Genomic DNA, 270,380 nt, shown 5'->3' on the forward strand with positions numbered 1-270,380 from the left:
AGTATCGATGCTATTGGGCTAGTATCGATCCAATATCGATACCAGTGTTGGTATCGATATTTGTAAATACAACTATGATTTTTTGTTGTTGTTGTTTTTATGTCAAAAAGGCATAACGCATTAGTAAATCTGGGCCTTAATGTCTGAGGCAGCTGCATTTTGCACCTTTTGCTGTTTCTGGCAGTTAATCGGGTAATCGTGTCTTTAAAAGTTTCAGGCTCTGCTGCACATGTGAAAGTGGCTTCAGTTGATGGCCTGCAGGCTGCTGGTGCTGGATCATAGGTCATGCTGTGACATAGCAAATATGTCAGGCTGCACAGAGGATAAATACAACAGAATACAAGTCAGTGCAATGTTCATCAGAAATGTTGAGGCTCAGTGTTACGTGAAGTGGAGAAAGCTACGTTTCACTTTTTTTTGTTTGTTTGTCTTTAAACATATTGTCCATAAGCCATTTCTTTCATAGGTAATTATTCCTTCTCTTTCTTCTCATGTTTGCTGTTTGCTTCAAATGGTCGACCTACCAAATAGAGACAAAATGCAGGATTACATGTACTTAAGTTGTGTTTTCCACATTATTTGTAATAGCTTCAATATTCTGGGTCTCCATTAAAAGGCTAACATTAGCCAGCTGCAATTTCTGCTGCTGGGAGTTTCAGGTTCAATCATTTTAAAAATATAGGGCCAGTTACGCACTTACAGTTTAGTCACTCTGAGACCATGTGTCTCTAAAATCTTCTATTTACTCTTGAATATGCAGAGAATCAAACAGGAGTTACCCCCACCACATCTGACTGCTGGATTCAAATCACATCAATTAGAAATTGTGTGTGTGTGTTAAAGCTGCATGAGCGAATGTGAGCAAGACACGGAAAATGGGTGTTAATGTCAGCAGAGAAAGAAAAAAGCGGCGCAGCACCCCTGAGATGAGGGAGGTGGGGGCGTGTGCAGACTTCTCAGCCCCCTGTTCTCGTTAATCTGACGGGGAGAACAATCCACGAGTGAGCGTCAGCAGGCAGCCTGCAGACAGTGGGTGAGCTTTTTCTATCTCCCTCTTGTTTGGCTCCCCTATCTCTTTCCCTCCCCTCCCTCCCCTCTCCACTTATGCCCCTTCTGCCTCTATCTCTTTCTTTAGCCTTGCCTCTCGTCTCTTTCCATCTCCTCTCCCCCTCTTGCCGTCTCCTCTGATAAATCTCCCCCCCCTGCTGCTTTTCTCCTCCTCTGTCTCTCCCCATCTCTCTTCTTCCCTCTGTTGGCCGCTCCCATCTCGCCTGTATCTATTGCTTTATCTCCTCCCTTCCCTCCCTAAGCCTCTCCTTTTGTTTCATCCCCCCCACCCCGCACATCTCTCCCATCCCTTCGCCCGCTCAACGTCTCTTCCCATTTTGCGTCCTCTCTCCTTCGCTCATTTCCTCTTTTCCTCTCTTTCTCACTCGGTCTCCGCCTGCAGGACTATTCAGTAGATTAAGTTCAGCGGTGGCGGCAGTGTTGCTGATTCAGCCATATTCTTTCAAATGACCTAAATCCTCAGTCTGGAGAAACCTCACACTGATTGCATTCTTCTCCTTCTGTCTGTCTCGCCTTCTTTTCATGCATGCAGTCACACACAAATACACACCTCTTATTGATCTCAGAGAGTTGGCCTCTTCCTTTTCCTTTTTTACATTTTTTGGCCAAATCCTCGCTCTGTTTCTAAGCAGTGTGCGTGTGTCTGCGTGTTTGCTCTCTCTACAGTTGCTATATCAATATCAGTAGCAAACCTGGAGGCTTATTTCAAGACTATTTTTCTTCACCGTCTCCAATCTTCTTTGTTTCTCCTGATCACAGTCGAGCTGCGTTGGCATGTTCATGAAGATAAGGCCATATTTTTCCCCCCTCTTCAGCCGCAACGTCAAAGCTGCTTGATAGAGAATGTCTTCACAGCCGTGTCTACAAATGAGTTTTGAATACCGCACATTGAATGTCACTTGCAAATTGACGCCCCGACTACATACATTTTTGCTTTCTTTGATACACCCCATATTTTGCTTTTGTTCTGTCAGGAACATGGCACTTTTATTGGCACGACTTGAAAGGAAACAAGAAACCAAATCAAAATTTGCATATGTTATTCCCATGACATTAGACAGCCCCGCGTCGAACGCAAGAGAAACAAGAGCAAGAAAGTTTTACAGAAAGTTGCTAAACTAAAGAAACAAGTTGTCACCACCAAACTGCAACTCTGCTCCGGTAATAAGGTGCCTTGGTCAAGCGCAGACTCATCGCGGAGTGTCGAACAGGTGACAGCAGCAGCTCTGTCAGGCTGTGTTTAGGCCTGCGCTAACATGACCTTTCACTGAACCCAAAATTATTTCAAGCACATTTCTAATATGTGGTTGTGGGAACACTGCAAATGTTCAGTCTGTAGCTGCATTAATAGAAGTGTGCTATAAATGGACTACATTCATCTACGCATAGATGGAAGTATAAAACGTACCACAGCAGGTGGGGCTTGGAGGACCAGAGTATAATTAGTTATGGAGTGAGACTAATATAATGCACAGAGTTATATAGAAGCAAAACTTTGCTCATACTACAATGCTCTTAGTTCACTAATGCTAAAGTCATACTGGTGACAACAGATGTGTCTGTGAAAGTTCTCAGTCATCCAGGTCATCATAGTCTAAGGAGCTTGCAAAGAAAAGCGTCTGGACTTCTTTAAGTTGCTTGAAGACGTTTCACCTCTCATCCGAGAAGCTTCTTCAGTTCTAAGGTCAAATGGTGGAGAGTCCTCCACATGAGCCAAGGTGTGAAAACGGGTGTAGGTCACAATCAGGCAAGGTTTCGAGTGAACCCATTGTGAAACCTAGCCCCACCCTATCATGCGATTTCCTGATGTCAAATGACCTGGGATGTGAGTGGGCGTTAAGGCGTCTGGGAAGGGATCTCAAAACTGGATTATAGATGGCAGACAGTTAGTGTTGTAAACCACCACCTCTGTTCAAAGATGGTCGCTCACAGTGGACATAGATGGCTTCTTACACTCCTCTTTCAAGTGTCTTCAGACCTCGAAGACAAAATTATAGTGTGCAATTAACAATCTCAATACTCTTAAAATGATTGCCTCATAGATTTGGAAATTATGCCACAAATAGTGATGCATTCAGCAACCTTGCTATTATATAGGAATATAACCAGAAAACCACCAGTTGAGTCCCTTACTGTAAAGAGGGGAGCACAGTTGTGCACATCGTGGAGGCTGGCATGTAGGCAGTCTGTTTGCATTTATAAATCTGACGGCAGTTGCTTGGAGACCTTTGCTAATCTATCTGAGAGTGATCGCAGTCAGTCCAAGCTGGAGCACAACTGTTTGGAGACAGGTTCCCTTCCACCCGGCGACCTGTGCAATGGCTCTGCAATCAAAGCGGTCATTCATAGAGGTTGCGGGTACTGTGCGCTGAAGGTCTTGGTAACCAGATGCATTCAAAGCAATCACCAGGTAACCACTAATTTTCCATAGCTGATCTGTGTGTAGTTGTCCTATTTTTACTTTGCAATCGGTAACTGAATGCAAAAAATTCAGTACAGATGAGAAAAATATAGTTTTATTATCCTGTATATATCAGTGCAGTTATGTTCTCAGACAGCTGCATATGTTCACTGATTTACTCCAAAGACAGGTGCCAGTGGAAAAGCAGTAGTGTAACCAAAGTGGTTAAGGTGCATTGCTGAAATGCTTTAAACGTCCAAATCCATTTTTGGAGCTGTCTAAATAATTGGGTGTGATCTTTGACCTGCTAATAGCACTAACTTAAGTTTCATGGGATCAAGAGTTTATTCAGTTTTCTGAGCATCGATTTTCTTAATGTCATTTTTGGCATTCAGTACAATCAGTCAAGCATTTTACTTAGAAACCAAAAAGTCGCCTTGTTGATGATGTTAGAGAATAACTAATTATCAGAGGCTTCAGGGTTCCTTCTCTAAGGAAAATAAATGCTTGCAGTTAAATGTTATGGTAAGTCGTGTAGCTGACATGTTACAATGTGGGCCAGGCTGGTAGAGTCTGACATTTCCATCCCTGGAGCTACACTAACAAAATACTTGAGTTTTCTAATGTTGCCTATTTATTGTTAAAACAGCCTGAAAAGCACTTTTCTCATCCAACACCAATTATTGTCAAGTTGTGAAAGCACTTAAGCCACAGTTGCTAAAGTGCTTTCCAACTGTGACCAACCAATATCTCTGATTAGTAGCACTTAAGGGTGTTTTCACACTTTGGCTAATTACATGAGTCTGAACTGAAGTCAATATCTGTGATAATACAAATATCATTTGTTTGAGTCTTTCGGACTTATTCACTCATGCTAACTAGGCACTGAAATTGAATATTTGAAACAATCAGGTCGGCTATGTTCGTCTAACAAAACCGTTTAGACATTAACCGTAGCGTCTGAATGTGGAAACATTGTTCAAATTCCTTAATTTGATCTTTACAGAAGAAACGTCATCACTTCTAACACATCTAACCCTTTTGTCCTCTATTAGTATGACTTTTTCAAGCTATCCTCTGATGAAAGGAGACACTTGTTGGTTCTGTTTCCATGTTGGGCAACAGTTCTTCCCACCCCGCCCTCCAATTCACTCCTCACACTCTCATTAACATAAGCGGTCATGGATACATACACACACATCCCCCCCCCCCCCCACACACACACACACACACACACTTGAAAAGTAAAATTGGGCAAAATTGGGCTTGGCATACATGAGCCAGGTGAGGAAACACTATCACACGGAGCCGTCTGCACCGGGAGTTGGTCACAGATCGCAGTCTCCAGGCCGGGCACACAGCTGGAGGGAGGCAAAGAAGCCCCCCAGCTAGGCCTTTGGTTATACTGGTAGACGTGCCACCAATGAGGAGTTGCTAATATAATATAGGTATAAAAGACAGTGAGGGCAATGCAGAAGTGCTTTAAACCTGCATAATTGCTATTGGACAACAGAAGACAGCTCCCGTGGATATAAAATTAAGTCTGATTGTACACAAGTCTTTGATTAAGTGTTCCTACTTTGATTTATGACCGCAGTAAATACTTTCATGATCAGTTTTTGATGTTGCTAGTGTCAATGATTATTTTTTTGTCAACCCAGCACTGCATTCATTTTCTAAACCAGGGGTTTACAGCTGTCTAAAAACTAATTTCTAAGTCAAATTAGAGAAAAAACAGGACAACCTAACTAAGATCAGCGGTTGCCCAGTGCATTGAACGTTTGTTCCTTTTGGCAACTGACTGCAAGTAGCTGCAGCGACCACTTTCCATCACAAGGTGATTGGACAGCTCGGCTGGTGGGAAGCAACTTGTTTCAACTGAAGTCTATCTCAGACTGTCTGGTCTGCAAATGATCACTGTCTAATTTATAAACACAAAGTTAGTTTGATTCAATTCAATTTTCAATTCAATTTTATTTATATAGCGCCAAATCACAACAAAAGTCGCCTCAAGGCGCTTCATAGATACAGAGAAAAACCCAACAATCATATGACCCCCTATGAGCAAGCACTTTGGCGACAGTGGGAAGGAAAAACTCCCTTTTACCAGGAAGAAACCTCCGGCAGAACCAGGCTCAGGGAGGGGCGGCCATCTGCTGCGACCGGTTGGGGTGAGAGAAGGAAGACAGGATAAAGACATGCTGTGGAAGAGAGACAGAGGTTAATAACAGATATGATTCAATGCAGAGAGGTCTGTTAATACATAGTGAGTGAGAAAGGTGACTGGAAAGGCAAAACTCAATGCATCATGGGAATCCCCCGGCAGCCTACATCTATTGCAGCATAACAAAGGGAGGATTCAGGGTCACCTGGTCCAGCCCTAACTATATGCTTTAGAAAAAAGGAAAGTTTTAAGCCTAATCTTAAAAGTAGAGATAGTGTCTGTCTCCCGAATCCAAACTGGAAGCTGGTTCCACAGAAGAGGGGCCTGAAAACTGAAGGCTCTCCCTCCCATTCTACTTTTAAATACTCTAGGAACAACAAGTAGGCCTGCAGAGCGAGAGCGGAGCGCTCTAATAGGGTGATATGGTACTACAAGGTCATTAAGATAAGATGGGGCCTGATTATTTAAGACCTTGTATGTGAGGAGCAGGATTTTGAATTCAATTCTGGATTTAACAGGAAGCCAATGAAGGGAAGCCAAAACAGGAGAAATATGCTCTCTCTTTCTAGTCCCTGTCAGGACTCTTGCTGCAGCATTTTGGATTAGCTGAAGGCTTTTCAGTGAGTTTTTTGGACATCCTGATAATAATGAATTACAGTAGTCCAGCCTGGAAGTAATAAATGCATGAACTAGTTTTTCAGCGTCACTCTGAGACAGGATATTTCTAATTTTAGAGATGTTGCGCAAATGGAAGAAAGCAGTCTTACATATTTGTTTAATATGTGCGTTGAAGGACATGTCCTGGTCAAAAATGACTCCAAGGTTCCTCACAGCGTTACTGGAGGCCAAGGTAATGCCATCCAGAGTAAGAATCTGATTAGATACCATATTTCTAAGATTTTCAGGGCCGAGTACAATAACCTCAGTTTTATCTGAATTAAGAAGCAGAAAGTTAGCGGCCATCCAGGTCTTTATGTCTTTAAGACATTCCTGCAGTTTAACTAATTGGTGTGTGTTATCTGGCTTCATGGACAGATAGAGCTGGGTGTCATCTGCATAGCAGTGAAAATGTATGCTATGTCTTCTAATGATACTGCCTAAGGGAAGCATGTATAATGTAAACAGAATTGGTCCTAGCACTGAACCCTGTGGAACTCCATAATTAACCTCAGTGTGTGAAGAGGACTCTCCATTTACATGCACGAATTGGAGTCTATTAGATAGATATGATACAAACCACTGCAGCGCAGTACTTGTAATACCTACAGCATGTTCTAATCGCTCTAATAGGATATTATGATCAACAGTATCGAACGCTGCACTGAGGTCTAGCAGGACAAGCACAGAGATGAGTCCACTGTCAGAGGCCATAAGAAGATCATTTGTAACCTTCACTAAAGCTGTTTCTGTGCTGTGCTGAGCTCTGAAACCTGACTGAAACTCTTCAAATAAACCATTCCTCTGCAGATGATCTGTTAGCTGTTTGACAACTACTCTTTCAAGGATTTTTGATATGAAAGGAAGGTTGGAGATTGGCCTATAATTAGCTAAGACTGCTGGGTCTAGAGATGGCTTTTTGAGTAAAGGTTTAACTACAGCCAGCTTGAAGGCCTGTGGTACATAGCCGATTATTAGAGATAGGTTGATCATATTTAAGATCGAAGAATTAATTAATGGCAGGACTTCTTTGAGCAGTTTTGTAGGAATGGGGTCTAAAAGACACGTTGATGGTTTGGAGGAAGTAATTATTGAAGTTAACTCAGAAAGATCAATTGGAGAAAAAGAGTCTAACTTAATATCAATGGTACTAAGAGTAGCTGTAGATAATATTACATCTGTGGGATGATTATTGGTAATTTTTTCTCTAATGATAAAAATTTTATTTGTGAAGAAGTTCATGAAGTCATTACTAGTTAACGTTAAAGGGATGGTTGGCTCAAAAGAGCTCTGACTTTTTGTCAGCCTGGCTACAGTGCTGAAGAGAAACCTAGGGTTGTTCTTATTTTCTTCAATCAGTGATGAATAGTAAGATGTTCTGGCTTTGCGGAGGGCTTTCTTATAAAGCAGCAAACTATTTCTCCAGGCTAAATGATGATCCTCTAGATTTGTGACACGCCATTTCCTCTCCAGCTTACGAGTCATCTGCTTTAGGCTACGTGTTTCAGAATTATACCACGGAGTCAGGTACTTCTGATTTGAGGCCTTAGTTTTCACAGGAGCTACAGTATCCAGAGTCGTACGTAGTGAGGAGGTGAAATTATTAACAAGATAATCGACCTCTGTTGGGGTAGCGTTCAGATAGCTGCTTTGCTCTGTGTTGGTACAGGGCATTGGAGATGATAACAGTGGGTGGATTATATTCTTAAACTTAGTTACAGTGCTTTCAGAAAGACATCTACTTTGATAAAGTCTACTCTTCACCGCTGTGTAATCAATTATTGTAAAAGTAAATGTTATCAGGAAATGATCAGACAGGAGAGGGTTTTCAGGAAACACTGTTAAATGTTCAGGTTCGATGCCATATGTTAAAACAAGATCTAGAGTGTGATTAAAGTGGTGGGTGGGTTCTTTTACATTTTGAGAGAAACCAATTGAGTCTAATAACAGATTAAATGCCAAGTTGAGGCTGTCATTTTTAGCATCTACATGGATGTTAAAATCACCCACAATAATTATTTTATCTGAGCTCAGAACTAAATTAGATATAAAGTCTGAGAAATCAGACAGAAACTCTGTGTAAGGCCCAGGTGGACGATAGATGATAACAAGTAAGACTGGTTTCTGAGTTTCACAGCTGGGGTGGACAATGTTAAGCATCAGGCTTGATACGGGATATGTCCCTTTTTAATAGGGGACTCAAGTAAACTGGTGTCCAACTGGTTGGACTGTGGTTACATTCCTATATAAAAGTAAGGTTGCTGAGCCCTGTGTCATTTTGCAGTTTATTTGGCATCTAGCAGCAACTATTTCACTATCTGTGGAGGAATTTCTGTTTCAAATCTCTCTGTTGACTGTTCAGTCTCTTTACACATTATTAAATATGTGTTAAATGATTGCTAATGCACCTTGTGAAACCTTCAGCTGCTGATTAAAAGCGATTACCTGCTAAAACACAAGCTGGCTTTTATTGAGAAGCAAGTCTGTTTGGCTGTAAGCAGACACGCTAGTTTGCTCTTGTGTTGAGTTTCTCACCACTCAAGTTTTTGATTGGGAGTAAACAGCTAATGTTATTGTGGTAACCACAGGTTTCACGAGTGGCGGGCTGCTTGTCAGGTGTGCCGAGACATTTCCGAGTGACTTAAGGGCTGTTTTAGCTTGAATCATCAATTTGATGTTATAGCAAAAAGGAGCAAGTTAACAGAGCTCCTAGAATCCATGCATAAGATGTCATCTCGACCGTACACTGCTCACGCTCTCACTACAGCCTAAAAACACACATAGCCTGACGATGGAAGAGACATGGAGAGTATCAAGATGCAGACCGAGATGTAGCTAAATACTGAAAAATAAATGCGAGTTATGGACCTGGCCAGGCAAAAACAAACAAAAAACAAGCTAAAACTAAAGCTATTTATATTCAGTCATCAAGCAAAAATATCAATTTGAACATCTGACATACAAAACAAACAGCCTATACCTTTTAAACAGATAATAAGATACAGAGTGAGAACAGTGTCTGCATGTGTGCATTCATATGTGCTTTGACTGGTGAGTTTTTGGGTGCACCCATATCCTTTGAACACTTTCAAAACCCAGTGTTCATCTTTAAGAGAGTTAGTATATAACTATACTAGTACGGATGATAGACGTGTTATTAAAAAAAAACTACATTCAAAAATATAAATTACAAATTGTTCTTTTTGTATGCTTTTGGAGAGTTATTGGTACCGACTCTCTCTCAAGTTCCTGTCACTCATACTTTGAGTGCAATTTAAATGAAATGGGCTAAATTAAAGGTGAATTTTACTATTACTGCTTTTGTTCTTTTTTCCATATTTTCTGTAGAAGGTATCTAATATCATTACGGTGAATTAATTTAAATGGTCATGTAGAGAAACTCGGAGACGGCCTTAAATTGCACGCCTACATAGTTGATTTGCATTAAGAGATTTGGCTCGAGTGGAGTTGAATTTCCAGCCTGAACTACTGGGTGTCACCAAATTAACAGTGACTTTTAAGGACTAAAGTTTTAAAAGGAGAATGTGTGTAAAATCTCACCACTAGATGTCAGTAGATTACAGTCACTTGACTTCTGTTTTCTTACTGCTAGCAATTTAACTGCTAGCTATCGATTCAAATTCAAATTCAAATTTTATTTGTCACGTACACAGTCATACACAGTACGATATGTAGTGAAATGCTTGGACAACTGCTCGTGACCTAAAGAGAACAAAAAAGGAAAAGGCTATGAATAAGATAGGAAATAAATATGAAAAATTAAAAAGGGTAAATTTAACTAGGAAGGAATAAAATATAAATTAAGGTTAAAAATGAAATAACTGTACAACACAAATTAGAATGAAAGGTAAATTTAACTGGGAAGGAATAAGATAAATATATAAATTAAAGTTGAAAATAAAATAACTGTACAACAAAATACACAATACACAATATAGAACTATATAAGAATGTATGAAGAAATCTAAATATAAATAAATATATACACAATAACAGCAGCTGTACAAGTATTAACCGGAAATGAAGAATATAGTGACCAGTGTTGTGCAAAACCAAAGTCCAGAAAGTCCAGTGTGTGTAAGAACCATATGTGTGGGTCAGTACTGTGTGGTGGTGTGATTGAGAGACCGTATCGCCTGCGGGAAGAAGCTCCTCCTCAGTCTCTCTGTGTTGGTCTTCAGGGAGCGGAATCACTTTCCTGACCTCAACAGAGAGAACAGTCTGTTGTTGGGATGGCTGAGGTCCTTCACGATCTTCCTGGCCTTGGTCCAGCACCGCCTGCTGTAGATTGAGTGCAGGTCAGGGAGCTCGGAGCGGATGGTGCGCTCAGCTGACCGCACAACCCTCTGTAGAGCTCGTCTGTCCTGCATGGTGCTGTTCCCGAACCAGGTTAAGATGTTTCCCGTCAGGATGCTCTCTATGGTGCACGAGTAAAAGTTCCTGAGCACCTTGGAGGGCAGTTGGAAGTCTCTCAAGCGTCTGAGGTGGTAGAGACGCTGTCGGGCCTTTTTCACCACGGTGTTGATGTGACAGGACCATGACAGGTCCTGCGTGATGTGAACTCCGAGGTATTTGAAGCTGTCCACTCTCTCCACTGGGCACTCGTTGATGACGGGGGTCTGGTAGTTCCTCTCCTGCTTAGTGCTGAAGTCCACTATCAGCTCCTTTGTCTTACTGACGTTTAGAAGGAGGTTGTTCCTCTGGCACCAGTTCTCCAGATTCCTAATCTCCTTCAGGTAGGCCGTCTCGTTGTTATCAGAGATCAGGCCCACCACGACGGTGTCGTCAGCAAACTTGATGATGGTGGTGGAGCTGGTAGTGGCCACACAGTCATATGTGTACAAAGAGTACAGCAGGGGGCTCAGAACACACCCCTGGGGGGCTCCAGTGCTGAGAGTGGTGGAGGCTGAGACATGTCCGCCCATCCTTACTGCCTGTGGTCTGCCAGTTAGGAAGTTGGAGATCCACTGACACATAGATGAGCTGAGTCCCAGATGCTCCAGCTTGGTGGTGAGTGTGGAGGGAATTATGGTGTTAAATGCAGAGCTGTAGTCTATGAAGAGCATTTTAACATAATTCCCCCTTCTAATGTCCAAGTGAGTGAGTGATGTGTGGAGGAGATGAGAGATGGCATCGTCTGTGGAACGATTTGGACGGTAAGCGAACTGTAGTGGGTCCAGTGTGTCTGGTAGTGAAGAAATGATGAAGTCTCTGACCAGGCGTTCAAAGCACTTCATCACTACTGAGGTGAGGGCTACAGGGCGATAGTCATTGAGAGAAGCAGGGTGGGGTTTCTTCGGGACAGGAACAATGATGGACTCTTTGAAGCATGTGGGGATCACCGACTGAGATAAAGAGATGTTGAATATCTCAGTGAACACAGGAGCTAGCTGGTATGCGCAGTCTCTTAGGATACGACCTGGGATGCCGTCTGGTCCTGCTGCTTTCCTGGTGTTCACTCTCTTGAAGGCTCTCCTTACTTCATGCTCGGAGATGACGAGCACGTTTCCGGTGCTGGCAGTATCTTCCTGTCTGCAGCCGTTAGCGCCGCTAACACTAGCATTGTTGGAGACCTTAGCTGCAGCCTCGAAGCGAGCATAGAAAGTGTTCAGCTCGTCTGCCAGAGTCACGGCCGCGTTCGTCATACCGGTTGTTGGTGCTTTATAGTCCGTTATTGTCCTTAGTCCCCGCCACAGGCTCCTAGAGTCACTCTGTTGGAGTTGTGACTCTAGTTTCCTCCCGTAGCGCTGCTTCGCCTCTTTCACCGCCCTCCGCACGTTATATGACGCGGCTTTGTACGGGTCCATGTCCCCCGTAATGAGTCCCGTGTTGTAGGCAGCGGTGCGGGATCTCAGAGCGTCGCGGATGGTTTTATCCACCCACGGCTTCTGGTTGGGAAACGTTGTGATAGTCTTTGTCTCCACGGTATCATCCGCTAGTTTCCCGATGAATCCCACAACCGCTTCCGTAAACACGTTGACGTCATCGTCGGAGCTGTTTCTGAACATGCCCCAGTCTGCGTCATCGAGTGCGTCCTGTAACGCGGCCACCGATTGATCCGTCCAGCGCGCGACCTTCCTCTGAACCGGAACTTCCTGTTTCAGCCTTTGTTTGTATTTTGGCATGAGGAAGATGGCGGCGTGATCAGATTTGCCAAACGGGGGGCGGGATTGTGCCTTGTAGCCGTCCTTGACCGTAGTGTAGCAGTGGTCCAGTGTCCTTTCACCCCTGGTGGGGCAGGTGATGTGTTGATAAAAGTTCGGCGCTGCGCGTTTGAGGTTGGCGCTATTAAAGTCCCCCGTCACAATAAGCGCAGCGTCCCGGTGTTGTGTCTGGTGCTGTGTGAGTGCCTCATGCAGCTCGCATAAGGCGGTGACCGTGTCCGCTTGTGGTGGAATATAAACGGCACTTACAATGACCGATGTAAATTCCCGAGGTAGATAAAAAGGACGACACATGATGGACAGTAGTTCCAGATTTGGTGTGCAGGAGCGTGTGAGAGGAACAACGTTCGCACTGTTGCACCAGTTGTTGTTCACCATTAAACACACGCCGCCTCCCCTTGACTTCCCCGAGTCCCGTGTCCTGTCCATGCGGTGAACCGAGAAGAACTCGGCCGGCTGGATGGCGTGGTCCGGCACCGCTGGGTTCAGCCATGTCTCGGTGAAGCAGAGGAGATTGCAGTCCCGAATGTCTCTCTGGAACTTTATCCTGGCCCTGAGGTCGTCAAGCTTGTTCTCCAGTGACTGGACGTTGGCGAGCAGGATGCTAGGCAGAGGTGTGCGGTGTGCACGAGCTCTCAGCCTGTTCCTGACGCCGGCTCGCTTCCCTCTAGGCCGCCGCCGCTTCCCTTTGTTCTCCCTCGAGATCTCACTCGGCCAGCTCGGATCCGGAGTTAAAAACTTCGAATTGTGAGTACATTGTATACCAATAGAAACAAGAGTGTCACTGTCATACCTAATGTACCCAATGGTGATGATTTTGCCGATTTAGAAACGCTGAAAACTAACTTAAAAAACAAAGACAAAGAAAAAGTGGTCGGAGCAGTCGTGACGGCAGCCGACCTCACCGGCGCCATCTTTTATGTTCACGTCTATTTACTCTAGAGGAGGCTGTAAAATTTGGTGAAATGACTCTGATACAAGTTGATGAGTCAGTAAAACTTACTTCTGTCTGATGAGAGTGATATTGAGGTGAGTTGCTGAGCATATACGTACTTTTTCTGTCCATAAGCGCTGCTGTTTTTCTTCTGTTACCCTGCTAGCTGTTGCTAGCCGGTTTTAGCTGACGCAAATGAAACTTTCTTTGAAGTGGCTCTAACACTGTAGTCTGACTCGGACACTTGGTGAATAAAATTTCATATGATGCGAGAATGTAATAAAACTAGGGATGTGTGAATTTAGCAATTAAAGTTAGCTTAGCATATAACCAGCTATTGATGCTATTTAGCCGACTCCTTGTCAGCGATCTGGAGACAGGAGAGTCACTCGCCTAATCTGCTGACAATAAGTAGTTTTGACAATATCGGGAATAAATAAGCATTTTATACAAGTTTTTGTGTATTAGAACTTTGACTTAAATTCAAAGCAATGAGGCATGAGGTGAGGAGGAAGAACCTGAGGTGGAAACGAGAGAAGAGCAAGAGCAGGGCTGGAGGAAGAGAAGGAGATAATATACCTGTTCAAATGTTAAATGGTCATATATTGTTTTAAAAAGAGCTATTTGTGATCTTTAAATTAAAAGTAACTAATAAGGTATGCTACATATGTATGTGGCCGGTCTCAAACAACACAAACAATTCGCCGCTCCAATGTATTTTTAATAAATTAATCCAAAGTTAATGAGAATGCGTCAGTTTGTTGGAAGATGTTAATTAGCCATCAATCAATGGATATTTATCAGTACAACGCTCTGTTTTTTCTATTAAACAACTTCAAATTGTGCAGATTGTAGCTTTAAGAACTTGTCTACACATTTAGAGAAGTAGAAAGCATTGTGAAAGAATGTGTTTCCAGGCTGCATGCAATTTCAGAAATTCAAGCTCAATTTAAACTCTTCGGGGGGGGGACTAAAAAAAAAAAATCTCATAGTGCTGCTAAAAGAATGATCTAATGCTATGCATGGCAGTGGTGGGAAAAGAGAGCAAGCCATTGCTATATATTCACTGGATTTGATATGTGGAATGTGTAAGTTCACTCTCGCTTTCAAAGGAAACCTTAGTACAGCAGTCCGCCACATACTTGAGACCTAATGCAATTCAATTCCCAGGAGAGCCTGGACAAGGTTAGACATTAAGAGAAAACAGCAGGAGCTCGGGCTGGTGTCGTACCCAGAAGTGCTGTAACGTGTTCATAAGGACAACCACTCAGCGTTGCTTTGAACACCTCTCCGGATCACCACCTGCTCAGTCCTCTCCAGCTTCTGAATGATGATTAGCTAAAATTCTAAGATTTAATGTAAATTGTCAATGAATACTTGACTGTGTGTGTCGGGCTCGCCCTGCCGCTCAGCCCAGCATGGTACTCGCGCTATGATCCGCTTGATGCAAGACTTGCCGTTTGAAAGCAGAGCCCTGTGCCACATGGATGCTCGCAGCAGGGTTATCTAGCTGGAAAACAATAGCTGAACAGTTGACCCTTGCATACATGTAGACATGCTGCAAAAAGAAGGAAAGAAAGCAGCGTACGCTCAAATGCACATGCCAATACACAAACACATGGGCGTCCCAGCTCTTGCTTGATTTGGGGCCCTCTGTTGGCGTTTTGATTGACCAGAAGGGCTCCCTGTGTCTTCACCATGCTCCACTGGAAGGAACGAGGGGCCTCTAAATGTGGCAGAGCACTTTAGACACTTCGTTTAATAGGAAAACAAAAAATGTTTGATGTCAGAAAACTCAAGCTAAAAATCTTCAGCCTTTTCTAGAGTTCACTAAACTCTTTTTTTTTCTTCTTTGTTTGGCCAGGCAGCTTTCCCCCCTCCCTCTGCACATAAATGTCGTTTTTCCTCCTGTGTGATATACTATCTGGGTTATTACCAAGCGTGTAGGTGTTAAAATGGAGAGGAATATAACAGAGAGGAGCGACTATGAAAAAGGCAGAACGAGAGTGAAGAAGAGACAGACGAGGAGTGTGTGAAAAAGTGTCAGAGGGGCGCGGGAAGCCGGGGTGGAAAAAAAAATACGAAGGCTCTGGCTGTCCCAAATTCAATCAAACATCGAGGAACATTCGGAGGCTTTTTGATCAATTAATCTAGCAGATGGCACGAGTGCAGTCAAGAGATAATGCTGAATGAGTGAGCAGGAGAGAGGGAAAGAAGCAGGTGGAAGGTGTGAAAGTTCCTCCTTTCATGTGAAAGCAAAGCTTCTCTGCTTTGAGACGCGGCAACTGATAAGACAGAAAGAGAAGTGTCATGTGACAGACAGTTAAGAGCAGCTCGTGTTGTCGTGCGTGCATATTCTTGTACGCTTCTTATGGTACATTTGTACTCGCCTCCTATGTCTGTTTGTGTGTCTGTCAGGAAGGGGCGCAGCAGATTGCTAATATAGCGGGCGGCCACAGAAAGAGCGCAAACATCCAGCGATAATCAAAGGAAGACGAGGCTGAATTAGTTCTCTCCCGCAGAAGCTACCTGCTGGGCAGAGCCTGCCCTCCGCTAACCCCCTCCCCGTCACTACACAGAGTTTAGCTGTGGAAGTGGTTCGAATATAGCCGCTTTATATTATCATTTGAGTGGGCTAAAGAGCCACTTATGATACAGTCAATGGCAGCGAGGGAGCGGCGCGAGCAAACCCGAGAGGCACACCTGAGATGCAGCTCCACGTTCACCTGCGAGTGTGAAGGGGACGCTGCTGAAAAGACGGGAAGCAGCTCGAACACCCACCTCTCGTTTTGTCTTTCAACGCTTCGCTTTTTCACCAGACAACTCGGCTCAAGAGCGGAACCAATCAGGGTCAGGCTGACTGCATGTTGACCGCTATCTTAATTTAAACCCCGCGCATAAGTAAAGACAAAATCAAAACAAAAACAAAAGCGAAAGGCTCTGCCGGGTTCTGGATTAACCACAGGCTGTTTTATCTGCGAAATAAATTGCCTTGTAGACAAAAGAACTAATTCACAGGGTTAGAAAAACAAGAGGAACTCAATGAGGAGCATTCTCCCTGCACATCAGCTCTCTCCCACCGACGCAGCGTCTCTAATCGATGAATATTGAGTGGCTCCCGCCATCAGCATTTTAAGGGGGGGGGGAAGCACCCACCTTAGTTCATATCTCATATTGATATTTTCTTGTCCTATTTTTTCTCTCTCTCTCTCCTCTTCCTTCCTTCATGCTCCTGAAACCTCAGTCAGCGGCGTTAAAAGTTTCTCCGCTCTAATAACTGTTCTAACTTCCCAGCTGTAATGACTGTAGGTGTTTTGCTCAGTTGAATTTTTCTTCTCTTTTTTCTTCCCTCTCGCCGTTTTTCCTAATGAAAAGGTTGCAGAGGACCATGTTCCTCGCTGTTATTTACTTCGCCTGCATTTCTTTTTCCTCGTGTTTGACATTCACAGCTCAGTGGTGCAGCAAGCCTGAAGCACGACGGCGTAGGCTAGAGCTGCTCCTCCGGGGGGGGGGGGGGGTGCAAGAAAAAATATATTAAGGAGTACTCGTTTGCAATTACATGAAACACACGGGTGTGTGTTGAACACACGTGTATTCGGCGCACACAAGCCGGCGCCACTGAGCTGAACCAGATAGAGCATGTACCGCTGGTTAATAGCCCAATTTATTCAGAGAATATTACTTATTAATTTGCATAATGATTCCGATGATTCAGACATTTGTTAGAGGCGGAGTACTGTGATTGATGGAAATTTAATTATGACACCTCTTAGTTATTAAACGGTAATCACGCTAAGCCACTTATCTTTAATACTTACCTTTAGCACACGAGGGCTGGAAGAAATTAATGGCAGGCAGTCACAGGTCTTAAACTCATAATTTCTTTCTTATATGTTATCATGCTTTCGACAGTACGCTGGTTTCAAATTTAACTACGGCACAAGGAATCCCGCTAATTAAAGACAGGCCACATTGTGATTTTTTTCTCTCTTTTTTTGGGCCTTTGTCTGTTATTGTTGTGCTTTTTGCTTTCACATTTCCCCATGCAGGAGAAGAAGTGTTAGGAAAAAGCCTAATGGAGAGGTTCAACCTGTTGTACCACGTTCTTGACTGAACCTCTTTAAAACGGAGACTCGCTCTTGTGCGTTTTAGCTCGCTTAAGAGGAAGACGAGGCTCCCGCCGAAAACACAAATTGCTTCGACAAATCACCGTTGAGCTGGGGAGGCATTTATCTGCCCGCGTGCAGCTAAACATGCAGGTTGCGATATGGATACCGCATCAGGACTTCAAAATGTAAGCAAGCACAGATAAAATGGCAGCGGCTCAAAGATGCAGCGGCGGCTTTGCGCGCCGAACTGAAAGTAATTATGCAGTAATACCGTTGAAAATGTCACATATCTCCCTGTTTACATTCTCCCAAGGAGCCGTTGTGAGAGAGCTACTGTTGGCGAGGAGTGAAAACGCAGCAGTCCTGAAGCACAATAGGAAGAAGCAGACCTTTATGCGGAGGAATAAGTCGTGCTGGGAGAGCTTTGTGTTCCCGTGACAAGGAGGTCTTATGCTGAGCATTTACTCTGCTCAACCCAGTTTTTCCCCATTTGCCTCCTAATTCTCTCTTTTACCATCTTTGCTACTATTTCTCAGGATGTCTGTGGCAGCCACTGAGGTGGGTTTTTCCCACTCGGAAACACTGCACATCCTGAACTGGTCCATTTCACTGATTACTCATCGTGTCTGCAGATGTCTGTGTGAACTTGCTCCACCTGCAGATGCTGTGATACCGCAGCATTTCTACGGATTTGCTTATGATTGAGCTTGTATAATGAAAGCCCCAATACTCACTTTTATATACTCTTCTAACTCGGCGTGCAAGGTGTGTGAAACTGCAGGTAACCATAGCAACAATACTTCTTCATGATGTGTTACCAGTTAACTGTCACTGGATCAAACTAACAGCTTTACTCCTTCATTTGCTGATGCTGGTAAGCAAGGGTTTTAAACCCTCATGCTGTATGGTGTAATTCAGTTCAGTTTTATTTATATAGCACCAAATTACAACAATACTCATCGTAAGGTGCTTTATACTGTAAGGTAAAGACACGATGATAGAGAAAAAACAGCAATCAGATGACCTCCTGTGAGAAAGCACTTAGCGTCAGTGGGAAGGAAAAACTCCCTTTTAACCAGAAGAACCAGCTCGGACTGAACCCCCCGGCTGCCCCCTGGCCGGACAATAGACACACTGAAAGAGAGTGTATATATATATACACAAAGAGCTATATTTTCTATGTTTTAAAAGATGATCCTACTGAGGTGCACATTTCTTTGAATTTGAATATGCCATTTTTATAACTATACAATATTTGTTTCCTTATGTTGTAAATGTCCCTGTGCAGTCTCTTATTTTTCGTTTTTTTATTTTATATTCTTTACTTTAGTGTGAATCTGCATGCTCCATCGGCCTGTCACTTTGCTGCAGGAACACCTGAATATCCCTAATGAGGGACAATAAAGGACATTTCTGTTCTTCTTTCTTCTTCTTTGATGCATAGAGAGTGAAGAAGAAGCACTCAATGCATCATGGGAAGCCACCTGCAACCTAGACCTATTACAGCAAAACTAAGGGAGGATTCGCGGCCACTTGATCCGGCCCCACCTGTATGCTTTACCAAAACAAGTTTTAGGGCTGATCATAAAAGTAGAGAGGGTGTCTGCCTCCAATCCAAACTGGGATCTGGTTCCACAAAAGAGGGGCCTGAAAGCTGAAGGAACCACAAGTAAGCCTGCAGAGTGAAGAGATCTAATGCAGTGATACGGTCCTATAAGATCGTTATGATGAGATGGATCCAGGTAATTCAAGACTAACTTAGCTGACTGACAGTCATCTATAAGTGATGTTATTACTGGTTCTACTCTACCTGGGAACTTTACACAGCTTGCCACATTCACCCATTCATACAAGCTTCTGTTCTTCTTAATCTAACATTCACACCGATGGAAGCATCAGAGAGCAACCTGGGGTTAGTATCTTGCCCAAGAACATTTGGCATGCAGACTGGAGCAGCCAGGGATTGTACCACCATCTTTCTGATTATTAGATGATCTGCTCTGAATCTCGAGCTATGCAAAAGATCCCCAGTTCAGTTCTGGGAGACACAAAACCCTTTAGGATTGTGTCATGAACAGCTACTCATTGTAGCAGCTTGTTGAAAATAAGGGAGCAGTTGAAACAAGTTTTCCTAATTGCTTTTTAAAAGCAATATAACAGTAGATTAGCCAGTTATTAGAAATTGTCATTTTTTCGACTGATCGCCTATGACCAGTGATCTGGAAGACTTTGCAGCGATGCACCTACATGAACACACATCACAGCGTTTATAGTCTAAATTGCTGTGCCTGTCCTTAGTCGAGCTTTTAAAACAATGAGAAGAATCTGTGCAATAAACTATACAATACAATAAATTAAGAAATGATTGTGGATGCTCGGGGGATCATAAAGTAAGGCCGAGATATTCTACCTCCGTTCTAATATTCACCCATTAATCTTTAAATTGAAATTTCACCACATGTTTTTTATCATACTGTTTGTTTACTTCCACACCGTTGCAGAATTTCGTCTGGCCTTTGTGATTAATTAAATAAAATAATGAGCTTTCGAGTTCCTCAGTTCTTTAAAAACATGCTTTCACAAACCTTTATAGAGCCACTCATACGTTTTTGAACCGACTGATTTACCCAAAGGTGGCAACGACTTTTTATTTAAGTGTTTGTGCTCTGTCAGAAACTTGCCAGCAATACCCATAACTATATTCATTAGTTCCTCATGACTATTTTTCATAACATTTCCTACTGCACTGCACTTTGTTTAGTTCATTGAGATTATTAGTAGAATAGCTTCCACACAGGTTTTAGAGTGGCTTTTTTCCTCGGCGTTGTTGACAATAAAACCATGTTGTGATCAGACAAGTCAACTAAGAAATTGTATGATTTAATAATTGGTACTTCTCAGTTTGAAGAAATTAAATCTATTTGTCACCTGGAAGCTTTTGTGATTTGTGTAGAAAATACTATACTCTTGTTTTTATCAATGTTAAACTTCAGATTCATGGGAAATAGATTTTAGTCATTTCTCAAAATTATCATAAAATGTACTGTCACACAGAGGAGGTACAGCCGCACACCAACTGGGAGATGAGATGGCTCAGTCACACTACAGCAAAAATAGGAGAGCAACCTCCTTGTGACTAGGAAAAAAATCAATGGTTACCTGGTGATTAGATTGAATATTTTCCCATTTGGCGATCGATTCCAAGTAGTTCAGGAGAATTAGAGGTTGAGCGTGCAACACTCTTGACCACTGTGTGACCACTTTAGATCACAAGGTGATTGCACAGGTGCAGCTAACTTTCAAAGAATTGCCGTCTAAGTCAGACTGACTGCAATCACTCAGACAGATTGGCGAAGGCTTGCAAATAATCGGTGTCTAATTATATTAGATTCAAGCATTCTGATTAAGTTTGTTAGCATGATATCGATAACATGCACAAAAAGTTAGAACGCACAATTTTCGAACTTTCACACTCAACCTGCAAAACAGCATTTTTCATTAGTTTTCCCGACAACCTCTCCTGGCAACAAGTGCATGTTTATGAGTGGGCAACTTACATTTTGCACTTCATTTAATCTTTCCACTAACCTTTCTACACCCACCGTGATCCCTGGCCTCCTCACTTCAGCTGTCATACAGTACACAGAAAAAAGTTGAAGAACCTAAAGCTAATTTCTTTTCCTCTCAAACGTGTTTTGCAAACATGCAGTATTTGGGAGAAGAGATCAGGGGAGATCCGAGATTTCCAAAACAGAAAAATCCGACAATACTCTCCACGCTGAATACCTTATTTTCTACACCTTGCCTTTTTTATATTTCAAGGCTACTTCAAAGTTATGCAGACTATCTGCGATGTGCTTTCCATAGAAATCATGTAGAAGGAGGAGAGGTGCTTTGCAAGTTGTTAAAAAAAAAAAAAAAGACAGAGCCAGCCTACATAATATCAAACCAGTTATTCATGAATGACATGAAATTATGCACTGGCTTATGCAACAAGAACATTAAGCACTCGAGAAAGAAAAAGTAGAAAAGGGATGTCAAAACAAACCTCTGTTCCTTGATTAAAGGGTAAAAATCTTATTAGGACAGACAAAAGAAGGCGAGCTAATTCAAATTAGGATCACAAGGACACCAGCGTGTATTAGAAGAACTATTAAAGCCCTAAAAAGAGCAATAACCTGGATTTTCTTGCACAAAATAGAAAAAAGATTGGGTAGAGAGGGCCTTTGGATACAGCTGTGGATACGGTAGCAGGAGCATCTATATCCACTGTCAGTACAATTATGTGAGGCCGACAAAAGATAAGCAAGCCAACTTGCACGCACGAAACCTCACTCTGAACAAACACATTCAGCTACAAACTGCAGAAGACTGAGAGCGTGGGGACGTAGTATCCAAAAGGCAGCCCTTACCGGGCTCACAACAGCAGGTTCAGGCATTAAATGCTGTCTGAGCTGAGGTAAGAGAAGAAACTGTAAAACTGGCCCCTGCCAGGAAGTGAAATCAGATAAATTGTGAGTTTGGATTTTAAGGCTTCCACAGAATTTGCTTCCCTAATCACACGAGGGAGTCGATTCCAGAGATGGAGAGCTTGGCTGGGAAACACTCTGCTGCCTGCTGATTTCTTTTTGCCTTGAGTGAGGCGGGTAACCGACAGACTCGATCTGCACGAGGATACAAAAGAAACACTGAGGTCAGATAATGCGAAGCGATGGTGTAAGGCCACGTAGTGACCGCTGCGTTAATAATGCTGAAGTCACAACAACTGGGCGCCGAGACTCTGTGTAAAAAAAAAAGAGCTTGAATATTTTGCCAGTAAATTATTCATGTGAAATGAGAACATGAGGTGGAGTTAAGTGTACTGTAAGAGTTTTAGCGCTAGAGCGTATTTAAATCGCTTTGACACAAACTAACTTTGTACTTTTCTCCTCCGTGTGAAAGAGACTCACGACAAACTAAAACCTCCATTATGCAGACATTTGCACCACATGGACCGAGTCCAAGTGAAGGTAAAAGGCAATTAGGCAGACAAAACAACCTTTCATTTAAGTTTTAGTAGAGTTAAGACGCTAATTTGCAACAGGTTAGATTGCAAAGGTGCTCCAAGAATGTCTAACTGTGCTGCTGAATCCAGAACATTAAAGGATGTTTGAAGGGGGCTTGCATTTACCTTCACAGGGGGTCTTACATGCTTTTGTTACATCTAGACTGGACTAATATAATGCACTGTATACTGGATTAGTCTGTAATGTTGCAGACAGATTACTGGGACTGCGTTACAGAATCCAGTATGCTGTTTGTGTTTAAAGCATAGATGTTAAAGTAATTTTACACTGTGAGGCCACACACAGCCAAGTTTGATCTTAAGTGGGCCCGACCGGCAAAACTACATGACAAATGTGTAAAATTACAGAAAAGTTCTGCTGACTTGTTATTATAAAAAGTATAAAAGTATAGTTGCTGTTAATTCACAGAAAATGTCCTATTTTTATTTGTTTTATTACTGCAGAATCACTGTAATAGTGAAGAAATTTCTCTCATTTAGTTGTTTATCTGTTCATTGCTGTGGTGTACAGTACTATGAATGTCAATTGGGAGGCTTTATCAATAGTAAAAAATAAATACAAATAAATCTATGCAATCCTTTATATTGTCTAAAGCTGTCCAGCAGTCCAGATTGGAGTCGTTGCCTGGCCTATTTTAGCCCCTGGGCCTTATGTTTGACACCCCTAGTTTAAAGCCTTAAATGGTGTTATATTGTGGGACACATAGAGCCACTGTCCATCAGTGTAAAGACATTAAACTGCACACTTAATCCCAGATATCTTAATGAAAAAGGTGTCATTTCAACAGTATGTCTCAGTTTTTCTACATGAGGAAATGTTTCTGTAGTTAATGCAAATTAAACCTAATAAAAAAGAGTTTTACTTCACAGAAAATGCACTATTGAATTATTTTATTTACTTTGCTGTACTCTACTTTTCTTTCATTTATTAGTTTATCTATTGCTTTGGGAGCTCTTTATCAGGAGGATAACCTGTAAAATGTATGAAAATACAGTAAAAGGAGGATTAGTTGTTGTATTTTTTATCATGAAGCACTTTGGTTTTAAATTTACTATATAAATAAAAGTACTTGCTCCTCCCTTTTAAATTGTGAGCTCCATTAAAACTGTTGGGACTTTTTTTTAATTTAAAAATATATTTTTTTGCAGGTCATTTTCCTCTTTGGCCAAAACAATTTTCTACTGCCTGCTTTTTTCTGGAGTCAGAATCTCTACTGAGGTGGCAAGTGCAAAGTTGGCAACAGACCGGCATCAATTATGAGAATAAGACACGGCTTGGAAAAAAAAAAAGAAAACAACTCTTCAAATATGTAAAATGTATTTTTGTCGATCGAAACTCTCTGGCTGTTTTTGGCTGGATTTTTTTTTTGACATCTAATCATCCCTAGACTCGGGGAACATTGTTTTGTTGCCAGGTCTTTCTACCGTCTCTGTCAACTATTGAATAAATTAATATTCTTAAAGCAAAAAAAAGAAGTATTTCTGGATCCATCTTTCTCCTGCTTTTATTACATTTCCCCAATGCTTGTTTTTGTCTCTTCTTTTGTGAGATTCTGTTTTCTGTCCCCAGACACCCAAAAAGTGCATTCCAGCGACTAATTTCCACTGTGCTTATTTACACCACGCCTTGTTTCCCTGCTCTCTGACAGCAGCTGTTCAGAGTAAACATCAGCATGTCAGCTACCCCACTATTTCACCCTGCGTTTCTCTGCTGTAATTATATGTATCAGTTTCTGGGCAGAGAAATAACTACACAGCACTCCCCGCTTCTCAGAAAAATTGTGACAGGGCTCCCTCCTTCCTGGAGAGGAGAATCTACTGAGTTTGTGGAAGTTAACGTACAGCATATCGCTGATTTAGGTGCGGAGAGGAGATCTGCCACGGAAAGGACAAACCTCAGATGGGATGCCAGTTGTAATGCGTTTTGCCAGCGTTTGCTTTCTTTCTCTTTTTGCATTTCTTAGTTATGTCTCAACACTCTTACATCAACTTGCTAGTTGTTCCCTTGCAATCTGCACCCTTCAGAAGCCAACAATCGGAAAAACCATAAACTCCAGTTGAGATACTAACTGGGAACCAATTCAGTGAGGAAAAAAAAAGCAAGACAAAGTGTCGCTTTGGCGAAAGACTCATGTTTGTACGAGTTTGTAGAACTTTTTATTCGGTTGCTAGTTGGTGCATTTTAATAAAAGCGTGCTCCAGATCTGTCCATGAAAACAATTAATTTGGCGACGATGACTTAAGTTTGCTTTTGTTCACGCTTTCCTTTCATTTTTATCACGATTGTGCAGCTCAGGAAATGTGAGAGCTGTGGTTGTATCAGCATGAAATAGCATCAAGCAGTTTCTGCTGAAGGGAAGAAAATAAACTCTGATTTCTCCAGCTATGCCGACTGCTTGAAGGAAAACTGGAAAGCACAACAACGTGCAAAAGCATTAATATTATCCTTGTTATCCTTTAATGTCAGCGTGAGTGACTGACACATCCGGAAAAAAAAACAGAGGGACCTTCAGTTTGATGGAGCGGGATAGAAAACCGCAATACTTTGTCTTATGGTGACTCTCATTTGTAGCCCACAAGAATATATCACACATTTTTATCACTGTCACCTGCCACTGTTGTGCGTCTCACACACACACACACAGACCAGTACACGGCATGTAAGAGCACACGCGCAAAGCTTATTTCATGGCAGAGCAGAGGCCCATCTGTGTGGTGCAGACGGACGCTGCTGCTGCAGTGAGCAGCGGCAGGATGGATGGCAGGGCGAGGGGCTTTAACGGCCGCATTGTGCTCCATTGAAGGAGGAATTGATTAGGTTCACTTGGATGGCTCCGTGGCTTCTCGCTGGAGCGGTGGTAGACGTCTGATGGAGCGGTGATAGGGATGAGCTGGCACTGAAGAGGTTTGTAAAAGGAGGGTGCCAGGGCTGCCGAATGGACAGATGGGTGCTGATTGACAGAAAGATATGGCAGTAAAAGTATGTACTTTTGGGTGTTGCCTCGTAATTAACAATTCTCACTGGCAAAAAAATAACCTTTCTTCAACATTAGGACCTTTAAACTATTGGCCAAAAGCAAGTCATCTCATTAGCAGTGACCCGCAGACGTATGGAAAGCCTTTGAGGGCAAAATAAAGAAATCAGTCATTTGTAATTCGTTATTGGTTGTGCTATAACATCTGTCGGATCGTATACTACTGTCCAAGAAGAGGACTGCTTGCAGATATGAGATATACCACAAGATATCAAGTAGCATAAACAGTTTCGTTATTGACAAGCACAGTTTTCGTCCTCTGGACAAGCTCTACTAGTCTCCACTGGAAGAAATTCTACCTCATTTAGTCCTTCACTGCTGGATGAATCTGATGTGTAGCAGGTGTTTAGTTTCGTTGGTCACAGCAAATGATTTGCATCTTTTCATAGCAATCAGTGACCCTTTTTGGTCTCCATAGAAGCATCTGGATTTGTTGTGATTCCATTTTTGTTTTTGAAGATTCATACAGTATTTTGTCACCTGTCTATAAAAAAAAATCCTGACTCTCTAGAAGATTGCTTAACAACTGTAAAAACAGTCAGCTTTTTAAAAATAAAACTATTGTCTTGTTATAAAACTACATTTTTAATTACTTCAAACCACTGAAATTTTCCAGTTGACTAGTTGCGTATGGCATGTTTGTTTCTGTAATGTCACATTTCAACTAGTGTTGTCAGCGTTGATCTCGTTAAAATGACGTTAACGCCATAACTGCTGTGCTAACGCGTTAACGAGCTAACCACGCTAACGCGTTGACGCCATGCAGCCCCACGTCATTTTAACAAGATTAACGCTGACTAATTTCAACACTATATCTTTCATTGTTAGTTGCTAAGTCTGATTCTAAGTACTATTATTTCTGTAATCACCTCAAATTTCTCTGTAATGTGATGTGATGTAAGGCGTTATCTAAAATTAAGTTTAGGAATTTTGTGATTGCTTTGTTTGAATTAATTTAATCAAACAATCATGGGATGACTTGTGTTGCAAGCGTTCCACACCAGGTTATGCTCAGGACTAGATTTTGTTTTAGCCAGTGTGGTAATTATGGGTTATTCTAAGAAAAACACTGTGCTAGGAAGTTTAGTATAGGCTAGTTTAGTGTAGGCTAATCTGGTTAGCAGCATTGTGGTCAGGTTTACAGAGTGCTGCATTTGTGCAGAGCGGCTGCAGTCTTTGTGGTCAGTCTGAAATGACATCAGGCTAAATCACCAAAGATAATACTGATTAGATTCAGTAAACTTAGTAACTTTTATGGGTTGGAAATCTGCTATGCTAGCTCAGCTAACTTAAGCTAAATCCATGGAGAGGAGCAGCAAAGGCCAGCAAATCATAGCTACCAGAGCACACACAGCAAATTATGTGACTTATTTCTAAGTGATTATTTTCCCAACATTGCAGCCCTACTTCCCAAATCCCTTTAGCCCCTGCTGATGATCGCTGTTTTTGGAGTAAGAACACCAAAACTGGATGCAGCACGTTAAAAGTAGTCAGTACTTAATAGTTTATGCTCTCTTTCTTTTCTTTTTTCATTTTAAAGGTTGCAGTTACAATAAACTGAAATATAAACTGCACAGAAATTGTCATCACTGATGAAAACGACATACTATCAAGAATAATGCTAAAACCCACTGCATGGAATCTGAGTTCAGCTTCAGCCTATACACGGCAATCAACCATTCATTGTTTCCAGTATTTAATAATATTCAGTGGGTTCTCTTGTCACACTATTTTTTGCTAGTGCAATGACCCATTTTCCCGACAGGGATCATTAAAGTTACATCTAATCTTAATAAATTGTTCGACTCCTAATAGAAAGATGAGAATTATGGATGGAAAAATAGAGCAACTACTCACAAGCTGTCTGCAGAGAATCCTTGAACTGAAGTCAAGCACCTCCCCTGTCTACAGGCTGTGCATAGTGAATGGAGAATGGATTTCCATCTCTGACTTTATCCTTTTTACTGTCTGCTTTTATGCTGTTTGATTGAAGGCAGCATAGTTTCGGGAGCTGAAAGAAAGCGACAGCTGCAGCTGTGTCGCGCAGACTTCTCTACTCCCAGTGCGTTCACAGAGTGAAAGAAAAGTTTTAATAAACATACTGGAAGCAATGAAGATAGCGTAGCTCTTATTTTTCTCCCTTTTCCATTAGGACTTTTATCCATTTGTCAGCACTTCCCCAACTTCAGCATGGATAAGTGTTTCTTCTAGTGTTAAACATACTTGAAGAGTGAAAAAAAACATCGCAGTGATGTTAAACATGCTCCGAAAGCTCCAAAAATAGTTTTTGCAACATAGATTGAGTTTGCACGTGAAAGTTTACCTGTTGATCAGGCCTCGTGTCTTTTTGTCTTGCTGCACACAGTGCTCTCAGGTCATTGCAGAGTTCCCTCCCTGTTGTCCTGCAAAAGCTAGAAGTGCTCATAAAATGGAAAAACGGTTTTAAAGTTGTGCATTAAAACAGCAGTAGGTAGAAATCTAGTGAAGATTAAGAGTTCCAAAATTTGGAAATACACGGCTTTTCTCCTGCAGCTCTCCCCTCCCAATCCTAACTTTCTGCCACTGGAAGAGTGTGGGTATGTGCATGTACTTCGTAGAAAATAAGTCGGTGCTTTATTTGGACTTCACGTGGGACTCAAGCCACATTCTGCCAAGCGAGTGCCCCGTGCTTAACCAGTATCAACCTTTTTGGACTTTTTATACCACTCACCTGATATATGGTCTGGAAAAAAAACTTAAGATAGGCCTACATCTCCTGTCGAGGGTTATATTTTTTAAAGTCTGAAAACACTTCCCACGAGAGGTGCAGGAGTCTAGTTTTCTCTCAGGAGTACTAGACTATTCTAGACTATTCCAGCTTATCCAGATAGCCTTTAGTAGTTGCTGTCACTGGTATTCAGGCGTATATGTATGTCTTTTTTTTTTTAACTTTTCTTTTATTGAGCATCAACAATATAGTACAAAGACATAGATATAGAAAGGCCACAATGCTCCTTTTTATATATTTACCCCACCCCAAGAACATATTGGACACCGATCCAGAAGGGGAAAGAAATTCAAATAAATAAATGAATAAAGTGAATTTAAATGAGGTACCAGGAAGTTCACCATATTTGAAGATGTGCACTTAAAGGGGAATAGTTTACACAAAATTAATCCCAATCACACAGAAAAAAAAAAGGATTTACAGCAGCTGTCGAGCATCTTTCAGGTGGGTATGGTTTTAATTTTCTCTAAATGTTTTAGCAATGTATCCCAAACAGCAAAGAACCTCTCCTTCGACCCCTTGAGAGCGTACTTTATCTTTTCCAACTGTATAAATTGTGTCAGGTCACTAAACCACAAAGGCATATGTATGTCTGGCGGTATGTCTCACGTTAATTTAAGCCTCAAAAAGTGTGATGTACACAATAAGACAATGCTCCAGATAGAAATAAACTCAGCCAATTAAAAGTGCTGTTCCTTCAAAGTGTTGTGATTTTTGCACTCTAGCACTTCCACAGCTCTGAATTGCTGTTAAGAAAACCAATGAATTGCACTCACAAGTATGTCATGGACCCAGAGTTTTGAGTTTCTGTGAACGGTTTAGGGTTCTGTTTTGGTTTGTATTGTTTATCACTTTCCTTCATCTCCCTGTGGTCTCTGTGTTATGGTTAAGCAGTATTTAGCTTGTTCGCTTTTGTGTTCCCTTCTGTTCTAGTGTCGTCGCTGGATTTCTGTCTTTCAACATCTCCTGTAAGAAGCTAATCTTGGCTCCACATTCATGGCTCCTTATGCACCCTTGTTCAGATTATTCCTCGAAAATAGAAATAGAATAGATAAGAGAATCGATAAGGAATTGAATTGATAATGGAATCGGAATTGCTAAATTCATATTAATTCCAATCCCTAACAGCAACTCTCCCATCATCTTGGTGAAAAATTAATGCAGCTTTGGATGGGAAAAATTAACATGTGAGCCATCTTTACCGTTAAAGGCCGTCCAACAAAATATTAGAGTGTGTGACTTTTCAACAAAAAGATTTTTGTCTGATTCAATGTTTGAGCTCGATGGTTTCCACACAGCCAAAGTGAATAGTCTGTGTCAGTCTGTGGGGGTGTCTTAAATAAAGTTCCACCTAAAGCAGTGAGGGGTGTCCATAGCAACAAAGCCCAGCAAAACACAATGGGATCCAGACACGGTGCTAAACTACATGGAGTGGATAAAGTTTCGAGAGGCACGTCTTTATGACATGTCAACCCACCATGTTTATTTTTTGTCGTCTCCACCTCCGTTCTTTGGTTGGCATTTTGAACAATGAGCTCAATATAGGCAGAAGGTGGAATACAAGAAGACCACAAGTACAGCGTGCAAATAGAAAGAATATGATTGGCTATACAGAAGGCGTAGAAGATTATGTAAAAACATCCACGTGTCTATTTGGCCAACACAAATAGCTGCACTTGAATTTGAAGGCCAGCAGTTTCCGTTGACAACTTTTGCATGCTCTTCTTATATTTCTACTGCATTTCTCTCACCTTCTCAAAACAAACGCTTACTTGAAAACTCAGCCAAAGAGAGAAACTGAGCCCTCCTAAGTAAATCCTTAGCGTTGGGTGCTGGCTGGGTGCAATAAATCCAGCCAGGCCGGCATGGGTGGGAGGAGAGGAGAGCCAGGAGGTAATTTATGGACAAAAAAATGGAGCATTTTTCCTAGCTGCTCATAAACTAAAACACCCAGCCTGGCACACTAATCCACGGACCACCAAACTCTCCCCTCACCAGCAGACAGGTTGACATCACCTTCGATCATGGCTAAGCTATTGCGAAGGGAAAGGCCGTCATTTATTTCCCATGATCCCGTGGGAGGCTGGAAGAAGGCAGGGCAAAGATGTGAAGGCAGGATCACACAGAATATTATGACCTCCTTCTCTCACCTCTCCCGCGCTCGTCTTTCTTCTGCTTTTGAAAGGTGGACGGGAGCAAACATTGGTGTGTTTGTGGATGTGTGTGTGTTTGTGGGTGTGTGCACATATAAGAGAGACAGAGAGAGAGAAGAAAAGCTTTGATTATGGGGAGTGTGTGTGAGATAGTAGCAAAGAGGGAGATTGTGTGGGAGGGATGTGAGTTGCAACCAGCAGAGAAAGCAGCGCAGGGCCGTTTTTTCCTGTTGAATCTTTAACACACACACACACAGGCAGCAACACACACAGACACACAAAAGAAAACATTTAATTTTTCCAGCAGCACAAATAAGACCGCTCCACCATGAAAGCAACAGACACCTTTATCCTTTTGGCTCTTCTGTGTGCACTGGTGTGTCCGGCGAGGATCGCATGGAGCGGTGCATGTTTATGCATGACGGTTGCACTTTTTTGCCCCTGCATTTAAGGTTAAGAACACACATCCTCTGCTGCTCAGGTTCTTTTGTATGGAGACATATGCATCTCTTCGGTCAGTGTTATTACCACCTAAAAGCTTGCTGGCTGTGGATTTATACTCGTGTGCGACTCTGCCTGTGTAGCCCGTCCCTTCACGGATCAATGCATTAAAGCCCGCTGCTTTGAATACCAAACAAGGCTTTGGCTTGCACCTCCAGCGCCGCTGTGCTGAACAGATTGCATGTGGTCACTCTCCTCGCTGCACACCAATTGCCTCCCACAGAAATGCCTTCTTCTCCCCGAGCAGCCTGAGAACCACTGTGTGCTATTTAATAGCAGCCCCAGCCACCCTCTCTTGGCGCGGCACGCAGCCTGCCGAGGCTCGCTCGGTAAGCAGCGCTCCCCGTGCTCCTACATGCAAAATTTATGACTGCAGCAAAACACAAAAGAAGAGCGGGATCCAGTTCTGTCTCGTGGAGCAGATATAGGTTTTCAAATCCCAGACTCCTATATCCCAAGACATTGTTCAGCTGTGTGTCAGTGGCAGAAGGAGTAAGGAAAGAGGGAAAGATTAAAGTGTTCCTGTCTAACACGTGTCTATTTTCATCCTACTCTACAGAGTATAAAAGCTTCTGTCTTACAGTTAGAAGAGGGAGCAGACTCCCGAGCACAACTGGGCTGCCTCTCGTACCTGCACTGGGTACAGCTGGAAGATTGGCCCATTTTTCTGGTGCTATAAAGGCAGCACCCGCCTCTAGAGCTGACTCTCTGAGCAAACAGTGATTCAAGTTTGGAGAAGAACGTTAAAGTTTGAATATTAATGTCTGACTTAACTGTGCAGCTGCACAGATAATCACAAAACACAAGAAGACTCATTTCAAAGTAAGACGGCTGATGTCCAAACAAGCTTGGAAGGAATAACAACGGTATTGCCTATCAGAATTTAAAGATGTGCACATGTCATTTTCAGTTAAACTAGTGAGCAGATGGAGACTCTGTCGCTTATCCGTCTTCCACCCCTTTCACATAGGCCCAGATGCTGGTTGGCGACAACCACGTGTAGGGAAACATTTATATTCCGCAAGTGGTTATGAGTGGTTGCTGGAGATTGCTAGTAGTTGCTTGGTGAAAAGAGTTGCAAGGAGACTGGTGCTCCAGAAACCTTGTGATTGCTTTGGTTGCTAGCAGATTGTTGTGGACACCAGGAGTCGTCTCAATGAGAGACGTAAACTGAAACCACAAAGTTCAACCTTCAAAGTAAACCTTGTAGCTTCAATATATGTTGCTATCGCTCCAATCGTTAAGCCAGTGTCTTTAATGCAAACTACTGGTGACTGTGGTTATCTACTAGTGAACAAGGAAATCACAAGGAGATTTTTAAAAGCAACAACTTCTTTACAACGGATTTTACCTAGCAACCTCCAGCAGCCACTCATTAGACCAGGGGTGGGCAACTCCAGGCCTTGAGGGCCAGTGTCCTGTAGGCTTTAGAAATCACCCTGGGTCAACACACCTGAACCAAATGATTAGTTCATTACCAGGCCTCTGGAGAACTTCAAGACATGTTGTGGAGGTAATTTAGCCATTTGAATCGCCTTTGTTGGATCAAGGACACGTCTAAAACCTGCAGGACACCAACCCCCGAGGCCTGGAGTTGCCCACCCCTGCATTAGACCATTAGTTACTATGGGGTCACTAGAACAGGGGCATAATGTTGTCAGCACCATGCAAAAAAGAAGGGTTTACCACTACTACTAGCACACTGGCCCACTCAATTAGCTCTTGACTACATTTGTATGAAAAATCCCACATACATTATCTTCTGTTTCAACAAAAATTGCACGTTAGCAAATGTGACTTTGTTTAATATTTGTCGTGTTTGGCATGGTAAAATACTGACTCAGACATTTATACATGACATTAAGGCACAAGCCACTATCAAGTTTAAAAAAAATGGCAGGTGCTGAATAAACTTGGAAAGCTTTTTAAAGTAAGAGTCAACCAAGCGCTCAAACACACACGAGGTTTTGCCTGCTGGGTACCGCTGAATTTAAAGTCAGTCATTACATGCTTGACCCCCATGTCATCGTCACTCCTTTCGAAACTCCTGTGCTCATTAATCCATATTCTAAAATGTCATTTGGTCATCCCTTTTTATTGCCGCTCAGAGTAGGAAGAAGTGATAAAAGATACAACATGGGTGGATGCGCGGGTAATAGCTTGCCCGAGTTTGTGTTGTCCTACGTTTTCCAACCAGCTGCACAATTGATTGGCCTTAATGATATTTTCAAGGGCAAGAAGCTGAAGAAACAAAGCTGTCCAAAGTCCTGATAGAACTCTGTCCATAAAGTGCCTGTCAGTAATTCCAAGGTAGGTCTTTTTCCCCCTCCTTTCATCACCTCTGAAACAGAAAATAAATGCCCTACCCACATTGATTTAAGCTTTAATAACTGAACTGCTCAGGCACTACATAGAAAGTGAAAAAAAATTGCCAAAGTGGTCACTGCTTTTTGTCACCTACCATTTGGACACTGTCCCTGCACAGAAAATGACTGCATGGGCTGTTTGTACAGGCTGTTATTATGACCCACAGCTGTGTTTTAAAGTTGTGGGACTCCAGAGGTTTTATAAATGAGTGTATGTAAAATGTGAGCTGCTGTAGCCGTCTTCAAATGCAACTACATTCCTTGTGGCCAGAAAATTGGACTTTTTAACATGTGATTAATGTCGCAGACTTGTTCTTTCCTAAACTAGAGGATTTTGGGGTCAAAACCTGTCCACATAGTGTTTTGAAGTAAAGCAAAAAAAAAAGGCAAAACAATATCTTTGACTTGTGCTCCTCCTACCACAGTTTTACTGACGTTTTTTGTTCTTTATAAGTGGAATCGCCCCAAACGCTTAGATGGATTGCTTTAGAAACTCTTCATCTAACATGCTGATTAGGATTTTTTTTAAACTAGCTTTGCATTGTCCAAATCTGATATATTGATATTCAAGTTTTGCTTTCTCTGATGTGTATGGATGGTACTGTCTCTTCTGTCAGCCTTTTTTTTATTTCAATTTATAGCATCAACCACAAAACAAGACAGCCATCCATTTTTCTAACCATTTATCCAATTCAGGGTGGCAGGGGGGACAGAGCCGAGGCAAACCCCAAACAGGTCACCAATCCATCACAGTTGAAAATATCAACTGTTTGCACTAATCGTACGATGTTAGCATTTAACTTTTGCTTGTTAGCTGGTGAAATTTAACTCGTATTGTGCCGTTTCTATGCAGCAAATGGCTTTTTTCTGTTACTGTGGTTATAAGGCAAAAAATTAAATCAATCAATCATCAAACCAATAAAGCAATCAGCAGTCCATCATTATTTAAAGACTTATGGGTCAGTCAGTTCGTAAACTAAATCTAACATGGTGATGTAATTGCCTCTCATGGAGACCATCAAAGGAAAAGGAAGACCAAAAGTTCTCTCTTCTGCAGAGGATGAGTTTGTTACAGTTAACCATCCTCAGCAATTGCCAATTAATGTCACCTCCGGGTTAGGGCTATCTGACCAAAAAAGGGGAGTGATTGAGTGCTGCATCAGACAGCCTGGCCCCCGCAATCACTCAACCTAAACCCACTTGAAATGGTTTGGGATGCGGTAAAAGAAAAGCATCCTTGTGCACATATGAGGAAACTCCTTCAACACTGTTGGAAAAGCATTCCAGGTGACTACTTTATGAAGCTTGTTGAGAGTAAGTGAGAGTGGGCTGTTATCACAGCAAAAGGTTACTTTGAAGCATCTAGTGGACAGTTCCCAACTATTACTCAGTGCATTAGAACAAAAACATCATCGGCGTGTCAGACCTCACTTTGGCTCTCTCCGTTTCCATGCTCACAAAGTAGAGATCGATCGGACACAAAATGGGTATTTACAGTAAACCCTAATTTGTCCTTTGTACAGTTTTGTACAGAGATGTTGACTGCACAGTCAACATGGTTACAAAAAGTATTATTGGTCAGTTCAGCTGGTAACAAGGAAGGGGTTAGGACCAGCATATTTTGTTGGTGCATTCAATTTTGAGTGAAGTTCCACTTTGCCCAAAAACGTCAGAGTCAAGCCGACTGACGTCATAAATAATCCGATATTGTCAAGAGAAGTTTGGTACGAGAACAAAATAACAGTTTGCTTGAACAGGTATACATAGGTCAGACCATTAATTGGGTGTTGTGACGCCACTCAAACCGAACGTGTTTGCAGTTAAAAATAGGCTTTATCCATACAGTGTCTGCTCAGGAATAATTGTTTAGCATTGAGTGGTAAATAACAAGTTAGGCTTGTCTCCCATTGTGATGTCAGTGCTGCTGACTTCGCCGACCGATCTATTGTAACACCGTACTGTGCATTGTTCACTAAACGATGACTAATAAATGCTGTTAGACTTTAAAGAGGATCACATAAACACTGTGCACTCATGTTCAGTATTTGAAAAGTAGACTGTTGAAATGTATCATAATAAAAATCATCTGATCCTTAGCAGGTCTAAAAATTAGATAAATATACCTTCATGTTAACTAAAGCACATTATGTTGATTGACTCCTTTTACAGAAATATAATTTTTATTCGTTTGGTGATATTGTTGTGTGTTAACAATGCCAAGGAGGAAAAACACCAGCAAAGACGATGTAACTACAGCCCAGCCCATGCAGCAGTATATTAATAACTAACCTCGTATTGTGGATGGATTATCTCAATTGTTCTCCTGACTGAAGCTTGGTCCTTTTACAGCATCCTGCCATGCAACTGCATTTGTCCCTAACTTTCGGGAACCCTCGCATTAACTTTTATCGAGTGGAAAAAAGTTAGCATTCATCCTCCAGTTTCACTGTGTTTATGTTATGCTAACATAGCTGTGTAGCTAGCAATCAGGTAGCACATCATTATATACCAGCTAGCCCAACTTCAGTAACCCTACAAACATCAACTACTGTTTACTTTCCTGTCTTCGTTTATGTTGGAAGTGATAGCAGAGCTATTGATTTTTTTCAGAAATCTCTCAGTCAGAACATGGTATATTATATTTACACGGAAACTAGCGAGCTAACTTCCTACAAACGTCTAACTCCGTTAAATTTCATAAATTCGGTTTTCATGGATGCCTGGATGTTAAACTTAGTTGTTACACCTGGTAGAGCAGAACACTGATCATTTTATTAAAGATGAAAGAATTTAGACAGTTTTAACTCAGTGATGCCACAATGTTCGTTTGACTTTGGGACCTGCAGCGGAGTTTGGGCCCAAACACGGCTAATAACGTCAAACTTAAAGACCGGATTGTTGTTGCCCATCAATCTGGAAGGGTTATTAGGGCACAATTTGAAGTCCAACATTCAGTAAAGTGTGAAAGATTATTGACTGTAATGAAGACAGCTGCCATTCGTCCCAAGAGTGTACATCCCAGGAAAATTCACCCCAAGATTGTGCAATGCTCAGAGAAACTGCAAAAAAGCCTCTGAGCTACAGTTGAGTTAAGCATGCTAAATATTAAAGAACAGTTTTTATCATGACTCTGTGTTGTACATGTAACATCGATTTTTAATTTATTTTTTTTTCCTACAGATTGTTTCAACTTATTTATTTGGGTCTTTCCACTTACATGTGTTTTTACTTTACTTCTATTCAAATGTTAATTAAAGAAAGTTAAGAAAATCAGGAGAAGTCTGGATACTAATCCACAGGGCTATTATTTTATGTGCTGTTAACTCCAGCTTTCTGTTATTACATGCTTGAACACACAGCTTTGCTAATACAAAGGCCTTGCCCTTTCTCTAAAGTTTTACCCAAAATCTATTAATTATTGCCGTCTGTGACATTCTCTTTTCTATTTTAAATGTATCCAAGAAATATCTTCATAGTTTCTGGCAGGCTTCCTAAAATGCCCATTAATCTTAATTTTGGACTTATCCGAGTCTCGCTTTCCTCTCAGAGTGATAGTTAGTATTTCCACTGGCGGAGAAAATAGCTTTTTAAGATTGCCATGATGTGGCAACAAATCACATTCTGACATCACTGAAAAGGGGTCAGAATCAATCAGCTGCCCAGTGGCCTTTGACATTCAATAAACGTCAGCGGGTATTTATATGCGTTCTAACAGCTGGCTAAAATAACAGGCCGCAGATGACAAAATATGATAACAATTAGACAGGCCGAAGCGTGTGGGCCCCTCACATCTGCATGGATCACCGGCTGAATCACAGCCTTGGTGGGAAATAGAAGGAGACAGACTGTAGGGAGGGGAAGATATGAGGAAGATGGAAGGTGGAGGATGAGGATGAGGGGGCTGGGGTAAGACAGAGTGAGGAATCATCACGCTGATGTGGTCATTTACCAGAAAGCATCGCTCAGCCCACACAAACCCAAATGCCACCATCTAAATCCAGCCTTAATTAGGCCCACGCTGAATGAAGAGGACAGGAGGCTGAGGGGACTAACAATATCAGTTGTTTACAATAAAATCAACCACCTTGTTATGGCGAATGTGTGACAAGGTGATAAGGTCACACATGGGACTCCATTATAGCAAAGTAGATGCAGCTTTATCTGCTGAAATTGATCCCAGCACCCTTTGCTTGTTCTGGATTACACATTCCTCACAGAGGGAAACACAAAAGCATCCCAGAAAACCTCATTCAAAATCCAGAACTCATTCTAGTATCCGTGTTGTGCCGCTCATTGGAAAATTCTGACGTATACGTTAATAAATATGACCGGGAAACTTAAGTTCAGCTGGCTGAAGGATAGAGACGAAGCATCCTGCCCTGTGCATAATTCATGATGTATATCATCAGCGTAACGTGTTACAGCGAGAGCAGACAGTCGCAGGATTGAGATTAAAACACTCCCGATGGCTTACACCCTGCATATGTGTCGGCTGCAGATAATGGCCAGCGTCCAGCGTGCCTGGCTTTATTCATATTCAGCTTTGCTCACACGCCTGAGTTATGTCCTTCCACAGGTGCGGAAATAACAACCCCACTGCTGCCTTAATGGGCAGTCTCAGCACACTCTGCCTTCCTCTTCTCTTTTTTTCCTCACCCTCTCTTTGATTGATTGTTTTAATTTAAAAATAACCCAAGTTATCTATTTATTTTTGGTTTATTTATTTCACTGAAAGAGCTCCTATCGGTCACTGGCAGGTCGCACAATTCCAATTTCCAGAGACGTTCCCCACCAAAAATGCAGAATGAGTCTAATAATGGCCTTTCGCTCTATCAGCCTCCCTCTCCCTCTCCCACCCCTCGCCCCTGACACCTTTTGGCTCATGTTGTCAGTCAGTCATTGTGTTCTTCAGAGCGGGGAGATAGGTCAAAAAGACAGACATTTGGCATTTCATGTGAGGAAATGTGGTGGAGTAAGTTAGCCATTAAACTGTCTACAGTAGTGGAAAAACTTATTCAGCCTTAAAAATGCAGGGTATCAGGTCAGTGCTTCTTATAATTCTAGTTTTTGTAAATGGTTATGTATACATCCCACATTAAAGCTCACATGAGAGTTTCTTTCACAGTATGTGACACTATGTGACTACTTGTAGTCACAATGAGTCTCGTTGTTGTCAGAGTTCAGGGGACAATCACTACAGTGCTTCGTGCTGATAGGAAGGCAACAGTAGCTCAAATAACCACTTGTTACAATCAAAGTATGCAGAACAGCACCTCTGAATGTGCAGCATGTCAGACCTCGAAGCAGATGAGCTACAGTTCATTTCAGTTTCATTTATATAGAGCCAAATCACAACAGTTGCCCCAAGGCGCTATATACTATAAGGTAACCAGGTCTTATGACTCCCTTTGAACAAGCACTTTGGCGACAGTGGGAAGGAAAAACTCTCTTTTTACCAGGAAGTACCCATACGGAAAAGAAATAGTAAAAACTTATATGTGATTACTCATGAAAGTGGCCACTTTCGCATTACTTTCATACATTGTTTTAGTAAGAATCCAAAACATACAAGTTTCATTATATAATTTTTCAAGGGATCTTATATCTGTTTTCACACTTATATGCTTTTCATACAAGTTTCACACAAGACAGATACAAACTTTATAAGATTTATATATATCTTTTCCATATGGGTAACCTCCAGCAGAACCAGAACCCTCAGGGAGGAGCGGCCATCTGCCACGACCGGTTGAGGACTAAGACGCGCTGTAGAAGAGAGCCAGAGATTAATAATAAGTAAAAATGAAATGCAGAGATATAGTGAGTAAAAAAGTAACACTCGGTGAATCATGGGGTTATTGCAAGGCTTATTGCAGCATAACAAATGGAAGATCCAGCTCTAACTATATGCTTTATCAAAAAGGAAAGTTTTAAGCCTAATCCTAAAGGTACAGTGGGCGTCTCTCTCCCAAATCCAAACTGGGAGCTGGTTCCACAGAAAAGGGGCCTGAAACCTGAAGGTTCTGTCTCCCATTCTACTTTTAAATACTCAAGACCTGGTGCGTCAGCTAAGATCAGAAAACTGAGGCTACAATTTACATGGACTCACTAAGAAAAAAACTGGGGAAAAAAACCTCCACATGAAACCATGAATCAATCCTGCTTTGTAGCCAAGATTCATGCTGTTGGTGATAGTGAAGCCAACTTTTGATGGCTGTTTTTTTTGTGCCATGACACAAGGTCAAATAAGCTCAAATTCGATTCTCGAACATGACATAAAGTTCATTGTATTCAAATGGCCTTCAAATTCACCTGATTTCAATCCAATGGAGCACCTTGGGAAGAAGAGATTGACATCATGGAATTGTAGCCAAAGAAATTTGCAGTAACTATGTAGATGCCATAGGTAGAAGGGTACTAATGAAAGTTTTCAAACTGAGATATAGTGATATTGTGAAGGTAAAGAGTCAGACATTTCCATCAAAACCTTGTAGTCACCAAAATAGAGCACAGCACAGCTCATAATAGTTATTCTCTGCCTGGGGAAACAAGGAGTTACTCATGTTTATAGTCAGTTGGCAGGGTAAGCTAAAATGAAAGTGAATATTGGACTAGAATAGCTACGGGGGTCATAAACACAACTCTTCCATCCATCCATTTTTGTCCTTTTCAGGATCACTGGGGGACAGGAGCTCATCCCAGCTGTCAAAAGGCAAACCGTGAGATAAATTCTAGACAGCTCGCCAGTCTGTCACAGGGCTAAACATTTGTATCAAATGTTAATAGCTCTTTATGCTATCCATCTATCTATAGCCAAATTCATCTAGTACAGCTACATGATGCATCTGGCAGACATGCAGATCACTGCTGTATTGCAGGGGAATAGGACCACTGCAAATCCACTTCCTTAGACAGACATGTGATTATATGAGATTTGTGTGGCTAAGAGTACAGAGCACTCAATGTGCATGTGCAAAGCAGGTGCAAGAATTCAACCCGTGATTAATAACTGCATCATTTCAGTTTAAAAGTTGTTGTCAGCTGAGCTGCGTGCTTGCCAATCCTAAAGCTTCTTGCTGTGGATATCAACACTGGATATTCAGAAGACGTTATGAAGAAATATCATACAACTTTGATGTCAGCTCCATAGGGACACCTTTTCCTTGTTTGAAAAAAACCTTTTAGATGTGTTTAATTAGCTTGATCTTGATGAACTTGTGAATGTGAAATGAGCTTTGTTTGTTCTGTCTTCATTTAAATTAACCGTGAAAGGGGGTTACATGTTTCCAAAAATCAGACGCACATTTAAAACACTGCTTCAGTGCAATGTTCTCTTTGTGAGCCACAGAATAACACAACATCCTGTCCAGCTGAAGTTAAAACCAGTATATATCACATATATCTACCCACTAGCATTTCATTTAGTGTGTGTGTATGTGTGTGAAGTTGCACTTCAGGATTTTTCCTGCCTTGCAATTATTACCACCCAGCCAAATAGTCTCGGGGACCTTATGGAATGTAATTTCCAAGAGGCGCCCCAAGAGTCCTGGCTAGGTTGTGGGAATTGGTAAACACAGAGAACGAGCTGAGTCCCTGAGGTCCTGTAGTGCCTAAGAGAAAGGGTAAGTGAGTGTGGATAACACTGCTATCAAACAATGAGACAGCACAGTTGGCCAGAAAGGGACTTAAACTCATTACAGCTCAGGAAGGCTGGGCTCAGAGTTGTCTAGTTATCGGTGTGAAAATTAAGGCTCTATAAAGGAGATTTTGGAAATGTCACTCGGCGAAATGAACTCACTTTCAGTGCTTACAGTGTTAACTGCTATCCTGTAGTATATTAGGGCCATTGTGTTGAACTTGCGATGTTGTGTAGAGCAGCTGGAGAGTAAAACGAAAAAACAAGAGTTGGAATTCGTTTCAAAATCCACCAAACGCATTTCCAAGCGAGGCATCCAAGTGTCTTTATTTATCTACCAAATCCAGGAATCTCTTTAATCACAGATGCAGATGAAGGGAAGAAGATTGAAGAGCATTTGAGAGATAAATGTGAAAAGGAGTGGGATGTTTAGGCCTTGAACTAACTGTGCGATCAAAAAGCGTCTGGCAAGGTGATATTGTTGTATATACTGTACTGCGTGTTTCTACCTGGCAAATGATTTTCAATTTCCTCAGGTTCAAAGATCACCAAGTAAGATTTTAAACCAATTTAGCAGTTTCCACCTGTTCTTTAAAAAAGAAATAGGTCAGAAGCTCTGCACAAGCCAAATGAAAGTAATCTGAAATGCTTTATCGAAGCAGAACTACACGGGCTAATTGGCAACTTTCTAAAGACTCGGAAAGGCTGCATTTTAATGAACACAGGAAAAACTAATTTGATGTTAATAAGTGATGAGGAAACTGAAATCATGCCAAAATTAGTAAAATTATTTGTAGCCTACACACCACAGTTGAAAACTTAAGCATTGCAAGGTTGACTGCAATTAGATTTATGACATTGTTAGAATAGAAGTTGAATCCAGCACTTTTTTTTAAACTACTGGCAGCATAATTTGCAAGGATATAATCAAAGCTTCAATGGAAGAGTCAGTCGGAGTTGTACTTTTGTTACGAGAAAGTGGGCTAATGAATAGAAATTCTTAGCGGAGTCAGCTACAAGTAAAATGTTGTCAGAGATAATCAAAATATGTCTCAGAGGTTTCCCTGAGAAGAAGAGGGCTAAAACGTCTTCAGAACGTCAAGAAGACTTCAAAGAAAAGGGAAGCTCCTCGTGTATGTCAGTCACTATCAAACGAGCTCTGATTCATTATTATGCCAGGACGTAGCTTACCGGGTCTGATGAAGACCAGCGAGAGACAAAAAGGAGGAAGATCCACCAACAAAGGTCACTGAAAGGCTTTTGTTCTGGAAGTATGTAAAATGCGCATTAGCCTTTAATAGTATATTTGAAATGTCAGTAAGATACAGCCTTCAATGACATTTACCATGATTATGTGTATCTCCAAAAGTTGATTCTGTTAATCTAGACGTAGCGTTTTCTGGGAGAAACGTTTCGTCGCTCATCCAAGTGACTTCTTCAGAGACTGAAGAATTCAATTCCTGGATGATTGAGAATGCATCAAGACGATTATCTGTATATTTAGTGACATATAACATTCAGGAATTATTGCCATGGACGTGTGCATTTTAAGGCTTTATAGAACAATAAATAGAAAGCGATTGTCTGTGAAATTACTAGATTTTAGCCAGCTGCAGGAGAAAAGCTACTTTAGTTCTTTGTAAAACATTTTCAAAGGTTTTAACACTGATTTGTAATTTTAATGCGTTAAAGGCTAAATTATACTCTGTTATGGACACAGACAGCTGTAAACCTGAAGGTCGAGGAGTCCTTCCTGTTAAAATATTTTGACGTATGCTTAAAGACCACCGCCTGGGTAGCAAGTGTAGGTGGTGCATTTTAATGTAAATTCTCTATGGGCGAATCACAAAAACCAAGTAGGTCCGAAGACGTCCACACGGACTGATGACAAAGACTGATGACGTATTGGGAACTTGGTGCAGCGATCCCCAACCCCTGGGCCATGGACCCGTACTGGTCCGTGAGTTGTTTGGTACCGGGCTGCAAGAGTTGAGGCTCGGGTGTAAAATTTATGGTTTTCAGGGTTTTTATCATTTACTCGGTTTTCCTGGGTCTTTTCCTGCATTGTACTTGTGTGTCTTATTTTGAAAGAAACATTTACAGGTTACCAAAGCAACCAGAGAGCATCAAGGGGCAGAGAGGCGGATGTTGCTCTCAATGTTGTTGGCGCGTTTCAGGAGGACGCTGCTAATAAAGTTACACAATTACACAGTGAATTCGCGTTTATTATTATATTTACAAAATACTACAGTTTTTGTCTTGGTTGTATCATTTTATTTTGTTGTATTTATCCGTGACACTTTAAAGGCCGGTCGGTGAAATTATTGTCTGACATTAAACTGGTCCTTGGAACAAAAAAGGTTGGGGACCGCTGCCCTAGTGGACTCACGAACATGGAAAGTATTTTCTATGTTTAAGATGTAAAAATTCTGCATATTAATAGTAATATTAGTACATAATTGTTTTGTACAACTGTACTATTGTCAAAGAAATATTTATTCCCAAAATGTTAACATTAAATCATTAAAATTCAAAAAAATTTAATTTTCCATTTGACTTGTTACATAACTTCATAAGAAACTGGTCAAATAAAATTTACTTGATTGGCATACAATCAGTTTAATAAATAAACCAGATTTATTTTATGTATTTCAGTTGCATTTTACTCAAAATGATTACTTTGTGTTTATGAGGGCAATTTTGTGTATTTTTTAGTGTATGCCTGCAGCAACTGAAGGCAACTTATACTTGCAGAGAAAACTCGAAGTGAAAGCACAAACATGAGGGGAGCAGACCACCCCAGTTCCCAGTAGAGGTAACACCCAAGTGTAGACATGTACCTCACTGTACACAGATAATGAGGAAAATGTATTTGGGAGTCAAGGCTGTTCAGCTAAAGCCAGCGCATTTGATTGCATCTGTGACGATTACCTTAAAGTTACAGATTTAACTCGGAGGAAACACTGGGGCTGCCTTAATTAGATCCCTGCGGCCATATGTTTGAAGTGAGAGAGACAATGAAAACAACAAGCGCAAAGAAAAACAGAACTCAGCATTTCCCACTCACATTTTGTCTCGGCATTTAATAAGAGTCCCGCCTGACCATCGGAGGCCGTCCCACAACAGAAAGGTCATGCGTTGACCCATTCCATCTCCCCAGAAAGTACTGATTACACTGTGTAGAAACTGCTGATTGAATTGTTCTGTGTGGGGAAAGGAAGATAAAGATTCACAGAATCCAGCTTTCCAAACTGTGTGGTATGAATACATTTCAAAATAGGTCACTTGAGTGTAGTTTTACCCTTCTTGATGCTCTCATCATTATTCTTTGACTTAAACAAGACCTGTTTGGGCCAAATACGACAACAGCTGACATTCATACTGTTTGTTTCTCTTTGGCTTTCTTTCCACATTTTCAACCTCAAGCATTTTCCACAGATTAAACTGGAACTCGCGTTAACAATCTAAAAATTTCTAACCCTGTGAGAGTGAAATGAAATGTTGGACACTTACTTGGAGTGGAAATCCAAGGGCAGCTTCATTGATTTCCATCACACTTTTATCATTAAAAAAAGTGTATTTACAGCTGTTTTTCCTGTGCATTCAAATTAGGAATTTTAAAGAATTTTAAAGTCTGGTTTCTATTTTAAATAAGCACCTGTGCTTTCATGTTTTTAATCAGTCAACCTCAACACACGCAGAAGTTAAGGTCTAGAGCAGCGGTCAGTGTTGCCAACTCCTCAGTAAGGAAAATCGCTATTGGCTGTCCTAAAAGTCGCTAAATGACGTCATTGCCTAATTTGCATAATTGGTCAAGCTAATATAATTGTAACCTACGTTGTTGGAGAGAGAAATAACATCATGGAAGAGACATAAAGTGAGTAAAGAACGTCCTAAATGCATTTAGAATTTATTTATAACTACAAATTAAATTTATTTTAGCAATTATTGTTTTTTTTTAATGTCACAATTCCAACCCTACTCCTTTATCCGGGCTTGGACCGGAAAAAGTGACCCGAAATAGGCACTCTGGTGGAGTTACTGTGTGTGTGTGTGTGTGTGTATAAGTAGTTTTAAACCTCGTGATCCACAAAACAGCATAACAGTAAAAGAAGAACTGACTGCGTTAGAGTCAGTGCGGGAGCAGCGGCTTCGCTCATGCGCGATTCATTTGCAGTTCGGACGCATAGGTGTGAACATCTTCTTCCCTGATAGCAGCTGGGGGAGGACTATTCTCCGCCCGTGAGCTCTTTGGAACGGGCGAGGTACCCACGGCAGCACCCGCTACTTGTTGAGAGTAAAAGCGATACCCGCTTTCACGTCAAAAAGTCGTCATAAATAAGTCTCCAATAACACCAGAAAAAGTCGCCAGATTTGTCGCTAGTCGCTTTTTAGAAAAAAAGTCGCTAAGGGGGTCTGAAAACTCGCTAAATATAGCGACAAAGTCGCTAAGTTGGCAACACTGGCAGCGGGCCCCAAACTTTTTTGTTCCACGGACCGGTTTAATGTCAGACAATAATTTCACGGACCGGCCTTTAAGGTGTCGCGGTTAAATACAACAAAATAAAATTGCACAACAAAGACAAAAACTGTGCTATTTTCTAAATATAATAATAAACACGAATTCACTGTGTAATTGTATCCGGTCGTTAAGTCTGACGTCACTAGCCGTGTCTGGGTCTAAACTCCGCTGCAGGTCCATATATCAAACGATCACTATGGCATTACTGAGAGTTGAAAAACTGTCTAAAGTCTTTCATCTTTAATAAAATGATCAGTGTTCTGCTCTACCAGGTGTAACAATTGAGTTTAACATCCAGGCATCCATGAATACGGAATTTATGACATTTAACGGAGTTAGAAGTTAGCAGGAAGTTAGCTCGCTAGCTTCTATCTAAATACAATATAGCATGTCCTGACTGCGGGGTTTTGGGAACAAATTAAAACGTACAGCTCTGTTATCACTTCCAGCATAAATGAAGACAGAAAACTAAACAGCAGTGACGTTTGTAGGGTTAGTGAAGTTTGGCTTGCTGGTATATAATGATGTGCTACGTGACCACTAGCGACACAGCTATGTTAGCATAATATAAACAAGCTAACTTTTTTCCACTCGATAAAAGTTAACGTGAGTGTTCTCGGTGGTCAGGAACAAATGTAATCGCATGGCAGGATGCTGTAAAAGAACCAAACTTCAGCCAGGAGAACAACTGAGATAATCCATCCACAATACGAGGTTAGTCATTCATATACTGCTGCATGGGCTGGGCTGCAGTTACATTCTAAGGTTTTAAAAACTGAGCTTAAATAAATGATTAGCGGTAATAAAAGCCGAGGGAGGTCAACAGTGATCACTGACTGTTTTAGGAGCTTTTTGAGATCAAATAGAAGAAAATACAAAGCATTAAACATGTTAACAACACAAAAGCCATATTAAACGCAGACTACTTTAGGCCCGGAAGTAGGATTCGTCACGTCATCACTTAACGACCGGATATCTTTATTAGCAGCGTCCTCCTGAAATGCGGCAACAACATTGAGAGTAACATCCTCCTCTCTGCCCCTTAATGCTCTCTGGTCGCTATGGTAATGAGTAGAGTTGGATGTCTCGAGACCGGTCTTGGTCTCGAGACCACTTTTACGTGGTCTTGGTCTTGTCTTGGTCTCGACGGACTTTGGTCTCGGTCTTGTCTTGGTCTCGCTGTCTCGGTCTTGCTGTCTCAGATCAACATAGTGGTCGGGAGATTTGGAGTCAACAGTATCCATGACACACAGCGTAACGTTCGATAATGTATCGTGCGCAAAAGCTTTAGCTCTAAGAGCCATGCTTAGAGAGTGCTTTGTAGTGAATCAGAATAGTCGACTCCCATTGAGCGAGAGCCGGCTCCTCAATTAATTTCCTTTCGCTGCTCAGCTGTCACACAGCGACACACAGTGGCTCAGCCATGCTCAAATCCCTCCACATTGTGGATTATAATCTTCAGCTTGATGTTACAATTTTATCTATATATAAAGTATAACTGAAACCAGTTACATATTTCCCATTCTTTAGACAGTTGTTGGAGGTGATCGCTGTTTTGTCAGATGACTTTGGGGCCAGTCAGTACCATCATGTCAGCCCTCAAAAGCACACAAAAGTTAGTCTTTTTTGTCCCGGTCTTGGTCTCGGTCTTGGTCTCGCCTCAACTTGGTCTCGGTCTTGGTCTCGTCTCGACTTGGTCTTGGTCTTGTCTTGGTCTCGATACCCTCTGGTCTTGGTCTCGATACCCTCTGGTCTTGGTCTTGTCTTGGTCTCGGATTAGGCGGTCTTGACTACAAGTCTAGTAATGAGTAAATATTTCTTTCAAAATAAGACAAAATTACAACAGGGGAAAAGACACAGGGAAACAGAGTCAATGATAAAAACCCTGAAAACCATAAATTTTACACCCGAGCCTCAACTCTCGCGGCCTGGTACCGGTCAGGGGGTTGGGGGCCGCTGGTCTAGAAGCTGCTTCGAAAACAACAGATTGCAAAGCATTTTAGTTGACTTTCCCCTTTTAAGTGATAGCAATTCTTTTCCTCTGCTTTCTCTGGTCATATGCTACACTTTTAAAAACTAATATTTTAAATTATTATTAAAAATCGTTCCACTTCATAGTTTTATGACATGACCGTGTTTCCAGGGGGTGAAGTGCCTCATTGAGGCCCGAAAAGCACAAACAACCGGGTGATTTCGGCTAAATCTGGCTGCAAGTGCTACAGTCTGCTGTCCTTGTGCTTGTAAGAATGGCACAACCTTTCTATTATCACACCTGGCAGCGCGGCGAACAAATGCCAACAGGATTTTTCCAAGCTAAAAAGACTGACGAGACAATGTCCTAAATGTCCTTAAAAGGATCTCGTTCGGTGAAATACACGGTATTATCAGTCACTAATGTCCTCAGGTCTTTCAGTATTGTGCTTGATAAATGTCAACCCCTCTTGAGTGGAAAGCATCATTGTGCTGGGTTAAACAGTTCCCTATCTGTGTCTCTCTCTTCTATCAGGATGATGTATGTATTCTTGCATGAGCACAGTTGCTTCTTGATTGTCACATCCTCCTTTCTTCTCTCTCTATCTCGTGCACAAACTTTGTTCTTCCACTGCTGCCGCCATCCCTCTCTGTCACCAGACTGCCCCCTTCACGCTCCCTTTATATATGTTTTGTCTCGCGGTTCTTTGTCTTTTCACTGCTCTCCATCCACCAGAGAGTCTATCTTTTTGTCATGCTTCTTGGTCCCTCCACTTCAATTTTTTACCAATTTATTTTTTCTCATCTGTGTTTTCATCTAGTTCCCCTACTTATTAATGTCCTCTCTGACAACGGCAGCATTTAGAGCTATTAGATATTAGCTCGGTCGGCTCACTCATAAAGTAGCTCGTTTCTAAGTCAGTTCACAAAACAAGCTTGCGGCAAAGGCATTTTGCTGTTCTGCTGGATTTTCTGCATAAGATAATTCCTTATCACGAACACATTTCGGCGTTGCAGACTGAAACAAAAGTGTTATCTATTTTTAAAGTTGCTAGAGGAATGAATTCAGAGTGAATGCTTTTTTTTCTTTTTTATACCCGACAGGACGCTATCCACCAGCACAGAAAGCACCTGTTTCCAGGTGGCCCAGTTTACCCTCCATCATCAGTCTTTGCCATCGGTCACCATGAAAATTAATGACGCTGATGAGCCGCGATCTATAAGAGAAAGCCCTTTTTGTACACATCTCAGTAACTAATCTCGGTGTTGTAGTGTAGATGAGAGAAGTTTCTCAAGGCCATACCTCTTGAAAGGCACTTTTCAAAAAAAAGTAGCAGAGTGCAATAGATCATCTCGTGTCATGTTCTGTGTAATCTGTCTTGACCTGTCTTGTACCATTAGATGGCTACTGTACCCTGCTGCTGCGACCTGCGTTTTGTCATTTTCTCCGCCTTGTCTTCTTGAAAGTGTTCTTGTACAATGATTTTCTTATTACCAGTGTAACATGATAAATATATTCAGTTATAATGTATAAAAAATAAAACTTGGAGGGATTTCTAATCACACGTTTTGGAGACACATTCACTGCTTTGTTTTTTTATAATTAGATGTGTAAAATAGTGAGGTGTCATTACATTAACCATACATATTTATTTAATTATTCCTCAGGTAACAGTCAAGCTGAGGCCAAGTTAGTGTGTCTGCCGTCCTGTTTAATTAGAGATTTTGACAGTACAGCAGAGAAAAGGGCAGGTGAGACAAGGCCGGGACATGTTCCTTCAATTCTGTCATGTCAGAATCACAGTATTTTTCATTTAATCGTGCCTAATATACATCACACTGGTACGGATGTTAACACCATCCTAAGGTCAAAGGAACCCCCAATGAATATATAAAAGATGTTAAACTGCGATTAAAAAGTGATTTCATGTTCTGTAGGTTAGAGTGACCACATGCATTCATTTTTAGCTTGATATTCATTATGGCATATCAGAGCAGGGAACTAAAAGCAGACAAGCTCAGGTGAATAGCAACAAATGGAAAACTTTAATTCAAGCTTTAATATTAAAGCTGGACAGAGCCACTGGTTTTAGATACTGCATTTTGAAGCCTTAGCATTAGCAATTTTCCTGCTGCCGTGTTCACTTTCTGAAGCCGAACATAACCACATTTTGACAACTTTTTAGCTAGCACTATCACGCTAGGTTAGGAGGCTACATCCATAAACTGGAGAGGTGCACCACACCAACGCTTTGTCCCTGCTAATTAGTGCTAATTGCCGATAGCTGAGTCTCCGAACTCTGCTAACTGGAGTAGCCATGATCTCTAACTGTCATGGTTCGTTGTGTGGCAGGCAGGAGAAGGACCCAAGATGCAGACTCACAGACACGGGGATAAACTTAAAGAACACAGCTTTAATGCTGGCACGGTAGAATACAGGACATACAGAACTAACTGGGAGAAGTAAACTAACACTCGCGGGAAGACACAGGAAGATCCACACAACATGAGGGAGAACGCGACGCCGAACAGAGGAAGACGCAGACAGAAATACACAGAGGGTTAACGAGGAAAGTGGGAACACACGGGGAACACAGGTGACACAAATAACCATAACGAGACAGGGCGGGGTGAACATAACGCTGACGGGTACAGGCACAGAGGTTCAGACAGGAGGAGAGAGAGCACGGGAAGAACGCAGACATAACGGGCTGGGGAAAACATAGAATAAGGCACGAAGAGAGACGAGGGCTCATAAATACACAGAGGGGCACACAGGGGGTAAGAGTCACGAAGGGAAAACACATAAGGAACAACGTAACAGATCAACCCAGGAAGCATGGCCTAAATAAAGAACAAAATACGAAAATACATGAAAACTAAGAATACTGGGCCCACATGGCCCAGGACCATGACACCACCCCCCCCCAAAGGGCTGGCTCCCGACAGCCCAAACCCGAGAAACAAAAACAGAAAACAACCCACCCAGGGCGGGAGGCGGGGGACCAGGACGGAGGGACCAGAACGGGAAACAAAACAAACAACAGAAAACACAGGAGCACATGACCGTAGTCAAAATAAAGTTCAGGGGGCCGACCCAGAGCCCACAGGCACAAGAGTTCATGGGTCACACGGTCGGGAGGCCGACCAGGCGGGTGGCACGGGTGGCAGAGCTGGTCCGGAGGCCGGCCGCGCGGAAGGCAGCGGCGGCGGCGAAGGAGACGGAGCAGTTCAGGAGGCCGGCCGCGCGGAAGGCAGCGGCGGCGGCGAAGGAGACGACGGAGCAGTTCCGGGGGCCGGCCGCGCGGAAGGCAGCGGCGGCGGCGAAGGAGACGACGGAGCAGTTCAGGGGGCCGGCCGCGCGGAAGGCAGCGGCGGCGGCGAAGGAGACGACGGAGCAGTTCCGGAGGCCGGCCGCGCGGAAGGCAGCGGCGGCTCTCCAGTGTCAGGCGGGCTGGCCATGGCCCGGTGGGCACAGGACCAGACGAAGCACAGGCCGAAGCCGCGACAGACGAGGCTGAAGGCTCGGAGGCTGCTGCAGCTGACGAAGGCTCGGAGGCTGCTGCAGCTGACGAAGGCTCGGAGGCTGCTGCAGCTGACTAAGGCTCGGAGGCTGCTGCAGCTGACGAAGGCTCGGAGGCTGCTGCAGCTGACGAAGGCTCGGAGGCTGCTGCAGCTGACGAAGGCTCGGAGGCTGCTGCAGCTGACGAAGGCTCGGAGGCTGCTGCAGCTGACGAAGGCTCGGAGGCTGCTGCAGCTGACGAAGGCTCGGAGGCTGCTGCAGCTGACGAAGGCTCGGAGGCTGCTGCAGCTGGCGAAGGCTCGGAGGCTGCTGCAGCTGGCGAAGGCTCGGAGGCTGCTGCAGCTGGCGAAGGCTCGGAGGCTGCTGCAGCGGGCGAAGGCTCGGAGGCTGCTGCAGCGGGCGAAGGCTCGGAGGCTGCTGCAGCGGGCGAAGGCTCGGAGGCTGCTGCAGCGGGCGAAGGCTCGGAGGCTGCTGCAGCGGGCGAAGGCTCTGAGGCTGCTGCAGCGGGCGAAGGCTCTGAGGCTGCTGCAGCGGGCGAAGGCTCTGAGGCTGCTGCAGCGGGCGAAGGCTCTGAGGCTGCTGCAGCGGGCGAAGGCTCTGAGGCTGCTGCAGCGGGCGAAGGCTCTGAGGCTGCTGCAGCGGGCGAAGGCTCTGAGGCTGCTGGACCAGGCGAAGGCTCTGAGGCTGGACCAGGCGAAGGCTCTGAGGCTGGACCAGGCGAAGGCTCTGAGGCTGCAGCTGACGAAGGCTCTGAGGCTGCAGCTGACGAAGGCTCTGAGGCTGCAGCTGACGAAGGCTCTGAGGCTGCAGCTGACGAAGGCTCTGAGGCTGCAGCTGACGAAGGCTCTGAGGCTGCAGCTGACGAAGGCTCTGAGGCTGCAGCTGACGAAGCACAGGCTGGACCAGGCGTAGCAGAAGGTGGCTGGATGGGCTCCTCGGGCCCTCCAGCTGACGTGGCATGAGGCTGGTGCGGTTCTCCCGAACCCCCAGCTGGCGAGGAAGGTTGCTGAACGGGCCCCTCGGACCCTCCAGCGGAGACAGGAGGCTGAACGGGCCCCTCGGACCCTCCAGCGGAGACAGGAGGCTGAACGGGCCCCTCGGACCCTCCAGCGGAGACAGGAGGCTGAACGGGCCCCCCGGACCCTCCAGCGGAGACAGGAGGCTGAACGGGCCCCTCGGGCCCTCCAGCTGGAAGAGACGGCTGAAGCAGAAGGCAGTCTGAGGCGGAGAGAAAGCTCACGCCATTCCTAGAAGGCTGAGAAGCAGCCTGTACAGCTGACGTGGAAGGAAGCTGAACGGGCTCCTCGGGCTCTCCAGCTGGAAGAGATGGCTGAAGCAGAAGGCAGTCTGAGGCGGAGAGAAAGCTCACGCCATTCCTAGAAGACTGAGGAGCAGCCAGTACAGCCGACGTGGAAGGGAGCTGAACGGGCCCCTCGGGCTCTCCAGCTGGAAGAGACGGCTGAAGCAGAAGGCAGTCCGAGGCGGAGAGAAAGCTCACGCCATTCCTAGAAGACTGAGGAGCAGCCTGTACAGCCGACGTGGAAGGGAGCTGAACGGGCCCCTCGGACCCTCCAGCGGAGACAGAAGGCTGAACGGGCCCCTCGGACCCTCCAGCGGAGACAGGAGGCTGAACGGGCCCCTCGGACCCTCCAGCGGAGACAGGAGGCTGAACGGGCCCCTCGGACCCTCCAGCGGAGACAGGAGGCTGAACGGGCCCCTCGGACCCTCCAACTGACGAGGTAGAAGGCGGCGTGGGAGCCGCGGAGTCTTGGACGAGCTCATCCGAGCTCCCAGCAGGAGCTGATGCAGAGCCAGAGAGATTAGAGACCCCTGGCTGAATGTTAGGCTGACCAGCGGACCGTACTGCTATCGGGGCCTGCGCTACAGGCGGCACTGGAGCTACTGGGGCCTGAACTGAAGCAGGTGGCTCTGGAAACTGAGCTAAAAGTGGCTGTGGGGTAGGTGACACTGGGAGCTGAGCTACTGGAGACCGAACTGGGGGTGACACTGGGGCTACTGGAGACTGAACTGGGGGTGACACCGGAGACCCTGGTGACACTGGTGTACTGGGGTGAAGGCAGCGAGGATGCAGTCTCTCTCTTAAGGGAGGATCGAATGATTTAGCGATAAATCTTGACGGGAAAAGATGCCGATGCTGAGAATACCAGGCAGCGGGGGCTTCCAGGAGGGTAGCTGACTGAACTGAGGGTGGCTGCGAGGGAGCTGACTGAACTGAGGGTGGCTGCGAGGGAGCTGACTGAACTGAGGGTGGCTGCGAGGGAGCTGACTGAACTGAGGGTGGCTGCGAGGGAGCTGACAGAACTGAGGGTGGCTGCGAGGGAGCTGACAGAACTGAGGGTGGCTGCGAGGGAGCTAACAGAACTGAGGGTGGCTGCGAGGGAGCTAACTGAACTGACCTGGGAGGAGAAACAGCAGGAAAAGGAGCAGGCTCAGAAAAAACTGTCCGAGAAATGGCAGGCTCAGGGTCGACAAAAACAGCTCTATCAAAGATGAACCCGCCGTCCACTTCATGTTTTGTAGTCTTAGCATTGTCCGGTTTATGGCGGCGGGCGCGCCGCCTCCTTCGAGCAGAGGAAGCTGGCGCGATGGGCGCTGATGGCGCCAACACAGAGGGTGACGTAGTGGTGAGTTCCCCGTCGTCCGCCCCCATCCTTGCCAGAAATGAGGCAGGCGAAAAATAGCCTAAGCGGATCGGAGACGGCGAGCGGCTGGTAGGCTGTGCAGCAGGTGAGAGGTCCTCCTCCGGGATGAGCCAGGGTTTCCGCCGGAGCTCGTCCTCCCGATAAGCCCGTAACACCTGCTGCCGCTCTTCCTCGCCAAAGTCTATGGCTTCCGTTGTCTCCGTGCGGCCAGACCGTGGTGAAGACGCGGAAGCCGGCGGGGTGCGGGCGGAAGGTGTGTCTGTGGCGAGCCTCACCGTTCCAACTCTGACCGCTACTGGCTCATGAGACAGCGGGGAAACGGCGCAACGGCACGGCTCTGGTGAAGGTGCACGCCCACCGGGCCGCTGCTCCTGCGGACGGAGTTGGAGGGCGGAGACGAGAAAGTCGCTGACGAGGGGGTGCAGCGTCTCCCATAACCAGGGGAACACAGATACGCACACCCCTACTTGGCGGGCGAACTCCTCTCGTTCCTCCTCACTGGAACAGTGCAGCCACTTGTCGCAGAGAGATTCCACTGTCCGGACGATCCCCCTCCTCTGTGTCGCTGGGTCCGACATGTTCGCGTCGTCCTGCAGGTCCGCGGAGGGGTTGTGAACTGCTGGGTCCATGTTGTGGTCGCGTTCTTCTGTCATGGTTCGTTGTGTGGCAGGCAGGAGAAGGACCCAAGATGCAGACTCACAGACACGGGGATAAACTTAAAGAACACAGCTTTAATGCTGGCACGGTAGAATACAGGACATACAGAACTAACTGGGAGAAGTAAACTAACACTCGCGGGAAGACACAGGAAGATCCACACAACATGAGGGAGAACGCGACGCCGAACAGAGGAAGACGCAGACAGAAATACACAGAGGGTTAACGAGGAAAGTGGGAACACACGGGGAACACAGGTGACACAAATAACCATAACGAGACAGGGCGGGGTGAACATAACGCTGACGGGTACAGGCACAGAGGTTCAGACAGGAGGAGAGAGAGCACGGGAAGAACGCAGACATAACGGGCTGGGGAAAACATAGAATAAGGCACGAAGAGAGACGAGGGCTCATAAATACACAGAGGGGCACACAGGGGGTAAGAGTCACGAAGGGAAAACACATAAGGAACAACGTAACAGATCAACCCAGGAAGCATGGCCTAAATAAAGAACAAAATACGAAAATACATGAAAACTAAGAATACTGGGCCCACATGGCCCAGGACCATGACACCAACTACATTATCACAACACGTTCTCACTCACAAAGTGTAATATTTTACGCTAGGTGACAAATCGTCAACATATTACGCTTCCGGGCACCCAACACATCCCTAAATGACGAGATCGGAAAAACGAGGAAACATGAGAACCGTTTGGAATCAATCTACATGTGTTCGATCATTTTACTTAAATCGCTTTGGAAAACTAGGTAATGTCATTAAAGTACTGGTTAAAGTTAGGGATATGGTTAGGGCTGGAATACATGGCTGGAACGTGTATTACCGCGGGACCGTCATTCTACTGGATTTCACCCATAACCCGGCGCGTAGCATAAGAACCTCAGGAATGCAGCAGGATGTGACAAATCGTTGGGATGTTACAGCTGATTATCAAGGTGGATGAGTTCAAAAACAAAGAATCACCTCTCTGGACACACCTATGAATCAATGTGGCCACACCCACAACTCAACTACGCACAAGGATGAGTTATAAATAAAAAAAATTACCGCAGAGTTGTTATGAGGGGAAAACTAGTTTTTTGTAGCATTTAAGTGAAAAAATGGATGCAAAGAAACTACATAAAAAACACGGGAACACAGGTGAAAAACAGATGTAGCATAGACAACAATGATAATAGAAGTATTTTGTATTATTCTGCACCAACTATGAGACCATTTTAATTTATTTTCATCGAAATGCATAAGTCAAGGAGCACAGCAAGTATGACAGCACAAGGTACAGACTGGTTCTAGCATTTTAGTAAATCCACCTTATATAGATCATCTTTTATAACCTGGCATTTTTATATACTGTAGAGCTGTTTATGTGGCATTTTTAGAAGAATTCCAGTTGAAACACACTCAATAGAAGTGCTTAATTAGAGCAAATTCAACAAGTTTCGAAGGGTAACGTGTTTTCTAGTGGAAGAGTGAATAATAATTGTTCATTGTTTTAAGATCATGTAATAAAAAGTACTAAAATTAGACGATTGGCATATATTCATGAGCATATAAACATGTGGTGGGGTGTTTTTGTGTTACTTTATCTGTGATTGTTAGTTGGTCGTGAATGCGGATTTCCTTTTAGCCAGAGCTAACAGCCTTAGAAAAGGATTGTGTGTAGGCCAAAAACTCATTTCACCCATGTTATTTCCAAAAAATGTTGCCAAACTGGGTGAAGAGTTGAATGCCAGTGTTGAATATTTCGTGGACAACAACGTTTTATCACAGTCCACAGTTCAGCCATTATTGTATAAAGTGCAATATGCTGCTGAAAAGAGTTGCAAAGATGATGAGAACTGAGAGTCAAGCAGATGCCACCAGAGAGGGGGGAGTTGTGATGAACAGAACAGCAGCAAATGCCCAGAGTAATACTAAATGCTGGTTACTGCAAATCAATATCCACAAAGGACTGAAGGACTCGAAACTCTGGAGCACAAACAGGTTCAAATTCACAGTTGACATTACTGATCATCAGAGTTCAGGGTACAAATCAGGAAGGAACATTTCAGGACAAAATGTCTGCTGGGTAGAAAATTCAAAGCCGTGACATCCTAAAAGTTCTCAGACTTCAAATGCTCTTTGACAATTGCAGCAGCTCAACTTATGAAGATGTCATCCTTCTCGAGGAGAGGCATTATATTACTTGTCTTTCATCAAACCAGTGGGATACATATATACTCAGGAACTCAGATGTCAGTAATGACAATTCGCTGCGCAGACAGAGGTGGAACAGTACATCTGTTTTCATCCTCCACCTTTGGAGACCGTGATCTCAGGTAGTTATGAAACTATCTGCTTGACTGTGGATTTAAAGAGCCTTTCCACTTCAGTGGTGTTTGTGATTTATTCTTAGCAAATAGATATAAAAGTGGGAAAAGTTTGTGTGCAGAAGTGCCTCAAACTTGCCTTAAAGAGGTTTCTCGCAGGGTTATCGTTCACAAACTGGTCAAGAGTTGTCTCTGACTGTTGGGCAAGTGGTTTCCGGAGGTTGATTATCTTTGCTTGGTGAAATTGACCACGAAGATATTGCTGCACTAAAAACCTCCTGCAGCACATTTTCACGATTACCTGTAGTTTGCGTGGAAGATGCTAACTTGTCTGCGAACTCTAAAAACTAGCCAAGTTTTACTACTGCTGAGTCACTACTTTCACTTTGAAGGCAAAAATTCCCTGTTTCCTTTGTGTTGCAGTTGTTACAGTTTCAGTTTGTAGAGTAGTATTTGCATATGAGTTGGTGTTAACCTGCTTGCAACAAAAGCAATTGCAAGGACGTTTTCAACCAGTGTTTAGCGGGGGGGTCACTGACCAGTTACTTGGTCTACATGAATGGTACTTTAGCAATCGATTGCACAGCAACTACCGGCAACCTCCAGCAACCACTAGCACCAGAAAACTGTTGGGAATGCTTCTTTTTTCTCTGTGACCAGTGGTTGCGGATCAGTGTGAGCAATACCTTTTTCATTTAACCTTATATTGTCCCACATCTTAAATAGTGGATGAGATAATGTCAGGTGGTTAGCTGTCACATGACTTAAGACCTCTATTAAAAACTGACCAGACGGGTTTGTTGGTCTCAGTCGCTAGTTTTAAGTGTTCATTACAGCGTTCATTTGGTTATTTAGAGTAGAACCAATGATAAAGCAGGGCTAACCTGTGGTTATCAAATATCAGCCATTCAGCGCTGGGTCTCTCAGTCAGGGTTGCTCAGCATTCTGTGGTACTCAGAGGCGGACTGAAAGAGTTCATTATCGACTCATTCTTTCATGTCAGTCTCCAACTTCCAAATAAAAACACAATAAATAACTGGATGACCTTGCTAACCAGGCAAGCTAGCACTACCTTATCTGCATTTAACTATAAAAAAAACCGAAAAATAAATGGCGTTAACCAAAACATTCAATTTAAGGATTTAAATCGGTATTCTCTAACAGCATATACAGTATGTGACATCATCTTAATATGCTTTGCTAAAAATAAAGAAAATCCAACTCATTAGACAGATAATCTGGTTTTAATAGATCTGATTACACAGATGATGATAGATCTTTTTTTATATTTTAAGTCTTGAGCTGAGTGTCTTCTGCTGATCAGATCCGAGACGTGAATCACAGGAAGAGGCAGAATGTAGAAATCCTCAGTCGGTCAATACACGAGGCCCTAAATTACCTCAGCGGTACTCACTTTTGAAATTGAATAGGCTTCCTGAATGATTTAAGGGCCGGCTTTATGGGAATAATGGAGAGCAAGTACGGTAACACAGTGCACACACGGTAACAAGCTCCAGACAATAAACAGAGACACAGAAAAATGTAATAGCATAACTTCTAAATGACTACAACACAAAAGCTATTTGAATACACACAGTGCTCACTGCATTTTTTTTTATATGTGTGGAGTAATTACACATATGTTACTTGGTTAGGATTAGAGATGAAAAACTACTCAGCTTCAGAAAAAATATTAGGGCTCGGGTTAAAACGCAATAGTAGCCATGTCTTTGTAACTCTGGTTGCCATGATGACAGCTCTCTGCTTTTTCAACAAAGAAACAGACGCTTCTTACACAATGTATGACTCTTGTTGAAACACATTACTTACAAATTCTTGTTCAGTGATGCAAGAAACTTTCATTTTTCACAACTATTTCACGAACTGCTCTGAGCACAACTTTTACCTTCAAGCTAAATGTTCCCTGTTTCCAGTTTGCATGGCATTTTTTTCAAGTTTCATTAGATCCCGGAGAGAAAATGGCGAGATTTTGCAGACAGGTTGGCGTCTTCTGTTTATTATGAGCAACCGTGTGAACCGTGTGAATCTGTGAAAAATTCTGGTGTAGCACTATCTTGTCACTGCACTGCACATCAACTGCAGCTACAGGGAGAAGACTTGGTGGAAACCAACCGCTTCGTCTACCTAGGAAGCATAGTCAACAGCGACGGCGGTGCAGATGAAGACGTTAGGAGCCGGATCAACAAAGCAAGGCTTGCATTCAACACCCTGCAACCCATCTGGAACTCCAAAGCCTTATCTCAGCACAGCAAGATCTGCATCTTCAACAGCAATGTGAAAGCAGTCCTTCTGTATGGGTCCGAAACGTGGCGGGTGACCAAGACCACTACCAGCAAGATACAGATTTTCATCAACAAGTGCTTGCGACACATCCTCAACATCAGATGGCCTGAGAAGATCTCAAACACAGACCTGTGGAAGAGAACCAGCCAGAACCCGGTCGGTCAAGACATCAAGAAGAGAAAATGGGGCTGGATAGGCCACACACTTCGAAAACCACTCAACAACGTCGCAAGGCAAGCACTGGACTGGAACCCACAAGGGAAAAGGAAAGTGGGGAGACCCAAACAGATGTGGAGAAGATCTGTCGAGAGCGAAGTGAAGGCCGTCGGAATGACGTGGACCCAGCTAAAGAGAGCAGCCCAGAACAGAGTCCGTTGGTGTGGTGTTGTTGCGGACCTATGCTCCCCCAGGAGTCAACAGGAAAATTGATTGATTGACTATCTTGTCTACTAATTGTACCTGACAGCCAGCAACCATTAACCAACTGGTCCAGTCTACATTTTATCCCTAGCGACCAACAGTTGCCAGAGGGATGCTGGCCAGTTTCTAGGCCTATGTAGCCTATGAGGCCGCTCCTGTTAGAAAGGGCATGGTACAAACATGACTGCTCACACAGAGGGTTGCTAAATATAAGTATGCTGGACTCTTTGGAGATACTTGAGGCAATATAAGGCAGCGCTGCCTCTCGACCTCTTTGTTCCTGTTACGATTTCCTGTCATTAACTCGCAGTCAGTCTGATCTTAGGCCTATTCTTCCTCGCTATTCACCTTTTACACTTCATACTCTTTCAGCTTAAATTTTTTGAAATAGGCTCTTAACTCCAGAAAGGCAATTTGACATTTACAATGGTTTTCATTAATGTCTTACTTTTTCAAAGGACCATTGTTCATCTTGTTTCTCATCATTCATTCACACCTTCTTTCCGTCTTCTCTCCTATACCACAAAACTCAGACTTTTTTCTTTTCTTCTTTAACACGTCACTTTTCTGAAACACAGCCGCTCAAGCTCATCGGCACTTTAAATTTTCTCCTCTTGCACTTTTCCTTTTTGTCTTTTAAACCACTCTTCTCCTCTTTTGTCCTCCTCTCATTCTCTGTCGTCACCAAAGGGTACACGAATGGACCATGTAGCAGCTGTATTTTTGACAGGGCTAATCAGGCTGTTATTTTACCTTGAACAAGGGCCAGGGCTGTATTATAACTACACTGATCTACAGTTGCTGTGCAAGTCAAGAGACATTGATGCCAAACTGCAGAACCCTTAGATGTATTGCTGCTGTTTGGTGATGATTAGCATTCACTTCACATATCATTTGGTAGCTGCTTTTATCACGTCTTGCTGCCATGCATACACATGTAGTTTTATCACGCCCGACCACAAGGGGAATCAAACCACTACCCCAACTAGTCTTACTGTCACGCTTTACCAGTTAAGCTATACAGAAAGCTTTCTACTTCCATTGGATTATTCAAAAATATTCAGCAGCATAGGACCCAATGTTAACATGAATTCCTTGACTGCCTTACTAGTTCATGAGTTCATGAAAAGCAGAACACTTTCCCCATTTTCCACACAGGCTTCAAGTGTGGTGCAGTCTTTTGGTGCAACCAACATCCAATCCCAGCTCAGTCAAAGGAAATTCTAAACACAACGACTGGTCAGGAGTGGCACATTTTCAGCAGAACATTTTTCACTTCATACACTACAGTAAGAAGTCCTGACTTGTGTGAGCAGTGATAATTTTCAGGTGTTGCACCATGAAAAATACAGTGTGTACTACACACACGCACATGCAAAAACACATACACATGAAAAAATGTAAGGTCAAAACATAGTTTTGAATACTAAACACTTGAAAGCTAAAGGAAAGCACTTCTGTTAGTAGAAGTAGAATTACAGTTGTTATTCAAGCAGTATTTTTCAAGGTGAATTTCCAGTGTATGATTTGTATCATATTTAGTTTAGTTGTCTGTAAGAGTACGTCAGCCTATACAAACTTTATAATGTGCTCTTTCCAAAGCTTGTGTCAACACTGAACATTGGTATTATATATGTAGACACTGAGCTGTCGCCTATTCGTGATTTAAAACCAGCACTGTAAGAGCCGATGACCCCTTTTGTGATCGGGGGCGTCTTTGTGAAGGGTTTCATTGGAAATGTGCTAAAAGGAGTTATTAAAAGTTTCTTCATAATGCCTTATAACTTCTCTACTTGACACGTTTTGGCCAAAGTATGAGAAAACTCTGTTGAATCTGTTGATAAATCACAATCTAATTTTCTTGTTTACTTACCAAAGCTGTCGCTGTTTTCACACATGTCTGCCCATATGTATGATGCACGCAGATTGTAACTTATCTCTGAGCAGTGAAAGCCGGGGTCAGTTGTTCTCCCACACAGTGGTTCTCCCACACGGGAAACTGCCATCAATTTCCCATTAAAGAAAAAAGGTTTATCTATAATGCACGAGCAAACTACCTGTTAACAGGACACTGACCAATGCAAATTATAGAAACTATAGATTCTGGTGACTTGTACTAAAGTTAGCTTCTGGAGACAAAAGTCAACTGTGGCCACAAGATGATCGAATGTTTGATGCGTAACATTCACTTTGCTATGCTTGAATCGACGTCTAGTTTTAGATTTCAAGCAGTGCTTAGCTTACCTTGCTTGCCCTGAGAGAATGCCACTGCATTATAGTCAGTGTTGGGCAAGTTACTTTGAAAAGGTGATTAATTACAGTTACTAGTTACTTCTTCAAAAAAGTAACTGAGTTAGTAACTGAGTTACAATATTTTAAAAGTAATTAATTACTTGAAAAGTAACTATTGCATTACTTAAAAAAAACGTTTAACCCTCTGGGGTCCAGAGTATAATTGGCCATTTTTAACTACTTTTGATTTTCCCTCCACATTTTACCTTTAAAAACTATTTACTTTGCCTTGTTTGGTATCATTCTTTTCAGCACAACCTCACGTGTGAGAATTTACAGTTATGTTTTCATTTTGACATACTGTATTAACACAATTGATCTAACATCAGACAAAAACCATGAAATCAGAGTAGAAAAAGTGATATTTTTTAACTGTAACAACCACAAACATGTTTATTGAATCATATTTCATAACTTTAAATGCAAATAAGTTTTGCAAACAACAAAGTTATTTACATCCATTTACCTTTTACCCTTTTTTTTAATAACCATTTCAAACTATTTACAGAATAATCAGCTGTTCTTTATTCAATAAGATGCCACACAAATTATTTGTGCCACTCCAAAAACATAATTTCTGTCCACTATAAAGGAGAACATCACAGCCTGATACCTGCAGGTCTGACAGCAGCAGGTGTATCACTCCTGTTTCTACCTGGAGACAGCAGTCGCCTCATTGTTCTGACACACAACACAAAACTAACCACAACACTACACACTAACTACACAAGACAACACATTAACTACACAATCCAAACACGCTAAACGTCACAAATCTCTCACATGTCAAAACTCGCTCTCTCTTTTTTTCTGCTCCGTCACTCCTAAAACTTCCCCTGTTTTGTTTTGTTTTTTTTGCTCATAAGCAGAGTGCTTTGACCTTAGAACTGAAGAAGCTTCTCGGATGAGAGGTGAAACGTCTTCAAGCAACTTAAAGAAGTCCAGACGCTTTTCTTTGCAAGCTCCTTTGACAAGCAGAGTGCTTGCTAGCGCTGTCCTTAGACAGTAAACATGAGGAAACTATTGAGGAAAAAACGCCGTGTATATATTGTTTATCATGACTTAAAAACTGCTATATATCACCTTGTTGCTTTGTCTTTAAGTGGTCATGTGATTGGCGTACCACGACTACTTTATTCTTCCTCAGTCAAACAGCAGCACTCATGCGATTATTTTGCCCCCTTAGCTCCAGGTGTTGTGCTAGAAAGTGATCGTGATTACCGTCCGCGGGAGCACGCGCAGCTGCTTAAAGCTGTAGCGTCCAGATTACTTACAGCTACTACAGTGCAAATGATATAAGATGCGGTAAGCTGAACACAGCTTTAACCTTCTGTTTGTTGAAAAATAGTAACAGACCGCATTTTCTTGTGAGTAACTGTAACGGCGTTGTAACGATAGGAATATAGTAATTAGTTAGATTACTCATTACTTGTAACGCCGTTATTCCCATCACTGATTATAGTATAGTATTTTGAGCTATGCAAATAAGTAACTGACAAAAGATGAGCTTTGTAGAAACAAGGGTGAAATATTTATCAATATTCAAACATTAAGCTGAACAAAAATCTTAGGATAGCTACATTGTCACCCCATGCTTCTATATTTTTTTAGTTGTTTTTTTTTTTTTATCTGTAATTGTTAATGTGATACTATACCATCTTCTATTTAGCTGGGTCAGCTTAACACAGAGAAGCACAGAGTCTTAAAAAAATTCCATCAGATTGCTTGCTTGAAGCTGTTTTAGTTGCCTGCATTTACTGTGAGGCTGCAGGCTGCTTTGCAACCCGCTTCCACCCTGGTTCTTTTATATTTATGACTTAGATGGAACTCAGTGTTGCATCTTTTGCCATTGAGCTATGCTGGTGGTCTTCAGCTTCCCATCTATCCATATAAAGGAGCAGGGAGGTATGAGTCATGCTGCCAAAAATAAAATACCACTAATGAAAATATAAAACTTTTGACTAAACTAAATGCAGGTTTTGTTGTGCAGTTGCAAGTATTGAAATCCCTACAGGAGCCACCACTTAACACTGTATCCTGCATGGTCTATGCTACTGAGATTTATCCATCCCTTTTACCTTTGGGGCACTGTTTAAATTAAAATGTGTCTCACAGAATCAGTCGAAGCTTCTTTGTTTGCTCCCCATTGCACCTCTGGCACTTAGTTCGGTCAACTAATCACCGGGATGATTTGATTTGTGCCAAGCGCCTATCCTGACTTGATTTGATGATGTTGTCTTAATCAGTAAGACTGAGCAGCAAAGTCAATCTGATGTCTGTGTTTCTCCTTATCTAGACAACCTAGCTATGGTGTGTAGATACTCCTTTGTCTAAACCAGAAAGATGATTCACAAATGCAGGAAAACCCTTTTAAAAAGGTGAACAAATATTCACGTTTTGACACTTTGACACTTTTTAGACTTGAGCTGTTGTGAGATAATATGGATAAATGAAGTTTTAATGATCTCCCGAGGCAGAAATTTGAGACAAGGACAATTTAAAAGCTGCAATGATTTATGAACCTTGCAGTGTTTACTGGTGTGTCTGACCAGGCAAAATAAAAAAATAAATGCAATGTGTGAGGAAAACATGTTGAACTCTTTCTCTATGTTCTCTCTCTTACACACACATGGTGTTGGTGGGGATATGGGAGCTGTTAATAATTTCAGGGTAGAGCTGGTTTAGTGCAAGTCTGGAAACCTGCACAGGGCAAGTCTGCCATCTACTGAAAGTAAGAGTGGAGGTATTTTATACCTCAGCCTGTGCATATTGGTATTGTATTTTGATGCATCTTTGTCCAATCTCAAATCATTTTCACTGTGTCAGAAATATTTAAACTTCTGTGGAGTAAAATGAAATACTTTAGTAGTTTAATGGTAAACATTTTAAAAATGTTGAATCTGTAGGCATGAAAAACCTTCACTAACAACTCTTTCTTGCTATAAAGGATCATACAATATATTATAAGTTACAAGTTATAAGTTTTGCTAGCCCAAGTCAACCTTTCACAAATCGGTCTGACATTTCAGCAGCTGTACAATCATTTTTCAGATAGTTTATCTAAACCCAACACGTTCCTTCCTACTAGGCAGCCGAAGCATGTCATGAGAAATTATCAGAAAAATTTGTCATAAATATAGGATACCTTCATAAATGTGGACAGCATGATTACAGGAACTAGTTCATTATTTAAATTTAAAAAAAAAAAAAGATTATAAAAAAAAGTGTCATAGCAAAACTCTAGCTTTGCTCTCAGGTGCCTGTGCTCATATGGATCCTTCTGCTGTAGGCTATGAAAGATGTTGATATGTAATAAAGTCAGAAGAAAGACTCCTTCAAACAGCTGTAAGCAACAACCCAGATTATTTATTAATAAGTCTCATTAATCTAGCCCGTAACAAACTCAGTTTTCATTGTGATCATATTATAAAACTGTAACTTGGAGCAAAACTCAACATACATGAAAGGAGCTTTGTTTGTAGACTGTGTGCCAGAAACAGCCTGCGTAACCTTTATATTTTTTCATGAAAGAAGGGCCTTGAGGCTTCACTTTTATTAGGCGTCAGATTTATTTGTGCAGCATGATACGGAGCCTGAAAGTGGGTGTCTGGTGCCAAAAATTGCAAGAGCTGAAAACCACGCAATCACAAACATTATGATTGTAGAGGAAAAGGTAAGGATGGTACAAACCAGTAGCGTTAATCCTCTGGGGAACACAAGACTTTATGAAAATGCATGAAGTGGGAGACTGACCAGCTGGCAGACAAATAAAGGTGGCAGTGACTGAACTCTGAGTGGCTCTGCTGAAAATAAAAACACAAAGAGACAGTAATTACTACTAAAATATTGAACACATTAAAACACTCCAAACACTGATCCTTAACACTTTGCGAGTGGAAGTGTTAATGAGTGTTTATACTTGTTGCATCGCATCTAGCTTAAAAATAAAAGCAGCTTCCTTTCAGTTTTCAAGACTTTTGGAAGGATTGGTGTGAAATGGGTGAGAACCAGTGAGAATATTATTTCTCTGCAGTTTCCATCAGTTGTTAAACGACTTAGCAGCAATTTGACCACCTACAGTACTGCATCGCTGACAAATGTGCTACAGTGAGGATAAAAAAAAATAAAAATCAGTTTGAATAATCTCGTGTGGGCGTACTTTGAATTCCTGCATCCAAAGCTGTTAACTACATTTCTGATTGATTACTTTAAAAAGTAAATCTCATTTCGGTTACTAATACGTCTCCAAAGCAGCCTCCAGCAAACTTAAATATGAATGTCACGCATACGGTCACTAATCACAAAGCTTGTGGAACTGTGGCTATAAGGGGAGAAAAACTCCCACACAGTCACCTCAATCTACACACATCCAATTTTTGCACAATTGAAAGTTGTACATGGCAGATGAAACCTAAGATTGGCTTTCTTTCTCTTTCTTTCTTTCTGTTTTTCTTTTTCCGTGCAATGCATCATTCATCAAAAAAAACTGATCTAAAGGCACCCTCCTGCATGCGTTGCCCCTACCTGCATATCTTCACATTGTGCGGTTATCTCTCCTCGTACCCAGAGCTGAAGATATACAGTAAGAAACTTCATCTTTTCTGTTTCATCCTGCACAGGGGTTCCTATACTGTGTCACCGCAGAGCTCAAAGGGGGAATCTGTGACTTGATAAGTCCGGGTAACATCAAGGAGAAGAAATGTTTTATTCATCGGCACAAAGCTCCTGAATTCACTCAAATCAAATTCGCCCGCCTTTGTTTGAGAGATCAAGCTTGGGGTTTGACACTCATAGAAATGATTGGATTTCTTAGAGTTATAAAAATAAAATTAAATGAAATAAAGAAAAAATAAAGGAGGGGGAAAGTTATAAAGAGGGGAGAAAAGGAGGGGGAGGGTGGTTGATGAAAATAGCTACGTTTTAAATAATGTAAGAATTTTGACTTAAAAGCGGCGCACGTTTTCACAAATGTATGATTTCTTTTGAAAACACTTACTAGCCATAAAAACAATACAAATCGTGTATGTGTGTTTTGTCTTCTGCTTCAGTCCTGCACACGAGCCACTCCAGTGCTGTCTCCAAAAAAAAAGAAAAAAAATCAGCCACTCAAATTCAGGTGACCTTGGCACCCCGCTGGTTCTCTTGTTTTGTTGCGATTCTTTCATCCCGTGTGTTTCTCTCTCATGGCGCTCTCCTTTTCACATTTCATTTTTCTATCCTTCCTCTCACCCGCTCAGATCTCCTGCTGTCAAAGAAATTCTAATACTTTTTGTTGAGTTGCGAACACAGAGGTCAGATGAGATTTGCAAAAAAAAAAAAAAGTTGAATTTGTTTTAGTTTCAGGTTGGGGGCAGCGCTGTAACCGAGTGCGCCGATGAACCCGAGCCGAGGCTCCCGCAGGAATGTAAAAAATCAGGAGTGAATTTTTATTAAGCACGTTTTAGGTCTAAATCTCATCTGCTCATATTTTCTCTTCCTTTTTTAAAATTTATTTATTAATTTTTTTAGTTCCCTTTTTTATTCTCGTTTTATCTTTTGACTCGTTTCAGTGTGTTTCATCAACTTAAGTAAATTAAAGTAAAACCCCACAGATTCCCTCCACGTATCAGGAGGGACTCATAATGGGATCCAGGTCACTGTAGCAATGTCACACAGTTAAAGTGCCACTGAGTTCTCCAGCTCACTCCTACGCGAGGGTTAAGCCACACAACTCCAGCTCAGGAGTTACTGTAACAACATGTATGATACTTCAACTTACAGACAGTGTAGTAGTATTAACAAGGAATCCTTATTTCTCAGCGAGAGCTGGCAAAGCACGGCACATTTTCACAGCATGCTCGTTTGAACATTTTATTTATAGCTTCTCAGTCATAACACAAAGCAAGAAAAACATAAAACACATAAGTTATAATTCTGACACCCACACCCACACACAGCACGCTAAAAGAAAAAGTCTTCTTGTTTCGTTTCACACAGCGAAGCATTCTCGCAGTGTAAACAGAGAAAAAAATGGAATTTGTTATTCACAGTGAAGGAGCATGGAAATGTTTGAAAAGAGCGGTCAGGCTCAAAATTATGTCTTGTTAATTTCTTTTCCTCTGCCTACCAAACCGCTGTGGGACAAATGCATTTTTTTTAATGGTCACTCACTCTTATCATTTGTTTATGCAGCATGACAGCAATTTAGACTCATCAGGACTCACACGTAATAGTTTTTTTTTTTATGCGACTCTCAGTTGATTAAAACTTGAATAGCTGCTAAAGTCGTTCTTTTATAATTACTGATAAAAGGTCAGAAGATGATTACAATTCAGTGTGTTGTTAAAATGTGACAGTGCAGGTGTACAAACAGTGGATGTTACCTGATGTAAATCCATTTCTATGAGTTATGATTACTCTGTTTCTGCCCTAAGGGCAGCCTCCGGTGCTTCACAAAGGAGTCAATCCCCATGCTTGGTTAAGATGTCCAACTTTACAGCATCAAAAAGCGTGTTTAGAACCATTACCTCTGTGCATAATTTAAGTAATATGAATAGTATTGATACCAACAATGGTACTGGTATCAGATCGATACTTGCGATATTGGTATTGGATGATACCATAAGTTGCAGTATCACAGAGCACTAGCAGAGACTGTTTTATAACTCATCATCCTGGATCATTAAGTTAGGGGTGTGGCCACAGCGATCTACAGTTGTGCCCAAATGTGCTGCTTGCTACCAGGCAATGCAGGCGACTGCTCTGGGCCTGTGAGGGTTGACAGACTTTCAAATACAGTGGTGGCAGTAACGTGTGTTGTGTTTGCAGTAGCAGTAGGAGAGGCCTGACCTCCCTAAGGGGAGCCCACCTGTTGCAAGCTGTACGCATAATTCTTGTGATGGCGGTGAATGGAGCACAAAATAAGAAAAATAATGCAAAATTACCAAATTCGACTATTCCTACATAAATGTCGGGGGCGAGTCCCTTGAATAATGTAACTTCAATAGCATCACATAATTTTCTGGGTTTTGCTAGCAGAGCAGGGTGTGGTGTACAGCTCTACTGGTTTTGATGGGGCCAAATCCCAGAGTGTGAACACAATTTTAATATTGGTGTTTGAATATTTTATAACATAATGGTGATGGATGCTAATTGGAGGCACTCCCTGTGAATTTTTAGCCTATGGACCAAGCAGAGCCATCGGTGTTTATTTGGCCTCATCCAGTACTTAGACTCATTAAACTGGACTTACAGTATTGAATATGTGTTGAGTATATGCCACTGGTGCTTTCAGGATTATTTGTAGTGGATTATTGACTAATATTATGTCATTTTGTGTGGCACATACTATCCTAGTTGTCTGTGCATCAGTTGCGGTGAGTGAAATTCTACCATTAAGGCATTAATTAACCAATATTTGTATCCCTGCATTGCACCCATATAGTTAATGTAAGCAGGTTGCTTACCAAGCCAGAGATAGTATAGGATATGGAAGTAGCCAGAAAAAAACGCCAAATATGGAAGTACCTTAAACCTGCATTCTATCTAAAGACCACTAGGTGGCGATCCTATAGAGGTCTAAACCCATAAAATCATTTCAGTCAGACTCATTAGAGTCTAATGAGTCTAAGTACTGGATGAGGCCTAGCAAACAACAAAAGCCCTGCTTGGTTCAGTCACTTATTTTGGGTCATATTGAATAAAAGTTAAGTCTATTTTGGAAATCTTGTTCAAACTATATTTCCAAATGGAGATGAATCTGTTGCATGAAACTCCACAATCATTGGCTAAGAACTGGCTAACATCAAGGATGCGAGTTTACAGTCAGACTCATCACAATTGATTTTTGCAACCAAGATGGTGAAATTAAAAATGCTCATCTCAAGGCTTAAAACGAGGCCTCGTAAACCAGTGGTGGACGTCGCTGTAGCTGCATACAGCTATGAACTAAGCTAGCTAGCGTTAGCTGATAAATTAGCTCTCCGCCATTTCATCCATAGAAACTAACTTTTGGACTTTTCACTCGACCTAGCAGTCAGGATAGTGGTGCTGCCTATGTTAAAGTCCGAAACCAGTGGTGATGACATTTTTATAGTGTCTGTGCCTTTTACCACTCGTTGTGTGGTCGCCCATTGGTACTGCCACTGGTTGTTCAAAAGCATTTAGGTATCTAATACTACACCTATTAACACAGTAGAAGAAATGTACAGCACAAACTGGCAGACCATTACACCATCACAAATGCACACTGACACAAGTACATTTGTATTACTATAAATATCAGTTGTTTTACTTATTGTCAAACATAATACAAAAGAAGGCCCCTTTTGTCTTTATACCAGCATCAAATGCTTTTTTAATGAAATACAAGTGACAACAGTGCAGAGAAAATGAATATTTAAAATATGTGCTTAAGCTTTGGCACACCAAAAAGAGCTTAACGGACCTGAATCGTTTTTTCAAACTGAGTAATGGGCATTTCAGCTTGTTTTTAACCACAGGTCAACCTGAAAAATGTCCCGCTAAGTGCCCAGAATATATCAATTAAGCAAAGTGGCAGTGAAGAATAAAACTCCTTTCAGGCGAGCGACCGGCCTGTCAAAGAAACATCCTCTGGCATTTTTTCAAACCCACACTGGGAGATGCTGAGCTTCTGTCTAAGTGGAATTTGCCTTGTTAATCTAATAGGTGCTGCAGTCAGTCTGTGGTACTGGATGTCACATCTGTTAGACCTCACCATGACTCAACACTAACTCTGTTTGGACTTCATGTCGTCTGACACGGTGTTGACGATAACAACAAGGTAATTGCGCCGGAAAAGATCTTGACACCTATTAGAATACCATACTTCCTTGCTAGTAGCTGCTTTTTGATACTTGCTTGGGGCTTTCTCTTTAAGTTGCAGCATCACTTAAAGAGCTGGACTGTAACTATCAAATGTAATTTAGGGTGACAGGGAAAAAGTCTACATTTAGGCATCAGCTGAAACGCTGAAATGCTTCAGTTGGTCTAGCTGGAGGGACGTAGGAACAGGATCAGAGCAGCAAGCAATAAATAGTCATGAGAAACAGCATTAAAGGAGACTTGTTATGCTTATTTTCAGCTCTTGGACTTGAGCTGCTTTTTATGGTTCACAGTTCAAGATTATCCTTATTTATCTTGTTAAGGGCCTTGGTGCAGCTCTTCCATTTATCCACTGACTGAAATAAGCCCTTTAACTTCAACTTTGTTTTGATTGGTTGCACTTTGCAAACAAAAGATTTTAACAGTAGGTGGGCAGTTTTGTTAGCTTTTTATTTGTTGCTATTTTAGCATTAGTAATTTAGTATGCTGTAGAGCCAAGAGTAGAAAAAAATGTTAGAAACCACTGCTTTATGCTGTATTCTACTTACCTTAGAAATCAGATGTTAGAGAACGGAGTCAACCCCCAAGCTGATTGCGTTCCAGTAGAAGTAGTTGGAAAATTCAGGAAAGCAGCTGCTTAGCAAGTCACTGATGCATCACAAGCAATTCCTGTTTGTTTGTTGTGGGTCTTTTGCATCTTGCAGATACACGACGATGACAGTAAAGATTACAAGTTTCACAGTTTTGCTGATGGTTACGTGCACCGCCACCATCTTCATCGTTAAGTTCTACAAGAATTCCATCGCCAGCCAAACCTGGGCTTTTGGCTGACCTGTACAAACACTAACTTCAATAACACCTTGGACACATGGATGGATTTTGGATGGATGTCAAACAGATGGATGAACAGATAAAATGCTATTTGCCACTGCATTTCAATAAATTAGTACTGGAGCTAAATAACTTCTAATGCTTGTTTAGTGCCTTAATGCTGTTTGAAGCTCCATTTCCCATTTTAACCCTATAATGCCCTTTGTATCATATTTGATGCATGAGTTTCTCTATTTCATCACCATGATCAGTATTTGCCATAATTTCAAAATGTTATGGACAAAACTCTTTTGTTTGTCTAAAATTAACATTGTTATTAACAAAAAGTTGCCAAAAACACCCAATGTATCAAATGCACTACACAAAATATCTGATAAATTTATAATAAAAATATATCGTACACAACATAATATAGCAAGAAAAAGTGTGGATTTTGTTATAGGGGTTAGTAAACATCTCAGTTCCAAGAAATCTCAATTTTCTTTCTATTTTTTGGTGGGTTGGGTCTTACAGGGTTAAATTGCATTGTAATGTGTCTCTATACGTTGCCTTTTTGTTTGATTGATTCGTTTATTTTTAAATTGTTTTTAATGGCCTTCACATCCTTAAAGTTGCCTAGTCAACAATAAGCTCATGCAATGCAAGGTTTTCACCCACAGATATGCATCTTTCCCTCAACCGTGAAATATTTTATCTCATAGTGTGCACTCGATTCACCGCTCTTCATTTATTAAGGTTCAATCCCCCCATTGTCTAAATAGTGTACTTTTTGAAAACACAAGTATAGAATCTTAATTCCTATCAAGTATGGAACAAACTCCTGATCCTGAAAGCAGTTTGGGATCAAACCGACCCACCTTTGTCCTCACAAGTGTTTCAGGAACTGGAGCGCTGCATAAATCAGACTACTTTAGAGCCAAAGCATGTGCACATGGTTAATTAGAAATAACGGGGGGAGAGAGAGCACTGGGCCTCGCAGGGTTATCCTGCACGATGAAGTCACGCTGCTTATTTGTGTCAGCTGATAGGTGTGGAGGACTAATATGCAGCTGATGCGACTGCTGTGATCGCCTATGCAAATCTGATTAAGCTCAGCTTAATCACACCAAATCAATCAGAGCAGTGTCATTCATGTCAAAAGACATTCAGACTACTCCGGTCCCAACAAACATTTTTTACAATTTGTTCATGTTTATTAATGAGGTCTTTGATCTCTTTCAGCTGCTTTAGGGCCAACAAATTAAACTCTGTAATTGCTTAATAAAAAGATGCATGCAGCGCTCAAGTGTAGCGAGATTATTTTTAGCAGCATTTTAATCAGGCCTACCTTTGCTAGAAATTAAAGATGAAATTCAAGCTGAATATTTGTTCCTTGGGATCTACCTGCTATGTGTGTGAACGACACATGTAATGTGCTGCTCTGATGAAATATCTCATTCAATTAGAGTTTCTTATACACTAACTGTGTAGAGACATTTATAGTATCAGGAACCTTCTTGTAGTTCAGCAAATATGTCCGTGGTATTATGGGGAATACTGGTTTGGAGGATTTTCTTGTCTCTTTTCTTTTTTTCCCCAGCACGACAACCTTATCTAAGTCGTATTTCCCTTAGCTTTCAGCTTCTAAGCAGAAGTGTTAGTGCTGGATCTTCTCTGCATTATTTATTCACTGTTCTGTCCCAGTCAGCATGATTCAGTTGGTTTAATCTGAGTTATATTAGGGTTATTTTTTTCAAAGTTAAATTTACTAAAAATTTAACATGTAGCTAGAACAGAACTGATAACTTTCTCATTTAGCCTGAAGACTGTTACTTATATTGAGACTTCTCGTCTGATTGTTCAACCAAATTTAGAAAAAAATTTTACTTGTATTACATCAAATCCATATCAGTAGAGACAACGCAACGCTGCAGTTGTGTCACACAGTGCTGTGAAGTAAAACAGATTTTAATATTAAAACGATAACACAATAAATGCAGTTGTTAAATGATGATTCGTTTTATTAAGGAGGAAAAATGATCCAGACCTGCATGGCCCTGTGTGAGAAAGTATTTGCCCCATAAACCCGATAACTGGTTGAGCCATCCTTGGAAGCACAAACTGCAATCACGCATTTGTGATAACTGGCAATGAGCTTTCCACAGCACTCTTCTTCGCAGAATTGTTTGTAATTCAGCCACATTGGAGGATTTTCCAGCATGAACAGCCTGTTTAAGGTCAGAAATCCAGATTTTGAGTTTTGAGCTTCAAGGTACGACTGATGGACAGACATTCTCCTTCAGAGCAGAATTAATGATTCCTTCAGTTACTTTAATGAGATGCTTTGTTCATTTTACACCCGATGTAACGAGACTCAAACCTTCCAAAAAGTTCAGCCTGGGAAGGTGCCCCAAGTTTTCTTCATTTGTGGATAATCACTCTCACCGTGATTCCCAAAGCATTATAAATGGCTTTGTAACCCTGACTGATGGATGTCAATGAGCTTGTTTCTCAGCTGTTTCTTTAGATTGTGGCATGATGTGTTGCTTTTTGAGACCTTTTAGCTTACTTCACTTAATTTTTCACACAGGGCCAGGTAGGTTTGGATTTATTTCCTCCCTTATTAAATGAAATCATTATTCAAACACTGAATGTTGTATTTAGTTGGGTTATCTTTGATTTTTTTTTAAAAAGAAAAGAAAAGGGGGGATACTTTATCACAGCACTGTATATCATGTTTTCTGCCAGCTAGGCAACTGAAAAAAGAAATCCAGCTTTTAAGGCGACTCAGTGCTTTGTAGTGTGGGGCAGGAAGTGTACAATGGCACTTGCAGCCTATTGTTGGAACATAGACTGTATTTAAAATTGAGTTCAATCCCATTTTATTTGTGCAACTTAATATTAAATCGAGAGGTTCAAAGGGCCTCGCAGGTATAAAAACACATTAAGAAACAACGTCAGAGCCCATCAGATATACATACACAGCCACAGACACACAGATAATCCTTGAATGAAAATACATCATACAGAAACGCAAACAGACATACGAAAAAAGAAACAACCTTGGAAGCAGACGGCCAACATGAAGAAGAATCTACCAGACTATTAATTGTGACTTAACTTAGTGGGTATGGCACCAATTTCCTTTGTGAGGATAACTAGACATCTAAGACGTTAGCAGAGTTTCAGAAGTATGAGCAGGTCCGAGACTATGTAAGATTTTATATACAAGTAAGAGTATTTTCAGATCAGTTCTGCAGGATACTGGAAGCAAGAGTAGCTCTGCTAAACCTCGACGGATGTGCTCTGTGATATTCCTTTTCATTGTTAACCAAGGCAGAATTCAGGTTAAGCAGCAACCTACTGATCATCCAGCAAAAAGAGCTCTGTAGCAATTAGGACGGCTGAAAATGAGTCAGGACGGGTTGTATTTTGGTAATATTCATGAGATAGAAGAGGGCTGTCTTTAATATGAGCTTTAAAGCTCAAATCTGAATGAGAAAAAAACTTTTAACTTGTGGTTTTACACTCGTTGCTAATGTCCCAAACTTCTGAATAGATAATATTTGATATTACTGTCAATTAAATACAGTAATAGAGAGTTTAGTCAAAGCATCACTGCCTCTACAGAAACATATAGCCGTGTATCATCTGCATAACCACAGTAGCAAATATTATGCTGTCTGATTAACAAGCGGCCACATGTATAGTGAGAACATTAACGGGCTCAGATAGCTGCCCTGTGGAACTCCATAGGAAGTGTCACGAGTGGCTGATAGCTGACCTCCAAAGATGAAGTATTTCCTGTCGGTGACCGTTAATCTAAATCATTCAAAAACACAATTATAAAAAGTAAAATACGGACAACAATCTTTCCTAGTATCATAAGTTAGCCTAACTATGAAGGTTATTATAGTTAGCTAAAACCAAACTAAAAGCTAAACCTAGATGTGGTGAAACTAAAATAAAAATTAGACTTTTGAAAGAAACTAATGTGATACCCACTAATGTGTGATCACATTTATGTGAATTAATTTAAGTAATTTCACTTTCAATGTAAGTGATATTTCCATTTGGAAATGCCCTAAATAACTACAGTAATTGTAACAGGAAACTTGGTAACTACCCTGGGATATTTGTAGTGGACGCTTCATTTTTATACCAATAGGTGGCAGTGTGAGACCATGGTTTGGCCTGTTGTTAGCAGCCTGAAGCGCATGCTCCGCGCTGTTTTCTCATAATGGCGGAGTATTCAGGAAACGGCAAGCCACGTCTCCCTGTCTGATCATTTCTTTCCTGTTTACAGGTTCGTATCGTGCCCGAAATAGAATATAATAGCAATCACATCCATTATATAGCATAGACTAACCATTACGGTTGGAAAGTGAAAGCGTACAACATTGTGTAGTACAGTAAATTACACTTTTGTAAGTATTTGTTTACGGCTTTAGCAGCATGCTATGGTTAGCATGTTAGTTTGGGTCGCACACCTCCTATGCTCTGTGATATTAGTGATCGGCTCCACCGTTATCCTGTATTGTTTTAGTATCTTGTTTCTGCCATAAAGTGTTTCCGTGAATTCAGTGCACATGTCAAGATGGTGCTGATTATACCATTCTTTCAAGCTATTTGAGATTTATAGATTTGTCTTGTTGGAATTCATTTTGAACCAAGTCTTACAAGAAAATTGGTCATGTTTATAACATTGGAATGTGTTATGGAGAATGTGTGTGTGAGCTATGTTAAGAATAAGTAAATACACAGTTGTAATACTGTAAAAGTAATGAAAGGAGTGCATAATTGTGAATTTGAATAAATAATGGCGGAGTATTCAGGAAACGGCAAGCCACGTCTCCCTGTCTGATCATTTCTTTCCTGTTTACAGGACACATATATAGCTGTCTACAGGTGCTGCCACCCGGTACCTGTAACAGTTTTCTGGGGGCTCGTCCGGGATCAGTCCTGCCTTTGAGGCTGGGAGCTGATCCAGTAATACCGGTACTTTGGGCCAAGAGTGGCAAGAAAACACCGACAAGTCCAGTCTGCTGGTTGTTACCTACACCTGCTGCTGCCTGATGGAGAATAGATGCTACTGATTGTGCAGGAAATGCATTGGCCATGTGTCACAACTAGCGCAATGGACAAGTAGTAAGGAAAAAAAGATAAATAAGGACTGCTTGGTGCTGCTTGGTGCTGCTTGGTGCTGCTTGGTGCTCGGACCATCGCCCATCAAGGCAAAAACTGTACGAAAGCTGACATTGTGTGACCCACTGCAAGGGATAGGGAAGCAACCATGGCGGAAGGTGAGAGGAGGAGCTTGGTGTGGGCCATCAAGAAAGACCTTCTCACCCTCTCTGCTGATGAACTGTTCCAGATTGCCAAGTCTCTGGGTCCAGTGCCAGGAGTGGATCAGTCTTGCCTTAAGTCAGGGGATGAAGACAGCTGCTTCGAGTACATCAGTGGTTTCATGTGCAGTAAGGCTTTATTAGAGTCAGAAGATCAGGGCATGTCACACTTATTGTCACTGAAAGATGTTGTTGATGCTGTTACCCAGGGTCATGTTTCTGATTTGCAGATACAGGCTGCCACTGGTAATGATTCATGTGATCTATGTCCAAATGCTCAGCCTCATGATGTCAGTGTTGAAATGAGTCCAACTAATGCAATGTTTTTAGAAGATGGTCATAATAGTGGTACAGAAGTAACTGACAGTGTGACCCAGAATACCAGCTCTACTGCTGTTTCCCAACGTGATATAGAACTACAAAAAATACTCTTCAGTTACGAAGAGCTCTCTAAGAAAATTAAGCAGTACATGCCCACATCAGGTTCTCAACTCACCTCTCAGACACCATCACAGGCTCATTGTAGAAGCACACCACACAATGACAGCTTAGTTGAAACTCAAGCACCCATGAGACATGACAAGGTGGTGTCCCTAAGAGACTTGTCTTACCTCCATCGCAGGGAGTTTAAGATTCACGGGGGCCAGATTGGAGACCAGGGATCAGACATCAGTTATAACAGCATCTGCCGCCAGATTGAAGAGGGTCTCAAAGAACAGTTTAATGATGCCGAAATTGTGAGGGCTGTCATGAGAGTTATCAAACCTGGTAATTTCAAAGACATGCTAATGAACAAGGATGAACTGACAGTAGAGGAGCTTAAAGACTTCCTCCATTCTCACCTTGGTGAGCAAAACAACACAGAACTCTTCCAGGAACTCATGTGCACCAAACAAAGTGACAGTGAGACACCACAACAGTTTCTGTATCGAGTCATAGGTCTCAAACAAAAGATCTTGCTCACCTCGAAGCATACCAACTCAGATGTAAAGTACTCAGCCAGTACAGTTCAGGATGTATTTCTTCATACTGTGTATCAAGGACTGGGCCACAAACATAGTGACATTCGTAGAGAGTTAAAGCCACTCCTTGCAGATGCCAATGTCACAGATGAGACTATCCTTAAACAAATGAAGAAAGTAATGAGTGATGAAAGTGAAAGACAGCGTCGTCTAGGGTCAGTCACCCGTCAGAGAAACACCAATGTGCACAGCACACAAGTTGAGATTAACGGTATGCAGTGTCCTGTATTGAAAGAGGAAAATGCAGGAAAAAGACCTAAGGTGGATATGATCCAGCAGCTGTCAGAGAAAGTCGAAAAACTTGCAAGCATTGTTGAACAAATGACACAGTCACTACAAATAACAGCTGAACAGAGCAGCCAGTACAAGAAAATCAAAACCGATCACCACAGAGAAAGAAAGTATGGCTGTGAAAAGTGCATAGAACAAGACCGCCCCGACTGTCCCCACTGTTTTCACTGTGGTGAGGAAGGCCACCGCGCAGTTGGCTGCATGAAGAAAACAATACGTCAGGGAAACGGGAGCCGGTCCCTGTCACGGGACAAACAGTGACCGTGTCCCACTCTCCGTCCCAATCTGACCTATGTAGTACTAGTGAGACTGTTGCTGTAAGTTTGGCAAAGTGTGACGCTGACACCAAACATAATGTAGTGCCAACCCAGAGACAGAATAACCAAGAAAATAAATCTGCTATACTTCTTGGCAGTTCACCCAACAGTAAAAGTGAAAAATTAGCCAAACTAATTGGAAAAAAAGCTCTCACCCAGTGCCATCTAAATGGTTTAGCAGTTAGTGCTTTGTTGGACACGGGAGCTCAAGTGAGCATGATTGACAGAGAGTGGAAAAATAAGTATCTACCAGATACACCTGTAAGGTCACTTGATGAAGTCATTGATAATGAAGAAGAGTTAAAAGTCCGTGCTGTGAATGGTGACACTCTCCCATTTGATGGCTGGGTGCCAATCACAGTTAATTTGAGAGGGAATGAAGACCCTAATTTGTCAATAACTGTGCCTTTTCTTGTAAGCAGTTTTGTTTTGGAGAGACCGCTGCTGGGTTTCAATGTGATGGAGGAACTTGTGCAGGAACAACCAGGACGGTTCATGCCAACTCTCGTCACCCTGCTTTGCAATGCCATGTCAATACCAACAGAAAAGGCAGAGCTCCTGGTAAACCTCATCAAGGCTGATGAAGCCCCTGCACAATGTGGACGCCTGCGGACTGGCAGGTATGACACCCTTATTCCAGCGGGTCAGGTGATTTGGGTTAAGTGTCCAGTCTCACCTGCCATGAACCTGTCCGAATCTGTTTTCCTCTTTGAGCCTGATGATAACAACACACAGCTTGCTGAGCTAGATGTCTGTGAAGGACTGCTTGAAGTGCAAAGCACCAAGAGGCCCTTTGTAGAGGTACCTGTGGGCAACAACACAAAACATAACATCACACTACCAAGGAAAACAGCCCTTGGCAGTATTCATTCTGTTGAGAAGGTGATTACAATGGACTCACTAGGAGAATCAAAGCCCACAGTGACAGCCAATAGTGCCACCTCTACATCTACTCATACCAACTTACCCCTATGGCAGCCTCCTGTCGACATCAGCCATCTTAATGAGGAACAACAGGCAAAAGTTAACAAAATGCTTTGCGAGGAAGCTGGGGCTTTTGCTCGTGACAGTAGTGATATAGGATGCATACCCAGTTTGCAAATGGCAATCAACTTGAAAGATGATATCCCTGTTCAGAAAACCTACTCATCCATCCCTAAGCCACTTTTTAAAGAGGTTAAAGAGTACATACAAGAACTTTTGGTAAAAGGCTGGATAGTAAAGTCTCAGTCCCCGTACGCCGCCCCAGTCGTCTGTGTCAGAAAGAAAGATGGCAGTTTACGCTTATGCATAGACTATCGCCTTCTGAACAAAAAGACTGTTCCTGATCGACACCCACTGCCCAGGATACAGGATCTGATTGATACTCTGGGTGGGTACTCATGGTTTAGCATCTTAGACCAAGGAAAAGCTTACCACCAGGGTTTTGTAGCTGAGGGCTCTCGCCACCTCACTGCCTTCATAACACCATGGGGTCTTTATGAATGGGTTCGCATCCCATTTGGTCTCACAAATGCCCCAGCTGCTTTTCAGCGGAGCATGGAAGAGATGCTTGGCTCTCTTAGAGATGAATGTTGCATCCCATACCTCGACGATGTACTTTGCTATGCAAAAACATTTGACGACCATGTTGAGACCCTCCGCAAGGTTCTCCAGGCACTCCAAGAACATGGAGTAAAATTGAGGCCAGAGAAATGTGACCTCTTCAAACAAGAAGTCAGATATGTGGGTCGGCTTGTGTCCGCTGAAGGAGTCAGAATAGACCCGGCAGACCTGGAGGCTGTCAAAACCCTGACATCTAAGACACCTCAAACAGTTGGTGATGTGAGGAAGCTGGCAGGCTTTCTAAGCTACTACCGCTCGTATATCCAGGATTTTTCCCGGATAGCTAAACCAATCTATGAACTCCTTCAGACCAAGCCAGGCAAAACTCAGTGTCCAAAATCTGTGAGAAACAGCAAACACTCACAGCTGTCCTCTCGAGAGCACGTTGAGTGGACTCTAAAACACCAGAGAGCGTTAGAACAGTTGGTAACCCTCCTCACCAACCCCCCTGTTCTGACATATCCTGATTTTAGCCTGCCTTTCACATTGCATACAGATGCATCTGACCAGGGCTTAGGAGCTGTCCTGTATCAGCGTCAACATGGGAAATTGAGAGTAATTGGCTATGGATCTAGGACTCTGACACAAGCAGAACGCAATTACCACCTGCATAGTGGAAAATTAGAGTTCCTTGCGTTGAAATGGGCTGTATGTGAAAAATTCCGTGACTACCTGTACTATGCCCCACACTTCACAGTTTATACAGATAACAACCCCCTAACCTATGTAATGAGTACCGCAAAGTTAAACGCAGTGGGACATAGGTGGGTTGGAGAGCTCTCAGATTTCCGGTTCGACATCAGATACAGGCCAGGAAAGTCAAATGTAGACGCAGACACTCTTTCTCGTCTCCCCTTGGATATAGAGAAATATGAAACTGCTTGTACAGAGGGATTTCCAGATGAGGCAGTGAAGGCAGTCTGGGATGGAAGCCAGGTGGCCAGACAGAAAGATGTTGCTTGGGTAGCCATGCTCAATATCTCTTCTCTGGACCCCCATCAGCAGCCTCATATCAACTCGCTGAGCATCAGCCATGATGATCTAGTTAAAGCTCAAAGAGAGGATCCAGCCATTGGCCAAATCCTCAAGCTGAAACTAGATGGAGCAAAACTGACAGATGAAATACGCAAGATGGTAAGAGGAACTGCCCATAAACTCCTCCACGAGTGGGGTAAATTACATCTTGAAAATGACCTCTTGTATAGATGTACCAGTGACAGAAGACAATTAGTGCTTCCTGCCAAGTACAGGACTTTAGCATTAAGACATTTACATGACACGATGGGTCATGTTGGGACAGACCGAGTGCTACATCTCGCAAGGGACAGATTCTATTGGCCCTTTATGGCTAAGGACATTGAAGCCTATGTGACCCAGAAGTGTCCCTGTATCATGTCCAAGAAACCAGTAACACACGTCAGGGCTCCCATGGGTAGTATAAAATCGGACTACCCTTTAGAACTGGTGTGTATTGACTTTTTGCATTTGGAAGCCAGCCGTGGAGGGTATGAGTATATTCTCGTGGTAATTGACCATTTCACTAGATTTGCTCAAGCATACCCCACAAGGAACAAGAGTGGGAAAACAGCTGCTGAACGGATTTTCCAGGATTTCATACCCAGATTTGGATACCCATCCAAACTACATCACGACCAGGGTCGTGAATTTGAGAATGAACTGTTCAGGACACTACAGAAATTATCTGGTGTCGGACATTCTAGAACATCACCTTACCATCCTCAAAGTAACCCTTCAGAACGTCTCAACAGGACAATACTCCAGATGTTGAGAACATTAACCGAAAAGGAAAAAGTACAGTGGAAAGACCACCTCCCACATCTTGTACATGCGTACAACTGTACTCGACATGAGTCCACCGGCTACTCACCATTCTATCTCCTCTATGGACGACACCCGCATCTACCAGTTGATCTGCTGTTTGGATTGAAGGGGGAGAATGAAACATACTCACCTACAGGATATGCCAAGAAATGGGCCGAACGAATGTCGGAAGCTTATCGGATTGCTAGTGAAAATAGCAAGAAGTCTAGTGCAAGAGGCAAAATAACATATGATAAAAAGGCAAAAGGAGTCATGCTTAAGCCGGGAGACAGAGTTCTGGTCAGAAACCTCAGTGAGCGGGGAGGACCTGGCAAGTTGAGATCATATTGGGAGAGGACTATTTATATAGTAAAAGAGCAGCTAGCAGATAGCCCAGTTTACGTAGTCCATCCTGAAGCTGGAGACCCAAAAAGAACCCGAACATTGCATCGCAATCTGCTGTTACTTGTAAATGACTTACCTGTTCAAGTCACTCCCCCCCTGGCAAAGCCTGCAATTGGAAAGACAACACGCAACAGACGAAGGATGGAAAGATCTGCAGATGCACAAAGACAAACAGACATGTGGGATAACTCTGACAGCGGTTCTGAGAGTGATTGCTCGGGGTACTGGCTAAGAGCACCTGTTGAAAGGACCGTGAGAAAGAACCTGGACCATGAGCAACACCCTGCATCTCAGTCATACCAGACCAAAGAACCTATTAGAGTGACAACAAACACAAAAAATGGACATTCACCTGTGCAGACGATGGAAGACATACTGACTATGCCTGAGCATTCACCATCCGTCAGCATTGAACAATTCGAAGAGGAAACTGGGAGAGAATGCTCACACCTGCCATGTTCTCTGAGAGAGGAGATGGAAGAAATGGAAGTGGGTAGTGACAACCTATCTGAACCCAGAGGGTCTGGTGAGGAGTGTGAAACTCATTCGCAGTCTAACGTACAGGTTCAACCACCGGGACATACTTGTACGGACATTAGAAGATCTACCCGTCACAGGAAACCACGACAGTTTCTGACTTATGAATCACTGGGTAAACCCTCAGTGCAGTCACATGCGGCAGTTAATCTAGTTGGGGAACGCACAGCACCACAGTTGCCTGCCACAACCATACCATCATACACTGTATTTCCATACCCACCATTGGCAATTGTGCCGCCCATGTGTATGTCACAGTCACCAATGTACTGCACCCCAATACCATACTCACCATACCAGTATCACGCATCACTGACCCCATCTGCATACACACCACCCCCACTGCTTGTTTCATAACTAGTTCTTGGACTGATAAGAGTTAATAAGAATTTGAGAAGCAAAAGTTCAAAATGTCATGATTTTGTGAATGTTGGGAGCCATTTTATTTTTGTCAGGGAGTGTGTGATACCCACTAATGTGTGATCACATTTATGTGAATTAATTTAAGTAATTTCACTTTCAATGTAAGTGATATTTCCATTTGGAAATGCCCTAAATAACTACAGTAATTGTAACAGGAAACTTGGTAACTACCCTGGGATATTTGTAGTGGACGCTTCATTTTTATACCAATAGGTGGCAGTGTGAGACCATGGTTTGGCCTGTTGTTAGCAGCCTGAAGCGCATGCTCCGCGCTGTTTTCTCATAATGGCGGAGTATTCAGGAAACGGCAAGCCACGTCTCCCTGTCTGATCATTTCTTTCCTGTTTACAGGTTCGTATCGTGCCCGAAATAGAATATAATAGCAATCACATCCATTATATAGCATAGACTAACCATTACGGTTGGAAAGTGAAAGCGTACAACATTGTGTAGTACAGTAAATTACACTTTTGTAAGTATTTGTTTACGGCTTTAGCAGCATGCTATGGTTAGCATGTTAGTTTGGGTCGCACACCTCCTATGCTCTGTGATATTAGTGATCGGCTCCACCGTTATCCTGTATTGTTTTAGTATCTTGTTTCTGCCATAAAGTGTTTCCGTGAATTCAGTGCACATGTCAAGATGGTGCTGATTATACCATTCTTTCAAGCTATTTGAGATTTATAGATTTGTCTTGTTGGAATTCATTTTGAACCAAGTCTTACAAGAAAATTGGTCATGTTTATAACATTGGAATGTGTTATGGAGAATGTGTGTGTGAGCTATGTTAAGAATAAGTAAATACACAGTTGTAATACTGTAAAAGTAATGAAAGGAGTGCATAATTGTGAATTTGAATAAATAATGGCGGAGTATTCAGGAAACGGCAAGCCACGTCTCCCTGTCTGATCATTTCTTTCCTGTTTACAGGACACATATATAGCTGTCTACAGGTGCTGCCACCCGGTACCTGTAACACTAACACTGAAATTAGTTTGTGAACTTAACTAATTAAAATAAAATCAAAGTACTGAGGAAATATCCTTAGTTTATATTTGTTAGTTTGGTAAAAATTAAATTAACTTGATTTCTTGTAATAGCTGTACTGATTTTAACATGAAATAATAATTCAAAAAGAGTAAAAGTGACTGAAACTAATAAAAAACTAAAGTGAAACAATAAAATCCACTCTGGGAACTAATTGAAACTAAACAGAATTAAAGTCTAAATGAAAACAATTTGAAAATACTAAACTATAATAACTCTGCTAACGATCTTGGTGAGGGAATTCACTGTCCTGTGATTTGCTCTATCACCAGACTGGAACCTAGCAGGATATCACTGATTTGCATAAATACAGCTTTTTCTAATACTTTCCTAAAAAAAGGAAGGTTTGATATTGGTCTGTGATTACTCGATATATTTGTGTCCAAGTTTGATTGCTGTAAAAGTGGTTTCATTACGGCTGTTTTAACACTCTGACGTGACATTTTACAGTTGAAAAAAAGATGAAGAAATTCCTCACATTTATCAGAGGTCTTGATGTACCTCATCTGTAGAAGGATTTAGAAACCATTTGATTGTAGTGAGCAATACTCTGGGATTACTTCCATTGTCAACAGTGAGTTCTTTGTAAGGTATTCTCCTCTTGCTTTGCTGGTAGCTTTGTCCTAAAGAGACAGAATCTTTATAGGCTAGACGATGGACTTCTAGTTGTGCTTTTTTCTGTCTCCTCTCAGCAGAGCAGCCTTCTGCAGACTCCTTTGAGATTGCAGACAGTATTTTTCAGCCATGGGGACGATTTAACCTGTCAATGTCTAGTGTATCATGTCTGATACATGGGTTTTGTGAGTTTTTAACCCCCTGAAAAAACTAAATAAATTGCTCAATACATTTTAAGCAATTAATTGCAAAAAAAAAAAGCCTTATGTAGAAAACATGATACAAATTCAAACGTATATGTCCAAATGAATATTTAATAAATGCTATCAATATCTAATAAGTGCTATCTAAAGACTTGTTTCTTGACTCTAAACTATCATGTGGTTTTGGTTGCAGATAAAACAGCATCAAAAGACACAGCATAAAGGTCACCTACAGCAGCAGCAGAGACTTAAACGCTGGCGATCTTGGCTAATGACCAGATCAAGTGTCTCACCAAGGTTATGAGAAGGTTCGATACCATGCTGCATAAAGTCAGAGTTCTCATTTGGGTTCAAAATGGTGTTGACTTTTAGGCCATTGCTGTTGTTTATATGAATAGTAAAACCTCCATCCAATAGGATTGTGTCATAGCAATGTGTAATGAGTGCCATCAATCCTGAAAATTGTGGAAGGAAATTAGTGTCTTGCTTTGGTGGACTATAAATTGCGATAATGAGGACACTTGGTTTAATTTGCAAATCAACTGCAAAGTGTGAACTAAAAGTACCAAGGTTCATAATTTTGAATACAGGTTGGTTTCAGTGGAGAATTGCAACGCTATCACCTTCTGATCTTGTCTTGCAGCTTGAAAAACACTCAAATCTGGGGACAGATTTCATTTCTAACCGCCACACCATCCTCTCTAAGCCAGGCTTCAACAAAGAAACATTAAATCTAATTCTTTTTCAGTGATCAGACTTCTCATTTGAGAGGGATCTTATATTTAATAACCCAAATCCGAGTTTGGACTTGGTATCTGAGTGATTCTGAGCAGTGATATGAATACTGATTAAGCTACTTGAGCAAATTTTGTTCCCTGTTTATTTCTGATAAGTGGAGGAGCCGATGTACCAACGCCATAGAAAGTAGTGGAATAAGGGGGCAAGTTCACTTTGTTTTTCGAAGGTCCTGGCTCCACACGAGCAACAAGTCTGAAGAAACAAAGATTCAATTCAGGTTTATTTATATAGCTCCATTTCAAGGAGCTTCATACTGTAAGGTAAAGACTACAATATTAGAAAGAAACCCTACAATCAGATTACCCCCTCTGAGTATGCACTTGGCAGCATTTGGAAAGAAAAAAATCCCTTTTAATGTAAAGAGGAGAACAGCATTTCTATTTTTATGGACACTTCTAATCTGCCTTGTCTCCATAGATTCTCGGTCATAGAGGTTGTAGTAGTCTTAAGAATTTGAGACAAAGGGAAGTGGACTTGGACTCTCATCCAAGAGCTTTTGTCAGTCTAAACAAATCCATGGTCTGGATTATAATTCTGATTCCAGACCAGAACGCTACAACTACGATATCAGATAGGAACCTCACCAAACCAGGAAGGACAAGCAGAATGGATTTAATTGCCGGCTTGACCTCATTCAATAGCAGATGCTTTGAAAACTGCAGCTGACTGCAAGTGGTCATATATAGTCATCGATTTGAACTGGTTCTTTCAAGCGCAGCAAGACCACAAGTTCATTGCTTACAGTCGCATAATTTGGATCATGCAATGGTCTCCAACCGCTGTTTTTTCCTAGTGTGGCTGTAACATAAGGGTTTAATTCAGCAGGATGTTCTTTTTGATAGTTATCGTCCTGATTAGACTAAAACCATGGGTATAATTTAGGCTAATAAAATGTCATTTTATTAGCCTACAAGTGTCCCTGAGTACAAGTGTCCCTGAGTATTAATTCAGATCCGCCTCTTGGGGGATGACAGTAAAAAGGCCAAAAAAGGCCAAACTTTTGGCTTTAAAATGGCCCACAAACAGTGTAAGACATGGCTGTGTTTTTATGCAGACTATGTGCTGGAAAAATGGTGCAAACTTTGGAAGTCAAAACAGGAAAGTTGAAGGTGGCGATACCAAAACTATGAGCTAAAAGACACAAAAAAGTACAAACTGCAGATTTGGGTAACAGTTCCCCGAAGAGTTTGTCACTACAAATGATACCTTTCGAGTTAACAATAATTCATTTTTCGATAGTTATTTCCATTCAATTCAGTTTTTGTAACCACAGGTGAACCTCCAACAACCAGGCTACCCCTATGAGCAAGCACTTGGCGACAGTGGGAAGGAAAAACTCCCTTTAAACAGGAAGAAACCTCTCGGCAGAACCAGGTAAAAATATTTCTGTGTGCAATGTGTCTTTTGTTCTGTCTCCCAGCCCTCATCATCAACTGATCACAGCAGATGGTCGCCCCACCCTAAGCCTAGTTTGGCCAAAGGTTTCTTCCTGTTAAAATGTAGTTTTTCCTTCCCACTGTTTTCAGTTTTATTTGTCATATGCAAGTTAGCTTGATGGTAGAAACTGTTTGTTTTTTTACAAGACTTTTTTAAGTCTTGTAGTCCGAGCAGACAGGCTCCTGTAACTCTGCCAGATGGTAACAAGGAGAACAGCTGATGTGCTGGGTGGCTGTGGTCCTTGATGATGCTGTGTGCTTTACGGAAGCATCGCTGAAGATAAATGTCCTGAATGGCAGGAAGCCTCATGCCAGTGATGTGCTCTGCTGCCTTCACCACCCTCTGTAGTGATTTACCGCTGCTGGCAGAGCAGCTTCCATACCAAACTGTAATGCAGCTCGTCAGCAAGCTCTCGATTGCACACCTGTAGAAATTTGAGGTGATGTTGGCGTTCATGCCAAACTTCCTCAGCCTCCTCAGGAAGTAAAGCCGCTGGCGAGCTTTCCTGATAGCAGTGTCTGTGTGAAGGGTCCAGGAGAAGTCCTCGGTGATGTTGACTCCAAGGAATTTGAAGCTGCTGACCCTTTCGACCTTGACACCGATGATGTGGATGGGCTGGTGTTCCCTGACTGGTCGTTTCCGGTAGTCCACTATCATTTCTCTAGTTTTGCTGATGTTGAGAGTCAGGTTATTTTCCAGACACTGTTACAAAGTGCTTGCTCATAGTTGGTTATTTCATTTTTCAGATTTTCTCTGTATTATTGCGGCATAATGGAATTGAACTAAATTTGAATTGAATTAAATTCTAGATCCTGAAAATGTGATCTGATAGCTGTAATTGTATGAACCCGAACCCCCTCGCAGGTGAAGCCCTTCCGCTCTTTAAATCGGTTTTGGCTCCACTCTTGGTGACAGAAGAACACCACAGTCCCACCTGAAATGGCTTCATTATACCACAAACTGGTTGCAGGTCTCTGTCGCAGAGTTTTGGAGCAGAAACATTAATTTGCAGGGAGCACGTCTGGTTCCAAAGCTGACTTTGTCTGCCTCAGTCTGGGTAAACACGGCAGCCATCAATTTTGACTATCCCAGGCTGTTTAGGACGTCTCTCTGCTGCTGTCGAGTATAATAGTCGAGAGCGCGCGCGAAGCTGCACTGGCACCCGGCATTCACAGCTTCTGTTTTCCTTTTTACTAGATTTGGCAAAGTGATGAACAATTTCTGTTAGTTTGTCTTCATTTACTTCATTCTTTACTGTGAGTTTGTTCCTAAAAACGGGCTTTCTCCCTTCCTTTAATGCTGACCCTTTTATAGCTCATTCCTGTTTCTGCTTCCCTTTTAAAAAACATTCAACCCTTTTTTCTCTCTCTCTCTCCGTGGATGGAAAAAGGTAGACGGCAAGCCCCAGTAGGTCACAGTGCATTAACCACACTAATAAACCCATTACACCGCAATGGAATGGGATCCAAACGAGAGAGGGAGAGAGAGTTGAGTGATGGGGATAAAGAAAGGAGAGAGGCTGATTTTGGCAGAGAGGAATGGTAGAGTGAGGAGGGAGAGATATAGCACAGTGGCAGGTTGGGTAAAAGCCTCGCTGATACACATTCCCTTTACGTATGTGTGCCTTTAAGCCCTCCGTCTATTCATTACCTTTTCTAACAGCATTCATTAAGGGGAGGATCTGCCATCTTCTGCCAGAGCATTGCATCACTTTCTGCTCCCGTACACAACACTCCTCTTCCTGAGCATTAGCGTCATTGTGGGGCCAATTACAACACTGCAGTGCCGATCTTGGGGGGCCATAAATATCCGCAATGTGTCCCCCCCAACCTGCAGTGCTCCTGCGAGGATACAGAGGAAGCAGAGAGGAGGAAAGTAGGAAGACAATATGGGACAAAGAAGCAGCTGAATGCAGCAATATTTAAGGAGCAAAGAAAAGAAACTACGAGCTGAGTCACGCACCGCTTTAAATATTGTGGAGGTGCGGGAATAGATGACCTAGCCTCCTGCGTTTGAGCAATGTCACGATTTGGGAGTGAATATTTGAGAAGTAAAAATGGCTTTAAAAAATAGTGTCCACATACTTTTGACCTCATCTCGCTCCAGATTGGTCTCAAAGGTTTGGTTCTGCATCGTGCATCCACAAGCATGCATGTTCAAAAGTATGTGGACACGTACACATATTACATATTCACACATGCACATTCTTTAGCATAACAGCTGTGTATTCTGCAGCACTGCTAAACTGCCCAGGCCGAGACATACCAGCACAGAGATATTACTGGAAAACTGTTGTCAGTGTGTCTGTCCTCATTCATTGGCTCACTTCTCATCTTCTCATTAATAAGAACTTAGTTTCCCGGTGTTTTCCTGTTTTGTTGCTGGGCAGCTAGTCGAGTATCGGTGCACCTTTGGAACAGGGGTAATACTTTACTGCAAACATGCAATTTGAAGCTTCTGAACTGCATCTAGCTTCTACACTTATTACAAGAAATGTAATTTGGCACTATATCCGTATAGGAAGCCAATTTTCGCAGAGTGAGTGCAGAATCAATCTTCTATACCAAATTACAGTGAACTAAAAGATGATCAGATTAGCCGTTAGATCAAAACACATTCACGGGGTCTGGAGCTTCCTCTGTGTCTCTCTGTGCGTGCTCCATCTGACAAAAGAAACAAGCCTGACTCTGGTCCTTCACAGCATTCACCAGCCTGCACTGACACTCACACTTCACCGTTAGGGAGTGGCTCCTGAGGGTTTTCTCTCCTGGTGCTCTGCTGACACCATGTGGGTGTAGCTGCAACTGCATCCCACCGGGCGGGGGCTTAAAAAAATAAGAAAGAAAGAAAAGGCAGGCCTGTGTGAAAGGCTGGGGTTTGTTTCTGTGTACAGTAGCACCCAAACAACACATTCATCACCAGCAGACGTCCCCGCTCCTCTCCTGGTGTGCCAAATTGATGAACCATCAACGCAAGTTTCATTACGTTCACTTTATATTGATAAAGCAATCATGCATGCTTTTCTTCTGTGTTTCACCGTTTCCCGACTCGCAAGACAAATGGGAGTGTCAGAATGATATTTCCCCCCACCACCCCGCACTTCTGTGTACCGCTGTGAGGAGGATGTAGGGCTTCAAAAAAGCCGGATCAGGGAGGTTTTATTCCTGTGGGAAGTCACAAGTCAAACCTTTAGCTCAGCTGGGTGGGTTTAGATCTATGCTGAAGACTTTCAAAATGCTGGTGCGATTTAGTTCAGCAAAGATTTCTGAGGGGTGATAATTGATCATTTCAACCATCAGCTGATCAAGAAAAACATTCCCAGCCTTATAATAACTCTGATGCCATCCTTCCTGACCTTCATCATCTGTATTAAATGATCTCAAAACTCAAAAGCCATCATTATGGAAAGTGAGAATCTTACTTGTTGAGCTCCAGGTGCTTCGATCAGGTAGCAGCAACACTGCCTGCTCGTTCCATCTGCTCTTGTTCTTAAAACAGGAGCTTTAAACCTCCATTATTTATAGTGACAGCGTAGGATTTTTAGGTTTTCTCCTGTGTTTGTGTGACTCAGTTAAGTTTTATGTATATAACACCAATTCAAAACAGTATATTGTAAGATTAAAAAACCTACAACTACAATCAGACGAGGAAGCACTTTGGCGACAGTGGGAAAGAAAAACTCCCTTTTAACAGGAAGGAACCTCTGGCAGAACCAGGCACAAGGAGGGGCAGCCATCTGCCACGTCCGATTGGGGGTGAGGGGAGACATGAAACGCTGCTGCAAACATGACACTGAAACATCTCCGATGCCTCCATTTTTTTTATTTATTTATTAATTCTTCTACCGTATACAAATATTCACACAGAAAATGTTCTCCAAAAAAACAAAAAAAAACAACTAATGTCTCGTAAACATTCGTGTCCTCCTCGTCTCGCAGGCCTGTCTTCCTTCATCGTGTGCTGCCTCGTCCACAAGCTTCCAAACATATATTTATTTAAAAACACTCGCTTCACTGTGCCGTGCTGACACTCGAGACGCAACCTCATGCGTGGCATCGCCCTCCTCCACACCCACCCCATCACGTTTGCAGGCACGCGCCCGGTCGAGTGGAGTTGCAGCAGTGACAGCCAGGTCCGGGATGAAGGGGAAGAAGCCAGAAATCACAGTGTGAAGCAGGAGCTCTTTGACATCAGTGCGCTCGGTTGCGGGCCCAGAGGTGAGGAGCGGGACCGTATTGCGTGGGTCACCTTCGAGCTTAGTGTGTGGTGGTGGCGGTTGGGGGTAGTGGGGAGAGAGAGGCGGGGACTGGTGTACTGATCAGATCCAGATCAGAAAGTCTCTTATTTTATCGTTGTTTTTGTTCTCCTGAACAGATGATCATCGCTGTGTAGTGTCTGTGAACGCTGATAGCGACTGTCTTGTGCATCTTTAAATACAGCATGAATGTTTAAAGCCAATCTGACCAAAAATCTAGAAGTTTGGAAACAGAAATGTACGTTTAACGTTTATTTATGGCTACAGGAAGCAGGTAATCAAGTAATAACGGGGAGGCTAGAGTACAGGGAAAGTGACTGGTGTGAGTTAAGTCTGCATATTCATTAAGATCAAATCATCGCCACCGTTAATCCACTTAAAAACATTTGTAAGAACATAATAAAGTGAAAACAAAGTACGGATATATATATATTTATATACGGAGACGAGCATAAACAGTGGCACTGGGACCGATCACATAATTTTGGCTCTGGCATTATGCGCTTGCATCCTCAGTGCAGCTGCCCGTGCATTCTTCTCATCTCTGTGTCGATTTCCAAATGTCCTCCGCGAGCAGCGGCTGTTTCCAAGAACAGCAGGAAAGCAGTAGTGCAACAAACTTTTAGCAGGATTTTTTTTGTTTTTTTCCCCCCATCAAAGGAAATTAGTCAAGTACACGTTTAGGATTCAAACACTTTGCAAGATGCAATTTCATCATTTGATCGGAAAGAAGTAAGTCGGGGCGCGTGAGAAAGGAATCGGACGAAATATGGTTTGCACAACCTTTTGTTTTTTCCGGGCTTTGCTCGTGTGTCGCTGTCGCCACTGAAAGCGAGCGTCCCGGTAGGAACAGCGAGCCCCCCCTCCCTTCTCTCTCCCTCTGTGCTCAACGTCGACAGTGAAACACTAAACATACACAGACTGCACCTTTTACATCCTTTGACATGAGTGGCTTTTTGGTTCAAACTCGGGATAAAATTAAGAGAAGACAGTGAACAAGTATGACCTTTGACCTTTTCGCTGACTTGACCTTTTGCAGGTTTCCCTGTGAGTGACTAAATAAAAAAGCATTGTTGAAAAATAAGGCTATCAGCCTGGGGAGGCGTTTAAAGGCACCCAGGCTGAGCTACATTCCATCTTTGATGACGAAAAGAAGAACTTAAGAGAGAAAATGAAATGTTTTAGCTTACAGTGACGTCCATTGTTTTAATATTAGGGCTAAAACAACTTTTTAAGATTTGATTTTCTCTCTCACTCACACACACACAGACACACTCAAGTTTTATTTTTTCTTTTTAAATATGTTTTTGATTTTAGAGGACGTGCGCCTGATTTTCTCTCCGTTGTCGCAGGAGTCCTGGGAGGACGTGCTCTGGAGCTTGTAATCCCTTCCCAGACTCCGGCCCTCCGAGTCCAGGGAGGTAAGAGACGGGTGGCGCCCCACATTAGGCAGCATGCTTGCCGGCAGCTGGCCGAAGCTGTAGGACTTCTCCAGGATGCCGTTGTACATGCCCTTGCCCGTCGGAGAGGTGACGTTCCCCAGAGGTCCGCTCTGGGACTCGGGTACGATGCGGGTGAGGTCGGGCGAGCCTCTTTGTGCAAACTGATGGTGCTCCAAGGCCGGGGAAGGTGAGGTGGAGGGCGGGCCTGAAGGTGTGGTGGCCGGGGTGGGAGGCAGAGGAGGAGGCGTGTCCCTGAGACTGCTGCTGCTGCTGCTGGTGTGGGTGGTGGAGGTGGTGGATGCAGGGCGCTCTGCGGTCTGGGTGAACAGCAGCAGCTCCTCGCGGGAGATCTTGCGGTAGGGGATCTCCGAGGCCGCTGAGCAGGGGTTGTGCAGCGACTTGCGGCCCACTGAGCTCAGAGAGTCTGTGTCGGAGCTGCCCTCCTGAGACGCCTCCCTATTAAAGGAGAGCAGACAAGGCTGGTCACAGACTGATAAACAACACTGAAAAACATCTTCTATGTGTGCTATTTTAAAGTTAGCCTTTCTCTAAATGCGCCTGCATCCATGTTCAGTCACTTCCCCTCTCTGCTGCCTGATCACCTGATGGACTCATTGTCTTTGTCTCTGCTCTACGACCGGACGACACGGCACTGAATCGCCTTAAATATCCACTCTCTCGTCTTCCAGCGATGCTAAAATCATCTGAGGAAAGGCGCTCCTGAGAACATTCTGTGATCCTGGATCAGACGCTTTTATTTGCATTTTTGCATTTTCCTAATGACAAATATTTATTGCCAGATTTAAAGTGAACATCCCAGCACATGATAGAAACTCCCCGTCACCACCACAGCAGGTGGTGTCGGGGGTTTCAGACCCCAAGAACCGAACCGCAGACGGATGTCGACGTTGTTTGAGTGCAGAGTGAAGGTCGGGTCTCTTACAAACTGTCTCTGACAAAGTGAGAAATATAAATCAGATTATTGGCTCCCAGCTACTACCACCTAATGGAAACCCCTAAAAGACAAGTCAGGTGAGCCGAGTTGGTGTTACTGGGAAAGAGGTTGTACAGAGATGCTGCACCCACAATGTCAGAGTGAGTCACTAAAGAGTTGTGACTTTTTTCCTTCTTGTTATTTTTTATTAATTCTTTTATCAGTTAGAGATAAGAGAAAATATTTATTGAACACAGCCCGTCTCTATCTGGGATGTCCAGCCACCGTTTAAGACGTACCTCGACTCCACGTCTGTGACACAAGTTCAACTTTTGGAACCATTTTTCAGCCGTAACTAAATGTTGAGGACGGTTATTCAGCGTAGAAATGTCTGCTGGGATATCACATGTTGGTGTATTATTTCCTTTCCTTGATGTTACAATTCCACAGTCCTCATCTGGGATTTATTCTCTCTCACAGGAAACATAGAACTTGAACTCCCTGTAACACTTTATTTTGAAGTCCAGGCTTTTGTCCTGTGACCTACCGGCATCACTACGTAGCACATGCACCTAGCATGCACGCCCTGATAAAATAAAACAAGGCGGTACCTCACAGTCTGCCACAGTTACTTGCTCTTTGGAGCCCCTACTGCTAACTCTGTATCCGCCTCAGAGAACACAGAGCAAATGTTGTGCTTCTGGCTGCCCTCCAAATCCATTACTAAAATCACTGGTGCTCGCATGTTGCACAGCTAATGTGGCTTGTATATCCACGGGAGAGCTCTGAATTATAAAACAAAACAAACAATAACAGCAACTTTTAAGACTTTAAACACTATTTGGAACCAAAAAAATAGCAATTTCAGCATTTCCAGGTCTATGGACATAATCTGCAGTTCAAACAAACTTTTCTGTATCCCACCGACGTTTGACGGCTCATTTTGACTTCTGTGGTGAATCTTTGTGGAGGCTAACTGAAGGAAAGTAGCCGACACTGTTGCCAGCATTCATGCTTGACCCTCAAGTTTACCTCTTTGGTACATTCCTATAGTTTCAGCAAATATATGAGAGTCTTTATATTTGACAGTATGATTGTTTTTCCTTATATTAATGTGATGATTGTTATTCTCTCACTGATAAATTCAAACGCTCCGGTCAAAAGCAGCCAAAAGTCCACAGGAGGAATCTCAAGTACTGAACAGGTGGACGTGAGAGGTGTTAGGTTACGACCTAACTACAGCGTAGATTTGACACAGAAGTTTAAAACTCCTGTAAAGTATTCTTCCTTCAGTCAGGCTCAGCCTCTACCATCAAGTCTCTCTAAATGCAGCTGGACAGGTTCTGAGTTATTTTGCTGACAGACAAATAATCCTGAAAATGTCTCGAGTTTCACTGAAAACTTCAGCGAGGCCGAGCCGCTCCTTTGCTCTTGGTCTGTCCGTGGTTCAAACAAAGGGCTGAATGCTGTGATGTTGTTACATAACCAAACTAGATTTTGCTAGACCCGCTGACTGATCAGGGCAGCTGGGGTATTTTAATGAGGTGCTGAACAGAGGTCGGAAAAGAGGTGCTACGGCAACTAACAGCAGAAGGAAATGTATGTATTTGAAACTTTAGCGCGTGAAATCCTATTCTTAGGAGCTAAAAATGAATGAAGAAAGTTTGTAAAATGTTTCTCTTTTGAGTCCTTTTGCAAACTAAAAACTACACACACACAAACACATCGCCACACATACCCCCTTCGCTCAGAGTTGAACATGATAACGTCGTCGTCCGCCTCGGGGCGATAGGAGAGGGACGAGCTCGCCATGGACAGCAGGTCTGGGTCTGCAGACATCAGCGAGGACTGCGGGGAGCTCAGCAGGCTCCGGCGGGAACGGCACATGCTGCTGTTGCGTGTCAGTGCGGGCCGAATCAACGTAGTCCCTGGAGGACGAACGAGGAGAGGCAAACGGAGACGTCAATATTTATGCCGTGCCACTTTTGCGGCTACAAAGCGTCGGCGCGCTCTGCCGCCTCGCTCACCTGTGAACTGTGGAATGATGGGAGGCGTGTCCTCGTCCAGGTCGTCCACTCCTCCCGCGATGGGGTAGGGGGGAACTGAGACTCGCGGCATCACCACCCAGCTGTGGTCTGAGTAAAGGCTGGCGGTCAGGCTCGGCAGACCCGAATTATTGACCACAGGGAAGCCGCAGAGCTTCTCGATCTGCTGCCAGCGGTGGAGCCGCTCCCTCAGGCACGCCGTTACCTCCGACAGGGCTTTCCTAATATGAAGACGAACGAATGAATAAATCAGACTCAGTTAAATTAGAAAAGCATGCAAACACTGAGCTTATTCTGCTTCAGATTACCGATCAACATTCCCCAGTCAGACTCAGTAAGATGCCAACTTTGCTTTGATCCATCAGGGTTTACGGATTTAAACTTGTGTCTAACACTTTCGCTCTGTTCTCACGCTTGATCTTCCTCTTTTGAACACAGATGAATTGTTTACCTCAGTGGCGCTACCTAGCTTCTCCAAGAGCTCTGAATATATTAAATACATCTCATTGTGTTTATCGACCCATGAACGTAAAAGCTTTATGTGGTAAAAAAGACAAAACGAGCAAAAAACACACAAGCAGGCAAGAACTCGACACTGTAGAGCTGTTTTTCTTAAATGCATTGAGCGCTCTGATGGCTCAAACAAAAGTATTTAATCCCCACACAAAGCAAAGCTGCCAAGGATAAAGTCGTCGTTGGTGTAAAAAGGCACGGAAAGCCTCACCGACTGTCTGTACTCCTGACTGCCAGATCACACCTGGCTGAAACAAATCCTCTCTTCCCGTGTTTACTTTTAGCTGTTGAATTACCTTTATGATCACGTCATGAAGCGTGCAGCACCTCTGTTATAAATGCCTCCTTATAAATCTATATCAGGTGATATTTCTTATTGTAATCTGCACATTAGAGTCTGTCTTTCTTACTTTGCTTCTAGTATCTTGTGGTCCACCTCATCCAGTGACGAGCTGTGGGCTACGTGAAGAGTCCCAAACACAGAACCTCTCTTCTTTTTTATTTTCTCTGCCTGAAATGGGGAAAACATAGAGTTACTTTGGCTGGAATTTCAGCTTCACATAAGCTGAATTTTCTTTTTAATATTGATAGTTCAGAACAACCATCATCTCAAAGGACTTTATACACCATGTGATGTAAATACACACCCCAGACATGTGAGAAAGAAAAAAAGATGACATTTACATCAAATTCTGTTCTTAGCAGTGAGTCAGAGGAGCTAAAGTTAAAGAAGCAAGGCTGGGATGGTTTGGACATGTGCAGCGCAGGGATAGTGGATAAAATGGACAAAAACGGACCACAGAAGAGATTCCTGGATGTAATGAAGGAGAGATGCTGTGACAGAGGAGGATGTTGGGGATAGGATGAGACAAGCTAAAGGAAGCAGCTGAAAAAAGAGCAGGAAACCGATTAAGAGAAGCTAATATGATAGAACATAAACTCCCTCCCAAGTTTTTGTTAAATTGAGTGGAAACAACAACAAAAAAAAACACACAGCATCTTTACCTAAAAAGGCTGATCACTGCACTAAATCTTTCTCTGCTGTAAGCCAGATTAATGTAACTGATGTAAACTCATTCACTGATGTCTATTTGCATCTAATGGAGAGGATCTTCAGCTCCAGTCCATTATGAGCTTCTGCCAGACGCAGGTGACAAAGAAAAACGTGCTGAATCATTTGGTCCTATTTCTTCACTATTTACCAGGCAAAACATCACAGAGTAGTTACGCGCCTGCTAGGATGCAACGCACTGCTGAGACTTCAGTGCTTGAGATGAAGTACGGTGGCCCTGAGAGGTCAAATGCACTGCAGCTCAAAAAACCCACAAGCAAATAGCTAGCAAGCGTTTCTGGGGACACAGTGACTTGATGGATCAGCTGTAGAACTGACAGAAACCAGAATGTGACATATCGCACTGAGACACGCTTAAAAGAAGCAGAGGATTCATTAGTGTTGTTGTGGGCTAGCATGCGCTTCAATCACATGATTTATATAATACTGTAGATACATGTTTGCTATTAGCTGTTTACTGTTAGCTTGTCACTTCCTCAGCTGGTCCGTCAGGTTATTGTCGCCCCAAAAACACGTTTTCTTTCACGTTTTTTTCCCCTTTAGCTTTTTCTGATTGCTGGTGCTTTCTATTTGAACTCTCAGGGCCACTGTAATAAAGAGATATACAAAAGTCCCCTGGTGTAATGGTAGTAGTTTAGTAGTAGTAGTAGTGTGTCCTGCTCAGTCAGATTTGCAGTTCCATAATATAAATGGCTTTTTCTCCCCAACATCATTCCTTTAAGTAATCCAAACAGGCAGCAAGACCTTCTTTTAATGTTTTAAAATCTCTGCCAGTGCTGATCTTTTAGTAATTTCTAAACGTTAACACTTCATGAGATGTGTGATATCATGCCAAATCACAGCACGTAACCTTTGGAGAGCTTAGTGGTCACATCCTCACAGCAGCAGCTTCTGCTCTCTGTCCAGCACCTCGTGTCCTTCTCGTGTAATCTTTTGAGCCTTGGCAATAACCTATCAAAAGTTAGCCGGTTACCTCGTCTTTGGCGACGCACAGCTGATTTTCGGCGCTCTGCTTCTTGATGTTGTAGTATTGAACTTCCACTTCGTGCGTGAGCTGGAGCCACTTCTGAAGAGCTTCGGGCACCGAGCGCTCCGACTGCATCTCCTTCTCCGCTCGCTTCAGAGCTTTCCGTACCTACACGGGGAAGAGCGCGATACGCGAGAGGCCAATCAGATTCGCTGCCAAAAAACAAAACAAACAAACAAGAAAGCACCCTTTCCCACAGGATATCGATCAAACGCATCAGTAAGCGAAGGTTAGCGTTCAGCGAATTTCAAATGAACTCCATTTACTGTTTAAGTCCTGCGTTCGCCGTGTGTAAATGAGCCCAATCCTGGCTCGCCTGCACGGAGAGAACTCATTACAGAGAGATATATCGGTGCTGTATTTCCATGTGAGGGGAAATGAGGCAATCTCGAGGATATGCAAAGTAGGTGTTTTATGGAAGAAATGAAAATTTAATGCGGAAAATATGAAATTAATCCTTTCATTTCAAGTTGTTTGCGCCACAGTAATGAATACATTTACATCCGCATATTGCGATGTCCCAGATTTTCGCCTCTATCCCTTTATTTCATGCTCTGAATCGAATATACAATTCAGTATTTACATAATGATAATAAATGTGACTGTTGTATATGTGAATACACTGGATATTCCTTATGGCGCCATAGAATCTGAAATTACATTGTAGCCAACAGCCAATAGGAGCAGTTTTATGGTTGTGTTTCCCTCACTCTGACTAACAATAAATCTGTTTGCGAGCAGGACTCCGGGGCAACGAGCCGTACCTGTACGAGCTCCTCCTCGGCATATTTGAGCCGGCTCAGCTCACATTCGGCGCCCTCTCGCAGCTCTCGGAGCCTGTGAGCCTCCTTCTTAGCCCCGTCAATCTCATCCCTCATTTTCAGCTCGAGGTTCTGCTTCTCCACAGCAACTGTCCGGTTCTCTTCTTGAGCCTTTTCGAGCCTGGAAGAGGACGGGAAGGATACACGGTGAGGCGGAAACATGGGAACACGGGAACAGAGGAAAGTCGTGGATGTGGTGACGGAGGGGATGCAGAGGGTTCGTGTGGTTGGGATGGAAGGTTAGAACACAGCCAACTGAAGAAGAAGAAATAGGGGTATTTGTATGCTTAGAAGGACTTTATAAGTACTGTAGGGCAATGAATTCCAAAGTGTGAGCTGGAGCCCAACGGTGGACCGCATTGGTACTGCAGGTGTGCCAAAGTAATAACAGAAATCCACTATATTTAAAATATTTATTTATATAAAAAGTGGATTAAAACTGGTAACAGGAGGTGGTTAGTTTGTGATATTACTCGTTATTCGGACCTAAATTGACTGATTCCTATTGAAGTTTGTGTCCCAGCAGCAGGTGACCTTAAAAAACTTTGCCTATTACTTGGTACCATTAGGAATTTATAGCCAAGAGCCTGTGTTGTTTATGTTTTTGGAATAAAATCACTTATCACTTTCTTCTGTATTTTGATTAGAGTGAAGTTTGGCTGCTCTCCGTGGGGTTTTCTGGTTTTTAAGTGGGCCGTAGCACTCTTGCCTGTGGGAATAGCTGCTGTAGGCGGTTTAAGTTTTACATGATTTAAAAACAAAGTTTGGATTTCACCCGCTCTAGATGACAAAGAATTAAGTACATCTTCATGTTTCTCTCTGATTTTCTGAAAATTGTTTCATGGTTCAGGCTTTAATTAGTTAAGGGTATAGTTAAGGTGTTCAACTAAGGTGACATCGTTGTTGTATTGAAGTCATTGCATGATGAAAACAAGTGATAACAAGTCTTTAAGTGATACAAAGCCAGGACAGATAGAAGAACATGCCTCAGCCCATAGCGGTGTCACTGCTAACTGCTGCACCACCGTGCTGCTGTTCTCTGTGAAAGGAGAGCGGCAGCACGTGACCATTAAATCAGTGTTTCATTTAAGTCTAATACACGTCCCTCTCTTACCGACTCTGCAGGTCTAACAAGCTTTGCTCAGCATGTTGCAAGCTCTCCAGATCCTTCATCATCTGTGAGATGTGCACCTTGCTGGACTTGTTCTGCACGTACGCAAACCAGCAGCCCCCGACACCAATCACAATGGACACCATCAGGACGAAGTCTTTCATCCAATTATGTTGCGGACCTGTGCGGGGAAGGACGAGCAGGAGAAAGAGTGATGGATTCATGCATTCATACATTTTCTTTAAGCTCATTTTCCACTGATATTCATGAAGTGTGATGACACGCGGCTTTATACTTACGTAGCGGGGGGCCGAACAGCACTGCATCGAGCGCCTTTAGGTTTAGTTTTTGTTTATGCCGCTGGTCTAATATCTTCAGCTGCATCGACATAAACGACGGTTCATTTGCCGCTATTCTAAAACGGGGGAGAAGAAAACACAGGACTGAATGCTAAACAAAGTTTTCAAAGTGAACTAAAACTAGATGTGGCAAAAAACACATTTTAAACATCATACAAGAATTGCTGTTTGTTTTAGTCTTTGTCAATTTGTTATCTGCACAACATTAACGATACAATCAGAGGGACACGTGATGCACATGTTTATTGAGACCGGGGCGTTCACATGAGTGTGAAGTTGTGTTTGCATTGCAGTTCTTAAACATCACACAAACACACTCTGCATAAAAACTAAACCTTACACAAGCAGCTTTAAACAACAGGAACAGCCAAAGCCACACTGAGCTGAAGAGAAACATTAAAAATGAAATAAAATCAATACAAACTACAATGACTCTGAGTTCACATGACCTCATCCTAACAACACAAACGTTACCCATTACAACAGCAGCTCCTAACAACGACTCAGCTAAGTAACATCACACTAGACGAGAAGACACAACACGAAAACAGCAAAAAACTGCAGTTTATCTATTGGCCACTTAGCCCAGCTTGTTTCCCCATAAGACCCCCATGTTAAAAAGCATATTTACAGCCAGATAAACAAGACAGCCTTGACCTCCATAGATAGCTTCCTCCCTTTATGTCTATAACTTTTTGTTTGAATTTATCTGGATACTGGAGTTAGAAATAGCTTCGATTGACAGGTGGGCTGACACGGGCATGTGCAGCTAATCAACATCTGTGTTTGCACTACTGGTGCCTGTTAGGGTTCAGTTCCATTTCGCAACAACAGTTACCTTAAAGGTCGTCTTGTAATTATTAAACCCTGCCTCTCTCTGTCGCAGTGTGTCTTTGGGCCCCTCCCCTCACCTCTTTTTTGAAGCCGGGGCAGCAGATACTTGCTGTATCAGAGTTTCCTTCCTGTAAAAATGGAGTTTTTCCTTCCCACTGTCGCCAAGTGCTGCATCTGACTGTTTGGATTTCTTTTTAATATATGAAGTGCTTCGAGTCAGCTGTTGTCATGAAAGAAGGGCTCTTAAGTTGTGCTATTATTGGCTGTGTTGCCTTTTACAACCAGCAGTGGGCAGCATTGAACAGACTAATGAAAGCTAAGGCTGCTTTCAGATGCTGTAGCACAAACAGTGTGTTCAATAGAAGCAAATGACAAAAGAAAAGACTCCATTTACATGTGTCACACTGCAAATTCCCACAGATGTTGTGTCATCATGTTGTTGCCCCAGGAAAAGAAAAAAAAGCAGAGCTGGTACGTTTGATTGCGTCGTGCGGTACTGACCGAGGTAAAGTGTTCCCCGTGATCCGGAAGTCCCGGAAGTTCTTCTCATACTGCGGTAGCTCCACCGACTCCTTCAGCCACCACACCGTGTCCTCTGTGGTCCAGTTGTGGACTGATAAAAACAAAGAGGGGAGGAGAAAAATGAAGATGTTTTTGTTATCTTTGAAAGCACACACACACAGATCAGTAACTAAGATGATTTACTGCTCGTTATCTGCTCCTCTGCATTCCTCCAAAATTCCCCAAAGCACGACAGCACTCTCAGTCTTAAGCAGGTTTAAGCATCAAAGTTAAAAGCACTCGTTGCACACAAACCCTCCCTGTGTGACGGGTAAATGAGTATATGTTTCATTACCAGGTTGAGATTAATTGCCGTTGCATCATTTTGCTGTTACGGTAAACACACTGGCATTTATAATGCACAGCTTTCCACTCTTATTGAGCACTCGAAGTGCGATTACAGCACTTTTTAGGGTTCGGTGTCCTTTCCCTGGGACACCTCAAAATGCAGACTGGAGGAGGCTCTACTTTCTGGGCCGCAGCCAGTCCCAGAGTTATGTTGGGACACACACTAAGTTTGTGGTGACTAAATGAAGAGATGTAACGGTGGGAAAAATGATTCAGGATAAGACACCAAGCTTCAGGCTTTACCTACATTTTATTTTACCAAGACCCATGAAGCATTCAAACAACATAAATCTAGGAAGTTTATTTTTTGCTTCAAACATGAGTGCATGTGAAGAACTTGTTCTAAAACCCAGTTAGCTGCACAGATACATCAGCGTGATAAACAAACAGGCACAAACAAGCTGAGGAAGACAGACTGTGGTTGCAGATAAGCCACATATGTCACGGGTTATAAAAAAGGAATTAGAGAGGAGATGAGACACAGTGGCGTAAACACAGCTTCACTTTGCCATTTACAAGGACATTTCATCAGGCAAATCGTTACTTTTTTCTACTGCCCCTGAGAACCTGATAATTACAATATTACAAATAAAGGATGACTGAAACGACTCAGAATTTCAGCTGGGTTTCTTGAATGGAAGTGCGTTTGCTTAAACTCTCATTTCACTTTCTCTACGTTCTGCAGAGTGAGTAAAAGCTCACGCTTTGTTTTCTTTGAGTAAATGTCAGTAGATGTTTGTTCGCTCCTTCAGTCCTGGCTTTTTGCAGAAGTCCGTCTGACGTCTCAGAGAATCATGAAGTTGTTTAAGGTCACTTTTGACTTTAGCGCAGTCATCTCAAAAGAAGAAGGTTCTGGGTATTATTATATTACCAAATAAAGCACCAGCGCTGCTATAGTAGAAGTAGCATTTCATTCTCCGTAGCGGTTTTGATTATGAGTATTAGCTACGACGCTGTGAAACAACAGTATGTTGTAACAAAAACATGGTTTATTCGTAACCACACTGCTCACATTCCTAAACTGAAACAGCAACTTCTCCAACTGGTGGAGGTCACTGTCGACTAAACCCACAAGCATCAGATTGCTTAGTGAGCTTGAAACTTCAGACGTCACAAACTACAGCATGTATTCAAAACTGTTATTATACAATACATAAAAATGAGAATGATTAAATCCAAGAAGGCTGCTGTGGAATCTGCGATTTGCAATGCATCATGGGATGAGGAGTTCATTCCTATGTACACCGTCATCTACTTTCAGCATATTTTTAATTTCTTTCTTTTTCAAGACTCGGTTCGAGATTAAAAAAATCTTTGCATAAGGCTTTTATTAAACATAAAGGATAAATATAGATGTGTTTTATCCTGTCCCCCTCCCCTCATCCACAACGATGGCAGATGGCTGCCCTTCCCTGATCCTGGTTCTGCAGCAAGTCCTTCCTGTTAAAGGGAGTTTTTCCTTCCCACTGTCGCCAAATGTTGCTCAGTTGTCATGTGATTGTTAGGGCTTTCTCTGTTGTTGTGATTTGGCACTATATCATTAAACTGAATTGAATTTAAATGAATTTCTGAAACAGGAAGCTCCAGGAGTGAACATGCACGACTACTGTTGAGTGCTATAAAAACAGACACTTGTTTAGGGATTGCCCCCCCCGGCTGTCTTCCTGTTTCCCTGCAGGAAACTGGTATATATCGTCTTCCCGATAAATAGGTTGTTTGTTTTTTTAAGTGCTTCCTTGTTTAACTGCTCACTCCCTGTTATCTCCACTATAATTATAGTACAGGTATCACTTATAGCAAGCCTCCCTACATGTGTCAAAGTACCAACCATCTCATGCGGGACAGTTATGCAGATTTTTGTGTTTTTAATGACATTAATTCAGTCGACCTGCTTGCTTTTTACCTTCAGAGGTTTTCCAGCCCCTCCACAGCTCCTCCACAGTGATGTGCTGGTCTTCACGGTGCAGGTTGCTGTGTTTGTTGGTTTGCTGCTGCTTCATATCTTCTATTATGAACTAGGAAAAGAGAGAGAAAGACAAGTGAGTTTCAACAGATTTTCAGAATCATCCTGATGGATGTATTTGTAGGTTTTTTGCAGAGAACATTTTAAAACAAGTGTTTTTCACTAAGATCTCCAGGGGGGATGCAGATGGCTGTGCTTGTCTTTGTATGTCCATGTGTGGTTTTGACAGAGGGAGCCGCAGAGAGTTGGCTTTGCCTAAAAGTCTGGATTTGGATCACACACACACACACTTTGTTTTTGCTCAGCTTTCTTCCTTTTAAGGACTTTGAAAGGAGAAACAGACCCATGGCAGAGGCGCCACTTCCACCTGTGTGTGTGCTTTCAGCTTCCAGCTGTCCTCCTTTGGTAGACTAAAACTAAAAAATGCCCCTGTGGAGTATGAGCTGTAGCAAACAAACCCACAAAGAATTGCCAGAACACCGGTGGCATCAACAAGGATCATGGCTGACTACAAAACACCTCAAAGCACTCATCTTGGAACAATATTTGTATGTGTGTGTGGCCTTGGCATTGATGTAAAACCTGATCTGCCATCTAATTCAAACCTCGTTGTTTCTGATAGGTAATTAGCCTTTTATATCACACAGCAAAGCTCGGTCCTATTGCATCATGCTTACCTGCAAACGTGACGTCTAAAAATTGCTGTGAGTGTTTCCTAGACTCATTTGAATAAGGTGTAGAGTTGTTTTGATAGATTTAAGGCAATATCAAGAACCACAACAACACATTTACAAGCTATCTGTATGTGACAAACACCTAAAATCTTGTAACGGAACAGAAGGACTGTGCACTTCTTTTGTCCACCGTCTTTTGTGTATCGCCTGTTTTGCATCAAAAAAGTTGGAAACAAGTCACAGAAAAGGTCTGTTTATAATAATGAATGTATAATAAGTATTTAATAAGTGCTTTGACCTAATAAAAACAGTCTCTGAAAATGTCCTGAACGGAAAAATCACTAACCAGTTTTCTTCAAATGAACACACACACTTGGTTTTCTTTCTAGTTTATATTTCGCCATGATTTGTCCCTTTTAATCTGTTTCTGAAAAGACAAAAAATCGACCTGAGCAATGCATGAATGACATGTTATTATTCATGTACCTTTCCATGTACAAATATTTGTCCTAGGAAGCCTTAATGTGATGCAAAGTATGACCAAATATCAAAGTAATCCTGCAATCCCCACCTAACTCTTTATTTCCCAACATAATAAAAACATAAGCTACTGGTTCTATTCAAATCTAAAAATTAATAAAAGAAGCATCTAACTTTATGCAGGTATGTTAAGCAAAAACACCCTTTTTGTTTACGCATGCAATCAAGTTTAGATTAAGAACAGCAGGAACAGACACGTCTGCACCTCGATGCAGTTAACTGCAGTTAAGGGACAGATAAAGAGAAGCTTATGCAATTAATAGTAAAGATGCCCGAGCTGTAGAATTAAAAGTTCCTGAGTTTTCAGCTTAGGTGTAATCTGCAGGGAGCTCAATATACTGTTCGCAATTCTAGAAAAACTGTCTGTACATGTCTGAGGTAAATAAAATGAACCGCAGGTTCAGAGCGTCCTGACGACGGAGCAAGAAGCACAAAACTGCCCCACCAGCAGCAGCAGCAGACAATGGTACTTCTAATCACGTAGGACTGAATGTTTGAGCAGCAGCCGAGGGTGTTTTGACATTTCACACAATTATGAATCAATGAGCTTCACATCTGACTTGATAAGGATAAAACAGCACACCCAGTCTCTAAAACAACTAGAAAAAATATCGTGTGCTCGCACCAAGACAGCTGTTGTCATTACCGCTCGACTGCGCGTTCCTTTGAAGAAGTCCTAAAAGCATTTAATGACACATCTTGAACGATGTGCACGTGTGACACAGACGTATAGGCGCACACGGGAATCTATCGCGAAAATCAACTGGCACTTTCACGCATCTCTGTAGCGTGCTGAGAGAGTCTGAAGGAGCGCCGTGAGTTTGACATTGAATACATAAAAGCTGTCTGTTGTTGAGAGGCTGTCTGCTACAAATGTTCCCAGCATTCCTGCTGTCACAGGAGAAAGATCATTTTTAAGTCTTCTCTGAAAGCCTTCTGCGCGGTTCGTATCTATGTACGCTCATATATTCGAATCCACTAACTTGAGTAAAGTGACCGAATCGCTTCTTTTGTCAACACAAAGTCATACATCTCTTAACACACAATGGATAACTGGCATGAAAAACAGAGAAACAAGACATGATACAGAGAGGGTGATAATGTAGACATGTAACTTAAAAAATAAAAAAGAAACAGAGGCCATAAAATGTTCATGTTTATGGCCTCTTCCTGCATTTGACTGTGTCAATATATGTGAGATTAAAGTGCGTCAGCTGTGTGTTTATTCAGAAGCTTGATCCAACCTTCACACACAAACCTGGTGTGTGACTCAGCGCATTAATCGAGACACGAATCAGGGTCCCTGGCTGTAGTTCTTACAGCTGAGCAGGGGAACATGGCCACCACGTTTTGCTGAAATCTGAACTTGACCTTGAGGTCACCAGTAATAACTGCACCTGTATTGTACCAATTTGAAAATCCTGTGTTGCTTCGTTTTCGAGTTATCCGGTCGTTAAGTGATGACGTGACGAATCCTACTTCCGGGCCTAAAGTAGTCTGCGTTTAATATGGCTTTTGTGTTGTTAACATGTTTAATGTTATGTATTTTCTTCTATTTAATCTCAAAAAGCTCCTAAAACAGTCAGTGATCACTGTTGACCTCCCTCGGCTTTTATTACCGCTAATCTTTAGAAGCAGAAAATTAGAGGTCATTCAGGTCTTTATGTCTAAGACATTCCTGCAGACTAACTAATTGGTGTGTGTCATCTGGTTTGAATAGATGAAACTGGGTATTTGAATGATTCTGCACAAGGGAAGCGTATGTAATGCAAACAGAAGTGGCCCTAGCATAGAACCGTGTGGAACTCCATAATTAACCTTAGTGTGTTTATATGAACAAAATCAAGTCTATTAGATAGATATGATTCAAACCACTGCACTGCAGTACCTTTAATACCTACAGCATCCTCTCTGTAATAATAATCTCTGTAATAATAATCGAACACTGAACTGAGGTCCAGTAGGACAAGTCAGTTTTAGGTAAATTTCCTTCCTATGTGTTTAGGCTTATTACAAAGTGCAGATGCACCCGGTTGATGTGTCGTTAGTTCTGCATGTATTTCGTCAGAAACTGAATTATCGGGTGATCTAAAAAGAGATGGAAAGCTTTCGGAATCCAGTCCAATTATTTGGTTTCATTAATGAAAGAATCATGGAACAGCACAGACTATTCAAATTATAATCAGTGGAATTTCATTTTAAGAGTAACAAATCTACAAACTACAGTTTACACTGTACCTAAAATCTTGGTAGTCCACGTGTTGCTGCCTGTGTCTGCACGTATCAAAGGATTCGAATTTGGTTCTGAAAGGCAGTTTCACTGCATCAGTTGAGAACAAAAATCCTCTGAGAACATTTGCCATGTTCTTCTTTCACAATAGAAATGCAAATTTGTCTTCTTACTGACGTAACACTGGGCACCAGCTGAAGGAACTGACGGCCTGCTGAGTCACTGGAGGGACCGCAATGTGTGCAACGCTACTCTAAATTAGTGTCTCGAAAAGCCTTTTAATGCTCACTTTATGAAAAGAAAAATATGAAGTGGTGCTGGCAAAGATGTGAACTTCAAGGACATTTCACCACATAAGAAAAGACAAAGGACGGCGAATATGAAGACATTCTTTCTGTTGCAGACCTTGAGAGATATCCTAATGGCCACATTTGCTCAACAACAAGCAGAAAAAACACATGCTACAAGTAACACATTAGCACTAGTAAATGAACAACTGTATAAGACAAATAGCTGCTCGAGTGTTATATTAAAAGCAACAGCAATTGGTTGCACTGCTGCAGCATGAAACTAATTGCAGGCAGACTAGCAGGGCCTCTTTGCATATGTTGAAAGGCAGCTTTGCCTTTGCTTTATGGGACCATATAAAGTAAGCTAAGAGGCATGAATGCAATGATAGGTCTTTGTGGCTTCTGTGGTTAACAGTTAAGATAGCCCGATAGCTGTGATAGTTACAGACACAGTGTGTAGCTTGCAGAATACATTTCTGCAAAGTGATTAAACGTCCTTTATGTTTCCAGGGATAGACAGCCTCGGTCCTGAAAATACGACAACACGTCTACATACACAGACAGAGAGTGGCACATGTTCAGAGCGAGGCAGACACGCACACAGCAAACAAAGACAGATTTCTTCATATCAGATTCCAGATTGGGGGGAGTTGGCGACATACTTCCCATGAGTCTCTGCTTTCTCTAAACAGTCTAGACTCTATTCACCCCCCCAAATATCTACTGTATCAATCCATCTGTCCTCATCAGCTTATCTAATATTACTGGAAGTTATTACACCCATCACTTATCTATCACCATAACCCGGAGTGATGATATTTTTAATCAACAGCATACCTCAGCGTTAATGAAAGTCATTAGTTTGTGAGTCTGCAAAAGGAGGATAATTAAGTTGATTAATTATTATTAATATGTCGCAGATTTGGAACAAAAGGTGAGGTGCACTTGGCTGCAATTCATTATAACGTGAACTACCAGGAGGTACACCTGATTTATCTCACATGACAGCTGGGCAGACTTTTGTGAAACTGTAGCTCTCATGATAAAAAATCGTTTTCATCCCTTTTTTTTGTGCAGTCAGGCTTGTTACTTCGCTCAAGATCAAAGTGGGTGTCGTTTTGCGTAACATTGTACTCATGTCACGTGCTCTTCGGGTTTTATCAAGTTATTCTTAGAACAGCCGAGGTCTGAACTTTCTGTTCTGTCGTTAGCAGCAGGTTTTTTTTCCGTTCACATCAGTTCGACAGCAAAAATAAAACCTTACTTTGGGAGATCAGAAGGCCTTTCACAAGATAATGCCTTTATTCTTCCAACTTTCTTTATGTGAGATTCAGACAATGGTTTTTGTCTCGCCTCACTGGTACCAAGAGGACAAACCACACCTTCTGTGTACTGACCCCCCCATCCAACATCCAGCAGGACATTTTCTATGACATCATACTGCTTTCTGCTGCCAAGAATTTTTTCTTCCATTAATGCCCCTAACTTTAGAACCATTTGCCCCTCAATGGCAATATCTCCATCGATCACCAGGCTAATGCATCCGTATTCACAAGGAGTCACCACAGGAGGTAGTTTGAGTTAGCGGATTTTATTATTATTATTTATTTTTATTTTCTTTAAACTGGATGCTGTTCCTGATGCAGCCCACCGGTTGGTGAGCAATTGGTGGAAGTTGCTGGTTGTCACCATGTGAACTCAGTCACAAAGAGAGTGCTCCCTGTGATTGTTGTGATTCTAGTTGGTTGCTAGCAAATTTCTACAGTCTCCCACACTTCGCATTGAAGACTCCAACTTGTCTGCAAACGCTCGGCAACCACTTGCTGAGCCTTAACGCTGCAATCAGGAAGTTTCAAAAGTCGCAGCATTTACTCTAAAGGAAAACGTCTGTGTTTCCAGACTGTGTTGAACTCATGGTTTTGTTTCCACTCAGGCAAATGCAGCAATCTGCTAACGACCAAAACAACCTGAAAGAGTTTTCCGGTGTAACACCATATTCCTCCTTTCACCTAGGAACTGCTGCCGGATCAGGGAATACACATTTTTCCCTAGCAGTTGGCGGTTGCCATGGAGTCATGAATTAATTTCTAAGCCTGTGTGACAAGAGCCTTTCTTAAATAAACGTTCAGAAAAAGTCACTGTGTCTCAATTTCTCTACTCCTATTATTACACTTTGATTTAGTGGACTGTTTGCTTACACAGCATGAATATCATGGGGTTATCTCAAATAGAGAGTGGCGGAAATGGTGAAAGCAGCATTTAACTGTGACTGACTCACTAACCGCTGCTATTTGCCAGCATTTACAACTTGTTGAGCCTCTGACCACACATAGAGCGCTATTAACATCAAACAATGCTACAACACATATAACATTAACAGCTGATAAAAATGTGTTTTAGCATAGTTTTAGCACTGCTACATCCACATCCACAGATGACACATTTCTCCTTGTGGTTTTACTTATTTTGACCTTTGATGCTTTAATTAATATTCTTGTTCTCTGTAACATTAGTTTAAACAACCAAGAAACCAAGGCAGTAGCACCCAAAATGCTAATGCTAGGCTCAATGTTAGCATCAAAGGGGAAGACTGGGAAACAGAAACCAGTAAATGACATTAGGTGGCTGTGTACATCTTTTCTATTTATTCCATGGTTTTGTCCTGGTTCTGCGATTCGTCCCACCATCGAAAACATGCTTGGGTAATTGTGCTGTTACTGTGCGCTTCATCAATGCAGTAGCTAACATGTGGAGATCTAAAATTGAGTTTGCCTGCAAGGGGAGATATCTTATCTTAGGGAAAGTAAGTAGAAGAAGGAAGTATCTTAGGAACAAATATGCTTAACTGCTTAAAGAGAGATCAGCACGAACATTACCTTTTATTGTATTTACATATTAAACATGCAGCTAGAACCAGCACTGATTAGCTTTGCTTAGCATAGCTCTCAGACGTAAGGGGAAACTGCCAGCCTGATTCAGGTCAAAATAAATAAACCAGCCCGATTATAAAGAAAGACAAAGAGTGTGCAATCACTTTGCAGTTGCTGACGCAGTACTGACACTTCTGGCAATGTTGTAGTACCAAGAGATAATTAGAAGGGATACATGTAAATTGCTGCACTGCAGCTAACACCTTAATGCACAAACTCTGTCCTCTTTCAAAGCTTGGACTTGTGACTAAAATCTCATTTGAATGTTCCCTCTAAGGCATTCCCAGACAAGTCAACAAACCTTCAAGAAGCTTCTTTTTATAGATATACCATACCCTCCATGCTCCATGAGGCTCCTCCTCAAGTTTCTTCTCATCATAGCAGCCTCATCACAAATAATAAATATACAGTGGGGCAAAAAAGTATTTAGTCAGCCACCGATTGTGCAAGTTCTCCCACTTAAAATGATGACAGAGGTCAGTAATTTGCACCAGAGGTACACTTCAACTGTGAGAGACAGAATGTGAAAAAAAAAAATCCATGAATCCACATGGTAGGATTTGTAAAGAATTTATTCGTAAATCAGGGTGGAAAATAAGTATTTGGTCAATAACAAAAATACAACTCAATACTTTGTAACATAACCTTTGTTGGCAAACGTTTACTATAGGTCTTTACCAGGTTTGCACACACAGTAGCTGGTATTTTGGCCCATTCCTCCATGCAGATCTTCTCGAGAGCAGTGATGTTTTGGGGCTGTCGCCGAGCAACACCGACTTTCAACTCCCGCCACAGATTTTCTATGGGGTTGAGGTCTGGAGACTGGCTAGGCCACTCCAGGACTTTCAAATGCTTCTTACGGAGCCACTCCTTTGTTGCCCGGGCGGTGTGTTTTGGATCATTGTCATGTTGGAAGACCCAGCCTCGTTTCATCTTCAAAGTTCTCACTGATGGAAGGAGGTTTTGGCTCAAAATCTCACGATACATGGCCCCATTCATTCTGTCCTTAACACGGATCAGTCGTCCTGTCCCCTTGGCAGAAAAACAGCCCCATAGCATGATGTTTCCACCCCCATGCTTCACAGTAGGTATGGTGTTCTTGGGATGCAACTCAGTATTCTTCTTCCTCCAAACACGACGAGTTGAGTTTATACCAAAAAGTTCTACTTTGGTTTCATCTGACCACATGACATTCTCCCAATCCTCTGCTGTATCATCCATGTGCTCTCTGGCAAACTTCAGACGGGCCTGGACATGCACTGGCTTCAGCAACGGAACACGTCTGGCACTGCGGGATTTGATTCCCTGCCGTTGTAGTGTGTTACTGATGGTGACCTTTGTTACTTTGGTCCCAGCTCTCTGCAGGTCATTCACCAGGTCCCCCCGTGTGGTTCTGGGATCTTTGCTCACCGTTCTCATGATCATTTTGACCCCACGGGATGAGATCTTGCGTGGAGCCCCAGATCGAGGGAGATTATCAGTGGTCTTGTATGTCTTCCATTTTCTGATGATTGCTCCCACAGTTGATTTTTTCACACCAAGCTGCTTGCCTATTGTAGATTCACTCTTCCCAGTCTGGTGCAGGTCTACAATACTTTTCCTGGTGTCCTTTGAAAGCTCTTTGGTCTTGGCCATGGCGGAGTTTGGAGTCTGACTGTTTGAGGCTGTGGACAGGTGTCTTTTATACAGATGATGAGTTCAAACAGGTGCCATTCATACAGGTAACGAGTGGGGGACAGAAAAGCTTCTTACAGAAGACGTTACAGGTCTGTGAGAGCCAGAGATTTTCCTTGTTTGAGGTGACCAAATACTTATTTTCCACCCTGATTTACGAATAAATTCTTTACAAATCCTACCATGTGGATTCATGGATTTTTTTTTCACATTCTGTCTCTCACAGTTGAAGTGTACCTCTGGTGCAAATTACTGACCTCTGTCATCATTTTAAGTGGGGGAACTTGCACAATCGGTGGCTGACTAAATACTTTTTTGCCCCACTGTATAATGTACGCTTATTTTGGTACAGGCTTCTCACAGGCAATCCTAATTTTGCCGCTAAGTTATAATGCACGGCCTGTTAGGAACTAATAAAGCACGCACACAGTAGCACCACCGCATCGCCCCTTGCTGTGATCTGGGTTGTGTCCATGTGATTTCAAGTGATGCAACATGATCCAGTCGAACGTTCCTTTGGCAGTCGAGCAGCACACAGCTCAGCACCCTGAAGGCAAAGACGTCCACCTGCCGTCCCCGGTGACTGATCTCAGAAACAGACCCCGAAACGTCACTCAAAACCACCCGACAAGACCCAGACTCGCAGCGTAATAAGAGACGGGATTATGTTTAACTGGGCTGGATTCCTCGTCAAATTTCAAATGCTTTTAGAAGACTGTAAAAAAATATTACTGTGACACTTGTGGGTTTCTATATATATATTAACGGTATATATTTAGGATAACGAGAGAGGGAGGAAAGAAAAACCTGATGGATGATTGGAGACCCACATTAAGGGAGTGCAGATTATAAATATATTATATATGAAACAACTTCAAACGTGATGATGATAAAAACGCTTTGATTGGTGGGATTCTCTCTCTATTATTGTGGAGTCTTTACCTTGAGCACCTTGAGGCGACAGTAGATTTGGTGCTATATAAATAAAGTTGCATTGAATCCTGGTAAATTTTCACCCTCCTGTGACAATTATTTATGACTCTCCTCTCTTAAAGTGAACTTTCAGAGCAGCCCAAGCCTTTTTTTTTTTGTTTAACATCCTGGTTGATATCTATGTGGCGTGACACGTCAAGTAAACGCTGCCAATGCAAAGGGAACAGAGATATGTTGGCCTCTATACTTCCTTGTTTGCTCTCACTCCTCTATCACCCCGTGCTGACAGTACATTTAAGGTGGTAACTTATGTATTAAAAACTAGATATTAAGTGAGGCAGACATTGAGATTGTGGTCAAAATGAGCAAAAAGAGCTCAATCTGTACTCAAATACAGGCGAAGACTGTGTATGACCTGTGTGTGTGTGTGTGTGTGTGTGTGTGTTTGTGTGCGCATGTTTTATTACTTGTGTGGTGATATGACGTGCGGTCAGTGTTGTCTCTGTGGATTCATTTCCATCTTCCATAGCGACAGTGATTGTGGTTAAGTTACAGAAGAATTTTAAAGGTGAAACAGGTTCATGTGTCAGCGCTGCCAGGCAACCGACAACTGTGTGAAAAGATCGCCTTCATACTTTCAGAATCAATGTAATGACATTCTCATCATGCTAGGGAAGCGAAACAAAGCTTTACTATGTAATGGAAATATTTAGCTTTTTCAAATGTGGGCAACTGAAATGCAAAAGTCTTGAGCCACCCCTTCATTTCTTTCTATTTTGCTCGGGGAATGGGAAATAGGAGGGACAGCAGTTTACTGAAACATGTGCGTGGAAATGAGGCATGTATGAGGCAAAGACAGAGTTTGTACAAACTAACGAGCTTGAAAGTCAGTTTTCGGTTTGCCCTCTTTTATTTCTTTCTTGTCGTTTCTTTAGTCTTCGGGAATAGTTCTCCAGGCTTGTCACGGCCTTGCCTTGCTAAGCATTAATTTCTTTCTCCAAATGATGTGAAGATCATATTTACTCAACGTGGAAACGTGCTTAAGGTTTGAGCGATGTTGATATACGAACAGCCAGCAGAGCTTGAATAGAGGATTATGTGTGTAAAATAAATGGGCTCAACACAGATGCCACTTGGGTTTTCTCATGTTTTCTATCAAATATACAGACACAGGAAAACATGACCACAAAGCCACTTGCGTCACTGTCACATACGTCATCGCCTCTGTGGAAACATGACTTCATTTGAACTTGACTTCCACCTTAAGATTCTCTTGAAATCTTTGGCATGAAAAACAAATATCATGCTCGTGGTCATGACATGATCAATGTCACCTTACTGGGATAAAGGTAGCGGGAAAGAGGGAAAGGAGGAAGTGCCACAGAGGGTGTAGGGTGTCAGCCAGGTGGCAAAGGGGCAAGAGTGTGATTAGGTCTTGATTGCCAAAGGCCAGATGTGAGCTGACCCCTCACGTCAGTCTGCCTCTTAACTGTGTACCTCCTTTCAGCTCATCACTGCTAGAAAGAGCCTGACTGTAAATCAAACTGCTGGTAGAATGCGACCAGTCGTCCCACATACCACAACAGGGGATCGAATGGCTAACTGTAGCCCACAAACCCCTAAACCAAACTTTCACATCATAAATACAGTTGTATTAATTACCATTTATTACATTAAGAGCTCTCTTTCTAATCCCTTTTGCATGAATTCAGACTTACCAGGCTTCAGTTCATCATAAATATTTCAGAAAAACTAACAAGATCCAAAAGACACGCAGAATTTCATTACTATTACATAGTTACTATTTCACATCTGAATTTTAGATTACATTTTAAAGGTTTTGTGGGATCACTGAGGTACACATGGGGTTGCCGTCCTTCTCAGGAAATAACTAACATGGAGTTACCATGATCCAGCTGAACGTCATTCACCTTTTAAGTGCTCATGATGTTGACTCACTGAGAGACACACAGGTAAAAATTCCACCTTAAACGTTACAGATTCTTTCGTCCTGTTGCGCAGTCACTTATATAAATGTATATTAAACTTCCGCTGTGGAAGCAGTGGATGCATAACCTACGAAACAAGTCGCAACTTAACATTGTGCGTCATTAATAGCGCTACATCCGTGCCTACTAAGCCTATATAAGCCTGAGAGCAGCCTATGATCCTGCCCTGTGTTTTTGTGTAGGCTGAGGTTAAAGGCTCGGCCCTGTCGGCCCCACTCACTGCAGAGCAATCTGCCGGACCACACCAAACTTTGAAAAACACAAACACTGTGTCTCACTTCCTTCTTTGGGTGCACATTTATTTAGCACACGGCAGTCCCTGGACTCTTTATTAGGTACACCTGCTCACTTTTATATCTAATCAGCCGGTTTTCTGCAACTCGGTGCATTTAGGCATGTAGACATGGGGAAGACGACCTGACAGCGTGTTGTCTGCCAACTGGAAGATCAGTGAATTGATCCCAGACTCCACATACCCAAGTATCCTTGGGCAAGGTACTGAACGCCAAGTTGTCCCCCAGTGCTTCCATCAAAGTGGGAGTGTGTGTGTAAATGCTGGAAAGCTCCGAGGCATAGATAAAAGTGATTTCTGAATGTGTGAGTGAGACCTGTAGTAGGAAAACACTTGGAGTGCTCAACTGAATAGAAAAGCGTTACATAAGGCCACGTCCACGCTAATACATTTTCGTTTGAAAGCACACACCGTCCACACTGAGACGGCGTTTTTGGTCAAGGAAAATGGAGCTTTTTGAAAATGCTCTCCAAAGTGGATACATTTGAAAACGTCGTTTTCGCAGCACAGTGTGGACTGCGTGAACAGAGACTTTTTAAAACAATGCATTTTAGTCATGTGATGCAGTCATGTGACCAATTAAACTAAAATGAAAGAGGGCATTATACAGAAGTTGTTTTGTTTCCTCTCAATTTTGACAGCCCTATTAAGGATTAATACCAGTTTGTACTTGCTCCACATAGCTTTTCTTCAAATTCCTTAATTCTCACTCGCTTTTGCAACTTTGTACTTTTGTGTTACCCGTAGCAACAACTCCACCTCATTGTTAGTCCATTTAAAAAACTCGGATTAGTGTAGATGTAGCCTAAGATTCAGTCCATGTAGCCACAGTTGTTTGTGTGAATGCACTCGTGCTCTCAGAATAAGAATTGCAATGAGTACTGTATATTCTCGTTTATCTGCACTACTGCACTGTTTTATCTTTGTAAAGCACCAACTAACTTGGTTCTGCAGTGGTCTGATTGGTCAGATTTGTTGATTTAGATCCTCGCTCGATTTGAAAAAAATCAATGCTCTTTGTATGAAAAATATTTTTGACGTATAAAATATTTTACACATCCAGTGTGTCTGTGGTCATAAAGGTCAGAACGTGATGTGAGCCGGATTTTGATGAGGCCGAAAAAAGACAAATCACTTTTTTCAGTCAGTCTCCTGCTCGTCTTTCATAGAGCCAACGGATGGACAGCCACTAATTTGATAAAATAAATCTGCCCAGCTTTGAAACCCGGCTCCATTTGTCTCAGGAGACCAGAGGAGAGGTTCGAAAATATTAGGTAACAAATAAACAGCCAAAAACAACATGAAAGAAACGATCAGCCACTGCCTTTACTGAGCCAAAAGGTGATACTAAGCATGGGGACATTCAGTATCGCACTCGTATACTGTACACGCAGGCGTCGGTAATCCACACACAGACGGACACACAGCTCCTCCGTGTGGGCTGAGGTCCAGTTCCGACACTCCAGCCCTCGGAGGTCTTTAGACGGGATTCACACAGCATCCGGCCCTTTACTGAGGCGCCACCACAGGGCTGTGGGGTATAAACGGTTTCTCACACCAGCACTTCTCAGGCAGTTAAAAACGTCTCTGCCAGCAAACACACATGCACACACACACACGCATGCACACACACGCACAGAAAATGTGACTGCAGTCCCAAGTGGTTGCTTTTGAATGTAAGGAGGTGGCTGATTACCAAGAGACCCACAGGGCACACCAGGTCAGCGTGATCTCAGATGTCAGCCATACCCTCCAGCACACACACACACCATCCATGCATAAACACACACTACCGTACCGGTGATACTTTCACCTCTTCAACTATCCGGAGCATAAGCTCATTTACTCAGAAGTAAAACTTTTCCAAACGACTTTCTGGAGCTCTAAACGCTTTTAGTTTAACCTCAAAAAGAGTCAGCGCACGCTCTCGATAAAACTATAAATATGAACAGTTTCAACATTTAATGATAAATTACATCACAAGTCGTATGAAACTGTAAGTAAAGAGTCGTGTGCGTCTTTGATGATGTGTCTGTATGTTAGGAATGCTGACTTGGCCGTCTCCTCCGATGACTTATTGCCTTTGACTGATCCAATGCCACAAGCTTTTATTCACTCTTAGCTTTGTAAACTAAACATTTACTCAGATTTGCCAGCTTTCAGCAATCAGTTGGAGCAAGTTGCATTTATAAAAAAAATAGGTCAACTTTAACCATTTGGGTGGCCTGTTAAACAACAGGGTGTGTTTCAGAGGGCAAAATACACTTTGTGAAATCTTCTTCACAGAAATGCAATTTAGGTATAATAATTATGTAACCGCAGCAGCTTATTGTACTATAAAATGTGTTTTCATTGTTATCAGCCTAGCTCCTGCCATATTACGTTTCTTTATAGTCAGAGAGGTCACAAATTTTACAGCAAAGCAGTAATTAAATCAGAAAACTAGGAATGTAACAAAACTGGAGGGATTTATTTTATTACTTTAGTAAAGGAGATGTGCTGAGGACAAAATATATAAAAAGAAGATGGAGACTAGGCCTCGTGTAAATCAAATGTTTTCACCATGACTGTGTAGAACAGCTCACCTACACTTACGGGACACAGCGGATCATCTGGCTCCACCTCAGCCAAACCCTAACATCCTCCTCTGTTGCGACAACGCTCTGCATGTCCTCCTTCACTACATCCATGAATCTCCTCTGTGGTCTTCCTCTTCAACTTCTGCCTGCCAGCTCCATCTTTAACACCCTTTGTCCAATATATCCACTAGGGGTGCAACGATACTCGTATCGGTATTGAACCATTCGATACAGTGCTTTCGGTACGCTTATGTATCGAACAATACAAAATGTTTTATTTATTTTATCAACTTTTCTTCTGACGATGCTGTCTGTGTTGAGCGCTCAGTGGATCTGCGTTCGACTACTCCGCCTAGGCTGCACTGTCGAGTGCAGATCCACTGAGTGCAGCACAAGCTAGCAAGACAGAAGCTAAGCTCGTTGCAACATGGCAAATTGAACCTCCCCCACTCTCATTCAGATCTGGCGTTTGGAACTATTTTGGTTTTCATGTGACGTATGACCCTGATGGTAAGCGCGTCATGGACTAAAGTAAAACAGTATGTCGGATGTGCCATGCAATGCTCAATTGGTGGGAACTAGTGCGTTAGCGCAGTTAGCTCGTTAACATGTTGACGCCGTCCAGCCCCACTCACGGGGCGATCCGCGGTAACTCGTTAACGGAAATTTGCCGTGTTGTGGCGTTAATGTCATTTTAACGAGATTTACGCTGACAGCACTAGTGTGAACACAACGAATATGACTGCACATTTACACCGACATCATCCTAGTGCAAAGACAAGTGGAAGCAGACAAAAACAACAAGCAGCATGCTACAAACTTTACCGAGTCATTTAGACAGCCGTTAGCACATGATTCTCCTTATGGGGACCTGATATGTTTAATATGCTGCTGAGAATATAGCCCAGAAGAAGCGGATAGTATAGCTTTTATTTTGGGAAGAGACATTTCTCTGTAATAAACTCTCTTTTCCAAGGATGAGTGATTCCTCAATCAGATAGATTTTTTTTATTACTTTGTTGTTTCAGCAACATTAAATTTAAAAACTGTACTTTTGAGTTAAAATATATATTTATAATTTTAATAAATGACAAATTAAAAAGGCATGACCATTTATTTTTGTATTGAAAAAATATCCAACCATGACACCAAAGTATCGAACCGAACCGTGAATTTTGTGTATCGTTGCACCCCTATTATCCACTATCCCACCACTGCGCACGTGTAAACAATCTCAGCCTCACATCTCCAACATCCTCAGCCTGAGCTGTCCCTTTAAACCTTCCCCTTCACTCCTGCTGCTTACCCTCTGTCACCAATCACCCCTGACACTCATCTCCACCTGCTGCACAGTTTCTGAATTCTCATCTCCACCTGTCTAGTGAACTGTCCGCTGCTTTGGATGGGTTACCCCAGGTATTATAATTCATCCACCTTCACTACCTCCACCCTTGCAGCTTCACGTAATCATCCTTATCCCTCTGTAGTTAGAACAGATCAGCTGTGTTAAAAGATCCGGTCGAGTCCACTGCCCTCTCTCCGCGTCACCTCCAAACCTCCACAGGTATGTCATCTGGACCCGCCACCTTTCAACTCTTCACCCTCTTCATAGCTCACTTTCTGCTTACTCATCTTCTGAGATTCATCGTAACCGCCCGAATCTCAAAGGTGTACGCCCCGAGCTCACCTCCACGCTCTCGTTGACCTCTATCCCCCCGTCGTTGTCATCGTCCAGCTGTTTGTGGATGTGTCGCAACGCCTCCAAACTGAAGCGGTCGGCCTCGCCCATGCACGGCGGCATCACTATGAGGCAGGGGTCTGCGGAACAAAACAAAACAGAAAAATAGAGATGAGAAGGGAAAGGTTGAGATTAACAAAAGCAGTACTCTCGTCTGAGTATAAACAGGTGGAAGTTACACTTGCGAGCATTCGTAAAACCGGCTCTACTAAATGCTACCCAGGCTTTCAAGGAATTTCTGCTATGTTGTTCACTCGCTGCATACTTGGAACATGGAGGCAGCACATTGAGCAGAATGTAGGTTACAGTGCCAACAAAACAAAGAGCACACCGGGATGATATGTAGTAAAAAGAGCGAACAGAGACCGGGCGGTTATTTTTATATTCTCAGAGAGGAACGACGTTCTTATAGCGTTTAGATTTTATTTGCTGACTGTTTATGAAACAAAGAAGCTTAAGATGCCGCTGGATGGGTATGCGGTGATATGCTAATGCAGGGCTATGATAATAAAGTCTCTGACAGCGTGTTTACATAGTTTCACCTGCTCTCACAGCCCCGACCACACCCACGCTCCAGGCATTTATTAAAATCAGCTCCACTTTCGTGTTTGAAATGGACACGTGACGCGACTCGTGACGTGAAAGCGCACTACAGGAGACTCCTCCACGTGCTCACTAGTGTTTGTTTAATTAAAGACTTCGATAGCTCAATTATTACAAACGCTGAGGTGACGATGATGTCTGTGTTTTTGTCACAGCAGCGCAGGCGAATCGGCGGTCCTGCCGGACTCTGACGCGTGCTGTTATCATTCCTGCAGCGTCCCCAGACATTCCCCCTCTCTCTCTTGTTTTTATTCAGCCCTGTCCCGTCCCAAAGGGCGAAATGAGCCCATTACTTCCAGCCTTCCTAGCGATGGACAGTGTCAGCTGGCTAAGAGCCAAACTGTCTCAATGGAGCCACAAAACCACACACAGAGGCAGATGTGTACAACCACAGAAAAAAAAAAGACAAATGCATGCATCACAAGTGCAAAGACATCCCTCTGTAAACCACAAAGACAGAGCATTTTTTAAAACACTTAGATTGTAAAAAAAAACAACTGAATCCGAGTCATCCCAAGGCCTAACAAATAATGATGCTCCCTGCTGTTTATAGAGCTGCACAGCACTGAAGGCCAACAATACAACAGCGAGACAGACACACACCCAAACACATGCATCAGGTTTTTAAGTGTTCTTGGCAACAGGCGGCGTTTCCGAGTGCGTGTACACGACCGCCACCGCGACGGCTTCACAGAATGCAAACAAGAGGCGGTAAGAAATCACATTATACGGCTAATAACAGCTCTTCCCTGAGAGCCAATGGACACGCCGCTTTTGAATGCACAGCTGGGCAACTCGGACAACCGCACACCTCGAAAGTGATTCGTTTTCAATGTTTAATTGCTCCGTGCATTTACCCGACGACCAAAAAAGGAAAACGCATGCACAAACTGTAGCAATGTTCTCAAGGCGTGAAGCAAAAGTTCAACAGTCTTCTTTAATTTTAACGCGAGGACAAGAATCAGTCGACATGTGAAAGCGTGTCAGCCGGTCAGTAAAGATGTTACATGTTCAGCACGTATAAGAAAAGAAAAACATCCCACGCAAACATCTCGTCTCGTCACGCTGTCACGAGCTTCTCGTCATGGGTAGATGCACGTGTCTTTCTGCTAGGCGATGCGGGTTGCAGGTGTAGCTCGGCAGAAAGAAAAATAGTACCTGGTGAACGTGAAAACACCCGCGAGGTTTCTGAGTTTTATCTGATTGTTAACCAGGGCATGATTTCTTAAGAGGAATTGCTGCTGAGCTTTTCAAACGTACTTCTTGCGTTTTGAGTGCCACAGGAGCCAACTGGTTCCACTATATCCGAGAGAAGCTGGGAAACGCGAACTAAATCAGTGTACAGCAAATGGTTAAAAAGCACAAAGTGCAAAGAGTGTTTGATACAGACAGCTTGACAAAGTCTGGAAACTCAGTCGGGGATCATGAGTATCATGACAAGGTTTTCAGCTTTCTTAGTTAACCCTTCAGGCTGTGTGCTCATACAAAAGAGGGTGTTGGTGTTTGATGCATCATTTGACTCTTGTTCTGCACAAAATGAACGGACTGAGTCCCGCTTACATCAGAGGAATGGCTCACAGAGAGTTATGGGAATATCAAAAAATGCTAACAGCAAAAAGACGAGAGAAATGTCGGAGAGGAAAATGCTGTCAGTTCACGAGTTAATATATTTATTTCACCACTAAATGAAGCTCAACAAGTAAATTTAGAGCTCACACTGCAGGAGACGCGGAAGTTAATTCACTTTTTGCCAAGTTAATGCTGGAACATTGCAAAACATGCAAACTGATCAGACTGCAAATCAGGACTGAGCACAAGTACGTTCCCTCACTGGCCATTAGGTACTCCTCTTCAGCTGCTCCCTAACGCAAGTATTTAATCAGCCAATCATGTGGCAGCAGCTCATCTAGACATGTAGGAATCGTCAAGACGACCAAACCAAGCATCAGAATGACGGAGGGTACAGGATCAGAAGACCTCAGTTCGCATGGTCTCAACTTCTGCTGGGCCATTCAGGTGGTAGTGTCAGAATATGGAGTGAACAACGTGAAAGCATGGATTCAACTTGCCTGATATCAGCAGTTCAGGCTGGTCTTGGAGGTGTGAGGGATATTTCGTGGCACACTTTGGGCCCTCTGCTGTGAACTGAGTATCATTTAAACACATTTGCCTGCCTGAGTGTTGCTGCTGACCATGTCCATCTTCTGATGGCTGCTTCCAGCAGGATAACACGCCATGCCACAAAGCTCAGCTCGTCGCAAACTGGTTTGTTGAACGTGACAAAGTACCTGTACTCTGTACTCAAATGGCCTCCACAGTCACCAGATCTCTATCAACTAGAACACCTTAGGGAACGAGGTGGAACGAATAATTCGAATCACGGATGTGAAACCGACAAATCTGCAGCAGCTGTGTGACGCTGTCACATCAAACACCAAACATGTGAATATGGAGCAAAATCTCACAGGGATGTTTCCAGCACCTTTTTGAATCTGTGCCATAAAGAATTAAAGCAGCTCTGGAGGCATAAAGGGCCCAATCCTGCACCAGAAACGTGTACCTAACAAAGCGTCTAGCGAGCGCATTCATGTGCTTTCTGCAGAATTTCATCCAAAATGTTTTCTCTCAGCTGAAAAGAAATTGTGGTGCGCTTGGATCGCGTTCACAGAAACAGAAAAATGCAGCTTCTGACTAATTACATAACCTGCCCTGGAGCAGGCTGCGTTCAGCACAGGTTCCCATCGCAGGCAAGCCGGGTTAAAAGAAAGCCACCTTTGAGACAATAACTCACTAACACATTCATGCTGCTTCATACACACTTGTGAGACCAGAGGAAAGGCGTGTATGTTTGTGTGAACTCGCCCCATTAGATCTGCAGCTTCCACTTTTTTAAAGCACCCTGATGAGCATGTACAGCTCGCAGGCAGCCATGTGATATTTTCTGTGGGTTTTTGATGTCAGATCTGTTTACTAAAGCCAGACTTGACACGTTAGTTATAGAACTGCCACTTGGCAATCTACAGAAGAAGCAAAGAGAGGCATTTGATTGGACGCATGCCCGGGGCTAAGTTTGGATGAGAGGACACTGGGTAGGGATGAACGTGTCGAGCGAAGGAACCAGCACTGGCAGAGGGCTGCGAGTGGCCTCACGATTGGCAGAAGGGAGCGATACGCCGCCAGAGGTTAGATAACACGGTGATCATTTGTTCTTGTGCAAACAGATACAGCGGACTGGTTTGAGGGAGTGAAACCACAGAGGCTTTAAAGTCTCCACCTCTCAACACGATACAGTGACAGAGCTGGGCTAACTTGAACTGAACTTTTGTTTTGACTGATGTGCTCCAAATAGAAAAATCACTTTCTTTCTGACAACACGGTGTGCACCAATCAGGAACAGACCTTTACTAGGATTCCCCTAAAGGCTGTGTGCTGTTGGGGAAAAAAAACAGGAACAAAGAGAACCACAAAACACTCCAAACCACTTCCGTCCCCATAACGAAGACAGTAGATGAAGAAGCGTATCTGTCAGTGACAGGAAGTAATATCAGTGCGAACGAGGCTGCTTTAGATAAGCCTCATTTGGGCAGCGTCTGTGCGCCTGTGCTCGGTCAAAAGCCATCTGATGCTCGAGAACAAGTTACATAATGCATTTGCTTAGCTTGCCAGAAAAGTTTACATAGTCTGCTGTTTGCATAGCATGCACATCTAGTTTGCTGTTTGGTTATTTAAAGGAACCCAAAAAGACTTGACTTTTTTATGCAGAGAAAGAAGCAAAACAAGAGCCGCGGTTTAGCCGGAATTCTTTCTTTTACAGGAATGTCGGAACTGACAGCAGCACCCTTTCACTGTCTGTGATGTTGGTTTTCATTCCTCTATAAGTACTACTGGCCTAATTCTGTCCCCTGCATAAAGGAAAAGATGCTTCCAAGATAAAACAAAAGAAGAAATTTTAAAAAGCTGTCATTCACACGCAGGATTTAAGCTGTCCCACCTGCTGAGACATCCAGAAATGTGACAGCGCAGGCCTTTTCTCCCCCATTTCTGAGTACGTTTGAGGATAGTTGTTAGCACTACAATGAGAAACCATGTGACGGGAAGTGGTCGTCGGTGACCCCCCCCGAGCGTTCCAGGGGGACGCTTGCTAAAAAAAAATACTCAAATTAAAAACAGCCGGGACAAGCGGTCCCGAAAGATGACAAAATTGGAAAGCTCTGGGTTATTTTTAACCTATCAGGCTCCCGGCTGTCAGGATGTAAACGCTCAACAATGGCAGAGGTCTCCCTTGCTCAAACACACACAGATGAGCAGGAAAGCGGCTGTACAGTAATTTGCTTTGCTATAACTCACAAAATGTGTGCAAGCTGTCACCGTGGGGGTGGGTGGGTACTTCAAAAGAACTTGATAGCTAAAGCATTTATCTGTCAGCTGCTCGCTTTAAAGTCATTTCCAGCACCTTTTTTTTCCTGCTCTATATGCGTGACATTAACAGGGTGTTGTTTCATGTTGACAAAAAAACATGTGAAGTCAGTGGCGGGAGAAGCAGACAGAGAGGAGTGTGTGTTTGTGATGTTCGATGTGTTTGCCGTGGGAGCTGTGGGGTGAGGGGGGAACTTCCTTCAATTCGATCCCTGTGACATTTGGCCTTTTGTGTTTAAACGCTCGAATCGATGCGCCAGACCTCATCCCGCTGAATTCTGGGTGTGTGGTCTGTTCAAATGTTAGACAAACATGTCTCCTACAGAAAAAATAAAAACAGCTTTACTCGCTGATCTTTAAGCCCCTGTAATCTTTTCATGTGCTAATATGAGAGCTTTGACAAGCCTTTCTGTTCTCCTATGTTTTTATTCACCTGAGATCAATGCCGAGGCAGGAGTTTGTTCTCTATTAATGCACACGATCCATCAAGATAGCTACTTTTATAACCTACTGAGCATTGTGTAAATAGCAAACCTTAACAAAAGCTGTTTTCGCCTGATGCTTTTGGACTAAATCGGAGTGAAAGGGGTCCAGGCGTGGTCTGAAATCGTCCTCACTGCAGAAAACTTCATGTGTAAGATGTTTTCCCCATACTGGAAACCCAGGTGGAGTCTATAGGAGGCAGGACTCGCGGCCTGTACAGAATCTATTCTTAAAACTGGCTCAATCAGACATAAAGTCTGAAAAACGTCTGTTCAACGCCCGATCTGTCCAATTCAGACCACCTTGCATCCTCACATGCAGTTCCAAATAATGCCTCAGCTATAACGGCTTTAAGTATTACTCATCTGTCCCATTGACCTCTATGATATGAGTCACAGCGCTGCACCACTTGATTTGAGTCAATCCCACATACATCTTTGTGCAGCTGTCATAGTGTGTTTGATTCCACAGCTTAAAATAGTCGCCCACAAATCCACTGTTTAAGCAGCGTTTGCCAAAAAAAATGAAGCGCCTGGCTGTCTTAAGATATTACTTAGCTCTAAACACACACATTTGTTTTCACTGAAGATGTGGATCTGGCAGAGAGCTGCAGATTTCTTGACAAATAAATAAGGACGAGAGGCTGATGTAAAGAAGGGGAGCTAATAGAGAGCGTCTGCTTATACACGGACCAGACTGCATATCACAACATGGCCCTTTAAGCCCTTGAGGATTACACTTAAAACATGTGAAATACATAACAATCAATATTTAGTTCGTATACTTCTGATCTCTGCAGACAGGCTTTAGTTCAGTTACACAGGAAGAGTACCAGCGGTGCGTCACGTCAGCACCTCGTAGCCCAGAGTGAGATCTCCACCTGAGAGACAGGTCAAACTTGGTCTTGGATGAGGAAGCCAAGATTCAGTGTAAGAGTATCTGGGAGCTGGTTGGGTGTGTGCAGAGGCAGTGGGGAATTAAGATAGCAGGACGTGATGGGCCTGACATTTGACTCTGGGGAGCCAAAGGGGGGCTGAAGCGGCCTCTTCTTTCCCACAAACTGCTTGAGATTTCTCGGCGTCCTCAGCCACGTCCTGCGCTCACACGCTGACGTCTCCCTTTCTCTCTGGAGTGCAGACACACACCTCGGCCAACGCTTATTCAAGCAGACAGCGATGTGTCTGAATGGCGCAATCAAGTAACGGGGAAGGAGGCTTGAGAGCAAACATGGCGCATGCTAAAGCAGACGAGAGCGAGCTCACTCGTGCGCCTCTTCGCGTCGAAGCCTCCTGTCATCTCAGATACTCAGATGACAAAGGCTGAGGAGACGCTAATAAACCTGACTGAGACACATTTAGTTAAAAATGTTTGCTTAAACTGCGCCAACACTTTGCATAGCATGCAACTACTAGAGGTGAATGATAAGTCATAGAATATGACTCCCTAAACAACTACAGCAGATACTTCTGTGATAATAACCTGGCAAAATCGGACTTAGCATAAACCTGCATCCGCTTTATACCCGAGTGAGCCACCCTGCCCTCCAGTCACGTGACGCATGTGCTGTGTCAAGCACAGCTGAGAGAGAGCACTAGTCCAGCTCCCTGCTTACCTTATTGTGAACATGAGAATCACGCAGTAACTAACAATATGAGCATCTCAGGACGCACTGCCCACAATATCTGTAACATGACACATGCTGTGTCATGTTACAGTGCTGTGACTTAGTTAACTTTTCTTCCCTTTCGGTTAATTTAGCTGATAAGAGTCATAGAAAGAGCCTGATTCAGTGGCCGATATGCCAATTTATCAGTACGTATAACGGCCGATACGTAAAGATTAAGGTAAAGAAGAGACAGGAGAAACACCCTGCAACCATGTTATGATTGTTGATGTTGCATAGTTTGTCCACCAGGGGACAACTTCCCAGTTGGCCAAAAACAAAGGAAAAAAAAAAGTAAAAACAACTAGCTGATTCGAGAAGAGTCCAGCAGAGCGTGAACGAGTACTCCTTATGGTGGCAATGAAACATTCATATTGTGATATCAATCATATTAAATAGCTACACTAAAAAGCTGTTTATGGTTAATGTGTCTGAAAAAGGAAAGGATTTCGGCCAATATATCGGGAATATCTTTCTTTTTTTGGTGTTAAAAGTCTTACATCAGTTGGGCTATAAATGATATAACTGTCACTGCTGCAGGCAGCAGTCGTGTGGGGTTAAAGGGAAAAGGACCCAATCGCAGTAACTGACGATGCAATGAGTGAGCTTTATTTACATGAGGTGATAATTCAGACAGAGCAGAGATGGGACAGACGGAAACTAAGAACAAACCTAAACTGGGACAATCTAACCAACAAATCTGAAAGCAGAACTCACAGGAAACCATACAGGGTGGAACACATGGAGGTAACACAGACGGCCCAGTAACAAGCAGAAGAAAACACGGGGCTTATATGCACACAGGAGAAATCGGGGAATGGGAGACAGGTGGGAGAAATCAGAGCTGACGAGACAAAGCGAAACAGAAACCAAACCTAAGAACAAGGAAATCCTAACAACAATTAACCTGAAACATAAGATAATAATCAAAACCAAAACCACTGAGTCCACAGGCTCAGGACCAAGACAATAGCAGTGGTTGTGATGAGTGAAATAGCTCCATGTTTTAATAATGATAGTTGCCATCAGTGTATTTTTAATATAGCGCAAAAGGAAGCGGCGCGATATAATGATTGATTTGGTCCCACCTGTACTACACGCTGCACTAAATTAAGTGCAAATTTCTTTACTTGGATGCCCAAAATTGCAGTTTGCCGTTTCATTTTAAAGCACCTTTAACTATTTACTAACAATCCCAAAGAAGAAAGAAAATTTAAGAAGAACATTTAAAGATACGCGATGATGCAAAAGTTACGATCAATTTCCAAATACAGAAACTGTTCAATAAATGTGAACTTAACCTCAATAAAGTGCAAACACTTTTACAAAGAAAGGCAAGTAAGGCGAGTAGGACACTAAAAAACAGAGGGGGTAATTGCAACATGTGTGTAGGGCTTCCAGAATACAAACAACACTTGGTGGGAAACACTGAGTGTAAACATGTTTGTTTGTCTGCGAGATATCTCCACTGTGCTACTGAGTCAATAAATTCAGATGTAGATAACACTTACTGGAGCTTCTGTAGATAAGCTAGCAGAATATCAGGATGGGGCAACTGGTGGAGTTTGGATTTCAAATGTTTTTTTACAAATATATATTTCTGTTAATTTGACCCAAAAAGATCCCAGATAGTTCTCCAGTCTATGAAATAAAATCCTCTCATAATTTTGATTTCCAGGAGAAAGCCAGCTTGCTCGTGGACACTTCAGCATAGCGGGCCCGCGGTCTTGCTTAACCGGTTTCTTTCTGCGCTCATATTTCGCTACATGTACATGACCCCGTTGCTCCAGCGTTAACAACACCAGTTACAAAACGAGCTCAGGTGACCTCCTGCTTGGGTGTCGCTCGGCTCTCCGGCCATTCTGTGAAGTGCGTGCATGCACCTTCCTCCGCACGGAAACCTGCCACGGCCATTTCAGCTGATCCGCTGGCAACGCATCAAACTCTTATCAGCGTTCACACGTTTATGATGCATGCCTTAACCGTGTGCATGATAAATGACATGTTAAGAATACCCTTATAAGTTGCTCTATTTTATTAATGTCTTGTGCAGCCGTGAACTTCTGCAGACAGCCTTTGCTTGCTTGCAAGGGGCGCCTCCTTATGTCTGACCCCGCCCTGCGAACCCTTTTATTACCATTTTTTTTGTGCACAGGTAAACACACCTATTAGAAGCTCAAAATGTATAAAAGCAAGGAGCAATGTGATGTCAGTGTGTACCAGGCATGTCCCCTGTATCCACTGCCCATATGGCAGTGTCATAAGTCAAGCTGACGGGTCAGTATTAAAGGCAAGTAAATAAAGCTTCTAGAGAGTCTACCATTTCAGCTCATCAGCAGCCATTAATAAGACACAAATATCATTAGCTGCCTACAAATGCCACCCACTAGTCCAGATAGAGGAAGAGAGGTGGTTAGTTAAGAGGAAGAAACGAGATACAGAAAGTATTCGTGTGTTACTCTCGCTTTGCACAAGCTGTTAAAATGAACGCATCGCAGACATGCACTTAAAAACCTACCTCTCTTACTCAACAAGCACTTTAAAATTGAGATTTGGCCAGCAGAAGGGGAACGAACCGGATAAACAATAAACTAGATACAATAATTAAACAAGACTTTCTCTCTACTACTTTTTTTTTCCCCTGGAAGAAGCAATAATTTAAGAAATATTTATTTCTCAGGCTCTGAGGCTTTTGTTATGTTTGAGCTGATGTTTTGTTGACAGGTGTGCTTTCACATTCCTGTGGGTGCCTTGGGCATGGCAGACAAACACAAAGTAAAGTGCCACACATGACTGTATAATTAACTCATTTCCAGGTAGGGAGTGACAAGTGAATGACAGGCTTTTTTTTAAAGGATGACTCAGATTGTTCACGAACCGCTTACACAAAAAAGGAGTTACGCATGTAGCCTCGACGAATTCTTGGAAAACCTCACACTAAGCTCCACGCTGTCCCGGCTAAAGGCGTTTAACATGTCTGAACTGCAGCTCCGTCCACCCGCACGAAGCAGTGGAAACAAAAGATGGTGCAGGTGGAGGTGGATAAGCATGGGCGCAGTGAAGCAATGCAGCGAGTGCAAAACTCCAACATGCACATCTGCAGTCTGACTGAGCAGACTGTACATAAAAGATGGACACAGAGATTGCGACATCACCTACTGGTTTGTGGAGCTCCATTCTTAAGACGCCAGCTGAGAGTTTAGGTCGTCGCCATCATGGTTCAAACATCAGAAAAAGGTGAATTTGAGTTTAAAAAAAAAACAAAACCACAAGACAGCCGTGAAGCAAACCGTACTTCATTGTCTGTTTCACTCTAAATGAGATAATTTGCCAAATTAATATAATGTTGTATTTAACAAGTGTTAAAACATTTAGGAACATAAGCTCATCAGGAAAGTGTTTCCTGTGCTCACAAATCGAGCGACCAGTACCAGTGTTATTGTTATAGACGTCTATGCAATCAGGCTTGGCCACTAGATATAATGCAGATTTTACTTTTTAGACTCAGACTCACATCCACCTCTTAAATAAAGTCTATTTTTTGGTTTTGGTACAATGTTTTGTTTTCTTTTGTCACTAGCAGTGCTGTGCAGCATTGTTTGCCTACCGAGAGCCAGTTTTGTTTGAAAGTAACACAGAAGAAAACTACAGTACCGTCCACAAGTCATTTATTTATATTTTGCTTGGAAAATGGGAAATGAGTTATTGAAGCATGTGCAGACATACATGGAAATATATATATGGCAATTCTAATTAGCTTGAAAATCAATATTTGGGTTGATCACATTTATTCTTTAGCACAGCCTAAAGGTCATCAAACCTGTTGTCACTGACTTTTCGTCCAGTTCTTGTGAAGTTTGGCCTACCTCAGTCTTTTCTCCTGTTTCCTTTTCTTAATGAGCTTCTTGACAGCCACACTTCCACTGAGACAATTTCTGAGGAAGCTTCAATGAACAGTAAATGGATCAAGTGACGGGCCAGATGCATCTTTCAGGTCCTGTGTCAGGGCTTTGCTGGATGTTTTTTCCTGTTTCTTAAGGACATGACTTACAGATATGTTTCATCTGCTGTGAGTAATGTTTTAAACACAAAACTTCTTCTATTCCTCAAGACCATTTAAAAAACAATTACAAGAAAGTAGGGCTGCTCGATTATGGCAAAAATGATAATCACGATTATTTTCACTGAAATCGAGATCTCAATTTCAGACGATATTTATTTAACCCTTTAAGACCTACTATAGAACCAATTCCGCCAGAGCTTATATTATTTTTTTTACATGTTGTAGTGCCATTTGTGGGAGCATTTCAAGTTGCTATACAACTGTTATAGTCCATATTTTAATAATATGTATGCATTAAGTCCATAGTAACTACATTAATTGCAAAAAAGTGCAATAAACTACAAAAAAAATTGAAAATCGTTTTTGCTTTTTTTTTTGCACATATTTCTACTTGGAGAAATTTAAGAGGTTTATCCCTTAAAACTTTAAATACAAAAAAGTTGCAAAAATTAGTTTCCCACCACAGGAAATTTATTTTGAGTATCTTCATAGTTTTATTTTGGAGATACAGCAATTTTTATATACACTGCAGGAAAAACGAAAAAACAATCCTATGATGCAAATTTGCAAAGAAAACAGCAGGTGCATCAAAATAAACTATTTCCAGCAGTGCAATTCGAGTTCTAAGCATCCCAGAAACTATTCAGAAAGGTCAAACATGACCAGTATAGGCTTTTAAGGCCTACAAGTAAAAAAACTACATTTCCGCGAAAATGACGTCACTTCCGGTTTCGGGGAGGAAATGGCCGACATGTGATAGTTCGCGCTGACGTCTGTTTCACTGTGGGAAGTGTTACAAACAGCTGATCGGATCGGCAAAGCGTGTTTCTGGAATATTATATTTTTGTTGCTGCAAGCGCTTTTTATGCAATTTTTGCAAAGCTATATGTGGAAGGAAACCGTGACCGAGGACAAGCTGATGGCATAAGATGTAAGTACAACTCCTCTGGTTTCATATGCAAAACAAATTATTGCGCTAGCTTACACGGTTCAGGTTCTACAGGGATTTAAAAATAAGATAACCTTTATTAGTCCCACACGTGGGAAATTTGTTAAACAAATAGTTACACAAAACGGAGCGTGCTGCTTTGACCGGCTTTAAAGGGTTAACAATAACAATGTATTGAATAATGACTTTAAAATATAATATAAAATAGTGTACAACACCACTGAAGTTTGTTTTTTTTGTTGTTTTTTTTTAACCTCTCTTTTCAGTCACTTTCTCCTCTCCAAATAACTTCTGCTTAGCTTTCCGAGCTTCCCTCGGGTCCTCTTAATCAGCGGTCTCCAACCTTTTTTGTGCCACGGACCGGTTTATGCCCGACAATATTTTCACGGACCGGCCTTTAAGGTGTCGCGGATAAATGAGGGAGGGGCTAATAATCGGCTCAGTCATTTTGAATGATCGTTGAAAGCCCAGATCGTAATCGTGATTAAAATTCGATTAATTGAGCAGCCCTATAAGAAAGTCTGGTAAAATATAAAGAAACGAGGAATGGCTCAAGACTTTTGCACAACACTGTACACTCTGCAACTTCAGTTTTGCAAAAAGACTTTCACCTTTCTATCTTTGATTCAATAAGATGGTTGAGGAGACCTTTTGTCTTTGACCTTCTGAACCCAGTCATTTCCATTTATGTTTGGGATGGACCCACATGAGCCACCTTAATGGGCTTCAGTAATCCTCTGCTTAGGTCACAGCTCAAAAAAAGAGGGCAGATAAAGGAGGGAAGAAAACTAGAGGAAAACTTCCAGAAAAGGAGACGCTACTTGCGCCCCGGAGTTCGTGGAATGTTTGAATAACAGCCTCAAACACGAGACGTGTGATACATGCAGCCGGCCTGAAGAAGAAAAGAAAAGGGGAGAGACGGAAAAGACAAAAGGCCGAGCGCTGCCCTAATTAGCCGGCCCGGCTTCAGACACGCTCCTCTGGATATAACGTTGACTCGAATGAAGCATAGAATGTGTGCATAAGGTGACCAATCACAACGATCCAAGTCGTGCACACCAGCGTGCAAAAGATGCATCCCGCATAATCCCAGTTGGGATTAAGTGTTCCTGGGTCTGTGACATGGCCTAAGGGATGGAAAACTGGGGGTTAAGACTTTCCCAGTGGAGTTTTGAGAAGCACTTTATTTAGGTATAGTACACCGTGTTCTCTGGCCTCATCACAGAAAGAAAATTAATGTAACAAAATAACACCAAGAAAGAGCTAGATCTGCACAAGTAAACAGCAGCAGAATCTGATGATCAAAGCTGAGCAATCAACTGAGGAATTTAGATACAGAGCTCACAAAGAGTCAGAGAGAAAATCTAGAGACCCGATTTTAAGTCACACCAGAATAAAATCAGATATAATCAGACCTAAAAAAATCATCTGATCTGACCTAATCGCCTTCTTAATTTAAAAAAAAAAACCCATACATCCATTTTTTACAGCTGATCCAACTTTAATGTGGGCTGAAGTCCTTCCCCGCAGGGCAACTCCACATCCACACCTGCGACCAATTCAGAATCACCAATTAACCAATTAACAAGGACGACTTACGACTGCCGCAGGAAATTGGAGTGTCCAAAGGAAGCCCACGCCATCCCAGGGAGAACCAGAACCTTGCTCCACCAAAACCTTCTTCATGTTGCTTCTTGTGGAAATTCGAGCCATTCTCAGGTGTGTGTACACAAGTGAGTAAAATGTTTCACTACTAACAAGTAAATTAGTGGTTTTATTCAAACATGATGTACTCAGCTCAAGCACCTGTTTGTAAAGATGAGCTCAATAAAGGTGTGGCATCAATGTAAGCGCGTGAGTCTCACTCCAACCGGTCGCAGCAGATGGCCCCGCCCTCCCCGAGCCTGGTTCTGCTGGAGGTTTCTTCCTATTAAAAGGGAGTTTTTCCTTCCCACTGTCGCCAAAGTGCTTGCTCATAGGGGGTCATATGATTGTTGGGCTTTTCTCTGTATGTATTATTGTAGGGTCTACCTTACAATATAAAGCGCCTTGAGGCGACTGTTGTTGTGATTTGGCGCTATATAAATAAAATTGAATTGAATTGAATGTAACATACAGAAGTTTAACACTCGTCCTCATCTCGATGGAGCTCACATTCCTGCACTTAGCTTTGGCCATTGCACACGCTCAGATGAGACGGATTTTACGTGACTTTATTGCGAATGAAAGGAACACTGAAACATCCTGTTCAAAAGTTTTACAGCCATCTTAAATGCTGGTTTGTTTTGATAAGATGCAGGGTTTGCACGCACGATGCAAAATGACACGCACGCTTTTAGTTTCACTCTGAAAAGCGGCAGATTAATGCTGTGGGGCTCTTCTGTCACCGCAGCAGCGCGGCCATGTCTCAGCTGGAAGATTTGTATCTGACAGCAGACATCAGGTTTGGCTCTCGGCCAGCATCCTGTGTATGTCCTCTGCCTTCCTGTCTGACAGGACTCTGATCGTTTTCCTTTTATTTCTGTTCTTTTTTCTTCTCTTTCTTCAGCAGTTCTAAATACAGATGCAAGTTCGGACACCAAGAATAAGTGAGACACTGCAGACAGCAGCAAAGTTATTTAGCACACCTTCCCAGTTTGGATAAAGAGCCGGAGTTTTTGCATGTGGTGTAACACACAGACAAAACTAAAAGTATAGATTCAACATAGGATACTGGTCCAGTATCTTATTCACATAGCTGGACTTGGCGTATGTGAAAAATGAGTTTATCTATTTGATTTCTTTTCGTGTTATCTGACATTTACTGAGGAGGTACCGATTATCATATTCTGAGCTGATAAAATTTCTGAAGATTACTGACAGTTGTTGTTTTTACCCCACTTGTTCCAGGAAAGGAGTACTCCTTTCTCTGGAAGTGAGTTGAGCTCTCTCACCAATCTCTGAATAAGCAATCAAACTATAATCTAATCACTGGGTCAAAGACACAAGGACCTCAGACTCGACTGAACACATCAGATAAGCGCCAGCCACTGCCATCAAACCTGACGCTGTTGTACATGATGCATTTCTAACTTGCAGGAATATACTTCTAAACAGAGCCAGTCGTCACCTGATACTGGCCTATCACAGATATAAACTGTGTGCCTTGAGTTCTGTGGGGGAAAGGGTGATCTCAAGCAGAAAAGACATAACTTTCATGGTTTCTTCAGTTGGTTTGTCAAGTCGATTCCTCAGTTTCTATAACACATGTAGCAGAGTATTAGGGCCGGCAACAGAACAAATATGTTGGCCATCAGCAATTATAAGGCTAAAGGGTTACCTTGGAAAGCACACTAAGGAAGCTAGGCATGTGTTTTTCGTTACACCAGCATAACCACTTACTACTCCTCGCTCACGTGCCTCAGCTTGCCAGTTTCGTCTCACACAAACTGCACGCCTCTCAGAACAAAAGAGTGAGGCAACAGTCTCAGACCGAAAAATGCACTGACTAAAAACCTACACCCTAGCTAACCACTCACCCATTTGGTACTGTAGATACAGAAGAAGCCACCACATGTAAGTGATTTAGTTCTTACCAAGCTCTTTGATGTGCAATACGAACTGGTGCCATCGCAGACCACATCAAAGGAAATCCAAATAGGCTCCAAAGAAGTCACCTGTTAGTCCGGACATGCTGCCGTTTGTAAGGCCAAGACAGATTAGCATCCAGCTTAGCACGGCCCAACCAAGAAATGAAGGGTAAAAACATAGTTCAACTGCTTGCTTGAACTCTATACTTTTGATTATTTGAGTTGTGGGAGAAACTTGATTTCGATCTTACATAATAAAGGTGCATAATAAAACAATGCTGATAAGAGCAGTGAGAGTGGAGGAAAAATCCAAAACAAGCTAAAAGATGCTAAAATACTTCAAAGACCAAAAGGGTGCAGCAGAGGTGCTTGACCGTGCTTCCTATTTTACAATCCATCCATGCAACACGCAGCAAGACAGAGGGCCTACACAGCACGAGGCACCAGTAGATGATGTTATGGCTGATTAGGGTAATAGTGGAGAAAACAGGAAGCAAGAGATGGCAGAAATAAAAGCTGAAAGGTGCTCAAGCAGGCACCCGTATGATTTCCAGATTTGCATCTAAGTCTGCCCGTTACGCTTGGTTTCTAACTGTGAATCATTTTTTGCTATGAGCACAGGTCAGAGCACGAATGTCGGTGGAGGCAGACTTGCGAGGGGGCAGCATACCAAAGAAATCCACACCGCTCTTTGCCCCCTCGCGCCGAGGCCACCACCACATTACATGCCCTCCACCGAGGGAAAGTCCCTGAAATCAGAGGGGAGTGCTTCTGACGTCCAATATCTAACTTTAAATACTTCTTAAATTTATATATATAGATGCATTTACCCTGATTTATTTTTTTATTGGGAACTCTGCTGCTAACGCATGAAAGCTCCAACTTCTTCAGGTCTAAACAGGAAGTATCTGTGTGTAACTTCCACAAGTAACTTTTCACCGAAATCATGTAAAATTTTGCATGCAAAACTTGTAATGGTGAGAAAACTGCATCTGTGAAGGTCACAGCATTGACCTCTTCCTGTATTAAGGCGACAAGTATTATCACAGCACAGTCCCATAATAGAACGAGGCTCTCAGCCTTTTATTCTCGAAAGCATGGAGGTGAAACTGCCTTTCATGTTGTTTCACGAGGATTTTTAAGGTAAAGTCAATCAGACCAAGCGAACGTTTGGCTTTGAGGTTAAAACAGATGCTTTTTAGAGTTTGCTGTAAAGCCTCTAACCATTTCACTACAGTCTAAATCTCACTACACGACAACAGCAGGAGAAAACAGAGGAAGTGAGATATAAAAGGGGAAACAAGAAATTTGTTTTCCTACACGGTGCCTATGCACATCAGTGTTTGCGCTTTTTTTTCTTTGCTTGTTGGCTTGTAGTGATGCCTGTTGCATCTGTCACACAGGGGTCACCCAGCCAAGAGCTCATGTAATGGCCAGCTAGAGGATCAACACCTTGAAGTGTGGTGCTGGGGGACAACAATAGCCCCCTGTGAGATGGGAGAGGGCACAGTTCTGCTACTGTAGGCCACTCGCAACAGGAAACACTGTACAGCTGAGTACAGTGACCTACATCTTCCACCAAGGCGCTTTCTGCACAAGTGAATCAGCTTACAGTCAGCCAGTGTTGTCTGCTTATGAATGAATTATCTGGAACGTACTGGTGTGTGCATTAGCGAGTCGAGACTGTGAAACAAAGGTTTGTTTCAGCCTCACCTCTAAGTTAGAGGACACTGAAATGAAAAAGCAGAGATTATTCAGAGAAGGTCATTAATATGCAATACGAGGAATTTTAACAACGACTTAGACACAGAAATCTAAGAAAAAACAATAGTTGGTAGTAAAATTGACAGGAAATAGCAGCCTAACAATGCCCTGATTACAGTGAATCAGGTCATTGATTGTTTCTACACTCAAGTCCAGTCTGTTCTCCACCATGGCTGCTGACAGCGGGCACGCTAGAGCAAATCGTCCAGCTCAGACTTCTAGTGACAGCCACAATAATAAAAAGGATCGCCCTAAAGCCACAGCCACAACAGGAAGCATGGTGGCTAAAATTTTAAATGCACTCGAGGGGTCTGTTTGTTTGGTGAAAGGCCTCATTAGGTTGGATCACCACCCTAAAGCCCCCAACTGAGACGGGCAGCAGTTGCCCACTTTTGAGAAAAGCCAAAGGGCCAACTTGTGTCAGAGCAGTGCTGCGACTGTTTCACACCAAATACACGCTGTAAACACAACACAGATGGAAAAATACCACGCTGTGAGCAACAATAATACACTTAAAAAATGTTTTAATAAGATGTTAAAGTGATCCAGGGCGATCGTGGCTCAAGAGTTGGGAGTTCGCCTTGTAATCGGAAGGTTGCCGGTTTGTTCCCCGGCTTGGACAGTCTCGGTCGTTGTGTCCTTGGGCAAGACACTTCACCCGCTGCCTACTGGTGGTGGTCAGAGGGCGCCGATGGCGCCAGTGTCCGGCAGCCTCGCCTCTGTCAGTGCGCCCCAGGGTGGCTGTGGCTATAATGTAGCTTGCCATCACCAGTGTGTGAATGTGTGTGTGAATGGGTGGATGACTGGATGTGTAAAGCGCTTTGGGGTCCTTGGGGACTAGTAAAGCGCTGTACAAACACAGGCCATTTACCATGATAAGTATTTCAGCGATATCTGAAAACAGTATTTGCATATTTGGACTTTTATGCTAGCGACATGCCATACATGGGGCTGTTGTTAGAATACCTGCTTACTGCCTCGCTGGAGTAAACAAGCGCCTTCCCTCCAAAACCGGTATATCTCGTCAACACTGATGATCCAGTTAAAGAGGTGCAAATTGGCCTTGTCGTTGGTACAAAGCTAAGTTAGTCATGCCTAATTGGTAAACACATTGTGCTCTGCAGAGCCCGCCTAGTTGTTAACTTTCTCTGGTTTTGTGTGTGCCAACATGGCATCAAAACTAAGAGCTGAAAACGTCACACTTGATCACGTTGAGGTTTGTTGGTGACGTCCATTCCCTGTGGTATTTTTTTCTTATGTCTTTTTTTTCAAAAAGATGTATTTTTTTCAAAATGTCTTGATGAATGCTCAATCATCCAGGTACGTAAATCTCCTGAAGTTGATTCTGTTCGTCCAGATGAACAGAATCACTCATCCAGTCTGAAGACTGAAGAAGTCACTTGGATGAGTGACAAAACGTTTCTCCCACTGAAAACACTACGTCCAGATGAACAGAATCAACTTTTGGAGATGTGTGGAAAAGCTCCAAATTTGAGTCTAGTGAGATCTACTGCTGATTTTAATTTTTCTTTTTATTTCAAAGATTTCATTGATCTCACCCTCAGCCACATGTCTTCTTCTAAGATGGTTCAAAACTATCCTTCGAGGTTTTAATCATGTGTTTCAGAGTTAACCCAGTTTTATTAGCCTGATGAATCTCGTTTGGTGTTTTCATTTGCTTGATGCCAGCCAATAAATTGACCCTTCTGAAATGGAGTAACACATTTTACACAACCATGTATCTTCCGATGCGGTTGTTTAAAACATGACAAGTTACTCACTGCATCAGGTAGGCTTAAATAACCTGCTGCCTGCTGAAACAAACTAACTGAAGTAAATATCCAATGTAAGGGTCTTAATTAGCTTAGTTAAATCCAGCTGGTGACTTGTAGGAAATTTAGAGTGAGCAACTTTTACATTACACACAGTCATTTGATCCATTTCCATCATACAAGTTTTGATTAGTGCAGTATGGAAATGTGAAGTGTTCAAAGGATCATTTTGGTGGAAATCTATCAGTGCACTATGTGGGCTGGTAACAGTATTACTTCTTTTTTTGGCCCAGAGAAACCCTCCAGAACAGTCTGTTCTTGTCAAAAAATGGAAATGGCTTTGCGTGTTGAGCTGTACTCCACAGAGGAACATTATGACTTATTTCACATTCACGCTGATATTTTGTCATCAGCCCCCTGAACAACCCCCAAATTCGACCGTCTTTCCTCGAGTGTGCGTGTTAGTCTGATAGAGCAGGGGCCAGCCGGCAGCGGTGGAAGCAGTATAAAATGCAAACTGTCATGCTTGGCGCAGCACTTGAGCCAGCACTGGCAAGATAGGCAAATGCCGAACCTCCTTTCCAAGCAAATCTCTTTAACAATGCAGCCACTGAACTCTGAGATAACCAATGTCACCTCTGATTTAGCCATATAAGCAAACCTTCTCCAAACTTGTCCAAGCTTTGGGCGTGACAGAGATCTAATCACAATTGCTTCAATACATCCAAGTCTGTAATTAACCTCAATCTGTAGGTTGGAAAAAAAGTCTACACTAAATGGGCTTCCTGTATCAGATTCAGCTATCAGCGAGCAGCCACATTACTTCAACACTGGATGTTCCTTGCAGGCACAAGGGTTTTGTTTGTTGAAATGCCAACACGCTAAATACACAAAACTATTAAAACAAGGGTAGACCACATTCACAGTACCGCTCTACAGAGTGTGCTCGCAAACACCTCTTCCATTTTTACTGCATCTTCTGCTGACTTTCCAAAAATCTATACCCAGTTTGCTTCCAGTGATGATTTATGACTCCTATTGTTTAGACCTGGTGTGGATTTGGCCTGTGTTAGAAAAACATGCTGATTTTGGATAGATTTATAACACACTAGATTCTCCTCATAGCTGAAAAGGCCAACAATGAGGAAAAAGGTGTTGTTTTACAAACAAAGCACTGCAGGACATTGTACTTTTACTCTTTTTAAAGACAAATGCGTCACAAAAACCATTGTTCACTATGACCTTCAACTCAATTTGTGTGTCCCTGGTTATCTGCAACACCACTGTTGGTGATTACTAGTTCAGGCCTAGTTTCATCTCCTCTTTTTGTCTTTTGATACAAGTTCATTAGTAACTTTAAAATCACGTAATTATAAACTTCAACAATGATGCTGGCGCTCAATGTGAAAACACCTGGTTCCTCGTACACAAATATGCTCACGAGCTATTAAATATACGCTCATGATAAACTGCACACTTAACCACCGTCACTGTCGAATCAATTTCTACTCTCTCAGTTCCTCTGGGTTTGTCTTTGGGAATCACAAATCTCCAAGGAACCCATCTCTGGCCAGTCAGAAGTTAAACCCGAACCTTTTGGACTACCTACCTCCACACTGGAACAGTTTAAAAATAGCAGACTTGTATCACCACTGCTGATAGAAAACACTAAAGGCTTTAGGCACAGGCTTTATATATGCCTCGACAAATATAAGTAGTAAAAACCTTTTATGTAATAACATGCTAGGACAATATGTACAGTGTAAGTGGTTATATATTTAACGAGTCACTTCCCTAAACAAACTTTTGGAGTGCCTTCATGCTAAACTACAGTTTTTCCATTTTGCATTTGTAACGATCAGGGTGACAACGGGTCAAGTGAATCTGGCCCCAGTCTCACGAGACTGCGTCGCTCGAGTGACTAGATGGCAAACAGCCGTCATGAGGGAAAACGAGTATTCTCAAAACAACCAGATTACTGCGGTCACTCACGTCTCCTTCTAGGCTCAAAATGGGAATCTGGTCACAGTCACACAGGCCTAGAGAGCACACGTTGACCATCTGACAAACATCACTAGGAGGAAAAAGTTTATTTCCCAACTGGCTTGTGAGTGGTTGCTGGCTGCAAACGGACTGCTGCAGTAGATCGCGTGCAAGATGCACTTTTTCGTTTTACGACCGCTCGGTTAATAGTTAGTGTTTTTAGACAACTAGGCATCTTCCATGGAAACTACAAATGTTACAATGTGTTAGCAAGCAAAGCTATCATAAGAATAAAATGTGATGCACCTTTGTTTTGCATCTAAGCATTTTAAATATTCATTAAAAGTACATTAAAAACAAGGACATTTGAGGGACTTGTTAAACATACAAATAGAAACCGAGATAGGTCATGCCTCAGGGAAAACAATCTACCAATTGTCAGCCTAGCAGTTTCATCCCAAGCGTCTCCACATCCTAAGGTATTCTTGGAAAAGAGGCTGAAGCTAAAGTTATTTCCACTGGCAGGCAAGTAGTTTGCATAGTAGCTTTGCCACCGTTAGTGTGTGTAAATGGGTGAATGACAAATGCATTATTAATGGTTTTGAAGAACCAGTAAGGTGAAAGGGTGCAATAGCATATAGCATGTGCTTTCCCTCAGCTTATACTATCGAAAGGCCACCTTCATGGAAAGCTGACCTTTCAATGAAAAGCTGACCTTTCCACAGTACTGAGTGGGAAATGGTTAGCAGTGTGGTTTTGTTTCCTGTCACCACCGTCTCTATATTCATTAGTTTTCTTGTTCATGGGAAGAGAGAGCTGATCTCATCCCTTGGTTCGTATTTACACTGTCATGCTGTTGTGGAACAGGACCTCTGTGCTTTTGCCTTATTAATCAATATACTGTAAAACCCCTGGTTGATTTTTCAGGAGCAGCTTGACACTTGTAAACAGTCACAAATGCTTAATAGCTGTCTGGGGCAAGGTTTAATACCTTCAGGAGGTTTTACAGACATGCACGGATGCACCAGATGAAATAAAGATATAAATTAGTCTATTTGCCTTTATTTATGAGGCTTTTTGTGTGTCTTCAATTGAAGCGCCTAGCAGTGTTCTGTTAACATAGCACAGAGCTCATTTTGAGTTTGTGCAAATGTCCCTAATTGCAAAAAGTCAAAGACAAAGCCCAAAAGCTAACATTTGAAATTAAGCTTCATGCGATTAAAGAATTGTAATAACAATTCATGCTAACATTTGGCTCAGAGACAACTTTCCACTTTAAAATCTACCTGTGAGGGTATGTCAGAAGATGCAAGTGAGGAATATAACTAAACTAGGGTGGAGTTTAAGGCTACAAAGTGTAACAAAACATCAAATATTAGCTGTAAAATGATATGCTTAAGTTTTGGTATTTGGTAAAGGATTATCAGATATGTAGGGCAAGAATCCTAACCCCCATCTCTGAAATGGTACAATCCTGTAATTTCCCTGTAAATAGACCTTGTTTGGATTCTATGTATTAAGGTTTCTCGTGGGCCGTCACACATGGATAATGGTTGTTGAGTGGTTCCTGGGGGTTGCTACCTGTTGCTGGGGGACATCAACAAAGAGGGTGTTGCATCAAAAACCTCCTTGTGATTGCTTTGGTTGCTAGCAGACTTTTGCAATCACTCCCTTAGTTTACATGGAAGACTCCAGCTTGCCTGTAATGCTTGCTAACTTCTAATCAAGCGGTAGAAAAACTTGAAAATGAATATAAGTTGTGCCCCAGCGCTGCAGTCAACCTATTTCAAAAAGGTGCAACTTTTACTTCGAAGGCAGCCAGTCCATTTCCAACTTGTCACATAGTTTTACTATCGCTCAAGTAATAGCTAGCAAGCGTTTGCAGACGTGTCACCATCTTCCATCCTAGAATTTACAACCATCTGCTAAGGACTGCAGCAATCCCAAGGAGGTTTTCTCCAACCAGTCGAGAAATACATATTTTTCCCTAGCAACGCATGGTTGCCAGGGGTCACTAAATAGTTTCTAGGGCTGCACCACTAAGGCTTTAGAAGTCAATTTCATAATGACTGCAAGCAACCATGTACCAACTGGTTGGGAAGTACCCATTTTCATTTTAGAAGGTTATACCTGTATGACTGGGCCTTGTTCACTTGTCATCATGATTGCCACACTTTCAAAATTGTGGATAAGATAGCATCTCGTGGTTAATGGTCACATATCTACAAAACCTCAGTAGCCTTAGCTTCTCTGATCTGATTATTAGTTCATGACTTTTAGCTAACTTTAAGAAAATGTTACTGCTGGGTTAGTTAGCCAGTGTTATACCTTTTTATACTATTTTTACTACAAGCAGTTAAACAAACTGCTGAACAGTAGCATACCAAAATTATAGTTTACCATGTAGAGTTATAGTGGTGGACAAGTTAATGCCATGTAGTTAACAGTGACAGGACTGCATAACTTCAAGAGAGATATGACTGAGTTTATTTTTCAGTCAAATCTGTTGTTCATGCCTTTGGACGCTCACGTTACCAGACTAAGTTTAAGGAATAGTTGGACATTTGTGGAAATTCCTGTATATTTTTTGCCAAGAGTTAGGATTAAGGTTGATTCCTGTTTGTCAGCCTTTTGACTGTCAACTCATAGCTTAGGAAAGTGGGAATAAACAGTCTTTTCAAAGCGAATTCCCATAAAGAGCATTTTGATTTGAATTGTTTTGTGTTACCGGTAGGGTGCATAACTTGTTAGAGTTCTGATGACAAAGCTCATTTGAGCAGGCTTAAGAAGTCTGAAGATAGTCAAAGTGACAAAATATCGATTAACTTTGATTGCCCTGACCATATACATGCTCCAGAAGTTTCCCAGCAAATATACTTTTGTCAGATATTTTGTTTTGGTCTAGAATGACTTGGTTGATTGTTAATCAAACCATTAATACATGCCTGAGCTTGTTCACTTAACCAGATAAAGAAATATCTGCTTAAATTAGTCTTTTATCTGAATGCATGTGTGGGGGACTTTTTCTGCAGAAAATTAGGAGGAAACAGTTATCCCACTCTCATCTGTCAGCCAGCCGCCTGTTAGCACATAGCTTCACATGAAGCCTACATAATGGAAACAAACTGAGTCAGTCCAACGGTGACATAATCCTGACATAATTATATCTTCCTTGATTAAATGTGTACAAAAGTGGACGGTAAAGGCTCCCAACTATTCCTGGACATTCCACCGACTGCCTGGCAACAGGTCCCACTCAAGAGAGTGAAAAAGGAGTCTTCTGAAAATGTTAAAATACTCCTTTAAATGCTCAGTTCAGTTAACAGAGACTTACCACAAACGGTCAAGGATCAGCACACAGCCATAAACAATTTATGCTGGGATGTCCCAATACATTAGCAAGGACACCACAATGAAAGTATCTATATGAACTTATCCAGGTATAATTCACCAGATGCCTTCAGTATAATACTGCACTCAGATCATTGTCACTTACTTAATTATTAGGTTCCAAGGGGTTCCCCACTACACAAAGAACAATAAAAGAAGTGATCCACCCCCTTAGTAATCCAACACTAACCACCACTAAATATCTTATACTGTAGCTTACTAATTTGCTCTTCAACATGAGCCTTCAGATTCAGTGAGGTCGGTTACATAACACTGAAATGTATATTTGCTCAAACAGCAAACACCTATATACATATATATTTACCTGTATGTCAAGTGCCTCCAGAAACAAACTGTTATGTCATTACACAGGTATGCAGTCAAACCAACCGGTGTATCGTTTTAAACTCGACTATAAAGGCCCTACAACAAGGCCAGGTGCTGCTTATTAGCTTCAGCATCCCTTTCAGTCCTTGTGTCAAGGTAACTCTAACAAACAGAGAAGGAAATAGTACAAGGCTTTTTTATAATGCTGTCAGTTCAGGACAGCGTGGTGTATAAAAAAGGGCCTGGTTCAAAATATTGCCTGGATGCAAATTGATGGAAATCCTGCTCTAATAAGGTTATGTCAACAGTACAGTTTAGCTGGGGAGGGTTTAGTCACCTGTGGCCTTCTGGAAATGATCAACCGGGCTCAAAACACACAGCATTATAGAGCTATGCTGTGCATTATAACACCATAAGGGCACCTGTCATGTCATCACAGCAGCCTTGATGGCACGGATGTGAGTGCAGCCTGCATTCCTGTCATGTCACGCATTCATCAGCAATGAACAGAAAGGAGAGGAATTCAAAAAAGAGAAACAGAGAAAGAGACAGAGAGGTGACAGTCGACATAAGATGCATCACTTCCATTAGGCTGCTGCGCAGGGCATTCCTCGGCTTTCCCAAAGGGAGACAGAGGGAGGGGAGGGGTGAGTGTGGGGGGTAACACTGTACATGCGTAAATAAATTAGAGACACTTGTGTCCGACATGGACTGCGCTTACCTGTGGAGGTTACGTTTTGAGCATCAGACGAGCGGCTGGGTAGATCATTCGAGTAAGAGCACTCCAAGCCGAGTACCGCATAGATGACGAGTCCACGTAGCAATACATTCACTACCCTGTGGATGTAACTCATTGTGGAAATGAGGTGAAAATCTAGTAATCCGTGGGACTGACAGTGTAGATGGAGATTTAAATCACAGGTGGTGGTGGGGGGAATACCCCAGAAAAAAAAGGACAGACTGGTGAACACAGCCAACGATTAAAAACCCCCCAGTAAAAATAAAAATCTAGTCTTTTTTTAGAGCGGAAAATATGTGGTGTCACGACAAAAAAGGCACCTGAACTTCAAAAGATAACAACAATAATAATAATCCTGCAGTGGACTGACAGCTAAAAACAGGAGCCAGTCACTGACTGCCGGCACAAAACCTCACAGGAGCGTGGAAAAAGCCCACGAAATAATAGTTCATTGTTCGCCAAACTACCCTGAAAGAAGCCCTTCTTTTAAAAAAAAAAAAAAAAAAAAGAAATCACTTTAATAGCCTCTAATGGCTTTACTGGCTGTTTCAGAGGGGTGTCTGCTGGGAGGCAGGACAAATGACAACCCCATATCCAAATCTATGCATTCAAAAATATATATTTATGTATTTATATGTGTTAGCTACCAAACACGACCAGGTTGTGTATTAGAGGGAAGCACATGCAGCCTATGTGTAGGAATTCCCTATCCAAAACAAAACCAGACTCAAAAAATGGTAGCAGCCGAGGATATCCGGGAGCTACAGTTAATGCCAAGTGCTCTGTTAAATCCTTACGTGGAGCAGTGAGTTGGAAGAAAATAGTCTCTGTACTTCCACGTATAGTATACAAACACCGGGGACAGCCTCAGCATATTGAACTCGCAGTGTCTCGTAGGTCCGCCTCTTCACACGAAAGCAGCAAATCCCACTGCATCAAGTAAAAATATTAGATGTAAATATAAATATATATGCGCCTCTTCTTGCTCCGTTTCCTGTCCCTTAGACCTTTTCCGACCGGTATCTGTCGCACACGACATCCGCCTACTTTCCAAATGAAGTTTTTAAGTCAGCTTCTCATGGCTCGGCGCGATACTGTATCCCCCTCCAGTCATATCAGCTGCTCGCCGGCTGATGCAGACCAGTAGGAAGGGAAGCCGAGCGGGGCGGAAGTCGGTATGCAAAATGGTTTGACATCAGGAGCCGGGGGAGGAGGAGGGAGAGAGGAGTGCCGGGAGAGGAAGCAACGACGGGGCGGAGGGGGGGTTAATTTGCCCCAACCACTGCCGCGTGCAGGTCACCACGGGAGGGATTTGTTTTTGTTTTTAGGGAAATTCAGCGAAGCTTGTCGAGCCAAGACGAGCACCGCCACCCGGTTGCACCACCCCGGTGTTACACGCAGAGGTACCCGCTCTTTACTCACTCCCTCGGGCAGTTTAATGGTGGTCACGGAGGAGCCCTCCAAAGAAACTTCGGGGTTTTTCTCGTCTCGGTGATGCCCGCCTCATTGTTCTCCAGGCACAGCCAAGTTTTCCTCCGTGCTGAGCGCTCTCATTGGTTGCGCTGTCCCAACATGGCAGAATCTGATTGGATGCCTCCCATGGCATCTTTTTTTGTCTCTTTTGAGGATGTTTAGCGCGGGAAACAAAGCGACGTTAAGGGATTATACTGGGTTTATTACGAGTAAACTCGGTGCTTTACTGAGAGGAAAGTGGCTGCTACTTCTGTTTCGGGCATTTCTACATTCATATCCACAAAAATGTACTGCAAAACTAAATATTGTAACAGAAGCATTTCATTTATTCATCTTTATTGACTGGAGACACTCCATTGACCAACGTGAACCAACCATAAGTTGATTTAAATTGAGTTTGTATTTGCTTTTTAATGTACTTTTCCCACAGAGAGTATATGAAAGCACCCTGATAATCCCATGCAAGAGTTTAAGATGAACAAGTAAAGGTTCAATTTTAGAAAACGCACTGGTATAAAGTATTTGGGGGTTTTTTCTCATATTTGTCACATTTATATGATTCAGATCATCAAACATATTTTAATATCATACAAAGAAAAATACCTGATGATGATCCTATTTATTAAAGGAAAATTATCCAAACCTACCCAGCTTTGTGTGAAAAAGTAATTACCCTTAAACTTGGCAGTAAGAACTACAAGCTGACATGAAGCAACAAAGCAGGTCTAGACCATCACATTACCACCATGTTTAACTGTTAGGGTGTTATGTTCTTTTAATGAAATGCTGTGCTAGTTCTGTGCTAGATGTAACAGGACCCAGACTTTCTAAAAGTTTAACTTTTGTCTCATCAGTCCACAGAATAGTTCCCCAAAAGTCTCTGAGATCATCAAGATGTTTTTTGGTAAATGTGAGATGAGCCTTTGTGGTCAGCAATGGTTTCCCCCTTGATTCTCTCCCATAGATGCCATTTTTGCCCAGTCTCTTTCTTATTGATGAATCATGAACTCTGAACTTAACTGAGGCAAGCGAGGCCTGCAGTTCTTTAGATGCCGTTCTGTGTTCTGGCTGGCCGGCCACTCCTGGGGAGTTTCAATCGTTTTTGGAGATGTATGGGTATAGATATGCTGAGAACAAAACCCCGTCTTATTCACGAGTATTTTCACCCAAAAACCTGGCTGGTGAAAGCGAGCGCAACAAAAGCACTCATAAAAAACTTTATCTGTCGCAAAAGATGGATTGTAACAAAAGATTAGACCTTTATTATTCCATGTTATTTTTCCCAGTATACTATTTCCACATTTACTCAGAATGACATGTTTCTGCATATCATATGCTTTCATTGCTGGTTGATTTTACGCTCATTCCTCTTTTTGTTGTCAGAAAACTGTGACATGCATTTTACCTTCCATCAGGCTTATAAATAAGATTTTTATTGTATGGAATTGTAATCCAAGCGGTCTAGCACAGTGGAATGTAAGGCAGGCTGTTTTAGCGGCCATGGCCTAAAACTCTAACCCCATAAATGTTTAGTCATTTCATATCAGCAGTAACAAGAGCACAGAGCCAATTCATGCTGCTGTCCAAACACTTATTAAGCCCACTGTACTTGATACGGCTCTCAACAAGAAATCTTTCAGCGGCGGCCAGCCTCGGTGTTGACGGACACAACGCATGCCGCCCTGCAATGAAACACTTCAGCCACCAGGAGGAACTGCTGCGTGAGCGAGCTACAGCAGCAGGTGATGCTCGTCAAGAGTAACAGACTTGCAGGAGGCCAAAGGAGGTGTAACGGCTGATAAAAGAGTGAGCCGTGGGAGTCCTAGTAAACAGGTGGCAGATGCAGCGGAGAGCAGCAGACGAAAGAGAAGAACAGCATAATTCGATACGAGCCTGCGGAGGGAGGGAGAGGGGAGGAGAGTAGCCAGCGACCAAGGAGAAATGGAGCAGATGCCGCATGTAGGAGGAGGGAGAGCAACCGGGTCCCTCGGTGCTGCTTCCTGGTCACTTTCCCATTCTGCCCTCTCTGCAAATGACTTATGGTGAGAGTCCAGATTACAGTACGGCATGTCCAAATAACTGGTCCCAAAGAAGCAGGAACCCCACAGAGGTCGACATAATTCACGACTTTACAGGATCACAGAGGAAGAAACTCACCAAAATTAGATTTTATTTGAAAACTGGTGCAGAAAAACCACCAAAAACACGATCTTGACACTGACTGGCAGAGAATACTTTGACCCAAGTACAGACAAAAATGGATTTGACTGAATTTAAAAAAAAACTGCATAAATAATTGAATACATTCAGGAATTAAATACATTATTTAAAATTTAAATACAATAATAAAGCACAGACAATGGTGTAAATTAAATACTGGCACTGAAGGCGCTAAACGTCTCTTAAGGGTGCAGTGATTTGCATTTCCTTCCTTATACAATAAACCATGTACGTACGCAGCAGCTTCTAATTACTGTATATATGAGCAACAGCGTAATTCAGTTTGTGGCTTTCTTTCAACATGCTGGTGCAGACTGGGGGCGTCCCGGTCTCCTCGTTCATCTGTATCGGCATTATTTAATAGCGTCGTAACAAGCAGGAGCCACAGAGCGGAATAAATTGCATGCGCTAATTAACGTTTCATTAGCCAAGCTTGGAGACGTTACTGTTATTCTCTCTCGCAATACAATCGCTGCTTCGTGCAACACGTCTACTAATGAGCTGATCCAACCGCTGCTGCCTGCGAGTGTGTGCGTGTCTTCTTCCCTGCAGAGCATATGGCTTAAGGAGGCCAGCTTAGCCTTTTACTAGTTTGTAGTCTATGCTTATATACTGTACAGCATCTCATAACACGATATTTACAGTTTATGTGCTAAAGGTGGCTTCGACTTTCTCCTTGGGATGCGGTGCGAGATGCGGTGTGGAATTGAACCGTCTGTTTATCGGACCGTTAATCATGTCGGTGCGGGTGTGGCGTAGTAGCTAAGTGGCACTTTATCCCTCCCGGCGATGGTATGCGCGTAACACGGCCCGTGCTGCCGTGTCAGCGTTCCTCACATGGCCGTGGCAAACAGAAAGACCTGGATGAGCGGCATGACCTTCAGAGTTGAAAGGTCAGCGAGGACAGCCTGCAGTGAGTTTGTCAAAGAAAACACAAATAAGAATTCTGACCTCATTCCCCATCTCACCTGTGTGAAGCACACCCTCTCCCCCGCCCCACTTCTCAACAGACAAAAAAATGCAACCATACAGGTCCGACACGCATAATAATGATGACGCAGGATCCTTGGGAACTGACAATCCTCGCTTAAGAGTACACCGTTCCCCACCCTGTCCTTTTGAGAGTCAGTGAGAGATTAAATTTAGGGAGCATATCATGTTTAGAGAGAAGGTTTACCATTTCAATGCAGGCCCCAAGGTTCTAAATATATAATATAAGGAGCAGTGTGTTATGATATCTTGTCTCTACTGGGGCAGGTGGTAAATGAGCAAGCAAATAGTGCCGGTCTCATGCATCATATTATAGTTTAACCCCAGCCTCACCCCTTGGAGGGAGGGTGGATGGAGGGAGGGGAGTCACTGTATGGTCTGCTCCTGGTTTCGGGAGCGGACGGAGCGTACAGTACAAACATGCTAAAGACCTGCATTTAGTGTAACACGAGCGACAGTGCAGGAGTCACCGCAGGCTGCACTAATTCAAAGCTGTGATGATGATTCTGCAGCTGATCTTTTGTTACAAGACCTCCAGCAATAATTGAAATTAATGACAAAATCTCCTTTTAAGTGCTGCTGGGATTTGGATGAAGAAGTTGGTGTGCTGTGCACAGGGCGGGGTAAGAGGGTTCTTAAGTGTCGGGGTTTTTACAGACATCTGCATTCAGATGACTGGGTTACTGGTACTGAATGATCATCAGAGGCTATTTACAGCCTTCCAGGAGTATGTGAGGAGGACAGGGAGAGGGACTGAAGTCAAAAGTTTCAAATGCACACACACAAGTACAAGTCAAATATAACAGACACATGTACCTCGGCTGAAGCCAGCGACGTCACTTCCATCAGGTTCTCGGCTCGGAAGGCAAACACAGCAGCTGCTAGAACTGGAATAGAAGGATGGGAGTTGGATAGGAAGAGCTAATCAGACTCAAGCATGGAGGGCATTACAATTAAAAAAAAAAAAAAAAGACGAGACAAGCATGTTACTGTTGTTTACCTGCAACTACCTCCAGTGAATCATATCCAAGGATTCGATCCCAAAGAAGAAGCAGCTGATCGGTGGAAAGGTAGCCAGAAAAGGCCCGTACCATCCACTTAAAGGCTAGACGCAACCTAGAGACAAAAACATCTGTTTGTAAACTGATTTTATGGCTACAGTTGTGCAAATGTGTCATATTAGCAAGCAACTCGGGGTAAAATACCAGCATCTTGTACTATACTAATCGTAAGTGATTTTTAAAGGATCCCTGAATCAGTACTAAGACTGTAGTTCCAGTAATTCAACACTAGATGGGAGCAGCTGATAACTATAAGTCTTTATACCATACGAATAGGCAAACATCGAATGTTGATGGCCTAAACAGGAACAGACAAGAATACTAGACCAAAAAAAAACAACAACCAAAAAACCGGTGGCCGCCAGAGCTACCACTCAGCCTCCTGGCAGTACAATCTGTAAATGGCACAAATCTCATGGAAGTACAAGCTCTAGAAGACAATTACCAGGTCTCTGTAGAGGTTAATGAGGTGCATATGAGCCTTAGTGACTTTATTTACTATATCAATTCAAAGGAAAATGTCTACGTAAGAACCAGGAATAATAAATACTAAAATCATAATAAATAAAAACCACTAAAAACACTGTCACTTTTTGTAATGGTAAGAATTATAGGTTTTTTTGTTATATTGCCATGGAAATAACACTGAAACCCAAGTGCCTGGAGTGACTAATCAGAATAGTTATTACATATACTGTTAAAACCCCTTTCCAACTTCCCCACACCAGTATACATCATATCCTGTCAATCTGTTGGAAATACCCAGGAGTCTTTATGACTCCACCCCTTTGGCCTAGTAGGCTTTTACCTCCTCACCACCAGGCTGAGAACAAAGACTCTTTACATTAAGAAGACTGTTTAACCTTATATGTAATTACCATGAGGTCTAAATAGATATTTCATCACTCACATGTATGGTTGTGTTACACCAGAGCCATGTGTTAACGTTTCAGTAGCACTGTGATTTGGTTTCGTCCTCAATTGCAACTGTTTGTCCTTATCTGAATGTATAGAGAAAATCATCCATCCACCCATTCACCCTCCATTTGTTAAATCTACTAAACCAACATTGTCATAATAAACCTTAAAAAGCTTTTTAGATCCTGTGTTTAAATTTGCACAGATTAGATATTCTGTGGGCCAGCACAGCCAAATCTCAGACTCCTTTTTTCCATCCTAAAGTGCTGGGTTGTTTGTAAATGAAACCCTTTTTTGAAGCCATTTTTGCTGGGTGGTCATAAAATGAAAAGACGCATTACTAGTATTTTAGCTGCATACCTTAACCAATGCAAGATTTTCATTCAACTTGACCTCTGACCTTGATCTCAAGATCAATGTCATAGACATTTGAACTTACCTGAGATTTTTAGTAGATCCACTTCATTTGAAAATCCTATGTTGTTTCAGTCTTATGCTATCATGTTCACATCGCCCAGTGCCGACCCGAACCAGCCGGCATGGTGACAACAATACCTCGAGCTTTTCAGGCTAAGTGGGGAAAATTAAATGTGATGCTCCATCTTTTAATGCCAGTTGTCATACTTCATAAAGCAACTATGACTGAATGCATGAAGTTTAAATACAATGATTGTGAGCGTGAATGTCATGTTAATTTGGGGATTTTAAGGATTTCTTTGCATTTATCCTTTTCCAAGGTGATTGTACAGTATATATCTTTAACGACTTAAAAAAACAAGAACTGGATGCACTCCAATTCTCACAGGGTCAATAGTACAGATATTGGCTTAAATATATACTTCATACACTCACTTAACTTTTCATAAGTGGTGCTTAAGGTTCAAGAGTATCTTAACTTGACAAGGTCTGTTAACTTCTCATGAGTAATCTTGACTGACTACAACTGGTAGTTTCTCTTTGCAATATCAAAAGGATTTATTGGACAGCACTCATTGGATTGACCAATACTCAGAACATTGGATAAGTGCAATAACTCTATGGAGATCCAAGAAAGACAATGGTAGATTTACACAATTTGCGAAAGTCTGTTGGATTTCTAAACAACTGCGGATTCCAAGATCATCAGTTCAAACAGGTTTTTCTGAGTTCAAGTACAAGTTTTTCTGATGTGGGTCTGGAAGAAGACCAAAAGTGTAATCCTCAGACGAAGAAATTGGTGAGGATGTTCAGGAACAACCCAGGAACCACCAAAGGTCAAGCCTGCCATGAACTGGAAAATGCTGGCACACCAGCATTCCTGTCCACAGTGTGACCAGTTTTATCTCCTCGAGGACTCAGAGGGTACCCACCAAAAAAGTATGGCAAATACTGCAAATATGTGATGTCTTGTTAAACGAGCAGACATTTGAAGTTTACACAGCACCATTCTCGCATGAAAATATCTTTAAAGTTTATTTTGTGACCCAGAGTAATATTTCAAACTCTGCCACTCTGTGTTCCTCCGCCACTGCCTCGTTTGAGTTTTTTTGGACGAAATGCATTCTGGGATATTGCATTTTGTAATTTCGAGCTGATTGGAGACCAAAACAGGCAATCGGATTTTTTTGCATCCAAGTCTGTGATTGGCTGGTTTTGTGGCACAAATATAACGGTGTACAGAAAGAGTTGAACGCACACGGGCAGAAATGCTGAAAGCGCGAGCAACACATTGCGAGCAAGCGCAAATGCAAAAACTGAGCGAGAGGGGCTGCTGTTGTGTGTGTGTGTGTGTGTGTGTGTGTGTGTGTGTGTGTGTGTGTGTGTGTGTGTGTGTGTGTGTGTGGATAATAGCAAACACTGAAATACATTTTTTGCAAGCAGCAATGAATTTTGTTCACTCAAATGTAGCTTTTCTTTGCTCAAAATAAATTTCTCCTCAAAATGCAACACTTGCCCCTGCAAATTATGTTTTTACGTGCGCTCAATTGTTTTTTACGTGTGCTCAGAATAGTGGCACAAAAATAACGCCATAAAAAAGAAGCTTCAAACTTGATTGAAATTTGCAGCTGGACAAGTCAGTTGCCTTCTGGAGGAAAATGTTATGCTCAGACAAGACAAAGATTGAGCTATTTAGTAAACGGACTGCTTCTTATATAGCGCTTTTCTACTCTTTCTCAAAGCACTTTAAAAAACTTGCCTTATTCACCCATTCACACAAGCACTTTTTCAACGCTTTTTCTACATAAGTGCATCTAACATTCACACTCCGATGGATGATTTGTGGATATTGCCCAAGGATATTTGGCATGCAGACACTAGCAGCCAGGGATCAAACCACCGACATTCCAACTAGCAGATGATCTGCTCTACCCCCTGAGCTACACAAACAATTAGCCACAACAAGATGTATGTTTGACAAGAAGTATGTTTGAAAGAGTAAAGGTGAGAAGACTGCAGCAACTGTCAAGCATGGTGGTGGTAACACAATGCTTTGGGGCTGTTCTGCTGCTAGCGGTACTGGTATATTGCAAAAAGTGGATGGCATAATGAAAGAAGAGGACAGGCAACCACTAGGATCGTTAAAACTAACCAATGGGACAATGATCCCAAGCACACTTTTAAACTGGTTTTGGACTGGATACAGCGGGGATTGATTGGACAGGAAGTTATTCTAAGCTAATTATTCAATAGCATTGCTAGCCGCATGTTCCTGGTGAGATACACTGGACCACAGTGTGGAGTGTGCTACTCACGGCTGCACCCCAATCTGTCGCAGGTGGTAGAAGAGCTGCGGCAGGTGGGTCTGAAGCAGCCGCTCGAACTGCAGGCACAAAGACAGTATACCCTGCAGGAGCACACGAGAAACCACATCAAGTACACACATGAAGACAGAAGAAGAGAACGTTTGGATGTTGACTTTTAGCAAACACAAAATCTTACCGAGGGGTGGGAGGAAATGGAGTGCAGTCTGAAGAAGTATCGGATGTACATTTCCCTGAATACGTTGTACAGTTTGGAAGGCTCATTGTACAAGAAACACAAAGGCGCAACTGTGGGAGAAATTCAAATACACACTCCCTGTCACATCCTGCTTATACTGTCTCACTTCTGGAAAAAGCAGCAAGAGTGCCGCTCATAATCACAAACATACTCACCATACATTGAAAAGCCATGAAAAGGAATCACACCTGTTCAAAAAAGATATGCAAGTCAGTAAATTTCTTACACATAAACATCAGTTAGGTTTTCAGCGTGACAAGCCATATTGACTTTAGACTCCAGGTAAACTTTTTTTGTCTGAATGTGTGAATAATTGTGTAAATGCTGTGCTTCTGCCCCCATACCGCCTGTGATGATATAAGATTTTCAATCTAATGTGAAGAAAAGCATTAGGTGATGATAATATTAAACTATATAGAGATGGTTTGATAAACAAATGGCGCCAATCGTCTTTATTTTCATGGATTTATAGGTTAGAGATCAGGGCAATGTGAGCCTAGCTGCCATACTAAATAAGAGTACACACCGTTGCCAGAATGTAGAACACTGACAAAGTATATAAGGAAGTTTAAACATCCAAAAGTACTTTGTATTTCACTTCAGTTCCTAATAACACAAACAGTAAAAAAACACAAAAACTGATGAACACATCACTGGTAAACTCCTAAACACACTACAGTGGTCTCTCTCTATAACGCGGTTCACCATTCGCGGTCTCGCTGTTTCGCAGATTTGTTTTGATGCTTTTTTTTGTAGTACAGCGCATTGTGTTCTGTGTCCTGATTGGCTGTAGACCATTGTGACTCAATCTCATGCTGTGTCTCCTGTCCAGTACAGAATGCGTTCAGCTTGTCAAATTTAAATAAATCTTCGATCTCTAGCAGTGTGACTCTGAAGTGCTGCACTGTATGTTTGTAAGTTTTCTCCCCAACAAACACAACACATGTCGATGAAACATTTTGCACCATCAAAGGCAGCCGCAGGTGTGTTTAATTTCATTCTTTGTAAGACAGAAGGTTTGAACTTTGAGTGTTTAAACAAGTGAGAAAAGTGTGAACATGTTCATGCCTGTTTGAGGAAAAGTGTATAAAGTGTGTAGTGAGGGGTTTTACAGCCTTAAAACATCTATAATAACTGTAAAAAATAAAGTTGGCTACTTCGCAGATTTCACCTATCGCGGGTTATTTTTGGAACATAACTCCCACGATAAACGAGGGACCACTGTACTCAGTTTGTACAAAATATCATGGAGGAATACGCTGGAAATAGCAGATCCATGTTGCAGTGCTTAACATAATCGGCTTAGGTCTCAATCACAGGGAGGCCAAGAGACCAGTTGGCAACCATGTGGCAACTACTGGACACTAGGGAAAAATGTGTGTATTCAATAGCTATTTGTGAGTGGCTGCTGGCAGTGAAAACAATTTCATTGGCTGAATGCAGGCCTAGAGACCGGTCATGACCATGACAACCACTGGTTGCTAGGTGAAACTGTGTATTCTGCAACCAGTTGCAGAGTGGTAGCTATAGGAAAGTTAATCTCATTAGCAAAGCCATCTTACTTTTCTCTAATTTAACATGTAGATGAGCTGAGTCTGCAGTGAGGTAGTGACTTAAAGGAAGAAGTGTAATAAAATACATTTAGGCAAGGCTGGGTTGTTTAGCATATTATTACATGTACATTTTGTAACATTATATCATATTTTCACTTGTAATTCTTGCTGTTATCTTTACTACAGGTATATGTTGAATTCCCGTCTTCAGTTATTACTTTTTTATTCTTCTAGTTAATCACTCCCTCAATAGATATTTGGCCCGTTACATAAAATATTGCTGAACAGAGAAATAACACTACCAGAACATGTGAAATAATATTAAAGCTCACCGTTGGGAGGATAAACAACAGCACACTCCTCATCTCCCACTTTCCCTGTGAGACAGACAAGCAATGACATTAGCTTCTAATCTTTTAGTCATTTTAACCACATGCAAGGCTTATCATGGAAATAAAAAATTGTAGCAGCTACCAAAGAGATTTTGACTTTCTTGAAAATAAAATCACCAGGATTTTAGTGAAAATACATTTAACAGTGTTTTGATTTGTTTTTCCAATAATGGCATTTATTCAAATGACCTGGAAAATACAGACTCCTGACCATACAGACATGCTCACCCCTCTGCATCCCACACTCGTCTTAGGTCAGGTTCAAAGAAATAAACACAGCTAACATGCAAAGTCATCAGTGTATGAGAACCCATGTTATACGTGTGAAGGGGCATTCCTCTGGCCTCGTGCCATGAAGAGATGCGTAACTGTGTATATTTGTCCTTAGCTAATAATCTCACCTTGGATGTATGACTTGGGAGGTGTGGCACTGTTGTATTTGAAGTGCTCCAGGACGGCCGTGTCACGGGAGAAACACAACAACACCTGGGAGGACAAACACACGGAGTCAGACACATTTTCATGAACTGATTAAAAATGATGGTATCAGATAGTGGATTTAAGGTTTGCGATGCTTAAATTTCATGAGGGATGTATATAGGATATGTTCCTAATATGTAACAGTATCCCCCGCCTGACAACCGGGGATAAAACAGACAGCAGTTAATACTCTTATCTGCTCTGTGCTGGTGATGGCCTTGAGTGGCCCTGATTCCTCTTGGGTAAGAAATCTATTAAAGCAGAACATCTGGGGTCAGGGTTTCAGGATGTACTGAAGCAGGCAGTTACCGAGCCTTAAGTGGCTGCTTGTTTCACAAAAGGACCGTATGAGTTAGAGATCTTTCCATTACAGTCCAACTTCTGTATATTTCTGCGAACAAATTTCATTTCCTCTAGCCACTTAAGCTGAATTACATCAGCGCGGAAAAATAATCTCTAGAGAAAAGATGAAACCAGAAATTCGTACAGTTAACTTAAGACTGAAGGCGGATGAGGACTGCAGCAAATCGTGAGTTTGCTTGACCTTTGAGATTATTTGATGGGATGTCACTGTGGGACTACTTCTCAGGTCTAATTCAAATGCATTTTAGCCATCTTTAACCCCCTAATGCCAAGTCTATCACATTAGATGATATGAGTTTTGTGAGTTTTTGAGACTTCTATATAATCAACTTTCATACCCTCACCATTTCTACACACAGACAATAAAGCAGTCTTATCAATGCAGTCACATTGTATGACTAGAACAGTGCTGTGGTGGAAAGTCTTTGACTGAAGCATAAAAAAAGATCCAAACTCAAATCAAGACAGTTACATTTTTGTATTAAATGTCGATTTAATGACTTTAACAATGTCACGTGAATATATGTTTATCCAAAAGACCTGATCTGGATTTTTCCAGACATATAAAGTTCTGTACAAATGTCTCGAGACAACACTCACTTCTTTATATCTTACAATGGAAAAGGGAAATAGTTGCACTGATTTACTGAACCTCCAAATATACATGGAAATACAGTATATGAAGGAAAAACAGAGTTTGGTATGACTTTATTCTTCAACACAGCCTGAACTCTGAGCTTTCTTGTTGTTTAAGTATGTCAAGTTTCTGGGGCTGTGGACCCAGCGTTTTAAGTTTTAGTTTATTTTGATGTTTATGTTTAAGTTCATTAGGTTAGCTAAGTTCATTTGTTTATTAGATTCCTTGTGTTTTCTACCCCTGTATCTAAGTTTCCCTCACCATTTATGTTTCATGCCATGTGTTGTATGTTACCAAGTTTGTGTTGCAATGTCTGAGTTCCATGCTGTTTCCTGTTTTATTGTGAAGGTCCCTGTCCTATGTGCAGTGCATCTAGTTTTGCTTCCCCTTGTCTCATTAGGTTTGATTTGTCCCATCTGTGTTCCCACCTGTTCCCCATCCCTTTGTTATCTCTCTGTGTACTTAAGTCCTCCTTTGTTTGGGGTCAGGTTGTCTGTTGTTCACGTCATGGTTCCATGTTTCAGGTATTGTTGCATCCAGGCCAAGTTTCATGTTGAGGGTTTTTTCATGCTTATTTTTAGTTCACCAAGTTTAGGTTAATGTTGGTTTTGCTTCAGTTTGCCCTTTGTTTGTACCTTTGTTACCTGCCTCATTAAACGACTGTGACAAAGTAGACTACAGGAATAGTTCTCGAGACATCTTGAAGGACATTCAAAGCTCTTCTTTGGAAGTTTCTGCCTTTCGTTCTGTTCTCTGTCGAGATGATGCCACACTGCTTGAATAATGTTCAGTTCCAGTCTCTGGGCAGACTAATCCAAGACTGACAGTGTTTCATTGTGTGGCTTTTTTATAATATGGCATAAAATTTCTGGAAAACTCTAAACTTCTGCTTACGTAGCTGCTCAAGAGCAACAATACGTGGATTATTTCAGTGCCTAGTGAGTTTAACATTAGTCAACATTGACAGGAATACTGTAGCTTTGTTCATGTATGTATGTGTTCGTCGGTTTAGCATTAGGGAGCATGATGGGCAAACAGTCGCTGAATAAACCGGTTGCCCAGTACATGCAAGTGTTTATCAGCTGAGCACTAAAGGGAAACTGAGCAGTGAGTGCCAGTGAAGCTATTAATACAAGGTCGTATCCGCATCTGGGCTGAACAAGTAAGGCAGATAAAGATGAGCATTGCTATTAAGTGACAATTAGCTAAAACGAGTTTTAATGTTTGGGGCAATCGGTTTCTGGGTGACGTAGAAGCTCTTATCTCACAGGAATATGGAAGACACAACAGTGACTTTGTTTAATCTGCAACAGTGTAAACAACTGAACTGTACAACAAAATAAGTGTAACAAATTGATAAGGGAGGCCACGGGCAGGTTTCAAGCCTTTAACTCTGTTGATAGAAGTTAGAAACATGTCAACAGATACAAAGTTTTAACTATGCTGAAATGCTAAACAGTAACAAGTTCCAAGCAAGCACTTCATTAATATTTGAGCTCAGGTCACAACATTTTTTGAAACACAACTCCTGGTGTGGTAAGTAAACTGAGAAGAGAGCCTACCTGATAGAGGAAATCTTCAAACACAAAGTAGTAGTCGTCATTACTGGCGGTGAGCTTCACATCCTGTCGGAGAGGACGTTTTGAAATTACAATGATCTCAGAATGACGTAACGTTACAGATTATTGATGAGCACAGTGACAATGTAACTTACCTTATAGATAAGGTTGTCCACCAGCAGGTTATGCTGTATGACTCCTGCCTTTAACTGTTCATAATGCATCACATCCTGAAACAGCAGAGAGCCAACAGGTTTAATGTCAACTTTCAGGCGGTTTCACATTCAGAATCCATAAATCGCATCGCAAACGTAACAGGAATATTCCCCCCCATTTATTATTTAAAATATACCTCACTCTCTTTAACAGATCCCTCTAAGTCAAATTTATGCACCTTCTCTGTCTGTGACTACAGCAGGTTTGAACGAGGCTTCACGCAGAGGTGACGTGTTTCCGACCGCATGGTTAAAATCAAGCGCGCCTCCGGTTTGAGACAGGTTATCATAAATGAACCAAAGAAAGAGCATCTACACGATGATCGGCAGTGAACTGAGAGCAAAAACAGACGTTTCTGTGATTCTGACAGCTGAGCGAGGACACAGAAAGCACTGTGGTAATATGGACAGCGTCAGCAAAAGATAGCTCCGACAACTTCTGCTAAAATACTTCAAGTTTATATCTACTGCTGGTATGGAGTGGAAACATGGGTCACAGCAGTTCACTTTACAGGTTAGATTCGTGGATAGTGAAATAGATCTGAATTGGACACCACTCTACAAAACTTTAAAAATAAAAGATAAAAAAATAAGAAATATCCCACTGTGTTAAATCAGGTGTAAAATGGCAAACTGTGTGATACAATAGGATCACAAAAAGAGTGCATGTTTATGACCAGCACTCAGGAAGCTGAGGATCCCTATTCAGAAGTAGGGATGCAGCCTGGCTCTTACTACAAAGTCCTGCTGTTTATAGAGTCTGTATTTACGCTGCTGAATCAAAGTGTGTTGTGTATACCGGTTTGTTTTGTTGTAAATAAATAATAAACTTTGATGTTTTATGGTGATGTCAGCCTGCTGTGGCGTCACCTCGTAGAGCGTCATATTGAAAAAATAAGCTCTCTCTGTGCCCCATCATATGATATATTAATCAATAGTGTTGAGTAGTGTTAGCGCTCAAGATCAATTTTGACCTTGGTCAAATGTTTAGCCCACCTAGGTACTCATGTCCGCCAAGGCCCAATATATTGTTGTGAAGATGATCCAAAAAACACTGTGGGTAATACAAAGTTTTTACTCTGACCTTTAGGGTCGAGCTGTTATTGGCATCTACTAGGGATGCACCGATACCGGTATCGGGTATCGGCCTCGATACCACATTTTCTAAAGTACTCGTTAAAAGTCCCCCAATACCAAGGACCGATACCACGGTCTGAGACCTGCCTATGTTTGAGCGGCATGTAAGGGGTTAATCAAAGGCCCCGAGTGCCCGCCCCCAGGCCCCGGCTGCAGCTCAGAGCGGGGAGAAAGCGAGGCGAGACATATCAGCTGTGTGGAACTATTTCAAAGTGAACGAAGACGCGAAAACAAAGGCGGACTGCAAATTGTGCTCAGCGAAATTGTCCAGAGGAGGCTCTAAAGGTAGCGCATTTAACACAAGTAATTTAATCAAGCACCTAAAATCCCAACACAACAACGAGTACAAAGAGTTTACCCACGCTTATTAGCACAGAGGAGCATAGCTGATGCTATAGCAGTGGGACGGAAAATAGTTGGGCATTTTAAACATTCCGCTTTAGCCTACTCCCGCCTCGAGGACATTCAGGGACAGCTCAACCAGCCAATAAAGAGACTGCAGCAGGACGTACAGACGCACTGGAACAGCACGTATTACATGCTCCAGTCCCTCATTGAGCAAAAGCAAGTGCTGGGCGTGTATGTGTCCAAGCACGAACTCCCTGACTATCTCACCGCTCACCAATGGGCTCTTATGGAGACGACTGTTGCCATCCTCGCCCCCTTTGAGGAACTAACTAAAAAAGTGAGCGGCTACGACGCACTAGCCTCTGATGTCATCCCAGCTGTGACTGTGCTAGTGAGACTTCTAAACAGAGAAACAGACGAACAAATGTAAAATTAAATTTTGTTTTTTTATAATTACACTGAACAAAAATATAAACGCAACACCTTTGTTACTGCTCCCATTCCCCATGGGATCGACGTAGAGACCTAAAATTCATTCCAGATACACAATATAACCATCCCTCCCAAACAGTGGTCACAAATCAGTCCAAATGTGTGGTAGTGGGCACATCTGCTATATTGAGATAATCCATCCCACCTCACAGGTGTGCCACATCAGGATGCTGATCTGACATCATGAGTAGTGCACAGGTGTACCTCAGACTGCCCACAACAAAAGGCCACCCTGGAATGTGCAGTTTTGTCTCACAGCAAAATGCCACAGATGCCACAAGCAATGAGGGAGCGTGCAATTGGCATGCTGACAGCAGGAATGTCAACCAGATCTGTCGCCCGTGCATTGAATGTTCATTTCTCAACCATAAGCCGTCTCCACAGGCATTTCAGAGAATATGGCAGCACATCCAACCGGCCTCACAACCGCAGACCTCGTGTAACCACACCAGCCCAGGACCTCCACATCCAGCAGGTTCACCTCCAAGATCGTCTGAGACCAGCCACCCAGACAGCTGCTGGAACAATTGGTTTGCACAACCAAACAATTTCTGCACAAACTGTCAGAAACCGTCTCAGGGATGCTCAACTGCATGCCCGTCGTCCTCATCGGTGTCTTGACCTGACTCCAGCTCGTCGCCGTAACAGACTTGTGTGGGCAAATGCTCACATTCGATGGCGTCTGGCACGTTGGAGAGGTGTGCGCTTCACGGATGAATCATGGTTCACATTGTTCAGGGCAGATGGCAGCTGAGAATGTCCCAGTTCTTGCATGGCCAGCATACTCACCGGACATGTCACCCATTGAGCATGTTCGGGATGTGCTTGACCGGCGTATACGACAGCGTGTACCAGTTCCCACGAATATCCAACAACCTCGCACAGCCATTGAAGTGGAGTGGACCAACATTCCACAGGCCACAATTGACAATCTGATAGACTCCATGCGACGATGTGTTGCACTGCATGAGGCAAATGGTGGTCACACCAGATACTGACCGGTTCTGGGTCCCCAGACCCCCAATAGCGCAAAAAACTGCACATTCCAGGGTGGCCTTTTGTTGTGGGCAGTCTGAGGTACACCTGTGCACTACTCATGATGTCAGATCAGCATCCTGATGTGGCACACCTGTGAGGTGGGATGGATTATCTCAATATAGCAGATGTGCCCACTACCACACATTTGGACTGATTTGTGACCACTGTTTGGGAGGGATGGTTATATTGTGTATCTGGAATGAATTTTAGGTCTCTACGTCCATCCCATGGGGAATGGGAGCAGTAACAAAGGTGTTGCGTTTATATTTTTGTTCAGTGTATTTATTCTGTAATATGTTGCATACAACATGCTTTTCATTTTAAATAAATGTTCTTAATTCCAAACTAGTCGTTTGTTTGTTTGTTTTTTGTTAAATTGTAGGACTAAAGCTGTTACCTGCAAATTTAAATCATGTTTTTATTAAGTACTCGGTATCGGTATCGACGAGTACTGAAATGCAAGTACTCGTACTCGTACTCGTTTCCAAAAAAGTAGTATCGGTGCATCCCTAGCATCTACCCTCACACAAAATTTGAAAATTATACCTTGAAAACTTTGAACGTTAGACTGCTAACAAACAGACAAAACAAACAAACTGATTGCACACTTCCTCCCTTCAGGGGAAGAACAAGGTGCTGGAAACATTGCCCAGAGATTTAAGTCCAAAGTAACATGACAGCACCACGCAGCTCACCAGCACATCCCAAAGGTGCTCTATTAAACTGAGATCTGGTGACTGTAGAGTTGCTTTTGTCTTCCTGTCAGCTCAAAGCAGTCTGTCCATTCTCCGCTGACATCCAAAGGCAGAGAACTGCCACTCACTTGATATTTTCTCTTTTTCAGACAAATTCTTCCACATCCTAGCGATGATTGTGTGGGGAAACTCCTAGAAAATCATCAGTTTCTGAAATAATCAGACCAGCTCATCATCAGGCACCAACAACCATGCAACATTTAAAATGACAGCCTTCTCCCTCATTCTGAGCCTTGGTCTGACATCAGTTCATCTCGACCACATCTGCTGCCTAAATGCATTGAGCTGTTGCCGTGTGATTGGCAGAAATTAAAGAGATTCGAGATTTACACAAGTTGAACAGGTGTGCCTATTAAAATGGCCTGTAAATGTCTATATTTCAGCATCAATGACACCTCCACAGTTGTGCATGTGTGCCATTTGCGCTAAATGCGCCGCCACACCATCGCAGATCTTGTTAACAACTGTTTACAATGCCAATGTGTACTCTTCTTCAGTTACATATAAGATTTAAATGATTTGCACTTTGCATTATTTAGTTTAATTACACCGCGTCCCAAACTTGTTTTCGAAATTAGATTGAGACTATTTAACATTTATCAAAGCAACACCCAAGTCATTTGACTGAAGAGATTACAGTCTTCATATTAGATCTACTGAAAGATAATTCTAATTCATAATATACACAATGCAGACAATTTTGCACCCGCCACATTTATCCTGTCTGTAACTAACCAACTGTGACTGTTTAATGTGTTTGCCCTTGTGGTAGCCAAAGCCGTGCTAACGCTCTCCAGACCTCAGCCGGTTTGCCCACATAGCTCTCTCTAACGAATCAATCTCTTAATCACAAGCATTGTTTTTGCAACTTGCCACCAACATGAGACTCTGGATTGCAGCGTTTACACAGACCTCTGCCACACACACAGGGAGCCACACTGTTTGTGCTAACTGTGCTACACCCCCCAGCATCTGATTATGTTAACGTTTCTACAAACAGTCGCAGCGAGCCGATAAGCAGCACACCAGCGAATGCACGGATTGTCTAGTGTAGAAATTGCAGTTCAGTTGGTGTTATACATCATGTGTTGGTTTTTAGTGCACGGTATAAATGCAAGGATGCAAAGTGTTTAATCCTGGTGCCGTTCTCCAGGGAAACGAATACACCTGAGGTCCAATGGCCCCTCAGCTCCAAACCGTTAAGCGTGAATATGGATGCAGCTGAAAATTTCCCCTTGTAGTAAACATGCCCTCTGGGAATCACTGCAGCTGTGTGTGCACGGCTGCTCTACAGCAAACACAGCCAGCTGACGGTGGCCACCAGAGTGCAACTCGGCCATGTGTGTGTGCACAGTGTACTATACCTGTGGCTGGTTCGTGGCGTTAAGGATGAGGGCCCACAGGTCTGCCCGGAGCCCGGTGGGGCAGCCCTGCCTGCTGTACTGCTGTGCTGCTGCGCTATCCTCCTCCATAACCACTACACAAGAGACATGAAGACAAAACAGAGAATGGGTGCATAGCACAGCTGTTATTCACCTTAGGACCAGGCTTCCTTCACCTGGCAATTCCCCACGTAACATTCAGAAAGAGGGTTTAAAAAAAAGTTCCCAAAATGTTAAACTTCTCTCAGTAATTCATGAAGTGAAAAAAAAATATCACAAAAATCTGCTTCTGAACCCTGATGATAAAACATTTGATTATTAAGAAGTCAGTGTTTTTGTCTGGTTAACTGTGACAAATTTCTGACATTTGACAGACTAAATGACAGATGAATTCAAGAAATAATAATGGATTACATAAAAAAACTAGTCATATTCCAGAAGCGAGAATTTCAAATGATGTATTCTTCTTCTACACAGGAGTTGGATTTGTGTCGGTATTTGTAATTGCTGTAAGAGTACGTCTTAACGTTCAATGTAAATACACGAATGTTATTTGTGGCCAAGCCCAAACCATCACAACTCCACCATCGTGCTGACAGATGTTATGAGGCGTTTGTGCCGATATGCTGTCTAAATATCTGCAAGTTGGTCTCGTCTGTCCAAAGCACATTGTTCCATAAGTTTGTTTAGATGCACCTTTACAAACCTAAGCCGTGCTGATATGTTCTTTTTATAGAGAAGAGGATTTCTCCAGTTATTTGCAGCCTTGGGGCGTCCACTCCTGGGAAGCTCTCCTGCTGTCACGAATGTTTTCCACTTGTGAATAATCTTTCTCACTGCTGAATGATGGACTTCAGATTGTTTGGAAATGACTTAGTTACTGTTAAATAATGACACAGTGTAATATGTGCTGTTGTGCTGTATTTAAATTCATTCAAGGCCTCCTAAGGACCAGAAGATACATTCTAGTCCTCATACCTAAAACCTTAGAGTTAAAAGAGGGTCTACTTTCTTTTTCAATTGGCTATATAAAGGTAAAACAGTAGACTGGAGGAAGAACACATGTATGTATATGAACAACTGGAGGAGAAAAGAGTGGCAGGCCTAAAAAAACAAAACAACTAAAGCAGATGAAAAGTATCTGAAAGTCATGTCCTTAAAGAGCTTGAAGAAATCTTGAATAAAGCAAAGACCTGACATAGGACGTTCCTATTGTCCTAGCAAAAACAAATAAATGAAGGGTGGCTCACGACTGTATACAAGATATTCAAAATATTCAACATTTATTGAGAATTCTGCAAGAATCCTCGACAAGTAGCACAAAAATGAAAAGACTGAGTGTGGAGGATGTTTTTCTCCTCAAAAAAATGTATAAACATCAAAAATATTAACAAAGACATTCCCATAAATTCTGCGTAGCTTTCCAAGAAATCACTCAGGCGCATGCTGGAAACAAACTCTTGAACTTCCCCATTCTGCCCTAAATCTCTGTTGTGACAGGAGCCAAAAACACACAGCTCTTGACTTAAGGTGCTGGTCAGTCATAACATAAACGAACACGCTCCTCGTTTCCTACATTTCGTATTCGAGTGCACTTACTGCTTCGTCTGGACCACGAGGCGCAGCTTAGGCACAGAGGCGAACGGTAGATCGAGGGTCGTGGTTGTGTAAATAAACTACTGCCTGTGTTTGTAAGACTCTTGTTGGCTGATATCTGATTTGGCCGTGATATAGGTGGCGTTGTTACAGAGCAACGAGCTAACAGTTAAAGTGTTACCAATCTGAATGCTCGTGCTTCCACTCAGAGGCGGCAGTCATTCACTGACTCACACAAATACTTCCCGTTAGAGGTGGGCGCATCGATCCAATTATCGATATTGTTGATGCAACGCTGGCATTGGTACTGGATCAGTACTACTGAGATAGGATGGATACATGGTTTCCTTTAGAGACAGACGCAGGTTGTAGGCTAAAAGTATCAATATTAGTAGTGGCAGTACTAGCCCTGTATTTTCTCTTGGTATTGGATCAGTACCAAAACATACAATATCTCACAGCACTACTTCTCAGTACTCTTTCTGCATCACACTTTCTGCTTGTAACACTTGTGCCTATTTTGGGGCTTCCATAAATGGGTCACAGTTGATATAATTAGATTAGTTTTGAAAAGATCTCCATAAAAAGGCTCTTAAATACAAAAATTAGAAACAAGACTGTCTGCTCATCAAGTTTCTGTCTTATTTGGAGTTATCCTTTAGAAGTCTTAAAAAATGACGAGGTAATGACATTCCTGGTTGCCTCTGTTAGGACACTTAAGCTGCTACATATTTGTACTTAGCATAGAGGAATGTATGGGCAAAAATGGCATTCAAAGCAAATATCCTTGTTTTTTGTTGTTTTCTTAAGAGAAATTTCATGTTATATTCATTGAAAGGACATGTATTTCCTTCCTTGCCTTCCCAAAAGACAAACAAACTGGTACATTCTTGACCAATAGGATGTGGATTTACACTACATTGCCAAAAGTATTCGCTTGTCTGCCTTCACGCGCATAAATGAACTTTGAGGGTCATCCCATTCTTAGTCGATGTGGTTTAATATGATGCCGGTCCACCCATTGCAGCTTCAACTCTTCTGGGAAAACCTTTCGAAGGTTTAGGAGTGTTTATGGAAATTTTTCACCATTCTTCCAGAAGCACATTTGGAGGTCAGACACGCCTTCACTCTAATTCATCCAAAAAGGTGTTCTATTGGGTTGAGGTCAGGACTTTGTGCAGGCCGGTCAAGTTGTTCCACACCAAACTCACTTATCCATGTCTTTATGGACCTTGCTTTGTGCACTGGTGTGCAGTCATGTTGGAACAGGAAGGGACCATCCCCGACTGTTCACACAAAGTTGGGAGCGTGAACTTGTCTAAAATGACCCCTCCACCAATCGTCCATCCGATTGCCAGACAAATAAGGTTCAGTCACACCACATTGACGTTACACCACTTCATCTGACTCTTTGCATTGCACTTAGTGACGTCAGGCTTGGATGCAGCTGCTGAGCCATAGAAACCCATTCCACGAAGCTCTCTACGCACAGTTCTTGACCTAATCAAAGGCCGCATGAAGTTTGTTGGTCCGTCACTATTGATTCTGCAAAAGTGGGCGACCTCAGCGCACTATACACCTCAACCTAGGTGAGGTGTATAGTGCGCCTAGGTGCTTGATTTTATACACATGTGGTCATGGAAGTGTTCATTAGAACACCTGAATGCAGTCATTTTGGATGGGTGAGTAAATACTTTTGGTAATTTAGTGTACAATGAACAAAATCTCATGAAGAAAATAGAGCTCAACAAAGCATTTCCACAAAAAAAAGGAATAAAAACAAGAACCAAACACTGACCTTTTTTTCCGATTTGCACATACTCGTTTTCAAACAAGTCTGTACAGGAACGAGAAAGAAAGCACAGATCCATCAGTGGTGCTATCTGCTCGATTTACAAACAGACATGCTGGATTCTATTTCAAGCCTGAACACCAAAGTGTAACAATGTCGATATGTGGCCTTCACCGAGATGTTGTTTGAGAAATCCCAGACGGCCCTTGTGGCACAAGAAAGGAACAAGGACTGATATGAAGTCCCTGTGGTATATACACCATTAAAGCTCTCTGTTCATTAGGTAAACACATTTATTCTAGAGTATTCTTTCTTAATCACAACCAGAAATGTGTTTAGGTCTGGTATTAAAATGCTGCTGAGTGATAATTAAAATTGTTATGATCTAAGCTTGCCTACAAATTATGTATTTTATAGGACAAAAAGTCCTCTGAAAGTTTTTAAAACTAATGAGCCTCTGATTCTGCCAAACAGCTGACACAGCGCTGTAACAGGGAGCTTCTTTTCTTGATGGTTAGATGAAAACAATGATGGCACTCTCACATATGTATGCCATAAACTTACAAAACTCTACAACCACCAGCATGTTATCGTTACAGTTTGAACATGTCTTTTAGGGCATGATAACTACCAAGCTAAGTATCTGCTATCAGCCTTCTCATCCTTCTCCTTCCAAGAAAGGAGTAATACCTGGATGGATGAGTGCGTGGTCATCAATCCCCATCTGTCCACTGGTCAGGTTCAGCTCTGAGTAGGCCTCTCTCTGAGAGTTTAACACAACAGACACAAAACGCATGAATAAATGTACAATCTATTCTTCTTTCAGTTCAAAGAATACACTTCTACCTCAACACAATGCAAGACGTTTTTATTAATAAACACAAAACGTTAAAGAAAAAGAAATATATTAAGAGACATTATTAAGACACCCATGACTTCTTCATATTTTGCTTATAAGGCATGAGTGACGAGTTATGAAAATAAGTGATAAACAACACAGCTATTAGTCAGGATTTAATAGCTTGAACAGCAGCCAGGGAGTTTCACTGCTGCATAATGACAAAAAGCTATTTCCCCTTGTTCAGAGTTTGCTCTGGGCACCACTACCACTGAGCTACGAGGCCTCTTTGGGCGATACTGCTGTAGAATATCAGGGATATTCAGGTTGAGAAACAGCTAATAAGCCTTTAAACTGGCAGCCAGAGACTTAGGAATTGGAGTGATGTTAGCTATCCTTTGAATAAGCTGCTGGTGTCTGATCCCACTCACAAGGACAAGTTTTTCCAAATCCCTATGACCCACAAACATGTGAAGTGAAGTGGGGAGGAACACAGATCCCTACCAGGTGTGGGATGTCCCTGACATTGAGAGGAACCTGGATGAGTCCCCAGTGACTCCTGACGCTGATGTCCTCGCTGCTATCGTGGTTGGGGTTCCGCAAACCGATTAGGACCTGTTTAGACAGCATTTATATAACATAATGGAGTTCAATCCTGATAATAGCAGTAAAAAAACAAGGCGAGGAATGTGCTTACTTCCAGAAAGTCTTTCGGAGCATAGACAGGCCTGAAGCGACTCAAATCTGCAGCGATATAAACACGTAAACAATCTTTACAATGTGTTATGTAACAGCAGTCAAAAAAGCCATTTCTTTGCGAACTTAATTTATCAACTTCAACTTAAACACACATCTATGCAAATTAAAGGCCAGCTCTAAGTGGAACTTCTGTCCACCGTCTTCATAGCACGGCAGTAAGTTCCAGTCCTGTGTCATCCTCAGAACAAGGCCACATTAAGGCTTTCGACGAGAGGAAGGGGTGCTGCTGGTTATCTCCCTACCAGGAGTCTGGACAGCTTCTAGATTCACGATCCAAAATGTTTACAGCCGAAGGACGGCACATCCTAAATGTTATTATACACCACTGAGCACTGATAGCACTGTTAGGACACGAGATTAGGGTGTTCTTTGTAAACGCGGTGGCCTGAAGTCAAAGTGGTACGTATCTTCTGACAACAATAAAAACTCTTTTTAAACAACAAAAATGAATTCATAGCACAGGCTCAGTCATCTATGGGGAGGCTTGGCAGCACAATTCCAGCGTGTGCTCTGCAAAAAGCTACATTGTGCGCTATGCAGATGTTACAGAGCCCGAGTGCCTTAGAAAGCCTTGGCTGCATTAGCGCGGCTTAGGAAGCAAACACGGAAGTAGCAGATCTGGTTTTGAGATGTGCTAAGCTGGCGATAAATACAGCGCCTGAACGCATCAACACTAATCTATCATAAAAGGCAGATTGCTCGAGGCCAAATCTCCTGGGTAGTGTCTTGAGACCTGGTTCATCTGTGCCCATCTCGTTCCATTTGTTGGTGAGCTCCTTCTGCTCCGCCGCGGGCCTCTGTGGAGCAGGCGGAAAGACAAGATTTCAACAAACAAATGCCGCACATCCCGTCTTAAAAATGTCACATCAGTATTGCGTTCGAAATAATAAGTCATAAATACAATCGTGCCTGTGCAGAAGCAAGCAGTAAAACTGATAAACAGACTCCAAACAACACAGTCTGGATATCGTCAGTTAAAAAAGCTGCTCGGGTTTAGCCGCAGCTCATAGCTCAGTTGGCTCAGGGTTAAAATGATGCAGGGTTTTTAATTTGTTCTATTTGCAACATCTCTAGAGAAGATGTTGCAAAATAAAAACAAAAAACCCTACAAACTAAAATCTATAAACTTGGCTGTGATTGTCAATGTTTTAGTTACCATGTGAGCCAGAGGCACTCCAAGCTCTGTGCTCATGCTGTTCAGGCTTTTGAGGACACGCTTCTCCCAGCTGGCCTGTGTAAGAGACACACACATGCGCACACCTTAGTGATTTAAAAGTGAATTTGGCAGACAAAAATGATAGGAGTCAGGGAGAAGCAGAGAAAGTGAGGAAATAAAAGCAGACGGGCCGACCTGTGCCTTGCGCATGTAGACCAGCGGCTCTTTGAGATGCTCCGGGGGAGCCGGGGGATGCCTCGGGGGCAGCTGGCTGGAATGAGCAAATGCAAGTAAGACAACGTTGCCGACTGACACACAAATAACACCACTGTGTTTTTTCACAAAACACTTACAGCTTTGGGGAAAATGAAGCCGGTCGTGGCACAAAGAGCATCTTATTTTGAAAAGAAACACAGCTGAAAGGAGGAAACTGTCAAACAAAAGGGAAATCTTACTTTTTTTCCCCTTTACAAAAAGCAGGCAGTCAGTCTCCATTAGAGCCCACAAATGTACACCAGATGAGTCAGAAGACATCTCCAAATGCACAAACCCCCCCCCCAGCTAAGCCTGCTTAGGGCATGCCGAATGATTCAAGGTCTCAGAGCGTTAAACAACGTTCACCCCAATCTAAACACCTATAAGAGCACATAGCGCCAGAAGAAGGAGCCATTAGTCACTGTTATATGTCACCCTCTCAAAGCAACGTATTAAGTCCTTGTTTCAGACTGAGCCTAAGGAGAGACAGTCCGGTGCTCTTCGAGATAAGTGAGTGCAGCACACGTTTCCGAGCTTTTTACGGAAGAGACAAAAAGGCCTCCAGCCAAACAGAGATTTCAGATAAAAAGAGTGCATAAATGTGGATAACAGTGGAGGGATTGTTAGTCTTTAACGTTCAGGGAACAATGGCTTTTTAGCTACAATTTCAGTGTTTAAAACCAAACATTTTTTTAAAGGTAAACCAATAACACTAAGAGGGAAAGGCAGAGGAGCCAAACTTGTGCAGGAGAGAGCAACATTTCTACCAAATTTTAAAAAAAACCCTGCATTAATCACCTTTAAATAGATAGTAGTGTACCAGCTTTTATATATTGTGTTATTATATTGTGCGTGTTGGATTTATGTGTAAACAAGGTGTAGAATGAGATGAATCTATAACATTAACGCAGTCTGATGTTGGGTTACGTAACCAGTCTCTTCCATGAAGCCGTGCCCGTGTTGTTGTGCACGCTCTGAGTCACTGCACGCTCCTGACCCCGTTCTCCCTCTGCTTCTGCAAGTAAACCTGGCTCCACTCACTCACACGTCTTCATTATTTCCAACTTATTTGGAAACTTTCTTTAAAAAAAGAAAAGAAAAAAGCAGCGACTTTCTGCACAAACCTTTGTCATGGTGCTGGACTTTATTGAGTTTCCTACTTGTTTCGATTTTGATCATTTCCCCACTGTCTCTTGGATTCTCTTTTTTCTTCACGACTTCTCTCATCTTTCGTGTAACTGCTTCCTGTTGTGTTTTGGTAATTGTTTGTCCTTGTGCGTCTTTCTCTGCCTTGACTTCTTGAGTTTGTCTTCCCTCTGACTCCCCGATGGTGTTTTGTCTTCATCTGCCTGACATCCTTCCTTTGTGACTGTCAGCCTCACCTTAATTTGATCCAACCTTGTCTCCTTCTATAATCAGCTCTCTGTTTACATTAAGTCTTATATAGATCATCTCTATCCCCCTAATGTGTTTCAAAGACTTCAAAGACTTTACCCGACTATTCTCGAAAACATTTGCTACTCTTCACAAAAGAAGGTTGCCATCAATTTGCACCTTGACCAGATGCGTTTTGTAGTCATCAACAAGCTTCAGGTATAATTCTGGCGGATATTTGATCGCTCTTCTTGGCACAACTGGTAGATTTCCTTTAAATTTCTTGGTTTCTTGGCTTTTAAGCGTAGTCCACAGATTTTCAGCAGTGTTGAGGTCAGATTTTTGGGAAGGCCATTCCAGCTATTTAACATTAGCTTGCTTTGTCCGCTCCAAAACCATGTGTTCTTAGGATCTTGCCCTGTTGGAAGACCCAGTTGTGTCCAGGTTTCAACCACGTTGTTGATTTCAGGTGAAGTTGGAGAATTTGGAGGTAGTCCTACTTTCTCATTATTCCATCCACTCTGTGATGGCAAAAACCTTTCTCCAGAAAGTATGTGGCCTGTCCACGCATGTAGCTGCTAATTTCAGTTGAACTTGAAGGTGAGCTCTAAGAGACTTTCCCAGCTTGTCTAAATCTACAATTCTCCTCCTCAAATCTTCACTGAGTTCCTTGGACTTTCCCAGTGTTCTGCGTATTGTTCAATCCATCGAATGGTGTCAAATAAATCCTTTTTGTGCTAGAAAGAGAAGTGACCGGTTGTAGTCGATCACAATCACTGGTTGAGTACAATGATCAACCAGTGATCATTCGTTAATAGGCCTTGGGTTTGTCAAGTTAAAAGACACTGTAGAACCTTTAAGAGCACTTTTTAAAAGATTAAGTGAGTGTATGTACAGTGGGGCAAAAAAGTATTTAGTCAGCCACCGATTGTGCAAGTTCCCCCACCTAAAATGATGACAGAGGTCAGTAATTTGCACCAGAGGTACACTTCAACTGTGAGAGACAGAATGTGAAAAAAAAATCCATGAATCCACATGGTAGGATTTGTAAAGAATTTATTTGTAAATTAGGGTGGAAAATAAGTATTTGGTCACCTCAAACAAGGAAAATCTCTGGCTCTCACAGACCTGTAACGTCTTCTGTAAGAAGCTTTTCTGTCCCCCACTCGTTACCTGTATGAATGGCACCTGTTTGAACTCATCATCTGTATAAAAGACACCTGTCCACAGCCTCAAACAGTCAGACTCCAAACTCCGCCATGGCCAAGACCAAAGAGCTTTCGAAGGACACCAGGAAAAGTATTGTAGACCTGCACCAGACTGGGAAGAGTGAATCTACAATAGGCAAGCAGCTTGGTGTGAAAAAATCAACTGTGGGAGCAATCATCAGAAAATGGAAGAGATACAAGACCACTGATAATCTCCCTCGATCTGGGGCTCCACGCAAGATCTCATCCCGTGGGGTCAAAATGATCATGAGAACGGTGAGCAAAGATCCCAGAACCACACGGGGGGACCTGGTGAATGACCTGCAGAGAGCTGGGACCAAAGTAACAAAGGTCACCATCAGTAACACACTACAACGGCAGGGAATCAAATCCCGCAGTGCCAGACGTGTTCCGCTGCTGAAGCCAGTGCATGTCCAGGCTCGTCTGAAGTTTGCCAGAGAGCACATGGATGATACAGCAGAGGATTGGGAGAATGTCATGTGGTCAGATGAAACCAAAGTAGAACTTTTTGGTATAAACTCAACTCGTCGTGTTTGGAGGAAGAAGAATACTGAGTTGCATCCCAAGAACACCATACCTACTGTGAAGCATGGGGGTGGAAACATCATGCTATGGGGCTGTTTTTCTGCCAAGGGGACAGGACGACTGATCCGTGTTAAGGACAGAATGAATGGGACCATGTATCGTGAGATTTTGAGCCAAAACCTCCTTCCATCAGTGAGAACTTTGAAGATGAAACGAGGCTGGGTCTTCCAACATGACAATGATCCAAAACACACCGCCCGGGCAACAAAGGAGTGGCTCCGTAAGAAGCATTTGAAAGTCCTGGAGTGGCCTAGCCAGTCTCCAGACCTCAACCCCATAGAAAATCTGTGGCGGGAGTTGAAAGTCGGTGTTGCTCAGCGACAGCCCCAAAACATCACTGCTCTCGAGAAGATCTGCATGGAGGAATGGGCCAAAATACCAGCTACTGTGTGTGCAAACCTGGTAAAGACCTATAGTAAACGTTTGCCAACAAAGGTTATGTTACAAAGTATTGAGTTGTATTTTTGTTATTGACCAAATACTTATTTTCCACCCTGATTTACGAATAAATTCTTTACAAATCCTACCATTTGGATTCATGGATTTTTTTTTCACATTCTGTCTCTCACAGTTGAAGTGTACCTCTGGTGCAAATTACTGACCTCTGTCATCATTTTAGGTGGGGGAACTTGCACAATCGGTGGCTGACTAAATACTTTTTTGCCCCACTGTATATATTTGTATATATTTGAGCCTGCAGGTATACTTTGACCCTGTGTGGATTTATGGAAGCCCGTTTCCACCAGTAAAAAAAACAAAAAAAATATTCATAACTCGAAATTTTGACATATTAACTCGAAATTGCGATTTATTAACTCAAAATCTGGAGTTAGCGCTGCCAATCAGTAATCTACATCATTTTCTTGTTACCTGGAAGGATCTAGCGTAGAGGAATGCGCACTCAAAACCAGATCGAACATATTGGCACTTTCAAGAGTACGTTTGCTGATAGTAACGCCATGTGATGTAGTTAATAACACAAGGATTTCATCATTTGTGAAGCCACGCTGAAAATAATCAGCAATTTGTGCATACATGACTGGCTGTAATACTGGTGACTTAGCTGCAGCATTTGTAGCTGAGGGCTTCAGCTTCCGGGTAACAAAGAAATTACGTTATTCACGTAGATTACTGATTGGCAGCGCAAACTCGAAATTTTGACTTATTAACTCAAAATTTTGAGAAAATTAAGTCAAAATTTTGATAAAGATAACTCGAAATTTTGAGTTATGGATACTTTTTTGTGCCAGAAACGGGCTTCCATAGTAGATTAGATCAAATTAAAAATTAATTCAAACTTGTACACCCACTTTTTGTTTTAAAGTGTTCTAAGATGTATGCTGTACAATCATACCAACCTGGAAAAGAACAGTTCAAAGAACAGTCATTGAAACCCAAAATTTCCATGAGATTAATTCCCATGATTAGTGGATGTTAACTTCTAACCACCACTGTACTTTCCATTAGAAGTTAGCAACACCTTTACAAGATATTGGGATATTCGGTGTACTACATTTTTAAACAGGGAGATCGTTTTTGGCGCCATCAAGCCAAAAGATACAAAGACAGGATTTCTGGTCTAGGTTGCCCAGCTCTTCTGAAGCAGTTTCCCAATGCTAGCATCTCCTTCACTGGAGGTACACGTAATCAATCATATAATCAAGAATAAAGAAACATGCCCTACTGCATTGTGGGGTGTTTGTCAAGCAGCCATATACACAGATATCACAAGAAATTTTACCCAAAGATGCCAATAAATCAAATTTAGCAATCATGATGAATAAAATGATTTGTATTTGATGGCTTTTCACTCTGTAGATATACAGAGTGATTGTGTCCTGACTCCTGACTACATTCATGTGTCTTTACAGCATCCTCTGTGTGCCTGATAATGATGATGATGAAGACAGACTTTCATATGTCGCATATTTGCTGTCATATGCAGATACCAAAGTTTAACTATAGAATCTGGGGAAACTTTATTTTTGTTTGTTCCTACTTTTCTGTCAAGGAAAATGAATCTTCCATAGAAAAAGCAATAACCCCTTTGAAGTCTACCAGCAACCATCAGTAGGCTGATATTAGCCAGCAATACACAGCAGTGACTCAGCAGATCGAGCTGTGCATCTTTAGTTTGCTAGGAGACAAAACAAATTAAAATTTCCACTATATCTAATAAGCTAATCATGAGCAGAGGTTTACAAATTTTCCATCCCTAATGTGTAAGCATTCAGTTTCCATCTAAACTGAAATGCACAGAGATCCTCACAGAGGCTATTAGTACATGTAAATGTTTATTTTGACAGCCTAACATTATTTAATTTATGAATGCAGAGATTTTTCCTGGCTCACAACGAGCCTTTGACAGGTGACTACACACATAAGCATGACTGGCCCGCATGGAGGACGCTCTATCTGATATTTACACTTACACATCTGCTCTTTTCTGGAGGCATTTTGTTTGTTTGTTTGTTTGAAATCCCCAATTTAGAAAAAAACCCGATAAAATAGTTCTGGTTTTTTTTTTATTATATACAAGAAAAAACTGTTTACTTTGATGCATTTTTCTCTGTTTTGCCTATTTGATTTTTTTTAACAGTTTTATGCTTGAGCAAATTAAACACATTTCAAAATATCTATTTTAAAATGTATTATGGGCATCAGTTTAGCTCACTGGTTGAGTAGGTGACCATTTTACTATCATCCTGGGAAAATTCATCTCGGGAAAAAGCTCAAATTTGATACAAAAAAATTTCGAAATAAATGCGAATGTTAGACATGGATGAATGCTTGAAGCCATGATGAGTTTTTATAGAGTGATACCAAACGCAAGCATGGCACAAAACTAGCTTTGAATCATTTTGAGGCTGAGAAACCCCAAACACAATGACTGTCATGCTTGAGTAAATTCAACCCCACTGTGTGTGTGTGTGTGTGTGTGTGTGTGTGTGTGTGTGTGTGTGTGTGTGTGTGTGTGTGTGTGTGTGTGTGTGTGTGTGTGTGTGCAGTGCTTCGTCATGCATGGACAGCTTTACACCAAATGTCACTTACATGTGCAGCTCTCTGTACACTGCATTCTGCAGCTTTCTTTCCCAGCCTGGAAAACATTGGAATTTGTTATTATATGTTATAATATTATTATCACTAAACAGACAAGAGACAACAGCTTAATTATGACTTTGTGAGAAGAGATTTCTTGCAGCTTGCTACCTGATGTTTTGAGAAAACTGCGGACGTCCTCTTTTAGAGACTCCAGTTTTACGTCAGGCTGGTGTAAACACTCCTGAAAACAATGGGGACATGGGGAAATCAATGCTTCGCATTCTTAGACATGATGTGGCCTGGATGCTGTGGTTTTAGCTAAAGGTGAGCTAGAAGCAGAAGCACCGTGTCGTTAGCCACATGCTAGCTCACTCACTTTGGCTTGCCTCTCTATCTGAGAGTGTAAATGGCTTCCTCTGAGCCGCTGGATGATCTGAGCGATGGTCAGAGACAGCTCGATGCCCTCGTCCATCCTCCTTCTGGTCAAAGCCCGTTCAGTTATGCGTCTGAAGCCGAGCGGCTCGCTTCACTGCGGCTAAACTGTCAGCATCCAGCAGCCGCCCCCTGCAGAGGTTACTTAGCAACTGAGGACGGGCTGCGTGTCCGCAGGGGAAACAAGAACCACACACTTTAGTTCCGACCTCCTTTTTTCCCATCCAAATGTCAAAATTTCTAGTTAATATCTCCATATTTTGGCTTGATAACTCGAAACTAATGTTTTTATTGTACTATCAAAAATATAGATTTAAGTACAGAGAGAGAAATGTAAGATATTATCCAGCTATCGAGCTTCTAAACACAAACAAACCTTAGAAGAGCGCCAACTCTAATGATTAAATGTAATAATAATAATAATAATAATAATAATAATAATAATAATAATAATAATAATAATAGTAGTAGTAGTAGTAGTGAGGCAGAATATTTTTTGCCACGTAGATATAAACATGTCCAGTTTGTCCAGTCACCTCCTCTTCCTCTTCACTACTGCTTCAAAAGTATCTGGTTTGCAGCCAATCACAGCCATCCTTCCTGATCACTTTATTCAATCAGCTCGTGTCACCAACTCTAATGCTGTTCCCTCAGCAGACCACAGCAAAGTACACTGCACTCACCACAACCGAGTGATAGAAAATCTCTGTGGCTGACCTTTGTGCATCTTTGTCATGGATGCCATTGACCTGTGGTATACCAGGTACTTGTATCATAAATACACAGTCATCATAACTGAGTAAGTCTAAGGTGTTTATCAAGTGTGAAGCACTATTTTGCATGGATACTTGTTATAGCCTTACTGAGAAGTGGTAAAGCTAATATAAGTGAAAACTAGTTCTTCTTGATTGTGGTTATTTAATTGTCTGGAAAACAAAACAAAATTCATGGGTTTAAAATGTAGTCTTATTCAGGTTGGGACTTGTCAAGCTGACTTTGACTGAATCACGTCAGCAGTTCTTCACAGGAACACACCCCAATAAAACCCCCTGAGGCCCAAACAGGAATTCACACAAACTATGCCTTGTGTGTTAGTTAGGATTAGGTTAGGATTTCTATACATTACCAAACATGAAATAAAGCCATTATAAAGCTTCTCACACAGTGATACGTCATGTATTACCGTCACACTACAGATGATTTACACGTGTTTGAGTTTGTAATAAACGAGCATCTCTGTCCAGACTAAGCAAACCTGCTCAGCATGAGATGTTTTTGAATGCGCTCCATTAATAAACTGCCGAGGCTCATGATTCTGGAGGATAACTGGAAATGACCCAAATGATATAACTGCATCTGTTTAACTGGAGGTGAAATAGAAAAAAAAAATCTTCATGTTATTTGCTGTGGTCTCACATCTGGCCACCTGAGATAGCCTATTAGTTCTCTGCTCTTCACTTCCTTTGTTTGTTTGTTTTTTTTTTGCAGGTGCTGCTGTAACCAGACTAAACGGGGTTTGTGTCGAAGCGGCTTTAAATAATAACAGATTACAGCAGAAACCCACCCAAAACACCACCAACTGCTTCTGAGAACCGTGAACAGCTCTCTCTCTCTCTCTCTCTCTCTCTCTCTCTCTCTCGCTATTAAGAATTTCATCAAACAACTCCCAAGACTATAATTATGACTTGTCTCTTCTCGTGTGAGGGAGTGAAACAATAGTCAGTGTGACTGACTTCTAAATATTGGAGCTGGCGATAACGACAGCCTGCTCCTCCACCCGTCAGAACAACTCAAACTAGAGTAAAAGGTAAAAGAGCTCCTCCAGTCCTGCAGTTCCACGGTGAAATTCGGGCGGGGGGGCGTGGGATATATGGATAGCCGACGGCAGGTGAAGGACTGCAATTCGGTACATTTGAATTTTTGACGTTTTGGCTTCAACCTTCCTCCAAATGAGCCGGACTATAATCTATCAGCCCTTCTTATCTCTCCCTCTCTCTCTATCAGTGCCATGGTTTGACACGTGGTGATTTAAAGAAAAGGAGGGGGGGGGGGGGGGGGGGGTCCAAAGAGGCGGGCTGAGCTTTCAAGAGCGAGACCCTTCCACATGCTGTCAGGAGTTGGAAATGTGGAGCACCAGAGGAGCCCAGCACGCTACGCCGAGAGCGCACGGGAACTTGTAGAGAGCAGTCCTGCTCTTATTATTGTCATCCCCTCTACTTTTTATTTCTCGTTAAATAAGGTAATAATAATAATAAAATCACTATGGATGCTTAGTATTTCTCCGTGCAAATACCCTGGAGCATTTTTCTTTTCTCGAAGGAACATTCCGGTTGATGTTCATATGACTGATTTCTACTCGAGGCTATAGGAGAAACTGCGAAATGGAGACGTTTACAATCCACGACATGCTGATAAACTCAACGGACCTCAACAGGATTTTGTGCAGTTTTGGGATCAAGAATATTTCCGAGTGCGAGAGCGAGCAAGACATCTTACCAGAACCCAAAGGTACAGCGACTTTATCCGCCAGCAAAATGCCGAGGGACATCTTGTGCAATTTTAGACCACTCCATTCAAAAGTCCGATGTTCCTTTTTTTTTTTTAAATGTATTTATTTAGTTGCTCAAACCGCGTTTATTCTACTCGGGCTTGTACCGTAAGAGCGACTGCTTTGGGCATTTTTCGTGCGTCAGTGCGCATTACGCATATGGCTCAGGTCCTTCTCAAAGCTAATGTAGTCCGCTGTATGTGAGTAGTGACACATAATGCTGTCACTGCTCACTGAGTCCGCATATGTCAAATGAACTGAACTATCTTTGTGCACTTTGAGGACTTAAATAGAGACCAAAGACGCATCAGTGGCGACGTTGTTGAGGCTAAAACCCCCAAAATGAATACAAATCCTGAAGATATTCCAGGTCTCTCTGTGGTTACAGCCTAAATGCATATGAGTGGCTATTTTATAAACATTATGGGGGGTTTTAGCATACGGGCTGTGCATTCATTTAAATAAATATAGAAACTGGTATCTGTGTGCGTGTAAACTCGTACTGTGCCCCACTTCCACAGACATCAACCAGACAGTGCGGATCGCCCTCTACAGCCTCATCTTCCTCCTCAGCGTGCTGGGGAACAGCCTCATCATCGCCGTCCTGGTCAGGAACCGGCGCATGAGGACCGTCACCAACCTGTTCCTACTGTCTCTGGCCATCAGCGACCTGATGGTGTCTCTAGTCTGCATCCCCTTCACCCTTATCCCCAACCTCATGAGGGACTTCATCTTCGGCAACGGCACATGCAAGCTGGTGATGTATTTCATGGGTACGTGTCCTCCACGATTCTTCATATTAATCGACAGCCCAAGTTGTTTATTGTTGTGATTGTTAAAACATGACTATTTTAGTTGATTTAATCAGTTAAAATATGTCCAAATGCGTCTGAATGAACTAAATAAAGTTTCACACCAGTGCACATCTGTCCTCCAGTTCAAGGCTTCCTAACATGCCACACAAACATGACCCAGTTCCCCAGCTCTGTGAGTTATTATCGTGTTTTGAATTGTGTTGGTAATGGAATCATACAGATGCTAATTAAAGTAATCTGAGGGCATGTCCAGAGCCCGGTTCATTTCCCTGTATTTTCAAATCCTCCCGGAGCTTTAATGAGAGTCAGCTAAAAACAGCGTGGCTCAGAGATGTTCAGACACGCTGAACACGAGAGTGGAGCTTTTTTTATGAGTTTGTCAGTATAAATATAAAAATAGATAAAATCAGGGTGTATTATAAGATGAATTCAGAAAAGGCGGAATTTGCGTTCATGCATGCACCACACCAGCAGGTTTCTGGGATATCATCGATAGTTAAAGCTGTGCAATAAAGAGCAGTAATTTTGGTATCGGTCAGATATCAAGTAAATGCAATTAAATGCAAGGGCACGATACCAACACCGATACTGAAACTTTTACACTAGGAAGGCAGCTCAGATTACAAATTTTTGTAGACGTTTTAATGGCCATTAAAAAAAACTTTCATTTCTACCTTCCACAATAATCAGTTAACACAACAAAACACTCATTTCAGCTTTTCATGGATTTTGAAACTGGATTTTTTTGAGACCTGAAATTGAAATCTACCCAACAGCTTCTATTGTTTAAATGTGCTATAGGCTATAAATAAAATACACATGACAGTCAACAAAAAAGGTTCAGACATTTTCCACAGTGCATGTTTGAGGTGTAATTTTATTCAACACAGCTCAGAGTAAAGATGCAAAGTATCGATCCGATAGCGGTGGTATCGATACTATCGATATTTGGATCGTTCCACACACATCTATTGCAAGTTCTTAAACCAATCATGGTGAGGTGCAAAAAATAATTGCAACTTTGCATAATCACATGGCTTCTTTTTTTTTCCAATGAGGGGGAGAAAAATAAATAAATCGTTTCTAATTAAACGCATCCAACCGGCCAACACGAGTCTGAAAGGATCAGCGACATCAAATGTAACATTCATCCAGCCCCTCTGGACTGCACAGCCTCAATTTATACCACTGAGGCTGCACAGCTGAAGACCATGATGCATCTGCTTCCAGTAATTTAGCTCATCACCATCACCAGACATCAGGTCTCTGTTATGGAGACTTGAGGTCTCTGTTATGGAGGATGGATTTCCAAACCGGAAACAAGGGTCTAAAGATAGAGAGGGCTGCGCGTTGCACAGAGTACGAAGCCCCACAGGTAGATCTGTGGTTTGTGGTGCCGAATGGCGTCAGTGAGTGTTTGGGGGTTTCCTGTTTCTTGTTTGTTTGTTTTACAGTCAAAAAGTTTTATCATTTCCATGCAGTTAGCAGCAGATGCCACAATCTATGGAAGATTTAAACATTTTTCAAAAGTCACAATCAAAATATTTTCAAGTACTTTCAACAAAAAGCAACATAAATCTTTTTTCTTTGGAGTTTTTTGCTTTTTAAGACTCGCTGCCTCAGTTTGTCCTTCTGTGTCACTTCCTTTCAGAGTTTCATTTATCTTTATTCGGGCATTTGAAAACTTCCATACTGACAGCTTCAAAGGAGATGAGTCAGTCCCATCAGACATGTGAATCACATTTTCTCGCTGCGAGCTCTGTAATAAGGTGCATTCATTACCGATGTTGTATCTACTGCTAATATTTCATTTTCATTAAATTACACGTCCGCAAGGAAATGTGAGTTTCATTTTTCATTTAGCTCATTCCTCAAAATCACAAAGCTCTCCTGGGATTGTTGCATCATCTGTCTGTTTGTGTGTCCTCTCGGATTGCACAAAGCAGCTATTACAAGTGTGTTTGTGCATCCTGTTGTTGTTTCTGAGCGCGCCACTGCTGCCGCGCTGACAGGCAGCGCAGGATGTGCTCTGTCGCAGCTCAGCAGTTAAATTTAATGTGGTGGAGCATTAACGTGTGCAGCGACATTACTGTAAAGTCAGTGACATGTTGTGAGGATGATTTGTGGGAGATGCAGCACACAGGGGGAGGAGAGAAAGATGACGATTAACACTTATTAATAGACGATTAGTGTTGCGGTGGCATCTTTCTAAAAAATGCAAAGCAGGTCTGTGGATGAAGTGAGAATTGGTAGTCAAAGGATTACAGATGCCTAAACTTCAGTTCTTACTTCACACGTATTTGTTTCATTTTGACAGAACTGGGTTCAACCAGAGGAGTCGCCCCCTGCTGGCTAAAAAGAGAGCAGGTTTAAGACCCTTGGGAGCCACACTCCTCTGCTCTCTGTTTCACTATCTGGTCTTTCTCTGCTCACCTCTGTGTGTCCTGGCAAAGCAGACACAAGGCAGAGGAGACAAGCAAAGAGAAGAGAGACGTAAACATAATAAGACCAAAGTGTAAATTATCATACGAGTCATTTTGAGGCCATTTTTTAAATATACAATTTTCTAAATTTGCAGATTTAATAAATATAGATGAATGTGGGGTAAAGCTGTCCTTTTTTATTAAGTTTACTTTTTTTATGCTAAGCTAGGTTAATGGTCTTTTGGTTGTAATTTCGTTGTAAAGAGTGAATGCACTTGTTGTGGTTTTATATGTGGTGGTAAAGCCAAACAAGTTCCGATGACTATTCTGTAAAACACACAAACACAGAGTTGCTTTAATTCTTCACGGCACAGATTAATCAAGCTGCTGATATGACAGCGTCACGCAGCTGCTGCTGGTTTGTCTGATATTCCTTTTAAAACAAATGTAACACATTAGAAAAAAATGCAGTGTTCTACATTAGTCTGTAATGATGATGTAATGAATGAAGTTTCAGCCAATCAGAACTGTGTGGATTTTCTGACCTCTGCAGGTGTCTCTGTGAGCATCTCCACCTTTAACCTGGTGGCCATCTCCCTGGAGCGCTACAGTGCCATTTGCAACCCCCTCACCTCCAGGGTGTGGCAGACAAAATCCCACGCTGCCAAGGTCATCACTGCCACCTGGTTGGGGTCTTTTATACTGATGCTGCCCTACCCCATTTTTAGCACCCTCAAGCCCTTCACCCGCCTCAACAACAGCACTGGGCACATGTGCCGCCTGGTGTGGCCCAACGACATCATCCAGCAGTCCTGGTGAGCTGAAACTCCCCCCCCCCAAAAAAAGTGCTAAACTGTCCTTCTGAGGCATCTTCACGCTTGGATGTACTCGGCCTGAGAGGTAGCAAAAAATATCCCTTTGCTAATTTCAGATGGGCACTTTATTGATTTTCTCAGCTTGGTGCTGCTGGCGAGAGACATCTTTTTGGGAAGATGTTTATGCGAGACACAGATTTGACTCTTCAAAGTAAAAGTTTTCATTTTTCAGTTGCTGCTAATGTTGTTAATCAGTCAAGACAAATGCTGCACGGGAAGATTTAAAATTTAAATGCTCAACAATTAAGCAATTAAATGTATAAAATAGTGTAGAAGTGACTGATGAGGGGGTTCTGGTATTCACTAAGTACAAACAGTAAGAGAAACCACACATTTGAGGTATGTGTGAAGCTCATGGATTCTCTCACCCCACCCGAAATATCTTTCTTTCCAGGTATGTGTCCCTATTGTTGCTGCTCTTCCTTATCCCTGGGATCGTAATGATGACAGCCTATGGACTCATCTCAATAGAGCTCTACCGGGGCATCAAGTTTGAGATGTCCAACAGGAAAGTTGGCAGAGGTATGGTACCTGAGCACAGAAAGTAACAAAAGTTTTTAAAATGTGGTTATTTTGAATGTTAACAGTTAAAAGCAAAGATCGATTAATATGAATTGTATCTTCTCTACTTTAACATTGGGGCACTCTAGCAAAAGTTTCTGAAAACATGGGCTATTTGGGGGGGACTGCTTCACTTGCTCACTGATGGAATTGGCGGCTTGGAACTTCTTTTTTATGCTAGCGATAAATCCGTTTATTATTATCTTCCCTTGCAGACAGACAGTCCAGCACTAGCAGCATTAAGCCAGGTGACAGCGATGGCTGTTACCTGCAGCCATCCAAAAAGAAGAGTTTGACGATGAACACCGGTAGCTCCATGATGGGCCGCGTGTGTGGCAGCGGCAGCTCCACGTCCAACCTGATGGCTAAGAAACGCGTTATCCGAATGCTGCTGGTCATTGTGTTTCTTTTCTTCCTGTGCTGGACCCCGGTCTTCGTGGTCAATGCATGGCAAGCTTTCGACCGGCGTTCGGCCTACCGTCTCACCGGCGCGCCGATCTCCTTCATCCACCTGCTCTCCTACACTTCGGCCTGCGTCAATCCCATCATTTACTGTTTCATGAACAAGCGCTTCCGCCAGGGTATGCTGGCTACCTTCTCCTGCTGCAGCTGTTTCAGGAGGGGTGGTGGAGGCAGTAGCGGCTTGACGAGGTCAGCTGGAAGCAGACTAACCCAAGGGGAAGCGGGCAGACCGCGAGAAGGGCCCAAGAGCCCTGAGCAGAATGGTCACACGTCGCCAAGTGGAAGCAGCACACGCTTCACCTACACAGGCATCCGTGCATCAGCCTGGAGTGAGCTGACTTAAGTCTGATTGATCCGTCTGTGCACCAAGTGTACTGGCCCAAGTGCAAGCATAAGATGGAGAGCTGTGGTTTGTTGTTTTTGCGAAAAGCTGTCACAGTGCTTTCGAGACTAAGCAAACATGTTGCTTTAGCGCCACTATTTTAATGTGACAAGTAGGCAGAGACTGTGGAGCAGATGTGGTGTGCCGTCCGTAAAGTCACAGCTGTGACTTTATCATAAATGTTTCCATAAAGCTTGCAGAGTGGCCAAGTGATGCCTGTTCATACTTGCTTTTAGGGCCCACAAGCTTGTCGGAAAAGTGCAAAGTTCTGATGAAGCAGAGAATCAGTTTTCATTTTACTTGCTTTTGTTTTATACACACTAGAAACTGCTTCTGAACTGTACAGTAACCAAACAGTATTTACACATGCTTCATTTGATCCACGTGCATTACGTGGGCAGCTTTTCACATAACACGCAGTGCCAAAGAGAGGTTAATTTTTATCATTTTAAATGGGTTAATTGATGCACTGAAAGTTCAATAAAGTTTTACTTTTATTTTTTTAATAGCTGATCTAAAGATTTGATGACGTTAATCCCAATAAATTACAATGGTGAAAAATGACCTTTTAAGCCAACATGACCTTTAAGCATAAATAAATAAATAAAAACCCAACTATCTTTTATAAAATGACAAATGAGAAACTAAACAAATGCGCTTTAGCTTTCATTTATAAATGACAACCACTGATTTCCAGTTATTTTGTAATGTATCCAAATGTGCTTTCTAAAGCTTTTAATATGTGTTATTCTTTGTATTATTAGAATCATTAAAGTTGTTGCGTAACAGCAAGTTTTTAAACATAAGTAAAGGCCGACTTAAAGAAAACATTTAACCTGGATATCAAGTGGCTAGCTTAGCAATTAGCAATGTTATTAATGGAAAGAAAAGTAAAGTAAAGCTATTAATGGCGGGAAACCTAGAAAACACTATTGGTGGGAAATGTAAAACAGAGCTATTAATGGCAAGAAAAACTGAAATAAAGCTCTTAATGGTGGGAAGAGCATTAAAAAGGCTATTTAGGGCGGGAAAGTGGAATAAAGCTTTGAAGGAAAAGGCGGGAAAATGCTTTTAATGGCAGATAAAAGATACTCTATAAATACTGGTGAAGAATCCTACTATTACTGGCTCTAAAGGTCACTAATATTTTGCTGCTTTTATATGTAATTCACATGTACAAATACAAATGCAATATTTGTTTTGCAATTATGCTATTTGTGTTAAGCTATTTCAATGCAAACTAGTGCGATGATTTCTGCATAGCTAGCCTGTTACGGGAAATGACATAAAAATTTAACATGCAATTCCAGATTTTATATATACATAAAAAAAAGTTCAAGCTACAAGTATAGTTTGAAGATTAGAGGGTTGTATAACGAGTTAGCAAGATGCTTTTTGTTTTTTTGTTTAGTCTGACTATATTTCCATGACAACTTATAACCTTGTCTGGGACAGGTTATGTTCAGAGCTTTAATTTAAAACTGGCTGGGAGCGTCATGTTTTGTTTTTTTTACAGTCCATTAGTGTGACAGATTCTCTGCTGAAGGAATGTATTTTATTTATGTAACCTTTAAAGCTTATTGTCACTAAAGTCCAACTGTACTGTTACAGCTGCACAAATTGTACCTTCCCACTGGAATTTACAAGTATTCATATTCAAATGATGTGAAAAATGTATAATTTTTTACTTGTTCCTAATTTGCTACCAAAATTCCCTCTATTAGTGAGACTTTAGCAATTACACCACAGATTGAAATTCAAACTTATCTAATCAGTTTTACAAAGCCAAGAATACCTAATCAATCAATAAAATTAAATTTACTTTGAGCTGGTGATTACCATGTCGGCTTTATTAGGCAGAATCTGAGCCAAAGACACTGAGTAACCTTTAATGTTTAAGTGTTGCCAGTTTAAAATTTCTGAGCGCTAAATGAGCTAACGCAAAGATGCTTAGCTCATTTAGCTTGATGTTTAGCTCGATGCTTGTGACAAGCACCTCTAGAAGACATTGAGAAAAAACAAACCCCTTATTTGCATTTGGTTATAAGATGCATTTCAATGAATCAAACAAGTGGATAGCGGAGACACGTTGCTGTTAACACCTATTATGCATCTTCGAGGTGTTTAGCTAACCACTTCAGTTCATTTTCTTACTAGCTCCACAAGTCCCACTAGAGCAGGGGTGGACAATTCATTTTCCCAAGGGGCCACATAACAAACTGGGCCCTCCACAACAGTCCCAGTTTGTTATGTAGCCCCTTGGGAAAATGAATTGCCCATCCTTGCTCAAGAAGGTCAAAGCACTAGACAAGCGCCAGTCTGGATGAAATTGAAATGTTTTTCAATGAACAATATGCTTGTATGGGGTTTTCCGGCAATTGATATCAGCCAGGACAAGGTCAGTTGCTACCACCACATCCTGCATCAATGACGTCCTCGCTGGGCACAGACCAGGAAACATTAACTATTACACCACAAAAAGCACGTTGCCTAATGTGTCCCGGACCACCAAGGCAATGGGTCTGAGTGATCACATCTCTGTGGTTGTTTACGCGTGTATATAACGCTGTCCGCTTGTGACCCGATTGCCCAAGATGCATTTCAAACCAAGTGTAAACAGGCTCGAAATGAGCTATAATATCGATATTTAGGAATTTTAAGCACCTAGCTGTGTAAACTTGTGCTTGAAAACAACATTTTATGTGTCGTCTGATCCCCACGCTGCAGATCAGCCATAACTCAATCGCTCGCTGCACAAACTGCTCTGCTGCTGTCCTTGACCCACCTCGTGGGCACGCAGGGGCCTTATCTTTTTCTGGGACTCAAAACACCTGCAACTCCTCTTCAAAGGGCCAATTCCTGGTATTATCCATCCAATTTCCAGTTAAATGTTAAATATAGCAGCACTGCTGTAGCAACTTTTTCACTGTAAATATAGCCCTAATGTTCCACTGTAAATTATTACTTTAAAGTGCAATGGCTGCGTGTTTCGTTCAATATCGAGGTAATGGGTTCAGACCTGAATGTACAAAAGTGAGTCATGATTTTTATTGCTTTGTAATATACACCTGAGTTTGGCTTTGGTGGAAGATGTTGTGATCTCCTGCAAATCTGCGATCCATCGACCATATAAAGTCAGTGCGTGCGCACACTTCAGCAGAGCGATTCAGAGCTTTTAACAGCTTTAAAGACAGAGGACTTAAAGGAAAGACGATCCACTGGGAGTTCGTCAGATAAGAGCTCCATTTGGGCTTGGTAAATGCCCAAACCTCCCCACCTGCAGTCACCTTGCAGCCACCAGATGTTGAAGCGTCATTGGACGCTGTTGTTTACACACCAAATAAATAAATAAATGTCAATAATGGGTTATTTCTTCTCTTCAGCTACAATCATGATTCAAGCTAAAAATAATCAAAGAATCATCATAAAAACACACAAAGTGAGATTTTACATCACTTTTTTTTTTATTTCTCATTTTTATGCCAATATTGCAAGTTTTTTTCTCATTTTTTTTTTCTTCTTTTAATGACATACAGATTTGAGCAATGATCTGGAGCTGCAATATGTACAAAAAACAAACTAACGTTATGTTATAAAAAACAAAAAAAAAGAACCGTCCCCTTTGTTTTTGACGTTATTGCTAAATGTTACAAACGGCACAGGTTTCTACCATCAGCAACCCTTTGAGCACTGAGTATACTACCACAATGACACCTCTGCTTACCATTTTTACTAGAATAATACACAGATACAGTGAGAGAAGTGGAAGATAGTGGAGGGGTGTGAGGAAGAAGAGGAGGAGGAAATGATAAATAAAAGGTGATCTGCAAGCTAAGCGCAACAGGCTGCGTGTTAAAAAGGTGGGAAAAGAAGAAAATAAAGGCGAGGAAAATGTGAGTGAGGATGAAACGTGTGAGAGAAATAGAAAAGTTAGCGCTCTGTAGTGCAAACAGCCGAATAAGTCTTGAGGAGAAGTAAGGCTGAGTGCGACAGAGAAAGGGCTCCACACTCCTTTTTTTTTTTTAAACTTTTTTTTTTTAAACACACAAACAAAAGTCTGTTTAAAGCTGCCTCTCACTCTGCCCTGTTTTTGTTTAGCAGTGCATGAAAACTACATTATAAAAGACATTTGGCATATTAGAGGATACATACATTGTTCAGAGCTCATTATTTAAAAAAAACAAAAAAACAAAAAACAGCTGCTTTTGGAGGTGTAAAAAAAAAAAGAAAAAAAAAAGACCAGACACATGCACACAATGTGAAAAAGATCTGCAAAACAGACAATGAGATGGTGGTTTGTTGCTTTTTTTCCTCGTGAAAAAGCTTTATCGAAAGTTAAAGAAGGCATGTAACATTTTTCTTTTTTTAAAAATCACCCCTCTAATCTGGTTACGCGTATCCTCCCTTTGTCCCTTAAAACTCCAGATGTTTTAAGAGAGAGAAAAAAAACAAAACAAAACTGTAAACCAGCTCGGATTGTCAAGGCGACACATTTTCAGAGAAAAGCGTGCATCACCCCCTTATTTGTGTGTGTTAGTTTACAACAAAAGTGGCGAAGCTGCTCTGTAGCCAAAGGGGAGGAAGGAGGAGGATGGGTGGTCAGCCTAAAGCGGCGGAGGCGATGCAGACGCTGAATTTAGAGCTCGAAGACAAAGAAGTTAAAAATCTACAGTTCAGATTTCGTGACCTCCATCCTGCAGAATAAAGGGCTTTGGGGCGGGGAGGGCTGGACCTGCAGCTCGACACGCTGCAGAAGAAGAAGCGCCAAATGTTGGGTTTTTGATGCTACGCGGCGGCAGCTGCAGCACCTTCTACGACTTCCTCCACGTTTCCAGGACAAACAGGAAGCGGCCAGACTCAGGCAGCACGGCCAATAATGCACTTTTCTAGGTTTTTTTTCCGTTTTTAATTCTTTTTTTGTGTGTGGACATAAGACAAGGGGAAACTTTGTACCAATAATTTAAAAAATATCAATATTACAATATAAAACATTTAACATTAACGACACACAGGTGGGCAAGAACGGCAAAATGGGGGAAGAAGGGGGAGGGGCATAATTTAAACTTTTCTCTTATTAATATTTTTATTTTTTTATTTTATTTTTTACATGGAAGCGTGTGTGGGGGGGGGGCAAATGAGTCTGTGTGTTCCTGTTTCGAGGGCGCGAATAAGAAAAACTGAAATACTTCATTAAGCACGCATTCAAGTCACAGTATTGTTCTTTGTATACAGTTGTACTGTAATACTGCGATCACAAGTATTGCCTTTGAATGTTTTATCCACATTTATCAGACGTTTAGATCCCGGTGGAAGACATTTAAAAAAAAAAAAAAAAACACCAATAAAAGTTGTTTTTTCCTTTTTCTCGGAGAGGACGCGGAGCGAGTCTGACTCAATACACCGATTACAGCGACTGTATATGAAACACGCACGCACACATACACATATATATTTGCTGGCTGGTGAACTAGTGCTCAGGCGGACAAAACCCGAAACGAAAACAAAAACTGATGAGATGACCTGTACAATATTGCTGTTATGTTTTGGAAATGCACATTTTCAGTAATACACTTTTAGAAGGCCTTTATAACTCCTACAGGTCTCGCCATCGAACATGAATGAGTGCAACTACTCGGACAGTGAGTTCACAATGTACACACGCTTGCTCGGCCAACATATTAAACCACAGGACTTTTTTTCTTTAAAGAAAAATAACATTGAGAAAAACCAAAGAAGAAGAAGGCTGAAAAAGAGCTTACAGTGCTCGTGAGACGTTGTACCAAAAAGTGAGAAGGTGCCGGGCACCAGTGTGAGAGTTTAAAAAAAAAAAAGTGGGTTATTGTACTTGTACACTGGGAATGAAGGCTCCCTTCAGAAGGCTGCTCTGCACGGGGAAGGTGGTTGGAGAGCCGCGGCGATGAGCTCCAAACAGCAGAGAAGCGAGGCGTCGGCTTGCTTTTGTGCTATGCACAGGTTCTCCCAAGGTGAGTAAACAGCATATAAGAAAACTGAAGTGTTTTTCCTTCTTCTATTTGAAGTTTTCAGTAAGGCCACATCAAATTGAAAGTGTCTTTTCCCCCCCCCTCTGTTGTTTTTTGTGTTTTTGGAGATAAATGCCACCAGAACTACAGCACGGACTGGAAGACACCTTTGCTAGGTGCAAGTTTCGAGACACTACATTATTGGATACGTTAGCAGTGACAGATAAAGGATATTATCAGATATGTGACTGGCTTACCTGTATACACAGTAAGAATATACAGTACTAAGGCTATCCTTTGAAGTCGAAGACTACGCTCGGTACATTAGTTTGAAAGCGGCAGACGGATTTGCTCTCGCAGAAGACCGCTTTCGTGTTCTGCAGATGTTGCTATGGCTCCGTGTGACATGTACTGATGTGTATACTTTCCAGGAGACACAGCGCACACAGAGTATTGCAGGCAAGGCAGAGGCGTTGCTTAAAGCTTTTCTTTTTTTTTTTTTTTCTTAAAGACTTCATTAAAAACCAATGATAAAAATAGGCCCTCTGAGGTTTGTCCCCTTTCAAAAGCAAAAAAAACAGAACAAAACAAACAAAAAGATCTTTGCTTATGTAAAATCTTAAAAAAAAAATAAAAACCCAACCCAAGACTTCAGACTTTTCCCCAAAAAGAAGAAGCAAGTATATCAAAATGAAACCCAAAAAAAGGCGTTTGAAGTAAGGTCACAATAACATACAGGTTGGGATTTTGGACCTCGAAGGGGAGAAAAAATAAAAAATAAAAATAAAAACAAAGCCCAAGCTCAGAGGAAGAATAGAAACTATTTGGTAACAAAAGTGTACTATATGTTTAATACAAAAAAAGGTATGGAGAAAAATGTACCTTTACTAAAGCTTATACAAGATCCTTGGTCCATAAAAACTATGTTATCGTCACGTTTTATGTGTGTCCCTCTGCATCCTTGCACTCCCTCCAACAACAACACATCCAAACCACCCCCGCCCCCACCCCTGGTAAGGGTTTCAGACGTGAATGTGAGAAACAAAAAGGAATAATTACAAAAAAATTAAAACGGAGCGGGGAGGATAAAGGGGAGGTGGGATGCACACGGTGGATGTACTGTTGTTGTGGTTTCCGTCCTCACAGCTGTAGAAAGGTGCTGGTGCTCTGAGCCTGCAGGAATTCACTCATTCCCAACACCAGAACTGGACAGGCAGGTCCCTAAAGTAACCACAGGAGAAGAGAGTGGGGGGGCTGGGGTGGGGAGGCGTGTCAAGGAGCACTTTATATACGTTTATTCCCATCAGCTGACAACGTTGTGATGTCACTCCTTCAGATTTCCCTCTGCGTAGGGCTCCTCTGTCCCACCGATTCTTTTGTTTTGTTTTCCTTTGCAGCTTCTTTGTATCCAAAATGAACGCAGCACTTTTAGAGTCAGTTTTGTTTATTTCCTATAGTCTTCATATACCTCAGGGTATATTTGCTCTCAAGGCATGTATGAGTGCCCCCCCCCATGTGTGCGTTAGGAGACCACGGCTGCGGCGGTGGAGGAAGAAGACGTGACTCCTGCGTTGGAAGTGCTGTTGGAGCCGTAGACGCTGGAGCCGGCCTCCTGGCTGCTGTTGCTGAGCAGGCCCGAGTTGCTGGCCCGCAGGATGGCGCCGGCGGCGCTGCAGTGTGGCCTCGGTCCCGGCTCTGGCGTGTAGGTGAAGGTCAGTGTGGTGGAGTAGATGATGCCGTCGTTCCTCACCAAAGTGACGGGCACCTGGACGGGCTGCCGCACCCAGCGCCAGCCCTCGCGGAAGGCGGAGATGTCGGGCACCACGCACAGCATACTCTCGGCACACCTGCAGGGAGACACGATGATGGAGTCACACTGCAGGAAAGACTCCGTCTGGAGTTAGGGTGGAGCTTCTATTCGTTTTTACTTTGACTTTATAAGGATTAGACCAAATCAGTGAGTCACAAGGAGCTTCAGTAAATCAGCTCTCTGTGGATTTTGGAAAATTGGGTTTTTACATATAAGAAACATAACACTGAAAATCAACTCGTTAAACCATTTTGGGATTCCTGGTTAATTCAGCAAACATGACCGAACCATAACAAACCCATTACTGCCATAAAGCAGTGCTGTTTACAGATTCTCCAGCTCACACATGGCATAATGTACAGTGAGTAATATATCAGCTGACAAATTCCCTGCTGCCCAACGTTATCGCCTATAAGTCTAAATATATACCCAAGCAGTGCGGGGACCTCGGTATATGTTTAGACCCATCCACAGAGTGCATGGGTTGGAGGCTCGGTAGACCTGCACTGACTTAGGTAGGTGGTCACTTTGATGTGTGGCAACGATAAACACATGTAGATTAGTCGCTCGGAGAAACTCAACATGACAGGATAAGTTAAGAAAGGGGGATTTTACAAGGTATGTGTGGTATATTGTCTAATAAATACATACAGCTAACACAAAATGGGCAAATTATATTAACTAATCTGAAGTTGCCACTAATAAGTATTAAGAGCAAGAGAGTAAACACTTTGTTCTTTAACTGAATACGTCATTTATGCTCATATTAAACATTGGTCATGTTTAATATGAGCCTTACTCTCAAAACATGAAGACAGTGTATTTACAAGAAATTCCTTGTTCCCACAGCTCTGAGTTAAATAAGCAGAGGAAAAGAGATGGATGGCTCTTTCTCTCTGATGATCAGACTGCTCTAAAACCTCAGCTGTTTTTTTCCTACTATAGGGGCTTTGTATGACATCAGTGAAATGGGATACTCCTAATGTGTCCATCTCAGGTACACAGCTAAAAGGTAAATGGTAAAAGGATTGGTTCATTTCTACTCCGAGCACTCAAATGGCTTTACACTTGCCTCATTCACCCTCACACACTTTCTATGTAAGTGCTTTCTTCTGAGAAGAACTTGGAGATAGTATCTCGCGGAAGGCTCCTTGAAGCATAGAGGAGCAGACGGGGATTGAACCACCAATGATTAGTACGCGACCTGCTCCACCACCTGAGCCACAACTCTGTCTATGAGCACAAAAGTCCCGCCCACCTGCTGTGGTTTACAGGGGGCAGCCAATCAAAAGACAACTGGCTTAAAGGGAAGGACAGTGGCTTGTTTTACAATGAGCGGCTGCACCAAGGTCAGGAAAAGAACAGGTGAGGATTATTTCAAACTTTGAATCATGCAAAGCAACTCTAGTGAAGTCCATAAATAAAGGTGGAAATTAGCAAACCAAAACTATCAGTAACTACAGTGCATATTACCTCTTCAGATTACTCATAATGGACAACAATCTTGGGATAAAAAAGAAAAAAGCTAGCCACGGTGGTTTCTTTTCCCCCCTTCACTTAACCTGGTAACCTAGAACATGTTCAAAAAGCAGCAGAAAGCTGAGACACAAAGCACATCCCAGTGAATCCCAACAAAGCCCCACCTGTACATGGTCTCAGCCTCAACGTCTCCGAACCAGACCCGCAGATTTGGAGTGAAGTTCTGTCCCGTCAGCTCCAGCATGGCGACATCCCCGCCGCCGTTTAGCTGCAGACAAACAAGATAAACAAACCTGGGATGTAGTGCAGGTGAAATGTCCTGTTAAAGGGGGGAATTTAAAAAAATCTAAACTGTCTCTTTTGTATACCTGTAAGCTCTCCACCACAGGCACCGGGGTGACAGGCGAGTGGACGGGGCCCATGCCCTCGTAGAAGGTGTATTCGGCCTTGTCTGTGCTGATGATTGTCCAGGAGGCGCCGTCGTTGATCATCTCCTTGTTTGGTTCCTTTGGGCATGGAGTGGCCTGGGGGGGGGGGAGACCCAAGACAACTTGACCAAAACATCTACCCACAGGAAAATAAGCCAGGCACAGAAGAAGAAATGAACTCAAATTCAATGTCAAGTCAGGCTGCCTGGAGCCTTTTTCAGAACGCTACAGCAATCATCCTCAGTCATCGGTGAATAGTATGATTGACTTAATCTGAGGGTGACACGACCGCGACCCTGAAATGATGCGTAGAGATATAAGAGTGACACTGACTTGAAACTGGATGATCCTTTCTTGGGAAAGGCACAGGTACATGCGCTCTGTGTCCTTCAGGTAGAAGGCACACTTGTGGAGCTGGGAGACGGGGTCATCGGCGTCCAGCAGCGCCGTCTGCTTGTCCACCTTCCGGATGATCTGAAAGGACATGAGAGGGGAACAGATTAGCCGACTGCACGATGGGAAAAAGGAATCGGGCAGGGTGAGCGTTGGAGAAAATTAAGTGCAAAAAACCAGAAAGAAACTGAATTAAGGAAAAAATGACAGTGATCTGGAAGCAAGGGGGAATGAAATGCAGGACTGCATGAGCAGGGAGATTAAGGAGGAGGGGGACAGGACACACAAGCAGAAAAGACAGAAGAAAAGAAAACAATGTCATGAGAAGTTCAGTCAAAACATGAGTAATACGGTACAAACATCAGGCTGCTGCTTTCAGAAAAACTCAGTATTAAAAAGGCTTTCTGCTATTTCACGGTCAGCATTTGCCAAGTTTTACCATGGATATGTCACAAAGGTAGGTTTAAATTTTATTAACTTAAACGGAAAAGAGGGGTCACTGCGTTTGGTGCCGCTAACCTCTATGACCGCGGCCCTTTTAAGGAGTTATAAAACTCTCGGGAGTGATCTTTGACATCAATCTAACTTTTGATAAACAAATTAATGATGTTGTTGGAACGAGCTTCTTTCATCTCCAGTCACCTGCAAAGGGGAAGCTTTTCCTCTGGTTCAGAGACTTTGAGACTGAGCTATCCATGCCTCGATTTCATCTCGATTCGATCAAAGTAACGCTCTGTATTTGGACGTCAGTCTGTCACCGCTTTAGCCAACAGCAGCTGGTCCAAAACGCTGCAGCACGGTCATTAGTTGGCACGTGCTAGTGATACCACGTATTGGCTGTCAGTCAGTTTTAAGATTTCATTAGTAGCTTTTAAGGTCCCTCTAGAGCAGGGAAATCTGCTGAACAAATGCTCCTGTCTCGAGGTCCAGATTAAAACACAGAGGTGACCCTTAATTTGTCATATTTTAATAATAATTGAACATCTTTTGTAGTAGCCAGTTTATTCTAAGTGTGTTTGGAGCATAACGTGCCATCTTCAATATGCACGATGCGACGTGCCGCAGTGTTGCATGACTCATCACTGAAGAATGTGATTAATGGTTTCAAATACTGTTGTTTGGACAGTTTTTGATATGGTCTATTAAACAGCTCTCACATTTATTCGATATCAACGTGTTTCTCTTAGTCTTAGACTAGTTGGTTGGTCCAGTTCACGTTCATCTGACTCAATACCTTAAGTATGTTAACCGGGAAAGGCTGGATTCGTCCATCCTTGCATTACAGTTTCATATTGTGTCATTGTTGTGAAACAGTGATTGTTACCAGTCTGGGCAGGGCCATGCCGGTGACGGAGCAGACCAGCTTGACCGTCTGGCCGTAGTGGATATAACCGTCTCTCACAGTGAACTCCTCTCCTTCTGACTCCTCATCGTCCACTGCAAACACCAAGCACAGGAACAGGCAGTCAATGCTGCAACCAGCTGCCCACACGCACACGCACACGCTTTGGTTTATACACTAAAGCCAACATTCAATCTATCAATCAGCCCGTCACGTTCTTTGTCTGCGATGAATCACGTGTGTAATTACTACAACAAAGAACAAAGCTACGACTACAATGAACAGTGAGAGGGTGACATGTAGACAAGGCTGTCAAACTGCATCGCTGTTCTCATCAATGATCAGAAGCTTGTGTAACAGATATGAAACCTGATGGAGACTCACACAGGTGGATGTAGAAAGCGCCCCACTGTTGGGAGCTGGCGTGAAAGTTGCCACCCTCCACGTGTAGATACCGCGTGCTGACTGTTTGGGAGCGCAGTCGGTTGAACAGTGCCACCTTGGTCCCCGATGCAATGCACACTGTGGGCGGAGACGAAAGCGTGGAGACACGGCCGGTTACATAACGCACCAAAAACAAGTTGCTTTCAGGTCGGCGCGATAACAGAGAGATAAGACGTCTGCCAGCTGGCAGGACGTGTCCTGTGTGTAGCACAGGTGTGCCACATGTGACATAACTGGGTTACTGGACACTCCATTTTCACTACACTGCCCTCTGGTGGTTAGAAATAGTATTGATCGACTAACCGGTTAGCTCAAAACACCTTGTTTTTAAAAAAATTACATTAAATCATAAAATTCTGAGCATATTTTAAAAAGTAATGAACAAACTAAGGCTATAAAATATGCAAGAATAAAACAAGTAGAAAAATGAAGTTAAAGACAAATTCAAATATCATTTACATTTCAGAATATTCAGTGCAAGATGGAAACAATGCAAATTAGCAGTTTAATTTAGGCTTTGATCAAGGTTTTAAGCTTTTTCTCAATATCCTCACAATGGCTGTAAGAAAACCCCCACATGCGCCTTCTTATTGGCTCCCTAAAGAAGAAAAGAAATCAAACCTTATTCACTGTTAAATGTTTTGGTGCAGCAATTGGGGAGACACCCATTGGTGCTTAAATACTATGTCTTCTACGTGCCGCCTCCTCCTGTTTAACGTTCATCCAAGGTTTTAACCTCTGTTCTTGCCTTCACTTCTAGTCTTTTGTATCAAAGCAGTCTTTCTGCTTGGACTCTGGTTGGATTGTGGTTTCATTTACGCTCTTACTTCGTCTAAACACCCCCCCTACACACGCGTGTTAGTAAAGGCATCTTCACTCCAGCTGATCCATACTTTTACAGGGTAAGCGAATCTTAGAAGAGATACAACCAATCCAATGTTTTCCAGCTGCAGTGAGAATCAAAGTACTTTTCCCTGAGCTGCTAATGAAGCTCTGCTGACTCTGTGGTAAATCCAATCAAGTCTTCACAATAAAAGCATCCTGCCCTGAGTGTGAAGCAGCAACAGTTTACATCGGCAGTAACTTACAACACCGACAGGCCTGAAAACGAACCATAAAATAAACCGCAAAAGTGCCGAGAGCCTCACAGAGAGAGCCACTTTACAAACAGACGTCAGGGTACGAGGCCGGCACGTCCGGGCCGTGGTCTGTACCGAATATCTTGAATGATTTTGCGGCTCGAGCCAACCAGAAGAGAGACCCGTGAAACGCTCTAGCTGGCTATGCAGTAAATCATGTTAAGCGCATGTTAATATGTTTAAGGCTGTTGTCAGGGTTTAAATTTACAGCTCTGGCAGACTGAGCTACACACTGATTTGACATGAAGAGTGAATCTAAAAGGTAAACACTCACAGCGAACCTCTAAACTTATCACAAATGACTCACAGTCAGCATTTTTGAGGGACTGCTTCTTTTTGGAGGGCTTGGAGATGACTTTGATCCTCTTGCTGAGGAAGACGCCGATGTCCGCGCTGTTGCCGTAGAACATCTTGACAGACAACATGAAGTGCTTTCTCTTGTCAGAGTCGGATATGTACAAGGTTTTGGCTGTGCAATAATTCTGAATGAGGAGGCAGAAAAAGAAAGACATAAACAATCAGATTCATTTCTGTTCATGCATATTAAACATATTAAGCACTACAGGAGAAAAACAAGCTCCAAATGTGCTGGAGGCATGTGACAGACTTCCTGTTTCTGTACTGCAGGGTGCCTGGAGGCTATACCGCACGGCTATGGCAGCTTCTGCTGAGTAACTCCATGTTCCTGTGCCAAGGTAAGTGACAGAGTGACAGTATGTGTGTGGGTGGGTGCGTGTTGTACCTTTCCCTCTAAGTTGAGCTGTTGCATTTCTTGGTCGCTGTTGCCGATGCCGATGAAGGCGCAAGGCTGCGACTCCTGGTCGGAGCAGCCGTCTCGCTCCATCTGGTCCTTCTTTTTCTTCCAGCCGCTGCCCATCAGGTACACACAGGGAGGAGGGCAGAAGAACCTGGAACACACGACACACGTGCAGCTATAAACGCCAGCATCTAAATCTTTAGAGGTGATGAAATAAATTTGTTTTTGTGGTGATTTTTTGAGACAGAGATTTGTTGAGAGTTGCCAAAAAACCTGAAGCACCAAAGCTCTTCTTTAAATGTTTCTGCCTTTTACTCTCGTCTCTGTGCAGATGATCCCACACTGCTTCAATAATGTTGAGGTTGAGCTCAGGGGAAGCAAATCCATGTCGGAAGGTGCTTCACTTTGCATTTTTCTACCCATGTATGCTTTTACTGCACTGGCAGTGTGTTTGGGATCACTGTCATGCTGAAAAATGAAGCTGCTGCCAATCAGATGCTTTCCAGATGATTTTACACGGTGGATCAAAATCTGACAGACACTTCCACTGAGTCCATGTCTGATGAGGCTTTAATGAAGAGCCACATGCATCTCTCAGGTCCTGTTTCTGGCAATGCCGGATCCCCCCCCCCCATTTCTGAGTCTCATGACTTTCAGATACTGTTCATCTGCTGCAGGTGGTTTTTAGATCTGTTGCTTCTTTTGTCCTGAACTTGTCCAGTTTCCTCAATTTTAACTCTGGCTCGTTCCTTGATTTGGGGGCGTTTTTAGGCTGGAAGGAGTCATAGCTCAATGTTAAGTGGCTTAACAAGCAGATGATAGGTGTAAATATGGGGAAATAAAAGAGAGAAGAGGAGGAATAAGAGAAGGAACAGAAAAGACCTGAATGTGCACTTCCTAATTTGAACCAGAAGAGGGCACTCTTGCACCAAGCTCCAGCTGGAGTCCAACTTGGGTCAACAAGCTGTTGTGTACAGCTACAGTAAAACATCTAAAGGCTGTCACACTTCATTCTGCAGATGTTACCGTGATCGGTCCAGAACCTAAATGATCTGTCAAGAAACGAGAAGCAGCATTTTGAATGAAATCTAACTTTCCTTCCCCCATTTTTAAAAAGGTCCCTCATTTTACTTCTCTTCTCCTTTCAAACGCACGTTACTACTGTGAAAACAAGAACTGCCTTGAAATAACTCGCAAGTTCAGCTTTGTTAAAAGAGAAATCCACTCATTACAGAACGAGCACACACTTCAAATAAATTCATGTGCGTCAGTGTGGAACTGGAAAGCGACCTATTTCGCAACACCAGTGTCTGTCTCTGTGGGTGTTTGTCTACTTTCACCTCCTATAAAAAGCTCAGACAGCGAGAGAGGCAGCTTAGAAAGAGGGAGACGGCACATTAACATTCTCAGTGCGTCCACTTTTGGGGGGTTTTTCCTGGGGCGCTCTCTTGTTAAGGCACAAAAAAGGAGGAATTAAGCGGTCTGACGCAAAACATGAACGCAGCCTTTTGCAGGCCAGGAGGATGTTTAAACAAATACCTGCAGCTACATCCGAACACGGCCTTTGGGAGTTGCTTATCACCTGAAAAAGTTCAACCTCAATGCACAAAAGAGCAGCATTAAATATGTGTGACAGATGTGTTTGAATGTTTCTCTTCGCTGTCACTTTAACTGGATGAGATGGCTTAAAAAGTCCTCAGAAGAATTCGTCTCAACCTCTTTTCCTATCTCTCTCCCTCGCTCCGTCTTCTGTTGCGCTCCAACTCTCAGAGGTGTCTGGGAGTTGGCGCGCAACAGCCGATTTACCAAGAGATAGGCCCCGATGAGATCGCAAGCAGCGCTGCACCTTGGCCAAGAAACCGAGTGGTGGTGGTGGTGGGGAGGATAGAGGGGCTCAGGAGAGTTGCAAAATGAGCATGAGGTGTGGAGGAGCGCTATAAAAAAAGCGGTGAGTGCATAGTTACAGGAAGGGCCCGAGGAAGATGAGCTAAGAGGAACAGATCCAAAAAAGGAAAAAAAAAAGCATGTGTTACGATGGCGAGCTATCACCCTGCGTTTAACCAGCAGCATCAGGTACGGCATGAAAATGACAACATTAGGTTGTCACACATGCGCTCGCCCGTGAAAGCTCACACCGAAAGGCTTCACGGTGCTGCGAGACGCCGCCTCCTCCTCTTCCTCTTTTATTCTCGTAGCTCTCAGTCGCAGCTCCTTCTTCTTCCGGCTCTCTGTGGTTTTTAACGTGGCCTCGTGGAAAAGGTCGCCTCTCGCTTCCTTTTTTGACCTCCACAGATATCAGAGGTCAGAGGGGTCAACACAGCCTCTCAGCACAGAGGCACCGTGCTGAGGAATGTGCTTTCGCCAGACCCCTCTTGACTAATGTACACTACCTGTGTTTGCCACAATAGTTGAATATAGATTAGAGGATAGTATAAATGCCTCTGGGCCACAGGTGTCTGCAACCAGTGGGGACGGCTAAAGGGTCAAACAAACAAAAATATCCAAATTTCCTTTAAAAAAAAAACAAAAAAAACAAACAAACTAAAATTTAAAAACTTTTTTTTTTGTTGCTTTTTTTAACTAGATGTTAAACTGTGTCCGTTCTTTGAATTATTGTGATGCAAACAGATAAATAAGTGCTTGTAGCACGTTTATAAATAATCAAACTTCTGAGGAAAAATAAACTGCGTTTACAAGAACTGTCGGCTGATCGCAATCTAAGCAGCATTATCGCCACGGGCTGAAGACGAGAAGCCGCCAGCATCACTAAGGAAGTAAATTTAGCCAGCTGGCTACCAGAGATGGGCAGTAACGTATTAAAAGTAACTGTAATCTGATTACTTTTTCCAAGTATCGCGTAAAGGATTACTTTGAAAAAAAAGGTAATAAGATTGCTGTTACTTTCCCGTAAGCAAACTGCATTACTAAACAATGACTTTGTTTGTGAGAGTGTCTCACGACAATGACATACAAGTGTGCGACATCGAAGTGTGCAGATCAACAATGCATAACATGGAGTGTGGGAGAGAGTACGACCATGCAGCAGGCTGAAAGGTCTATTGCTTTATAACATATTCAGGTTGTGTGTCATGTTTTTAAGTAACTTAATCCACTAATTACTATTTTTAAGTAACTTGGCCAACACTGCTGACCACCCAGATCTCACCCACAGGCGTGTGTGGCTGTGCCCAGCGTATTTTTCTCACATCTTTTTGAGACGCGTCTGCAGACAGTGAAGCTGGAAATTTGAAAAGTCTGTTTGTTTGTGTGGTGAGTCGCACAATCTCAGAGTGTTGTTTATGATTTTAAGTTTGTAAGAAGGGGTTAAACATTCAGCAGACTGATGAGCTTTTAAAAAGGGCTGATCAGAGCGATTTACAGTCGTCATTTTCTTCTTTGAAACCAAACAAAACCACCGAGCTGACAACTTAAAAACAGAAACCAATGAGAGACTGGATGATCGCAAATACACTCCATGGTGAAATCCATACAATGGCAGTGATGACAATAATGAGCATTTCTGGTCACGTGAAGGGCTATCCAGCGATCATCAGTTATTTAGTGAGACGTTCTCAAGGAGGCAGACCACTAAAATATTCAAATAAAACAAAAATCCTCCCCCACAAAGTCCTACGCGTCTAAACAACTGCAGACTCCAGGATAAAATGTAGCAGGGGCCGCTAAAGAATCAATTGTGTGATGTGTTACTGTGAGGGTGAAACACTGACCGGCATTAATAGATTTGCTTTAGATTCAAGACCAAAATCTTTTAAGGATTCCCAAAACCTGAAAAAAAACATTAGACAAGAAGCTCCCATTTCATGCTGAACTCACCTTTTCTCATTGCCATAGGATTTCTGTGCAACTTTTGCGTGTAGGATCATGACAGTTTGGTCTCCTCGCTCCTTCAGGTAATTCCTCATCGCTTCTCTGCAGGAAGAGAAAAAAGAAGAGATAAATTAAACCAGCTATGTTCTAATCTGAAAGAGGAAGTGACGTGAGTGCAACTTCACAGAAGACTTAAGAGGAGGCCACCCTCCTTGTGCATACATGCACTTGCAGCGACCTCTGAAAAGCCAGAGCCTCCACAATATGCTTGCAGAGAAGCTGAGCTCTCCCTGGGTCCATCCGAGGTTTAAGGGGGGAGCAAGAAAACACCAGAGCCAAAAAAACAAAAACAGAGCTGAGCTCATCACCAAAGATTCCTCATGTCGTGTCAAAAATGTTGCAAGGGTCGAGCTCCGATTACTTCTGTCAACTCTGCCAAAACTTCTCACCTCCCGCTACACCCTCACCCCCCCCTTCACAGGCGCGAGCCGAAAGCTTGCTCGACTGAGAGGCGCGGAGGTGAAAGATCGGGCTTAGACGCACAATTAAAGCACGTCATGCGCATGGAGAGCAACACACTTTGACCCGATCGCTACACACGCACAGATGTCAGTGACACCTGACACGCCAGGGGATCCTCACAGGGCTTCCCACTCAAACACGCACACACACGGCTTTTCACTCTAGCACGTTATACTAGGCCGCACACTCGGCTTAGACATGCCCTTTGTTATGATAAGCAAGGGCCCTCCTCAGTGTGTGTGCGGGACACAGGGGCAATCGGGGGAGTGGGCGATACAGAAGATGAGGAGAAAGCATGATGAGGCAATTATTTTTCTGATTATTTCAGTCTCACTGCAACACTAAAAATCTGTTTTTTTCTAAATTGCTGATCGCCAGCAGCTATAAATGAGACTAATAGAGGTACGATCCTGGAATTCCACACAGCCTGACATCACTTAAACACCACATGGAGAAAATGATATCAAGCCGGGGTGGACGGGGGAGTGCGTACGACTCCAGTTCGACTCGGTGGAAAACAGTGGTTTCGTTAAAACGTTGGACTTCTCCCCACGGATGCATTTAGAATGTGATTACGTTATTAAAGGACGTAACCCTTCTCTGGGAAGTGAATCGCTGGTGTGACACACACACTCTAATCCCGCCGGGTGGAGTGGAGGGGGGACTCCTGTGCTCAAAGCTCTGATTGATTATGGAGAGAAAACACAGTCCAGGCCTGCTGATGTCAGACCCTGCAGGACACATGTCACACCTCTGATACGGCCTGTGACCTGCTGCTCCCACAGGCAGGATGGCTGACACACACACACACACACACACACACACACACACACACACACACACACACACACACACACACACACACACACACACACACACACACACACACACACACACACACACACAGGATTAGGGCAGTTACCACTTAGAGCAGGGGTCCCCAATCCCAGTCCACGAGGGCAGGTGTCCTGCAGGTTTTAGATGTGTCCTTGATCCATCACAGCTGATTTACATGGATAAATTACCTTCTCAACATGTCTTGAAGTTCTCCAGAGGCCTGGTAATGAACTAATCATGTGATTCAGGTGTGTTGACCCAGGGTGAGATCTACAACCTGCAGGGACACCGGACCCCTGACTTAGAGGAAGCTTCTAAAAGATGGTTTGCATCTTATGCATGTCCTAAAGACCCTAAATAAAAACATTTAGATCAAGCCAAAAAAAGATAAAGATATACAATTTGGAGCGACAAGTAAAATACATGAACAGTTTCAGTTTGGCAATCATGTGGCCCCCTAACAGCGGGATCTTAGCTTGTCTGCCTAGAGACTGCTCTGCAACCGTCTGCCAAACACCAGTGATGGAAGAAGAGTGTATTCACAGACCAGATGGTGAAAATCTCCGTGCGATTGTGTTGACTGATAGCAGACTGCCACAGTTGGCCGTAGTTTCCAACTACTCCTGTTGCTGTAGTCAGTACATTTCAAAAGATACAACTTTTACTCTGAGGATGGACTTTACATTTCTGCAGGTTTTTAGTTTATACTACCGCTCAGTGACTTCATATGCTTACATGTAAACTACAGGCTGCTGTGGCGATCTGCGAGGGACCAACGCAGTCACAACAAGATTTTTGGTGCATTCGCCCAGTTTGTCATTTCACCCAGTGACAGCCAGCAGCCTCCAGGAGCCACTCCCCCACCAATCGGTGACCAGAGGACGCATCGTGTCCAATATGGCAGACACCTCGAGCAAAGTACACATGAGAAACTTCTATAACACAGGAACACAGCCTCTCTAATGGCATCTGACATTAAACTAAACCTATCAGTTTTGCATAACCTTTAAAACATCCAACAGTGTTAGCTTCAAGCACCTAAATAAATCAGAGAACATCTTTAAATGATGCTTTACCCCCATTTTCAGCTGTGTTTTTTTTAAATCTTGGACTCACTAATGGAGAAGCTTTATATAAGTCACACTTAAAATAATCTATGTTTATCTTTAATAATGGTCTGGGTGCACACCCAGGCAGTTTTATCTGCCATCCCCCTCCTGCTAAACCAGCTTTCTTCTGATTGGTTGCACCTTGCAAACAGAAAACAATAGGTATAGGACCATGTAAGTGACATCATCTCTCACTGATCTCATACGGAGTCATGAGTAGAGAAAACAAAACACAAATCCTTGTCTTTGGGCTTACAAAGATCATCTATGCATGTGCTGACCTCCTTATAAGAGCAGCACGACTATAACGGTCCACTCAGACCATGCATTCGGTGCCATACTTAATGAGATCTTTGGGCTCCGTCACTCATTTTGAAGCTCATGTTGTCAACACTTTGGAATCAGTTCTTGTGCTCCTGACAAAAGGAAATAAAACACCAAATTAAAAAAAAGAAACGTGATATCAGCCAGCCTCAGATTCAGGGTCACGCTCATAAAAAAGGGAAGCAGTTTGATCAAATATTTAAATACAATGGCACGTAGTTACTGCACGACCACAAAATGTAATGCTAGTGTTTGTTAAGTGTCGTGCGACAGCCTCGGCTTGTGGTTGACACCGTTTCAGCGCTCACCAAACCCTTCCAGACCACTGTGGCTGAGTTGGGGAGAGACCATTCCCCATCAAGACACAAATGCTTTGGCACGATCGCGCTTTGACTCACAGCGGCTCTTTATGCATGCCGATTTTCACTTCAGAGCGCCTCCAAACAACCACTGAATAGATAACAAAGATGCACCACATGTGGCAGCAATCATGTGAAACTGAATATCCTATGATCAGATGGAAAAAAGAAAAAAGCAACAACACAAAAGTCCCCAACACTGGGTCCATCGATCCAAACTTGTGCTGTGTAGCCAAGCTTTGTTCAAACCCGCAGAATTTTATATGAAAATCTAGCGGGGAACAAGAGCTTTATAAAGATACCAAATATGTCTCGAAGGATTTCGGGGGAGACGAGTATAAAATGATGCAAAAGACATAAAAAAAAGATGACAGATGACTATCACGAGGCAGTGAACCAGAAACATCAGGACTTTACGCGGGAGCTGTGTATCAGAGGGGGAAAACCCTAAAAATGGATTAAAGCAGTATTTGTGCATTTGTTCTCTATATTGCACTGTTACGCTGTGCATTATTATTCAGTCTTCAGTAATGTGTCAACAGGGTTTTTCCTGTCACCCCACCCAAAACGTTTGGGCTTCCCCCCCTGAAGGAATACGGGTGTAATAAAAAAAAAAAAATTTCTTCTTACTGAAGCATAAAACAGACAATTCAGTATGATATTTACTGCCTAACATACATTTTGTTCCAAACAGAGGTGCCAGAAATATATTTTTTTTCTTTTATACACAAACAGTTATGCCCATGTGTGTATTAATAATAAAGACAATGGAAACGGGACATGCTTCCAAAATCTTTTTCGTGCTAGAAAATGCAGGTGGCAGCAGGAGAGTAACGAGATTCCCGTCTCTTAAATGACTCTTATTCGTACGTCTCGCATCGATATCGACAAAGACGCGGCTTTGATCTAACACATTCACCCTAACACGACAGGGCCGTCTTGAGTAATCATTTGTAGCTTATACAGAGTGAAACACGAGCGCACGCACGCCACACAGACTGAGCGCTGGAGACGGAAGGAGAAGTGAGAGAGACTGTGACCAGAATCAGCTCTACTTCCTGTGCAAGACTAGCACGCAGCAGATGCACGAAATTCCAGTGCAAATCAAAATACGAGTAAGACCAAATTTCAAAACATTACACTGTGTTCATTTGTATTTGAGGGATTAAAAAACAAAACTGGGGGTAAAAATAAATAAATAAATAATAAATCAGCCCTTCATTCATGCAGAGACAGGAAACGAGGGTCACTTCATTTAAACCGAGTACGCCCACATGTAATAAAACCAATAACCACAGATAAGAGTCTACATCACACACTCACACAGAAAAGTAACAGCATCTGAGCTGCAGGTTTAATTTCTGACGAGCTTTATTTAGGTCCAAAAAATGTGCTAAAAGGCAGTCTGTGACAGCGAGTGAAAAGAAGGAGGGAGGTCAGAAATAAAACGTGAGGGGAGGAGATCGGGCAAAAGAAAAATCGGAACATACGAAACAAAAGACGAGACGCTTGAGAGGTGAGACAAAAATGTGCCAGACAGATTTATAAAAAGAGGCATATCTTTAACAGCAGGCGATGTGTGTGTGTGTGTGTGTGTGTGTGTGTGTGTGTGTGTGGGGGAGAGAGAGAGAGAAAGGAGGGGTGAGGTTAAGTCAGGCTACAGATGCAGCAGAGCAGACAGGCATCTGCCCCGTACATCTGCCACAGCGTCTTCAGCCGAGCAGCACTGTCATAGGACCCCCTGTGAACACACTCAAACACACGCACACGAAGAGCAGAGGGGCGGGGCCCCATTAATACACACATGCGCGGTGAAACAGCTCAATTAAGATGATCAGACAGTAATTAGTTTGCACCTTGTGCATCACAAAAGGTAGATTACACACAATTGTAGTGTGGGGCTTTGGGTTAAAGCATTAACAATCAGCCACTTTAGCCTCCTTTTACAAGGCTAGGAGACGTGGCCTTCACACACACACACACCCCTCACTGTTTGATGTCTGACCTCCGGATGAGCCGTGTAAGCTCACGTGCACACACACACACACACACACACACACACACACACACACAAATGGAAAATTGCTGACAACTGTGGGATATTGCTACAGCTTGCACTCATCTCAGCTCTGATCATTTGCTACACGGTAAACAGAGTAAATCCTCCGCTTTGACATTTCTGCATCAATGACAAAACGTGAGAAAATTAAAATACGCAAACAGAATCCGAATTAAAACAGCACTGGTGTCGTTGCTTAAGTAGCGTCACCGATCACTCAGGAGAATATTGCAGTGGTAAATGGTAAATGGCCTGTATTTATATAGCGCTTTTAATAGTCCCTAAGGACCCCAAAGCGCTTTACACGTCCAGTCATCCACCCATTCACACACTGGTGATGGCAAGCCACATTGTAGCCACAGCCACCCTGGGGCGCACTGACAGAGGCGAGGCTGCCGGACACTGGCGCCACCGGGCCCTCTGACCACCACCAGTAGGCTACGGGTGAAGTGTCTTGCCCAAGGACACAACGACCGAGACTGTCCAAGCCGGGGCTCGAACCGGCAACCTTCCGATTACAAGGCGAACTCCCAACTCTTGAGCCACGATCGCCCATATATGATATGGCAGGTGTAATCTGATCCTAAAACATACAATCAAACAGCCAGATCAACCCACTGTGACCAGAGAAGTGAAATAAATAAATACCTGCTTTTTCTTCTAGTTGTAGCTGTAATTAACAGTTTGAAATGGCTCATTTATGCTATTGACAATACAGTTCCTGCAGATATGCTGGTATCAGCATTTATAACTGATGAATGGCAAAAATGTTAGGGAAACTGCTTTTGTTTTTGTGTGTCTGAAAGAAAATAAACATATTGGCCTATATCTTGAATTGTTAAAATCACCAAATATCAAAATCAGTATTGGTTTTAAAGTCCTTTAAGTCAAACTCTACGTGCCCATTAGACTGTAATCCCTTATGACTAATTTCCAAATTTTTATATTAGCAAATTTATACTTTTTAGACTGAATGTGTAAATGGATCCATTTTCTGTTGCTTTGCTTGTTATTTAAAAAAAACCAAACAAACAGTAAATTAGTTGCCAGTAAACTTGGCAACCCAGCCTGTATTCTCATGTTGAGTCCGTTTGTGTAAATTTGTGCAAGCGGATGTGTCTGAACCCTAGAAGTGTTTGTTCCAGTCGAGTAGCCTCCCTGACAGTGTGAACCTCTAGGACCTGGAGGTTCAGCTGCCATAAAAAGCTCCTGCGGGATGCTGCAAAATTTTAGAGCAGCACCCAAAGAAAACCTGCGGACGCGAAGACTCTACGGCAGATTGACAGGCCAACAAAGACCATAACCATAGTCACATGAACTAAACGAGCTCTGTTGTGCCTTTCGGCTGTTTGTTAAAGAGTGTTTTGTGTCGGTCATATTTCTGGCCATCAAAAACCATCAGACGAATCGAAGGGCCAGTGCGAGCCAGCGGACTGGCAGCACATGAATAAAGAGGGGGACACATCAAAAGGTGCAGGGGCCCCTTTTTCCAAAACCACGCTCGGCTGTTCCAAGCAACACGCAACCCCCTCATTTTCCCCGCTGAGTGCCACGCGCAAAAGCCGAGTGACACGCACGCACGCACGCACGCACGCACGCACGCACACACAGTCTTTGTTATTCAGAACAGCAAACACCAATAAGCAAACAAGTGCGTGCGCGCACACACACAATCCCTAAAAAGCAACCCACATCATCCATCAACGGTCTGGATTCACCCAAATGTTACTCCAAGTAACTTGGAGCAAACTTAAGAAGAACTCAATAATCAAAAACTTGCAGTACGGCTCGTCAAAAAAGCTACACACAGTAAGACGAGTACAGCGCAGAGAGCGCACATTCGGACCGTGAGGCCTCAGAAAGGGTTATTTATTGCTTCTCTAGCATGTTTCTCCACAAACAACGGCAAAAATAGCACGGTTCATTTCAACACACGCACATTAAAACAGTCCCAAAGGAGGCGAGTCTGCAGAGATCTAAGTAATGAGCGATCAATAGCAGAACAAAAATGAGGTAATACAGCAAAGCTGGGGTCAACAGAAAGCAGCTGTGCAGGACTCCACAGTAAAGCTGCACATGTCGTACGCTATTGTATCAACAACAACATTGCAGCGGTTGTTATAGACGCATTTCTCCGCTTCTGGAAATCACAGCCTGAAATGAGCTCCTCGCTGCCTCAACAGATTTTATGTGGCAAACCTGCTGGTGAATATAAAATTATTAAAACGCTTGTAAAAATTAGGCGTGGAAATCGTAGTTAAAAACAAAAAAGTTCCTGTTAAAGAAAAAAGCGAGGTATTTATTATTCACATGGTGTCAGTTGGGGATGTGCCGGTGGACAATGTCGAGAATCGTTCATGTTAATAGTGACAGTTTGTCAACTAAGGAGGTTTTTTAACTAACATCCCCACCGATGCATCAAGTTGACACTGTCACATGATGAGTTTCATTTTAAACTGTTTCTGCAACGCCACAGTTACACATGTGCCCTCAATGTACAAAACAGACGGGTATGGGCGTGCACCAGCGCGTGTACAAAGTTCATGCTTGGACTTCTGCACGCTTTGAAGGTAATGTGCGTGTGTCGTGTGTGTGTGTGGGTGTAGTGGCTACACGGACCAATCATAATCATGATCTAACAAGAGAAAACAGGCTAAAGAAAGAAAAGAAAAAAAACTGGATAAATAAGCAGAACTAACAGTCTAAGTAAAAAAGAAAAGAGAAATAAATCACTTAATAACTTTAGAGCCTTGCAGCTGATATCCACCCACTAATGTAATCACCCAACACTAGGTTTGGGTGAAGTGATTTGAAGTAGCTTTAAGCTTATGTTTTTAAGAAAAAAGGGGAGGGGCGTGGAGTTAAACGACAGGGTGGGAAAAAAACTGTGTAGTTTTTGATGTTTTTTTATTGCAAAGGTTTCTTTTTTATTGGTAATCCCAGAGTGGTATTAGTAAGCCACATATTAGGGTTACTTCAGAGGGTCTCTATACTTTCATTCTTTTGAGAATGTGTCCAAAATAGTAATAATCAAAACAAAATCAAATCTAGAAAACAAACAAACAAAAAAAGGTAGCAAATACCTTGGGGAGGGGCGGGTCCGTAGAATAGGTGTTCACAAGAACACAACGGCATACATAAACAAAGGAACACACAAAACCCAGCACTATGACAAGAAAACAAGCTCTAAAGGGACCACGAGTGCGTGTGCACACTCACCTTGTTAGGCGCTGTGGCTGAGGGCGCTCCCCGAACTTCCTGCAAAGACACAAAGTGAGAAGAAAACATGAGTGGGTTGGTTATCAACCACGAACACACGCACAGTAAACAGTGCATGGCAAAAAAAACCCAAAAAAACAGCACATGTACAAACGCACATAAAAAGCAGCGTGGCCTTGGCAGCGTGTAATGGCAGCGTGTTCAAACAGAGTCTGTGCCAAACGTCGCGCCGCTTGTTTGCCGTGAAAACACGACTTAAAGCAAATGAATTTTGTTCAAACTAATTGCCGTCGTGTTGAGACACGTTGAACATCAATGGGAAAAAACCCCCACTGGGTTCAGATCAGCTAATCGGTATATTTAGTATTACTACTGAATTTCAGAAACTCAAGTTCAGCAGCTGAACAAACGACGGTTCTTCAATAGCCGACGCACTCAAACAGGTGTGAAGGGTTTGAGATTACAGAGATTTTAAATGGTGCTCAGAGAAGCCCTAACCATATTTATCTGTGTGACTATAAGCTATAATCTTAAAACAACACATTAATTTAGCCTTGCTATCAATAGGATCTTCACAACACACACCCCAAAGACAAAAAAAACAAAAACAAAAGAAAAAAAACCCAACACACACACACACACACACACACACACACACACGATAATACAAAAGCAGATTTCTGGCTTTGTGTTTGCAAATCTAAATTGTAAAACCTGAACAAGAACATTGACTTGATGAATTTTTTGGCAGTGCCTCCAATGCACTGGTGCTGAAGGCATATTGCAGCGATTTAAAAATTACAAACCACGGGGACAGAAATTCTCATTTTTAAATACTGGTACTGCAGCAATTTAATTACTTCATTGGTATTTCTGAATTAACAGCAAAAGCGTGAATTTCAACAAGAAAACTGATCTTTTTAATTTCTCCTGTGAATGCAAATTATTCTAAAGTATTCAGAGTGTGCAAAAATACAGATCGAAAAGCATTTTAGCTGAACCCACTGACATTCTGCCTGCAATTTTGTAAAGAAAGACCGCTCCGTGGCACGGCACTCCTCAGGTTAAAAAGGTCTCCGTTATACTGACGGTTCATTGATTCTTCAGGGAAACGATACAAATAAGCAGAGAAGGTAAACGTGCTTAGTTAATGTGAGTCAGCCAAGGACCATAATGAAACAAGAGCTGGACTGACTCGTTTGGTTGATTGATTGATGATTTCCCCTCCCTCCATGTATGGAGTCATTACTCTATTACACACCAACTCAAAACATCCGTAATAAGAAAAGAGAAACAGAACAAACATGGAGGAAGTGCTTAACCCTCTGATTTAAAAGCATGAAAGAATATCAAACCTCTACTACAACTGCTACATCTACCTTTGTCTGACAGTGAGCAAAACTCAGTTCAGTCCTTTGTTATTAAAATGTTTTTGTGCTCCACATTTACATTATCCTGTCCTGTTGCAGGTTCTATGTGGATAAACTCTGAAAGCAGAGCAGGGCCTGCTGTGGGTAGCAGCCGTGTAAGACGCTGTGGTTGCAGTTCAGTCAGCAGGTCCTCTGATAGAATAACAGGAGAAGCAAATAAATGGCGCTTTGAGGACCCAGCAGGGGCTGGTTGGTAGGCAGCAGCTAAACTCGCTAATTAAAACGCATACAGTTCATCATAAATAAACTAAGGGCACAGTCCAAGCTTTTAAGGTGTGTGTGCCTAAAACAATGTCCATTAACAGAAGACAGCATGGTGACCAGAGAAGGAAGAATTTGTGAATTGTATATTTATTCTCGAGCCGAGGTGATTTTGCAAACATTCGTCATGATACAAAAGCCTGAATTTAACTCAAACTGTTGGGTGAATCATGACTGGGATGGATAGATCGTTTATTCTACCCAAACGGAACAAAGTGACGTGAGTTTGTGCTGAGAGGGCTGCTCTGCACAGTTTAAACCCAAACGCAACAAAAGAAGAAGATTACAGGATCAGTCAGGTAACCATTTTTCGCCCTCGGCTTAAGGTTCATGACCCGACTTTAAAGTCCTCAAATTTCCGTGACTATGAAGACGTCACACGCTACCAATCACTAAAGTTTCTGCCCCAAATGTTGAAAGCTGACTTGAAGTCAAATTCAGTGTGCTGGAAAACTGATGAATCAATATACTGTCACTGAGTCATACTCAAACTCTTAGTAATAGATGTAGCAAGGAAACTACCGCAAACAACCACATGTACGACGATGGGGTGTAAAGTTACAACATATCTCAGCTGAGTGTGACGGTTTTATGGTCAACTTATTTCTTTTATGCTTGTAGAGCAACACGTCGAGCCTTTTACACGCAATACAGAGAAACTGTTTCACTATTCTCCTCAGGACTGAAAAAAAGAAACAAATCTGCAAGGAACAAAATCTCTTTAGGGTAATAAGTCACTGCTAACCAATGAAAACATGTAAAAAAGGGGAACAAATGATGTGGTTTTGTGACAGGCTGTATCTGAAGACACAATTTAAAAAGACTTCTTTGCCAAGTTGTAGACACAACACTGGTTTGTCTGTCGAGTTCGGTGCGCTTCTCTAATTAAACTCTGATTAAACAGGTCAGAGTTAAGTATGTTAACATTACACTACTGGTTGGAATTAGTCAGCTATAAGGACTGGACTGAAAAAGCAGCCAAGATCCAAAGAAAAGCTTTGACAGATGTAGAGAAAGCCTAGGGGTATCGCTCAAAAACATGCTTTAGAAAAAAGGAAGGAAAGGGAAAAGGAAAAAAAGGGGCCCAAGACTTTTGCACAGTACGGTAGAAACAGTCGGCATGGATACGTGTGCTTGATTGCACCTACACCTTACAACCTCAGTGGGAGCACAAAGAAAAGCCATTTGTCTGAGACTGACCATTACGACTCGGATCCTGTGTACTCGGGTTGGATGAAGCCTCTAAACGATCGTAATAAGGGTTTGGATGTGAAGCAGCGTGAAATCGTCAAAATTACAAGCGCTAAATCAAAAAATAGTGGGTGGCAAAAAAATAAAGTAAAAAAATACAATTAAGTAAGAATCCAACATTCAGACCACCTTCTGTTTTACAAGAGCGGGTGTCGGTGGTCAGGAAATTACACTTTTTTTGTTTTCTTCCACACAAAAGGCTCCAATATTCTCTGAACAGTTTCTCAAATGAAAAACGCTGCACGCTCTTTATAATGTGTGGCTTAATTACCAGCGAATCAAGTGATCTCAACGGAGGCCGGTTAGCTCGACAGTTATACTGTAATAGAGCGGTTTGGAAGCATCAGAGTTTTGTGCACAGCTCGGTGAAATAAGAGCTTGAAAACAGTGTCGGTTTTCTATTTATTGACTCAAGGCTGAAGTTTTATTTAAATTTAAACCCCAAGAATCAGAATCTGCAAAATAAATTTCACACAGACCAAGGACCCATCGTTAAAATATCCCATTTTGTCGGACATTAACCCAAAAAGAAAGAATCGGTTCACCGTCACACACGAGAATGAGTCTGAAAGGCAAATGGTTGGTCAAACCTTCAAACATACACATACCTGCTATCACAAAACTGGCTGGGTTTAAGGGCTTATGTCTGCAGATCTACATATTAAGTTATTAAAAGGTGGTTATATAAAAGTGCCCAGTGCCTCTACGAAGAAATTTATTTATTTATTTATTTATTTTAAAGTTGATTAGGATTTTCATTCTCGTGTAGGATGTGGTAGCTTTGCATGCTGCCTGTAAGTATGTCACTACATCGTAGATAGCATCAGTAAACACAGAGATACTGTGTCACTCAACTGGTTAGGGGTTTTAGCATGCAAACCTTGGGCGCAACTTTTAGAAAAGTAGTCTTGATGCCACAAAAAGATGGATAAAAATAGCACGAAAAAACAAAACAAAAAAAAGGCAAGGGGAAGAGGGGATGAAGGCCAGGAGAACGGGAGAGAAACTGAAAGCATGATCTGTGCCAGAGACAGACGGAGCGAGTGGAGGTGGAATAATTATAAAGGAGGGCAATCAATAAGGTTCCCACAGTGAAACACTGATGCCTCAACAAGCTAATGGATTCCAGACGGCTCTCTGTTCTCTCCCCCTGCTTCCAAACCTCACCCGAACCACTGAAAGCAGGGACCGAGCGAGGAAGGAACAATACGGGGAAAGTGTAGGGGAGATTACAGGAGAGGCGAGCAACACCGAGAGGATGGTGCATAGAGGAAACAGGGTGAGGAGATCAAATTTAAGGATTTAGAGGTGGATGGAAGAAGAAAATAAAGACTGCTTCCTTTCTTTTCTATGTCTGCACTTAGTTTTTTTGTGTGTGTGTATTGAATTCACTACTATCAAATGAAAGTAAAGCCTGCAAAATTGATTATAGACAGAATTTACAATACGCACTGATCTCTAATCTCGCACATTCTGATTCTTCATTGGGGTTATATGCAAACATTGCGGATGGCAAGACTGATTTTACTGCAAAGTAGAGCACAGAGATCAAGGCGGTCAATTGTTAAAGAGTTAGCAAGTTCTGTGAAAAACCACAGTCCACATTTCCATTCACCTCCACAGACTCGAGACACAAAACACCAACAAGAAAAGACCTAGCACAGGAAACCACAAAAGGTAGAGCTGCAATGGCAAAAGAAAGGCATGCTGACTGTTGCAGCTGCAGTTTTCGGGTAGGCTTGCCTACAGTCAGATGTCTCGTTGCGTGCCAAAGTTCATCAAAGTTCAGTTCGCGCTTTGGTGACTCAAGGGTAGCACAAAAAGCAACCTGAACCCCATCAAAAGCGAATCCTCGGAGTGCACGGAGATGAGATTTTTAGCTACACTTGAGCCTTTCTTGAATAGTTTTCATTCACTTATTAATGTTGCATGCTTCACTGCGTTCATCACTCCTGTTCAGCTGATTTGCCTCACTTTGCGCCAGCATTTTAATGCACTTTGCATCTCCTTGGGGTGCTAGACAACAAGTTACTAAACATAAAAATATGTCTCATCTTTTCCTTTGGACTTCATGACCTAAGGAATGAGTAAGAATTTTGTCTGATTTCTTCCTCCTCCTCTAACACTTTCCTATGAACATGACGAGACACAGGGTTTCATAAGCAGTTTAAATGGGACATTTGAAAGTTGAGTTACTGCTAAATAGCCAGCCGCAACAGGTAGGTTGGTAGCCTTAGAAGAAGAAAACAAGAAAAGAATAAAACCTCATTAAGCCGTCACTGAAGGTGGATGCGGTGGAGGAGATACAGTTAACCAGGAAGGAGTGAGGTCATACTAGCAAATGCTTGTTAGGGCAAAAACGATGAAGGAAAGTTGACAACCAACCAACAAAGATTTTGTGACCCGGGGCTGTCTTTTAGTCATTGCTGCTCCAGCAGGAAAACCCCCACCCTGAAATTGGGTTTTTAGGAAGTGACGAAAGCGCAACTCTGTAAGAGACAGGGCTGCATGTGATTCATAACTCAAGACAATCCGAGAATTTCAAAGCAACAGTGCAAAAAAAGTCTGTTTTGGCTTTATCATGTATCTGTTGTAACCCCTTTAAATGTGCTGCAAACTCAAACCCATGTTTTGTTATGTCACCTTTCCTTCCACATGTGGCTCTCCTTTCTAAATTTGTCTTAAAACTCACTTATTAAAGCCAAACTTTTATCCTCCTCAATCATTTGGTTCCCACTTGCTGCAAGCACCAATATTTTCCCTGTTTCCTCCCCTTTTTCAGTCTTTTACATGTGTGTTTATAAACCCTGTAATGGCCCTTTGTATTGTGGCCATATCCTATTAGGAACCTGATAGGCCCATTAAAATGCTAAGCCAACTTGCTAGTAGCTTACCTTGGCATGGTTAGTTATGGGTTAGTGTGCCAAGGGCAGTGAATAGATATGAGCAGGGACAGTGAGTCTATTTACAAGTGTGCAGTGCACGGCTATGCCCTTACTCTGGAGTTCCAATGGAAAGCATGAGTGATGTCTCTGTCAGCTTACAAAGGTGTACTATTGGTGCCTTTTGAGTCTTGGTCTGTATGTATATGTAATTCAGTAATAATCAATTAAAGATAAGTACAATAAGAGAATGTTTTTAATGTTTTTAATTCCATATTTTGAAAAGACAGACAGAGGATGAGCGATAATCATGCTAAGCAGGCATGGAGTTAGTCAGGACACAAAATCTGAAAATGTTATGGGACTTGGGTTTTCAGTTTAGTATTGTAGGAAGAAGAAAGTGGTTTCCAATTTGTTTGCCACAGACTTTGTGAAATCAGCTACGTTCTATAGGCTAAATTTTGCAGTAGCTAAGGTTATCCAAATGCTCAAGCGAACATAATATAACTAACTTTATACCTCACAGTAACGATAGCAGGCTACACAGCAACCACCCTAACATTTCGGTCCGTCTTCTCATAAATCTATGAAATTAATATTTTAAATAAAATTAATTTAGGATTACATGCAGGTTTTTGTGGGTACTGAGAAGTGTGCAACCCTACTGTCACAGACTTCTAAATTTCAGGTATTGTGACACGTCTGTGAGGCAATTCTGGTCATTTATTTGCCAACGTTTTTGAGAGACAAATGAATTTTCAAGAAAGCAAATGCCCACCGCTTCCTATTTTTGGTTCTCCAAACTTGAGAATTTGATGGTGTTTGTGGGTTTTTTATTCTTTTTGGTTAACTCAAACTCTTTCGGACTTTTTTTAAACAAAGACAATCTAAACACACTTCATCATACTGTCAGAATTTCTTACAGTCTAAATCCTTCTAAGTGGAAAGTAAAGACAGATGAGTCAAAGATGATGTATATTAACCACAGCCCTGATTTCAAAATTGTAGCATAGACTTGACACTGATATTTTTAGAAGGGAAAAAAAAAAAGATTTTTGTAATCAAGTTTTAAGGGCAGTTTGTTTTCAGATTTGGAATTTTATGGTGTTATCACTGGGAGAAAAATCACAAACAAAAAGGTCCACCCCACACTTCTTCCTCTTAATTTGCTGCACTCTCCTCCCACCCCCACCCCCTCTGTATATATTAAATAATGCACAGCCACATTTTAACTACAACTGCATGCACAGTTGATGTGTAGTTTACCACAATTGTGGGTTTTTTCTCAAGATAAAGGCCGACTTAATACAACCGCACATTCTCAGTATCAAAAATACACCGAGTCTGACATCAGCATTTCTTTTCTATTGCATTTTCTACTACCAGACTACCAGAAGCATCTCGCTTTGCGCCGTCTGTTGGCTTCACTGGCTTGTGAGTGACAGAATGAGGGTCCTGACAGCACAGCAGATAGCTACCGGCTGAAAGTTTTTGACAGAGAAAAATCTGAGGAGCACAAAGTTAGAGGAGTGCTCCCTTCTGTCATGTCACCTGTTTGTTTGCCTGAACCAACGCATGCATTAATCTAGGATGCTGAAGGGAACGTGACAGAATAGTTTGGGTATTTCCGTTCTTATGCAGCTTTGCAAACCAAAGACTGTCAAGCTTCACCTTTCCAGTGAGGTTCACCAAACGAATTGTTCTTAATAGTGTTTGGAGCAAAACCGTACCGAAAGGAAGAAGGAAAAAAAAAAATGAAAAAAGGTTTTTCCCCAATACTGCCAATATCATTTGTTTATATTACTAATTCCCAAAAGCACCTCTTTGTGATTCAGGCTGACTGGGAGTGCACACAGATGGCCACAAATATTCACAAACTGACACCAGACTGACACTTTAATTTCTCAGAGGGTGAACACAGGAGCAGAGACAAGGTGGCAGACCGTATTCTTGTGGTAGCTTATTAAAACCCAGAACCTCTAACCAGCAGCAGACACGACTTAAGACGCAGAGTGAAACTCCTCGCTAAACCTCCCCTCGGGCCTCCTCCGCACAACATATGCACACAAGTCATAGCGACCATCGCTAAGACAAAAGCATGCACGTTTGTCAAATGTAGACAAGAGACAGCTGACGTCAAGACATGAAACCTAAAAATCTGATTGAATCAAGTATTTGAGTCACTTTATTCGATGCAAATCGAAATGCTACAAGAACAGAAAACCATTCATCCACTCCCATCAAATGACTCTCTAATGCAACTTTAGAGCCAATAAGTTAAATTGATTCATCAAACACCATAATTGCTGGTTGCAGCTTCTCTGAAATAAAAAAAAAAATATTAAACCTCCCCCCAGTCTGCAGCTGGCATCAACATTTTATTTGGGGGGTGCTTTTCTTGATGAATTATTACTCTGAACAACACATCTGTAATTCCTCTCGAATAAAATTAACCTCTGGGTGGAGCGTGGTGGGGAAACGGGGCGGTTGTCTCCCATCCTTCTCTGACAGGTAGCATGACATATGAGGTATTTGTGACAGAGAGGGTTGGCAGTTACTATGAATAGAGGACCACCACCCGCCTCCGCGTGCTAGCACGCGAGCGCACGTTAACACACATCGACACATGCACACGCAACGGGGGGCTGATTGAGAGAGTGTGAACTCCGCCTGCCGTTCAGACGGGGATGTGTTTGACAGCTGTGACTGACAGTCCAAACAGTGCTGAGGAAGGAACGAAAAAAAAGAAACACGTCAACACCCGAAGGCTCAGAAGAGACACGAAATGCACACCCCGACACGGCCTCGGTGTGTGCTCGACTGAAAACGCACATCCAAAAACACATACATGCTTTTTGCTCTGTTGCTCAGGCATGTATCTGATACGACAAATCAAGCAAGAGGAAAGTTGCATTTTCTGTTCCTCAAACTTCTCCAGTCCTTGGAAACACATGTAGTAAGAAGACTCCATTTTTATAGCAATTTCAAGTCCTGATTCTAAAAAGGAGACATTTTTTAGACTATATGCCCTTCAACGAGTGATATTTGCAGGCCGCATAAACTGTTATGTAAATTTTTTGCTGTTCGTTGACATTTCAGACCTGCTTGTTTTCAAGCATCCCTAGAAGGAAGTGACAAAGTTCAGCAGAAGAAGAAGTGGCTGCTTTCAGCAGAGAAGTACTGCAACACCAGACGAAGGTGGTGCATCTTATCAAGCCGAGCGGCGTCACGTTATATATACACAAGAGCTAAAAAATTTCTCACATAATACTGATGGAGAGTGATATCTGTGGTCAGGAAAAGGCACTTAGAGCAGCTTTTCTAGATAACATGATTAGAAGTGTTGCAACACGCACACAAAAAGCACCAGATATAAAACAAAACCCAAATCATCCAAGGCAGATGATTTGTAGATTTAGCTCCCTGCCCTCACAACATGTTTTTTTTTGTGGCATTTTAAGGAGGTGAAGCTCATGTAACTATAAATATAATGAATATATACAGTCTTAATTGCAATTGCAACATGAAATCATAGTGGCGAAGGAAAAAAAAAAAACTCCTTCAAAGGAAACCCAGCACTACTGAAAAGTTAAGCCTGCTGACGACAGGTCCTGTTGCTGTTTTCTGAACCAACGTTGACAAAAACGGCGCAGAAAGCGTCGGCGCTGATGACGACAACATCAGTTGCAGGATATTTTCTTACATTTCCTTACCACAAGGTCACTGGTTAGATGAGTAAGAAGCAGATATAAAATGACTGTGCAGGTGACACTGCTAGATTATAAAGAAGCCTTAGCAATCTGCAACTCATATGCCCTTCAAATGAATGCATTTACTGTAGCTGATGCTCCTTTTCAAAACAATCAACAGTGACGGGGGTTTCTGTGCTGCTCCAGCTTACGCGGCTGCTAATGAAGACACAGCATGTCTCGTAAAATCTCCAAAGTTTACAATACAAATCACTCCGCCGTCATTTAAACTTCAGCTCCGATGCTGTGGAAATGATGACATCTCTAGTCGAGAACTTCCATATTTTGTCTACATTTCAGAGAGAAACATGCACAGAGACAAGCGCGCACATCTGCCTTCTGTAGACCCACTCGCTTCCCCGGGGACCGAAACACAACATACAGACGCCAGACGCCATCATTCATGTGATCGAGGTCAAAGGTTAAGGTGTAGCCTCTGGGGTCAACTAGAAGGCAGGGTGTTGGTGCGCTGGTGCGTGTGGACGTGGCCTGATCCACATTATACTACCAAACAATGACGGGTCTGCCCTCAAACTGCTCTCCACCTTCCAAGCAGAAGCACGAGGCTTCCCCTGTTAACTGCAGACCGCAACATAATTAAAAAGGTGTTCCAATCACTATTTCATTAAAAGCAATTTCTTATGACTAAGTCACCCTGTACTTACCAAGTACGCATTTCAATCCCCACCTAATTAAGCTGCTTTTCACACATCCGCCACACTTGTGGCCGAGTACACTCTGATAGAGGCCATGTGTGAATATGAAACCACATGTCTGAATCTATGTATGTACTTGCATTTACACCTTTTAGCCGCTGAACACAGAGCACACCCGACAGTAGCATGAAGGAGACAGGAGGGATAAGATGAGGGATTAGGCCTATAAAAAAAAAAAAAAGGTGCCTGGTTTCCCAGCCTGAGGGCTGATAGCAGATATCACAACTCCATGGAGTGGCTGTACACCTCATTTTCAACACCTTGCCACCTCACAGCTTCCACTGGCCTTTGTAGCCACGGGCCCTCTGAGTGACACCAAATATATGAACCCTGCTCGAAACGAGGCTAAAAACATGGTCCACAGTTGGATGCAACTCCTTTTCTCTTTCTTACAACATTTGTTAAGCAGAAATCTGCAAACAACCAGAGCATGAGTCTACAGACTATGTAGAAAAAGAACTATGGATTCCACTTTAGGGCTGCAGCTAACGATTAGTTTAGTAATCCAGCAATCTATAGATTATACCACCAATTAATCGGTTAAGAAATACTTTTGTCTTATTAGTGAGAAATAAAGAGGAAAAAAAATTACCTTTACTTTGTCTTCCTGGAAAGCTTTCTGACAATAATAGGAGGCAAAATGAGTTTTGACAGTGTTTTATCTCCTGGACGAGGCAGATTTGGTGTGTGTTCGTGTTTAAGAGTTTTTGTGCATGTGTGTCTGCATGTTTAAGTGTGCTACTGAACAAATGCGTTTGTGTCTGTAAGCATTTAAAGAGGGATGTGGTGGCTGCAATAAAGAGAAGCAAGCATATCAGCATTCTAAAGTTTGCCCTGTGCTTTGATGCAAAGTTTCCGCGCTGCTGAAAACAAGACGTTATGATGGTGTGGGCGTTAATTAATAATCATTTAATGTCCAACCTAACAACCCTCAGGTCAGTGCCTCAGAGTTTTACTGGCCCACGTACATTTTACTGGCTTGTGAACAAAAGCTTCTCCTTTTTATAGAAGCAGTTTAGTTAACACAATATTTTATATTATTGCACTTTCAATCTGAAAAATATTATGAAAGTCTTGAAATTAATATGGTCTAGTAGACCCCATGTCCCCCTTTAGACTCACCCCTGTTTGCTGCAGGTATCTTCCATATAAAACAGAACAGCTGTCAGACAAGTTAACAGCTCATCTGCATATTTTAAATTAACCACTGGAGGCTTACTGCAGATTTTTCCCTGCATAAAACAAATGGCGGAGGATGGAGTAGCTACAATCTTTGCTTTTCTTCATGACAGAGTTACTGACCAGGTGGTTTAACTGTGATTATATAAACAGCTCTGCATCAAAGCAAAGCATGTGTGTTGAGGATCTTTTATAAATCTAATGATTCAAATTAATCAAATCGTTGCAGCCCTATTCTACTTACATGATTCATTCTTTGTAGATTCTCCTGTTGCTTTGATTATCGGTGCAGGACAACACAGGTTCTCATCATCAGTGCAACTGCACACTCATGTAAGCCTGAACACATTGGAGAAACTGTGGTAGAAAGGCATGCATGTGACTGTGGTGTGCCACAAGTTTGTTGTCATCATTTTGCAATGTGCAACAGTCAGAAAAACATGCCTGCATTGATGCAAGAACTGATAAGCTTGGAGAAAGTTGATTTTAACTGATTTTAAGGGCTCCTCCATGGGGGGGAAAATATTCTTTGTGTGCAAAGTTGGTCCTAATACCTTTTATAAAATAAAAATAAATAAATAAATAAAATAAAAAAGGTCAAACACAAGCTAAAAGCTGGAATGGAAAAAGAGCAAGACGGGCGGCATCAGCAGTTTTATAAACAGATTCAGTGAACGGCTTGCAGATACTTTCACTTCTTTAATTTTTTTCATGATGCTTCAATTCCACGTGGTTTAAATATTTGTTCCTGAAATACAGAAAGATACTATATACTTCAATGAAATGAAAATACAACTGTTCTCTGAAAAGTGTTACTAGATGTAGCTGGTCTTCAGGGTTTTCCCCTCTCAAAAATTGTGTTTAAAAATTGATTTAAAAAAAAATGATAAAACGATATTAATCATGACTAAAATTAATATTAAATGAAGATGCATTTGCAACTAGAGCAGGGCGATATGGCCAAAAATATTTATCACGATATATATTTGAAAATTTGCGATAACGATATAACCGACGATATAATTGATGCAAGACAAAATACAACTCCACAACATTACTAGCGCAAAAAGACAACCTTCCATTTATTTTCACTTAAACAAGAAGCTGGTTTTTATGTACATTAAAGCTTTATAAAAATGTAACAGTGCAAATGCAAATTCCTTGCTGAAAGTTTAACCAAAAGGCATTTCCAGTAGAAATGGGCTGACATATCCTGAGCATAACCATGTATAATATCCACTGAAGTTAAAAAGAGGTGCTTTGCAACATTAAACTGCAGTGTGCAGTACGTATTTTTCGGACCATAAGGTGCACGGGATTATAAGGCACATTAAGCGAAACAAAGCAGTCAGATAAATCAAACTTTATTAAACTCATTCTTAATTGCTTCCTCCACTTCTGTACCATTGATTCATTAATGTTGAATTCTCTGGCAGCTGCTCTATTCCCATGTTGCTGCAGTATATTAATGACTAACCTCGTATTGTGGATGGATTATCTCAGTTGTTCTCCTGACTGAAGTTTGGTCCGTTTACAGCATCCTGCCATGCGATTGCATTTGTCTCTAACCATGAGGAACCTTCACGTTAACTTTTATAAGTGGAAAAGTGTTAGTGTTCGTCCTCCAGCTTCACTGTTTATGTTATGCTAACATAGCTGTGTCGCTAGCGATCACGTAGCACATCATTATATACCAGCTAGCCCAACTTCAGTAACCCTACAAACGTCACTGCTGTTTAGTTTCCTGTCTTCATTTATGTTGGAAGTGATAGCAGAGCTGTACGTTTGATTTTTTTCAGAAATCTCTCCGTCAGAACATGCAATATCATGCTTAGGTAACTAGCGAAACTAGCGAGCTAACTTCCGCTAGCTTCTTGCTAACTTCTAACGCCGTTAAATGTAATAACTTTTGTTTTCATGGATGCCTGGAAGTTAAACTTTATAGTTACACCTGGTAAAGCAGCAATGCTGATCGTTTTATTAAAGATGAAAGAATTTAGACAGTTTTTAACTCTAAGTGATGCTGCAGTGTTGTTTGACCTGAAGAATACGGAGTTTAGGACCCAGATTACTCCCAGATTTAAGAGCATCTTAGTCCGACAAATATGACAATAACAACGGCCGCTTGCATGTTCTGCAAAAAAATGTGCTTTGTTGTGTATCTGACGGACAAACACCAAACCAGTTCCACATCACGGAAGTTGCACCATTTTTACAAACCAATTCTGGTTCATCTCTTTCACTCAACAATCGGCCATGTGCGTATGAAAACAAAGGCACTGCGCATGCGCGTTTTACTCCCATTCTATCGCGATATTTCATTTTCCTATCGTTGCCTAACATTATACCGGTATTACCGTGAACGGTATAATATGGCCCAGCCCTATTTGCAACAGTATCGATACAAATGGTACCTTCTTTGCCGCCTCCAGACAGACGCACATTTCCTCCCCCTCAATAACAGCTGAAGTAGGTAACATTCATAACACTGAACAACACTTCAGGAGGAATTTCAAAAGATTTCAAGCTTCAGTTTCCACAACATTTAAGCATTAAACACTCACCATAAATGTTAACCTGCTAGCTGGCACACATGAGAACTTTAGCCCTCAAACTATAAGCAATTACCCAATAGCTACATTTACCAATAGACACTAGGGCTGCCACAAACGATTATTTTGATAGTCGACTAGTCACCGATTATTTTTGCGATTAGTCGACTAATCAGATCATCATCCATTGGACATAAAACGTATAGCTTATTGCACCAGCAGCATCTGCTCTTATATAACTATCATTAGCTTACAGCTTTAACTGTTTAAGGTCTGTGCTAACTAAAAATAAAGACAAGATGATAGTTTATTAAACTTCACCGAAACAATCTGCAAATTTCATTAAAATTTAATAAACTCCTTGCTATCTAAAATATAACGGGACACCGGAGTATATTCTCGAGCATCTCACACTTCTGATAATCAGTTGTCTGCTTGACGTTTATTCAGCTGTGAAAAACTATAACTTTAATCTCAGCCAAACCGATTTACTCAGGAATAAATAAAATACAAAAAAAAAGCCAAACAATAACATTTTGAAGTTATCTAAGTGACTCATATATATTTAACCTGAGTAGCGAAAGACGGCGGGGGGTTTGAAAACGATTTGCCGGGAGTCCGGTGTTCTCACGGGCTCTAGTTAGCCTTGCCCCCGGCTAGCTATCGAGCTAGTGGGTATATATTTTTTTTTAGTAAATATATTTTACTAATTATTTATTAAATAAATAATAAATAATTATTTATTTATTTACATGTAATGCAATTAAATAAATAATTCATAAAATGAAAGAAACCTCTAAATCTAATTTTAAAAATACTTATTTTGTTAAATCTCCAGGGTTAAAATTTTCCCTGTGGTACTGAACATGCTATTGAGTATTTTCCTGGGTGTCCGTATCAAGTTTAAAATACCAGTATTGTGACAACTCAAAGTATTGATGGGGTACACTAGGGGTGTAAAGGTAATAAGATTTATTTTTCATTATGTCTTTTGTTTTGTTTTTTAAAGTTTAATAATTTTTATATTTCAGCGCATTTTCAATTTATGCAACTGAAAAAAGTAATCATGGGGGGGAAAAAATCCTGTTATCCTCTTACTGCTACAGTCAAGCGTCAACAATAAGCTGTTGACTCCCTGCCACCATGCTGTAGGTGCTAGATACCGCATGGCATATTGCCAAAATGTTACAGGTGACGCTCCTCCTCTTTAACTTGCTCTGGGACTCAAGCTGAAACATTTTTTACCACACACACTTCTGCCATCATGCGATTCTGACATCTAAGGTGCTGCCAATACAAATCAGGCATAAACACGGTCGATTTGGATTTGATCTCATCTGATTAGTGCCAAAAAACTTTCCAAAAGAAAAAAAAAAAAAAAAAAAAGTAAAGCATCAGTCATACTGAATGGAGCCTTTGTTGTGAACACACACCTGTGTCAGTCTAGCAGAGCAGGTCGTGCGTTCATCCGTTGAGGTGGAAAAGGTGTTTGAGTTCATGCGTGAGGGCAGAAGGAAACTAGCAATAAGACTGGTCAATCTGGCCAAAACCATCCATCATATCAGGATCTTCTGACGTAGAACTGAGTTGGAATCTGAATCCCAATTCTCTCATTAGATTTTAGTTGAACTCATGTAATCACCTAATTACTTGAGCACATAAACTGGTCTTCAGTTGAAATGCCAAATTATTTATTTATTAATTTCCCCAAGACCTGCATTAGTCAACACCTGCCAACTACTGCACTGACACATGCCAGACACAATAACTAAAGAAAAATTATGGGCTACAGTTACCAAGCTAGACTACTAAAAGAACTATAAAAGACTTGTGAGGAGTTCAAACATGCTCTGAAGTTAGTAAACGTAGTGAAGCCCAGCCAAAAAATAAATAAATCAGCACCATCTGAAAGACAAGAACAGGCTGAGACTGAGAAACTGTGCTCCTTGTTACCTATAAACGACACGCTTTCAAAACTTCAAGACCAGACAGAGACGAAAAATGGTTGGAAACAACAAGTCTCACCAAGCAAGTGGATGTGGAGAGGTGTGGAGGGAACTAAAGTTAAGGGAGAAATGTGGAAATTCATACCTGCCGGCTACATTAGTCCTGGGAGCCTATTTAAAAAAAATACCTGCATGTTGATGTCACAAACAGTGTTGCACAGTTATAACACTAATCAAGCATTAAAATCAGTCTTTTGCCTTCACTACACTGTTTTATTCTGTCTGTGGCCCATAACATGGATATAACACACATGCATATATTCAATCATTGAATAAAAAACAACAACAACAAAACTGTTGCTGTGATGGCAGCCGAGACGAAGCACTAAACTCATATTTCACATAATGCCAGAAGATTTGGTTTAAAACAAATAAATACCAAACTGTCCAAGGATGCCCTTCCTGACACACCACACGGCAGATATTCTGCTTCACTCTCATTCTCACTACTGGAAATACTCCATCTGTTTTGGGAGAGGGAGCTGGCTGGGTATGCAGCACGAATAATGTTTTCCTTGCAGTCGACAGCAGACGTTTTCATACTCGTGCAAAACAGCATCTCAGGCATTGCTTCATCAAATTCTGTACACACTCTTCAGCTAATCTATTGTCTTTGAACAGACTGGCACAATGTGAAGGTGATAGAGGTTGTGTGGAAAACCCCCAAAAGGAAAAAATTACTCAAACTGCTACTTCATCAACAAAGAAGATTAAAGTGTGATCAAAAACCACAAAAGAAATAAAGAAAGAAAAACCTTTATGTTGCGTGAGCAGTTGCATGCAGACCTGACTAAGTTATCTGACTGCTGATGAGCTGTCCGACCCTCGAGGCTGACTTACTGCAGATGGCAGAAGTCTGGTAGCTGCCCTGAGACGCCCCGCTGGGGGCAGAATCAAGGGCAGGGCTCAGTAGTGTGTGTGTTTGTGCGTGTGTGTTTTTGTGTGCATTTGGGTGGATCACATCAGCCTGCACTTGCAAGTGCTTGCATGCACATATACACACACACAAGGCACCAGCTCCATCTGTCTCTGACATGGGAGAGCTTAATGACAGAGGCAGAAAAGCCAAAGAAAAGGCCTTCTCGTCGTGTCTCTCGTTTCCTCCCTCCCTTCATTTTTCCTCCCTTCCATCTCTCTCCTTCTTGACCGCACTCTCCAACATCAATGCTCCATATGGAGCTTTCTGGACAGGCTTTTTAAAAAAAAAAAAAAAAAAAAAAACTCCTCTTGGCCTGGCACACAATCAATAAGACATCCAGACGTACACTTACTTGCACACCAACTGTACAGCTTTAACGAGGGTAATCTGGCACAGGCGCTGGAACATACTGAGAAATACATACTCCATTACATTACTGCATATATAATAAAGGCCTGAAAACAAAGTAATGAAGTTTCCAGCGAGTGCTGTGGAGCCAACCAGTACTCAAACTTACAAAAAAACCTTAAAGCTCATTCTATCTTAAGTGAAGTCTCCTTGGTCTCCTCTATACTGCCTGCCACCTGCCTTCACCCAGTCCTCAGATAACCATGCGTCCTAAACAGAGGACACTTCTGCCCAGTCACAGTGGATCTAACAAGTAATTCATTTGCCTTGGTTTAAAAAGTCAACAGGAAACTCAGTGCTACAGAGCAGAAGGTTAAATATCCTAGGTCAGATTGCATTAAGGAAATAGCAGGATTTTTTGCATGAAAGGTTGTTCAACCACCCAGCAGCTGTTACTCTATCAACACAGCCCTATCCATCCATTGTACAGACAAACAGTTCAGTGTATGTGCAGTTCCTGCTACGCTGTTGCAGGGGGTGGGAGAAAAATTCCACTTCCAGCATGATGACAAAGTCATATAAGCTATACCAGAGTATGAGCACTGAATCATGGGAAACCACCTTCATGCACAACAGTGATGCCTATAAGGAAACATAAATGAACAGCAATAGTTCAGGTAGTAGAGCAGGGCATCAACTAATCAGGAGGTTTGTTCCCGTCCTCACGCCTTGGGAAATATACTGAAGCCCAAGTTGTGAAGGATGGATAGAAAACACTTAGGCATGGAGGTCTTGTATGAATAGGTGACTGAGACAAGTGGTATAAAGTGTGTCTGAGTGAAAAGCACTACATAAGAACCAGTGAATTTACAGTCTTGAACTTGAGGTAAAAACAGATATTGATTGATTTTATTGGTCTTTTATTGAACTTATTTTTTGCTTCTTAACCAAACCATCTGCCTTTCAAGTAAATTTAAATGAACAGCAGCAGGGTAGAGAAATACAGTTTGTTAATACTTAGTTAACAGTTCTTAAAAAACAAGCTAGGAAATGCATACTGTGCTAGCACCAATCCGAACCTGCAGCTAACTTGGCTAGTGTAAGTGCTGTGTTCAGTCTCAAGACTTGCTCGAAGAAGCAGGGCCAGATTTTGGCATTTTAAGCAATTAGTGTGCTCTTTAAAATTGCCAAATAAGCACTGATCTCTAGTCCTACCCTCAATGATGACTGCCTTAATGAAAATCCTTGCACTAAACAATTAAATCTATGAGGCATGTGACAGAGCACTGTCCCACTGTTTCCAAACCAAAAAAAAAAAAAAAAAAAAAAAAAATGGCCCAATTAAGACAAAATCTTAAAATTATGAAGCTCACCGAGCTCTGTAGGAACACTTTTCAACAGCGTGTGAAAGAGCGAGACAGGAGCTGAGACACTGAGGCAAACTGAAGGTTGCTTGTTAAGATCAGTGTGAGTACAGGGCAGGTGTGGAGTAGGAACAAGAGTGTAGCTGGTAAAGGTAAAGAGAACTGATGCACATTTTAAGGCCAAAAGTCATCAGTGATCTCTATTCAGGAAGAACGACTGGGCAGGAAACACTAAAGTCAAAAGCTGTGAAGCACTGCAAAGATGTCGAACAGAGCGTAAAAGGATGTCAGGCCAATGTGTAAATGAAATTCAACACTTAACTGTGCATCTTCACCTGCAGCTCAGTAAAAATGTTGCTGTCAGTGTGCAGCAAAACAAAAGAGCAGATAACATCTTTGGATTACAATGAACACTTTGTTCTTGCACGATCCTAATAAGAGTGCGATCATTTCGACATGATTTTTTTCCCCCACTGTCCAGGTCTGTGTGGCTGTTATTAAAACAGTTTCTCAAAACACAAGAAAAATAGAAGGGAAAGCTTATGCCAACGCAAGCACCCAATCATGTCACACTTAAACCACACAAGTTTTTAGGTTTAAACAAATGGTGGAGAATAGAAATAGCACATATACATGTGCACAGCCACATCAGAAAGGAAAAAACAACAAAAATAAATAAAATAGGCCAAACGCAAAGATGTAGAGGAAAATGATCTTACAGAATTAGACACTGATAGCAAAAAAAGAAGAAGAAAAAAATCCACAGAAGTGACAAGTGTGACTACAGCCTAGAGAAACCACAAAGAGCGGCTGGGGTTTGGGGTTGAAACAGGTCATGTGCTTCGGGGAGACTGTCAGGAATGAGAAGAGAGGGGACGAGGCAAGGGACACTTGAACCCTGAATGAACCACCCTTTCCCGCTCCCTTCTCCCCCTCTGCTGAGCTGATGACTCACTGCTGGAACGAATGGGAACCCAGGGAGGAGGTATAGTGAGGAGTGGAGATCAGCTGCAGCAGTACTAATGTATGTGCAGGTAGCTGATCTGGTCAAGGACGTTAACCACACTGGCTGCTGTGAGAACGAAACTTGATGCAGTTTATATGTGTGAACTGTCAGAGACTCGGCTCCTTTTGTTTTTTTTAAAAAGCATGTACTTGCACTTGTGCTTGAACGTGCTGGACGGAACAAACAAACCGGCTTATACTCAAGGTTAAAAGTTCAGCTCTTTTAATTTTAATCTCCTAGGACCTGGTGTCCACATATGTGGACATCACATTTTGGGTCGTTTAGACCAAAATACTACATTTTGCTCTACAAGGGCTTGATATCCACTTACGAGGACATTATACTGCTACTGTTCTATTGAAATTTTAGACAAATATCCTCATGTGGCTCTTATTTGTCTTAGAAACAAAAATCAGGTAAAAAAAAATAAATTCATCGGGTACCAATATGCCCAAATATCAAAGAGAAATTAAAAATGCATGCCATGGAAGAGTTTAGGTCTTAGGAGGTTAAAGGTAAGACATGATGGCTAATAACCTCAGCCATTAGCCAAATGTGTTAACTACTACACCTGGATACACCTGGGTGTTTCTTTCTGTAGTGTAGTGCAGCGGTGTTAAAGATAAGATAAGCCACCTTCTAGACATCTTCAGAAATAAGTGCATAGATTTTGAACTTTTAACTGTATTCTCATAAGTTTTAAAGCTTATCCAATTGATAAAGACCCCAATAAGATCAAAGTGGGAGGTATGTGCACCGCGATCTAAAATGAGTTTGCCATCCCTGGTATAGTGGTTTACACATTCACCTAACACACCAAAGACTGGGAGGAGGCACAATCAACCTTTACGTACACAAAACAATTAGGTAACCAAGACAATATATGCTTCAAAATATTTCAGAATACCTCTTGAATCTTTCAAAAATTCCTGAAAACATCACAAATGTTTCCATTTTGGATGCATTATTTATTTTATTCCACAAAGCCCAGGGCACATTCATCAACTAGAGAGGAGATTTCTGCAGATGCTTGCCGTCACAGGTGTCCCATTTCACAACTACAGCAGCCTGTTACCTACATACTGAATTTCAATATCATTCATCTTAACCAGACACCGATCGCACAGAACAAAATATTTTTGCATTTCACCCTGAAGCGTGAAGCCGACTCGAATGCTACTTGTTTTTTTTTTTTTCCTCTGAGCGTGCACCCTTTCCCTGTCGCCTCGCCATAAAACAGGTCGAGTGACCTTGTTACTAAAACATTTGCAAAAACATCTCAAGCTTGGCTTGCACTACAGCGAGGCTTTGTGTAGGAACACCGCGGTGTTAAACTGCACACACAAACTGCATGTAATGCAAACATTTAACATGAAGCTCAAACACTGCCACAAAATGACCAGTTAGCATCACTGAAGGCAAAAGATGAATTACAAATCAAACCTGCTGAATCATTCTCATTGGATGAATTAGTTGTTGTTGTTGTAAAGATTGTTAGCTTCCTACAAAACTACACGTTTTCTATAAATGTCTTTTTTCGTCCAGTCAACACCTTAAGCTATTTGGTTTTTTCGTTGTAAGCTGATTTGAATGAGTAATCTGTGATCAAAAACTGGACTGTATCTCTTCAGCGTACATGTCTGCCTTTTAAATTGGGACGGTCCAAAATTAAGCTCAGTTTATGGGCATTTATCAGCTCAGGCAAACTAACCACTGTCTTCTTGCCCTGCCCTTGCCTCAAAAACCACCCAAAGGACTTTACTGCGCTGCAACAAGAGGAAAAAATAGAATTCCTGGCAGAACCAGAGACCGAGGGAGAGCGAGACATGACCTTTAGCTCACAGGCTGTGAGATGATCCGCTGCAAACTGAACAAAACGAAGAAACCTCAGTGTGCTTGTGTGTACGTTAGCAGTACAGCAATGACTTTGTCAGCTCCAGTCTGCAGTCTGGTTTCGCTGCTGCTGTCGTGTTGGGGAAAGGGGACGTTGTTCCTGCTACTTGTTCCTCTTCAAAACATAACATCTTCCCAAAATAGGCAGCGCTGTCATTAAAAGCATGTGACACAAGAATCTAAGCCAGCCGCACACACAAACACACACTGGACAAAAATTATTTACTTTTACGACTTTCTGATTTAAAAAAATATTAACAGTGTGGAATTCATTAGTTGCTGATAGAGAGTGGTTCATAATGAAGCAGAGTCTGGTTTATTTAAGAGCAGCTGGTGTTCAAGTTGGGCTCATTGAGGCTCAATTCCAAAGAATCCAGTAGTGATAAGTTGGGGAAACTTTGCTGGTGACTTTTTAAATAAATCCGTAGATTTTAAAAGAAAAAAAATATATAAACAAGTTAGCTTCCTTCCATGAGCTCATGGGAAACCTCACATACTTTCTTCAGCAGTGCTTCCATTATGATGGCAACGGTGGAGGACTTGAAACTACAGCCACAAGTGCAAGATGATCGTCCACAACATGAACCAGACCAAAAAAAGCATTGTTTCCTAAACCACAATCAATAGACCGATCCAGAATATGATACACATGTCCATTACTTCATTGTGATTCCAAGCAAAGGCCAAAACCTCCTGACGTCAACAGCCACAGGAATGCCACCAGGCAGATTCTTCAGTAAAACTCTCCAGCAGCCTCAGTCAAACAATCGGACAATGCAAACAACATTTGGAGATAACAGTTTGTCTTTCCTGGAATCCCAGATCCCCAGTCTCTGTTATTTTCCTGACACTTGATTACTTGCACTGTTTGCTCCCTCGCTCTCTCCTTTGCAGAGAGGGGGGGGTGCAGACTGCTCATCTCTCCAGGCCTGCCATCACTTCCCTGGTTGTTTCTCCAAAGGCCGGTTTGCAGAAATAGTCTGGTTGAAAAAACACAAAAACGTACTAGGGATGCTCCTGGAGATCGATATACTAATTTATTAAAATTGGAGAAAATATAACCTTCTCTAAACTTGCATGTTAGAGAAAGAGTAAAAAAAAAAACACCCGAAAACAGTCACAGTGGAGCACAGTCTAACGGATGAGGTTAAACTTCGTTCATAAATAAATAATGAGTGTCTTTAAGCGATATCAAAACGATCACAAGCTTCAGTGATCCAACCTTATTTTTACATGTCGCTTTCAAAATACATCTCACTCCACACACACATCAAATTTATCTGTCGAATGTAACACATTCATCATGTGCGTCAAAGCCCTGAACTTTTCTAGGACTTATCAGATACATGTGCATGTGAGAGCACAAATGCCCATCGCTATCAGATTGGATATCAGCCAGCCTAAAACCTTCCAGCCACCAAGTCCAAAGCATGTGTGAGTTTGGATCGTACAATGTGCAAACAGTGTAGCCAATATTTCGTAGCACTGCTAGCAACTGAGCCATCCAAGTAGCTCCCTTAGCTGCATATGGTTTTATTCCCACTAGCACCTATTCGACCACTCGTTTTTTAGGGCTTCCCATTAGGTGGTAGGGAGTGACTTCGACTCCTTCACACAACTCAAACCCAGCAATGAGGGACATGGCTACACATCCCATCACTGGCTCTCTTCTTTTAGCCACCCTTTTTTTTTGTAAACAGTCTGACAAAAAGCTATAGACCAAGTAGCAGGTATACCATCACCTCCATGTCCTCTGCTGATGTGTTGCGTTTGTGTCGTGTACAAATGACGTCACAGACTTTCAGGCTGCCTTGCTATAACGACTTGACCCACATCAAGGTGGTACTCAAATGTAATGGAAAACAAACTGAAACAGAGCCAAGCTGAGGACGAGGCTATAGACTATTATAGCAATGTTGCAGACCCTTTCCACACCAAATCAAACCCATTACACCCACATCATATCCAAGCATCAGAGAATTGTCTTTTCAGACAAACTACAATCACTAACCTAGCTCATGCATGCAGTCAGCTTACTGTAACCTATTCACACACGCAAAAGAACCAAGAACGACAAAATAAAAACAAAACAAAACAAAAAACAAGCAAGAAAGCAAACGACACAGATGTTATGGCTTTACATAATTTGTTTCAGTTGCTTATGTTCACCAATTACAGCAGTCTCAATCGTACACCTCTCTCTCTCGCTCAAACATTGGGAGTGGCATGTCAGAAGTCTTGCACAGCGAGACCCGCACCTCCGCCTACACCACAGAGCTAATGAAGCCCTGCTAAGGCACCAGCATCGTTGGGTGTATTAACCTTTCAAGTGGAAATCTGGGTTAAAATTCTGTGCCGCTATCGAGGACACAGAGCCACCGGTAGTGTAGTGCTGCTTATCCCCCCCACACACACACACACACACACACACTTATTCTTTTTCACATGCAAATGTCATAATTTTGTTTAAAATCAATATTCAATTCATACAATCAAATTTACAGTGTTCACTGGCAGCCTGTTACACATTACTCCAGTCAAGTGTTTATATGAGCCAACCTACATTCTGCTGCCAGGTTGGACAACAACATTTAATCATCTCATCCAACGGTCGGACAAACCTATAACAAACACGTGTTGCAAGTCGTGCAATGAAATGACTTGCAAAAAATAAGCACAAAGAGCATGATTAGCTCATGGTACACACAAACTTCATCACTGACAGTACAAAAACAAAAACAGATGCATCCCTGAACATAAACCGATGTTGGTCTGTTAAATTGCTTGTTCAAAAACAGACTTGCGAGCATCAATCAAAGCCAAAAAGCAGTGTTTGTATCCAGCACAGGCACGAGTCAGATACCGCTGTGTGGCTATCAGCGGACCTTGCATCATAAACCCAAGAATAAACCAACATTTGTTTGTAGAAGGTTTACTACAGGCTGATTTGCTGCTTGCCACTCCCTTCTTATCTAATACAGAAATAGTGGCAGTTGCTTACAGCTGTGGGAGGCGGCTTCACTGGGGGCTTTCCCAACACGGGAGATCCTGTGTATATTTCTACCCTTCCTCTGAATGGATGAAGCAGCCGAGTGCGGTCATCTGAGAACAGAAAGCTCTAACAACAATGCTTCTGAGCCCCACAAACTACATATGATAGTCAAAGGCCAATTACCTGAGTCAACAGAATAAAGAAAATAAATCTCTCTAGTAATTGTCCTGAAATCTAGAGCAGCATATCACGACTGCCCTGTTGCTTTTATCTCCTTTTATGGAAGAAAAACAAAAGGGCTGAGAGAAGCAAATACACAATCGTTACAGCCTTCAGTCTAATATTTTTTCCTCACGAGTTCAGCTGCTCCTGCTTAGGAAGTGGGCAATGGTTTGCTCACTGAACCAGAGAGAACGCAAACAGGAGTCAGACAGGGGGAATCAGCTCGTGTTTTCTGAATGAAACATCCTGAATGTGGACGGACGGCGGGGGCAAAAAGTGCTGACACAGTAGAAACCACCATTCCCTTGGCATGGCTGTAATCACAACAAACAGCAAAGGAACAAGGGGCAGGGAAAGGCAAACTCCGGGTCTGAGGAAACTCTCCTGGAAGTGAGAAAGAAGCGCTCCAAAACCAGAATCGGCAGAGGAGTATGTACCGCCGCTTGTCGTGTTCGGCTTGTCTTAGCTTTTTGGTTCTCTTGCCAGCTTTAGCTAAGACATGAAGCAGAGGCCAAGAACAACAACAACAACACTACCAATAAGAGCTGGGCCTCTATCAAATATGAGGGCAGGGATGTTTTCAAAACTTACATCAGAACGATCTGTTTCATCCTTGCTGAACCAAACAGCAGTGAGATTTTTGGGAAATGCCAGAGATTTTAAAAAAAAAGAAAGAAAGAAAAAAAAGCTCAGACTAATGTACGCCTTCTACAAGTAAATAAATCCCCCTCGTGCTGTGGTTTTGCATGAAGCATCCAACTCTGTTATCAGGCTTTTTTTTCCCTTCCAGCCATGCACCCATGTTAAAAAAAGGTCATTAAAACACATACAGCCACTTAGAATAAGCAGAAGTGGAGGGGGTGTTATGCTGGTATGTCTAGTTTGCGCACACTTATGCTCGTGGCTGAGGACCAAGAACGAAGACGGCTGACTTGGCAGCGATCCAGGCCAAATTACGAAAAAATGTGCATTTCTATCCCCCTGGGTGTCTCCTGTGGTTGCTCCCCCGAGACAGACGCACACAAACAGCCTGAATAGGGAAACAAGAGAATGAAGACACTGAGTCAAGCAGGGTGTGTGGGGCTTTTAAGCAACCCGCGGTCCTTCGAAACAAACAAGCCAAATCTGAACTCTCAAAGAAACTATAGGCTTCGGGGAATATTTCAATCATGTGAAGTAATGGATATGTATGAACTTCCAAAACAATAGGCTACTGTGCACAAGAAATAAATCCTCCCCTAAAGATGTCTGGCTGTGGCACATTTGCTTTGGTGCTTTTGCTTGTGACTTCTGTGCAGCTTCACGCCCCCCTCCCCTGGCTCGTAACCCCCAAATGCCACACACTTTGAAGATTTTCACAGCTCTGGGTGGATAGGAGGCAGCTGCGGAGGCTGTAGGATCCTGAGGTGGCTTACAGATCAGGTAGCTCTCTCCAGTGTTAACCTATCTAGGAGCGCTCTGCCTTTGAGTGTGTGTGTGCACACGCAGGTGGACATGGGGCTGCTGCTGCCTTGAGGGGTGTGTGCATGAGTGTGGGGTAGAAGTGTGGAGCAGGGAGGGAGGGGGGTGATTCGGCATGTCTTTTAACTCTAGCCTGAGCCTTTGCCACCATAAAGGTCAGCGCTTCGACATCTGCTGCTCTCTCTGAATCTGTCCTTTTATGAAAGGAAGCAGGGAAGAGGAGAGGACTCTGGGGAGTGGATGCACATGCACACACACAGATCAACTTTAATGTCTAGGTACACCCTTCAAACGTGCACATTAAACTGGATGAACACAGACCCGGAGCTCAAAGCACACGCTCATCCAAACAAATACAAGAACACAAGTTTGCGCCTCAAAGACAGGCTCAGTACTATCATTACACCAGCACAGAGACGCTTGGCTTTTGGCCTGAAAGACTCCTCTCTCTCTTTTTTTTTTTTTTTTTTTTGGCAGGGGGACAGACGAGGAGTGTGGGGGGGTGAGCTAAATGGAATCTCGTCCCCCTGGGGCACACAGCAAAGGCAGAGCAGTGTTGAAATAAGTGATTCATGCTTTTATCATCCCAGGTGAACAGTGCTGCTCTTTCAGCCATCACAATCAGTTTCTCTGGCGGGGGGGGATTACGAAAGCAACGCCATATATGGTCATGGTTGTGTTTCTTTTCGTCTTCTAATGCATAATAATACATAAAAAAGGAAGGCTCGAGAGTTGTTGTTTTTTTTTGGGGGGGGGGGGGGGGGGTAGCTAATTTGTGTTGTGGTTGCAACATATGAGTGTGTTAAATCAGGGGAGAAGATTGTGTGCACTGTTAATTGTGTCCCCCCACAAAAAAAACAAACCAAAAACGAAACAGAATCCGCATGTATGCATTTTCGTTTGGCCTCATTTTACATATTTAGTTAGAAATTTACATCATACATTTTTTTGTTAGCTCAAAATGGGCTTTGGGGGCACTCATGACACAAGTCAGCATATACAGTCAAGGCTGATGGTCTGTGTTTTCTGTGAGTGTAGAAGTCTGCGCATTTTTGTGGCAATTCTGACCATAAATAAAAACCTTCAGCAAATTAAACCTCACAAACAAACAAACAAAAAAAGCCCACGATTTTTCTTTGGTGGAAGGCCAAAAAAAAAAAAAAAAAAAAAAAACCTTGAAGGGTGCCAATTTGTTTTTTTTGTTTTTTTTACATGCACAGGAAAAACCATGTTCACAGACAAAATGATGAACTGATGTATTGATTGATTTAATCAACAAATTAGTCAACAATGAAAACAACCATTAGCTTAGCAAATCAATGTATAACCTAGTTAATGTGCAGTTAACGTGAATTAACATATAAAGAAAACCCGATCAAGGTGCTCCACAAACTATTCATGTTTTAATGCTGCATGTTTAGCTTAGAAAGCAGATCAAGGGGAACTAAGGAAAAGGACATGTTGCAGGGAACTTCATCAATGGACCTCTTTATTATCAGGAATCGAATAGGCTGTAAATAACACGAATTCAAGCTGACCGCAGCTCCTCATCTTTGTCTAAGAGGAAATTACAAACTGTTCTCGGACATTTTTCAAGCCTGCCTGAGATCTGATAGATAAATTGTGAATAATTTATCATGTGTTTTCTAATGTATCTGATAATAACCAGAGCTATAGAGACATGCACTGAAAGCCCGACACAGATGCTTGTTTTCTGGCACATACATTTGGCCCGCCCCCTAACAACTCAGCATCCACCTTTAGAGACTACGATAGCAAAGTCAAACAAATCTTTGTCTGCAGCCTTTGTACAACACAGCAGAGGAGCTGTGATACTATTAACAACTGTGTGGTTACAGAGCCCCTCCCAGTTTAAAACCAGAACCACACAAACCATATACTAGGGCAACAGGGTGTGTTTAGGCTCATTGGTGCCCCTCTGACCGTTACAATGAACAAGGTCTGCCACTAGCTGGAAAAAAAAAAAAAAAAAGGCCTTATGGCACTTTAATTTTCTGTTGAACCTCTCACGCACCCACCCCATCCTTCTCGCACACACTGACTCCCTCCCCTCCCACTAGCAGAAAAACACACACACGAATCTGGAGCTATCATCTGGACAGGTGGCCAGCCACCCAGACCTGACCCGCCTGCCCTCTTGCGTGCTCCCTCCCTCTGCCCCCGCCCCAACTAAAATCAGTTCACTTCTGCTGGAAAACCCCAAATGAACATACACAGCAGCAGCACCCCCCCCCACCACCACCACCACCACCACACACACACCTCCAGCAAGCCCTGCACCATGTCTGTCACCCACTGTGCCTAGTCTGTGGGGATTACTGCCTGCACAGTGCAGCAGCCAACCAGACCCACAAAAAAAGGTTGTGTCTAGCTAATGTGAAGCCAAATAATTTTAATCAGGATTTATTCTAAAGCCTGACCAGAGTAGAAAAGCCAATCGGCTCAGTTATACACAGCACCACCTGGTCTACAGCCCATTTACATTGAATTAACACGGTCACACAGTACTGATGAGTGATGACAAAACAAGCAGCGACATTCAGATCAATGGATGTTTGAAAATGTTAAGCAAGTCACATTTCCTATTAAAAGTATGGAGATGCTGCAATTATTCAATCCTCGCCAACTATACCCAGTCACAAATTTCAAGGTGGAAATACAAAACATTAGATTTGACTGTTACACACAATGCTTTATGACTTTACGAAGATGGGCGTCTAATATTTAGGGATGTCGGTGTAGATTAGCAAAAAGTCGCAGCTGTCACACAGATATGATAAATAAGACAAACGAGACGGATCACTCGGGTTAACTGGAGAAAAATGGACATTTTTCTTCAGCGATGATGGGGTTAAAAAACACATGGCCGTGAGCTGTGCATTTTGTCCTTAGATGCACTCCACATTTGAGAACTAGGTTTTCATAAGAGCCACGTCGCAGTTTATGTAGTAAATACAACAGTGCTACACTTCTTGGAGAGAGCTGAAGTCATAAAAGTACATGCTATACACTGTGTGTGTATATGCATGTGTGGGGGGTAGCTTCAATATTGACGGCTAACACGCCGTATTAAGCGAAAACCACGGCGCCAACAGTGTTTTAAAAACGATGCTAAACGGACAGTTTGGCCACAAAACCGCAACGTGTTTCAGTCAGACACCGCTAGCTAGCGTCCACTATCGGACAGCTAGCCGCATTAAGTCGTGAGTCCCGATTCGTAAGCGTGCTGCCCCGGCTAGCTGGATGTTGAGCACGTTTCGAAAACAAATACAGGGCGAGGAATTAAAACGAGAGCTCTCAGCGTGAGCCCAGTCGGTAGGGTTCAAACGAAACGGCGATATCGACGTCAAATTACTCCCGCAAACATGTCTAGCTGTTTAGCCTGGCAGCTAACAGTTCGCCGTTGTCTGGGAGAAAAGGACCACCGGGGGTGAAGTATCGCTTAGCAGAGGGGCTAGCTCACAAAACACTGCAGCAACAGTCAGCTCAAGCAAGTAACTGGTCAAAGAGGGGGAAAAACACTCGCACGCAAAGACACTGACACAAAGAAACGGCTTCTGGCTACTAAACCATCGGCCAGAGGACGTGCAGTGTGCTCGATGATACAACGCGTGGGTTAAAAGTGAGCTATTTCATGGCAATAAGTTATATTCTTATCAACTCCGCTCCCCACCGCCCCGAATCTCAGACTCACCCTGTCACAACAGGCGCCATCTTCCACAAACTCTCACCAAAACTCCAATACTCGCGATATCCCCTTCTCTCCCACAGCCCAACAATCCGCCGAGACAACAGGAGCAGGACTGGAGGTGTAGGGACGAGGGAGTCGGAGAGAAAAGGGGGTGGGTGAGTAAGACGGAGAGAAAAAAAGGGGAGGCGGCGGGTAACAGCAACACATACACACTCTCTCTCTCACACACACGCGCACACACACACTCACTGAAAGAGAGAGAGTGAGCGAAAAGGGCAGACGCCACAACAACAGGCGTGGGAAACTTCCGAATTCACGCGAGAATTGGAAAACTCTCACAATAGGCGAGCACAGAGGGAGCGTCCCCTATCGCGAGATATGCGTGAAATCGAGTACTTGTTTATCTTGTGGCGCTGAAATACTATTCCCACGTGTTCACCGGGTAATAAATTACAGCACCGATTGGTTTGAGAGGGGGAAAAACGATAGTGGTGAGGAAAGCCTTGATTTTTGTTTTCCCAGGCTCACGCGCATTTTGTTGTAGGCATCCTGTCTCCATGTGGAGTCCCTGCGTTTACAGCTGTGTGCAATTACAAGCCAAATTGTCATCCATATATGCTCCCCAGCTGACTGCAGACAGCAAACCTGCAAGGGTACCCTGACTTTAAATGAGAGTAGAAATTAATGGAGGGTTTCTACGCCCCAAATATACAATTCCCTTGGGTAACATTACAGTCCCTGTTTAGAATGTGGAAACAATGGTGTGAACACATGCGAATGGACCATGCAGAGAAGATTAGTGCATTGCTATCACACTGGGCAGTCCCATGACCACCCTCCACACCAAACCTCAGCCCAAAGTACAAGGGAGGCTATTATTTAGAATGATCATGCTTGCAAATGTGGCATAAGCTTTATTAGCCCCCGCCCCCCCTTTTTTTTTCTTGTCTGCTTCTGCCCCTACTCCACCCCATCCACCCCTCCCTCAAGTGCATTTCCAACAGTTTGTGTGTTATACCATCCCCACAACAAACAGCTCAAGCCATTCTTGTTTATCTGGGAGGGGGTCTAAGAGCCATAAACCTTCATGTAGGTCCCCATCCCCATGTGTGTTTGTGCCCATACAGCCTTCATTTAAACCTGTTTGGGATTTTTGTTCAGCTAACAAGTGACTTCTGGTGGGAATTTTTCCAACTTCAAAGAGGAAAAGAAGGCTTCTGAGACCACACCGATGGCAAGTCAATGCTTTCGTTTGTTAGATGTTGTGTGAGTGATCTGCCTCTGGCTGTTTTGTGTGGAAAAAGTGGTTCTTGGGCGAATGAAGAAGATCAAAAAGAAAAAAAAATAGACAAACACCAAAGGGATATTTGGGAGATTTGCTGTTATGTGTAAATGCACACAATATTTTTAAGGAAAATAGTTTAAGCTTAAAGCTTTTTCTTAACCTTGTAATGTCAAGTGTATATTTTTCAATACACTTTTTTGTCAATTTTTGAGGCTTTTTGAATTGTCAGTATGACCCCCCCAACCCCAACCCCAACCCCACACACACACACACACACACACACACACAAAATCTGAATGTTGCAAATATGATATATATTAAAACTCATATATCCAAATTAATATTTAATTTCTTTTTTTTAATTAATCAAAAAGGTCAATAAATAATCCATCTGGCAATTGTTTGTTAAGGTATTAAAATATATGGGTAATGACAGATGGGTAATTTAATATATTGGGAAATATGTTCATCTTTTTATATTTGAGTTTTTACAGTTAGTTGTTTTTTATTGATTAAAATATCAACTTAACATTAGTTTTTGTGGGATATTTAAGTTGTTTTGAAATGAAGACGTGCTCGTAAGGGTCTAACCCTTTCACTCCTTTGATTTTTTCCTCGTATCTTTTCTTTGACTTTTCATCAAGTCTGTCTTTGTACGGACCGGCATTGTTCTACTTCGTTTTGTACATAAATTTTTTGGGGGGGCAAAGAAAAAGCAAGAAGGTATTGGAACCGGAGAATGAACGTTTTGCGGTGCTGCAAATGCTTGCGTTTGATGCATTGCTTGGATTGTTTTGCCACGAGTACCCGGCGTGCAATGCGCGAAAGTCACGTGGTCTGTCAATCTCTATTGCAAACAAGTGCATTTCCTCAAATGGCCACTTGAGGCAGGCTTCAAATGTGAGTTCCACGTTAAGGTGTCAGACGTTGCAGGAGACATAAACATGTCTGTATAGGTTCTCAGTCATCCAGGTCATGGTAGTCTAAGCAGTTTGGAAAGAAAGTGAATGGATTCATCCATCCATGTCCTCCATCCAGTTCAGGGTTGCCAGACTCCTGAAGTCTGGCAACCAAAAGTCATGAAGTGAGAGGCGGGATACACCCTGGATAGGCCGCCAGTCTGTTGCAGGGCTAAAACGTTGATTATGCTCTATTGTTGACACAGACATGGACATCCACTTCCACTCAAACCATTGCACTCCACGTTTAATGATGAACCTTGCATCACTCTAACCCAAGCGACAGTAGTGGATTCACGGTGTGGAAAATATAATCAAAGTTTAACACTTGAGTCCAGGAGGCAGAGCTTGGTATAGTGCTGCTACTCCTCCACATTAGAGGGTCTTCCAGGCATATCCCAGTGGGTGGAGGCCCTGGGGTCATGCTGGATAGATGATGTGGCTTGGGAATGCCTCGGAGAGCCCCCGGAAGAGGGAGATCTGAGTGTCTCTACTTAAACTGCTACCATATTACTACCTACAGCTACTATAGCATATCTTTAGAGTGTAGATGTACCGTATTTCCCGGACTACAAAGCGCACCTGAATATTAGCCGCACAAGCTAAAATCAGGGGAAAATCCTGTTTTGTACATACATTAGCCGCACCTGACTAAAAGCCGCAGGTGTTTCAATGTTGACTTATCATATGTAAGAGAATATGCACAAAGGGAATTGTCAGGAAAGAGATGGCTGTTTGGAGACACACCCCTTTTATTAATATTTTGAAAAACAAGTTATGGGTACATATTTGCACATGTAGTACATAACAGTAACCTACAGCACACCAGAAAAATAGATTCGGCCTACCTTTTAGGCTCAGGTGCAGTGACACGGCTTTAACAAGAAGAAAAGTCAGTCATTCACCATCTTTCTCTTCTTCCTGCGCTCTAAAACCACCAAAGTCCTCTTCTCCAATGTCGGAAACGAACAGGCTCAGGATGGCTTCGTCATCCACTCTCCGCTTCTCTCCTTCGTTGTCACTTTCAAAACCAAAGAAATCCTCGTTGTCAGTGTCAGAGTCGAACACCCTCAGAAGGGCCGTGGCGGTGTCCTCCTCTCCATCATGCAGCAGTCCAGCCCTTCAAAATCCGTTGGTGATCGTGGATGTTTTCGCACTTTTCCACGCTGTCAGAATCCACCGGTGGAATTGGGCATAACTTGCTTTTCGCAAGTTTATCGCCGTTCGTCATCCACGCCTCCCGCTGAATGCGTAGCGCTACTTTGAAGTTTGTTTTTCGCGCTACTTCGTACGGCACTACGTTGCCTGGCGGACGGACATGTGACTAACATACCACTCTTGAACCCCGATCCTTCCGCCAGGCAACGTAGTGCCGTACAACAGAGGAACAAACAAAACAAATCGTCTTACGATATCACAAAAATCATGGAAAATCCATAGAAAAGCCGCACCTAACTAAAAGCCGCAGGGTTCAAAGCTTGTGCAAAAAGTAGCGGCTTATAGCCCGACAATTACGGTAGTTCTCCCGGTACTTCTGGCTCAGGACGGTTCAGGAAAACTATGCAAACTCCACACAGAGAGGCTCCAGACAGCTGGTTTATTCAGTCCCAGGACTGTCTCACTGTAGGGCAACAGTGCTAACCACCAAATCTCAGCGCTACCTTTATAGCTCACCTTAATTTTATTAAGACTTGACATTGCTAGTCAAATCTTAATAAAATTTAAGACTTGACTGACAGCATCTGCCTCTGCAGTGGTGATTTTTGAAGTATTTTTTATGGTAATTACCTGACAAATAATACATATTGCTGTGCACTTAATTTTACTGAAAGACCACCCAAGACCTTTTATATATCAGTGATATGTTATTTCTGCCTGCTGATTAGCAGATATCTGTATTTTTTATGTGAATGCACACTTCTGACCATGCTAGGCTGTCTGGCTCCACTATGATGTCCAAATGCTAAAACTGAGGCTTCAGAGTCAGTGGGTGATGCGGTGTTGGCTACCACCATCTTTTATATACAGTCTGTCAGTAAAAGGCCACTGTGACATCACGAAACAGGTTGTTGATAGGACACTAAATTGGTGACATTGGCGATTTAAAGTCCTCAGTACCTGCATTATATAAGTCTCTTAGACAGTCTTTATTCTGCGCTAAGCTAACTGGCTGCTGGCTCCAGCTGCAAAGGCAGCACAGGAACATGAGCGTGGTATCTTTTCAATGAACTGTTAAAGCAAACAGTTTCCAAAATATCAAACTATTCCGCTCGCTGTGAGATATGATACGAATCAAGAAGAAATCAAAAAAGTGTGAGCGCATGAAATAGCAGTTTTTGCTCACCTCCGTCCGTGACAGATAACCTATCAGTGTCAGTGCGCAGCACCACCAAACAGATTCTCTGTGTAAAGTAGCAGATGTGATATCCCCCAGCGTACACTGTATAAATCTACCCATTTCATATCTTTCAAATGCATAATTCATTTTTACGGAGCTTCACTGTTCTGCCAGAGAGAAAGAGAAAAAAAGGAGGGCGAGTTAAAGAGTTGCATAGAGTGTGCCTGGCCTGCAGCCCGCTCTATGAAGACGCAGAGACCTCAGAGACGAGGACCTCATCCTGCCCTCAACCATTTTTCCTTTCCTTCTTTTTTTTTTATAGCCATCCGAGAACCTCCAGTTACACTCAGAGCTGAAAGGGGAAGCATAAAGTTTCCTCAAATGTTTTACAGCTGAACACAGTAAAAGGAAAAAAAGCTTAAAAAAAAAAAAAAGAGCAACTACAGTTTTCAGAGAAAATAAGAGTCAAATAGAAAAAGAGAAGAAGCTACTTCACTTTTACATTTTAGTGCTATTAGCAATTCCAAAACTTCGAAGTCTGATCTTTGACCTTTCCTGGTTCTCTTTAAACGTAACTCGATTTAAAAGGCCACTTGCAAACACAATTTTAAGGCTTTTTCCTGTCATATACATGTTTCTCTCCTGCTCCAAGCTTTGGATTCTTGATCATTTTTCTTCATCATTTCAATTTCCTCCTTCCCCTCCATGTCCCGTTCTCTCATTAGGAGTGAAAAACCATTTATTTTACCAGAGCCAGGGCCAATTCAGGCAATCATGACTAAGCCGTAAGCCTCGGGTCTATAAATCCCCGCACTTGACTGCTTTAAGCTTGTGGCTCAGAATGAAAGACAGATTGAGATAGAGGGCGAGAGAAATCCTAGTCCCCAGCGGAAACGCCACTAACTCGTACATCATCCCATCAGTGCCGCAGTCTGAACGGTTTGGGCTGAAGGGTGGTGTTGCACCAATCGACAGTAAAGTCTCACAATTCCCCTTCCTTTGAGTACTGAGTTGAAATTGCAAAATTAACGCGTTATTGTTCTGTGAGTTTGGCCAATTTTCACATCCAGCTTATCCCGCTAAGCTGAAGGCCCTAGTAACACTTCTAAGAAAAAAAAGAAGAAGCCATAAAAGAGGGAAATGATTGTCATCAGCAGATGTGACGAGTCGAACAAAGCGCGAGAGAGAAAGTGAACCAATTAGGGAAGTGCAGATCGAGCTTCCTGATGAGCAACTCTTCGACTTACTCATTACAGCCGGGGTGGTGAAACTTCCTGACACGCTACAGCACAGTAGAAGTGCAAAGCAGCGACAGACAGAGGAAGGTGGGCCGAGAGACACTGGGTCAGATGTAAGACACGCGAGCTGATGGATGCGGACATGAAGGATGGACTCGGTTGCAGGAAAAGTCCACTTACTGCTGTAAACAAACTCATCAGTGCGTTATCGTAAGAATAAAAATTACAAACTGATCAACTCTGGCTCGTGTGAGTCTGAGTTCACGGCAGAAAAGGGCTTCCCTGTCTATTCGTCCATCCGTCAGGTCCATCTGTCTCGCTGCCGAGGCCTCGTGGGAAAAGCCTGGGGCGGACGAGGGCAGACAGTTTGACAAATGGGAAGGACGATGTGTCCGAGTAAGGGGCGCGCCTTCTCTCCCCCTCTCGCCCTTCCATTCAAAGCCTCCTCACTTTTATCACATGACTGTCATTACAATTAGGTCCCAAAGACATCGCAGTGCCCAACTGCTTTTTGCAGAGAACGACAGGGTGATAAGTTTGCAGACTGCCAAGGGAGCTGAAGGGCCTGTTTTGCAAGCCCGCTCTTCTGAAAGAAAGAGGCGAATGGGAGGCATGAGGAAAGAGACGTTTCCCCTTTCCTGGACTCTGAACGGTTCACGGCGAGTTCAAGCTGCCAAACGTATGTGGGGCGAGAACTGCACAGGCACGCTATCTGGCAGCTCTGACACTTCCTTAACCCACAGCTTGGATATCACATAGGAAAAAAAAAGAGAAAAGAAATGTTATATGATTGACTTACACCGCTGCTTTAAGAAACACAATCCAGGGCTTATGGGTTTAATAAGAGCCTTTATGATCTATTGTTTGTCTGATAACTGATCACATTCCCAATTTATAATGAAGAGCGATCACAGAAATCCACAGCGTGTATTCATTAATTATCCTCTCGCACATGCTGTAATAGAGCTAGATTACAGACTTTCACAAGCACGACACGATCACAAAGACCCATAAATCCATTAGTGCGATGGTTATCAGTAAAAATAGCGCATTCGCTCCGTTACCTGAGGAGTTACATCACCGTTGCAGCCATGGCACTTTGATGATCATCTTGTTGTGGGTCACGCACAGCGGATTTCATTCTTGTTTTCACCAGAGGGAAGGCTTTCTCATAAAAAGTTATGTGAGCCTCGCTCTGGGCCGGCTTGGCTTTGTTTCTTGTCGCCATCTTTTTAAATCAGCATTTGCCTCGGGGTATTGTGCTTTGATTAAAAAAGCAGAGCTGACTGTGAGCTCTGAAAACATGCCGAATGCATTATGTTATGGAAAGTCAAGACTGTCCGGTGGAAAACGTGACAATGTCAGAGGGGAATATTCGGAATATTGATGCATGCCAATGGGTTTAATCAAAGCAGCCAAACATAAATTTTGCCCTTTTCTGTATATGAAACACATTTTATAATGACATATTATTGCTACTCAGAATAATGCTGAAGGAGTTCTGCAGCAACCTAAATAAGACATAATGGGAACGGTCAGGCTACTGTAGGCTACGTTCAACAGAAAATGTAGCTCATTCATCATGTCGAGTTATTTGTTCATATGCCTAAGGAAGGAAAAAGGTTTTTTAAATCACCTGCAAGTTCTTTTCACTTTTACACACCTTTAAAGTGTTCCTCAAGCATAAAAGGATCCTAAGTATGCGTACTAATAAAAGAAAGTTGTTCCGATCTCACACGTTTGTCTGAAAATAGCATTTAGTTAGCTTCATTTAGCTAAAAGGCTAACATTAATGGTGATAATAACTAGTCTGCCTCATTCAAACAGTGAAAAAGTCCATCAACCAAAAGCTTAGTACGAAAATAAGGGTGGCTATGTAACAACCAGTCTAATTAGCATTGAACACATTTTTAATCTGTATTTTAAATACAGCTTAGCAGTCGTTCTCATCTCTGTCTTTGCCACAACAGATTGTTACACTTTCCGCATCATCATTCAAGAACAAGATTTCAAGATACTTAAACTCCCCCACTTAAGGCAGATCACTCTGGGGACATTCAGCCTTTTTTGTCACTGATTCGAGGCGCTGATTCTCATTCCTGCTGCTTCACTGTGGGCTGCAAGCTGCACCAATGTGAGCCCCCTCGTGTCTCATTCGCCCAGTCACGCTTTCTATCGGATAGAAAAATTGGAGGAAACCTGATCTTTCCCGAATAGTAGCATCTAGTATCTTGCCCAAGGATATTTTGGCAGATGGACTGGAAGAGCTGGGGATCAATCCATCAGCCTCCTTATTGGTAGACCCACTCTATGTAACTGAGTGTAAAGACCTTGGTCTTTTAGGAACCATCAAATGAATAATTTATGGTGGTGTGGGCATATGACTAGGATGCTTGCTGTGCACATCCTAGGTGAGGTGTTTTAGGGATGTCCTACTAGGAGGAGGTGCCAGACGAGCCCCAGGATATGCTGGACAGATTGCATTTCTTGGTTGGCTTGGGGAGTGCCTTGATGACTCCATGGAAGAGTTGATGAAAGTGCCTGGGGAGAGGTTGGTGTAAGGTCTCTGCTGAGACTGCTGTGGCCACAGCAAATGGATGGATGGATGGATGCATGTTCAATCCATGCAAGAACTGAAATGTAATAATGTTGCATTGTCAGCATACCCAGTATATATTTGGCCTGGCTTATTTTACATTCTGATGTATCCCAATAAGAAGTGAACCACCTTCATAAAACCCACAGGTATACCTGAAACTGCCTCACTAAGCCTCTAATCGGGCTAATCCTCAGACTACAGGTAATGCAGAATTATTAGGCAAATGAGTATTTTGTCCACATCATCCTCTTCATGCATGTTGTCTTACTCCAAGCTGTATAGGCTCGAAAGCCTACTACCAATTAAGCATATTAGGTGATGTGCATCTCTGTAATGAGAAGGGGTGTGGTCTAATGACATCAACACCCTATATCAGGTGTGCATAATTATTAGGCAACGTCCTTTCCTTTGGCAAAATGGATCAAAAGAAGGACTTGACAGGCTCAGAAAAGTCAAAAATAGTGAGATATCTTGCAGAGGGATGCAGCAGTCTCAAAATTGCAAAGCTTCTGAAGCGTGATCATCGAACAATCAAGCGTTTCATTCAAAATAGTCAACAGGGTCGCAAGAAGCGTGTGGAAAAACCAAGGTGCAAAATAACTGCCCATGAACTGAGAAAAGTCAAGCGTGCAGCTGCCAAGATGCCACTTGCCACCAGTTTGGCCATATTTCAGAGCTGCAACATCACTGGAGTGCCCAAAAGCACAAGGTGTGCAATACTCAGAGACATGGCCAAGGTAAGAAAGGCTGAAAGACGACCACCACTGAACAAGACACACAAGCTGAAACGTCAAGACTGGGCCAAGAAATATCTCAAGACTGGTTTTTCTAAGGTTTTATGGACTGATGAAATGAGAGTGAGTCTTGATGGGCCAGATGGATGGGCCCGTGGCTGGATTGGTAAAGGGCAGAGAGCTCCAGTCCGACTCAGACGCCAGCAAGGTGGAGGTGGAGTACTGGTTTGGGCTGGTATCATCAAAGATGAGCTTGTGAGGCCTTTTCGGGTTGAGGATGGAGTCAAGCTCAACTCCCAGTCCTGCTGCCAGTTTCTGGAAGACACCTTCTTCAAGCAGTGGTACAGGAAGAAGTCTGCATCCTTCAAGAAAAACATGATTTTCATGCAGGACAATGCTTCATCACACGCGTCCAAGTACTCCACAGCGTGGCTGGCAAGAAAGGGTATAAAAGAAGAAAAACTAATGACATGGCCTCCTTGTTCACCTGATCTGAACCCCATTGAGAACCTGTGGTCCATCATCAAATGTGAGATTTACAAGGAGGGAAAACAGTACACCTCTCTGAACAGTGTCTGGGAGGCTGTGGTTGCTGCTGCACGCAATGTTGATGGTGAACAGATCAAAACACTGACAGAATCCATGGATGGCAGGCTTTTGAGTGTCCTTGCAAAGAAAGGTGGCTATATTGGTCGCTGATTTGTTTTTGTTTTGTTTTTGAATGTCAGAAATGTATATTTGTGAATGTGGAGATGTTATATTGGTTTCACTGGTAAAAATTAATAATTGAAATGGGTATATATTTGTTTTTTGTTAAGTTGCCTAATAATTATGCACAGTAATAGTCACCTGCACACACAGATATCCCCCTAAAATAGCTAAAACTAAAAACAAACTAAAAACTACTTCCAAAAACATTCAGCTTTGATATTAATGAGTTTTTTGGGTTCATTGAGAACATGGTTGTTGTTCAATAATAAAATTATTCCTCACAAATACAACTTGCCTAATAATTCTGCACTCCCTGTATTTCTTGAGAAGCTTTGCATTTACTGAGTGTCTACCTGGCCTCTCCTCCCTTTTCCAGTCTTCATGCTAAGCTAAGCTAACTGACTGGTTCACCTCTACTGAGAAGATTGAAACATCATCATATATTATAATTCAGCAAGCTGGAAAAATGGTAAACTATAGCAGGAAAAGCTAATCAGTGACAGGAATATACTTGTCCTGTGTGGATAAAATGACAGGCTAGCTGCTTCCCCTACTTCTGGTCATGCTAAGCTCAGCTAACCATATCCAATTTCCATCTCTTTGGGATAAATATTTACCCTATCATATCATTCTTGGAAATAAAGATAGTAAGCTGACATTTTAGTTGCTCTTTTAGGGATTAGAAGCACAAGATCCTACAAAGTCAGCCAAGCAGGCTTCCTAAAGGTTGCCGGTTCCAGCTCTCAGTCTAGCTAAGGGACTGTTAGTGAGGAAAGTAAATGTGTACTGCAATCCAGCCCCTCAACAACTACCGCTGAGACTCCCATAAGCCGTTTTATTAAGCATAAATCCTTGTTTCTCAAGAGGAGCTGTTAAGTAAAGAGACGACAGCCAGGAACCCAAAAGTGTGTGTAATAATATCGTGTGTGTGTTGTAATAAGTCATAAAACTTTCAATGAATGACTCACAAACAAAATAGGAGTCAGAAATCTCAAATAGCTCAACTTAATTGTTTCAAACGTCAGGATGTTCGTCATAAACATCCAAACAACACCTTCTTTGGCGATTTAGCTGCGATGCAAAGCTTCTATGGATGTGAGCGATGGCCGCGTTCCACCTCAGAAAATCTGAATCGATGCGTGCAGCCCCGAAACGAATCTCTTCTTGACCCCCTCGCGTGGATCAAAAGCATGATTTATGGAAGATGTAAGGAGTATATGCTGCAAAAATTCTCTAACTTCAACACGAGCTACTTTGTTTGTTGTCAGGATGTGGTTGAAACACCATCTTCTGAGCCTACGGATCCAGTATCACGGTCGGCTAGGCCGGAAGCCAGTGACGTTCTTTGCCAGAAAAAGAGCCGAAACGTCTCCAAAATGCAAACCCTTAAGAGACTAATCAGGAACAGGGTCAAAAATGTCATAACAATAGACGCTTCCAACAAAAGTAAGGCTTTCCACTTTGTGAAAAACCTCCCGGGATATATTCACATTCAGTAAACTAGGACCGTGACTCGTTTAGCTTGGCCTGCCGCCCTCGTCAGTTAAGACTTCTATGGCCAAAGCGTGGTGAAGGCTCATAGCAGAAGCAGCCCGATAATGTTACAATACACAATGTTAATGTTTCTTTAACAAGAGCAAGTGACAGGTAGTATTATATCATGACAAAAAGATTGATAGACAGTTATTAGTGGGCACAAAGTACTCTTGCTCAGCTCAGCCCAAACCTCAAAGAAGTGCATTTTTTGTTTGTTGAGGACATCTCAAATGGATTGTTTCTGCAAGACGAAAAATATCAGTTGCTCCAGTGATTCTTAAACCAATATCCGTGTACGTTTGCTCCCAGCTTCCTCTTCCTCGTGCACTCGTGAACTTGTAAAACATGATATATTGTATATTTACATGACTTAAAAAAGTCTGGGCTAGTATTGCAATTGTTTAGTAGATCGTGTTTAGACAGACAGCTTTACTTTGTTAACTGCAGCATATTTGGCTGGTGGGGGTTTTGGAGGGAACAAACCTCAGCCAAGTGAACCTCTCAAACCTTGACCTTTGCCTCCTTGACGCCCACACTCTCTCTCTCTTCTTCTCTGTCTCCACACGAACGCTTGCACAAATGTATTCGCACATCACAAAACATTTTGCAGCGCCTGCCTTGTCCGCAAAAATTAAGCTGGAAAAAAAAAATCTCTGACACACAAAGAGGAAGAGGTGATACAGTCGGTGCAAGCTGCACACACGCCCACACATGGAGCATCCAAACGCGCACACTCACAAACAATCTCTGGCCAAGTGGCTGCACCGCTGGGGCCGTGACCCTGTGCTCCTTTCTCCCTCCCTCCTCCATCTCCCAGCTATCCGTCTGGGGGCTGATAGAGAGAATGGAGGCAGGGGTCGGAGAGGAGCTGAGGGGCAGGAAGAGGACTGGTGATTAGGAACGGAGGGGGGGATGATCATACCCCTGACCCTCTGTCCAATTCCAGGCAGCCACCCTGCTGCTCCAGGAGAGAAGAGAGAGAAAGACCCTGCAAATATTTGTGATCGTTCCACACCCACACACTAGATAGTGAACATCCGCATTCTGAAAGACAGCACGGCATGGGTGTGGATTTTAGCCAACCTAGTGGCACGGCTCCATGGAAGGCAATGCCGGTCAGTCGGTCTGTAAGTCGAGCAGATTTAGACTCTGTTTTAACAACTGCTGCATGGACTAGCATCAAGTTCAATGCCTTCAAATCTATTAAAATTCCAGCAACACCAGCTGCCCTTTGTGTTTAGTGCGAATGAGCTAAATTTAGCATGCTCACACTAAACCAAAAAGGGTGTTATCATTTTCACAATAAACAGTCAACATGATGACTTCAGTGCTAAGTCTTGTTTTTGGTTTAGAGGTAATGAGACCTGCTATGATGGTTTGGAGATGGTGGTACTCACTGATTTCTAAGACCGAATCATGCAGACATGGAAACTGGTCACTGACCCCCTGATAGTCACTGGTCTCTATGGAAAAGTGATTATTCGGCAACCCGCTGATGAGAAATTAAATTGCAAAGAGGCAAAAACCTCCTTACGATTGCTTTGGTTACCAGTAGTTTGCATGGAAGATTCTGCCTTGTCTGCAAACGCTCACCAACTGCTCGCCAAGCAATAGTGAAACTAATAAAAATGTGACACAAACTGGAAACAGAGTAAAAACTGCTGCAAATGACATTTTTAAAAAGGCTCAACTTTTACCTTCAAGGCAAATATTAACGGTCGTCGTTGCAACAAGGACCCTTTTTTATCACAGATTTCACCAAGTGACAGACAGCAACTTCCAGCACTACTGTGGCAGAGGCTCCGCTGCAGGGAAGGGGTGGTGCAGCGGACTCGAGGGGCAGTGCGAGTCAGTGCCGGGAAGGCTGGCAGGGCAGCTGTGTTGAATTTAGTAATCACGATCTTTCCCATTTCAGTGACGGAGGGAAGACAACTGGGAAGCTGTCTGGCTGGAGTCGGAAACATCAAATAAAGACTGTTTACAGTAAATACACACTTTACAAGCATGCTGCACCTGGCGAGCCGTGACTGGGGTTTACAACTACTCAGCAACCAGCTGGGGAACGGTCCAAGATAACACCTTTGACCAAAAGAGGGGTGAAACCTTTTTTATGTGTACAGCATGACAAAACAAAGCAGATAAGGTCTGATAAGACAGCCTCGCGCTTGGAGCAATGTGCGTGTTTGCAATACATAATAAAATTGCTAATCCCCATTTTGGCCCCGTGAAGGCCACTTGGTGCAGCACCTGCAAGTAGATTTTCACTGCGAAAAATGTTTTTATGCACCAGTAAATCAAGATTCTCATAAATCCATCACACGGCAGTCATAAATCACCACTTCTCCCATCTGCAGGGCAATTTGATACCAACACTTTCAGATGTATTCACTTTGGGATGCATCTTTGAAAAGCTTTCAGTGGCCTCAGCATAAATGGAAGACCAAAAGTGATCTTCTGCCTGCATTTTTATATGGCGTGACTGAATGACGGCGAGCGATTGGGCTGAGCCAGCGACACTGTACATTAGCGAGCGAGGCCGGATATTAGAACAAGCGAGCGAGGGAATAGTAGTAGTAGTGTGAACAGACGGGTGAGGAAATGGGGTGGCAGGCATTCAGTGGGGGAGCTTTAGAAACGCAGGTGCCTTAATTGTCCTCCAATAAAGCCTCGGCGAGTGGGCAAACCTGTGAATGAGTGTCTGTTAAAAAGAGGGATGAATGAGGCGCACGTGAATAAATGAATGAGTGAATGAATGAGCAAACGAGTGCCTGGAAGAGTAAGCACTCTGTGGGGAAGCTGGAGAAGATTGTGGATGATGGGTGGGTGGAGGGGGGAGGAGGAAGAGACGAGTGATGTGTTGGAGGTAAAAAAAAAAAAAAGATCCAGAAGGAGAACAGGGTGGAGGGGACATTTAAGGAAGAGGAGGGGGGCAAGCAAAAAGAAATGGTGAAGCAGATATTCAAACAGATATGTGTGTGTGTGTGGGAGGGGGGGCAAAAATCAGGATGGAAGTGGGGGGGGGGAGTTTTAGTCAGGCCTGTCTCAGACAATGTGACATGGCACACGCTATTAATTCTGGCTCAGCGGAGAGACCCTGCCTCGCCATCTGCTCGGGGTCAGGGGCGTTCGCTGGGGTCGGCGTCACATCCACCCCCACTGCCCCTCGCCAACCCCCCCACCTACTCACAGTCAGACACACACACACACATCCACAGACACAAAATCAAACCCCACCCCACCCTTGCCGTCCTCGCCTGACAGACACCCGGCCAGGCCCGCGTGCATTTCCATAAAACAATTGCAAGCCAACCTGCTCCCGTGTCGGGTGGGTGGGGTTAAGAGGGGAGTGGAACGCTGGCTAGCGCTCCTTAACAATGGCCTGTCAGATGAAAAGGCCCTTGCTGAACTTGATATACATTACAAAAGAGCCACACCACGGTAGTCCCCGGGCTCAGCCTCGCCAACCTGCGGTTGAATTTGAGCTTGGCGTTCATTCGTTTGTTTGCCCTTTGCGCCCCTCCACCCACCACCACCACCCTCATTACCTCTCCCTTCGCAACCACACCCCCTTCCTCTGAAGCCCACAGAAAATTACATACACAGCCTGCATGTGCGCGTGGCAGGCTGGCGCTGCGTGGAGGTAGCGGTGGTGGTGAGGTGCTTTGCATTCATTTTACTGTAAGGACAAAGCCAAGTCCGTAACATATGTCTGGTGGCAGTTATTAGTCAATTAATCAGTTGGCCTAAATAGACTATATGTGACTACAGCTCTCAGAAAGACATTTTAGAGTGAGCATAACAAATTATAGTCCTTTAAACAGCAGTTTAAAGTAAAATTTAAATATATGAAGTAATAAGAAGACTGTTTTTACCTGCTGTCACGGGAGTTCCCATTCACCAACAAAGCCATCAAATACGAGAGCGTGCAGAACTACTAGACTTTGGGATCCTAATTGTGTTGGTGCTTAAAGTTGGGTTTGGGGTTTAACAAGAGAAGATCAGATGGCGATGAAGCTCTAGCACCTCATCTCCTAATAAATTTCTTCTAACCTAACCTCACATCTATCCAGCAGCCTCTGATGCTTTTATCTCAAACAAAAGAAAACTTCCTGATTTCTTTGACCTCCTCAGGGTGTGTGAGTGTTCATCAGCCAATGCATGTAGATAGTGGGGAGTTTAAAACCCTCCTGCCACCCCCCAAAGCTAAATCCTTTAATCTGCTCTCGGACACGTCTAGAGGGCAAAACAAACAAATAGGATCCCCCTCCTCCTTTCCTCCACTACTAAGTTCAAACACACACACGCACACACAGATCCCCTTTAGAGCGCCCTGCCACCCACCCCCCCATCACCGAACATGACATCACTGCTTGGAGAGGGTGACATTAACCCTCTCAAGGTTAATGAAGTGAGGTTGTGACTGCAAGGTTGGTGATTCAAATCACGTTGGCGGGCGTCTTGGAGAAATCCTCAAGCTTTACCAAAATCGAATATGGTCCCACTTGACTTCCTTTGTGAAGCCTGCAACAGAATCAAGTATGGGCTGACGCCAACGGGCTGGAAGAATATGCTTCGATGTATGTGGTTTTTATATGTAGTAGCTGTTAGCGTTAAAAGGCTAAAAACAGGTAGCAGTTAACCTTTCTTTGATCGCAGCATCTTTAAATATTCTGTTCAGATGGTCACGCTGCAGTTTCATGGTTTAGATGGATGTTAAGATAAATTTGACAATATACCTAATTTGTCTGTACACTCCACTATATATACATATATGTATATATAGCCACAACATTTGTTGGTGAACTCTAAAACCACTGCAAATGGCTGTCGAAAGATGAGACTTTTATATTTTTCTATGGTCCAAACTGGTTTAGCCACACAAAAAGAAAGACATGGGAAAGGGAAAGATTCTGGCCTGTATTTAAAGAAGCATGTTAGGGTTACACCGATGTATGGTGCTCAGTTTTCATAACGAGCACTGACTGTTGGTTTGAGACAAGAAACAAACAGTGGTCTCTTGTGTCAAAGTCCAATGTTTTGTTGATTCATCCATTCGCTCAGAACTCCTTCCACTGTGCACTCTACTGGTCTATGATATTGCATCTTATTCATCCCTCAGGCTAAATCTGTAAAGCTGTTCCTCCGTGGGTAGCTTTGGACTGCCCGTCTGCTTGCAGACAGCATATATTGTCAGTTGGGGGCTGTGTCCAAAGTATCTGGTACAACCGCTGTGTGGGTTACTCTTGCTTACTGGTCCATCAACAAGCTGCTGAGAATACCAAAGTTATAATGTACAAAAAGCCCCAAGTGAAACAGAGTGTTAAAAACAATGAAAAGTGTCCACTACAGCCACTTTGTGAGGTTATTTCAGTATTCCAGCCAACTTGGCAGCATTCAACTAACACAGCGTCAACAACATCAAGCAGTTGGGATTTTAGAGGACTACACAGGAGCATGTTTGAACCCCCCACCCACCCAGTAAGCAAATACCTCTACAAAGGGACACAACTCCTGAAACACGCTGGTTCACAAACACCTGGCAGCCTGATGACTGTTAATTGTGATTTGTTGCTGTTTAAATTAAATTAAATTTATATGAAATTGAACAGGAAAAATGTGCATTACTCACCCATTCAGCGAGTGGCTTCTTGTTCTCTCAGCACGTTTGCATGAAAGACTCAGATTTGCGTGAAATATTACAGACCACCGAACTGTGGTGAAACTTGGAAAATTGCAACGTAAACCAGAAACCGAGAATGTTCACCTTCAAACTAAAAGTTGTGCCTAAACCGGAAACCACAATGTTTCAAAAGGTTGACTTTGAAGGTTAACCGGCTCCATTTACGGTTTGTGTCGCGCTTTTCACAGTTTTGCAACTGCTGGGTGAGGCGTTGGCGTTTTTTTTGCAAACTGCCTCTTTACCACTGCAACCAACACATTTTGAAAGGCTGCGTTTTGTAGTAGCTGAAAAGTGTTTGCAGGTAAGTCAACATCTTCCTTACAAACGGGGCAACTCTGGATATCTGCTAGCGACCAGCTAGCAGCACCATTCATTGTTAATGCTTTGCTTACTTCATTCTCAGGCACCCTGACCTCCTTGCTGAGTATGAGTAATTTTACCTAGCAACCTCCAGCAACCACTTGCCAACTAGTTGGGGACTACACCCTAGGGAACTGTGGTTGCCTGGGGAGTAGGGGTGGGAATCACTGACCAGTCTCTAGGCCTACATGACCGTGGCTTTAGCGATTGATTTCACTCTGATTTCCGGCAAGCAGCCGCCGGCTAATTAGGTAAAATACTCATACTCTCTAGGTCTTAGTGAGCGGGGCCCTAGATGGCTCATCTGCACACGTGATAAACCAGTAAGAGTGTCAGATGCATTGATTTTCTTGTCAGATATTAAATCATTTATTGGTTCCTTTATTGACAACTCACATACAGTCATTGATAGATGGACTGTAGTGTGGTCTAACCCCTTATGCAGCCCAGTTTTACCCTTTCGCAATTTAATCCTTACATTTCTATTGCACAATGTAACTTTGCTTACACACTTCGGATAAGTGTCCTTTTAAATGTGGGTCAGGTGGTCTGACTGAGATTTACTGCTTTAACAATGAAAGTGTGTGTGGGGGGATGGGGACTCCAGCTTAGGTCAATGTTGAAAGGTCAAAAGATCAGCTTCAGAAAGAGTCGTGAACAGCAGCTGCTGTGTGTATATTATGCCAGCAATTTTTAAAAAGAGAGGAAAGAAGACAGAACGACAGGCAAGTAAAAGTCTAGATGATCTGGAAATAAACCCTCACCAAGAAAAATGTAATGTTAATACAAGCAGACAAGGAGTGAACCCAAAACATCATTTTAGGTCACCAGAGAAATGTGTATCTATTTATATGTCTCCGTTGTCTGTCCTCAGTCTGGCCTCTCCCTTTTCCTTCCCTTTCTTCTGCCTATAAAACCAACCTTATTACCTTTAAATAAAAAAAACATTTCCCCCTCTTTTTTTTCCCTTTCCATTCATTTTCAGTCTCTTGCTCCCTGCGCTGCGGGTTACCTTGGACTCTTCACTGGGTGGGAGCTGCGATGAGCCAAAACGGTGATGTCACTGTTGTTATTTTCAAGAGGGGTGAGCTCATTGGCTGAAACCACAGAGGAGCTGGCATCCAAGTGTCAGGGAACAAGCAGCCGAGGTTGCTAGTGGCCTGACGCCGGCCTTCGTTTGCAGCACAGCTGGGGAAAGCATCTGGGATAAGTTGCAGGAGCTCTCAGTCTATCTCTCCATCTTTCTATGTGTAAACAAGTGTAACGAGTATTAACTAATGCGAACGAATACGGAGCAATGAAAAGAGCGACTGGGACGAAATAGAAGGCAGCGCCAAGGCTGCAGCAGACAGAAAGACTAAACAGAACTGCTTTTTGCGTTTTAGAGTCTGCCTCGAAGGCCTCGAGCAGCAGCTACAGGAGAGTGGAGGCCAGCAGCCACATGCTATCTGACCGTGACACGGAAAGAGTGACACAGCTGTGCAACATGTGCCAGAGGACTGATAAAATACAAGCTTCTCCTCGTATGATTTCTGCTCGGAGGCGTTGCTCTGTTAACTTTTATGCTGAAGAAAAAAAGAATCGACTCTGACACGTTAAGAAGAATTTAGTAACGCTTATATTGTAGTGCGGTTTAGTGAATTTCCTGTTTACACACAGAAAATCAATATCACATCGCAATGCTTCAAGTTCAGTTAGTGTGATGTTTGACAGAAAACCTTTTTTTTCACGTAAGGGGTCGATATTGAAAAACCGTAGAGAACTTACTGTGATGAAGGTTGATAGCAGACACATTTTATTTTTTATTGCATATAAAACTCAGATCCCACAACAGGATTTCAGTCAGGATGAGGTCTGGATGTTTACTGGACCATTGCAGCACCTCAGTTCTTTCCTTTTTAAGTAATTGATTGGGATCATTGTCCTGTTGCATGACCCACTTTCAGCCAAGGCCTTTTGAATACTTTGGAAATGGAAATTGCTAACTTTAAAAATAATCACCTACATTTCCAAAGTGCCTTGGAAATTGCTAACTTTAAAAATAATCACCTACAAGGCACATAAAGCATTTTGAACCTTAGTTTTTTCCACAAATAAGGCCAAGAAGTTCACACAGAAAACAGCAATTGAAATCTTTGGAAGAATCCTTAACTGGACAGTAACACTTGGGAAATCACTGGTGGTTTCAGATGAATGGTATTTATTTGAGGGTGGAATTCTTACTTATTGCAAAGAAGAGCTTTTCACTTTTTTGCAGATACAATGCAATTTAATTCAAACACCATAAAAGTATTATAGAAGATATAATCAAAAGGTTCTGGTGCATCAGGTTGGCAGTGTGCTTGTTGTTTTTTTCCTTACTTGGCTGTGCAACACAAAACATGAACATGAACAACCCCCTAGGGCCAGACTTGAAATGCTGACTTCTGCTGTAACCTTTGCCAAAACATCTACCGCAAACCAGTTACACAGTGTGTCAATGAAAAGGCAGAACTTTTTTGGCCACACCAACAAAATCATCACTCACCACCCTGGAATTGACTTGATCATCTTCAGCAAAGAGAAAACGCGTTTGAGTTACAACACAACGCAGTGGCAGGGATCCAGAGCGCATCAAAATACTCAGGGGGTGCTGAGGATTGTGGCCAAATTTAAATGAAGTCTGGTTTCTGACAATATCTTGACCGCACCTTGTATGCAGCATGGAAACAAACACTGGCTGTCAAGAAAACTCTCAAACACGCACATATGAATAATGTAAATGTTGAACCACACCCTGTGTAAACATGTAAAGTAAGCCACACTTCTTACCTTTGAGGAAAACTCTGTTCAAAGGCTCCATTTTTACAGTATTGTGCAAAGTCTTGAGTCACCGCTCATTTCTTTCGATATTGATTCCAAGGAGCCAGGCTTTCTTGTAATATTTTAAAGTGATCTTGAGCAATACTTCTGCTTTTCTGGAGGTCTTTCGAAGTTTTTGTTTGGATACTGGTTGCCTTTTCTCTCATTTCCAGTCCAGTCCTTGTACCTGAGCATTTTCACAGGAATGCTTTTTTCTGTGAGTTCAAGTATCTCGGGGTCTTGTTCGCGAGTGATGGGAGAAGGGAGCCGGAGATCGACAGACGGATTGGGGCTGCAGCTGCAGTAATGCGGACGCTGCACCGGTCCGTCGTGGTGAAGAGGGAGCTGAGTGTAAAAGCGAAGCTCTCAATTTACCGGTCGATCTACGTCCCTACCCTCACCTATGGCCACGAGCTGTGGGTAGTGACTGAAAGAACGAGATCGCGGATACAAGCGGCGGAAATGAGCTTCCTCCGAAGGGTGGCTGGCCTCTCCCTTAGAGATAGGGTGAGAAGTTCGGCCATCCGGGAGGGGCTCAGAGTAGAGCAGCTGCTGCTCCACATCGAAAGGAGCCAGCTGAGGTGGTTCGGGCATCTGACAAGGATGCCCCCCGGACGCCTCCTGGGTGAGGTGTTCCAGGCATGTCCCACCGGGAGGAGGCCCCGGGGCAGACCCAGGACACGCTGGAGAGATTATATCTCTCGGCTGGCCTGGGAACGCCTTGGTATTTCCCCGGACAAGCTGGAGGAGGTGGCTGGGGAGAGGGAGGTCTGGGCCTCTTTGCTTAGGCTGCTGCCCCCGCGACCCGGCCCCGGACAAAGCGGATGAAGATGGATGGATGGATGGATGCTTTTTTGTCTGTTAAGCCAGTTAACACCAACAGATGAATCATTCAGGCACAAAAAGGCTCCCTAATTTAGCAAAGACATATTTGTATCTTTCGGTACTTTGTCGCTTGTAGACTTTCACAAAACTGCATTATTTGTTCTAATTTCTTTAGCTGAATTCATGAACGCTGCCAAAGATAGCACAGTTTGACAGACATAAAATGATATTTGTGCAAATATTCCCTAGGTACTATCGGCATGGCATAGCTCGGCTAAAACCTTATACACCTTGCTGAGATATGCCATGCGTCCTTAAAAGATTTGAGGAAACTGGACAAGTGGAGTAAAAAAGAAGTGTCAGGCCTAAAAACTATTTACAGCAGATGAACAGTATCCGAAAGTCATGTCCTTAAGAAACAGGAAAAAAGATCTGGCCCTTCAGTTGACTCTACTGTTCACTGAAGCCTCATCAGAAATGATCTCAGTGTACGCGTGGCTGTCAAAAAGACAATCCTAAGGAAGGGAAACAGGGTATTACAAATCACACAAGAACTGGACTGAAAATCAGTCGCAGCAAAGCAAACTGATGGAATTATAAATGGAGAAAAGTACCATCAGATTTTGATCTACTATGTAATACCATCTTGAAATTATTAGATTGGCAACAGTGTCTTTTGCGTTTTAGCACGAATATCAGTGCAGTAAAAACATACCCTGATAGAAAAACACATTGTAACTCTGTCAGTCATGGATTGGCCTTTGCAGACCTCAACATTATTAAAGCAGAGTCTCATCTTGACAGAGAACAGAACAAAAGGCAGAAACATCCAAAATGTCCTTCCTGGAGAACTATTCCCGAAGACTGCTTAAAGAACCAACAAGAAAGCTTGACTAACAGAGTTCAGGCTGTGTTGGAGAATAAAGGCGGTCACACCAAATATTGACTTTCAAGCTCCTTGGATTTCTAGAAACTCAGTTTTTCCCTTGAAATGCTGTATTTCGTTTGTGTTTGCACATGCTTTTCAGTAAATCACTGCACCTTTTGTTGCATTTTCCTAGCATATATAAAGTAATGTGAGCTAGCTCGAGACTTTTGTGCAATTCTATAGTTTTTAATATAAAATGTTAAATGTCAGTGCGATCTTGATTGAGGTTTTCTCAGTGATAAACTATAAACCTTTAGCTTCTTGCTCTACATTCAGTGTGTGTGTGTGTGTGTGTCACAGTGTGTAATAAGGGCCCACATCTGTGTGCCACTCAGCTTATCTGTGAATGTGTTTGCATGTCTGTATGTGTGCGTGAGTTTGTGAGGGTCAATCTGGGCAGCAGTCCAGACTGCAAAGAAAAAGAGTTTCACCACAGGAGGTGGGTCTGGGCAGAGTGCCAATCATCCTCGCAGACACACACACACATCGCTCGAGGCTGTGGCCCTGTGCTGTTGATGCCTGCGGGCAGGCCTGACCACTCGCTGCCCCCACAGACACACTGAGGAAAACAGTGAGAGAGCTGGAGAGGGAAGGATAAAAAAAGGGGGAAACGGAGGGAAGAGCTGTATAGAGCAGAGAGAGGACAAGCTGATAAGGATGGAGACCGAGAGAGACACGGAAAAACAGAGGCTGATAACGACGGGGGGAAACAGAAAGATGGGGAGAATGATGTGTCGAGAAGGTTTGGGGTAAGGAAAAAAAGATGGCAGCAAACACATGGAAAGAAAGGAAAGGGGAGGTGTGGGTGGGTTATACATTGGTGTGCTTGTTGTAGTGGGAGGTGGAGTGAGGGGTCCAGAGATAGAGAAAGGGGAGGAATAATGAGAAAAGATAGAGAAAGGAATGGAAAAGCAGTGGAAAGAGGAAGGGGGGGGGGGGGGGGTGACAGACAAGTGCTTTAAGCATAGTGGAAAAGGGATAAGATAAAGGAGCGCAGGAGGGAGAAGTGTGCATGTGTGCTTGAGAGGCCGAGAGGACAACAGACTGAGAAAAAGAGGGAAAGAGAGGTAGCTAATGTGGTTTACATTAGTGATAACATACAAAGTATTTTTTAATTGAGGCAATAGAGAGATGACAAGAGGGCAAGAGGAAGAGATAAAGCAGGAAATTTGAGAAGGATAAAAGGCTGGGAAAAGATAAGCACAGAAATAACAAACCTATTAGATCCAGAGGGAAACACTTCGTAAAAACATGCAGATTCTTAAAAATTTTAATGTTATTATTTTTTTAACACCAATTAATCAATCGATCGAGCCTGTACTACTCCTTAGCTTCAGGTTTCAATGTCTTTTAACCCTGTTTTGGTTTACGCTGACAAAAAGCCCTAAAAAAACTATTTTTAAGTTTGACGTCATTTTCACATTTAACTTCTTCTCCTATTCTAACACTCAACCAAATCACTGGGAGTTAAAATGTTTGGTGTGGATGCTATTCCAGGTGTTAGGATAAAATTTAACGTCATGTTATCCATGAAAAAGAGGATTTACGAGTTTGAAGTTAGCAGGAAGTTAGCTTGCTAGTTTCTCTTGAAAGGCGATATACCATATTCTGACTGAGGAGTTTCTAAAAACCTAAAACGTTGAGCTCGGCTATGACTTTGGACATAAATGAAGACAGAGCTAAACAGCAATCTGAAGGATTACTGAAGTTAGGCCAGCTGGCATATAGCGTGTTACCTGTTTGCTAGCTAAAGAGCTATATTTAGGTTAATAGAAGCACATGAGCAAACTGAAGATGGAGGATGAGTGTCAACTTTTTCCTTATGATAAAAGTCAATGTAAGGGTCCCCGATGGGGAGACACAAATGCACAACATGAGGTTAGTCGGTTTCTTCCTGTTAGAAGGGAGTTTTTTCTTCCCATTGTCGCCATGCGCTTGCTCGTAGGTAGTCATCTGATTGTTGGGGTTTTTCTGTATTGTTGTAGGGTCTTTACCTTACAAGTTAAACCACCTTAAGGCAACTACTGTTCAGATTTGGTGCTATATTGGGGCGATTGTGGCTCAAGAGTTGGGAGTTCGCCTTGTAATCGGAAAGTTGCCGGTTCAAGCCCCGGCTAGGACAGTCTCGGTCGTTGTGTCCTTGGGCAAGACACTTCACCCGTAGCCTACTGGTGGTGGTCAGAGGGCCCGGTGGCGCCAGTGTCCGGCAGCCTCGCCTCTGTCAGTGCGCCCCAGGGTGGCTGTGGCTACAATGTGGCTTGCCATCACCAGTGTGTGAATGTGTGGATGACGGGATATGTAAAGCGCTTTGGGGTCCTTAGGGACTAGTAAAGCGCTATATAAATACAGGCCATTTACCATATATAAATAAAATTCAGTTGAATTGAACTGATGCTCGACTTCCTTGTAAATTTTTCTGTCAGACATGAATACAAGGTTTGTTGGACATCCATATGCCAGGTTTTTTTTAGGAACTATGCACACCTACTGCTACTATTCTTCAAGTAAAATTGAATAAAGCATAAGAAGGATGACTGCTTATCCATCACGTGTCCATGTGATCTCTACCTTATGCTACGTTGGGAATTATCTCATGTTTTGATTGTACTTTTATTTTTCTTCTTCCCAAAGACTCCATATCGATGTAAGAAGGGCAAAAGAAAAAGCTGACACGTGACAAAGGTTTCAACAGCACCAAGTGTGAAATATTTGTTGTCTCTCTGCTGTTGCTCTCACCCTGCTTTCCTGTAGTGCAGAAAATGGCAGAGAAGAGGTTCAGCAAGACAGGCAGGCTGACGGAGAGACAGAAAGAAAGCGTGAGACAGAGAGAGAGAGAAAGAAAGAACGTCTGTGTCGGTGCCAGAGTGCAGTATAAGGTTTCCTGAGGGTTGTTTTCCTGACTTAGCCGTTCCGTAAGCCCTCCATCCACCTCCCCTGTTACACACACACACACACACACACACACACACACACACACACACACACACACACACACACACAGAGCTCACTTCTCCTCAAATCACGCTACATATCGCAGGAGATAGAGGCTTTTGGAAAAGTGAGCCTAGTTCCCTTGGGCTATTCCCAAACCAGTGCTCGGGTTACACCACCACCTTCCAGAGCGCAGTTCCTCAGTGTTAGGCTGAGTTTACTTAGGCAGACGCCTCTCTCCTCAAAAACGCTGCACAATCACCCCCAGAGCACTTAATCTCTGTTATTGGAACTCTGCTCCTATCAGTCCCCTTCCATCTAAATATTATTGGAGGCAGAGATAATAAAAAGTTGCAATAAATATGTGAAATAACACTGAGAGTGCACAGCAAGTCCACTTCCTTAGCCGTTTACATTTGAAATGAATGTGCTAATACGAGAGGGGTACATATGTAACCGCTGGCTCAGTGGAGCGGCTTAAAAATGTTAGTGTAAAAGTGAAGTTCCTGGTTCAAAAGCCACAGTTGGCTGTGAGTACTGGTAAAGCTGGTCAACGAAAGTGCGCTTCACAGTAAGGATGTGTAAGTAAGGCCAACGTCAAGTTGGCCTTGACGTTAAATTGTCTGCGCTCCATTTACGGTTAATCTGATTGCTCGCTCTGAAAGATGGCTCAGAGTCAAAAGATGCATCATCCTTATGCAGCAATGACGTGGTTTCCCTGCAAAAGCAACTGACAACTGTAGTAACAACAAAGGTGAACAGATAAGTCTACTGCTGGGCATAGCTGGACTGGCCATCGGGCATGGGGATTTTTCGTTGTTATGGGCCGATGATTTTTTATTTTTTTGGGTAACGGTATAAACAATGAAAGGTGGTGGATTGGCCAGATGCTGGCCGGTGTGTAAAAATAACTCGGTTGTTTGGTGGTGGCATCGTGGAGCTTCCACAGATTCAGTAACATTAGCAAGTGGTGGAGGCCAGATGAGGGAGAGGGGAGGCAGGAGGAGGAGAGACCCGAGGCGGTGAACTGAACTTCAGGTAAGAAGTTATGACCTGCAGTCTATCTGGGTCAGATATAAACCAAGTTTAGGTGGAGTTTATTTTCGTTATGCTGACTTTTTACAGCCAGTTACAATAATTCATACTGCGTATTAGCTAGCATGACAGAGTTTCTATACAGCTGGGTCGGTGCTATGATGTTACTGATAGTGAACATTATTTTATTCATAAGGTTAGTCCGTAGAGTTGCCAACCGTCCCGTAAAAAGACGGAATCGTCCCGCATTCAGAGAAAATATTACGCGTTTCGTATTGAGCTGAAAAGGAACACAGTTTGTCCCATACTTCAGCTAGGATGGAAAAAGACACAAAGTTGGATTTATTCTATCTTTACGCTGTCAGCTGCCTCTTCTTTGCTCATTCTCTCCCCCTCCCTCTCCTGTTGCTACTTCAATCATGAAACTGATCAATGATCAGCTGATCGGCTTTTCTCTCTTGTTTGTTTATCGCCCACTTTGCGCCAGAAAGAAGAAACCAGCGGATGTCGCGCTAAACAGGTTAGAATTTATTTAATATTAATTTCTAGGATCAGCTGATGTTTGCTGGAGCCACAGCTGCAAAGCTGCTGGTCATGATTTCGGTTTGTATATCTGGTGAGAGGGAAACATGAAGATGAAACCAGCAGATGTCCTTACTGAATCATCAGAGCTGAACAGGTGATGGAGAAACAGGTTTACCTTTTAGGTGACATGAATGAGTTGAAGGGAAGTTATGAACTGTTTCTGAGAGACAAATAACACCAGGATCCTTTTCTAAGTAGCTGACAGCTGGTAACTGTGCAGGGGCGGGTCTAGCAAAGTTTTGCCAGGGGGCCAGGTAGGGCATTAACAGGGAAAGGGGGGCACAAAGAAATGCGTTCTTATTCTCATTTAAAATGTCTAGCTGTTATTAAATAATTATCTGAATCTTACAACCAAAGTTTTTATCTGACGTAAAATGTATAGAAATCATACATATACCAACAAGACTGTACATCACTGTCACAACAGCGTCTGTTTCATTCAAAGGCTTTTCCTATAATACCTGGGGGGCCGGTCTCTAGTCAAAATGCCCAGGCCGATTTTTTGTCCCAGTCCAGCCCTACTGCTGGGGAAAAGAGGATAGTCATTTGATTTATTTCACAGAAAAACTAGCCTGCAGGGGCT

The 270,380-nt window shown here is 42.5% G+C and overlaps 4 protein-coding genes and 1 long non-coding RNA gene across 7 annotated transcripts; 2 read left to right on the plus strand and 3 right to left on the minus strand.

Annotated features, from left to right (window-relative positions):
- Window positions 1-92,763: 92,763 nt before the first annotated feature.
- Window positions 92,764-146,390, minus strand: stim2b (stromal interaction molecule 2b). The gene is made up of 12 exons (XM_026162156.2): window positions 146,106-146,390; window positions 120,352-120,482; window positions 104,454-104,565; window positions 102,143-102,254; window positions 100,748-100,863; window positions 100,452-100,629; window positions 99,281-99,458; window positions 98,463-98,624; window positions 96,828-96,928; window positions 95,887-96,125; window positions 95,598-95,787; window positions 92,764-93,381 (listed from the first exon to the last, which is right to left on the minus strand). The coding sequence occupies exons 1-12, from the start codon at window positions 146,236-146,238 to the stop codon at window positions 92,766-92,768; spliced, it is 2,268 nt and encodes a 755-aa protein (XP_026017941.2). The 5' UTR covers window positions 146,239-146,390; the 3' UTR covers window positions 92,764-92,765.
- Window positions 146,391-149,749: 3,359 nt separating this feature from the next.
- On the minus strand, window positions 149,750-179,336 carry tbc1d19 (TBC1 domain family, member 19). 2 transcript variants are annotated; one of them, XM_026162159.2, is made up of 21 exons: window positions 179,118-179,335; window positions 178,910-178,982; window positions 178,751-178,796; window positions 172,452-172,527; window positions 172,257-172,331; window positions 171,834-171,897; window positions 171,039-171,085; window positions 170,846-170,956; window positions 170,194-170,266; window positions 169,510-169,548; window positions 166,098-166,210; window positions 160,904-160,978; window positions 160,752-160,814; window positions 158,111-158,195; window positions 157,650-157,694; window positions 155,920-155,952; window positions 155,705-155,814; window positions 155,518-155,609; window positions 151,807-151,922; window positions 151,623-151,693; window positions 149,750-150,724 (listed from the first exon to the last, which is right to left on the minus strand). In XM_026162159.2, the coding sequence occupies exons 1-21, from the start codon at window positions 179,211-179,213 to the stop codon at window positions 150,650-150,652; spliced, it is 1,578 nt and encodes a 525-aa protein (XP_026017944.1). In that variant the 5' UTR covers window positions 179,214-179,335; the 3' UTR covers window positions 149,750-150,649. The 2 variants fall into 2 exon arrangements, with proteins under 2 accessions (XP_026017944.1, XP_026017945.1); XM_026162160.2 differs by lacking the exon at window positions 169,510-169,548 and having other exon boundaries at window positions 179,118-179,336.
- On the plus strand, window positions 162,253-164,961 carry LOC113018784 (uncharacterized). The gene is made up of 3 exons (XR_003271857.2): window positions 162,253-162,385; window positions 164,600-164,688; window positions 164,823-164,961. It is a non-coding gene; the product is annotated as an uncharacterized LOC113018784 (long non-coding RNA).
- A 1,895-nt stretch (window positions 179,337-181,231) lies between the features above and the next one.
- On the plus strand, window positions 181,232-193,857 carry cckar (cholecystokinin A receptor). Of its 2 annotated transcripts, none has more exons than XM_026162161.2 (6): window positions 181,232-181,412; window positions 181,535-181,681; window positions 182,243-182,494; window positions 185,513-185,774; window positions 186,229-186,356; window positions 186,611-193,857. In XM_026162161.2, the coding sequence occupies exons 2-6, from the start codon at window positions 181,555-181,557 to the stop codon at window positions 187,198-187,200; spliced, it is 1,359 nt and encodes a 452-aa protein (XP_026017946.2). In that variant the 5' UTR covers window positions 181,232-181,412; window positions 181,535-181,554; the 3' UTR covers window positions 187,201-193,857. The 2 variants fall into 2 exon arrangements, with proteins under 2 accessions (XP_026017946.2, XP_026017947.2); XM_026162162.2 differs by having other exon boundaries at window positions 181,233-181,412; window positions 181,493-181,681.
- rbpjb (recombination signal binding protein for immunoglobulin kappa J region b) lies at window positions 190,680-243,505 on the minus strand. The gene is made up of 11 exons (XM_026162163.2): window positions 243,216-243,505; window positions 213,270-213,308; window positions 204,847-204,942; window positions 200,998-201,163; window positions 200,563-200,737; window positions 199,057-199,194; window positions 198,655-198,767; window positions 197,271-197,411; window positions 196,878-197,033; window positions 196,674-196,777; window positions 190,680-195,067 (listed from the first exon to the last, which is right to left on the minus strand). The coding sequence occupies exons 1-11, from the start codon at window positions 243,233-243,235 to the stop codon at window positions 194,743-194,745; spliced, it is 1,473 nt and encodes a 490-aa protein (XP_026017948.1). The 5' UTR covers window positions 243,236-243,505; the 3' UTR covers window positions 190,680-194,742.
- Between the last annotated feature and the right edge of the window lie 26,875 nt (window positions 243,506-270,380).

The sequence above is a fragment of the Astatotilapia calliptera genome, chromosome 3 (genome assembly GCF_964374335.1).
Source record: "Astatotilapia calliptera chromosome 3, fAstCal68.1, whole genome shotgun sequence".
NCBI lineage: Eukaryota > Metazoa > Chordata > Actinopteri > Cichliformes > Cichlidae > Astatotilapia > Astatotilapia calliptera.

What these genes read in the sequence shown, in the direction of transcription:
- stim2b (XM_026162156.2), bottom strand. Translation starts at nt 146,238, where the DNA reads ATGAGTTACATCCACAGGGTAGTGAATGTATTGCTACGTGGACTCGTC. An exon ending in TCAAAACGTAACCTCCACAG is followed by an intron (nt 120,483 to 146,105) that starts GTAAGCGCAGTC and finishes TTTGTTCCGCAG; the next exon opens with ACCCCTGCCTCATAGTGATG. An exon ending in CCGAGGAGGAGCTCGTACAG is followed by an intron (nt 98,625 to 99,280) that starts GTACGGCTCGTT and finishes TTCCCCGTGTAG; the next exon opens with GTACGGAAAGCTCTGAAGCG.
- tbc1d19 (XM_026162159.2), bottom strand. Translation starts at nt 179,213, where the DNA reads ATGGACGAGGGCATCGAGCTGTCTCTGACCATCGCTCAGATCATCCAG. An exon ending in GAGTGCCTCTGGCTCACATG is followed by an intron (nt 171,898 to 172,256) that starts GTAACTAAAACA and finishes CCTGCTCCACAG; the next exon opens with AGGCCCGCGGCGGAGCAGAA. An exon ending in TGGACAACCTTATCTATAAG is followed by an intron (nt 160,815 to 160,903) that starts GTAAGTTACATT and finishes CCTCTCCGACAG; the next exon opens with GATGTGAAGCTCACCGCCAG.
- cckar (XM_026162161.2), top strand. Translation starts at nt 181,555, where the DNA reads ATGGAGACGTTTACAATCCACGACATGCTGATAAACTCAACGGACCTC. An exon ending in GCTGGTGATGTATTTCATGG is followed by an intron (nt 182,495 to 185,512) that starts GTACGTGTCCTC and finishes TGACCTCTGCAG; the next exon opens with GTGTCTCTGTGAGCATCTCC. An exon ending in GACATCATCCAGCAGTCCTG is followed by an intron (nt 185,775 to 186,228) that starts GTGAGCTGAAAC and finishes CTTTCTTTCCAG; the next exon opens with GTATGTGTCCCTATTGTTGC.
- rbpjb (XM_026162163.2), bottom strand. Translation starts at nt 243,235, where the DNA reads ATGGCGCCTGTTGTGACAGG. An exon ending in TCCTATGGCAATGAGAAAAG is followed by an intron (nt 201,164 to 204,846) that starts GTGAGTTCAGCA and finishes CGTGTGTTCCAG; the next exon opens with GTTCTTCTGCCCTCCTCCCT. An exon ending in GTCCCTCAAAAATGCTGACT is followed by an intron (nt 199,195 to 200,562) that starts GTGAGTCATTTG and finishes CTCCGCCCACAG; the next exon opens with TGTGCATTGCATCGGGGACC.